Source organism: Lepidochelys kempii, chromosome 6, assembly GCF_965140265.1.
Source record: "Lepidochelys kempii isolate rLepKem1 chromosome 6, rLepKem1.hap2, whole genome shotgun sequence".
Taxonomy (NCBI): Eukaryota; Metazoa; Chordata; order Testudines; family Cheloniidae; genus Lepidochelys; species Lepidochelys kempii.
Genome location: NC_133261.1, coordinates 112171427 through 112459784, shown reverse-complemented (window position 1 = coordinate 112459784; position 288358 = coordinate 112171427). Strand labels below are relative to the sequence as shown.

Here is a 288358-nt window from a genome sequence, read left to right as displayed (position 1 = left end):
GATTCCTTTATTTAACCTAAGTAAAGCTTTTCAGGGTCATGACTCAATTTTGCTGATCTCTACACAATGTTTATTATTAGAAGTATTGATTAACAGGTCTTTTGGGGCAGAGGTAAGTTTAGGACTCAAATATGGGATGTCTCTTGCAATGATAGACGACAAGAAAACAAGCCACAAACTCAGCCTGAATGGGCTGTAAGACCATATGGAATGCAGCCCCGTTACCTTCAGTGGAGTTGTCTGGATATAATTAAGGGAAAAACTTGGCCTTTGGAATCTGATTCACACCCATAAAATTCAGGCAATCCAGAGTTAAGGCCAAAGTGCTATGTATTCCGTGGCCATAAAATTCATCCCTTGATACTATTTTCCCATGGAATTGTTCTGCAGAACCTATGCTTTCTTTTATTAAAAAAGTCTCCAGCCCTCATACATTAACCTTGAAAACAGGGACCAAATATCAGCAAATTCAGGGTTATGTTCCTGAGTTTACAAATAGCCCGAAACAATAGCTCAGAGCGGTATGAGCTACCCATTCATCGGGTTGTTAATACTGAAATCCAAAAATAGTCAGTTAACTGATATTGTTAATTGTATCTCCGATAACCATTTTAGCAGAAATACCAGCTAATGTGCTTATTCCACAATCCCTAACTCTCTCCTTTGCCTCCACAGATCCCAATATACCGCACCTGTCTCTACATGCCAGCTTACACCATGACACCTTCTACGATATTGCTATGCACTGTCCACTCACAAATCTGTGGCATGCTGCAAACTGAAAACATGGGAACACCAGAATTGCCAGATTGGCTCAGACTCATGGTCCATCCAGTCCAGCATCTTGTTTCCAACAGTGTCCAGCACCAAATGCTTCAGCGGGCAGTGCAGAAACTCCACAATAGGTAGATGTGGGATAATCTGCCACACATTAATTTTTCATTCAAATCCCTAATAGTTAGAGATTGGCTTAAACCCTGAACCATGAGGCTTTTATCACCCTTCCAAGAAGATTTGTTAGGATTAACTATAAAACTTTGGATATCCTTGTTATTCATATAAATGTCCAGTCTCTGAATCTTGCTGTACAATATAAAATACATAGAATTATACCTGGGACTCCTACATTGATTGCATAATTCACCTTCATATTGAATTCAGTAAAATCCCCATTTTTTTATTTTAAATCAAGCTGCTATAGAATTTCCAACCTGGTTTGCCGGAGTGCCATATAATCCAGGGCCCTTTCAGCAGAATTTAGGACCAGCCAATCAGAGATTACCAGCAGCCTTGTCAAAGTGCTGGTAGGTCTTTCTTATCAGTCCATGAGTATGTACACATATGTGACAGGTTCAGTCAGTCCTCAGAGCTCCTAGGGGGTGATGGAGAGCTATGGTCCCACTGGCGGGCTTTAGTCACACCTTTCAGGTGCTGGGGAATTAGTGGGAAAGGTGTGCCGGCACGAGCCTGCAGCCCGCCCCCTCGGGCGGGGTATGGGTTTGTAGCGCACAGTTCTGCTACCCAAGGCTGGGGTAGGGGAACGCAGGCCCACCCAACTCCACTGTGTTCCAGCCCAGGGCCCTGACAGGCGAAGGTCCCGCTGCTCGGTCAGCCGGGGGCCATCCGCGCCCGCTGACCAAATACACCCACCCCACGGTGCAGTTCTGCCCCTGGGCTACTTCCTACCCGGTCTCTCAAGCGGGTCTCTCCAGCTTGTCCAGGTATTCCGCGGCTGGCAGCTCCAGCTCCCTGTATGTGTCGGGCTCATGCTGGCCCGGGCTACAGCCAGGCCCCTCCAGGTACTCAGTGGCTGGCAGTCCTGGTCGCCACAGGCCTTCCTCCCGGTCAGGTTCCTCCTGGCCCAGGGCCTCCCCTAGGTCAGCAGGAGGATCACGAGGGAGCAGCTTGTGTCCATCTCCCTCCCTGGTGCTTCTCTCACTGGGCAAAGGGCCCCGCCCTTTGTACTTCCTGTCCCACCCCTCCCCTTCCGGATTGGCGTAAGCTTGGTTTGGCCCTGCCCACTCAGGCTGAGAGGGTGGCTCTTTACCCTCTGGTTCGGAGGGAAGCCACCCTGGCTCCCTACAACATACCATAACTTAATCAGCTAAAGAACACATCTTTTGACATTTTAGGATATGTATTCATATACTCAAGTCCCCTTCTGCTCATTCAAGAGCAAGTGACCTACAGGTCAACCAGGAAGCTCTCTGGTAACCGAGAGGTTAGCAGAAGGCTAAGGGAGAGTTCGCTACAAAGCAGGTTTTGTTTAGGCCAGTCAGGCCTTTATTTGATTTCTATTAAATATTTCAAATTGGTGTAAGCTTCCTGAAAACAAAAGTCCCTGAGAAATCTCCCCAACTGTCAACCTTACAGCTCTCTTATGGCAGAACTTAAGTGGAGAATGTGACAGTTTAGGGAATATATTGTGTCAGCATTTGAATTTTTTGCTTTTATGAATAGCATTTATTACTGTAACCTCCACTGTGGATTAGAACCTCCATTTGGTAGCAGGAATTTGACACTCAAAGGGCAGGCTACATCTAGAAAGCTGCAACAAGAGGCCTATCAACATGCAATAGTTCTATCCTTGTAGAACAATGGGAGTTGCTACCAACAGACCTATTGACTTTTAATAACTCTCTTCCCAGCAGCCGGGGCAGGGAAGGAGCAGGGAACAGGGGGTTGGAGAGTGGAAAATCACCAGTGGAAAAAAACAGAAAAGGTACCAGAGGCTGATTTTCAAAGTGACATGCCCCCTGAGCAAGAGGAGCCAATCCATGACCATTGCCTTCTCCCAGTGCCACTGACCAAAACTGAGGACTCTCGGGAGTGGTGAGGACTCTGAGTGGGGAATTGCATTCAGGGTTTTGTTTTGCATGGATCTGTGCTGTTAAAGAGTAAAGACTATATTTAAGAAGTTCCTTTGCAACACCTGTATTCTTTGCTTTAAAAAGCCACATAGCTCCCCAAGGGATCAAACCATAAACCACAGCAACGTGGGACTCCAGGAGAAGATGCAGAGTGGCTGGAGAGCCTTTGGAGGTCTCAGCAGTAGCTTCGGGGCCTACGGCACTTAGCCTGCAGAGTCCCTTGTGCCAGGATGGAAGACAGACAAGAGATCTGACCTTGCAAGAGCCTCTTTCGAGCCCCGCAACTGGAAGCAGTGATTAGACTCTGCTCAGACCCAGCTGGCTTGGATGTGCGTGGCATCCAAAAGTTTGGTCCAATTAACACAGTCTGGTGACCATCCACTATGGGAACTCAGCCAGGACTGTGCCCGACAGGTTTTAGTTCATGACTCCTTAATTAAAGAGCTGTTGCAGTATGCCATGTGGCCACCAATGGGCACTGCATATGTTTGGTAAATCTACATACTAAAACTCATTCTACTTTCAACTAACTGGATGCCTGTTGCTTTCTTAGGCCAGGATCCTGCAATCTAATGTACATGGACAGATGTTTACATCCATATAGATTCCTGTGGAACTCAGCGGAGCTCCTCAAGCCACAGGGGTCCATCCACACAGATCAGATTGCAGGATGGAGGCCTTGGTGGCCTGATCCAAAGCCTTTCCACTGACTGATAAGCTTCACATCAGGCCCTTCGCTGGTAGGCCAGGAATCTGCTGATTTGTTGCAACATTAAAATATCATGTCTGAGTTGTTGCTCACTTTTATTTGTCAGTTTAGTGAACAACTAGACTGTATGTTTTTCGATTGGCATAGTCTTTGATCTCCTGTTCATTTGTGCTGTGTGTCTAATTCAGTTTTCTACTTTTTTCCAGGTCTTTTTGTTTCCGTTCCCTTCATTTTCTTCTGTCTGGTGTGGCAGACGAATAGAAAATGCCCCAAAACATTTTAAACACAGGAAAACATTAAATAAAACAGTTGAAGCCTTTCCTGTACTTTACCAAAACTTCCATGCAGCAACACGAGAAGACCCAGATGAGAAATTTTTAAATGTTATTACTCTTAAGAACCTGATAATCAATTCAAAACTAAATGATTCACAGATAGAAAAGACTATATCTCACAGAAAGTCTACTCTACAATCAGTTAGCTGGCAAAGCACTATGCTAAAGTAGAGTATTCTATAAAACTATTTTAATGGAGAATTCTACAAATAAAAATTAAGAGATTTAGCCATCCTGATTTTAGAAGCAGTTACAGATATTATGGTAAATATGCTACCCTAGACAGACAGGATAGCTATCAATTCAGTAATCCCCAGAGAAGGCAAAGCCAAAACAGACTGAGCCTTCCACAATCTGATCCCCCTTTATTACAGCTTGATTTGAAATGTTATGGGTTGATGGGTTTCATTGTAAATAGAAGAGGTTCAGTGTTGGAAAACTTATGAATATTATTACACAAAAAAGGGAAAAAAATTTCATCATCACTTGACGATGAAAAGTTTCTGGTGGGGTAAATGGATCTCTTATTTGCAATTTTAGGAAAAATGGGTTTCTCAGTGGAATATATATAATGGATTGAAACCTTGAAGCTCAAGTGAGGTTTAATGACGGTTACTCAACCCCTTTACATTAAAGCAGAGGTTCACGCTGTTTTTTATTTCAACAGATCCACTGGCAGCCAGCATCAGAAAAAATGAAAAAGTAATAAGAACAAAAATAGGGAACATCTTCAAATGTATGCAGAGCACTTAGTCATTTTGTAAACTTTCTGTTTCCTGACATATGTTTTACAGCTATGTTAGGGAGGGAGATTATCCAGCCAGACTGGTCGAATCATATGCAGAATGCACTCTATGGGAAGCAGTATGATGTACATACCCATTTTAAAATGAAAGTTGCTTGATCACATTGCTTTTCTTTTCAAAAAGGTGTATGTAAAATGATCATGCCCAATGTAAAAAAAATTGCCTAAAATTGCCTTTTTCAGGTTTCACACAATGCCTTCCCCCCTCACCAATAAAAAGTATAAAGTAATTAAAAGAAAACTTTGATTAACTGACCATTTGGACTCAATGACCAGATAGGCCATCATCTTTACCTACTATGGCCCTATTTACATCCTAGTTATAAATACGTTTGGAAAGATGGGATTATAATGGAAATGCTCACAGACCCTACACAAGGAGTAAGCAATAGGCGGACCACAGGCCAAATCTGGACTGCCAGACCCTTTCGAACAGACCCTGAAATCTTTATTATTTTCTCTAGAGTCTGGACCTTGACTATATCTTGACTAAGAAATTTGGACCTTGACAAAAAATACTTGACTCCCCCTGCCCTACACTATAGCAACTTGACTAGTAATACTATCGTAATCTTGCTGCTGAAAAAACATTTCCTTCTGCTTTTGCCTAAATCAGCTCCACTTGCTCATTCCTATTGTAGTTGAGCAGTGTATATACGCCCTTGCCAAATACAAACTGCCCAGGAAATAGGAAACCTCTGTCCTCTAATACAGTTCATATGATTCACGTATGTGCCCATTTGTTTCATACAGTAATATATGCACCCAACTATGCCTCCACATTAGAGTGATGCTCATTACACCAGTGCAATTTTCTCTAATCTAGATAAGACCAGAGAAAACTGGGAAGGGCACCTCTAAGTGCAGTAGAGGAATGAGCAAAGAGACACCCAACGAGAACAAATAGGCTGGCCAAAAAAAGTACAACAACTAAACAAGCCCCTATGATTCACTGGTCCTGCTGGCAAAACAAATTAAAAGAATAACCAAGAGCAATCGATCAGGAAAAACAGCTTCAGAACAAAGCCCAAAGATGTAACAGACTCTCCCATAAGCATTAAAGGGAGATAAAACAAAACATTCTTAATGTAGGGAGTTCACTTGTGGTAGAGATTCCTTTATTTAACCTAAGTAAAGCTTTTCAGGGTCATGACTCAATTTTGCTGATCTCTACACAATGTTTATTATTAGAAGTATTGATTAACAGGTCTTTTGGGGCAGAGGTAAGTTTAGGACTCAAATATGGGATGTCTCTTGCAATGATAGACGACAAGAAAACAAGCCACAAACTCAGCCTGAATGGGCTGTAAGACCATATGGAATGCAGCCCCGTTACCTTCAGTGGAGTTGTCTGGATATAATTAAGGGAAAAACTTGGCCTTTGGAATCTGATTCACACCCATAAAATTCAGGCAATCCAGAGTTAAGGCCAAAGTGCTATGTATTCCGTGGCCATAAAATTCATCCCTTGATACTATTTTCCCATGGAATTGTTCTGCAGAACCTATGCTTTCTTTTATTAAAAAAGTCTCCAGCCCTCATACATTAACCTTGAAAACAGGGACCAAATATCAGCAAATTCAGGGTTATGTTCCTGAGTTTACAAATAGCCCGAAACAATAGCTCAGAGCGGTATGAGCTACCCATTCATCGGGTTGTTAATACTGAAATCCAAAAATAGTCAGTTAACTGATATTGTTAATTGTATCTCCGATAACCATTTTAGCAGAAATACCAGCTAATGTGCTTATTCCACAATCCCTAACTCTCTCCTTTGCCTCCACAGATCCCAATATACCGCACCTGTCTCTACATGCCAGCTTACACCATGACACCTTCTACGATATTGCTATGCACTGTCCACTCACAAATCTGTGGCATGCTGCAAACTGAAAACATGGGAACACCAGAATTGCCAGATTGGCTCAGACTCATGGTCCATCCAGTCCAGCATCTTGTTTCCAACAGTGTCCAGCACCAAATGCTTCAGCGGGCAGTGCAGAAACTCCACAATAGGTAGATGTGGGATAATCTGCCACACATTAATTTTTCATTCAAATCCCTAATAGTTAGAGATTGGCTTAAACCCTGAACCATGAGGCTTTTATCACCCTTCCAAGAAGATTTGTTAGGATTAACTATAAAACTTTGGATATCCTTGTTATTCATATAAATGTCCAGTCTCTGAATCTTGCTGTACAATATAAAATACATAGAATTATACCTGGGACTCCTACATTGATTGCATAATTCACCTTCATATTGAATTCAGTAAAATCCCCATTTTTTTATTTTAAATCAAGCTGCTATAGAATTTCCAACCTGGTTTGCCGGAGTGCCATATAATCCAGGGCCCTTTCAGCAGAATTTAGGACCAGCCAATCAGAGATTACCAGCAGCCTTGTCAAAGTGCTGGTAGGTCTTTCTTATCAGTCCATGAGTATGTACACATATGTGACAGGTTCAGTCAGTCCTCAGAGCTCCTAGGGGGTGATGGAGAGCTATGGTCCCACTGGCGGGCTTTAGTCACACCTTTCAGGTGCTGGGGAATTAGTGGGAAAGGTGTGCCGGCACGAGCCTGCAGCCCGCCCCCTCGGGCGGGGTATGGGTTTGTAGCGCACAGTTCTGCTACCCAAGGCTGGGGTAGGGGAACGGAGGCCCACCCAACTCCACTGTGTTCCAGCCCAGGGCCCTGACAGGCGAAGGTCCCGCTGCTCGGTCAGCCGGGGGCCATCCGCGCCCGCTGACCAAATACACCCACCCCACGGTGCAGTTCTGCCCCTGGGCTACTTCCTACCCGGTCTCTCAAGCGGGTCTCTCCAGCTTGTCCAGGTATTCCGCGGCTGGCAGCTCCAGCTCCCTGTATGTGTCGGGCTCATGCTGGCCCGGGCTACAGCCAGGCCCCTCCAGGTACTCAGTGGCTGGCAGTCCTGGTCGCCACAGGCCTTCCTCCCGGTCAGGTTCCTCCTGGCCCAGGGCCTCCCCTAGGTCAGCAGGAGGATCACGAGGGAGCAGCTTGTGTCCATCTCCCTCCCTGGTGCTTCTCTCACTGGGCAAAGGGCCCCGCCCTTTGTACTTCCTGTCCCACCCCTCCCCTTCCGGATTGGCGTAAGCTTGGTTTGGCCCCGCCCACTCAGGCTGAGAGGGTGGCTCTTTACCCTCTGGTTCGGAGGGAAGCCACCCTGGCTCCCTACAACATACCATAACTTAATCAGCTAAAGAACACATCTTTTGACATTTTAGGATATGTATTCATATACTCAAGTCCCCTTCTGCTCATTCAAGAGCAAGTGACCTACAGGTCAACCAGGAAGCTCTCTGGTAACCGAGAGGTTAGCAGAAGGCTAAGGGAGAGTTCGCTACAAAGCAGGTTTTGTTTAGGCCAGTCAGGCCTTTATTTGATTTCTATTAAATATTTCAAATTGGTGTAAGCTTCCTGAAAACAAAAGTCCCTGAGAAATCTCCCCAACTGTCAACCTTACAGCTCTCTTATGGCAGAACTTAAGTGGAGAATGTGACAGTTTAGGGAATATATTGTGTCAGCATTTGAATTTTTTGCTTTTATGAATAGCATTTATTACTGTAACCTCCACTGTGGATTAGAACCTCCATTTGGTAGCAGGAATTTGACACTCAAAGGGCAGGCTACATCTAGAAAGCTGCAACAAGAGGCCTATCAACATGCAATAGTTCTATCCTTGTAGAACAATGGGAGTTGCTACCAACAGACCTATTGACTTTTAATAACTCTCTTCCCAGCAGCCGGGGCAGGGAAGGAGCAGGGAACAGGGGGTTGGAGAGTGGAAAATCACCAGTGGAAAAAAACAGAAAAGGTACCAGAGGCTGATTTTCAAAGTGACATGCCCCCTGAGCAAGAGGAGCCAATCCATGACCATTGCCTTCTCCCAGTGCCACTGACCAAAACTGAGGACTCTCGGGAGTGGTGAGGACTCTGAGTGGGGAATTGCATTCAGGGTTTTGTTTTGCATGGATCTGTGCTGTTAAAGAGTAAAGACTATATTTAAGAAGTTCCTTTGCAACACCTGTATTCTTTGCTTTAAAAAGCCACATAGCTCCCCAAGGGATCAAACCATAAACCACAGCAACGTGGGACTCCAGGAGAAGATGCAGAGTGGCTGGAGAGCCTTTGGAGGTCTCAGCAGTAGCTTCGGGGCCTACGGCACTTAGCCTGCAGAGTCCCTTGTGCCAGGATGGAAGACAGACAAGAGATCTGACCTTGCAAGAGCCTCTTTCGAGCCCCGCAACTGGAAGCAGTGATTAGACTCTGCTCAGACCCAGCTGGCTTGGATGTGCGTGGCATCCAAAAGTTTGGTCCAATTAACACAGTCTGGTGACCATCCACTATGGGAACTCAGCCAGGACTGTGCCCGACAGGTTTTAGTTCATGACTCCTTAATTAAAGAGCTGTTGCAGTATGCCATGTGGCCACCAATGGGCACTGCATATGTTTGGTAAATCTACATACTAAAACTCATTCTACTTTCAACTAACTGGATGCCTGTTGCTTTCTTAGGCCAGGATCCTGCAATCTAATGTACATGGACAGATGTTTACATCCATATAGATTCCTGTGGAACTCAGCGGAGCTCCTCAAGCCACAGGGGTCCATCCACACAGATCAGATTGCAGGATGGAGGCCTTGGTGGCCTGATCCAAAGCCTTTCCACTGACTGATAAGCTTCACATCAGGCCCTTCGCTGGTAGGCCAGGAATCTGCTGATTTGTTGCAACATTAAAATATCATGTCTGAGTTGTTGCTCACTTTTATTTGTCAGTTTAGTGAACAACTAGACTGTATGTTTTTCGATTGGCATAGTCTTTGATCTCCTGTTCATTTGTGCTGTGTGTCTAATTCAGTTTTCTACTTTTTTCCAGGTCTTTTTGTTTCCGTTCCCTTCATTTTCTTCTGTCTGGTGTGGCAGACGAATAGAAAATGCCCCAAAACATTTTAAACACAGGAAAACATTAAATAAAACAGTTGAAGCCTTTCCTGTACTTTACCAAAACTTCCATGCAGCAACACGAGAAGACCCAGATGAGAAATTTTTAAATGTTATTACTCTTAAGAACCTGATAATCAATTCAAAACTAAATGATTCACAGATAGAAAAGACTATATCTCACAGAAAGTCTACTCTACAATCAGTTAGCTGGCAAAGCACTATGCTAAAGTAGAGTATTCTATAAAACTATTTTAATGGAGAATTCTACAAATAAAAATTAAGAGATTTAGCCATCCTGATTTTAGAAGCAGTTACAGATATTATGGTAAATATGCTACCCTAGACAGACAGGATAGCTATCAATTCAGTAATCCCCAGAGAAGGCAAAGCCAAAACAGACTGAGCCTTCCACAATCTGATCCCCCTTTATTACAGCTTGATTTGAAATGTTATGGGTTGATGGGTTTCATTGTAAATAGAAGAGGTTCAGTGTTGGAAAACTTATGAATATTATTACACAAAAAAGGGAAAAAAATTTCATCATCACTTGACGATGAAAAGTTTCTGGTGGGGTAAATGGATCTCTTATTTGCAATTTTAGGAAAAATGGGTTTCTCAGTGGAATATATATAATGGATTGAAACCTTGAAGCTCAAGTGAGGTTTAATGACGGTTACTCAACCCCTTTACATTAAAGCAGAGGTTCACGCTGTTTTTTATTTCAACAGATCCACTGGCAGCCAGCATCAGAAAAAATGAAAAAGTAATAAGAACAAAAATAGGGAACATCTTCAAATGTATGCAGAGCACTTAGTCATTTTGTAAACTTTCTGTTTCCTGACATATGTTTTACAGCTATGTTAGGGAGGGAGATTATCCAGCCAGACTGGTCGAATCATATGCAGAATGCACTCTATGGGAAGCAGTATGATGTACATACCCATTTTAAAATGAAAGTTGCTTGATCACATTGCTTTTCTTTTCAAAAAGGTGTATGTAAAATGATCATGCCCAATGTAAAAAAAATTGCCTAAAATTGCCTTTTTCAGGTTTCACACAATGCCTTCCCCCCTCACCAATAAAAAGTATAAAGTAATTAAAAGAAAACTTTGATTAACTGACCATTTGGACTCAATGACCAGATAGGCCATCATCTTTACCTACTATGGCCCTATTTACATCCTAGTTATAAATACGTTTGGAAAGATGGGATTATAATGGAAATGCTCACAGACCCTACACAAGGAGTAAGCAATAGGCGGACCACAGGCCAAATCTGGACTGCCAGACCCTTTCGAACAGACCCTGAAATCTTTATTATTTTCTCTAGAGTCTGGACCTTGACTATATCTTGACTAAGAAATTTGGACCTTGACAAAAAATACTTGACTCCCCCTGCCCTACACTATAGCAACTTGACTAGTAATACTATCGTAATCTTGCTGCTGAAAAAACATTTCCTTCTGCTTTTGCCTAAATCAGCTCCACTTGCTCATTCCTATTGTAGTTGAGCAGTGTATATACGCCCTTGCCAAATACAAACTGCCCAGGAAATAGGAAACCTCTGTCCTCTAATACAGTTCATATGATTCACGTATGTGCCCATTTGTTTCATACAGTAATATATGCACCCAACTATGCCTCCACATTAGAGTGATGCTGCATAAGCAGTGTTGGGTAAGACTAATACGATGGTATCGCCCTTGCTGATAGTCACAGCTTTCACTCAAGACAATTATAGCACATTATAAATAGGGATATAGGGATCCTTCTTGTTTTGGAATTCGCAGACATCAAGTACTCGCTGTTATTTCCCTGAATAGGGTGTGGATCTGGATGACTAGTGAGGTCAGTCTCATATTACTTACAGCATCAGCAGCTTGTGCTAAAATGGGTCTTATGCAAGGGAAGAGGTCTGCCCTCAGCAGTAAATAGGAACACAAGAGCATGGCAGACAGCTCAGCTGCACTGATCACACAAAACAATGCCAGACCTTGTTTTTCTCATAAGATAGTACAGAAAGCAAAGAGTTAAAAGACTATTAGACTCCATTTGAATGTACTGATGGATACTGAATGTGAGATCCTTTTTTTTTTCTTCACCATAAACCTGATCCAACGCCCACCCAAGTCAATGGGAGTCAGGTTTGGGTGCTGGTTTAATGACTGTTTAGGAGTACTCTTTGTGTACAGATGCAAATATAATCTAGTTTCAGAGTAACAGCCGTGTTAGTCTGTATTCACAAAAAGAAAAGGAGTACTTGTGGCATCTTAGAGACTAACCAATCTATTTGAGCATAAGCTTTCGTGAGCTACAGCTCACAGTGAGCTCACGAAAGCTGTAGCTCACGAAAGCTTATGCTCAAATAGATGTGGCACCTTAGAGACTAACCAGTCTATTTGAGCATAAGCTTTCGTGAGCTACAGCTTTCGTGAGCTCACTGTGAGCTGTAGCTCACGAAAGCTTATGCTCAAATAGATTGGTTAGTCTCTAAGGTGCCACAAGTACTCCTTTTCTTTTTGCAAATATAATCTAGTAAAACACAGAATCATAGAAATGCAGGACTGGAAGGGACCTCAATTTATCATCAAGTTCAGCCCCCTGCACTGAGGCTGGTCTAAGTATTATCTAGAGCTAGACCATCCCTGATAAGTGTTTGTCTAACATGTTCTTAAAAACCTCCAATGACAGAGATTCCACAGCCTCCCTAGGTAACTTGTTCCAGTGCTTAACTACCCTGGCAGTTAAGATGATATTTCCTAACATCTAACCTAAATCTCTCTTGCTGCAATTTAGGCCCATTACTGTTATGGACTGGGATGTAGGCAATCTGGCTTAGCAGCCAGAGCAGACGTCATGTCCAGTGGGTGGAGCAGGCATCCAGGTTAGGGAATGAAGCCAAGGGTCAGCACCAGAGTCAACTGCCAATTACCAGAGCCAGAAATCGAAGCTGAAGGTCAGATACCAAATATCAGAGCCAAGGGTCAAGCCAGAGGCAGATGTTGGAGACCAGAGCCAGGTCCGATAACTGATAATTGGAGGTGAGCTGAAAGGGCAGGAACCAGCAGAGATGCAAGGATCAAGCACGGAGCAGGAGCCCAGTGGGAACAGGAGTGAAGGCAGGCATGAGGCAGGAGGAGAGCAGGAATCAGGAACAGGGGTGGGTGCAGGAAGCAGGCACAACAGGAAATCACCTTGTTGCTCAACAAACTTTCTGTATCTCCTTTTGCCTTAAATAGCAGGTTGGACCAATCAGTGGAGCCAGGCAATCTTTCAATCAGGGCTCCTGTGGGTGGTGCCTTGACTGAAGCTATAGTCCTACTAGCTTCTCAGCCCATCAAGTTTCAATGGCCCTTTCATGGAGGTCACAATGTAGCAGCTGTCAGGGACTCCCATGCCTGGGTTCAAGACCTAGGTCCCACAATTACATCTTGTCCTGTTCCTTTAGTGGATAAGCAGAAAAATGTATCACCCTCCTCTTTATAGCAACCTTTTTACATACTTGAAGACTGTTATCACCTCCGCCCCCATCTTCTCTTCTCCAGACTAAACAAACACATTTTTTTCAATCTGTCCTCATAGGTCATGTTTTCTAGACTTTTAATCATTTTTGTTGCCCTCCTCTGGACTTTCTCCAATTTGTCCACATCTTTCCCAAAGTGTGGGTCCATGAACCAGACACAGTACTCCAGTTGAGGCCTTACCAGTGCTGAGTAGAGTGGAAGAGTTACTTCCTGTATCTTGCTTACAACATGCCTGCTAATACATCCCAGAATGATGTTTGCTTTTTTTTGCAACAGTATTCCATTGCTGATTCATATTTAGTTTAATCCTTTTCTTCAGTACACCTTCCTAGGCAGTCATTTCCCATTTTTTATTTGTGCAATTGATATCCTCCTAAATGTAGTACTTCACATTTGTCCTTACTGAATTCATCCTATTTATTTCAGACCCTTTCTCCAGTTTATCAAGATCATTTTGAATTCTAATCCTGTCATTCAAAGTCCTTGCAACCCCTCCCAGCTTGGTATCATCCACAAAATGTATAAGTGAATTCTCCATGCCATTATCCAAATAATTTATGAAGATATTGAATAGAACTGGATGCAGGAGAAATCCCTGCAGGGCCCCACCCTTCCAGCTTGATTGTGAACCATTGATAACTACTCTCTGAGTATGCTTTTCCAACTAATTGGGCACCCACCTTATAGTAGTTTCATCTATATTTCCCTAGTTTGCTTATGAGAAGGTCATGTGAGATGTTATCAAAAGCCTTACTGCAGTTGAGATATCATATCTACTGCTTTCCCCTATATCCACAAGGCTTGTTAACCTGTCAAAGAAGGATATTAGCTTGCTTTGACATGATTTATTCTTGACAAATCCATGATGACTGTTATTTATCACCTTGCTATCTTCTAGGTCAGTGGTGGGCAATCTGCTGGTGGGCTGCCGGCCAGTTTGTTTACATTTGCATGGCTGCCTGCAGCTCCCAGTGGCTACGCTTCGCCGTTCATGGCCAATGGGAGCTGCGGGAAGTGGCAGCCAGCACATCCCTGTGGCTCGCCAGAGGATTACCCTGATGGGCCCGCAGGTTGCCCACCACTGTTGTAGGTGCTTACAAATTGATTGTTTGATTATTTGTGCCATTATATTTCCGGGTACTGAATATAAGCTGACTGGTCTGTAATTCCCTGGGTTGTCCTTATTCATTAATTCATAGTCATTTATTAACAATACCTCTATGCTTGAGGGACCAAAGAGTCCTCATTGAACTTCCTTAGATCTATGTTCAAACCAATTTTCAACTAGGGAACCAGCCTGTTCCTAAACTATAAAGCATTGCATCATTTTCTAACCTTTTCATATTGCTGATATTTATTAACCACATGTGTGGGAGGATGAAAAAGACACCAACAGTGTTATCAGTGGACGCTTTGTTACAAGGGACAATTTCTCTTTTCCAAAAGGAAGCCTTAAATGTCAGCTAATCAAAGTAGCTCGAAAATGTGTTTAGGGATGGGAGGGGTAGATTTTGACCCCTCTGTCCTATGTTTTACCTTCACCAAGGCCAAGTTAATGTACCATTGTGATAAACTTTAACACTTGCTTAACGCTGCTAAGCAAACAGATGAAGCAAACAATTACCCATGGTTGTAGACCACATCTGGGCAAACTTCATTGCAGGTTAAAAAACTGCTGAATGTGCAATACTGCAATAGGGAATTCTATAGGCACAATGAGGAGTTTATTGGGGTCTTTTGCACATCAGAACCAAGCATGGTTTTTGCCCAGTTTAACGCTAACACATAGCGGTGTGTGGCAAATTGCAGTGAAATAAGCTCACTTACTTCCCCCTTTACTTCTTGAGTTAGAGAGTACAGATGACTCTTCCGTCAGAGTGTTTTGCTTCTATGTTTTTGCCATGCCTTAGGCTTAGAGTGTTCAAACCAGATGCAATCCTGTCTGGTCTCCCTAATATGTCCAGTATAATATTTATAATAAACATGTATTTAAACTGAGGGCTATCTTTGCGCACAGAACCCAGGAGCAACCCAGTCCCTCCCTCTCCTGTCTGTTTACTTCTAGACAGACTCCAAGGGAAAACAACCCCACCCCCCACTTCTCTGTTTTAAAGAGATAAATACACTCTTGCGTCCCCTTTGACATACTGGGCTCAGTTAATCCCTGGTGTAACTCCAAGGAATTAAAAGGTATTTCCAAAGGGATGAATATGGCTCATTCATTACAAGTATCAGAACTCAAGATGTACTGGACTGCAGACCTGGTCAAAATAAAGAAGAGGCTGTGAGGTGGGCTTGAGACCACTGCTGAGAGGCAGTGTTATGGCTAAACCTGAAAAATCCCCCCCACCTCTGCCCCACAGCTGGCAAGCAGGAAGCACAGTATTGACAGTCCCCACCTCATGTGATATTTTCCCTGTACCTTTTTCTGATGGGTAACATGCAGGACTGGCCCTAGACCAAATGGTGCCCCAGGCAAGGAGTGTCTATGGTGCCCCCCAAATTTGTTAAACTTTTGAATACCTTATTTTTATTGCATTTGTAGCCCATTTCACAACTTTGATGCATGATTTATCCCTGTCATATAAGACAATACATTTGCATTCTAGGATCTATAAATCTCTGTTTATTCATGCCGTATAAAAAATGCACAAAAAATTTGTTTCCTCTAAGCTTATAGACACTTTTTAATTTTAAGAGTAACTGAAGTTGCAGTGGGGAAGGTTTAGGTTGGATATTAGGAAAAACTTTTTCACTAGGAGGGTGGTGAAACACTGGAATGCGTTACCTAGGGAGGTGGTAGAATCTCCTTCCTTAGAAGTTTAAGGTCAGGCTTGACAAAGCCGTGGCTGGGATGATTTAATTGGGGATTGGTCCTGCTTTGAGCAGGGGGTTGGACTAGATGACCTTCTGAGGTCCCTTCCAACCCTGATATTCTATGATTCTATGAAATGTACTAACGTCAAGAAATTATACTGTCCTCAAACATTACATGTTAAGCATGGCAAAAGAAGTAATGATATGTATTTTATATTGTTGAGTAGATAAGGGTTTGATAGATATCTCTGGCATCTCATTAAATACGTCCTTTATTAGCCACTACTTACACCCTTCAAGTCTTAAAACACAAGTACACTTTCACAGTTACACAATGAAACAAGGGTCACAATATCACAGCTGGGCTCTCACTTCATTCTTATATCTCACTGCCTGACTGATGACGCCCTGCCCCTTATATATTTGTGAGGGCCTTGCTGACAACATTCTAAGAGGTTCAAGGACAATATAGTTCTCAGAAAGTCTGGAAGGTTCTATGATATTCTACAAAGGTCCAGAACATTCTAGATAAGTGAAAAATGAATCCACATACAGAATATCTGAAACATTTTACTTCAAACATTTTAAATTCCCTTTTGTCACTAACAACAAAAACAGCATCCCGAGCCTGGCGCCCTCCAAGCCCAGCACCTGGGTTGTCTCCGCTAAATCCAGTCCTGGGTACGTGCACCAAAAATGGGACTTGGGGGCACTTCAGAGGGGAGCTACATCTTATGGGCTTATTTAGGTTTCTCTCAGGCTTTTAGATGTGGCAGTCCTGTTCTTTGTTAAAGGAGTGGTTCAGCAACCTCACTGCTTTGGGGATAAAAGGTCCCCACCTCTTAGGAATATTTTTTTTTTTAGTTTTTTATAAAGTGACATGAGATACATGAACAGAACGTGATGTAGAGTTGTAATATTTAATCATTATTACCAGTAAGTCACTTGGAATAAAAATATATGCCGTGTGGACGATAATCCTCAATAGTGATGCAACAATGGTTAATAAAATTATTTTAATTTATTCTACAATGTTAAGTTGTTCTAAACTTGCCTGTGTTGTTATTAAACTTGAATACTTGTATAAATGTGGTGCATGGAAAATGACAGCTTATATATTTGGGTTTAGTTGCTTGTTTTATTAAATGAAGTATTCAGGCTAACTAAAGAAACAGGAAATCTTTGCTTTTTCCTAATAAGTGACAGGCACAAGAAGCTTCAAGAAGAATTCCTCTTCCTTGCCCATAAATCTGTACCTCTCACCTCCAGGTCCATTTGCAGAGCCTGGAATGCAGTTTCGTAACTTTTTTGTTATATTAATTTATATTATTTACTTTATGTAATGTAAGAGAGTTTTGAACGTTAGTTATTGTGATTTGAGTTTTGTACAGAGTGTTCCAATGGGCGTTTTTAATTATGAATTGGGTGTGAGGCTACTGTAGATTATAATATTGAATACGGTTTGGTTAAAAGGCAGACACTCAACAGGAGTGCTTTCTCAAAGAGCCAGACACTTGCACCTTGTAAGGACTGTGAAGATATTCTTCTCTCATCTTGAAGAGAAGTGGTATATAAGCTTGTGGTTTGTTAGGGCCACAAAAAGTAGAAACAGAAGACTCCTGCTCTCCCTTCCCACCCCTTTCTCTCTTCATAAAGAAAAAAGTCTGTTTCAAACTCACACAAAGAATTCTAGGAATATGCTTACTAGAAACTGATTTGTTGTATAAGCCCTCTAAGGTCACTTTAAGGAAAACACATGTACAGCAGAAGCGTTTATTTGCAAATGTTTTTGTACTTATATGCAAGCCTCCTGATAACTGCCTGATACCACTGCTATATAAATAGTAAGATGTTTTGTGCACAAATATAGTAATGTCATTTAATATCTTGGTTACTTACATAAGAAGCCTTTAAGAGCAGAATGTCTATGGGCATTAATTAGTCATCTGGCAATGCCTGAGCAACTTTCTGGCTAAAAAGAACCACCTCTCCAAGAACTGTAAAAAAATCAATGCCTTCTTTGAGGACTATTTAACTAAATACCCTTTTTAAGAATCATGTAAATTTTTTTAAAAAAAACTATTTTAAAGCTAAAAGGCTTTCATATAAAAAGTAATGCTGTTTGGACTGGACTTACCTGAAACCAAATTTCAACTCCTATTAAATGCTAATAAAACTAAAAGAATTTCTCAGAAAATGAACTAAATACAAGAAAGAGTTAAAACACTAAACTTTAAAGATATTCTGAGAGTTAGTTTCCTCCACGAGAATAAGGACAGTTACCACCCTGTGGCATATGCAAATAGATTCAGCGCATGAATGAGCTGAAGGTACCACCATCCCATGAAGATCTTAAGCCAAGGGGAGTATGTCTACACAGCCCAGGTCAATAGACTCAGGCTAACAGGACTAGCACTCTAAAAGTAGCTGTGTGGACAGTGCTTTGAAGTTGTGGCTTGGGCTGGAGCTTGAGCGCTGAAGGCTAGGGAGGGGGTTGGGCTTCAAAGTGCTGTCTGTTTAGCTATTTTTTAGAGCACTAGCATGATCCCCGCTAGCCCAACTCTGTTGCCGCTGGCTGGGAGGCTCATTCCTGCCGGTTGGGTAGACATACCCAGAAAGGGTAAGCAGTTAATAGTTAAACCGAGACAAGGCTTAACAGAGGTGTGTCTTGCACCGCCAGTGAAACCAAGAAAGAAGAGTGTAAGTCTCTCTGAATTAAGCAAGCAGCACACTTTGCTCCTATTTCCCAACTTCAAATGCTGATCTCAACAGTCTGACCTCACCTGGGCCTGTACATCTCATCTCTTTCAGGCAAGCAAATAGCATAAAATAAACTGAGGAGCCACCCCACAGCATCAAGAAGAAGCAACCTTCCAGTACAGCACTGCTTCTGCCACATACTGCTGTCACCAAGATGTCACCATTCTGGGTGAGAAGAAGTTTGCCAAAGCACAGTCAAAGAGCTAATTTCAATTTTTCTGGTCATAAATTTAATGGGATCTTGAAGTGCTACTGTAACTTAACCACTTCTCCAAAACACCACAATGATTCAGACTACATATTCCTGAAGAGAAGACATACACTAACCTTGGTAAACAGAGAAACAGCAGATTTAATTTGAATATTAATACTCATTAATTTGCCCATCTCAAGACAGCTCCTTGAATAGCTAGTTTTAAGTAATGTAATTTAAATACTTTCTTTGGTTTCGTAAGACTTAGTTAAGGTCACTTACCTTTTCCCATTTATAAACTGTTAGGTTATCCATGATAAATCAAATAGGACTCACATACCCTTAACCAAGATGCCTTTGCCCATCTACAAACTGTTTGAGTTATCTATGATACACTGCGACAGGACTCACTACTGATAATATATTTTGGTCTTGACTTATCTAGAGAAGAGCACCCCCACCAGAGATACACCTACTTTCAAGGGGGTCATCTCTGTTAAAAGCTCTCCACATACAGACATAGAAAAGAGATTGTAACTGAGGTGACCGTTGTTTATTTATTTGTGTTTGTCTTGCTTTTATTTTATTTTTGTTCGTTTAACAATAAAATAGTCATAGTTAACTGTGATTATTTTGCTTGTTTTTAAATTGTGGTGTCTCCTAAGGCATGGAAAAGAACACCATGTTACTATAATAGAATCATAGTGTCATGCTGGAAGGCACCACGAAAGGTCATCTAGTTCAGCCCCCCCGCACTGAGGCAGGACCAAGCAGAGACAACCTCCTAAAGTGGTTTCCGTTGTACACAGGGTTTAGTTTGGTTCAATGGCTCTCAGCACCCCCACTATAAAAATGGTTCCATCACCCGTTACTGCACATGCTTAGTCCATGTGAGCATCTTCAGGACAAGACAAACAGCAAATTTGGGGGGCATGTGACCCTGCATGCCCCCATCACATGTCATCTCTGGGACCAAGTAAACCTAAACCATCCCTGATAGGTGTTTATCTAACCTGTTCTTAAAAACCTTCACAGAAGGGGATTCCACAACCTCCTATGGTTACCTATTCCAGTGCTTAACTCTCCTTATAGTAAGAAAGTTTTCCCTAATATCTAACCTAACTTTCTCTTGCTGCAGATTAAACAGATTAAATATTAGTAAATAAACACAACTATGACATAGCTGGCATCACAGAAACCTGGTGGAATAATACACATGACTGGAATATTGGTATAAAAGGGTACAGCTTGCTCAGGAAGAACAGGCAGGGAAAAAAGGGAGGATTTATTGCCTTATATAGCAAAGACATATATGCTTGCATTGAGGTTGAGATACAAGTGGGAGGCAGACATGTTAACAGTCTCTGGGTAAGGATGAAAGGGGTAAAAAACGAGGGTGATGGTAGGGTCTATTACAGACCACCTAACCAGGAAAAAGAGGTGAATGGGGCTTTTTTTAAACAACCAACAAAATCATCCAAAGCACAGGACTTGGTGGTGATGGGGGATTTCAATTACTCAGACATCTGTTGGGAAAATAACACAGCAGGGCATACATTATCCAGTAAGTTCTTAGAATGTATTGGAGACAATATTTTATTTCAGAAGGTGGAGAAAGCTACTAAGGCAGAGGCTGTTCTAGATTTCATTTTGACAAATAGGGAGGAACTGGTTGATAATTTGAAAGTGGAAGGCAGTTTGGGTGAAAGTGATCATGAAATGATAGAGTTCATGATTCTAAGGAATGGTAGGAGGGGGAACAGCAAAATAAAGACAATGGATTTCAAGAAGGCAGACTTTAGCAAACTCAGGGAGTTGGTAGGCAAGATCCCATGGGAAGCAAGTCTAAGGGGAAAAACAATTGAAGACAGTTGGCAATTTTTCAAAGAGACATTATTAATGGCACAAGAGCAAACTATCCTACTGCGTAGGAAAGATAGGAAGTATGGCAAGAGACCATCCTGGCTTAACCAGGAGATCTTCAATGATAAAAAAGAGTCCTACAAAACGTGGACACTAGGTCAAATTACAAAGGATCAATGTAAACAAATAACACAAGTATGCAGGGACAAAATTAGAAAGGCCAAAGCACAAAACGAGATCAAACTAGCTGGAGACATAAAGGGTAACAAGAAAACATTTTACAAATACATTAGAAGCAAGAGGAAGACCAAGTATAGGGTAGGCCCATTACTCAATGAGGAGGGGAAAATAATAACAGAAAATGTGAAAATGGCAGAGGTGCTTAATGGCTTCTTTGTTTCGGTTTTCACCAAGAAGGTTGGTAGTGACTAGGTGTCTAACATAGTGAATGTCAGTAACAATGAGATAGGCTCAGAAGAGGCTAAAATAGGGAAAGAAGAAGTTCAAAATTACATGTCTTCAAGTCATCAGGGCCTGATGAAATGCATCCTAGAATACTCAAGGAGCTGACTGAGGAGATATCTGAGCCATTGGCGATGTGAAAGTAGAATGAATTATATTGAAATTATAATTCATTAAAGAAATGCTACTTGAAGGATTTGTTGAAATATAGTTGTCAGGAAGAGAAACATTAAGGAGTGTGAGACAATGGGTCCTCAAACTAATTAACTTAGAGCTCCTACTGAGCTAGGAGATTGGTAAACGTTAGTATGCAAATAAGATATGTATGTATATTTGTCAGTTTCTGCTTTCTTTTGTCTCTTATGTTAAACTGGCTTTGGCTTAGCTGTATAAATAAGTTATCTTGAGCCTCAGAGAGGGGCTCACATCTGGGTGCATTAGCAAAGCACTTTGCTAATAAACAGAGTGGTCTGACAAATTGTGTGAGTCCTGAATCTGACTTTGACAGCGATTATCTTTGAGAAGTCATGGAAGACGGGAAAGATTCCAGAAGCCTGGAAAAGGGCAAATATAGTGCCCATCTATAAAAAGGGAAATAAGGACAACCCAGGGAATTACAGACCAATCAGCTTAACTTCTGTACCCAGAAAGATAATGGAGCAAAATGGGACAGGGGGTGGGGGGTAATAGGCTCCTATATAAGAAAAAGTCCCCAAAACCAGGACTGTCCCTTTAAAAATGGGACATCTGGTCACCCTATCCATTCAGGAAGTTGGGCAGGTGGCCTAGAGAGAAGGGAAGCCAGCAGCATAAGGATGTCAGGAGTCCTGGTACAGAGAGGGGAAGGATCAGCCATGGGAGGGGGCAGGGAGATCTGCTCATTGGGGAGAGAGAGGAAACCCTTACTTGGTTTCCATCACGAGCATTCATCCTGAAACTTGGAAACTCCCTTGCTGCTTATTTCTTTCCCCATCAGAAGCCTCTGTTTGACAGCTAGTTGCTGGGGAAATGTTACAAACAAAGGCTGAGGCAGAGCACTTTCAGTGGGGAACCAGCAGCAGCAACCGAGGAACTCAAACAAACAGAAATATTTCTAAAGAAAATGTTTATCTATGCTTTCCAGGAGAGGTCAGCAGCAGCTATTACTCACAGCAGCCAAATAGCACAGTCTAGGATTGTCACTATACTATTCATGTTATATAATTCACTCCCAGCTTCTATACACGGTTTAACCAAAGGAACAGGAAATCTCAAAGCCCCACCCAGTGACAGCCCACTGCCAAATGACAGCCATCATTATTATTTGTACTACAGTAGCACTTAGAGACTCAGCCAAGATCAGGGCTCATTGTGCTAGGCGCTGCCCCTATATATAGCAAGAGACCATCCCTGCCCTGAAGAGCTTACAATCTAAATAGACAAGACAGCCAGGGAAAGTATCATTATACAGATGGGAAATTGGCAGCCAGAGAGATTAATGACTTGTCCCAGAACCAGGAACTGAACTTAAAACTCCTGTGTCCCAGTCCAGTGTTTTAACCACAGAAGCCTCTCTTGCTGGTAATAGCTCACCTTACCTGATCACTCTCGTTACAGTCTGTATGGTAACACCCATTGTTTCATGTTCTCTGTGTATATAAATCTCCCCACTGTGTTTTCCACTGAATGCATCGGATGAAGTGAGCTGTAGCTCACGAAAACTTATGCTCAAATAAATTTGTTAGTCTCTAAGGTGCCACAAGTACTCCTTTTCTCTCTGCAAGCTATTTCCCTCACACAAAAAATTGATTTTGTTTACACTGGGTATTTTTATACTACCTTTGCAGCTCCAGTCTGACTAATGTATAAAGATTCCAGAAGGTATACGCATAAACAAAAATCCCACATCCAGACTACATCCCGGAGCTGTAAGGGCTTTTGGGTAAGGATCCAAGTTTTGTTGGGACTTGGGCCCAGGTCAAGTCTCCATTATGGAGTTTGATAAATGCTCAGTGGCCAATGTCCTATCCACTTGAATGCAAGGATTAGTATAAAGCACATACTGTCAAGCAGTTTTCAAAACTGAAGTATGCAAAGGGTTTATTTTCCCCTAGAAACCAATGTTAAACTTTAACAATATTCAACATGGTCATTTATAATGGTCAATTTCATGGTGTTGTTTTTAATTATATAGAATGCCATCTCCTTAATTCAATCACTGGTTAATTTGATCCCCCATTCAGCTGGATCATAACCTAAGGAACCGAATCATTTATATTAAAAGAATAACACATCTCTCCAACCTTTATTTGGATCAATTTCAATCACTTTACGCAGGTTTTATTAAATCAATGGCTAGAGAAAATTGTCATTTAACAAAGAGCCAGAATTCTGAATGAGATTGAAGAAAAAAAAGTAGCCCAAGGAAGGCACATTGTAATAAAAGATTAGCATAACTAAGGCCAGGTCTACTCTATAAATTTACATAGGTCTAACTAAATCACTCCAGGGTATGAAAAATCCACATCCCTGATTGACACAGTTATACCAACCTAACCCCCAGCATAAGCAGCGCTTTGCTGATAGGAGATCTTTTCTCATTGACAAAGCTACCGCCTCTATGAGAGGCGAATTAACTACAATGACAGAAGAAGCTCTCCCATTGGCATAGTAGCATCTTCACTGAAGCGCTACAGTGACGTAGCTGCTCCAGTGCAGCTGCGCAGCACTCTAAATGTAGACCTGCCCTAAGAGTTGTGTTATTCCAATTTAGTTACACTGATGCTATAATCACTGTCATGTGCTACGGAATCTGAGATAAGCACCAAATGATCATATATGTAACAAGATCAGCTACTTAATTCAAAGTGATAAAAACAGGCTAGACTGAAATAACAAGGCAGTGTATGTGTGTGTAAAATATATATTTAACAAATTAATTATATCATGGATATCATGGTTTGTCACTACAGCTGGGCAAACTATTTGCAAAAAAACAATTTGTTTGGCAAACTTAGCTCACTTTCCTGTCTGCGCATGATCAACCAACAGATTGCAATTTATAATGATGTGTTCATTATTCAAAGTAATTGGACAAATACTTTGTACAAACAGATAGCCTATGGGTTGCTTACAAACTGTTCTCGGTATTCAATAGTCTCAATTCAGTATTTCAGCTGTGTGATTGGACACCAAAGTCACATGGTATTGTTTCTTTTCCCCACCTGAGTGGATGGCTTGGCTTTTATAAAGCATCTCAGCTTCTGCTCAAAATACATTTGTTTTTACTACAAAACAAATTCTGTTCAGTCACAAAACATATCTCTTGTCCATGGACTCAAATTTGCTTTCCACAAACAAAACTTTTGTAAAAAAATGAGTAAAACTGGATGGGAACATGGTGCTGTCAAGGTTCCTTCCCCACTCTGAACTCTAGGGTACAGATGTGGGGACCTGCATGAAAAACCTCCTAAGCTTATCTTTACCAGCTTAGGTCAAAACCTCCCCAAGGTACAAAATATTCTACCCTTTGTCCTTGGATTGGCCACTACCACCACCAAACAAATACTGGTTACTGGGGAAGAGCTGTTTGGACACATCTTTCCCCCCAAAATATTTCCCAAAACCTTGCACCCCACTTTCTGGGCAAGGTTTGGTAAAAAGCCTCATCAATTTTCCTAGGTGACTACAGACCCAGACCCTTGGATCTTAAGAACAATGAACAATCCTCCCAACACTTGCACCCCCCCTTTCCAGGGAAATGTTGGATAAAAAGCCTCACCAATTTGCATAGGTGACCACAGACCCAAACCCTTGGATCTGAGAACAATGAAAAAGCATTCAGTTTTCTTACAAGACGACTTTTAATAAAAATAGAAGTAAATAGAAATCAAGAAATCCCCCCTGTAAAATCAGGATGGTAGATATCTTACAGGGTAATTAGATTCAAAACATAGAGAACCCCTCTAGGCAAAACCTTAAGTTACAAAAAAGATACACAGACAGAAATAGTTATTCTATTCAGCACAATTCTTTTCTCAGCCATTTAAAGAAATCATAATCTAACACCTACCTAGCTAGATTACTTACTAAAAGTTCTAAGACTCCATTCCTGGTCTATCCCTGGCAAAGCAGCATATAGACAGACAGACCAGACCCTTTGTTTCTCTCCCTCCTCCCAGCTTTTGAAAGTATCTTGTCTCCTCATTGGTCATTTTGGTCAGGTGCCAGTGAGGTTACCTTTAGTTTCTTAACCCTTTACAGGTGAGAGGATTTTTTTCTCTGGCCAGGAGGGATTTTAAAGGGGTTTACCCTTCCCTTTATATTTATGACAGGTGCCCCTAGTTCATGGGAGCCGGAAGGACTGCAAAAGCGGAGATGGGGAGGAAGCAACCAAAATGAGCCAAATCTGGGTGGCATTATGACCCCATGTGTCAGATTGCAACACCACTCACGCAAATTTGGCCCAGCCACCCTTCCATAATGACAGAGGGTCAACTAGGCCAAATTTCAGTGAGCTGCATTATGCCCTGGTACATGGGGTAGCAACAGCACTCACTCACATTCACTCAAATTTGGCCTAGCCACCCCTCTGTCATGCCAGCAGGGATGGGGCTACACTGTTATATCACCCAGCTCCAATCAGGGCCAGAGGAAGGGCTGGACCCCCTTTTCAACCCCTGCCAAGTTCAAGTTCTCAAAAGTGAGGGGGCATGGCCCCCTTTGTTTACAAAAAAAATGAGGGGAATGGCCCTTTGCCCCCCACCCCCATCCAGAACTCATGCCCTAGTTGTCGGTATGTTGTACACCAGAGCCACTTACAACATTGTGGCAACAACAAAGATAGAACTCTGATAGTTCTGCTTAAAAAGCAAAGGCAGTTTGCCTGATTGCAATATAGGGCCTATGAGACCCAGTTGATCAGTTCTGATTCCATCTAGCAGAGGGAAGTGATACACATTTACATTAGACAACTCATAATATATTTAATTCAAGATTGCTCAAAATAAAGGATGTAGGTTTAGGTATTTTAAAATAGTTATCATTTTGATCCTGAGCTTTTGTTTAAATTAACCAGTGACTGAATTAATAGGATTGAATTGAAATGTCAGTGCAGTGTAATTAGCAGGAAGTGTATATACACGAAACTGAATACAAGTGACGAAGGATACTCTGTGCCTCCTGAGATGCCTCTCTAGCTCCCATTTTATTATATATTACAGTGTTTATTACAGTGTTGTTAGCATACTGTGCACCTCACACACATTTTGGGATTAACATACTGTGGGCAGAGAGGCACCACCAAAATCAAATGAGTTATAGAATCATAGAATCATAGAATATCAGGGTTGGAAGGGACCCCAGAAGGTCATCTAGTCCAACCCCCTGCTCAAAGCAGGACCAATCCCCAATTAAATCATCCCAGCCAGGGCTTTGTCAAGCCTGACCTTAAAAACCTCTAAGGAAGGAGATTCTACCACCTCCCTAGGTAACGCATTCCAGTGTTTCACCACCCTCCTAGTGAAAAAGTTTTTCCTAATATCCAACCTAAACCTCCCCCACTGCAACTTGATTTAAATGTTATGTTATGATTTAAATGTTGCTCTCCTAGCTGCATAGAATATGGACAATAAAAGGAGCACTTGTTTTTGGCAAATTTATGTTGTTCATATGGTTTAGGGGGAGGGAATACAGAATGCAATTATCTGTTTCAGTCTGGTTTAGTTAACTGAAAGCCATGAAGAAATGGGATGTTACATCACAAACTTGGCAATACTCCCTCAAGTGTACAATACATGTATTTAATGTGGGGAAAGCTGGAAACGCCAACAATTTTTAAAGTTATGAATAGAACCAGTGCTTCCCAGGCTATGACCTCTCTGGCACCCTGAGAAGGACAGAGAAATCCCATCTGCCATCAGCAACCCCACTAGCCAAATAAGGAATGGCATTAACAGGCTCCAAGGGGACAGGGGAATCTTATCAAGTTCTCCTGGACTGCAACACAGAGACACTGGAGGTCAAAGGAGCAGAGCAAAAGCAGGAAGCACCCCATAATCCTCCTTGGAGGGTAAAGAAGGAAAAGAATTCCACAAGAGCAACAATAACGCTGGTAACCAAATATAGTAAACCCAATAATTATCTGTAATTAGCTGTAGCTCACGAAAGCTTATGCTCAAATAAAGTTGTTAGTCTCTAAGGTGCCACTAGTACTCCTTTTCTTTTTGTGAATACAGACTAACACGGCTGCTACTCTGAAACCTAATAATTATCTGCATTCATATAATGCCTGGCATCCCAGAATCTCAAAGCACTTTACAAACATCAATGAATTAAGCCTCACTACAGTCCTGGGAGACAAGCAGTGTGTCAGCATTATATACCTATAATACTGACTACTTAGCACTTTTCATCTCAGAGTGTTCTACAGAGGTGTGTAACTATTATCTCCGTAACACACACACACACACACCCCTTTATACAGCTGGCTGGAGACACCAACACTCTGACCCTCCCCCCTTGTGGGGTTCCGCCTGGGCTCCCACTAAAGCCACAGACGGGTACAGTGCGATTTTATAGCCATGCACCCCAAAGATTTCGAGCCCCAGTCAGCTGATATGTGCCAGCCACTGATGTTTTATTGCAGTGTGAACATACCCTTGGGCTAAGGAAGTAGTCTAGGGTCACACAGCTGTGCCACACTTCCCAATACCCAGTCCCAGGGTGTATTCATCAGACCACACTTCTTCAATTTGTAACTAACAAATTACTCGCACAACCAAATGGCAACTGACTGGGCAACAAGAGGGTGACCAGATAGCAAGTGTGAAAAATCAGGACACTTTTTTTTCTGGAAGGGGTATAGTTATCTATATAAGACAAAGCCCCTAATATCGGGAAGTCTGGTCACCCTAGGCAATGACAAGATTAAAAACTTTAACTACAAGCACGTGCGCCTGCCCAGAGTTTAAAGGACATAACTGGCTCAAGGGCAGCATCAGCTATTTCCTCCGTCCCCCTTCGGGGACCCTCTCGTGCCCCTACAGGGGGGCGGGTAAATAGGCGCTTTCCTTCCCCTAACTCCCCACCTGCCTTTAAAGAGCAAAACTGGCCTTTGTCAGAACGAGAAGAGTGGCAGACACCCCTTCAAAGAGACCCCGCCGTGCCCTGCCCCCTTGCGCTGGCCAGTCCCAAACCTCCCAAGAAAGCGTTAAGGAGGGGAGAGGGCGGGGGAGGGATTTTGCTGGCCCAGCTCAGCTGCGCTCTCTCTGGACTAGACAGACACCCGGCCCGGCCCGGCCCTGGCACGAGCCCTCCCGCTTCCCCACCCCTCGCCGTACAAAAAGCCGCCCGACAAGTTTCTTGGAACTTTGCCTGCCCTGACGCAAACAATGGTGCAGGGCCCCCATCCTCCCGGGGCAGCCAATAGGCAGCTGGGAGACCCGGTTGCCACCAATCAGAGGGAGCTGGACAGTTCCCCGGTCCTGACTGACCTTCAGCCGGCTGGCGTAGGGTGGGGGATAAAAGAGCCCAGAGGCGGCAGCGGAGGTTTGGCTGCCGCAGCTGCCGCCCCTCCCGCCTTAGAGCCAGGCGGACCCGGCGGGGACCCGGCGCGGCCCGAGCCAAGCGGGAGGCAGCGCGAGCCCCACGGGGAGCTGGCCCGGGAGCGGCCGCCGTGGCCGAGGGCTCCCGCGAAGCGCCCCCCAGCTCATTCAGTGAAGCCGCAGCGGCGCCTGGAAGCCGGGGCTCGGCAGCGGCCCGGCCAAGCCGCAGAGCGGGCGCAGAGAGAAGCCTCCCCGCCCCCGGGTGGGCGCCGCTGCCCTGCGAGCAGCCAGAGGTGAGCGCCGAGCCACGGCTCTCCTCCGGCGCCTGCTGCCTGGGCTCGCCCGGCCGCTGCGCCGCCCCCTGCGCGCCGGTCTCCCCGGCCGGGAGCGCCGGGCTCGGCCAGGGGTGCCCGGGAGGAGGGACCTGAGGCGGGGAGGGGCAGGTTCCGGGGAGGCTGAAGGGAGAAGATGGAGACTCGGGGAGGGAGCGGGAGGGACGGGGCAGGAGAAGGGGCTGGGCTGGGAGGGCGGGTGAGGGCACAGGAGCCGAGAGAGGGGACGCGGGGACAGGGAGAGGCAGCTTGGGGGTGGGACAGGATCGGAGCTGGGGCACGGGGGGTGAGATTTGGGGACGGGGCACAGGGAGCTGGGGCACGGGGGGTGAGATTTGGGGACGGGGCACAGGGAGCTGGGGCACGGGGGGTGAGATTTGGGGACGGGGCACAGGGAGCTGGGGCACGGGGGGTGAGTGGGGGGAGGGTTGGGGACCAGGCACAGGGAGCTGGGTTACGAGGGTGAGTGGGGGGACGTTTGGGGATGGGGAATAGGGAGCTGCGGTATGGAGGTCAGTAGAGGAGATTTGGGGATGGGGCACAGGGAGCTGGGTTACGGGGGGTGAGATTTGGGGATGGGGCACAGGGAGCTGGGTCACAGGGGTGAGTGGGGGGAGGGTTGGGGACCAGGCACAGGGAGCTGGGTTACGAGGGTGAGTGAGGGTGAGTGGGGGGACGTTTGGGGATGGGGAATGGGGAGCTGCGGTATGGAGGTCAGTGGAGGAGATTTGGGGACAGGGGTGAATAGGGAGATTTGCGGGGTGGGGAACAGGAAGCCGGGTTATGGGCGTGAAATTTGGGGACAGGGAGCTAGGTTATGGGCATGAGATTGGGGGGTGGGGAACAGGGAGCTGGGTTACAGGGGTGAGATTTGGGGATGGGACACAGGGAGCTGGGTTACTGGGGTGAATGGGAGGATATTTGGGGATGGGGAACAAGGAGCTGGATTACAGGTGTGAGTGGGGGGAGATGGGGGGGAACAGTTGAGTTAGGAAGACTGAGACTTTATAAAATTATAAGTTATATTCGCCTCTGATGGGCTGAAATTTCTCAGTCAGATTTATCAGCATATTGCATTTGAAAAAAGCTTGAATCCTCTGAAGCTGGTAATTTCTTGTTAAATTAGATTTGTTTGCTTGTGTTTCCAGCTCTGGACTTCCTATCTTAGCCTTGCTTTGTTTGCCTATAATTCAGACAAAGGTGAGGCGGGTTAGTGCATCTCTACCATTTTGTATATTATTGAAAATATGTGCCCTCCTGAGCCAAAAATGTACAAAGCTAGAGGAACCCCAGAACAGTTCTTTTCCACTTAGTACCTTTGTCAGGATGGCAAAACATAAGCCTTGTTTACAAGGAAAGGCACCGTCTTAATCTCTTGGTTGCCAAAGTGAATCATTTGACACATGCCCTACCACCTTGAAGATTGCCTCAAGGCTGTTTAACAGGACAGTGATTGTGAGGAGATCTCTGTGGCCTTGGGAAAGAACATTTCAGTTTGGACCAGATTGATAGTTCAGTTTGCTGAACTGATCAATCTGAATCAGCCTTGCCCTCCACATAAAAGTTAGAAATTAACTGTGATTAAAAGCACAACCAGAGTTGCGGGAAAAAAGAACAGGGCTTTGCTGGGGAGAGGTATGTGTGTTACTGTGCTGTCCCCAGGTTCACTGGGGAAGGGGGACTGACTGACTGACTAGCAATCATTAAATCGTGTTTTTGGTTTGTTTTTTTGGGAAGTGTTTCTGTAGGTCTTGGACCTAATGAGGCATTTTGACAACAAAGTGGGGAAAAGCCCCTCTTGAAGCCCAAGCTCAGCGATGCCCTGGAACGTCAAATGGCTGAACAGTTACAGCAGCCACAATTCCCAGTCCCAAAAGCAATGTAAGAAATCCTCCTTCGCCTTTTACCAGGCAGTGAGGGACTTGGTGCCTGTGTGGCTTTTGGAGGACATAAGGACAATGGAGGCCTTTCACTGGGAAGAAGGAGGAAAGGTGAGCACCTATTCTCCCTCTGAGGCTCTTCTCTATGCCCTGGTGCACAACCACCAACCTTACGCTCAGTACCTACTGAGTAAATTTCCTCAGAGCGCCCTGGCCATACCCAGCCAAAACTTCAGCTGCTGCCAGTCATCAGCTCCTCACCTGGCCATGGCAGTTCGCTACAACCGCACCCACATCCTCTTCAGAATACTGAAAGCCATCAGAGGCTTTCCAGAGAAAGAGAGAGCCAGCTACTTGGACCGCAGGGGATGCAGTCGCGTGGAAGGCAGCAAAACTGTCTTGCATGTGGCCTGTGAACTGTTGAGACCTGAATGTTTGCTTTTATTGCTGGGTCATGGGGCATCGCCCTCCTTATGTGATTGCACTGGGAATACCCCCTTGGACATCTTGCTCCAGCAGATTTCTCAGACCCCTGCGGTTAACATGCGCACCAAGTTCCTCTTGCTGGACTCCCTTTTCCTCTTCATGCCTCAGGAACTCCAATTTTCAATGAAACAGCAACTGCTGGACAATCCTCAACACTGGGAGGACCTTTTGGGAGAGAACAGATTCCAGTGGCTGGCAGGTTTAGCTCCTACATCTCTGTTCATCACAGCTATGCGTGTCTTAATCAGGAGCATTTCACCTGAACAATTCCCAGAGGCACTGGAAAATCTGCCTTTGCCACAGTTTCTGAAGCCTTTAGACTTGAAATTGAAGAGCTAGGGGATGTGCCCAAGAACCTCCAGCTTGTGTGGTTTCAGTATAAAGAGCTGTTAATGCAGAAGTGGGGCAATTCTCTTGTTTTAATTAGTACATGTTTTTAAAAGGATTGTATCTGGCACTTTACATATCTTTTTATTTAAAGATCATTGTGGTGAGTAATTTTCACACCACTTTTTATAAAAGTATTCTATGGTATGTGTAACTTAGGATTCATGGGTGTATATATCTGTAAATAGGTATAAATAGACCAGTGGCAGATATGACTGAAATAGAAATCTAGCAATTTTAAGCTCTGAAGTGACACATCCATGTGAGAGTGGTAGAGATAGGACAAAACCAAAGGGCCTTTCATTTAACCATGGCACAATTCTGGAACAAAATAATTTATTTTTACAAGTATCATAGTTGTCATGGAAGAATATACACACATTAAGGAACAGGTGAAAAATTCTTGATCTTATACAAAAACCAAGGTATTTTTAAAATAATCTAATTAAATTAGGATGGCAGGAATATACATCTGAACAAAAATGGCCATGTGTATGAAAACTGGATTATTTTCCCATAATGTTCTGTGTTCCCTTTGTCCTTCAGTGAAATCCGAGGGGCCTAGTTGTCATTTCTTCTTTTTACTGTGGAGGGAATGGAAGGAGCAGAAAACATGCTCTCTTTGGCCAAGTTTCGGTTAGAGGGAGGAAGCGGGTAATACATCATGGTTTCATCCTCTGTCAGTCCTGCAGAAGCCCCTTCACATGAACACTCTGTTTGAAGTGCTATCATCTTTGGGGAGTGACTAGGAAAAGAAGGAGCAGAGCTGGGCAGAGCCATTCTCCTTATTATTGTCCTCCTGCAAACCCACAGGGACTTTTTTGTGCAAACTGATGTCTGTATTCTGTCATGTGGATTCTTTGTTGTCATTCCCCATCCCTACCCCAAACATGTTGACATAGGTTGTTGAAAAGCCTATGGCATCCTTAGCCCCTGTGAGTATTTAGGGGGTAGCTTGGATGCACTGGACCTCCACCTGAATATCTTGACCCTGAGTGGATGACCAGAGATCCATGAAATATTCCCAGAGATTCTCCAGACATCTCTGCACTGGGAGGGCTATGCCCTCGTCTGCTCGGCAAGGAGCAAACCTTGCCTTCCCCCACCAGTCATTGTAATCTTCATGGCTTCCACAGAGTTTTCCACCTACCTTTGGCCCTACAGGACATTAGCTGAGCTGTCGGGTTGTTTTGCACTAAGACTCTTGCCATGGAGTCAGTTATTGCATTAGAGATTTCAGCCTCCTAGCTCCCTACAGGGTGAGCACGGAGCAGAAGTGAAAAGTCCTAGTTTGAAACATAAATCCCTTTGATCACGAACAAGTTTGGTGGGGAAAACTATGAAAAACACAGAGCAAGCAACTGTAAATTGTTCACAGTTCAGCTGAATAGATTCTAGAGAGTTTATCCAGTGTGGAACTCTCCTCTTTTTAAAAACATACAGTTCTACTGGATATATGATAAAATAGGAAATATTAGAGGGTTGGTATGCTTCAGAAATTTGAGATACAACAGAGGGAAAAAATAGCTTGTTTTATGCTGAGGTAATGCCTCCCAGAAAAAAAACCAAGAGGGTGATTGCTCAAGCTAATTAACACAGGAAATGCAGATCCTTTGCTGGAAGGGGGGTGGGGTCTTGAAATAACCAAAATATGCAATCTTTGATCCTTGAGACCCGCCCCCCCCCATTGCCTCAGGGATAACAAAATACAGCCCTGTAGTAGAATTCACTGAACTGCTCAAAGCCAAGAATGCCTTTCACAGCAGTATAAAAACCTATATTACTGGATTCTTCATGCAACTATATCTTTCCCATTATTCCAGGAGCACTACTGTATAAGTTTATTGCATAAATAAACTAGAAGATAAAGCAATCAGTTTTAACTGTGCTGACACCAATCCTTTGCTGCCCACTCCATGCACACACAAAAAACTAGCCTTCATAACCATGTATCATAGGGATAATATACCATGGGCTGGGGAAATATAGGGTTTTGAAAGGATGCTTGGAAGTAAAGAACTGATTATTTTAGCACGTTTTCTATTCCACCCAAAGGTGTTTACTGATGTGAGACAGCAGAATTTGAGTGGTTTGTGCTCTCAGCAGAGCCTGTACATGCAGGCAACAGCCTCATTCTGCAGGGTTATTGTATTAAAAAAACTAGACTATTTTATTCTCTTTCCTCTCACATCTGCTTTTCCTGCTCCCCCAGCCCTCTCAAATGGTGCAGTTGCCACTTTCCACAGCAATTACTCACTGCAATGCTAGCATAAAACTTTTACTCACCTCCCTCAGCAAGAAGAGAGGGTGTATTATGCAGAACATTACACATTCCTATTGCTCCTTCCCTAGTGAAAACAAAAAAGATTAACATGAATATATTGTATCATGATCATTTCCCAGACTCCTGTAACCGTGCCTTAGTGGGTCACAGCTGAGAATACCGAATTCAGGACAAACTGCTGAGAAATAGGGCAGACACACCCCAAAACTGGTGGTTATTCTCCCATAAGATATACCAAACCAGCAACAAAAGTAAACGTTCACCACTCTGGCTAACAAGGAGTCAGACAAATAGTGGATTGGATCTGTTCTTGCAGCATAATTCCTGCATGTCCTATGTGATCTTGCCATGAAGCTCTGGCAAATGTTTGGAACCCAATTAACGTCAAGTCAATGTAGATATTAATGTTCTCCATAGTGTAGGTACCTTGGCATTTAGCCATGAAAACAATATGGTGGTGTGCCTCGGTTTCCCCTCTCATACAGCATGTTAGGTGTGTAATATTTTTTCTCCTGTGTACAGTTTCAAGACTGGTTACAGGCAGTAACTGTGAAACATCAGTATTACAAGGTCTTTTAACATAAAGTGTGTTGTCATGTAATGAAACAGTATAACCATAAAGGCTTCTAGCACATAGCGAGTTCTTATGTATCACTCCCAACATGTTCAAGAGTTTTTCCAAAAGATCATGCACATTGTACATTCTTACAGTTTTTGGTATCAGCAACACATTAGTCACAAAAGTTAACATTAGCATGAATATTAACATCAAATCTATTACAAGTGTACATTTACAAGCATTTTTGTTATGTCATGCCTTTGGCTCAATACCCTTGGAGTTTTGGCACTCTAGGGTTAACCTGTGGTTTCCATTTGCAGGATTAAGTTTTTCCCTTTCTCTCTGTCCTGTAGGGTCAAATCCTGAGCTCTCTTGCTTAACAGAATTCATTGGCTGGTTAGGTGTGTCCTTTCTGCTAAGAGCTATGGGCAAGTCTTTCGCCTCTCTCTCCTCCCCCCCCCCCCCCCCCGTCAGGTAATTTGCATCAACACAGACACTAGCTTGTTTACTAGTTTTCAGATTCTTAACTTTTAACAATTCCAAGGCTGGATTCTGTCTTAAAGAGATACCACCCATTTTCACTAGCATGTTAGACTTAAGGTTCTTTTGTCCTTCCATTACCACCCTCTGCTTCCACAGGGAATCAGATGTCAAGTCTACTAAGAGACTTACAAGACATATCCAAAGTGTCTAGAGATGAGTTTGCCTGCCATCCCCTGTATTCTCGAGAGATCAACTGAACAACTGTCCTGCTCTGTAGATTCAGCTACACAGTCGTCCCTCTGAACCTGAGACACAGACTGTTTACTTGAAGAATCAACATGGGGACATTCATGTACCAACAACGTTGCCTCCCCAAAACACTGGTCAAGCACAGCCACTTGGTCATCATAGGGCTGTTCAAATTCCCTGACAATTTTCATTCCATATGAAACCTTCTCAAAGTTATCCACACTGGATCTTTCTAAAGCTGGATCAGTGGATCCATACACATCTGAAAGACTCTGGCAGTTAGGAACTGAAACTACCTCAATCAAATCACTTCCACACTCTTCTGTTACAGCAAACTGCTTGCAAAAACTATCAAGAGGATTCCTCTCCTTTGGAGCTTCTTTAAGCGACCATTCACCTTTACCTTGCTCCACAGAATCATTGCTCTACTGAGCCACAACCAATTCCTTCTGAAAAAAGAAAAGGAGTACTTGTGGCACCTTAGAGACTAACAAATTTATTTGAGCATATGCTTTCGTGAGCTACAGCATCCAATGAAGTGATGCTCACAAAAGCTTATGCTCAAATAAATTTGTTAGTCTCTAAGGTTTCAGAGTAACAGCCGTGTTAGTCTGTATTCGCAAAAAGAAAAGGAGGACTTGTGGCACCTTAGAGACTAACCAATTTATTAGAGCATAAGCTTTCGTGAGCTACAGCTCACTTCTTCAGATGCATATCGTGGAAACTGCAGCAGGCTTTATATATACACAGAGAATATGAAACAATACCTATTCCCACCCCACTGTCCTGCTGGTAATAGCTTATCTAAAGTGATTTCCAGCACAAATCCAGGTTTTCTCACCCTCCACCCCCCCACACAAATTCACTCTCCTGCTGGTGATAGCCCATCCAAAGTGATAACTCTTTACACAATGACAGGTTTCAGAGGAACAGCCGTGTTAGTCTGTATTCGCAAAAAGAAAAGGAGTACTTGTGGCACCTTAGAGACTAACCAATTTATTTGAGCATGAGCTTTTTGAGCTGTAGCTCACGAAAGCTCATGCTCAAATAAATTGGTTAGTCTCTAAGGTGCCACAAGTACTCCTTTTCTCTTTACACAATGTGCATGACAATTAAGCTGGGCTATTTCCTGCATAAATCCAGGTTCTCACATCCCCCCCACCCCCATACACACACAAACTCACTCTCCTGCTGGTAATAGCTCATCCAAACTGACCACTCTTCAAGTTAAAATCCAAGTTAAACCAGAACATCTGGGGGGGGGGGGTAGGAAAAAACAAGAGGAAACAGGCTACCTTGCATAATGACTTAGCCACTCCAAGTCTCTATTTAAGCCTAAATTAATAGTATCCAATTTGCAAATGAATTCCAATTCAGCAGTTTCTCGCTGGAGTCTGGATTTGAAGTTTTTTTGTTTTAAGATAGCGAATGTTATAATTCTTGAATTATAACATTCATAAACCAGTCGGAGAACACTTCAATCTCTCTGGTCACGCGATCACAGACATGAAGGTCGCTATCTTAAAACAAAAAAACTTCAAATCCAGACTCCAGCGAGAAACTGCTGAATTGGAATTCATTTGCAAATTGGATACTATTAATTTAGGCTTAAATAGAGACTTGGAGTGGCTAAGTCATTATGCAAGGTAGCCTGTTTCCTCTTGTTTTTTCCTACCCCCCCCCCCCAGATGTTCTGGTTTAACTTGGATTTTAACTTGAAGAGTGGTCAGTTTGGATGAGCTATTACCAGCAGGAGAGTGAGTTTGTGTGTGTATGGGGGTGGGGGGGATGTGAGAACCTGGATTTATGCAGGAAATAGCCCAGCTTAATTGTCATGCACATTGTGTAAAGAGTTATCACTTTGGATGGGCTATCACCAGCAGGAGAGTGAATTTGTGTGGGGGGGTGGAGGGTGAGAAAACCTGGATTTGTGCTGGAAATCACTTTAGATAAGCTATTACCAGCAGGACAGTGGGGTGGGAATAGGTATTGTTTCATATTCTCTGTGTATATATAAAGCCTGCTGCAGTTTCCACGATATGCATCTGAAGAAGTGAGCTGTAGCTCACGAAAGCTTATGCTCTAATAAATTGGTTAGTCTCTAAGGTGCCACAAGTCCTCCTTTTCTTTTTGTTAGTCTCTAAGGTGCCACAAGTACTCCTTTTCTTTTTGCGAATACAGACTAACACGGCTGCTACTCTGAAAAAAATTCCTTCCAAGTTTCACTTACACCCAGAATCATCACTGGCCCATTAGGAGGATTCTTACACAACCCCCTTTTAGGCAAGCTGCTAGACTCCACAGTTAAAATGTTAGAGGCATTCTCCTCCCCTTTGCAGTCCTTGCTGGCAACATACAGGTTACCAGGCTTAATACACACATGCTTAGGGACCATTCCTTTGTTACAAGTTTTCACACTGTCAGTGGGTAACGCAGTTAAATCACCTTCATACTCTCCTTGTGCCCTGACCATGATATCAACCTGGTTAAACAGAGTTGTCATATCTTTACTCAGCACCATACTAGCAATAGACAAAATAGAAGCACCAGAATTGCCTAGTCCTTGGGACTTTGTTATGACACTAACTGGATGTGAGCTAGTTACAATTTCATTCTCCCTAGCAGACACAAATTTAGGAATACTTCCTTCCTGGGCTTTAGTTAAATCCAGAACTAACTCGGGCAACTGACAGATTCTCAAGTAGCATAAGCAGAGAAGCACTTTCTGTCTGCTCCACAGACAAAGAACTAGAGACACACCCTTTTGCAGCAGACACTGCTATTCTTAACAGACAAAAACTGGAAATATCCTTTCCTTTGTCCCAGCACCCATGGCTGATTTCAGACATATACTTGGAAAGTGGGACAGCTTCCTTAGTAGGCAAGTTGCCACTCCCAACAGATAAACTGCCATTCTCCACATTACAATGAGCAACTTTAAGCAAATCACTTCTACCTTGTTCAGGCTTACTTTCGCAAGCTTCTCTTGCCAAGAATCCATTACTCACAAAAAACTACCCTTTTCGTCCTCAATTAGGGCTTTAACCTGACTTTAATTCAACTTTAATCTGCTCTAGAGAAACGTTTTCCTGATCAATGAGTTCTCTCTATGCTTTATCTAATTCCAGATTCACTTCTGAGATATTAGACAGATATTCAGAAACTTCATTCACAAACAGCATTTTTTGCACAAACAGCTATTTTCCACCTTCCCTAGGTTAGAGACACCCTTTCCCTGGCCAGAGCAAAACTGGTTAAATACAGACAACTTCTTAGAGCCATACAACATACCAACATTGTTATAAACTGGACTTCCAAGGTGATACAGTGTCTGCTGTTCTTCCATTGCTTTTTTGATTTGGAGCTTAAGTTTGTCCACTTCTGTCTTAGCTTGCAGCACTTCCATTTGCCTCCTGTATGCTTTTTTGGTTCTTTCTTCAGCTTGCTTAGCTCTCTCTTCAGCTCTTTTTCCAGCTGGGCCAAGGCTTGCTACTCTTGCATTCGAAGTTCTGCCAGTCTTTGTTCATGTTCAAGACACAGACTCTCTCTCAGGGCTTGCAGTTTGATTGCTTCTGCAGATGCCTTCTGGCTCATGGTCACTGATCTTTAACATTTAAAATTCTCAATATCAAAATTCAAATTTTGAATAGCGTGGGGTTCTGATCCAAAGCTTAACTGACTTGGTTCTGTGGACCCTAGCCAGACTACGCCACTGTAACCAGGCCTCTGTGGGTAACAACTGAGAATACCAAATTCAGGGCAAACTGCTGAGAAATAGGGCAGATACACCCCAAAATTGGTGGTTATTCTCCCATAAGATATACCAAACCAGCAACAAAAGTAAACTTGTTTCACCACACTGGTTAACAAGAAGTCAGAAAAGATATTCCAATCCTTGCATCATCACCAAAAACACTAGGCTTAAAGATAAGGGGTTCTTTAAAACCAATTTCATCCAATAAAAGATTTTTGTGATCCCAAAGGACCAGCCACACACCCAGGTCAATATATAACTCAGATCTTACCCAATAATCATGCTGTTGCCAATCTTTTAGTATCTAAAATCTGAAGGTTTATTTATAAAAAGAAAAAGAAAGATGAGTTAAAATTGGTTAAAAGAATCAAATACATACAATAAATGCACAGTTCTTGGATCAGGCTTGTAGCAGTGATGGAATAAACTGCTGGCTTGTTAAGTCTCTGATTGCTTCCAAATCATTGGAAGGTCCTCAGTCCCTTGAATGCTCCCATCAGGAAAGTTCATAGTCCAGAGGTTTGAGCAGGAAAGAGGCAAATGGAGATGTTTCCAGGGCCTTTTAGAGCTTCTCTCAAGTGAAGGTTTCAGAGTAACAGCCGTGTTAGTCTGTATTCGCAAAAAGAAAAGGAGTACTTGTGGCACCTTAGAGACTAACCAATTTATTTGAGCATGAGCTTTCGTGAGCTACAGCTCACTTCATCGGATGCATACCGTGGAAACTGCAGCAGACTTTATATATACACAGAGAATATGAAACAATACCTCCTCCCACCCCACTGTCCTGCTGGTAATAGCTTATCTAAAGTGATCATCAGGTGGGCCATTTCCAGCACAAATCCAGGTTTTCTCACCCTCCACCCCCCCACACAAATTCACTCTCCTGCTGGTGGTAGTGGATGGGCTATCCATTCCTTGAATGGACTCAGTAATCCACCATCATTAACTAGGACATGCCACTCATAAGGCTGACCATTCATTGTCATAAAGACAGAATAGTGATCAGAACATTCACAGCTTCCATCGTGATCCCAAAAGGGTCAAATTAAGCTCGATGAAAAAGTTTACCTGTTCACTTAGATGCTGTGCAAAGAGGGTCTAAGGACAGACCCAACTCCCACGGAAGTCAATTGGAGTTCTTCTGGTGACTTTACTGGGAGTCAGATCTGACTCCTGAAAATAAATGGCAAAGGAATCCCTACTTGTGAGACTCTTCCAAATCCTATCAGAATAATCCAGTGTGCTCTAGCAGGCTGTGTTAGAAACATGGATAGCTACAGTCCTGATTCAGCTCCCATTAGCATTAATAGACTCCCATTGATTTCAGTGGGAATTGGATTGGGTCTTAGGTTGAGCCAAATACAAGTGTATGAGATATTACCAGATATAGGCCAGAAAAAAGGAAAATATTTAGCACTTATTAGACTGTGAGTACTTAGGGGCAGGGACTGTGTCTTCCAGTATTTGTGTTGAGCACCGAGCACACTTTGGGCGTTACAATTACAACTACAGCTGTGTAAGTCTCAACTTTAGTTTGACTTGCTCCCACAAGAAATTTGATTTTCACACAATTCCACCACATGCATCAGAAATCTACCCCACCACAGTACAGTCTACTAGAAAGTTCCTAATGTGTGAGACATCCTATATAGCATGTTGTAATAAGCCTGCAAAAGGTTAAAGGTCAAAGTTGCCTCTGAGAGTCCTTGTGTATGGCCCTCTCCCAGGCTGCTGGGTGATTAATTTGGGTAAACATAAAGGCTCCCATCAATGTGTTATTATAGGACTGAAGTCAGGCCCATTCCTGTGGACCTGCTGTTTTTACTCTAAGGTCACTGAGACGTTGTTGCAGCCTGTTGATGTGTCTGTAATACCTAATCTGATAAATGGAGACTTTGGGCAAACTGTACTGGTGTTATATAGTCTGATAACATACTCTAATAGAATTGGATTTTGTTCTTTTAACTGAGTCTAGTGTTTGTAAAAGATGCTGGACTGCCAGCCCTGGGAACAGAAGTCCTCTCTTTATTTACAGAATAACTACAATAGCAGCATGAGGTTTCCTCCCAATGACTTGCCTCAGCCCCACTTTGGAGAAGCCTTTTGCAGCGATCAGCATGTATAGATGGTGTTCAGTCTCCACAGCCTATTCAGCCCTTGGCCTTTATGTAGAGACTGCCAACAAAAATGTCAATTAGTGCCAGTTGTCTAAAGCAAATGATGACAGTTCTATCAAGTCTCCACAGGACCAGAGGTGCCATGCAAGATTTTACAAGTCTGTTGCAGAGGCCAGGGAAAGCAGATGCACCTAGTCAATTGTAAGACCAGGGTCTTAGGCAACAGGGGATTGAGTAGGAGTAGCCTGGGTACATATTTAAGCAACTCCTTTCAGAAAGGAACAGCAAAAGGATGAGTTACTGCATCTTTGTGAAATGCTTTCAAAAGTATCAAGGGTAGCACACATACCCAGCATTCCAGTTGTAGCCAGTGCCTCCAACAGGTAATTTTGACAAAGGTGGCACACAGGCCATGTACTCAGCATTTAAACAATGCTTTAGATTTCTAAAGAGCTGTACAAACCGACTATCACAGCATCTCTGTATTATCTCCATTGATCATCCTGAGAAACTGAGGCACAAACGGCCCTGTTAAATTTGTTTTTAGCCAGGAAGTTTAGCGATGCAAATGTTTGTTACTCATAACCCTGCTGGAGTCAAAAGGAATAGCACTAAAGCGCAGCACAACTAGAGGGCACTCTCCTTTCTTGGTATTGGAGCTTTATCCAGCAGGGGTGGAGTGGGGGCAGGGCTGGGACAGAGCAGGGGTGGGGGCCATGGGTGCCCCAAATTTCCTGGTGCCTTATGCAGCTGCGTACTTTGTGTATGGGTAGGGATGGCCCTGCATTTAAGTAACCCCAGCCACAGAAACACTACCTATTACTTTCTCAGAATTTATTGAGCAACCCCTTCTTGCCATACCCGGTGTTTCAGCAGTGGCTTAACTCTATAGTGTCGCATGGTTCCTGCTTGAAGAAGTTTGCATGTTACCTTTTTCTTTGCATTAAGTATGCACGCATATATACATCACACAAATGCACATCAGACAGAACCAGAGAATGTAACCCAAAAACATTAGCAGAAGAGACAAGTACAATGGTTTATGAAAACATTACCAGAAGTTCATTAATCCTAATAAAAAGGACCGATCCAGGTTCTACTGAAGTAAAAGGGCAACCTCTTTGGTTCCCATTTATGGATCCAGTATTTCTTTGCCAAATTAAACTTATCTGGAATATCATTATTAGTTGGAGAGACCATATACCCCAATTAAGTGCATCTTTGAAAGTGGGCAAATCTAAAAAATTAGAGGCATGTAACTTTCATAGACATTTATTTTTAAAGCTATTGTGATCATCTAGTCTGACCTGTATAACACAGGGAATAGAATATCTTCCTGTAATTCCTGCATGAAGCTGATAATTTCTGGTTGAGCTAAAGTAGCTCTTTTAAAAAAGAAATCCAGACTTGATTTAAAGACTTCAAGAGATAAAGAGCTACAATCCTTGATAAGAAGACTGTTGCAAAGCTCAGTATTGAACCCAGATCTCCTTAATCCCTGTCCCTTGAACACAAAACCAGGCTTCTCCTCCTTCCTCTGCTTATTTACACACAAAAACAAATGTTCACATTTTAATTTAATGTATATTTTTAAGTGAAAATTAGTAGAATTGGTAGAATCAGCACAAACCAGTGAATGATCCCCATATAATAGCACATGGCCAGGAAACATATTCATGACCTCTTGTCCTAAACTGGGACCTGATCCCAATTCACAATGAAATCAGTGCTAGTCATTCCATTTCAAGAATGAGATCAGGCCCTTAGGGATGATCGCATCTAGAACCAGAGATAGGCCTGAGCCAAAAACTCATATCAACATACCCCAGGACCTTGGATGAGTTAAAATATGGATCTAGCCTTTGTGGCTTGGGCCCATCTTGAACTAGGTTAATCCAAGACAAAGTCAGCATGCCTCAGAAATACATTGTAGGTCAACTCCTTTCCTTCAGTAATATCTCTTCTCATTTTGCATTGTTAATGTAGAAAAATTTAAGGGGACAAATTCATGCCTGTTATAACTCTACTAACTACTATGGAGTCAAAATGGATGAATGTGTATCCTATTCTTAATGTTTTTTGGGAGGAGGGATTATAATTATGTTTTTATGGTGTGACAAGGCTACATTGAACATGTTAATTACAGTATACAATATTGAGCTGTAGCTCACGAAAACTTATGCTCAAATAAATTTGTTAGTCTCTAAGGTGCCACAAGTCCTCCTTTTCTTTTTGCGAATACAGACTAACACTGCTGCTACTCTGAAACAAATATTAATCTTTATAACTCAGTGTAATCTCAATGAAATAATGTCCATGGCAGCATATTCAAGTGAAACCTACAACTCACGGTTACAAAGAAAGTGAAGTCACTTGAGGATCAGTCTCGTTGGATGCCTTTTTCTCCATATCTGAAAAACCATGTGTTATCGCTCTCCATGTGGGGAGCAGAAATATGCCACAGTTGTAGCCCAAAGAGAAACCTCAGCCTGGCAGGACTGAGCAATACAAAATCCAAACCCTTTGATTTCTGTCCTTTGTGAACAATGGACATAAATGTGCTAAAGGGAAATAGGGATGCGGGCTGGACAAAATAATATTATTGTATCTTTAAACCAAAACCCACGTGATGATGTAGGCTTCCGAATTGTATTCTCCGGTATTGGAGCTGTGTGGCTGGATCCGGCAAGAAGATGTGCAGGTGTCTTGTAGAGAGAAGGGTAGGCCCCTAGGTGTGGTTATGCCTGCTCTGCCATGGAGGAGATCTGGGGTTGACCCTCAGTCCATTCTGTCCCTGTTACCAGCTGGGGCCGGGAATGCCGTTAAAGCAGATCACTCCACAAGGGAAGGAATGCATTGGTTCATTCATCCACAATCTTCAGGGTCCAGGTGGAGAGCAGCACCTACAGGCTGTAAAGGAGGCCTCACCTTGTCCTGTAAGACTGTACCTTGTACATACCTGATAGAACGGGTATATCAAGAAGAGTTCATGGCAATATATATGGTCAAATAGTGATACTCTCATTTAGGAAAACTGCTGACGTCAAATGGGAGTTTGCTGGAGTAAAAGCTGAATTGAGGACCTCAGGCCTCGAGTCTCATGCTTAAAAATCATCCTCCCCTCCAGCAGAAAAACATTTATAAATACTAAGTATTTCTAAGATTATCAATAGCCCATGGAAGGAGGGACAGAGGCCAAATGGTTTGCCCCAAATTTTTAATTTTTCACACACAAAAATAAAATAAAATCTTATCCTATTCTATATAATCCCTGAAGCATTGTCAAGGGCTAACCCCTAGACCCACTAAAGTCAACGGCAAAGCTCCCACTGATTTCAGTCAGACCAGGATTTGCTCCATTATAGTGCACAGATTAGAATAGATCCCTGGAGGAATAGAACCCAAATGCTTCCTACAAAAGAAACAAACAATAGGATAGGTAAAAATGCAGGCTATGCAGAGAGGTTTTTCAAATAACTCCTTCCATTTCCAGTGCCAGAACAGAACATTCACTTGGTTTATCGTTTAAACCTTACTGAAGAGCTTAGTGTGGAATGTGGCCGCCTGCTTGTTAAGGAGAGCATCATCCCAAGAGCAGGCAACACCCGTGCTCCACCATCTGCCCAGACTGCCTGTTTGCTTCTGCCTGGAGTTTAAGGAGCTATATGTAACCTAAAAAGCCATAAATAGTCTGGCATTCAGTTCCCTCTCGCCCTGTGCAATACCCATTGCAGCTGCAATTAGCGGAGGCACATGAGCTGAACCTCCTCCCCTCACCCAGGTTAAGCTAGGTGGGGGGTTCAAAAGGGCATTCTTCTCAGCTCCAGACCAAGCTTCCTTCTGGTCTGCCAGAACCTGGATTCATTAGCGTTCAGCACAGACCACAAATCCCATTCTTTTCCTTAGGTGTTTCAGGAGGGAGCTGGCCAAGGGATATGATGTGGTGGGTTTCAGGTTAGGGTGATTACCTTCCTTGTAATAGTATGTGAAGCACTAGGGAGAACTCATCACAGAGTCATGTTGATTTAATTCAGACGGTTTGCGTTGTTCACTCTTGTGAAAACACCCAGAGGAATGGATGGGTACTTTACCATCAATGGTCTGTGAAATCCATTACTGTACCCAATACAATGTTTCTAAATGGTTTCTGTTCTGCAGAACATTGACCAGTCTTCACATGGTCTAGGCCATTCTGTAAATGGAGTAATCAAATAAAGAACCACCAAAAATACTATACTGGGTAAAGTTAGGAGGATTTATACTAGTATCAACTGTACTCTTTGTATACTCGGGAGATAGAAGGAACAGATAACTTCATGATCATCTCCCCCATCAGATTCCAACATCCCAGCTCAGCTTTGACACCCTTCATCTTCCCTGTCACTAAAGATCACAGCCTGGCTGCTCTAGGACTTATTTAGCGACAGAATTATCTGGCAGAAAATCATTTTCTGAGACAGAGCCTGATGTCTGAGACAGAGCCTGATGTTGTGAGAGCTGGTGGGGGTGATTCATTGGCTTATTCATTCATTGGTTCAACCATTTTAACATTTAAAACAGATTTGTAAAAATAATCCAACTCCATAACATATTTCCACCCTCTTTCTGTATATGTTAGGTAAAACGCTCTTTGAATACCTTGACCACATGTGAGCACTCTGTGCAACAAGTGAGCTATGCAAAGTGCAGGCCTTGTTGCAGCCACAAAACCCTGCACCTGAATGTATGAAACTCATAGTGTGTCCCCCTCTCTGTGCCCAATCCACAAAGGATAGGAGTTGTTACAGCCCTCAGCTACAGAGCTTGGCTCTTAAGAGCTAAATGCATGAACTAAAGGTCCCTAGCTCAATGTCCCACTGTGCTTGGCCAAGAGGGCAGCTGTCACAATTGCACAGGCAATCACCTGATTTGCATGTGCCGGCCAACTGGCTGAGCACACAGTCAAGTGGTCTTGCAACACCCCACTCTGTATGTGCAAACAACTTGTTTGCTTATACATATGTGGTGCCTAGTAGGTATATTTTGCACAGTTCACCGACTGCACTACTTTTAAAAACATGGTCCTGCAGGCAGCCACATAGCTTAAAAATGAAGTCAGAGTTACACTTCTGCATTAAAAGGGTATTTACCTAATCCTGTGCTCAGGCATCGTGACTTTGCATAGCTCCCATTATCTTTCCACCAGCCCTGGTGAAAAACAACATAAGGAATTAAGGGGAAAGCTTTTTTTAATTTTCCTGGTTAATGTGGGAGCATGAATTGATTTATTGCCCTTGAAAGTGAGAGAGAGTAACGCTGCTAGCTAGCACTAAGCAGGGAAGAGGATCCACAAGCTGCTATGCAGCTCTGCCGATCTTAACCCCCCAGCAGCAACACTCCAGTTATTCGAGTGCTGCACCTTTCTTCAACGGAGGCTGCCGAGCGGAACTGTGTGTTGGCTTTGTGATGTGACATGTCCTGGCTGTTACTCTGGATACTGCATTTGCTCATCTTTTTAACATTTGTAGTGTGCATGAAGGACAGGAACAGCACAGAAGTCGTAAGAAATCTTGAATTCTGAGCTGCGAGTGTACTCAGAAGTCCTTTGTTCTGGAGTCAAAAGAACCCTTGCCTGCCTTCCACTTTGGGTTTAATGCTTTCGAAGTAGTTGCCCAGATACCAACAAAATCTTATGTAGCCTCCATGCCTGTAACAATACTTCATTCAGATTGCTGCAGGCATTAGCTAAGCAGGCTAGGGCTGAGATGATTTTAGATACCAGACTTCCAAGGAAAATCCCAGATACCAATACTGATGACCCAGTAGAAGGCAGCCTGAAAGTGCCATTTGTATGATGAGACATTGGCCTTGAGGAGCCCTGACCACTCATGGTCATTAAAGATAGTACAGCACTTTTCATTAGAAAAGGGGCATTGATGTAACGCATTAGCAAAGCATGTGCCACATCCCTCTCTACTAGCCAGTCTGCTGGAGGATAACAGCCCACTACCACCTAACGGTCCTCAGCTCAGTTGGCAGAAATCTGTGCTGGGAGGCCAAAAGTTCTGACTTCAAGTCCCCTGTGCTGGTATCGTTACATTAGTTCAAGTATGCTAGTCACATTCCAATATATGTAATGGCATTTTACTCACTGCCCATTGCTTCATTTGGATAAAATAATTGTGTGTGTGTGTGTGTGTGTGTGTGGGGAGGGGAAGCGTTTAGTGTCAGGGAAGCATGCACTAGACAAGTGCCTAGATGTTGACCAAAATTGCTACAGGATGTAAACCTGAGCATTTTCTGATTATAATTCTGCCACATTGTCATACTCTAGAATTAACAGAGTCCTAAATTAATCCTCCCTCCTCTTAGACTCTTAAAACCTATTAACACAGCTTGATTTTTAATTAAATTTTTGTATGTTAACTTTTTTTAGCGTGTAACTTTCCGCCTGCTTTCAGGTCTCCTCTGCTAGAGGGTCACAACTTTCATTGTGCAGCTGAAAACCATGAATGAATCACTGCCACGCGTACATTTAAACTTTACCTGAAGTCTCCATCAGGAGTCTGGGAGATGATCAGAAGTGCTGAGCACTCACAACTCCAGGTGAAGTCAATGGGAGCTGCATGTGCTGAGCTCCACAAAAACCCAGGCCATTAGTTATCATCATTTAGACCTTACATGGAGGGGGGAAGATCCATGATAGTACCTATCTTTAAAAAGGGAATCAAAAAACACTTGGGGAATTATAGACCAGTCAGCCCAACTCCAATATGTGGAAAGCTACTGGAACAAACTGTTAAACAATAAACTGGTAAGCAGCTCCAGAGAATAATAGGGTGATAAGTAATAAGCCAACATGGATGTAAAAAACAAATAATGTCAAATCACTCTAATTTCCTTCTTTGACAGGACAACTGGCCTACTGGATAGGGGAGAAGCAGTAGACCTGATATATCTGGATGTTTGAAAGGCTTTTGACACATCATATTTATGTGATTTTCTTTTGAGACTGTCATGTGGGGTGTAGATTAAATTACGAAAATGACTATAATTTTAACTCATTGAAAAACCATACTCAAATGGCTTGGTGTTAAACTGGGAGAACACATCTAGTGGAATCCTGCAGGGGTCAGTCCTGGGTATGGTACTAGTCAATATTTTCATTAATGATTTGGCTAATGGAGTGGAGAGTATGCCTATAAAATTTGCAACTGACACCAAGCTGGGAGAGGTTGCACACACTTTGGAGGACAGGATTAGAATTCAAAATGACCTTGCCAAGTTAGAGAATTGGTCTGAAATCAACAAGATGAAAGTCAATAAAGACAAGTGCAAAGTACTACACCCAGGAAGGAAAAATCAAATGCACATCTACAATTTGGGTAATAACTGGCTAGGTGGTAGTACTGCTCAAAAGGACCGGGGGTTATAGGAGATCACAACTTAAATATGAGTCAACAATGCGATAAGGTTACAAAAATTACTAATATCATTCTGGAGTATATCAATAGCAGCGTTGGGTGTCAGATACAGGAGGTAATTGTCCCACTCTATTCAGCAGTGGTAAGGCCTCAGCTGGAATCCTGCTTTCAGTTTTGGGTGCCACACTTTAAGAAAGCTGTGGACAAATTGGAAAGATTCCAGAGGAGAGCAACAAAAATGATAAAAGTTTTAGCAAACCTGGCCTATGATGAAAGGTTAAAAAAACTTGGCATGTTTAACCTTGAGATAAGAAGACTGAGGGGGGGACCTGATAACAGTCTTCAAATCTGTTAAGGGCTGTTATAAAGAGGAAGGGGATCAATTGTTCTCCATGTTCACTGAAAGCTGGACAAGAAGTAATGGGCTTAATCTGCAGTAAAGGAGATTGAGGTTTGATATTAACGTAACCCAGGCTAATGGAGCTGATGAAAAAGAGAGCCAAGTTTGCTGCTGGGTAGAGAGATGGGGAAGACGGCAGTGTTTACCTTGCCAAAGATGTTGAGCCTTGTGATTGGACAAACCCTGGGGGGATGGAAGGCTGACTAAGCCAATCAGAGGAATGGGATGAGAAGAGGCCAGCTCTGCCTGAGAGGAGTGTGGGCTATCCAGCACTTTCAACAAGTGTTCTTAATGCTCTTCCAAAGTGGGACCAAACACTATCAAGTCATCCAGATACACCAGAACAGCCAGAAGATTCATGCAACTGTCTGCTTCATTAATCTCTGGAATGTGGCCGGGGCCCCCCAGATATTCCCTGGGGCAGTCTCAGAAATTTGTAGAATCCAAGTGGACAGATGAAGGATGCCTTCATCATATCAACTGGTCCCATGGGTATCTGCTTCTCAGATCCAAAATAGAAAACCAACAGCTTCCTGTTAGGCAATCTAAGGCTTCATCCACTTTTGGGGTGGATTGGTCAGGGATTGTACACCTGTTCAAAGTATGATAATATATGCACTTGCATACATCTTCATTCTTTTTTATGGCCACAACAATTGGGGAGGCATAAGAACTTCCAGAGTTCCTGATGATTCCTGTGGTCTTCAACTCCTGGATATGTTTCCGAACATCTTCGACATATGATAGCCTCCTCGATCTTTCATGGAAAGGCCCATCATTCAGCCAGATGTGGTGTTCAAATCCCTTGCCACAACCCACATCCCACTCCCAAGCAGAGAACACTTGGGCTCATTGCACTAGTTTTCATCTCTCTTTCCACACTGGAAGAATAGGGGAGTTCCCAAAGTTCAACTTATATGGGTGTAATCTTCCTGCTGGGGGCCATATGGGCCACAGTTGCAGCCAAGTATATCTGTACAACACATTTTCCTGAGGGATAGTGATTGGCTACTCAGTTTCATTAGCCACCAGCAGCTTTATTGACACTTTTGTACGAGATGAGGTTTTGGCTATACCCTTCGTCACCATCAATCCACCCAGCAGTGCATCTGTATCTGGGGCTTCAACCAGGATTAACTGATTGTTGACCTTCTGATCCACTTGAGCAATTTCATCCACTACACGGGTTGTCCTAGCAGGAATAATAACTGGAGGCCTACATCTTAGTTTGACCATTCCCACCAATCCTCAAGTCCACACTGGTCTCACTCTCCTTCTTTAGCTTGATATGCTTCTGAACGTAGTGCATGGATATTCAGGCTGTGTGTGCACTTAAGTCCAGCAAAGATTTTGCATAGCTGAGCCAAAGCTCCAAACATGGCTGCATTTGTTCCTACAATTCAAGGCACCTGGTTTGGATGCCCAGTGGATGGACCAAAGCAAGTGCGTCTCTCTCTTTCTCAATTCCAACCACATCCTTTGAGACTTTAATTTCACTAGCACATATTCCAGTTATGGGTACTGGTCATCTCCTAACCCCCATACAGCCAACCCAGTTAGAGGTTGCAGGAGCAGATGTTGCTGTAACAATGCGGCCTCTGGCAGGGCATCACTGCGAGTATCAGTTCAGGACAAATTGCTTAGAGCAGGGCAGTTACAGCCCAAAGCTTTAGTTCCTTTACTATTAAGGCACGCCAAACCAACCAAAACAGAGAGGATTTCGGTTTTACCCCACTGGCTAACCATAAGTTAGCAATTCCCTCAGATACTCCAGTTCCCTTTTATCACCCCCAGCACCGCTCCTTATAGGGATGAATGGTTATGAAAACCAACACCAAAACCAAGCAGTAAAAAAAAAGGTGCTCCCGATCCCAAAGGACCAAACCCCAGAGGTCAATATACCAGTCAGATCTTACCCACAAATCACGCTGTTGCCAATCCTTTAGAATCTAAAATCTAAAGCTTTATTCATAACAAGAAGAAATATAGATGAGAGCTAAAATTGGTTAAATGGAATCAATTACATACAGTAATGGCAAAGTTCTTGGTTCAGGCTTGTAGCAGTGATGGAATAAACTGCAGGTTCAAATTAAGTCTCTGGAGTACATCCCCAGCTTGGATGGGTCATTCAGTCTTTTGTTCAGAGCTTCAGTGTAGCAAAGTTCCTCCAGAGGTAAGAAGCAGGACTGAAGACAAGATGGAGGCGATGCAGCTGCCTTTTATAGTCCTTTTGCCATGTGGCTTATGTTTCCTTTGAGTCCAAACACAAGCTACCCAGCACATGGCATGGAAAAACCTTAGAGTTCTGTCCATAGGCATGTCCCTGCATGTCTTCCTGAGTCTGTATCTGCTTTCTCTCAATGGGTCAGTTGTATAGCTGATGCCATCAAGCAGGCTTGTCAGTTCTGATGCCAAATTGTCTGGGGTGTCACATAAAAGCGTAGCACAAGTTTGAAATACAGACAGTACAGAGCCAATACTTATAACTTTAAATACAAAAATGTTACATGTTTACAGATAGCATAATCATAACCAGCAAACCACAACCTTTTCATAGACACTTTACTTGACCTCCTTTGTACAAGATTTGGTGCCACTATATGACCTTGGTTGCAACAATGATCTATACGGTCACCGTTCATGTCAATAACATCACAGTCACCATGAAAAGGATTCAAAGATTATAGTGACCAGAGCGCCACTATCTAGAACAACTGTACACTCTCTTCCCTCAATAGTCACTCCAACCTGAGACTTTGGTCCAGCCACTTCTACAGGCAAGCCAGACACAGCTGGGGGCAAAGATTCAGCCTTCACATCTTTGAGCGGAGGGGAGCAAAGGTGGTTACGGGACCCAGGGTGCTCCCTTACCTGGCCCCTCTAATGTTTCCCACTATCTTATTGACATAGAGGGCCATAAATTGTTCCTCAGTTCTCCCAGAATTTACAGATTTAGAACATCCTCATGGGCAGTGCCCATCTTCTCCACTCTAATAACAGAAACATAGGCTCCAAGAGGCAGGGATTCCACCAAGCCCTATCATTTTCTTGACCCCTGCCTCTCTAGTATAGCTGTCCAACTCGCATTTGTCTGGGAGTCGAGATACTCCACCTCTTGTCATTTGTTGGGGAAGACACTCCTGAGTGCTGTTTCACTGTCAATACTGCTACTTTCTCTTGCAACTCAGCGATCTGTTTCATCATATGGTTACTTTCAGGAGAGGTGTTACACTGAGTGGCTTCCAAAGTACACACTCATTTCAGTCCCTCAGAAAAGCTTATCTCCAGAGTCCTGAGTTTCCCTCTCCCTGATCTCTTGCCTCAGTTTAGCGAAAGACAGGGATTCCCCTCTCTGTCCTCTATATGCAACTGGAGCAACATGAATCCAGCATGTCTAACACCCTTTAACACTTGCTCCAGTCAGAGGTGATCCAAATCACCCCCTGAAACTCTCTCATAGTGGGTTCTCTGTTGGGGTCATTCCATCCATGCCAGATACTGAGATTGTTCTCTCCTGGCTCCTGATGGGTGGACAGCAATTTTAATATACCATCCTCTCCACTTTCAGTGCTTCTAACCATGCCCTCCAAAGCTGAGAGGTATTCAGCCATAGTTGCCTCTGGGTTACGGACCCAGAGTGACCGGATAGATTCAGCAGTAGGTCCTTGTGAACTTTCCACTACGCTCTTTTGTTTGTCCCTTTTGAAGCAGGTCCATTCCTGTTCCATCTGAACAATCAGACTTCAAATTCTTCCTCCTGTGCAGGGGGTAGGTTTTAGCCCTGCAAAGTTTCTTAGTCTCTGATGGCTGCCAGTTCCAGTTTCCAGCCTGCCATTTGTCCCATGGCCTGGGTAAAGGCCTTCAGGAATGAATCTTCTGTCAGAGGGTGAGAAGATGGGGCAGGAGGACTATACACTGCCCTCAAATTGTCTTCCTTCTTTCCTGTTCTCTGGATCAAATGTTGAATTTCTCTTTGAAAATCAGATGTCTCATCTGGTGGTATCAAACCTCATGGACCCAGAACAGAAGGCATCCCATCTCTCTTCTTCCTCTCAATAGGTTTTGCTGAGGAAGGTGACCTTTCCCAAGGCCTGTACAATCTGTGCTCTGGAGATACTCTTGCTAAAGCCTCCCACCACCACAGCCTATTGTGGATCTACTTCATCCCCTTCACACAACTCTAGGACCTGTCCTCTAGCCATGCCGACTAACAGCGGGGATGTTATGGGCCACCACTTGTAACACCGATGCCCCTATGAGGAATTCAACTGGAAAATCTCTGAAGTTCAGGACACACTTCCCCTCCCAGGGGGAGTATGTAAGCCATGCCTGCTCAGGTGTGGCACTTTGTCCCCCTCCAGTGGTGGCTACGCCAGCTAGAGAAGCATATCTTTTAGCTCAGACAGTAGAGACTCATGCATTAAGATCAAGAGGTTCCAGGGATGTTGGCGTTACATTAGGAAAAACTTTCTAACTCTAAGGATAGTTAAGTGCTAGAATAGGTTGCCAAGGGAAGTTTTGGAATCCCCATCCTTTAAGATTTTTGGAACAGATTAGCCAAACACCTGTCAGGGATGGGCTAGGTATATTTGGTCCTGCCTCAGCACTGGAAGAAGGATTAGATGACACTTGAGGTCTTTTCCAGCCCCACATTTCTATGATTCTGTTTTAATTTTACAGGCAACAAGAAAAGACAATTTGGATGGGGAAAGCAATCAACTTGTATAATTAAAGCAGCAAATCATATAAAGGAAACACTGAAAGGCCCTTTTAGATCATCTTGTCCCTTCGTGTCAGTACAGGATTGCACCTTGCGGTATATTTTCCAGTGCTCTGTCCAGTCATAAATGCCTCAAACAATGGAACTTCCACCATTTCCCATGAAAGACAATTGCAGAGTCTAATAAACCTTATTGTGAGGAAATATTTCCTGCTAGTGAGCCTGGCCTTTTCTTTACTCCGGTTCATCCCATTTCTCCTAGTTAATTCCCTTCAGGAATGTACAAACAAATGTATTCTCCTACACTCACCCCATCAGCTATGGTTTACTCAAGCCATATATATTAGGTTCTTTAAACATTTGTTCATGAGTCATTCTCTGCAACCCCTTAATCATTTAGGACAGTCTGCTCAAATTTCTTTTAGGGACTGAAGTGCCCCAAGCTGTATTGAGTGTCTTAGGTGAAGTCTCCACCATGTCGCATAGAAATAGAAGCTAAAAGGCCATATAAGAACATTAAGAATGGGATCATTTACTTTACTCCAACAGAAGTTTTACTGAATGGTAAATTTCTCATGGACTTCAATGGGACTCTAGTTAAGCTAATATTAGACATTTGTTAGAAGCCCACACTAAACCCTTATCTTTCCAAATAGAAGTTATCTTTACAGCTCCTTGCTGGCTTCTATATCCTATTGTGCTGAGTCCTCACTAACCCTTGCACATGTAAACACTCAGAGCAGGCCTCGCAGACACCAAGGGAATTACCAGATGCTGACAATGGTTGTCATTAACTCCCAAGACCTCACTTTAAACTGGTGTTGAACTCAGGTTAGCTGTTGCTGTGGACAGGACAGGACAGTTCTCTGCACCCTTCTGGGAGCATTGTAGAAATGTTGGTCCATCAGGGTTCAGTGCTGCTCCCTGAAGGGGTGATAAAAATAGTTTTGCTGCCAGAATGGCCAGGAATCTATTTCTTGCGTGGTTATGGGAAGTGTGGATGAGACCTGGAGGAACATGGTGTCCCCCTCATGCTTTCTGTAAGGTGCTGAAATGGTTTTGTCCCACCCGCACTAGCAGCTCAATTGTTTTCAACATCACTTGAGAAAGGGCCATGGGGCACCCATTGCTAACAACCACTCTCAGCACTGGGTCACTTTATTAGTGCAAATGGGGCCTTGCTGCTTTACCAGCCCCACACCTGAGGCCCTCCTTTGCTAAGCTGAAGATGTCAGCCCACATAAGTAGCTCTTGATCATCACCTATTGAGTAATGCCAGATACACTCATCCTGCCACCAACCACTGATCAAGCTGCCTCTAAAATGGATCGCAGGGCACATCCCTTGCTTACCTGGACCATGACAGAGACATTGGAGTACAAGCTGGACAGGGATAACATCACATCTCAGAACCCAGATGGCGTGAGGCAAAGTCTTAGACTTACAAATGCACTTAAAAACAAACCCAGGACCTACAGGAATCTGAGTTTTACTATGGAAGAACATGAGAGCAGGATTTGACCCTTAAAGCTGAGATAATCCCATAATTTCCAATGCTCTACTTGTCCAATTGTGTAATAAATAATTTAAAAGCCCACATTAAACTTTGCTTCTGAGCTTTCTTACCTTTCCATTTGTTTGTTGCAATCACTATGCTAAGAATATAACCCAAGGAAATGTCAGCAATCATTAACATGAAGATGTAATCCAAGACCAAAAAAAGCTTTGCCTCGAGAATTCATTACTTGAAAAAGAACTAAACATAGTATCTGAACAGTCAGTTATACCAATGCTAATAGATAAAAATAAGTTCATGTTCATAGAAGGTGCCAGGTGGGTATCTCCTTTAAAGGCCAGGAACACAATGTGTATGTCTGTACTGCTATGTAGTGGTGTTCTCTAGAATTATTTATTCTGATGAGTAGGTGCCTTTAATGGAAACCAATACAAAGAGAGAAAACAGCCCTTTGAGGCAGTAGGAAGCAAGATTCACAATGAGCAGAGGAGTCTGGGTGCAAGCTCAGATATCATGGAAAAGCCACCCAGATACTCAGGGATGAGAACACTATAAGGCTAGGATCCTCGCCCAGCTTTCACTGAAAGTCAATGGGATCTGGGAGCTTCACTCCTTTAAGATCCTTTGCAAATCCCTGCCTTGCTGCCTAGACAGAATAGGCCTTGCACTGCTCCCCAGTACATTTGACCTTTTAATTGAGCAATTGCACATTATGGGTGAAATTCACCAGCATGCAGAGGGCCCGCCCTGGGCCTACACACCACTACAGTTCTATTCTGAGAGATTAAGGGGGATTTAAATCGTTCAGAGCTGGCAGCTACCTTGGCTGACACCAGGCATGGAACGAGGGATGTCTAGTGGTAAAAGCATGGGCCTGTGCACCTTGAGTTAAAGAGACGGGCTCTAGCCCTGAGAGCCATAGTAGACTCATTTCCTGTGTAGATCAGATGAAGCAGCCAAGGAACACAACATGCTGACCAGGAGGCCCTCCGCACAGGGATGAATTTCACCCAAAACGAATTTCCTTAGGGCAGATGTTGAAACCCATGGCATGATTCCCAAGGATGCTCTTCAGAGACTGTTCCTCTTTCGGTTTCTGAGCCCTGCCCTGGTCTAGAGCCCTGCCCAGCTCTAAAACTGGCTTTGAGAAATCAGCGATTGCAAAACTCAGGGATTGAATGGAGCATGGCCTTTTAAACGAAAGCTGAGTCCATTGCTCAACGCAGCTCTCTCAGTTCACATGGCGAGAAGCCTGTCTCACCCATGCACAAACTGTCTGCCACATTTCCAGTTAAATAAAAGGTTTTAATTAAAACAGGTCCAGTGAGTCTCCTTGTTGGCAGCACATGGGTTGCTCAAAAGTGCCATGAAGCATGAATTAGCAGAGCAAGAGCCATAGTGTCAGAGCTAACACACCAGTTCCACCCTGGCTTTAATAAAAGGGTTAAGAATCTGACACCACTTTAGTGGAAGGAAACAGCTCAATTGCCTTCCGGTATCCCTTGCTGTACGGCAGTTATGAGCAGTAAGGTGGGAGGGAGGAGAGAGGGAGACAATCCTGAAAGGAAGGAGCCTGGCACACAATAATGCAGGCAGCAGCTTCTCTCAGATGATCATTTGGTTGGATGATCAGTCAGCTGGAGTACAGTTACATTCAGAGTATTCCCCCTCCTCCAGAGCGCGCTCTACATCCCTGCTATGTAATCAAGCTATTTTTTTTGGGGGGGGGGGGAAGGTATCTTTCAACTAAACAAAGACTAGCATGAAAAGGAAGTGAGCTTTCTCTAAAAGGCAATGGGATTCGGCTCTGATTTCTCTGGGCAAGTTAGGTCAGCCAAATACAAGTCTTTACCAATTTATTTATTTAAAATACATACTGCATGCTGATAACATTTGAAGAAATCATCCAGCTAATTAGTGTTGAAGTGCAATAGATCTCCTACACCTGTACTTTTGGCATCCCTGTTAATAGCTGATGAGGTTAGCATTTTAGTACTATAATTACAAAATTAATTAACAGTGATTAACTTGTCATTTTAAAGAGTTACCCTGACAATTTATCATGCGCTCCACAAACTTGAGAGAATTAGACTTTCACCACATGCAAACTATAATAAGTGCAATATTGATGGACAGGTCTTTGCTGGCTTATTTCTATGTGTAGGTCACACAGCAGTCTCTTATAAAGTTCAAGCTATTAAATAAATGTGGGTATGAAATTGACACAGTTGATACACAACCTTAGGGGTATTTTCTCTGAAGGGCAGCTTTCAACACAAAAGTTGCAATCTTTTTTTTTATTCAAAAGAAATGCAGAAGTAGACAGTGGAAATTTAGAAATCCACAAAACACCATCTGATATATTTCACTAGGAAGCAGCTTTCCTTTCTCTGTATCTACAAAATGGAAATCCCGCATAAGATTTCTTAAACATAATTTCACTGTATCTACTGAGAAAACTACGCTACAACAATCACTAGCTTGTTGTGAGGAGACAAAGAACAGAGAATGGTGTTTGAAGGCCATATGTAAAATTTAAAGAAAAAGTCCTCATATATTACAAAAAGGTAGAATTGAGAGAGTGTCGGAAAAAATGTGATTTTTTTTTTCTCCTGCAGGCCCCACTTGCTACTAGTATACAGTAGAACAGGGGTGGCCAACCTGAGCCTGAGAAGGAGCCAGAATTTACCAAACAGCCACAGTAATAAGTCAGCAGCCCCTCCATCAGCTCCCCAGCCCCGCCAATCAGCGCCTCCCCCTCCCTCCCGATCAGCTGTTTCATAGCATGCAGGAGGCTCGGAGGGGGAGTGGGAGGAGCGAGGTCACGGCAGACTCACAGGAGGGAAAAGGTGGAGTGGGGCAGGCCTGTGGCAGAGCCAGGGGTTGAGCACTCCCTGACACATTGGCAGCGGTCGCTCCAGCTCCGGAGTTGGTGCCTATACAAGGAGCCACATATTAGCTTCTGAGGAGCCGCATGTGGCTCCGGAGCCACAGGTTGGCCACCCCTGCAATAGAATAAAATTGTATGGCACAATTCCTGCATTGAGCCTGCTGACTTGCATATGAACTAGATCATGTCTTTTAGACAGACATCCTATCTTGATTTAAATGATGGGGAATCCATTACAGTCCTTAGTAAACTATTCCAATGGTAAACCTGAGAATATCACCACTCTGCAGGCTGGCTATACGGAAGATTTTCAAATCCTGTAATCATTATTACTCTTCTCTGAACCCTCTCCAATTTCTCAGCATTCCTTCTTGAACTGTATATACCAGAACTGGACGCATTATTCCAGCAGTGGTCACACAGTGCCAAATACAGAGGTAAAATAACCTCTCTACTCCTAAGGAAATGTCAGGCCCTTTGATCAGTATCACACCGGGTGTTCATTTGCAGTTGAGCATCCACATCACCATCCCAATTTTTTCAGAATCACTGCTTCCCAGGATAGAGTACCCCCTTCCAGTAAGTATGGCCTATGTTCTTTGTTCCTAGATATATACATTTAGCCATATTAAAATGCATACTGTTTGCTTGTGTGAGCTTACCAAGCAATCCAGATCGCTCTGTCTCAGTGACCTGTCCTCTTCATTATGCCTCACCCCCAATTAGTCACTTGCAAGCCTGATCAATAATTATTTTATGTTTTCTTCACCCCGTCATTAATAAAAGCATTAAATAGCATCGTGCCAAGAACTGATGGTTACCGGACCCCACTAGAAACACACCTGTTTGATGATGATTTCACACTTACAGTTACCTTTTGAAACCAATTGAGTAGCTAGCTTTTAATCCATTTCTTATCTTTTTAGTTTTCAATCAAAACATCATGCAGCACCATAACAAAGTCTTATAGAAGTCTATTACATCAACACTGTTTATTAACCAAACTTGTAATCTCAAAGCAGGATATCAAATTAGTTTGACATTTACCATAAACTCATGTTGATCAGCATTAGTTACATTACCCTCCTTTAACTCTTGATTAATGAAGTCCCATATCGGCAGCTCCATTATCTTACCTGCATCTATGTCAGACTGACAGGCCTATAATTACCTGAATCATCTCATATACCCTTTTTAAATATTGGCAGAACATTAGGGAAATTCCAGAAGACTGGAAGAAAGCTAGAGTTCCAAGACTTTCTGGAAATCAGTGTTCATGGTCCAGAGAGCTCTTAAGCCAGCTCTTTTAAAACTCTGGTGCAAGTTATCCAGACCTGCTGATTTAAAGATGTGCAACTTTAGTAGTTGCTGTTTAACATCCTCGGAGATATTAGTGGAGAAAATAGAATAGAGAACAGGTTTGTTAAAAAAATTGAAGGCCTTTAACTCAGAACTGGATTTGCTACAAAGCATTTTTTTTTTATGGGGTGCTCCTTAAATCAATCCAGAAACTCAAGCAGGTGCAATCTGTAGTGGGCTGTTAAGCAGTGCTTCACTCTGGAAGAAAAAGACTCTTGAGCTTCAGGATCTGCATGGGCTGCCTATTGGTTTCAGGATGATTTAAGGGGCTGGTTTTAGTCTAAAGAGCCTAGGACCTTCCTATTTGGCAACGTCTACACTGGGAAAATGCATTGGTTAGAGAACAACGTTAGCGCAAATGTGAAACATGACTTAGCATCTAGAGTAGACAGAAGCAAGCCATGTTTAAAAGTGTTTTGTGGTCATGGCTGTGATCAGGAGAGGCACTTGAGTGGAATCCCCCTAGATTTAAAAGTGAGGGGACAGCATTCCCCGCCGGTATGAAATAGCCAGTCCACTAGCCTTCAGGACAATCTTCAGCATTCTTCTACTTGTTGAGCCTGATGCAGAGAAAGGAGCATGATGGGGTTGGGCATGTGTGAGGGTGGGGAGTTCCGTAGGGGTTGAGGTTTGTTGGCAATTGTGGGAGTTTTCTTGTTCTTGCAATGTGTGTCAAGGGTGCAAAGGGGAATAGGGAGGTGCTGCTTTTTATATTTGTATAAATATTTGTAGAAACTGAAAACAAACCTGCAATTAAAAGTTTTACTTATTTCCTTGGCATCAGGAGAACTTTTATTAGGAAACAACAACAACATACATACATAATTTATCTATTATACAATTCTCCTCAATGCTTTTGACAGTTAATCTACTTCCAACAAACATTTCTCCTTAACACAACTTATTTTCTCCTGCAGTGAAATCAATATGAAAACTAAACTATTTTCATCTGCCAAGAGCGGTAATCTATACTGCACCCATCCCTGGGCACCTGACCTGTAAACCGTGACTTGACAATTACTCCTGTGTCATAGCAATGGATTAAGGTTAGAAGCAAAAGATACAATTTCCCTGCAAGATTCCGCAGAAGCTGGGTTTTCAGGACAAAAGCTATACTGATACTTATGAATACACTAACATCTGAATCTAGGCAGGAGAGCCAGGGTGGACTTGTAGGTAGAACCTGGGAGTCAGAAGCCCTGGCTCTGATGCTAATTAACCCTTGCTGTGCTTTCCTGTGTGAATCAACCTTTCTGTGCCATAATGAAATACCATAATGTCCAATATCCCTGGGAAGTAGGTGGACTCAATATACAAGTGCTTTGAGATACTGGGATATTTATAAATGCTAAGTATAATATTGAGGGCACAGATATTGTTTGAATCCTCTTCATTTGTGTCGTTCCTATGCAAGACCTTCATCCAATGTGCAAATGAAACTTCTGTACATTAGCAAAGAAAGGAGTACCAGGATATCACAATGGCAAATGATAAAAACATATGGGTCAGACCAATAGTCCATCTAGCTCAGTATCCTGTCTTCCACCAGTGACCAGTGCCAGATGCTTCAGAGGGCATGAACAGGAGGGGACAATTATTGAGTGATCCATCCCACTGACTAGTCCCAGCACCTGGCAGTCAGAAGCTTACGGACACCCAGAGCATGGGATTGCCTCCCTATCTTGGTTAGTTAGCCATTGATGGACCTATCCTCCATGAACTTCTCATTCCTTTTTGAAAACAGTTACTTTTGGCTGTCAACAGGTTCCACAGGTTGACTCTGCATTGTGTGAAGTACTTCTTTATGTTTGTTTTAAACCTGTTGCCTATTAATTTCATTGACTGACTGTTGATTACCTGTTACAGAAGGCCAAGATGAAAGGCCTGAGCTGTATAAAGAAATGGGTGATCAGCCTTTGTTCAGGTTCTGAATTTAAGGCAGATAAACTTGTAACCACAGGGAAAACCCAGTTGTGGGTTTTGAAGGTGCACCTCAGTCCCTCCTATTCTCTCCCTGTAGCACATAATAGTCTAGTCTCCTGTAGGCTGTAATACTTTGGCCACATTTTGGTTTTTGGGTTTAGTGTGCGGGTGCTGGGTGGTGTCCTGTGATATACAGGAGGTCAGACTAGATGATCTAGTGGTTCCTTCTAGTCTTACACTCCAGGACTATGACTCTGCACTAAAATCTACAGAACCCTAGGCTGAAGTTGGGGGTGACCTGTTTGCAATAAGGTAATATATCTTACACTGGGAATGTCTTATGTTGTACAGTGCTCAAAGCGCTTTGATGCATGTGTATAATGCTTTGAAAACAGAAATTGTGTTCTTTAATGTACCCAGCCCCCATCATAATGTCTGGCCCTTCTGGCTGTTGCTGGGTGCTATTTCATATGTATGTTTCTCCAACATCAAGAGGAGCTCCCAGGATGAACAGACTCCCTTTTCTATTTGTCAGTCATAATAATTGAGGCTCTGAATACAGTAGTTTGAAAAAAGTCTAGTTTATTGCACTCTCTCAAAGCACAACAAAAATAAAACAAAATCAAAAGTACCGAAATAAAGGAAAGTAAGGAGGTTAAAAGTGTTTCAAATTACCACCTGGGTTCAGGTGGTAATTTGAAAAAAAAAAAATTACACAAAAAAGTCCCAACAATTTAGAAGGGCTTTCAACACCAATTAATATTAATGAACAAAGCAAAGTACAGTATTATGTGGTGTACAAACAGCAAGCAAGCTTGAGCCATTACCAAGACGACCTGTTAAAAGTGTAATAAAAGAAGTGTCAGTATTAAATAAGACCGTTGTCAAGGACCAGATGCTCAGATACAAGGAGTGGGGAAGATGTCTTGTCCCTCCTCTGAACTGCCTGACTTGGGAGCTGCCACAAGATACTCTTAAACTGAATTTCCACTTGCCAAAGGGTTCTCCAAACATGCTTGTATAAAACAAACTATCTTCAGAAGCTGAATCCACTACAGTGCAGTGCCCGGCAGACTAAAAAAATAAACTCGGTGGCAGTCTCCATATACAGATGAGAAAGAAATCAAAACAGATCAGCTGTCAAAGGGAAACAAATCTGACCTCTCCCCAATCACCCCCGATTTAAAAATCAGACAAACCAAGTCAATAATACACATGCTATATTTAAAAAAAGTGAACCAAGTTAGTTCTCTCTCTACAGTCAGATTTACATTTAAACCTTTCACTGTGTCTATTCCAAACCAAGTGCAGAATGAGCAAGAGCTATTTTGAAAGAGAGCAGAGGTTAAAAGGAAACATGTCTTTTTCTATGCATTGACTCCCAGGTTCTCAATACTGAATTCTCTCTCCACATCTCCTGAAGCTGGCTCATTTACAGCATTGGTTAGCAGCTGTTTAAACATTCTGATGATGTATGAGTTTAGAATGAACACAAAAAAAATTCTTCTGCTTACATCAGTGAACTCAAGTTCTTTTCATCTACAATTCTAGTCTTTAAAAATGAGGTATCCTTTAGAGAACATTTAGAATATAAAGAAAAATAAACAGCACTGATTAATTTATTCAGCACGTTGCCCAGTTCATTAAAAACCTCTGCTGTAACATTTGTTAAGACACTTCAAAATTTAGCTAATGTAGCTAAAAATCACAATATTGTTAAGCACCTCCCCACAATATCACAAACTTTTTATGGGAGATTAGAATTATATATAATTCTATCAATTGCCATATTTTTTTTTAAAACTGTCTGAATTTGGTACTTTAAAAAATGAGTCCACGCCATAAAGCACTGGCTACAGGCACAAATACAGTGCATCAGGTACAAGGAAAGCTGCCTCACACAATCCTGCCAATGTACCAGAAACCAGACCCACAACTTTGCTGCTATTCCAGCCCTGGGCCTCACGGAGCAGAGTCAGTCAGTTTCTTGATGGTATGTGGGGTGGACAAATGTCCACCTGAGATTAGGGCAATTTCAAATGTCTCATCTGTGAATGAAACCAGGTATTGAACCCAAATGTCCAGAGATGGAAGGCTAGTGAAGCATTGGAGATTTTGAAATAAAAATGGTCCAAACAATGTTCATGTTGACACCTGTGCTGTAGAATACATTTTCAGTTCCTATTGGGATCATCTTAAATTCATACGACACGACAGACAGACGGCATTTCTTTAACTGGAGTTTCAAGTACAAGAAGAAATTGAGAAATATTTAATGTTTCTGCTATTGAGAAATATTTAATGTAACTGAAAGCCGTCTCAAAAGAAGTACATATATATTAGTGTGCATGCTGTTGTAAAATATTCACTTTCATTGCTAATAAGGTTAACTTACAATTATATTTCCAAATGAGCTGCTAGGGTAATACAATTTAACAATTTCAGTATGCCACACTTACTGTCTCCCAAGAAATACTGGAACAAACCTATGAATGCACAGTTTGGGGTTATTTGACAGGTCAGTTTTTTAGTAAAAAAAAAAGTGCTAATATTGCATGTTAAATACAAGTGGCTTTAAACCCCAACATTCTCTAGGCATGTTACTGGAAATACAAGCATTGCTCTCTTGTTATTCCACCGCTTCACATGCTTGAGTGCCTTCATATCACTTCCCATTCATCTTCAAAATCATCAGGGTGAAGCAAAACAGAAGTGTCACTACTTTTTTGCAAGCTATGAGAGTGACTGAATGTTTTCGTGAGGCGCTGAAGGAGGTATCCTGAAGAACCAATCGCCCACAGTTCATCTAGAGGTGTCACTGCCAAGCAAAAGTTATCCAGATTTTAATTAAAGCAGTATGTTCCAGTTGCAAACATTCAAAAAGCAGCGTATATTTCACTAAATTTTTCTAACTGGACCCAGGGAAGATTTTCTTTTTTTCTCTTCTTTTTTTTTGTTTTTTTGGGGGGGGGGGTGGGAGGAAGAGAAGAAAGAGTGAAATTATAAACGCTAAATGGATGAAAGAGTCATGGTCAAATAACAAAAACAGCAGCACTTAAAAATAGTATTTATCTTTACTAATTCATTTGAGCACCATCAGGCAGAACACAATAGCTATCATAAGGCCAGTCTGTGAAGGTTTCAGATCATCATGAAGAACTGACTTGCCTGTTAAACAAGACACAGTCCCTGGAATCTTCTTCCAGTAGTCTCCTGCTGGGTTTTTGTCAGTAATGCCATACCGACGTGCTACATCTCCATTTGGACAGCATGCCCAAACAGTTCTTGTACTTATAGCCAGCTGACATGCCTGCAACCCTAAATGGAAACACATGAAGGAAATAACTAAATGCTTTCTTATATGAAACTATGTTACATACCGTTTAATAAGTAAAGCAGGTGAGATTGACGTATTTTTATATAAACCTGTAAATGTCTCATGGGAGACGTCTCTAGCATTAAAGGTACCAAGGCTGCCAAGTTTTCCACATTTCTTTCTTGACCATCCCCTTGACTTTAAGGCGGTTGCTCAAGCGCGAGGGCAGAATTTGGTCTTAAAGAGTTAAGATGGACATGATAACTTCCTCAATATTATGAAAGTGGGAATAATCTTACGTTCATTTAACTCCCTTTAGTCAAACTGAGCTCAAAGGATTGTGCAGAGTAACTATGTGGATGTATATAATTTCCCCCTTCCCTGCACAAGGGCGGATTCCGCCCCCAGCTCGCCCTCCTCCTGACAAAAATGCAGTCATTTCTGGAGTGGAATGTGGGAACTTCTTAAAAGCACACAGCAACACTACTCAGCCATTTAGGACAGGAGGTCAGGAAGAATACTGTATCCAACTTAAACCAAACTTTTTGGCAGGCAGATGGAATTTGTCCAGGACAAGGGGATTAATACATGTAGATTTGAAAAATGAGAAAGTTTTTAATAATAATCACATGGGTGCAGGACCCTGGTTTTTAATCACATTCAAAGACAGAACTTCCAGGTGCACAGCAGGCCCAGACACCTTGCTGAGCATTGCTTTAGTACCATCTCAGAGGGAAGAGTGCACCACTCACACCTCTGACTGCAACAACTTGGAAACGGTGCAGTGCAGCCTGTTCTACAATGGAAGCACTTCCAGAATCTGAAATTTCTCATCAAGGGGCCTTTACAACGTTTAGTGAAAGTGAGACCATATTTAAGAGACACGTACTCAAGTTAAGGTAAGGATTATCTGGTAACCAAATCAGTCTTGTTAATCACAACAATCTAACACGCTTGGCATTGGAACTGCTCACTAACAAAAACAGAATTAAAGTGTTTCAGGGATTGAATGTGTGGGAGGAAGCACATAGGAATATTATTGTTATTTTTACCTGGTACATGTTCCCAGTCAGTGCCTACTGGCATTTCTTCTGTAATTCCTATTCGTACATGGACATTCCATTTGCTATCAATTGCCCATAGCATCTGATCATTTGGACTTGAATGAACACTGACCAAGTTTATTCCCACTGGCTAGAAACAAAAACAGTACTTAAAGTCTCAGCCAGTACAACATTTAAAACAGGACAATTCACTCTCTTACAGAGATCTGCTATGGAAGTAATAAAATATGTCAGACTACAGACAAAACAACCAAAAACCTAAACCCTGACAGTTTTCCAAATACGGACCACACTGCATAGTTACCGTGTAAAATGTAATGTTTCCTCTACGTTAACGTGTTAAGGTTGCAAAAAAGGAAATAATTTGGGCCTACATAAATTGATGCTACTTTGTTTTCAAAATCTAATTGTTTTATTAATTAAAAATGCATATTTTAATTTGCAACATCCAAGTTCAGTAATTGCAAACCTAAACTTTATTGTTCCAATGTTCATATAAGCAAATCAGTCAGCACTGCAATTCGGATAGGGCGAGATTAAAAATTATTTGTAAATTCAGAAAGAATCTTCCTATACAGAGCAACAGATGCACCAATTCATTATTTTCTTACTGCCTTCTCAAATTCTCCCAGCACATTTACATCTTGACCTGTATTGACAAAACCACACTGGACATTTTTAAAGAGTCCAACTGTCTCCATTTGGTGACTTGCCTCCACTGCTCCTACCCTCACTATTACTGAGGGGGTCTGGCTTTGCAGGTTATGTCTACACTGTGAGCTAGGGGTGTGATTCGACACATACTCACGCTAGCTTTCATTGAGCTAGCACAAGCATAAATAGCAGTACAGGTGCAGGATGAGCCATGCCAAATACAAACTCAGTTTCAGGCAGGTATGTACTTGGCTACCGTGCTACCGCACCTACACAGCTATTTATACTTGAGATAGCACAAGTATGCATACGCAAGGAGAGGAATCACACCCCTAGCTTATAGTATAGACATGGCTGCAGATACATGTTCTTCGGGCCGGATCACCCACATTTTCTCTAGAAGATCTGAAATCCTAGTTTCCTGGGAGCCCAAATGAAACATTTCCCTCACTCTATTCCCAGGCATCAGTCCTTACTCAGTGAAGACTATCACTGAACTCTGGGGAGCTTTGAATGAGCAGGGGGGAAACTTATCTGCCCTTCAAAACCAAATGTTTCTGACTAGAATATTTGGTGTGTATCATGTAAGGGGTTGTTTTGTAGCAAGGTAAGAGTCAGGAAGCTTAACAAATGCAAATATAATCTGAAAAAATTGCATATCAAAGCAAAAACAATGCTTCCCTCTATATGAGCTTTAGGAGGGCTTCACTGAACATGACAGATACAGCTTTAAAAAGGTCAACATCTTACAAGAAAATGAGGTATTTACTATCATGTATTTACAATAATTTGTAAGCACCTAGAGTCTAATCAGGGTAATAAGTAATAGCCAATAAGGATTTGTCAAGAACAAATAATGTGAGACCAACCTTATTTCCTTCTTTGACAGGATTACTGGCCTAGCGGATGGGGAAAAGGATGTAGATGCAATATAACTTGATTTTAGTAAGCCTTTTGACCCAGTCCCACTTGACATTCCCATCAGAAAATGAGGCAAATGTGGTCTACATTATATTACTATGAAGTGGGTGCACAACTGGTTGAAAGACCATCATACTCAGAGTATATATATCAATGGATTCCTGCCAAACTGGGAGGATGTATCACTTGGGATTCTGCAGGGGGGTGTCCTGGGTCCAGTACCAGTCAATATTTTCATTAATGACTTGGATAATGGAATGGAGAGTGTGCTTGTAAAATCTGTGAATGATACCAAGCTGAGAGGAGTTGTAAGCACTTTGGAGAACAGAATTAGAATTCAAAATAACTAAGAGAATTGGTCTGAAATCAACATGATGAAATTCAGTAAGGACATGCATAAAGTACTACATGTAGGAAGGATGAAAAAAATCAAATGCACAACCACCAAAATGGGAAAAGGCTAGGCAGTAGTACTACCGAAAATAATCTGGGGGTTGTAGTGGGTTATAAATTGAATCTGAGTAAACATGATGCAGTTGCAAAAAAGGCTAATATTCTGGAGTACATTAACAGGAGTATTATATGTAAGACACAGGAGATAATTATCCAACTCTACTTGGCACTGGCAAGGCCTCAACTGGAATATTGTGTCCAGTTCTAGACACCACAGTTTAAGAAAGATGTTGCCAAATTGGAGAGAGAGTCCAGAGGAGAGCAACAAAAATAATAAAAGGTTTAGGAAACTTGACCTATAAGTAAAGATTAAAAAAACTGGGCATATTTAGTTTTGAGAAAATTTGACTGGGGGGGCGGGGGTGGGGAGGGGGAAACACACCTCATAGCCCTTAACATATTTGAAGATTGTTGTTATAAAGATCAATTGCTCTCAATGTCTACTGAAGGTAGGACAAGTAGTATTGGGCTTTATCTGAAGCAAGGGTGATTTAGAAAGGCCAGATGTTAGGAAGAAACTGACTATAAAGGGAGTTAAGCTCTGGAATAGGCTTCCACCAGAGGGTGTGGAATCTCCAACACTGGAGGTTTTTAAGAACAGGTTAAACTAAGTCCATCCCTGAAAGGTACAAGCATTCCTGGCCCTGCCTCAGCACAGGGAGCTGGACTACCTGGCCTTCCAAGGGTCCAGCCCAGTGATTCTATGTTCTCACATATGTGCTGGGCTGCATGGTCAATGTGAGATACACACAGTTGCAAGTATCTCTGCAAGTACGTAATTTAGGAGCACGCACATACACGCACAAATCTACACATAGCCCTGTGCCAAACTCAGCTCGTGCACATGTGGACTTGCCTGCTTTGCATTTAACTTTAAAATTCTGTCTGGCTCCCTCTCTCACCCCCCACTTCTTTCCTTTTCAGGCTAGCTTCATAGCGCTCTCTAAACCAGCTATGCTTTTTATCCCTGTAAAGACAGTCTCAAGGTGCCTACTATAGTATCTGCTTTTTGTGACATGCTTTTCATGTAGGCTAAAAGGCCAGGGAAGATCAGGCCTACACAAAAGCATACTCTTTCTCCACTAGCTGGGAACTTGGCCTTTGCAATCTTTAGCTCCTAGGAGATATACCAGGAGAGGCAGCAGGCAGGTCTCGTGCAACATTTCACCTACCAAAGAAATTCTGTGGCGTTTCAGGAACTTAAATCAAGCTTTTTTCACTGGAGGTGACTCATCAGGGTGGACATACCATCAACTTGACCATGACATTTTTCACACCTACATGCTATATGCTCTTAAATGCCCTTTAATCTATGCACAGAACAACACTAAACTCACCCTCTTATCCAGTCATCTTTTTTTTTTATATATATATTTCTAGAAGGCTTTGTATACTTTATACTTATGCTAAACTGTGAGCCATGCTCCCAGGGTACCTTGCTGTAATGCCAATATACTAATAGGTGAACTCAACCTCTGGTCTATGTATCTGTAGAATCTGTCAGAGAAGATGTATGTTGTGTTGAAGCTTGCCAGATATCAGTGTAATACGTATAGCTCACAGTGTGTACTAAAGAAGATGGATGATTTTGTTGACTCTTGACCAATATGCCTCTGTACCAACCTACTGCAGTACAGAATATCTCCAATTTTGCTGACTTTTTGTAAACTATTTTCAAAATAAGATAAGCAACTGGTAAGAACTCGTGCATAAGTCTTGGCTAATGTTTCATCAATCTTAAACAACTCCTGTATAAATACAAATAGGCTTGAACTCATTCTTTTGAAGCAGCCCTACAATGCAAGGTATTATACTGAAAACTGCTTCCGGAAGTGGGTAAAGTATGGCTTCTTTTCATGTTGTGCTGTTTTAGGTTTGACTAATAAAGCTGAATGAGCCTGGATTATTTGACATCTCATCAATAATCTAAATCAAACCCTAACCGTTCATTTTACCAATTTCATCCCTGGTGGAAATCTGAGTGCTAAGATATGCACTTGGAGAGATGAGTATCTGCCCTCATAAGAGCATCTTTCCCACCTCCTATTACAGACCTGAAACACATGCTACATAATTGTGTTTGCCACAAGTTAATTACACAACTGAACTCCTGAGTAACTCCTTACCATGGACTTTAAGAGAACCATTTATGGAATCGTAATGGAGATTAAACTTTCTAGCACATCTTGTTAAACTTTTCCATTGTGTTTGAGTGTAACAGAAAAAAAATCACAGACAAAAACATTATAAAAACCATGACACTAACATAGCATTTGCCAACCATCACCGAGTTTGTGTTGCATCCCTTTGCTCATTCTATTTATTTATGCTGTCAGCTCTTTGATACAGACTTTCATGTTTGTGTATTGTACTGCACAACGGGACCCTGATCTCTGTTGCAAACTCTAGGCAGTATTGTAATACAAATAAATAATATCCCACAACCTGTGTCTCATACTTTGTGAACAAGGGAGGGAAATTAATTTCCTAACTATGAGACTAGTCAACCCTCCATGGAGATGGGGGGAGGAGGGGAAAAAACACACCTTTCCTCATTTCTTTCCCTCCCCTCCTCTTCCATCTTTCCTTTCTCTTTCAACTATTCTCCTTTTCCAATATTGTCTTCCTCTTCCCATGACTAGTATCAATCTTTTTCTGCCTCCATTCCCTTCCTCTCCAATATTTTATTGATATACTTACCATTTTTAAGCCAACAGCCCAAGCCCTACCATCTGGGGCCAACAGCCTGAGCCCTGCCCATTTCTCCTGATTACCCACATTTTTGATCATCCAATCTGGCTCCAGTCCCAATTAGATCAGATAATTGGGGTTTTACTGTATATGTTTATTTTTCCACAAAACATAAAAACTAAAGATTGCATGGCAAATGGATTTCTGGGACTGATAATGGTAACTAGATAGTTGTGCAAGATTAGATGGTGTTTTTTTCCCATTACTACTAAGAAAAGTATCAGTGGAGGTATATAAATCGGCTTATGTTTCAAAGAGCAAAAACCTTGCAATTTTACACTAAAACAGTCAGACAATTCTCCCTAATGTTTGCTCAATTTCCATTAGCATTAATGGGATTTATACACACTTACTGATTGTAAAAGATGCCATATTTGTAATTTGTACAGTGGTTTGGTATTTTTAAAAGAGTAGCATACAAGTCTCCCAACTTTCCCGATCAACAGCAGACATGCCAAAAACTTATTTATAGGCTTTTATGTGGTGCTCATCACGATAGTCCCCAAGTCCCTCACAAACACTAATGAATTTAGCCTTATCACTCCTGTCAGGTAGGGGAGTATCATTTTTACAGATGGGGGCAACTGAGTCAAGGAGAAAATCAATCTATTTCCCAAGATTGCAAAGGAAGTCTGTATCTGAGCCAGGATCAAAAGCAATTTTCTCCCAGCCTTGTGCCTTAACCACACCATCAGTATGTCTTCACCTATTGGGACGGAGGTTCTCCCACTCTTCTCAGATACTGAGACTAAAACAGACTGTGGTTTTCAACATTTAATGCAATGTATCTATAAACCATGAATATTTGGTTTTCTCTCTGCGCCTACAAAATCATTTTTTGAAAGCAAGATTCTATTCTAAGCATCTAAGTGCTTGGGAAAAATCAGTGCTAATCAAACAGTTTATAAATACAAATAAATTAAAAAGGAAATACGTCAACTTCCAAACATTCATTGTGAAACGACATTAAGAAATGACAAGACATAAAATAGACACAACTGAAATGTTTTTCACTAGCTCAGTAGTTCCACTTAAGTTACCAGTTATCTCAGTAAAAAAAACTGCAGAATTAATCAAACAAGCCTGAAAATTCGAAGTCTTTTTTTTTGGCTCCTCTCTCCTGTCATGGGAAGTGAAGGTAGAAAAAAGTTCTCCACATCTGTGTGTAGAGTTCTGAAGATTCCATCTGTTAGACCCTGCTACCCTTGAGGCTCTGCTTTACAGCTCTACTCATTCAGATTCAGGAGGACTGAACAGGACTCTCCTGTCAAAGCCAATCATCTTTAAGACAAATTGGTTGCTACTCAGTGGCGGAAGGCTCTCCACGACTTCTGAGGACTAATCTAGGAGTCTCTTCAGCATGTGTAGCCTAGGCTGGAATCAATCCCAAATCAGACACAAGTGTCCCACATTACCAGTAGATTAGTCTTTTTTGAGCCGTTTCTGTTACCTGGAAGTCTGAATATTGTTCTGGGTTCTATTACCCAGAAGTCTCCTACTGAGTAATGTCTATAATAAGTGTCCAAAATAAAGGAGGTAAATTAAGGAGAGACATACGTGGCAGAGCTAACCAGGTGTGTATAATCCTTTCAAATAAAATTCTGCAGTGGCTAAGCACTTCTGGCATTGGAAAAAGGAAGAAAGTGTGAGATACACAATATAAGAGGTCTGTCAAACTTTTTGCATTCAGGTTTTTTAGCAGCAGAGTGGACAAGAAGTTTGTTGAATTTAATGCTTATTTGTTATTTGCAGAAGAGGATCAAGCCAGATACACAATGGCAGGAAAGACTATGAAGATTTGTTCTTGGAACCCACCTGTTTTTCCTGTTAGAAAGAGCAGCACCATCAGTAATGCCAGAGAACAGTCAAAGCAACATTAACTCTATTTACAGAAGAGCTAGAGCAATCACTTATTTTCTCAGTATGGCTTGAAATCAGAGTGTTAACTAGTGTACATATGTATGTATTACACACAATATTCATATTGTGTGTATAAATGTTGGGCAATTATCCAGCTGAACTGCATTATTTTTCCCACAATGCTGTTCATTCTTGTTCCCTGGTACCTCTTAGATACCTTGGCACAGGACAACTCATAATTTGACATAAGTGGATAGGAAACAGCCAAGGGCAAAATATATTAACATTCTGCCCCTGCATAAGCAGAGGAGGTACCTTCATGACCAGTATCTAGAATGCTAGTATCCACAACAAAGATTAGAAATGTACAGAACAAGTTAAGAAACTGGTACAATCCGGTGGGTTGGATCTCAGGTGACATATACAGTACAGTGCTTTCTAACTTGTTTCTATGGGATCATTGTTTACAAGTGGCTTTGGGGGCGTATCTTTGAAGTACACCTTCTGTGTAAGGTGAACATGCTGAGAGATAAGAATTGCTTCCTGGAAGGACAGTATGTATATCTCCTTTTCATAATGTACTGTTTTACCTTTACACAATACATTTGGCTAAGTTTGGTTATTTGGTCAAACATTTTTCATAATGAATCACAAGTGTAGTAATACGTGTAGCCATCCGACAACAGTATGAATCGTCCTTCCTAACTCATAAATGTACCAGATTTCTAGAATTTTTTGGCACCTAAGCTTTAAGAACTCCATATTACATTAAACATACATCTTGGAAGGAAGATGGGCCAATACTCTTGACCTCTCCTATACCCATTTCAAACTTCAAGCTCCAAAACATCTCTCTCACAAATATTTTAAGGTACAACATATGAGACCAAAAAACCCACAACAAGGTGTAGTCAGCCCAAACCCAACTAACTGTAGTCAAGTTGGTCATGCCTAAGTCTACGATTTTGGCATTGATGTTACTAATTGTGAATTTAAATCAAGTCAGTGAAATCTTGCAGAAGACTGGAGGTGGGGGAGACTTGGAGAGCAAACCAACCCCGTACTCATGCTGCAGTGGTAGCTCCCGTCCTGAGCGGCTGATCCCAGCTTTCCACATCTGCCCCTCTGTAGATTGAGACAGAAGGGCAGACAGGCCAAATCTGAGTGGCACTCAGACAGGAGCCACCACTGTAGGGTGAGTGTGGGATGAGTTCTCCAACACCCCCTGCCACTCCAGCCATTTCCAAGATTTCACAGGCTTTATTTGGGCCACTGAGAACCAAGCTACTGAGAAATGTATTTTCCTAGAGGAAATCCCCAAAGAAGCACATGGAGATCTTCAAAAAGAGCAAAGCTGCATGGCTCCTGCCAGGAAGGCTAATGCTTGCTCTCCAATCCCTGCCCGCCCACGCACCCCTCCGCACCTTTTCATTTTTTTTCCCTGCACTTCTGCTGTGAAGTTTACTTAAGAAAAACAAAAACAAAAAACTGTGCCAAAATTGTAGTCTTCCTGCTCAACTAATCCAAAAGTTCTCTCAAGAATATTCAGTATAATATATTTCTCAAACTCTTTCCTTACAAAACCTCATCAGGACCACTTAACATGCTTTAAAAACTGTCCATACCACACATCCATGCTATTGGCTTGCTTATTTTCTATATGCTCAAGATTAAAAGTGGGGCAAAGCTAGAATAAAACCCGTTAAAGCCAAGCAAATTAAAAGGCGTGCCAAAAAAATTTTCAAATGGTTTATACTGTGTATATGTACTGGCAAAGACACTCACACATAGCAAAATACAGCGTGGGGTAATAGAATGCTTTCAGGGGCATAGCTTCATTACTCAGCCATCACAAAGGTGAGAGTTATACAAGTCACCCTAAAGGATTGCCAATAGAGTCCTTATACCACCACATAGCGCGTATTTCGTGTATGTTAATATTTTACAGAAAAGCCACTATGAATATTTTAGAGAGAGTTTTAAAATATTTTGCTGGTATTATATTTGAATCCTTCCACTTCTAGGTCACCTTAATGCTCTAGCGAAATAAGAGTGTGTTAAATGCAGGTATATGGTTGCAATAGAAATACTATTTGGATATGAAGTTGTTTTATTTAGTTTTAGTACTTGATTATCAAGGATCAATTTTCCAAAAGGTAGAGTACTTTGGCATGCAAACACACATGCATATTTGTGCATGCAGATCTACAGTGGCACATACAATGACTAAAACTGCATGCACAATTTGGGCACTAAATACCTAAAAATCTATTTGCATGCCCAAATACCAGATTTGCACCTACAATTACAGTAACTGCACTTGAAAATATAGGGATTGCAATACAAAAACTAGTTCATATGTGAACCTCAGTCCTTAGCATTTAAGCTTCTGAACCTCAATAAGATCACCTCCATAGTTTTGGAAAGCATAGGATGCCTCATTGAAAAAGGAGGTTTCAGAGTAGCAGCCGTGTTAGTCTGTATTTGCAAAAAGAAAAGTGAGCTGCAGCTCACGAAAGCTTATGCTAAAATAAATTGGTTAGTCTCTAAGGTGCCACAAGTACTCCTTTTCTTTTTGTGTAAAAAGGAGGGGATTTTTCAGAGAAGCAAGCACTCTAGATTCTAGTTTCAGCTCTGTTCTATGCTGTCTGTGGTAATGGTCATCATCAAAGCAGTTTTTAAAAGTGTTAATCCATGTTATTTAAACATTCTTAAGAAGTTTGTGTTGCAAATGCCATAATGGAGCCAGTGAACAGAACCCTGCTAATTTTACAAGCCAACACAGTAGTTTCTCACTCTCCAAACTCACCAAAGTTAGTACAAGTGACCTTGCAAAGCCATTTATACAGACAGAGCAAAACTAGATATTCTATTAAAAATCACAGATTATTAAAAAAAAAGTCTGTAGCTTGGTCTGCCGAATTAGGAACAAATGCTTTATGTCGCTGAAGTGCCTGGAATCCCACTCTGCATATAGCTAATGTTTCTAACATGGATGATTAATACACAGAAAGAACAGTGTCAGATCACATTTGGGCCAAAATACAAGCTTTGAAAATGGAGTTTTTTACTTAATATAAGGTCAACAGAAATGTTGCCATGACTATTTCATTTTCAGTTGGAAAAAAAAATCAGTAAGCATTTCTCTGGAGTGTTTGCAACACAAGCATTGAGCTAAGGCAGTACATTGAAGTCAAAAAGTGAAGTTGACTAGAAACGGACCACAAACAAAATTGGAACCAATTCATTTATGCTCATGGTTTAACAGAGAAATATAAAATGTAGATAGTATCAAATTAAAATTTTAATAGTTTTAATAATCTGAATGTTATTTATAACAAATATGCTTTTTTCAAAAAAATTTTAAACTTGCAAGCATCTTCTTTAAACAGCCATTGTTCCAGGACTGAATATAGCTCTGAATACGAGACCAGCATCATTTCCATACTTTAACCTGATTCAAATCTGCGGGGACAACCAGAAGCAGCCTCGGAGAGGGTTTTTTTGTTTTAATTTTTTTTTTTTCATCTTAGCTGTTTGAAACAGCTCACATGTTTGAGCACAAGTCCAAGTGGAGAAGCTGAGGCATCCCTCAGGTGCACACTCGTGTTTAAGTTTAAGCACATGAATAGCCCCATTGGTTTCAGTAGGACTGCTCACAAGCTCAAAGTAACAGTTATAAGTCTGTTTATAGTATTGGGGCCTTAAGGTATGTCTACACTGCAAAAAACCTCACGGAAGCAAGTCTCTTAGCCTGTCATTTGAGACCAACATGGCTACGATACCACCGCACACAAGAAATTCTACTGTAATACACAGACACAGCAGGGCAAGGATAAGGTTTGTGTGCTGAACTTCCTGTCTTTGGTGCAACAACAAGCAAAAGACTATGTTAATGTGACTAAAGGCTGAGATTTTAAAGATTAACATTATGAAAAAAATTCCTATGTCAAAAATGTAGCATGAGTGGTGGACCTTTAAAGAAACACAAGTACTGCTGGACAGGTTTTCTTCAAACTTTCCAAAAAACAAAACTCCCCAACCCATTTCCCCTTACATGAACAGTAAAATTTTTTCAATTACCCTTTGAACTGAAAGTTATAAACCTTTAAAAACTGGACCTTATAGTAACCCTGGCATCTCTCTCAACCACAGTTAAATGCATATAAAGACAGTTGAACAGGTATAGTAAGTATTAACAATGTGTTCCACCTAGAACAGTCACAATGCCTGATCTGGCTATTGCAGAATACAGAAAGTTGGTGAGTAAAATACATTGTGATTAATCTTCCTAACAAAAACAATGAACCAGGAATCTGTGTCTGTTATTACTAGTCCGATCTGAAAACTACAAGCAAATGTTGCTCAAAAGATACTCTTATTCTACAGACTTTGTCCCTTTGAAGGTCTCTCACTTCAGGTTGACTAGATCCAGTCCTTCTTGGCCTTTAAAACCAGATGAGTTTAAGCCTACTGTGAAATGAGCTGCACTAACTCTCTCAAGCATCCAGAAACTGGTGCTACAATTACAATTTTGTGTGAATTTATGCCAGGATGAATCATTTTATATCTCAGGTTTCAGAGTAACAGCCGTGTTAGTCTGTATTCGCAAAAAGAAAAGGAGTACTTGTGGCACCTTAGAGACTAACCAATTTATTAGAGTATAAGCTTTCGTGAGCTACAGCTCACTTCCTCAGAGGTGCCACAAGTACTCCTTTTCATTTTATATCTGTATCTCTAAATCTTGCATGAAAAGCCTCTATTCAGCAAATATTCCATCACACACCTAACTTCAAGCACGTGAGTAGTTCCACTCAAGTCAAGGCATGTATTTAAGTACCTTGTTCTAATCATTTTATAGAAAGCTGTGCCAGAGACAAGTTAGAAGTTGAAGATTATCTTTTCAGTTACGTAACCCTGAAAAGAGAATGGTTAAGGAATATTTTTTTTTTAAAAAGAGCAAGGCATAGATTTATCTGACGGGAAAAAAATATGCACAAACTATATTGGTGAAAATATGTCAAAAGATGGATGCACAGGTGGATACATTTCAAGAACCCTGATTTGATCTGAAGTAACAAGCAAATGGATATTTGAAGGAGGAATGACTCCCAAACTTCATGTTTTGAAGATATTCATTAAAAATTACTACAATGAACAAGCCTGTTGATTTCAAGGTAAACACTTGCTTTTTGGGCAAATAGCTTAAAGAGATGAAAGTGAAAATACCAGTTTAAGATGAATGTTTTTAAAAGAAACACACAGAACAACATCATGCACTACAGTAATCTAGTCCCAGAGTCTTCAGGGTATGTTGAAAACATTTTTGATACCAATAAGAGTAGCTATCAAACACATGACAGGCTGCACTTATAATTCCTGCACAGTGACAGTAGCAATAGCTTAAAACAAAAAATACTGAAAGGCTAGAATTCTTAGCAAAAGCAGCTTAGAGTATGTTAATATTGGCTTTCTTGACCAATAGGAAGAGGAAAATTCTGTGTCTCACTGGACAATGGAATCAGTTTGAAACAAAGACTTTAAACAGTTTTTATTAAAAGTGTGTATGTGCGCACACACATATATGAATGATTGCCTGCTAATTAAAATGTTTCAGTTACAAAGATGGTTTCAACAAAATAAAATCCTGATATTAAAGAAAAGCAAATACTTGAAAAGACACACTATGGAATTCTACATCATCTGAATAAGCCACTTTAGTGGGAGCCTTGATATGCTGTATTTATCCAGTTTCATTTATCTGTAACATGCACTGACTAAAACACTCATGTGGAGCATTCCCAAGTCATGGTTTGCCCTTTCAACCCCCCCAATTGAAAAAGACAGTTCTCTAAGAAAATACTCTCCAACATTACTGCCTTGAATAGGTCCCACGTGGCTAAGGAGGGCTGGCACCAGTTCCTCCAGAGGCTATCTGGACTAGTCTGTACGTTAGTCAGACACAAGTTCTAGAGTGTACTACCTTCCTGGCAGCATTCACAGTAGCACTGGAAAACATCTCTGGGATAGTCAGGCAAAATAATCTATTCGTATTGCAAATGAAAAAATCTTAGACTTGAGATGAATACTTCTGTGCTCCACTGTAAATACTTTAAAGACTAAGTCAAAATTAAAAATCACCCCCAATACCGAAATTGTTAAAAATGACAATAATACTGTAATATTCACTTCAGAAGACCTCTTCCCAAAATTCCAATTAAAGTTCAGAGTACCCAGTAAAGGCATGACCCAAAATTAGAGTCTGATATTGTGGAGTTCTCAGCACTTCCTGCCAGGTGCTGAGCATTCTCAAGACCACTGAAGTTAATGGCATTCAGTTTATTTCATGGGACTGAAAGGGAAGAAGGGAGAATTTGGCACAGACCAACAGATTTACATGCTACATGTTTAACCTTAGAGTGTTATTTTGTTTCTTTTGTCTTTTTGATAAAAAGGTCAAAATACCTGAGGATTAGTACCAGTCAGTCAATCATGTTTCTACTTCATCTGCAAAGAGACTAAACAAGAACCAATATTAAAGAACCAGGAAGGTACTTGAAAGAAATGGAATCAGCCAATGTTATTTTGTTCTGCAGAAACTTTGCAAAAATGTTGAACAGCCTTACCGGGTCAGCCCAATGGTTCATCTAGCCCAGTATCCAGTCTACCAACAGTGGCCAGTGCCAGATACTTCAGAGGGAATGAACAGACCAGAGAAATTATTGAGTGATCCATCCCCTATTGTTCAGTTCAAGTTTCTGGCAGTCAGATGCTTAGGGACACCCAGAGCATGGCGTTGTGTCCCTGACCATCTTGATAATTGCCCTTGATGGACCTATCCTTCTTGAACTTATCCAATTCTTTTTTTAACTCAGTTATACTTTTAGCCTTCACAGCATCCCCTAGCAATGAGTTCCACTGGTTGACTGTGCATTGTATGAAAAAGTGCATCCTTATGTTTATTTTAAGCCTACTGCCTATTAATTTCATTGGGTGACCCCTGGATCTTGGGTTACGTGTAGGAGTAAACAGTCACTTTCTCCACACCATTTATGATTTTAGAGACTTCTATCATATTCCACTTTAGTCGTCTCTTTTCTAAGATGAGCAGTACCAGTATTTCTAACCTCTCCTCATATGGAAGCTGTTCCATACCCCAGTTATTTTTGTTGCCCTTCTCTGTACTTTTTCCAATTCTAATAAGTCTTTTTTGAGATGGGGTGACCAAAATTTCACAGTATTCAAGGTGTGGGCATACCATGGATCTATATAGTGGCATTATATGTTCTGTCTTATCTATTTCCTCGTGGTTCCTAACATTGTTAGCTTTATTGACTGCTGCTGCACATAAAACAGATGTTTTGAGATAACTATCTGCTGTGACTCCAAGATCCCTTTCATGAGTGGTAACAGCTAATTTAGACCCAATCATTTTGTATGTATAGTTGGGATTGTGTTTTCCCATGTGCATTACTGTGTATTGATCAAAAAGAAAAGGAGGACTTGTGGCACCTTAGAGACTAACCAATTTATTTGAACATGAGCTTTCGTGAGCTACAGCTGTACACAAGTGAGCTGTAGCTCACGAAAGCTCATGCTCAAATAAATTGGTTAGTCTCTAAGGTGCCACAAGTCTTCCTTTTCTTTTTGCGAATACAGACTAACACGGCTGTTACTCTGAAACCTGTGTATTGATCGACACTGAATTTAATCTGCCATTTTCTTGCCCAATCACACAGCTTGAGAGACCCCTTTGTAGATCTTTGCAGTCAGCTTTTGACTCAACTATTCTGAGCAATTTTGTATCATCTGCAAACTTTACCTCTCACTGTTTACAGTAATGTTTCTTCTAAGGCAGTTTCAAGGATTGGTTACAATACACAATGAAATGTGAATGGGTCATAGATTTTTAACATTTGGCAGAAAATTATCTTAGAATTCTAACTGTGCTAAAATGGGTAAGTTTTCTGCTGGTGATAAAGTCAAGTTGAAAGACCAGACAAAAGTATGTAGATTTGATGTTTGTTCTCCTGTGTGCTTAGGAGCCCGAATCATGGACCAGGACCCCTTTGTGCTAGGTATAGTACAAACAAAACAAAAAGCATGTGCCTGCCCCGAGGAGCTTATGATTGTTAAAAGTAGATTGCTTAGAGGAAATGAAGAAAAACCTTCAGGATTCACTAACTCAGACTACAAGAGATCATTTACAGCCAGTTACATGAACTTCAGCAGTACTCATCTGCTAATTAAAGAAAGCAGATGGCAGTTCACAAAATGGTCAAATAGTAGCCATCTAATTAGGTAAATCCTTTCCCTTCAATGATAGCCAGAGATTAAATGAAAAATTTGATTTAAACAAGGTAACTTCATTCCACCTTCTTCTTTCCATAATGTCTTTGTTATAAAGCAGAGTAGAGATTAGTAGGTGAATTGCTTCTCTCTGTTTATTTTGTAATTCTATGTCTACTTTATTATTTCTTTAGACTAGGTGTCTTTGAAACACTAAATTTGCATTTATAATTCATAAACATTCTATAACTGTATATCTGGACACATGATATAGTGTAGTGTTATCTTTGTACTGTATATAAGCAATACAATGAAAGGCTCTCTGTATTTGCTATAGTCAAATCATACCAAAGAGAGATTTCTGACCAGTCTAGTCAACGGCCTTATATAGCAGCTCCGTTAGGGCAAAGGTATCATTGACAGCTTTGAACATGTTTTGTAACTTTTAGAAGTGTAGAAACTACAAAATGGAACAGGCAGAAGTCTAGAAAACCACTGTTCAAGATTTTACAGCACTTAATCTAGTCTTCTCGCTGATCACAATTCTAAGGTGTTGGATAAGACAGGAAAGAATGAAACAAGTTTAGAAGAGACTACTAAGAGGGGATATGACAGTGATCTATAAAATTATGAAGGGGGAAGGGGAGTGTTATTTTCCCTTTCCCACAATACAAAAACCAGGAATCACCCTATGAAATTAACAGGCAGCAGGTTTACCACAAACAAGAGGAAGTACTTTTACACACAACTCAAAATTAACTTTTGGATCTCATTGTCATGGGACGTGTGATGGCCAGAAGTATAACTGGGTGGGAAAAAAAAACAAAAAAACAAAACAGGTAACTAGGTAAGTTCATGGAGGATAGGTCCATTGATGGCTATTAGCTAAGATGGTCAGGGATGCAACCTCATGCTCCCAGAAGCTGGGAGGGGAAGACAGGGTTGGAACACCTCAACTGCCTTGTTCTGTACACTTCCCCTGAAGCTCTAGTACTGGCCACTGTCAGAGACAGGATACTGGGCTAGATGGACCATTAGTCTGACCCAGTACGGCAATTTTTATGTTCTTAAATTCAGACTTTTTTGGGTCCTCCATCTATCATCCTTTCAGAAAGAAAAGTGTTGAAGTTCCTTGATTTTCAAGGCAGATTGCTAAATTATCACATTTAAAAAGTTATGATCGACTGTTTTACCTGTGCAGGTGGCTCAATCATTATCCACGCAGGAAGCATCAAACTTGGGTTTAGAGGCTGAGTTCCTACACGGAAGTAAATGCCGCCACTAGTATCACAGGCCCAGATGTGCTGATTTCCACATGCCAAACTGGTCAATTTTATAGCTCCTAATGATGAAGAAAGAGACTGTTAATAATTTGGCATTATCTTTTTTAATTCAGCTAATAATCTCCACTGTAGAATTTGAAGTTTAATTTTACAGAAGTATTTCTAAAAAACTAACAGTCAGAGAAGTTATCAGTATAATCAAGAACATTTGCATACAACTCCTGCCTAACTATAAAGCAAATGGGGGGAAAATTAAGATCTCATTTACATTTCATGCATTTATTCTAGTGATTTTTTCTCATCTATCTAAAATGGCCTATTTCATGCAGTATCCTGCCATTGATCAACAACATTTTGACAGTGCATAATGTTCTATCGCTGCTGCTAGAGAACAATGCAATTCAAATGATTATCGTCAGCAGGGAGTAAGAGGCAGAAACCATATGAAATATAGTTTTTTTCTATGCTTAGAGACACAAACTTTCATGCGACCTAAAGTGAACTCTCTTCTGTAGCTAGTCATGCTTATACAATCTTAATGGTCTAGGTCTATAAATACATGTCAGCAATGAACATGGTAAATGTTACCAGAAAATGCAAAGGGTGGGTTAACATTTCAAGGTTAACATGCCTTCATTACTTGTGTTGAGTATAAAACCTATCTGAAAAGTATCTCCCTATTTGTGTCACACAACTTCCTTATTTTATAGTGGTCACAAGAAAACTCCTATCAATGCTTTAATCCTATGTAAAAACAAGCAACATGAAGGCATACAGCTCTGAAACAAGTGTGTTCCAGAGTTCTTAATTTTATTCTCTCTTTCACAACCGGATTACAAATACCCATCAAATTAAGCTGTGAAATGTCTGTGATTTACAAGGATGGGAAAGAAAGCCTATATGATACTGTAGACTGAAATGCTGTGATCTTGAGAATTCTTACTCTTTTATTCATTTACTTTTAAAAACATCCATACTATCCTTTACAGTTAACATTTGGATTTTTTTCTAGTGTTAGGAAGGCATGCATAATGTTAAGTAATGGAAGAGATGAACTAACAATGCTGTTAGGCTGTATACTGAATGCTTTGGTCAGATGCCAAATTAAAGAATCTGAGAATAAATCTCACTGGTTTATTAAATGTTCACTGTTTGGGATACCTGTTATTGGACATAATGTTCACTTGGGGGAAGTGATATCTGGCAACCAACTCTTCATAAAGCACATCACATAATAAAGTTGCATCTTCTAATCAAAGTGAAAAGTATCCCTTAAATTGTATGCGTATAGCATTTATCTGAGTACAGATACTACAAGCTTTTAGCAATACATTGTAGAAAAAAGACACTAGCTCTATACAGCTTTAACTTTTAGTTTGTTATAATGGTGAATGGATTCATTCCTATATCAAGACTATTTGGTATTTAACTGTTTTTGCTTATTGGCTCAAAGGAAAGATTTTACGGCTTATTTCTAAACTCCTTTATTTTAAAAATAATCAGAGTTCAAAATTCTATAGCAAGGAGCACAAATTTCTACAGCAGTTAGAGGTCTGACATACAGCTACAAAGTTACTATTTAAATAAAGCCTCATTACTCCTTGCAGCACAAAGTATGTCTGACAGCAATAGTTTTATGAGAGAGAAGATGGGTAAGGTAATATATTTATTGAACCAACTTCTGTTGGTGAAAAAGACAAAACTTTCAAATTCTAGAGAGCTGAAGAATAAATAAAAGATTACCTCTCCCACCTTGTGTCTCTCATTCTGGGACCAACATGGCTACAACACTACAAACAGTAATAGTTTTGTCACGTGATATCTCAGCTGTTTAAATGTTTTGATCCAAATAAGCATCAGCTCACTCAAACATGGAGTCATATGTCACTTACATGGCATTGCTGGTATTACTAACCTCGAAAGTAGAACATGACATTCCAAAATACAAACATTAGGTAAACATTTTCAGCTTTTTTTTCCCTCCCCTCTTATTGCTTTTACCTTAGGGAAAGGTCATGCTAACCACCATTCATCCACAAAAGAGGACAGAGGTATCTCTATGCGTGATTCAGATACATTGTTTATTGTTGAATTGTAAAGGTCATTCTACTGTATTTAGAAACCTTGACACTGATAGTGTAAACCTTAATCAAAACAATTTACCAGATACTATTCTACAGTACATAGTATAGGGACTGGAGAAAGGTGAAACTGACATAATACAAAATATTTCAGCATTTATTCTGGGAACATGCTCATCCAATTCCAAAGTCTGCATCTCTTTTTACAACAGTTACATGAATGTTTCAAGACAGTTTACCACTTTTAAAACTTTTCCAGGAATAAAATTTGTCATTAAGATTTGACAATAATTATTTTATTATAGTTATTAAGTTTCTTGGGCCACAATGTAACAAGCTAAAGACCTGATTCAATAAATCACTGCATGTGGATGCATTACTGTGCCTGCACAGAGCCCCACTGACTGCAGAGATGGACCTGAATACATTAAATTGAAGGACTGTGTCCCAAAATGGTAACAAGATGATGTAAGATGTTTTATTGCACCAATCAGCTACGGTCAATGATTTTTTTGCCTTTTCCCCCTCCCAATGGATAAATGATCTGTAACAGAATCATTTACGGGGGGGGGAGGGATAGCTCAGTGGTTTGAGCGTTGGCCTGCTAAACCCAGGGTTGTGAGTTCAATCCTTGAGGGGGCCATTTAGGGATCTGGGGCAAAAATTGGGGATTGGTCCTGCTTTGAGCAGGGGGTTGGACTAGATGACCTCCTGAGGTCCCTTCCAACCCTGATATTCTATGATTCTATGATTCATTTCTTAATCCAGTGGTCACCAACCGGTCGATCACGATCGACTGGCCGATCCTAGAGGATCTCCCAGTCGATCACGATCTCTGGTGGTGTAGTGGGGCTGCCGCTAAGGCAGGCTCTCTGCCTGCCAGCCAGCCCCACACCACATCACTCCTAGAAGTGGCCAGTGTGGCCCCACAGGCAGGGGTACAGGGGTCTCCCTCCACATGCTGCCCCTTTCTGCAAGCACTGCCCCTTCAGCTCCCACTGGCTGGGAATGGGGAGCTGCGGCCATGCAGAGCTGTGGGGGTGGTGCTTGCGGAGAGGGGCAACACACAGAGCCACATGCCCCCCGTCCCTTTCCCACAGGGGCTGCAGGGGGACGTTGGCCCCTTCCGGGAGTGGCGTGGGGCCAGGGTAGGCAGGGTGCCTGCCTTGGCTGAGCTATGCTGCATTGCCAACTGGTAGCTGCCGGAGGTAAGTGCTGCCCGGTGGGAGGCCATACCCCAGGCCCTCCCGGAGCCAGCACCCCGAACCCTTGCCCCAGCCCAGAGCCAGCACCCCGTATCCCCTCCTGCACCCCAACCCCCTGCCCCAGCCCTGACGCCCTCCAAGAGCCAGCACCCTGTATCCCCTCCTGCACCCCAACACTCTGCCCCAGCCCAGAGTTCCCTCCTACATCCAAACTCCCTCCCAGAGCTTTCATCCCACACTCTCCCCTGCACCCCAAACCCCACCCCAAGCTCAGCCCAGAGCCCCCTCCCACACTGCAAACCCCTCAGTCCTAGGCCAGAGCTCGCACCCTCTCCCAAACCTCAACCCTCTACCTGAGCTCGGTGAAAGTGAGTGAGGGTATGGGAGAGCAAGCGACGGAGAGGAGGGGATGGAGTGAGCGGGGCGGGGCTTTGGAGAAGGGGTGGGGTAGATCTTGGGTTGCCCTTAAATTCAGAAAGTGATCTTGGGCTTAAAAAGTTTGGAGACCACTGTCTTAATCCTTAAACCGTATGTCAACTATTCGGGAATTTTGTTTATAGAAATCAATACTAGAAGGTATTTATGGTGATTTGAGTCAGTTAACGCACATATAGTGCATTACAACTATTGTAAGATACACTACAATAACATCTATAATTCACTGTAAAGATATAACTAATCAAATTTCTATGCAGCCACCAATGTATGTCAAGAAAGAAAAATACCAGTTTAAATACTCCTGACCCATCATGAGAATTCCTGTAGTCTTTTCAGGAGTTTACATATTGTAGCAATGACTGAAATGACTCCCAGCTCATAAGCCAATTTACATTTTACTGTCTATTCTCTAGCCCTCTCCCTGCTCACTGGCTCCCAAAGACAGGTTGCTCATGCTAGAGAATTATTTGCTTAGTATAGTCTGGAGTCTTCTACTACAAACCTCCCTGATCCCCCACCACCACCACCACATGATTTACATCTAATATGTCATTCAAGTCCTGGATATCTGAGAAGTGAGAAACGTACCAAAACAGATCAAGTGCAGCGTGGGCTACTGTATGTAGCAACAGAGTGGGACTGAGGAGACCTAAGTTCTATTCCAAGCTCTGCTCCAAGTCTGCTGGGTGATCTTGGGCAAGTTACTTCACCACTGTGTCTCAGTTTCCCTTTCTGTAAAGGGAGGATAGTGATACTTACCCCTCCTTTGTAAAGTGCTTGACATTTACTGACGGAAAAGCTATAACAGCTAGATATTAACCATGAAATTGAAATATCATCACCTAGACTGCTAGAAAATAATAATCATGACTACAAAAGTGGTCCAAGACCTGCTAGGCAAGTGAGGGAGCCTGTTAGTGACCTCACTCATGAACCAGTGAATGTGCAACAGCTTGAGAGGCATTCAAATTTAAGACATCTTGGCAGCTGGGAGCCAGTCCAATTTAAAAAAAAAAAAAGGGTCATATTCCAGGCTGAAAACTTGAAGCTTTAAAAACGTGGATAATGTTTTTTCTGTACATAACTTATGACTGATTTTTTTTAATATGAAGATTAATAATGTTAACTGTTTATATAATTATGTTATAGAAAATGAAGTCTGCTGCTTATGCTTGCCTAGCTTAAAGCCAGCTGAACCAATTTTGATCCAACTTTAAAAAAATTCAGCTTTGATCTTATGCCAAATGCAGAAAATTTCGTCCCAAAGGAAATGTGAAGTTAAGAGCCAATTTGGAAGTGATGTTAGAAAGGACTTCATTCAATTATGTCACTTTTGAATGAATCAATTCACTTGTCTCCAGGAGACTTGCATACAATATAGCGTGGCAGCTAATGAACAGTGCACAACATTAAAGACTTTAGGACAGGAAGTAAAGACATAGCCAACTGAGAGAGACTATCAAAGAAATATACATGTAGAATAAATTGGCTAAACTGCTAAGCAGCCAGGATACCCCATTGCTTATGGAGAGTGTCATATTGGGAGAATGTTTTAATGACCACAAGCAGTCAAGGACTAGGATTTTATGTCTTATCCAACCAAAGACAGCAACTTCAGCAGCACCACATTCCCCCAATGCCATGCTGAGGCATAAGTTCAGTATCAACTTGAACAGAAGAACATCACCAACTGAATCACTAGTGCTGCTTTCTGAAACAGGTTTCCTTGAAGGATTCCCACCCAAGTACTGACTGCTTTGCCTGATAAAAACAAAACAAAAAAATACCCTTTACAAAATACCATCAAGTGAACAATGAACACTTAATACTACCTTCATAGCAAAAGGCTATCTAAAAGCATGCCAGCTATTGGAAAACCCTGGGATTTTTTCTGACATTTGATAAAGTTGGAAAATTTTACATCTTTACTAATACAGCAGTTATTTTCAGGTGTTATTAAATTCAATAAATCTTAAAATTTAAATTGGTATTTGCAAAGCCAATGAAAAATGCAGCAGAATATTTTTTAAAAACCTAAAAAGAAAAGGAGTACTTGCGGCACCACGAAAGCTTATGCTCAAATAAATTGGTTAGTCTCTAAGGTGCCACAAGTACTCCTTTTCTTTTTGCGGATACAGACTAACACGGCTGCTACTCTGAAACCTTTATAAAACCTGTTTGCTTAAAAATAAGTTGAGTCTTTTCGCTTACCACAAAAAGCCATACCTAGCTGAGAAAGGTCCAGTTTTGTCCAGTGCATCCCAGCTGGGCAACTTGGCGAAAGTGTTCTGATAAAGATCTGTCCTTGTTTATCCAAACCCCATATGGCATCCTGGCAGGCTGAATAACACACCATTTCAGCATCAGGCGGTAGCTGAACTGAAGAAGGATGGAACTGAGGATTCTGATCACTGACACAAAACAGATCCTTGTTGCTTTGGCATAGCCACAGAAAGCTTCCTATGGAGAGAACGTGTGTGTTATTGTTAAAATCACTCCTAATCTACTCTCTAATACTTACATAGTTGCTTCACTCTGTTTTTAAATGCGCTCTGCACTTAATGGTAAACTATCAGTCTTCTGAAACGTATTCTTCGGTCAAGATTTTCTAACCTAAATTCCTAGATTTAGGCATCTAAAATAAGTGGCCTGATTTTCAGAAGTTTTGAGTATTTAACACTTTGAGAGTAAAAATTAGTGTTTTTACATATCCACACCCACACCCCTGCGACCACTTCTTTCTGTCATCCTACATTGCTTGCAATCTCTTCTCCCAAATTCAATTGCTGCTTTGGTTTTTCCCCTGTATGATATTAGCACTTGTTCAAAACCAGACACTCCTGCCTAAGCAAAAGTTGCTAAACAGGCCTATCCTAAACAAAGGAATGTGTGTGTGTTTACCTCAATTTACATATAAGTAGTAAACAGGTCCTCAAGATAGCAGGAGGAGGAGGAGAAGGCAGGAAACAGAATAATTTGCATTTTAGTGAACAAGTGGGAGACCAAAGAGCACAAAACCTCCTTCACCACCAGACTGCATGTTGCCTTCCTCACTGTTTGGATAAACTTTACTTTGAGGGGTAACCTTCAGAATAATCCACTTCAAAGGTTCATTGGACTATAGAAGAAAGTGGCAGAAAACCAAGTTCTTTCTTTCACCCAAGACAACAAAGGTGCACTTTTGGGCCTCTGGGAGTGCTCCTGACCAAGGAGTGGATCAGTCACCATCTTGCTGGAAGACTGTGGGCGAAGGAGGCCATCTTAAACAAAGCCTTGAACGAAAACATGCTAGGTTAAATTTTAGACGCATGTTTTCATTTTTATTTGCTGGTAACGATTCTATCTCATACATGAATACACTTAAAATCCTACCTTCTTTCATTAATAAACTTGCTTTATTTTAAATCTAAACCAATCCAGTGCTTTATTTAAACTGAAGTGTTTGGTAACTCCAGTTAAAGCAGAAAACTCTTGAATATTGACTCCTTAAAGGGACAATGGACCTTAATATCCCTCTGACTGTTCCAGGACAGGGCTGGACATTTCAGAACTTATGTTTCTGGGAAAAGTTGGGACTGGGGAATCACTATGCCAATTGTTAACCAAGGCTGGTGGAAGCCAGTGGAAATCTGTGGTATTGCAGATAGGTTCTAGGATGGGCCTCCATCCTCCATTTTTCTTTTGGGTTAAGAAGTAATGGGAGTAAAAACCCTTCCTCATGTTGTGGAGGAACTTGTTCCACAGCACCTACGTGTAGAAGACAGTTTACTTGTTAGAAGGTGCCCATGAAAAGGGTCCCTGAACAGGGACGAGGAGGGAGGGAAGTAAAAGGAATCAAGTAGCCTGTGTGTATGATTTCTAGGGTTCACTTGTCAGTGATGATGGAAGACCACGTTGAGTAAAAGGGAGTCAGACAATCCCTGATGTGGAAGATGGATGGTGTCATCAGCTCTGTAGAGTGGGAAGTTCATTCAGATCCTTGACCAAGCCCTCAAATTTGTTGCTTTGAGTATAAGATTAAGTAACCGAACTGGTAAGCTAAAACTATGCTAGTAAACAATTTTAACGCTAAGTGAGCTAACTTCATGACACTTCTGGGAACGCCATCTCAGGACGGTTGAAAAAGAACCGAGGAGGTCAGGTTGTGTGCACGCTAGATGAGGTGCCAATGGTGCTGCGAGACAGGGATCGTGCATGCTGAAATTCTCCAGTCAAAGGCACTGAGACGCACCAACACCTGAAGTGGAGTACCTCTGGGCATCACTTGAAAAACACAAACAAACAAACCAACCAACCAATTTGGACCATGGCAGTTTTCTGCTTGATATACAGTAAACTGCAAATTACAGCTTACTTAGTCTACTGGTGGCTGATCATGAATGGCGGAAACTGAGGCAAATACAGATAAGGCCTTAAGCACCTTAAATATTTCAGAAGTGTTTCCTTAACATGAATCCACCCACCTGCCTAACAATATATTGGACAGATTACTTTCAAAATGTATGCAACTAAGGGAAGGTTTATATGTTTTTTAGAGAAGTTACATTTATGCTTTAAAAATAAAATAGAATAATAGTTTTTTTCAGTCCCAGAGACAAAGAGGAAAGATGTGGTTAAGGCACTGGACCTAGAATCAGGAAATCTGGAGTTCCATTCCCAGTTCTAAACACAGGATCTTGATTGATTTGGGGCAAGTTATTCTCTCTCTCTCTCTGTTTCTCCTTCTCTAAAATGGAGATATTTCTTTTTCTCACAGGAGTGGTGGTGAGGCTCAGTTTATATCAGAGATGCTGTGGTGAAAAGTATATAAATAAAATACTTTTAAGAAACCACCTTATTTTATTTTTATGCCATGCTGCAGTCTTCCAGTGATGATGATGGCAAAAACTGAAGGGGGTGTCAGTTCACTCGCTGGAGAGTGTTACTGACTCCAATAACCTAATAGGTTAGGCTACCTAGCCTCTTTCCCGCTAACTGGGTGGTGCTGCTTTAAATGAATCGACTTCCCTAGCACCAAAGAGTCATCATTAGCAGCAAGTGTACAGATTAGAAACCCAATATAGAATATGGTACTGAGGGCCAAAATTAGCATAAGAACAAATATGGTAAAATCCAAATGGTTGATGAGAAAATGTGAATTACTAAATTTCTCCCATCTTCATCCATTAAAGCACCTCAATGGGATTTGTGGATTCATCTTGTACTACAGCAATGTATGGAAAGCGTCTAGCATATTGTGGCACCACAGGACATAATAAATAAATAGGTCAGTACAAAATCTCGAGTCCTCAAATTGAGTTTTGCTACCAAAGCCTCCACTCTCCCTACCTCCCTGCCAATCTTTGGTGGTAGACCTACTTATCCCACCAACTCCTTAGCATCTATGCACACCACATCCATTACAGTAATATTTTTTTCCCTCCACATTTAGTGGCTCAGCACCCCTCCAAATGAGGGATATATAATTTCAAAAAGACACTAAACACTTTATTCCTTGCATGAGCCAGTAAGGATGCTCAAAAAGCAGCACACCTTATTCAAGGCCATTCCACTGCAGTCCCACCATGATTTATCTCCAATAACTTAGACAGAAGGAAATTCTAGCTTGTTCCAAAAATATGGGATTTCTGCACACCGATAGACAAAAACTCTGGATTAGTTCTGCATTATGGAACCTGTTAGTACCATTTCAGCTATCAACTCTAATGCATGAAGTCAGTTTAATTATGGTATAAGCTTATATTGAAGATTCACTAACCTTCTTTAGTTGGAGCTGAGGAAGCTAACACAAAAGCCCATTTTGTGGCAGAAACAGTACCTCGAGGCACAATATTATTCCAATATGTTCCTGAAAAAGAGAGCAAAACAATCACCGCCATGAATCACACACTTTGCAACTTAAATGTTATGACAAAGTCTTTTGTTAGAAATATTTTTTAAAAGTTCTGAGGATTTCTGTTATAATCAACTATTAAATTTATTTGTTCTAATCAATATCTGATATTGCTGTGGCCAAAACACATTATAAAACCAAATGACTATTTATTAAGATTGATTTCCCACCAGTTCATGCTCATAGGTTTGAGAGACTTTTCTTGTTTAAAAAAAACGCACACACACCATTTTTCATTAAGTGCATTTATGTCACTAGACAGTTTGTTACATTATCATGGATGAACACCAAATCAGCACATAGATGAAGAAGTCATTGCAACAGGGATCAGGTTCAGGTTGATGTTTCAGGTTCAATGTTGAAACATTTGGCAACTGTTTATATTTGTGAATTACACCACGTAGTAACGAAATCTGAAGTCCAAAATAGAACTAAAATCTAGTGCAAAGATTGTATCTGCTGCTTCTCAGCCCTGTTTGGAGGTTCCCCTTTGTTGCAAGCTTACATGAAATGATCCGTTAGAGGTCACCTTTTGTTCTAAGCACTAGCAGCAGTTTTGACCCAATACTTACAGCTGAAGGTTGTGCTGACTCTTCAGCAAAATACTTTGTTTAGATTTACCAAGGTCACATAGACAAAAGTGAGGAGGATGTTCTTTCCCATCAAATGCCAAGTTTGTTACTTGCAACCTTCTGCCCTTCCAGGGATACACAACTATAATTAACTTTACATGATCGGCAAGGCTAAGATTTAGTCATGGGTATTTTTAGTAAAAGTCATGGACAGGTCACGAGCAAAACACAAAAATTCACGGCCCGTGACCTGTCCATGATTTTTACTATAAACACCTATGACTAAATCGCTGCTCCTACGGCTCCACTGCTCTAGGGGACCCTTGCTCCGGCGGCAGGGGCTGACTGCCCCCAGCGGCCCACTGCTCAGGCGCTCCCTGGGGCCAACCACCCAGGGCTGTCCGAGCAGCAGCCAGTGCAGCTCACCCCAGGGCTGCTCCAACAGCGGCTGACGTGGCTGGACCTGGGGCCAGCTACTCAGGTGGCCCTGGGGTCAGCTGCACTGGATGTTGCGCAAGTCACAAAGGCTGCGGAAAGTCGTGGAATGTGTGAATTCCATGACCTCTGTGCCAGAATCACAGCCTTAGTGATCAGCAATGCCAGTCATTTATTAGTCTTGTGAAATGCAAAAGCCAGTATGTTGCCCATTCCCACTTAAATGACAAAAACAATGTTAACTTCTTGCGCTTATGGCCAAATCTCACCTAAACTGAACTGACTGGGTACCATCCACAAACTGAAAGTTCTGCAGAGCGAACAAGTCACACTTCTCATTGGGAAGACATTCTTTTTTTTATTAGACAAATACAATTCCATACAGATGTTTCCTCTTTAAAGTTGGTATAAAATATTAGTAACCCAACAAGTAAAGCATATCTAAAAGAAAAACATCTGCACAACCTGCAGAGATCTCTTCAGATGGCTTAGATGTCAACCAATAAGCTTTCCAGCATCAGTTTTCTGCAAGTCTTTTCTTATGCCTGTTTAAATACATGTCAAGCACTTCTATCTAGTTTAGTGCTTTAGGAATCATGAAAGCTACTCTTAAATCTTAATCACACACACACACACACACACACACACAGAGGGAAGGAACAGGAGTATTTTTTGACAGATTCGCTGTGTAAATACTGGGTACAGTACTACATAATCCTTCACATCATCTAATGAGAGAGAATCCTAAAGGAGTGGCTAATCTGGCATCACTTGGCTACTATGCTAATATGCTGCTATCAAGCGGCCATCAGGTAAACTTTTTTGGTAGAATAAGACGACAGTTTCTATACCCAAGTTTAGTCATATAGCTTTAGGAACATCTCTCTCAAAAGGACAGAGAAAGAATACAGCTCTAAGCAGCCTCCAACAAGTCTAGAGACATCCTTTTGAGAATTACTTTACTGTTTGATCAGGACTCTTCACCTGGTTCCTTCAAAGAGGGAAAGTCTACTTAGAGCAGTACATTGACAGAACAAATCAGAATGGCTTGAAGACACAGCTGAAAATGCACCTAGACCTGCAGATGAAGCCAGGACTGCATGAAATGAGAGCACAAAGGTTAGAGGCTTCTGGCAGTAGACCAAATCAGTCGTGAGCTACAACATTCATCAGCCAGGCTAAAGTCATTAACTGTCTTGTCTTAGTTGTCTTGTCTCAGCATGTTCTCTCATCGAATCATAAGTAAAATCTATTGCTCAGTTTCCTAGACACATTTCCCAAAGTGATCACTATATTATTATTATTACTTGTATACAGCACCATATATAGGTAACATAGTACCTAGTAGCCCTAGTTATGGACCAAAACTCCATTGTGCTAGGTGCTGTAGTGCATGATATCAATATGTAACTCTCTTTAATTCAAGATATGGGTGCATGCACTGAAAGAAGCAGTATGTTTGTGGAAAGCATAACAAGCTTGAGCAACAGGCTCCCAAACTTGCCTTCCTCACAGTACTACTTTTAAAAGGGCAATTACTCACACCAAATGTTAAGACAGCATCCCTCATTACTGTCTGCATCCCCACTCTAGTTTAAGGAAAGGAAGCTTTTGCAACTTGCTCTTTAATTTGCTGTGGCTGAATTTTACCATGGGTAGGCTAGGGGAATGGTAAGGGGTGCAGAGTGGATGTGCTAGTTAGTTTCTTTGATTTTTAAAAAAACCCAACAGGTGTAAAAATGCACCAACCTATTAGACTTCCCTTTGCTACATGGAACTCGTTTTTGCCTGAAGAGATCCAGACCCCACTACTGTTGACTCCAAGAAGGCTTGGCTGACATTGAAGCTGCTGTGACCAAAATGCCATTCGAAGTTTCTCCGCCACCTTCTCTACTGGAGCCTGGGCCGCTGTTGCCACTGTGTGGGTAGCATGGATTATCGTCTGGAAGAGGCTGCATTGGTCAAACACGACGTAATCTGTAATGCTTACCTGGAAAAAAAATGTTCTGGATAATCAGTTAAACTAGTGATGAGTTACAGGACCTTCCATAAAAAGCATGGCAAACTATATATGTTGCACAGGTGATGCATGGGGGGAAGTGCCCATATTTTCCCCTTAGCCCTGCTTCCTCCCCTGCAGAGGAACATGCCGGACAAGAGCAGTGACTTAAGGCACTCTATGACGGTCGATGAGTTTGCCCACATAGGCTGCGTAAAGGGAGGGCAGGGGGCAGCTCCCGTTGACTCACCACACAATCCACGTGGGGAAACTGACCAGCAGGCACAGAGCGCCTGGTGTTGGTGCTCACTCACTTCCGCCTCAGCACCCATGGGGGGCAAGGAGGAATGTTTTGGGGAGGGGGAGAAGCCAGGTGTTCTCTGCTAGCAGGTAAGCTTCCCCCTCATGATCAGTGTATGGGGAGGGCAAGAAAGCAGTGACCCAGGAGAGCCAGGCAGCTGAACTGCTTCCCAACCATCTGTGCAGTGTACAGCCCAGTTGAGTGACAGAGTGAATTACTCTTGGGGGGAATTGGAATTCTGCACCTGGCTCAGCTGCTGGTGGCCGGGAGGAAAGAAGGGAGAGAAGAGAAACAGGACTTCCTCTTCCCCTGGAGCAGCTGGCAGCAGGTCAGATTCACCCCAAGAAACCTCCCCGGCTGCAGGAAGCTCCGCAACCCTTCCCCGGTTCCTGTCCCTATCACTCCTCAGGCAAGGGGGCAGGGAAGGGGTCACTGTCTGGGGAGCTGCCCCCCACATCTGCCCAACCCCTTTGCATTCAGACCCCTCCATGCACACACACCCAGAACTTCCTCCACTGAGCCCCACATTGTGTAAAGAGTTATCACTTTGGATGGGCTATCACCAGCAGGAGAGTGAATTTGTGTGGGGGGGTGGAGGGTGAGAAAACCTGGATTTGTCCTGGAAATCACTTTAGATAAGCTATTACCAGCAGGACAGTGGGGTGGGAATAGGTATTGTTTCATATTCTCTGTGTATATATAAAGCCTGCTGCAGTTTCCACGATATGCATCTGAAGAAGTGAGCTGTAGCTCACGAAAGCTTATGCTCTAATAAATTGGTTAGTCTCTAAGGTGCCACAAGTCCTCCTTTTCTTTTTGCGAATACAGACTAACACGGCTGTTACTCTGATCCCACACACTTGAATCCCTACCCCATCTAGCCTCACCCTCCACACCTGGATCCCCCATGGAGGCCCACCCCCATACTCACCTGGATCCCCCACCAAGCCTCACTCCCCCACACCTTGCCGCCCCAAATATAGACGTCAAACTATGCTTATGATAAAAAGATGCCTCATCTGCCTTCTGCATAGGGTTCAGGAGTATCAGAAACAACGTTCCTGAGTGAACCTCCAGAACCTCTCTACTGAGTAAGTGGAGGAAAAAACAAGCTTGATTCCTCTTGAGTTTTGATGGATTTAAGTTTTAGGAGCCTTGATTACAAACCAGAATCACATAACAGATAACAGCTTCCTATATAAATAAAACAAAAAAACAACTCACCAAAAACAAACACCTGCCCAAAATTTCTTAGTATTTTTATCTATTTCAAGTACTGCAGAACTCTGCTGCACCTGAAGTCCCCTCATCTGGGGAATGGTCAGAGAGGAAAAAAAGAATCTCTCCTCTGAAATTGTCCTGGAGCCTGGCATATAGTCTTGGATCTTCATATAGCTTCATTTAGCTTCCCCAGAGGAAGACTATCCATGTGACTCACGTGAGCTGTTTGAATTCATGTTAATGGTTTTCAGCAACTGCTCCCTAGGGGCCCTCACCTTATACGGTTAATTGCCCAAGCTCCATTATAAGCAACTAAATATAACCATACTTTGGAGCATTCCAAAAAAGGAGGCAATTCCTGCTTTTATGGGAATGTGCATGAAGGTAAGACAACTTACTGATTAAATTAGATGTCATCTCAAAATCATGTTGTCCATGCTGCTCCAATATAAGATTCCATATACATACAAAAAGAAAAGGAGTACTTGTGGCACCTTAGAGACTAACCAATTTATTTGAGCATGAGCTTTCGTGAGCTACAGCTCACTTCATCGGATGCATACCGTGGAAACTACAGTAGACATTATATACACACAGAGACCATGAAACAATACCCCCTCCCACCCCACTGCTCTGCTGGTAATAGCTTATCTAAAGTGATCATCAAGTTGGGCCATTTCCAGCACAAATCCAGGTTTTCTCACCCTCCGCCCCCCCCCACCCCCACCCCACACACAAACTCACTCTCCTGCTGGTAATAGCCCATCCAAAGTGACCACTCTCTTCACAATGTGTATGATAATCAAGGTTGGTCATTTCCAGCACAACCTGGATTTGTGCTGGAAATGACCCACCTTGATTATCATACACATTGTGAAGAGAGTGGTCACTTTGGATGGGCTATTACCAGCAGGAGAGTGAGTGTGTGTGTGTGTGGGGGCGGAGGGTGAGAAAACCTGGATTTGTGCTGGAAATGGCCCAACTTGATGATCACTTTAGATAAGCTATTACCAGCAGAACAGTGGGGTGGGAGGGGGTATTGTTTCATGGTCTCTGTGTGTATATAATGTCTACTGCAGTTTCCACGGTATGCATCCGATGAAGTGAGCTGTAGCTCACGAAAGCTCATGCTCAAATAAATTGGTTAGTCTCTAAGGTGCCACAAGTACTCCTTTTCTTTTTGCAAAGACAGACTAACACGGCTGTTACTCTGAAACCTGTCATATACATACAGGGGAAGATATTTTTGACTAAATCACTCAGGAAAGACAGGCGGAGGAGTGGACAATCCGCCTCCTCCAGAGATGATCGGGGGAACAAAGACCCAGGAACATAAGTAAGGATGTAAACAACATGATCAGGGATTCTATACTGATTCCCGAGAATTAGCCCAGTAAGAATTGTTTTTGTCATCATTTTCCCTCACAGGCTCTGTGGCTGAAGAAAGCAGCCCTGTGTGCTTTGGAAATAGTTGGATTAGGTGAAAGAAGCCTCCTTGCCTTTTTTTTTTTTTTTTTTTTTTAATTTGGCTAAAGGAAACTGTCCTGTCACTGTTTTAATTTTCCTCTGGCTGATACTGGAATGTTTTTAACTCCTTTCAGGGACAAGATTTAAAAGGGGCCTCAGCACCCACAGCCTGGTGGTTCCATTACATGTGTATTAATAATGCTTGTAAGCCTCCAAGCAATTATTTCTTGATATTTTTAGGTCGGGATCCCTGCAAGAAAACATCACAATGATGGAACGGTGGACTTTACTGAAAGCTGAATAAGGAGTACATACTTGCCACCAATGGTCATCATCTCCTTGTGGTTTCTTTGAAACCACACCAGTTCTGAACCACAGATTTCCATGTATGTCCAAAGCCCATAACGTCTGTTGGTCTCCAAGAGTAATACACACTGGTTCCAAAGCTTGCATTTCACTGCAAATGCAAAAGACATTTTAAAATACATAACACATTAAAACCTTCCTTAAAACCTTCAAATTGAATATGAAACTAGAGTGGAAAAGAAGTTCTTCATATGGTACTACCAACGTGTAAATTAAAACACATGTCTTTGAACACATCTCCAAGTTATCCAGTAACAAACTTTATTATACTTTGTTTCTCTCTATTGTGACTAGAACATCGAGAGCACGGACAGCATAATCTTGAACTGGTTATGACTATACAATAAAGGACAGAAGTTGACCTTGATTACAAAAGCCTCCTGTATGAAACAATCACACGTCTAAGCTCTGAGAAAACTGATCACTATAAACAGTATTTTTAAAAATCAAAAGTTAAAGTTGGCAATCCTATTCTGATAGTCACTTCCAATCTGCCTTCGAGAATAGCTCAGAAATCTCAATTTGCATTGATTTGAATGGTCCTAAAAGTCTGAGAACACGCAGGATACCTGATTTATAAGTCAGTCTTGTGTATTTACATAAAAGACATTCAACTTTCTTCAATGTAATAATTGGATGCAAATTGTAGATTTGAACATTAGTCCCCCCCCTTCAAATCTTTAAAAAAAATCAATTACAAAGGTCATCTTAAAGTCTAATGTTAAAGTAATTACCTATTGGGAAAGAAATGGCATTGATTTATGCAAGAATGGACACATTTCCCTACATTTTACAATATAATACAGGATGTAACTACTCTCTGGATCAGAAAGGCATAACAAACTGGTCTGTTGCTGATAAAGCTAAAAAGCAGGAATTCTGGTGAAAATAGATACAGAAGTAAAATATACTACTACCCAGTGTATCTGAGGTGAATTTGGGGGTAAAATATCCAGTGCAACTTCTAGTCTTGTAAGTGACTGACTGACAAAGTCAACTGTAAACATATACATGTACTCTTGAAAAATAAATTATTAAATATTTAGAGAGCCAATTTAAATAATGGGAGCACCATTATTGCACAAATGAATGAACTAAACAGTATTTAGTATTAAAAAAGGCCTATTTCATTAATTCCCTGTTTTCCCTCCCATACACGCTTCTGTTAAACATCCCCCACTCACCACCAATAAATGTCTTCCAAGTAGTGTCCTTTTTTGCCCACTGACTGATTAAAGTGTGACGTAACAAGATGCACTGATAAGAGTAACATAAGGATTACAATTTGGATGCAAAATGCTTTATAAGCAAGAGATGAGTGGTTCAATTACCATAAGATGAAATACCCAGGAACGAAAGCAACCTTTTCTGTCATTCTGATTAAACACTGCCCAATTACCTGACAATATCACACTTCCATTGTTCTCCTTCAGGACAGAAGCTGCTCACTCCCTCTCGATAGAGAAGCACCCGCTGCTCAGTCAGTGCCCACACGACATTGTTTCTGGATGTAACTTGAGATAGCGGATACATGCAATCAACCTTTACTGCTCTGGCACATGGACGATCCACACTCAAGCCTGGAAACAAAACAAAGAAGAGAAGGAGTAATTAAGTTGTGTTGTCAAATCAGGTAAGTTAGAGTATAAAGGGAAAAATTCAACAAGCATGTTAACATTTCTTGTATATTCACTTTACTGTACTCTCCATTGACTATTAAGATTTAGTGTAGAAAAGTTCAGTTTATACTTTGTTAACAAAGAAAACATTGTACATCAAGCTAGAATATTTAACTCAAACATTTTCAGTTTAGTAACTTCATGGAGAGCCCACCATTCTCATTCTGCAGTTTCCTCTCCTTCCCTCCTCCAAGAAGCAGAATCAGGAATCTCCATTTATAAGATGGTCATCAATAAACAGACTAGAAGTGACTTGAAATGATTCAACAGGTGAAAGATCTTGTAATATCAAAAGACGTTAGACAATTATTGTACACATTTAGACATCCATTCTTTCAGATTGCATACCTTCCTGACCAGAACTATACACAAATTTGATTTTCATGTCTGTGAGGGAAAGACTCAAGAGAGAACTAGCTTTTTCTCAAGTTCTCAGGCTTCTGAAGCAAGAGGTAGCTGATTGACTATCAGTCTAGGGGATACCAAAAAGGAAGTTATAGTAGTCAGCTTCTAACTTTGGGGCACAAGTTCCCAGTGCAACTGTTAGATGGGATGATTCTCACTCTACAATTACTGTCTTTCTTCTTGGTTGCTTTGTGTTAAAAGAGAGAGACACTGAAGGATTTACTTTAGCATCTAAGTCTATCTATGAAATCCACAAATGATAGAATGCAAGCTGTTGTCGTTAAAGCACCATCCAGCAGGAAAGGAAAATACTCATTAAAAATTCCACATAGCTCTCAGTGTATGGAACCGAACTCATTCGCTACCATCACTATCACTGCTGAATAGTAGTGCATGGTCCTGGGCAAGTTGTTTGATTTTGCTGACTAGTCAACCCCATTAACAATTTAATTTAAAAGGAGGATATCCTTGAAAATATGCTGGATATTTAAGTTTCCTCTAGTAGAGCAATTACAAAGAATTTATATATATTTAATTTTTTATTACACATACAGATTAGATATACATGAAAAAAAATTGAACAAAGAATATGATCAATTTTAAGTGCAAGATAAGGCAGAATTGTGATAGCCATTTGGAAATCCTGTCATTCCGGCCCCTAACCCGGGCTTCCATGACTCTGCCCTCTTCTGGTTCCCCTCCTAACTCTCAAATAACTTCTTCAGAGTGTCCTTTTGAGGGCCCTCGTCCCCACTCCAACTTTCTGTGGTTGTTCCACAGGACTCTGTCCTTGTTCTCCCTCTTCTCCCCGTCTACGCAGAGATGGGTTGTAATCTCATGTGTAAACAGAAATTCAGCCACCATCTCTCTATTCCAAGCCTGTCGTCTTATGTCCAAATTAAAATACAGGCCTCTTTCTGACCTCTCCCGTGGATTTCTAGCCACCAGCTCAAGCTCAATACGGCTAAAATAGAGCTCTTAGTCGTCTCCCTATTGCAAAAAGCCCCCTCTCAATCTCTGTGGACAAGCCCATAACCTGCAGGTCACCTTCATCTTGAACCTCCCTCTAGGTCCTCAAATTCAGGCGGTGTCTAAATCTTGCTATTCTCTCTGTATAGGGCCCTTCCTTTCCATCCACACAACTAGAACTCTTGCCCAGGGTCTCATCATCACATCTTGATTACAATATCCTTATCTCTGAGCTTGACAATGCAGTCTTACCCAACTCATATCCATTCAGAATGCTGCTGCAAAGATCATTTTCCTAGGCCATCATTTTGACCATTTCACCCTTCTCTTTGCATCCCTCTACCGGTTCCCCTTTCTCTATCAAATCAAACAAACGCCTTGTCTTTAATTTCAAAGACCTGGACAGCCTATCCACATCCTCCCTATTCTCTCTCATTTACTACTGAGAGGTCATCTCCCACCTCCGATCAGCCCATCATGCCAAACGCCACCACCCACTCATTAAATTTTCAAACATCTGCATGCTTTCTTCCTTGCTCTCTCACATGCTTAGGAGAAGCTCCCCGCAAAACATTTGTAAAACCACCTCACTACTTACATTCACAACCGTGCTTAAAACCCGCCTTTACTTTGATGTCTACAAAAAGCCTGGCAATGGTTAAGGTGCTAGACCCCAGCCTATCATACTGACCAACACAGTGTCACATTGTTGCTTTGTTGTCCTGTCTGTCTGTCTCCATCTATTATCTCACCTTATATTCAGGTTATAAAATACTGAGGGCAGGGACTGGTTTTTTTTGTTCTGTATTTGTACAGCACCTAGCACAATGGGGTGCTGGCCCACGATTTGGGCTAGTTGCTATGGTAATACAAACAATCTTTCTCTGGCTTGTATTATAACATCTCATAATTGCTTCCCAAGATAAAGGATTTCTCTGCCATGAATAAGTAACAGTTTTATTCTGGATTTGGAGCATGGTTTAAACCAGATCATGATGATTTGACAGATTTACACACTTCTGATTTTCATTTACAAAAACTGTAAGGCAACAGTTTAAATACCTGTTTGCAGATACAGATCTCCATTAGTTCTGATAATCCAGGCAGTGTCATCACTTAAAGCTACGAATACTGTCTGAGGTAAAGCCTCATACCAGTGGCGCTTTCCTTTTATGGTTACTTTTCCACAGGCAAATGCTTTGTTAGTTTTCTGTTCAATCTTCCAGAGAAGAGCTCCTGTATAAAAATGAATGGTGAGTGATACCAAATATTGATTGTAACTTTATAGACAGCTGGTCTACTGTACACACAACAAAATGATTAACAGAAAAGATTAATGCCAGCCAAGTTAACAGGAAAATGCAAGATTTAGCACATCTTTATTAATCTTACATAACATTACATTTTAAAAATGTTTTAAAGGGAGACAGTTACCAGCTTTACAGAGAGTTGCTGAACCATATATATATTGCCACAGACTACATCTTACTGAAAAATGTTTTTAACTCATTCATTCTCTAGTCGTGGTTATTTTCAAAATATCAAACAAACATTATCCAGTGCCAAATGAAAAATATTAAAAGGCCAAATTTACAGATGGCCCAATGCTAGCTTCTGAAACACACCTGCTACTTCTACAGATGTACACATACACACACACAGTCATACCATAACTAATCCTGTGACAAATCACAGTTGTCAGGTTAAAAAAAATTCATATGCAGCACAAGGCAAATTTCTGTAACATATATATTCTCTATTAGCTCATTAGCAGTAGTAAGGTTAAAGTTTATAATCTCTGTAGGTCAGCCACTGGTGAGTGACAGTCAAATACTTGAACAGGTGTGACATTCCACAGAGCAGAGGTCAGGGCTGCAAGCAGACAGAATTTACAGATGCAATTTCAGGGGCTAGTTTTCAAAATCTGGCCCAAACTTTGCTTTGTAAACAGTCCTATCATAAAAAGGTAACAGAGCAGTGTAATTGAATTCAAAATCTAAGTATGTCATGCTCATGAGTTCAAATGGCAATCAGTGCAGCATACAGATACATTAATAGCCTTTGCACAGAACAGAAAAGTACAATACCCAGAAATGCATTATTTGATTCTGGTTTTCTCCTCTGGTCTGTTTACATATTCTTATAAATGCTATCATATCCCCATCAGGGTTCAGTCACTGACCATATGTGACAATTTAACAAGAAACTGAAGAAGTACCTCTTCCTATCCTTTAGACAGGGCAGTAAGGTCATCAGCCACTTTAAGTGGCAAGAGACAGGAAGAGAAATCATGCTATAGTAGGAGACTAGAATGAGACAATGGTTGAGAAACCTGCTTACAATCATGCCAACACTGGAGCCATCTGGAAAGGTGAACAGGGTACAAGTCCACATCCAAAACCTGTTAACCACGCCCCTGCCTTTCATTCCCAGCCAACCAAAAAAAAAAAATTTTAAAAAGTCAGTCAAAATCTAAGAATGTGTACGCTGGGGGAGGGTTGGAGACAGGATGGAGAGAGAAGTGGGGGGTGGAAAGTTCACTTTATATCAAAGCTACATTTTAATTAGAAAGTCTTCTTTAGGAGTAGGCATTTTTCTAATAAAACATGATGTTTTGTTCAGAAAATAACCTCATATTATATAGTTAAATTGTGAAATAATCTTGAATAAAAAGGTTCAATAATGCATCAGCGATAGAATTAAAACTGCTCAACAAACAAACTCATATTCTGCTATTTTGAGAACAGCCATTTATGCTAGAAAACAGTACTTTAATATTCCAGGAATGCAGTCACATGAGCCAAGATTGTCTTTTAAAAGTTGTTAAAAAGCTGTTTGTGCAAGTGAATTAGGGAACTCAGTCCAGGTGTATTTCGTAAAACAAGTCAGATTACAGACAGCAGAGCAATCCTCACTGACTACTATAAACACGGACACACAAAGTACTGAGATGAGAGGGAATACACACCACATGTAGTTATACAAAAAAGAGCTTAATTTGCACAAATTTATACATTTTAATTTTAAAGGTTAACAAAAAAGTGAAATGCAGTTTAACCAACCTGAAGGTGAGACTGCCACCTGCTGGACAGCATCTTCAAACTTTTGCCACCGCAGACCTGCACTAGGTAAAGCACTACAGAAGAGACTACCTTTGTAGTCCAGGCACCAAATATACTTTTCTGAGACAACCAGGCTGAGTATTCCATAGCCAGGGCCAGAATATCCCATCCAGCTTTCTGCAAACTAAAAACTGGAGAGTCAGAACAATGTCAGGTATCTTCAATTATACAAGAAACAGTCTTACACACATCATACAAACATAAAAACAGCAGAAGTATTTTTTAAGAATCAGAATGTAAACATTAAATTACACCGAAAGAATAAACGCCTTTGATAAAACAATCTTATCACCAGCCAGTTGATCGAGTACTTAGTGCTACATGTTGCTACCTGTATTTAGGAATAACTCATGACAGCTGGGATCTTGAGTCTCACCAAAAAATAAATTAAACAAAACCCCACACTATCATCCTCTTCCCTAGGGCAGTCCAAAATCCATCAATATCACCCTGTTAACTGATAGAAGCAAATAAATTACTTATGTAAACAGCAACACCAAAATGGAATATGCAAAAGCTTTCCAATCCTCACTAATGTTTTAATGATCATTTAACACAGGGGAAAATGGCCCTTTTAGAATACATGCTTCTGAGTGAGGAGAGAGGATAAATTGCCTGCTTTGACACCCTTGGGTCCCTCTGCTATACAAAATAAATAAATATAACTCAAAGCTTGTTAATGGAATATTATGGATTTTACAGCCTATATTACCAAGCTTGAGTCCTGTATAATAACTAGCTCCACAGCCTGTACATCAACTAAAATACTGAAGTGCATTTCAAAACATTGCAGAAGATGAGGTTTACCCCTCCAGATTCTGAAATTCACAGCCTTCTTTCACTATTTACAGAGTGTATCACTTAAGGGAAATGAACACAGCTACATTTTTATTTAGTTTGCAGAGTATTATTTGGGACATCAAGTCAAAAATTATCCTTCATCTGAAAGTATTTTACCTGTTGATACAAGTTACACCAAAAGGTTACTGTAGCTGAAGGAGACAAGACTTATTTTTTTCCGTTTGCTTACATTGTGTATTTAATAGCACTTTGAGCCTCACCCTGCTACAAATAAAGTCAGGGTTAAAACTCCCATCAGCAGTTCAGGATCAGGGCCTTCGTAGTAAGTTTCATTCTTTCCACTGTACAGTCCATTAGTTCAAATTTGCTATTTCTGTGGCTCTCTTCCACACAGCAACAGTGAAGGGGGTGGAGGGGGGAACAGAGGAAGGAAAAAACTCAACATTTTAAATAATATGAAAACCCAGTTGTAACTGACAAGATCTCTTTCAGCATCAATGTGCTCACTGCTGTACAAAACATGAAAAAGACACACTAGTCCCTGCTCTGTCATCTTACAATTTAAACCGGCAAAGATTAAATAGAAATGCATTAAGACCCCAAACCTGTGAGATGCTCAGCATCTTCCATTCCCACTGAAATCAATGAGAGATGAAAGTATCCAACATCTTGCAGGATTGGGCCCCGAGAAACTCAAATGATCATGCTACCTTAGAGCACTTTTTGGTATTGTACTGCATTCTGTTGGGTTAACAGCAGCATTTTTACTGACTTAGGACAAACAACTCCTTTTGAATAGGTGCTATGGGAGGAATGCCTGTTAATACACTGAAAACATAGCCCGCCGTATATTGTTTTGAAGTCTGCAATAATAATTTGCATTGTGTATTGGATATGCTTAGTCTCCTTATTTGAATTTTACTTGCTGGATCAATGAGAAGAAAACACTTCCATAAAGACCTGAAGAAAAACATTTGTGGTTGCTTCTTCTAGAATACCGACACCTTACCTATTTTAACTATAAATAAAACACATACCTGATCTGATTTTAAGAGCATTATTTCATCTAGGCTTGTTCTGGTCATATCCTGGGAAGTAAAACTTCCCCCAATTTCTGTCACACTAGTCTCTGAAGACGAATATGGTAGTCCATGCCCATAAATATCCTCTTCATCACTGGATGCGGATTTCTCAGTCCTGGTATTGTGTGTGTTGGTTACCCATTCAGCAGCAGCACTACACTTAGCTTTGATTGCATCCTCCAAGTCCCAACCAGAAACCGCAGTCTCTTGTGAACACACATCTTGCCTAGAGATGTCAGGCTTGGGATCTGTAGGGTTTTCTGAGGTAGTATTTAATAAACAATGTGGCCACTGCTCTCCCCTGTGAACGTCATCAATTCTCTGTGTCAGTGATTTTTCAGCACCACATGTATTAAAACCTAAAGACACTTTGTCTGTGATCTTAGTTTCTTCAAAAGCATTTTCAGTATCCTTCAGACTTATTCTAGCTAAAGTTTCATCTACTTTACGTAGCACAGGAAAATTCTGTTGTTCCTCTTGGGGTAACAATTTATAATGGCATTCAGTATTTTCAGAAAGCAGGCTTGGATTACATTCTGTATCATCGCTACCCCCTACGCCTTCAGTGAGGATTAAGAGAGGGTTGGATATCAGAGTAGCTGTAACAGCTGGTGTATTCATTCCACTGTCATGGTTAGGAAGTTTTAGTAATTCAATTGTACCTCCATTTTCTTCTGAATCTGTTGCTGTACTAATGCATGGAGACTGAAGCACACTGAATGATTCCGAGCCATTATCTTCCTGCAAGACAGCATGTGACTCCACACTGAACTCACTTTCCTGATCTGGAGAACCTGTGCTCAAGTGATCTATATTATAGCTCATTAGACTAGAAGTCATGGACAATGAATCTGCATTTAGGGAATGTACACTATCACCAGAAAACTGACGCTCATAATTTGGTGTACTTTCCAGAGAACTGTGGTTTTTCCTGGTCACATTTTCTGATCTCAGAGAAAAAAGAAAAAAAAAAAGAAATATTCTTATTAACAAAATTTATCCAAGTTCTATGAAAATAAAAGAACGCAAATATTTCTACTGTTAATGAGCAAACAGGAAACTTATATTCTTAGAAGCTGGAGTTGGTCCAAATTTTGACACTAAGAATTATATCACTTCTCTGTTGGGTGGCACAAACTGACACAGTGAGAATGCAGGAGTATTGTACTCACATATAAACAGCTTGATTAAGGTTTTATTTGAATTGTCAGTGTAATCTTAAAAGGCAAGAATTCAAAATTGTAATACTAGTTCATTACTAGGAATAAGAATTGACACAAATCTAATCCATGGTACATAAAGAAATGCTTTTTATCTGGCAAAGCAGCGTTGCTTATGGGTGCTAATAATAAGAATATAAAAACAGTCAAATATTTTAAGTGTAACAAAGAAGAGATTAAACAATAAAACAGAATTGAAGCTATTAGCATCAACCCTTTTTTATACTCAAGATTTTTTTTCTGCTTTGCATAATGTTACAAATAAATGTAGAAACAAACTTAAAATTAGAATAGAAATAATAAAAAGAAAGTAGGTCTGCAGTGAGAAAAATGACACCCTCTTGTAAAGATACAAGTTTATTACTTTCTTAATGGGCTTTGATCCTCAAGTGAAAGGGCAAGACTACAGATCAATTACCATTAGGTGACAAGTAATGATGACTGAAAGACCTATCATAAACGTAACACTGGTCTTTAAAACCAGACAAAAACTTATGTTTTTAGTGAAACAGATACCAAAAGGTGACAATAATTCTAAGAAGCGGCAGAGTTAGAGCATGTGTTTTTTTTACCTTGTCTCTTCTTTTTCTTCTTTTTCACTTTGATGGGCTTTACAATGAGTTCCTGGTCAAAGTCTTCACAGCTGATTATGCTGAACCGTTGTGAAGAAGGTTGAATCTCTCTATGCACTTCAGACAACAGTTGGTCTCCACTTGTCAGGAGACTAGAGCCACTGTCCACAGAATTTACTGAACTGCTCCTGCTTCTTGATTCACTAGCTACTGAACAGCCTCTTTTTCTTGTTTCACTGCTTAAGTCCCCCACTCTATCAAGACTTTTCTCCGATACCAGCGTTATTTCCAGATCATCTTTCACTGAAGAGTAAGTGTCATTTTTATCACCAATAATTTTGGGGGAAGGAACCATTTTTATTTTTTGGTGTGTTTCCACTGAAGGGCCAGGCAATACAGATACAACAACAGATAGTGGACTCTGCAATTTGGGATTCAAATCTGGTAACGGACTCAGCAATTTTGAATTTGCATCTGAAACTGAGAAAACAAAAAAACAAACACTAAGTTGTTAAGTAATTAGAAGTATAGCTCTTGGAGAGCATCCTAAGAAAAGTAAGGTTTTAATCTCCAGAAGGTATTCTGTCTAAACCAACAACATTTCACATCAATTTTGTGCAGTAATCTTATATATCTGATCTATATTGAAATGACGTTATTTTAGCAATAGCTCAATTCATGCCCCAAAGTCTCCACAAAGCTTCCATTAATGTTATCCGAAGTTATGCCTATATATTGAAAGAGATATATAGTCCTTTGGTTTCAGGGCCCAACTGTGTGGAGTGCTAAGAGACTCCTACACCCTCAACTCCCATTGTCTCCCCTGAGGCATTTAGCATCTTTCAAGATCATGCCCCTAAATTTAATCCCCCAGTTAAACCATTGTGATCAAAATCAAAGAAAACATGTTCCAAGAAGACTTCTTTCCCAATAGCACACAGAATTAGAGGTTGCATATTTGTCTGGATCTCTAGTCTTGCATCCAAGAGCATTTTAAGAATTTAATTTTCATGATTTTTTTTACATTACTACTGTATCCAGAACATTTAAAAAAAAAATCACAAGAGGCCTGTGGGTGAAGCGCTGTTTCAATAAAGCTATTCTTGCACATCTATGCATTAAGATAAATGAGAGAGAATAAGTCTCTAGAATTTGTAGAGACACTTGTATATCCTTTTTAGTAGTATTTTGCTGGTACTGGAACAAAGATTCAAAACCACACACACAAATGGCATTAAGTAGCCCAAATGATATAACTATAAGTAATGCCCGAGAGATGTCTATTTCTCATTCTAAAGTGATATCTGCACTGCATGAGAGCATATCTGAATCTTTGTTTCCATCTGTGGACACATTTGATATTTTAAAATTGTTCAAGTGCATATTTCCTTCTGTTTTATTTTTATCCATTATTTTTCATACTGCCTTCTTCCACTACAGAAAGAGCACCACTAAGATGAACAAGTTCATTTCAACTCTGTAAGACCTTAGTCTGACACAATTTCATCCAGTGCTTACGATTGCTTCCCATACTTATGGCCACTTTGGTGAGCACAAGGAGTATAACTGTCATTATCCAACACACCTACAAGAAATTAGATAAGACTGTCAATGAAACATTACTAAGGGAAGGGATGATGCACAGCTAGAGTGTGCTCCACTCCAGCAATCACAACCTCATATGTAGTTTCTTGGGGACTGCTGCCAGATAGAGTAGGTTAGTGCAATTCCCAAGTCATGGCCAACGCAGAGCCACCCTCAGAAGCAAAGAGCTCTAACCTTTTCTCTAATGGTTACCTTTTTCAGCTACAAAAAGCAGACACTTGGCTCAGCTGAGAATCTAGGCCTTTTATAATCTTAAGAAACAGAGAGACAATTCTACAAAAGTTGCTGGAGGAAGTTTCTTTAAAAGAACAGTACAAGAACACTTTCCATGCACTACTTTCTTTAAAAAGGTACAAATTAAAAAGTTGACAAATCTATACAAACCTATTGATACAAGTCCTTCAGGTCTACTTGAAATTCTTATTATGTCTCTATCTCCCTTTAAGAGAAAAATCTCATTGTTGGTACATGACACAGACACAATATCACCAGATCCTTCCAAGCCACCTATCATAGCCTGTTTAAAACAAAACAAAAACCAACATGTGAAGAGCTTTAATTAAAAAATGACTACTTATACTTAGGGCCTTACCAAATTCATGGTCCATTATGGTCAATTTCACAGCCATAGCATTTGAGTATTGGTAAATTTCATGTTTTCAAATGTTTAAATCTGAAATTTCATGGTGCTGTAACCGTGGGGGTTCCAACCCAAAAGCGGATGCGGGGGGGTCATGGGATTGTCACCCTCATTTCTGTGCTGCTTTCAGAGCTGAACTCTGAAGGCAGCAACTGAAGAGCTTCCTGCAGCCACAGGCGGTTCCCAGAGATGGAGGTGGGTCTGATCTCCCCCATGCTGCTGGGAGCGCCCCAGCCATGGGGCTCCTAGCTGCTAGTCCTGGCTGGCTTGGGAGGGACAAGACTTGCTCTTCCTCTGCATGGCTGTTCTTAAGTACCTCTCCCAGCTGCGGAGAGCTCCGCACCATCCCCCCCCTCACTTCTTGCCCCCATTGCTCTGCAGCTGCAAGGGGAGGGGCCGCTGTACAGGGTGCACCCCCTCTCCCAGATGCAATTATTAGCGTATTTCAATAAAATAAAGAAAAAACATGTGAACTTGACAGAATTTATTGATTGACACTTTACAGAAGCAAACACTCAGGGCTGAACTCCCTGATTGGTAGATATGTGCATCAGACAGTTTTGTAGGATAGCGATCTCAATTGGTAGCCTCAAACTTGAGGTTTACTTAAGTAAACCACTGCCTTAAGTTAACAAAAACAAGTGAAAAAAAAAGTTCTGGTTTCAAATGTTATTAATCCAATGTCAGCATGGAGCATCCAGCAACTGTGTCTTTCTTCATTCTGTCTCTGTGCTGAACACACCTGTCCATGTTTAGACACTGCTCTCTCTGCATCCACAGAGTTGGTTGGAACTGCAAGGCTAGCTCAGCGCTGTCTGGCAAGATAGGGGATTCTGCCTCCAACTGAGTTCCAAAACTGTAGCACAGGCAAACTACAGTCTTTTTTCTTAATATTTTTGTAAGCAGGCATCTCCAATCTACAATTCTTATCAAAGCCAGGAATTGCATTAAGCGAGGTTAAACCACCATCAACAGATGCATTTGTGCAGGGTCAAAGATATGCACTGCTTTTAGGAACCCTGCTGCAGGTTGCTGAAACTTCTGTGCCATTTTTGCTACATCGGATGACTCTTCCCCATAGCAGTATTGTCTGAGCTTCTTTGCCATGCAAGAAAACACTTGCCGAGTACTGGCATTTAACTCAGCATTGTCAGAGTGATTTTCATTTGACTGTGCTTCAGCCCAGAACAGTACATCCAACACTTTATTGTATGCTTGGTGGATTGTGACATGTCTCAAGATTCAAACCAAGTGGTGAAGTCCATGAGTCCTGTGGCATTTTTGGCAAACTGAACTTCCTCATTCAGCTGAGCATTGTTAGAAGGGTTGACAGTTCTGTTAAAACCTGCATTTTCAGTGTCAGTTCTTCTGAGATGAACTCAGAGTAGTACTTCAGGTGAGCTGCATGGTATTGTACAGCCCAAAACCAGGAATTCCAATGAGTAATTACTGGCTCTGGGGGAACTGCAATTTTTTGTTCTCCAAGTTCAGTTGTGTTTGCAACGTACTGCCTGTATCGAAGTTTGCAGCTAGGGCAGTGTTTAAAGATCTTTTTAATGTAGATGACCAGTTTATCAAATTTACCAAATTCACATCTCTACAGCTCACTGACAAGAGAAGTTATACATGCAATACATGTAATATAGACAGCATTTGGCATTAGACCTTGGAGAACCGATTTGAAAAATTTTATCATGCAAGTTGTATTGTCACTAATGAAAACAGAGTTTCAAAATATACTGCGAACTTTGTCAAAGTTTTAATTATTGCTTGAGAAACTGTAGTGTAGTTAGCATCCAGATAAATGCAGTCGGTGAGCACGGTTAGTACATCTGTTCCTGTCTGTACATCTTCAGCCTGGTCAGAAATAAAATCAAACTGAACATAGTTGTCTTACTCAGAGCATTCATCTGAAATAATTGCAAAAGACTCAAATGAATAATTTGAGACTGACACCTCAAAATGTGTAGCAAAAACCTTTGGAAGGTAGTTCTGTCGTAGCTTATTCACACTTGATAAGCAATCGGCATTTTGTACATTCCGTTGAATGAACTCATGCAGCTTTGGGTGATCAAATTTTTCAAATGGTGTATTAGCACTTGTAAATGTATCCACAAGTTCCATTCTAGCTAAATGATGGATCTCAGAGCTCTTTCTTAAAAAAAAAAAAAAAAAGAACTGTATTTTGTTATTTTAACTTTTTGTTTACCAGCAATGCACTACTTGCAGCCCTCTTTCTGCTTTGATAGGTTTCTGAGTCTAAGTGGCACTGAACCATTGTCCGATGTGTGTGATCCAATGAAACACTGCAGCTTGTACAAAATAGTGTGTCACCATCAGCATGTAGAATTTGGCTTCCAAATTCTTTCACACGATCCACTGCAGTAATCATTTTTGAGGTTTTTGATTTATTTTGGACACTCATTTTACAGTAATTCCACAAGTCTTCTGGTAGGCAGTCAATTGATATCACTACACTACAAAACCTCCTCAGTGTCCGTATTTATCAATCAGTGAGTTGAGCTCTGCATGTGATTCGCTGCTGTAAAGTGTCAATCAAAAAATTCAGTCAAGTGCCTCACCTTTCTTTTTATTTTTATTGAAATAAGCTAATAATTGCACCTGGAAGCGGGGGGCAGTTTCCTGTACAATGTCCCCTCCCCAAGCAGCTGCAAAGGGAGGGGGACAGGAAGCAAGCGGGAAACAGGAGGTGAGGAGAGATTCCCTGCAGGGCTGCTCTTAGGTGAGAGCAAGTCCTGTCCTGCCCCAGCCCTGCCAAGAATAGCAGCTAGGAGCCCCCTGCTGGGGTGCTCCCAGCAGCACAGGGAAGATCGGATCCAACTCCACAAGCCTCCACCAGCTGTAGGAACCTCTGGGGCTGCTGCCCAGTCCCAGAGCGTCCTGCAGCAGGGGGAGGCACCCAGAGGTGGGTCTGGTTCCCTCCCACTCCTGCCCCCCAGAGCTGCTGTGCAGGGAATAGACAAGTCCCGTCCCTCCCCAGCCCAGCCGCAGCTAGGAGCCCACTTTGCCGAGATGCTCCTAGGAACAAGGGGACATCGGATTTCACAGGGATGGGCTTACCTCACAGTCCGTGACGCAATTTTCATGGCCACGAAATTTGTAGGGCCTTATTTATACTACTGATATGCTGGGAGGATCAGACAGGGTTTTTAGAATGCTTTTTTCTTATTATTAAAGGTTTATTGGATTTTAGGTAAGTCTATAGGTATACAAACAGAAAAAGAGGAGCCAGCACTCCAGAAAGAAAGAAAAAAAAGGATCATGGAACAAAAGAAGAACAGATGGCCTCCATATGATGCTAAGTGAATGAATAGCATGTAAAGTGGAATTGCGATACAGAGTCCAATATTTTCAAAAATGGCTGATTAAAAGACAGGCTTCTATGTCCATATTTAAGCACTTAAATAAGTGGCTTGATTTTCAATAGTGCTGAGCACCAGCAAAGAAGAGTTCATACTGAGATGTATGGAGACCCCAAACACAAGGAGTATTTAAAAAAATGCAAATGAAGCATACAGCTACCAGACATTATCATAATTTTATACTACTGTGGATTTTGACACTCGAACCATCCGCTCATTCATTATTTCCTGTCCAAAGAGGTTTCAATCAAATCACTGAACTTCAATGAGAGTGCTTTGGGGAGGGAGAAGAGCTCTCCTGACCACAAATCGCCAATCTAATTTGTACCAAAATAGAGGGATAGCCCAATAATAATGACACTACTAAACATGTGTCTTCTCTCTCATATACACCTTTTAAATTGGAGACACCGCTTATAGCTTTCTCTTTAAAGAATGTAAGTGCAATACTTGGGGGGGGGGGTAAGTTTTGCAAAGGGGTGATGAGGGTAATGGAAGGGAGAGGACAAACCATCTGATAATACATTATTATACATTGACAACTCCCTTTATATTTAAAGAAAAAAAGTTTAAGCATAAACAATTAGAATTTTAGACATGTACATTTTCCTCGGTGTGTGGAATTCACCTTAGGCAATTAATTTCTGTACTTTGGACTGTAAACCTTAGATAGTATAAATTATTGTAGATATTAGATATCTTTTATCTTTATGACAAAGTTAACTAAATCAATTGTAAAACCTTTTATTAAAAAAAGTGTAACACCTTTTCTTAGGTCACCACAACATAACAAATGCAGACAAATATGCAGATACAGACAAGAGTTAATACTGATACGTCGTCAAACTGTTAAGGAACGAAATATTCATCCATTAGATACACTTACCTGGTTCATAGTGTCAAATAAATAGATACTATATTCGTTCCAGCTCAGCACCCATCCTTCCTGGGAAAGGCAAGAAATGAGCCCAAGGTGTTTCTCTGGGAAGCTGTAACTTCCTTTGTCAGATGACTCCAACCGAGGATACAGTTCAAAGGGCTTTATTCCTCCAGCAAATACATCTTTTAAAATAAACGTGGCCTGCACAGTTCCATGGACATCAGACTTCCAGAGGCGGAGCCCAGGCCTTGAGGCAAACAGTGTCAGGTCACTTTGCTTACACAGTCCAGGTATAAAACATGCTCCAAATTTGCCAGTGCTAAGATGTAAACAAAGATCTGTAAGAAACTTGTAAACAATTTAAAAAAACTGAAAAAAGGAGAAACGAAGGTATTTAGTCACTGAGTTTACAATCACAAATTGAACAAAACAGTATTTTCCTTTGCTTCCATCAACAAGGTATTATGGGAATCCATAGTCTGCAACACATGAGCTTGTGTTAACATGTATTAAACAAGATATAGCTTCAAAACACTGAACTGTTCTCTTTCTGTCTTCTCCAACCCACACTTTCCCTAGAGTTGAGAGAAGAGTGTCCTCCCAACATCTCACAATTGTGATGATGCCCTCCTTCCTCAACCCTTCCCACAAAAGAGATCCCTTATTGCAGTGACCCTTCCTCCAGAGGGAAAGTCTAAACACTGCTCCCCTAAGAGCCAGGATATGCTGAACCTTCAGTTGACTGTAGAATCACTAGGGAATGACGATGGGTGACTTCCAGCCTCTGCAACCAGTGGGCAGAACTCAAATCTTGTATTCTGTTTCCCCACAAGCCAATGGCATTACAAGCAGTGGAATGAGTCCCCTCACTTACAGAAATAATTTTCAATAATTTCATGATTTCTGTGTGTATATAAAGTCTGCTGCAGTTTCCACGGTAAACATCTGATGAAGTGAGCTGTAGCTCACGAAAGCTCATGCTCAAATAAATTGGTTAGTCTCTAAGGTGCCACAAGTACTCCTTTTCTTTTTGCGAATACAGACTAACACGGCTGTTCCTCTGAAACCAGAAATAATCTAGTCACAATAGCTGTATTAGAATTACTATAGCCCAGATTGCATAGGATGCGAGAGACCCAGATTCAATTCCCCGCTCTCCCAGGGACTTCCTGTGTGACTTTGGGCATGTCACTTATCCACTCTATGCCTCAATTCACCCATCTGTACAATGAGGGTCCCTGAAAGTGGATGAAAACCACCAGGACAAAAACTGAACATTAAAATGTCATGAAAATGATGCCCCTATGACCAAGATAGTCACGGGATACAAACACGGGCATATTCCTAACATAGGTGTATTATAAACATTCCTTCAACACTCAAATATCCTCAGGCTGTGTAAACAGATACAATTACTGACAACATCTTTCAGTTCCCAGACTGTCTTTTTTCCTTCCATATCCAATAAAGATTAAGCAACAGGACATGCCAGAAAACCATGTTACAGGATTTTTTTAAATATTATAAAAAGAAAGAAAGTACTTTCAACTTAAGTCACCTTTTTAAATATTTGCTGTAACCTTTCACTATTAAAGAATCAATCATAGCAGAAAGGTCTAACTGAGGCTATTCTATCACTTTCATGTTACACAGAAATTCTAAAAGTTCACCCACAAAAATTGAACCCTCTTTGGTGACCGCTATGTTTGTATCAAGCCACAGCAGCTCCCAAGTTGGTGGGAAGAAAGTTAAACTTTTTAGTTTAAATGGAAAGAAAAATCTATGCAGGGTTGCCAGAGGGTTACACAGTCACAATCGTATTTTTCAACAAGTCAGAGTAATTTCATTGAAAAATAATAATTGAAGGACTAAAGATAGTTAAAACTCTTAAGGGTGGGTATTAATATAAATGGCTGCTGTGGCTAATAAGTTTGAGCAGAAAACGATACTGTATTAATTTCACTGCTCAGATCACTAGGTCTCTACAGTCTATTCTGAAAAGTTACAATTAACAGATGTGCCTGCATTAAGATTTGAGAGTTACTTTTTTCTGGGTTGTGTTCCAACTTGCTTGACAGATTTTTCTTCTGTGTAAAAAAGTAGTGTTCTCTGTAAAGTAGAGACCAGCAGCACTTTCTGGCTATAATCCAATTGTACAACTGAAGATGGCTGTTCCAATACCAGACTGGAGCTGCAAATACCCTTTAAAGACACATGAAATTAAAAGTCAAGCCCTTTTCAAATTAATTAGTAATTGGTAGTAATTTTTTTTTTTTATTAGAAAATGTACTGGTTGCTTTAAGTACAAACTAGGGCTGTTGATTAATGGCAGTTAACTCACGCGATTAACTCAAAAAAATTAATTGCAATTAATCGCAGTTTTAATCACACTGTTAAACAGAATACCAATTGAAATTTATTGAATATTTTGGATGTTTTTCTACATCATCATATATATTGTATTTGGTGTTGTAATTGAAATCAAAGTGAATATCATTTTTTATTACAAATATTTGTACAGTAAAAATTATAAATCAAAGAAATAGTATTTTCCAATTCACCTCATACAAGTACTGTAGTGCAATCTTTGTCATGAAAGTGCAACTTAAAAATGTAGATTTTTTTTGTTACATAACTTCACTCAAAAACAAAAAAAAACGTAAAACTTCAGAGCCTACAAATCCATTCAGTCCTACTTCTTGTTCAACCAATCACTACAAACAAGTTTGTTTACATTTACAGGAGATAATGCTGCCCTCTTCTTATTTACAATGTCATCAGAAAGCGAGAACAGGCATTTGCATGGCACTTTTGTATCTGGCATGTAAATACCTTGCAATGCCAGCTATGCTCCTTCATATGCTCCTTCATGCTTTGGTCACCATTCCAGAGGACATGCTTCCATGCTGATGATGCCCATGAAAAAAATAATGCATTAATTAAATTTGTGACTGAACTCTTGGGGGAGAATTGTATGTCCCCTGCTCTGTTTTACCTGCATTCTGCCATATAGTGTATGTTATAGCAGTCTTGGATGATGACCCATGTTGTTCATTTTAAGAACACTTTCACTGCAGATTTGACAAAATGTAAAGAAGGTACCAATGTGAGATTTCTAAAGATAGCTACAGCACTTGACCTAAGGTTTAAGAATCTGAAGTGCCTTCCAAAATCTGAGAGGGATAAGGTGTGGAGCATGCTTTCAAATGTCTTAAAAGAACAACACTCCAACACGGAAACTACAGAACCCGAACCACCAAAAAAGAAAATTAACCTTCTGCTGGTGGCATCTGACTCAGATAATGAAAATGAACATGAGTCAGTCTGCACTACTTTGGATTGTTATTGAGTGAAAGCCATCATCAGCATGGATGCATGTCCTCTGGAATGGTGTTTGAAGATGGAGACACATGAATCTTTAGCGCATCTGGCATGTAAGTATCTTGCGACGCCAACTACAACAGTGCCATCCAAATGCCTGTTCTCACTTTCAGGTGACATTGTAAACAAGAAGCGGGCAGCATTATCTTTTTAATCACACAATTAATTGTGATTTTTTTAAAATTGTTTGACAGCCCTAGTACTAACAGATTGTCCCTTGAAATACAAAATTGTCCCCTGAAATACATTCAAATGGATTTCAAACTCCAACATCCCACTGGTCTGTGTGAATTATACGTATAGATAGCTCCATACTATGAAGTTCAATTCTACTGGCATACTAGCTATCACATTTGTCTGAGTTCAATGGGAGCTCCACGACACATTGCCCCATCCACATTCCTCCATCCAACTGATGGAGTTCACAAGAGAATGAGATGCTGATCCAATTAGTGGCATTAAATCCTTTAGTTTCTGTCCAGACTAGAAAGAACTGAGGTTAGATTGGGAGAGTATTTCTCCCTCAAGTAGATTCAAATTAGTATCTTTATCCTCAATGTAATTGGTCAAGCTAAACCTTATGTAACACTTTACTTATACAGTCCCTCAGGAAGATTTAATTCAGTGGCAGTATTCTGCAAAGCCACCCAGTGGACCCCAGCTTCATTTTCATTGTACACTCTGGGCTACTGAGATATGAAGTGCTTCTGGAAAAGCACTAGATCACTGTGGTAAGGAAGTGCCTTGCATTGCTGAATAGTAACCTTACCAGAGAATTAAAAAGGGGCACTGGTTGGACTCTAAAGGAAGCTGCATCCAGTCCACTTCAGACAAAGTTGGTGGGCATGACTGGGTGAGAGGGAGAGAAGTAGATGCAAAAGTAGGTAAAAATGGGAGGAAACGAGTACTGTCTACATTTGTTGTAATGAAGAAACCACAGTGCTCCTCTTGCCTTACATATAAACAACTTGACTATGAAGAACTGAAGATTTACCCATCTGCTAAATATTTAAGTAACGCTCTTTCAGAAAGTCAAACCAGAATTCTAATCTCTAAAAGAAATATTTACCTGGTCTAAATCCAGAGCAGAATAAACAATTTTCCCTTTATCATCACCAGAGAATAATTTCATTCCATTGGGACTCCAAGCTAAAGCTGTGATGCTGCTTTTGTGGATTCCAGCCACATCAAATCTCCGAAGCTGCAAATTGACACCAAGGGAACACAAGAAAGAGTAATGGGGAGGGAGGAAAACAGACCCTGGGCATATTCAGTGACTCAGCTTTAAGTATTAGCTCTGAACTGACAAAGTTAAGGTTATCTTCATTCCTAATCAGCAATTTTATGTAATTGAATCATACATCAAGAATTGCATGGAAGCGTTTTTGACCAAGCACATTCTGTTTAAGAATGTTACCGAAGAAAAAAATTAATACTTTCATAAGATTAATACGTGATTAACAACATACTCAAGATATTTCATTATACACGGATTTCCTGATCCTCACTGTTTTAGATGTGCAAAATCATTATACAACCATTTATTAGGAAAGAACAGTTATTTGCCCTACAGTAACGGTTTCTTCAAGATGATGATGTAATTGTGGATCCCACTGTAGGTGTGCACACAAGCTCAAAACCTTTTTTCTAATAATGTCTGGTGGGATCACAACTGCACACGGGCATAAAGAGTGAAGCGGCCACAACCCTCTTTCAGTTCCCTTGCAAAATGAAGACTTTGTTAACTGATGACTCCAAAACTAGGGATGAAGGGCAAGTTGTGGAATCTACACTGACATCAACTTGAAGAACCACACCGTTACTGTAGGGTAAGTAACCATTTTTCTTGGTTTGTGTGTCAGTGTGGATCCGGCAAGCAGTATCCTCTTCAGGATGGCAGGCATGAGGACTATCAGCTGCATTAGTCAAACAGAGAGTGAAGTACAGCCCTCCTAAACTTTGGGGCTGATCTGGCAGCCAAATCTTGTGCACAACGCTTGACACAGACCTGAGCAGGTTGCACCACATAGCAGCTTTTGGATATTGGTATGTTGCAAAAGCATGCTGAGGTTGCAACTTGGGCTCTCCTGGAGTGAAGATCACATCAGTCAGCCGACTGCACAGCAAGATTCAAAATGGGTAACACGGTTTAAGTCTTTGGGATAAAATGGCCTCCTGACATTTGTACTGGCTAGCTATAGCCACGAACAAACCTGGGGACAGATTGAAAGATTTGGCCCTGTTAATAGAATACTGAAGAGCCAGAATGTTCCAAGATATGGCCTACTCCTGGATCAGAAGCTACCCTCTGAGGTTTCTCAAAGAGGAGTAGTTTGAGTCTTACATCTTGGAATTTCTGGTGCGGGATGAGAAGAAGTAGCAGGCAGCATATTTCTTGGGGATGTCTACTTCCCCAAAACAGAACAGGAATCTGCTATGTTCATCTGAGATGGGTATTACCTCATCGCAAGAAATGGCTTGAACCCAATGGGTTTTGAATCCACCACAGCTAGCAGTTAGCCTGAAGCACCTCACTCTGCTTCCCCAATCTGTCCTAACTGCTTCTTTTCCCTTTTGGGGGTGAGGGACAACAACCAATTAAAAAAAAAAATCAAGTGAAGAAATTAATGAAAGGTAGAAATGAACTTGACATTTCTTCAACCAGAGAAGAATTCTGGAAATCAAAAGCAAGTGACGTTGGACACAGTCCAGATTACATCTCACTGTCGCCAGTGGTAAGAGGGAACTGAGGAAGAGCTTCAGCCATCCTACCCTTTACCTCCTCACATGGTAGCATGAGGCAGTACAGATGGCATGAGCAGGGCTGATGGACACTGCTAAACAAATGACTCCGAGCATACACATCTGCCGTGAGAGCCACACAGACATATGGTCAAAGAAGATCATATTTAACATCAAAGAAGTTGTAACCAAATTTACTTGTTTGTTTCTTCCAGGTAACGAAGAGACAAGTTGAAAAATTGCAACCCGGCCTGAAGCTGTACCAACAGCAACAAGATCATCAAAGCAGCTCAACAACTTTACGGCAGTAATAGATTCAGTCTTCCCCTTTTGAAACAAGACAAACAAAATTACAAAATTAATTAAATAAATTTCCTGAGGGAAAGATCTGCAAGTGTTAATTTGCCACCAACATCTAAAAAAGTACTGAAAAACTTCTGATCACAAAGCCAGGCACAAAAAGTTAATTTTTACCTCAAAATTGTATTTTTTCATCTGGTTTAAATGTCTGCAGTACAGGTAAAGCATTCCAATGCTACTGCCCACAGCAATGTAGTCCCCATTGGTATCAAGTGCTGTGAGGTACACCACAATGGAGCGAAATCCCTTTTGGACCTTTGTAGGAATGGCATTGAGGAGATCGTATAGGGGACAAAACTCCTTAAATGTAACTGGTGGAGCTGCAGATGCCATGGTAAGGGTTAGTTTCCACAGTTTACAGACTGGAATAAACACATTTACTTCACACTAAGGAAACCTGAAAAACAACAAACACCTTTAGTTAAAATGTATTCTTTCCAAAGGAGCTAACAGAATAGTTGTAGTTTGGTACAAACAGCAACCAATTAAAAAAAAATAAGCCTCACTTAGTAGAACAAATCATTCTACAACAAGAAACTTCCGCTCAAATTGAGCCAATATTACCATCAGTGTCAATTGGTGTACATTGTAATTACCCAACAGATGATAAGCAATTTTCTCTCCAATCTTGACCAGCACATATCTTCCTAGACTGAGCCCAAATGCAGCATTTCACTCTCAAAAGAGAGGGAAAAGCATCAACTGACTGGTACAATTCATTCCTATTTGGTTACTGAAAGAGTAAAATCAGATTAGCATAAGATTAAAATAACTAAGTGCTCACTGCATGGCACAGAACAAAACATGCAAGTACATACAGGAGAAAGACTCGTACAAACACTGGATCAAACCTAAAAGCACTGAGTGTTCTCAGTTTTCATGAATTATAATAAGAGCATAGGAAACTCTGCAAGCTTGGGTCCCTTGACTTTTATACTAAATGGTGTCTATATCCAATTCCTTAATCCCACCGCAGAACTGCAATTATATTAGGTATATATTTAAACTGTCTTAATATTTAGCAAGTAAATACAAGAACAAATATTTGCAAAATAATTTGTGGGAACAATGGGGCAATTGAAAAAGTGAGGAGACTCCCAATTTGACAGGCACATCCAGAGATTTGTTCAGTTATTTCATTTACAAAAGTGATGGGGAAAGCAGTAAAAAAAAAAAAAATAGTGTACACAAGAGTTTGGGTTGCCAATTTCATGTTGCAATAAGAAGTTTATAGAATGTTTAGAAGAGAATGTGGTATCTTCTCAGGAGAAAGGAAAGGAAAAGCCATAGTTTGCTTCCCTTGGAGTTTAAGTGTATGATGATTTTAATGTACTAACTGCCTCAGTTACTTTCTGAAACTGTCTCCCCATTCATGTGGTGTGTCAAGATACTAAATGATGCAATTAAAAACTGAAGCCTTTCTGCTTAAAAGATCACACAATTTTTTTTTTTATTATTATTATTTGCAGCAACTATTCTCCTCATGGATGACTTTGAAAGATAGGAAAGAACAAAAGTCTTCAGGTTTCAAACTTTATTATACCAGAGGCTATTTTGATTAATAAGACAGTTTTGATCCAGCCAAAAATATTTGCAGCTGTTTAGGTCAGGAATTCTTGATTTCTGGGGAGAAGAAAGGCTGCTATATGATCCCAAAAACACAACTCTGAAGCTTAAAGAAAAAAATGTTAGTGCTAAGCCCTGGTCTACACTAGGACTTTAGGTCGAATTTAGCAGCGTTAAATCGATGTAAACCTGCACCCGTCCACACAATGAAGCCCTTTATTTCGACTTAAAGGGCTCTTAAAATCGATTTCCTTACTCCACCCCTGACAAGTGGATTAGCGCTTAAATCGACGTTGCCAGCTCGAATTTGGGGTACTGTGGACACAATTCGATGGTATTGGCCTCCGGGAGCTATCCCAGAGTGCTCCATTATGACCGCTCTGGACAGCACTCTCAACTCAGATGCACTGGCCAGGTAGACAGGAAAAGAACCGCGAACTTTTGAATCTCATTTCCTGTTTGGCCAGCGTGGCAAGCTGCAGGTGACCATGCAGAGCTCATCAGCACAGGTGACCATGATGGAGTCCCAGAATCGCAAAAGAGCTCCAGCATGGACCGAACGGGAGGTACGGGATCTGATCGCTGTTTGGGGAGAGGAATCCATGCTATCAGAACTCCGTTCCAGTTTTCGAAATGCCAAAACTTTTGTCAAAATCTCCCAGGGCATGAAGGACAGAGGCCATGACAGGGACCCGAAGCAGTGCCGCGTGAAACTGAAGGAGCTGAGGCAAGCCTACCAGAAAACCAGAGAGGCGAACAGCCGCTCTGGGTCAGAGCCCCAAACATGCCGCTTCTATGATGAGCTGCATGCCATTTTAGGGGGTTCAGCCACCACTACCCCAGCCGTGTTGTTTGACTCCTTCAATGGAGATGGAGGCAATACGGAAGCAGGTTTTGGGGACGAAGAAGATGATGATGAGGAGGAGGTTGTAGATAGCTCACAGCAAGCAAGCGGAGAAACCGGTTTTCCCGACAGCCGGGAACTGTTTCTCACCCTAGACCTGGAGCCAGTACCCCCCGAACCCACCCAAGGCTGCCTCCTGGACCCAGCAGGCGGAGAAGGGACCTCCGGTGAGTGTACCTTTTAAAATACTATACATGGTTTAAAAGCAAGCATGTGAAAGGATTACTTTGCCCTGGCATTTGCGGTTCTCCTAGATGTAGTCCTAAAGCCTTTGCAAAAGGTTTCTGGGGAGGGCAGCCTTATTGCATCCTTCATGGTAGGACACTTTACCACTCCAGGCCAGTAACACGTACTCGGGAATCATTGTAGAACAAAGCATTGTAGAACAAAGCATTGTATGTTTGCTGGCATTCAATCAACATCCGTTCTTTATCTCTCTGTGTTATCCTCAGGAGAGTGAGATATAATTCATGGTCACCTGGTTGAAATAGAGTGCTTTTCTTCAGGGACACTCAGAGGAGCCCATTCCTGCTGGGCTGTTTGCCTGTGGCTAAACAGAAATGTTCCCCGCTGTTAGCCACAGGGAGGGGGGAAGGTTGAGGGGGTAGTCACGCGGTGGGAGGAGGCAAAATGCGACCTTGTAACGAAAGCACATGTGCTATGTATGTAATGTTAACAGCAAGGTTTACCCTGAAAGAGTGTAGCCACTGTTTTATAAAATGTGTCTTTTTAAATACCGCTGTCCCTTTTTTTTCCTCCAACAGCTGCATGTGTTTCAATGATCACAGGATCTTCTCCTTCCCAGAGGCTAGTGAAGCTTAGAAAGAAAAAAAAACGCACTCGCGATGAAATGTTCTCCGAGCTCATGCTGTCCTCCCACACTGACAGAGCACAGACGAACGCGTGGAGGCAAATAATGTCAGAGTGCAGGAAAGCACAAAATGACCGGGAGGAGAGGTGGCGGGCTGAAGAGAGTAAGTGGCGGGCTGAAGACAGGGCTGAAGCTCAAATGTGGCGGCAGCGTGATGAAAGGAGGCAGGATTCAATGCTGAGGCTGCTGCAGGACCAAACCAGTATGCTCCAGTGTATGGTTGAGCTGCAGCAAAGGCAGCTGGAGCACAGACTGCCACTGCAGCCCCTCTGTAACCAACCACCCTCCTCCCCAAGTTCCATAGCCTCCACACCCAGACGCCCAAGAACGCGGTGGGGGGGGGCCTCCGGCCAACCAGCCACTCCACCACAGAGGATTGCCCAAAAAAAAGAAGGCTGTCATTCAATAAATTTTAAAGTTGTAAACTTTTAAAGTGCTGTGCTTAAAGTGCTGTGTGGCATTTTCCTTCCCTCCTCCACCACCCCTCCTGGGCTACCTTGGTAGTCATCCCCCTATTTGTGTGATGAATGAATAAAGAATGCATGAATGTGAAGCAACAATGACTTTATTGCCTCTGCAAGCGGCGATTGAAGGGAGGAGGGGCGGGTGGTTAGCTTACAGGGAAGTAGAGTGAACCAAGGGGCGGGGGGTTTCATCAAGGAGAAACAAACAGAACTTTCACACCGTAGCCTGCCCAGTCATGAAACTGGTTTTCAAAGCTTCTCTGATGCGTACCGCGCCCTCCTGTGCTCTTCTAACCGCCCTGGTGTCTTGGTGCACGTAACCAGCAGCCAGGAGATTTGCCTCAACCTCCCACCCCGCCATAAACGTCTCCCCCTTACTCTCACAGATATTGTGGAGCACACAGCAAGCAGGAATAACAGTGGGAATATTGGTTTCGCTGAGGTCTAAGCGAGTCAGTAAACTGCGCCAGCGTGCCTTTAAACGTCCAAATGCACATTCTACCACCATTCTGCACTTGCTCAGCCTGTAGTTGAACAGCTCCTGACTACTGTCCAGGCTGCTCGTGTACGGCTTCATGAGCCATGGCATTAAGGGGTAGGCTGGGTCCCCAAGGATACATATAGGCATTTCAACATCCCCAACAGTTATTTTCTGGTCTGGGAATAAAGTCCCTTCCTGCAGCTTTTGAAACAGACCAGAGTTCCTGAAGATGCGAGCATCATGCACCTTTCCCGGCCATCCCACGTTGATGTTGGTGAAACGTCCCTTGTGATCCACCAGAGCTTGCAGCACTATCGAAAAGTACCCCTTGCGGTTTATGTACTCGGCGGCTTGGTGCTCCGGTGCCAAGATAGGGATATGGGTTCCATCTATAGCCCCACCACAGTTAGGGAATCCCATTGCAGCAAAGCCATCCACTATGACCTGCACATTTCCCAGGGTCACTACCCTTGATATCAGCAGATCTTTGATTGCGTGGGCTACTTGCATCACAGCAGCCCCCACAGTAGATTTGCCCACTCCAAATTGATTCCCAACTGACTGGTAGCTGTCTGGCGTTGCAAGCTTCCACAGGGCTATCGCCACTCACTTCTCAACTATGAGGGCTGCTCTCATCTTGGTATTCATGCGCCTCAGGGCAGGGGAAAGCAAGTCACAAAGTTCCATGAAAGTGCCCTTACGCATGCGAAAGTTTCGCAGCCACTGGGAATTGTCCCAGACCTGTAACACTATGCGGTCCCACCAGTCTGTGCTTGTTTCCCGAGCCCAGAATCGGTGTTCCACAGCATGAACCTGCCCCATTAGCACCATGATGCATGCACTGGCAGGGCCCATGCTTTCAGAGAAATCAGTGTCCATGTCCTGATCACTCACGTGACCGCGCTGATGTCGCCTCCTCGCCCGGTATCGCTTTGCCAGGTTCTGGTGCTGCATATACTGCTGGATAATGCGTGTGGTGGTTGATGTGCTCCTAACTGCCAAAGTGAGCTGAGCGGCCTCCATGCTTGCCTTGGTATGGCGTCCGCACAGAAAAAAGGCGCGGAACGATTGTCTGCCGTTGCTCTGACGGAGGGAGGGGCGACTGACGACACGGCTTACAGGGTTGGCTTCAGGGAGCTAAAATCAACAAAGGGGGTGCCTGTACATCAAGGAGTATTTCAGGCAGGACTGCACGGAGGGTTCCAATAAGAAATGGTGCACCTAAGTTACCGTTCTTATTGGAACAAGGAGATTAGCCTGGCCTCTGATTGATACATGGCTAGATTTACCTCGCTGCACCTTCTCTGTGAGTGACTGCAGTGTGACCTAGAGGAATGAGTCCCCAGACAGGGGAGGAGGCAAATGAGTACAAAACAAATCTGGTCTATTTCTTGTTTTGACCCACTCCATCTAGCTTTTACATCTTTGGCTGGCAGCAGACGGTGCAGAAGGACTGCATGCCATCCACATCTCATGGCTGCTCGGCAGAAGATGGTACAGTACGACTGCTAGCCATCCTCATCTCTTGCCTGCCTGGCAGAAGATGGTACAATACGACTACTAGCAATCCTCATCTCTTGCCTGCCTGGCAGAAGATGGTACAGTACGACTACTAGCAATCCTCATCTCTTGCCTGCCTGGCAGAAGATGGTACAGTACGACTGCTAGCAGTCCGTATCGCCTGCCTGCTCACCATAAGACGGTTCAATAGGACTGACTGCAGGACTAAAGAGAATGACCTGCTCAAGTCACTCCAAATTTAGTCCCTGCGCCCATGTCTGCCCAGGCGCTCCCAGCCGACGTGGCCAGGAGCACCTCGGACACGATGAGGACGACTACCAGTCGTATTGCACCGTCTGCTGCCAGAAGGCAATGGGTTGCTGTTACTGTGCAGCAAAGCCGTACCGCGTCTGTCAGCACCCAGGAGACATAGGGTGACGGTTACCTGAGCGGGCTCCATGCTTGCAGTGGTATGGCGTCTGCACAGGTAACTCAGGAAAAAAGGCGCGAAACGATTGTCTGCCCTTGCTTTCACGGAGGGAGGGAGGGAACGGGGGCCTGACGATATGTACCCAGAACCACCCGCGACAATGTTTTAGCCCCATCAGGCATTGGGATCTCAACCCAGAATTCCAATGGGCAGCGGAGACTGCGGGAACTGTGGGATAGCTACCCACAGTGCAACGCTCCGGAAGTCGACTCTAGCCTCGGTACTGTGGAAGCGCTCCGCCGAGTTAATGCACTTAGAACATTTTCTGTGGGGACACACACACTCGAATATATAAAACCGATTTCTAAAAAACCGACTTCTATAAATTCGACCTTATTCCGTAGTGTAGACATACCCTAAGAATATAATAAAAACTGGATTTACAAAATTCTAAAAATGTCTAAAACCTCAACTATTCTGTGAAGCATTCTAGTGATAGGGACCATACACATGTACAGTATGTATCCAATTGTGCCTGTACTGTATGTTTTTTGAGGAAAGGAAATGTTATTTGTTTGGCACACTATTGGGAAGCACCATACACATTACAGTGCTATGCAAACTCGGTTTTTAAAAAATACTGATCACCATTTTAACATCCCCATTACTATGAATGATTTTGGTGTCTCAATTTTCAAGATTTTATTTTGCTGATATTTTCCCACCAGAATTCAGTGTGCTATCTTTGGACCCTGAAACACTTACAAAATTCACTTTTTTTGGCTTGATTTCCATCGCTAATTCTCCATTTCAACCTTATAGCTCAAGGCCAACTATTGTTTAAAATATTATTGAAAACAAATCCATTAAAATAAAGAAGATGTGAGAAAACAGTTTATGCAACCTGTGATGGTGCACTGCATATCTTTTATGGAAATATGCTAATGAATGCGAATATAATGTAACTGAATTGTGCTTTATGCAAAACGCCTCTTGTAAAGTATCATTACAAAGTTTATAATCTACTGAGTGTGTTCATCCTACTTGTATGCACGTATCATTCTTGTATCTGAAACTACAAATATGAAGTATTACTCTGAGGTCCTATTGTAATTATGCAAAGTGTGGGCTATTAATGGTAGCTTAGACTCTTCATGGCTCCCATTAACTAGGAGAATTGGTTGTCAATGGTTTATTTACCTGCAAGCCTTCTTGAGGATGTGGGGGCCAGCCTGTAGGTAATAAAAGGAGGACTTGTGGCACCTTAGAGACTAACCAATTTATTTGAGCATAAGCTTTCGTGAGCTACAGCTCACTTCCAATGAAGTGAGCTGTAGCTCACGAAAGCTTATGCTCAAATAAATTGGTTAGTCTCTAAGGTGCCACAAGTCCTCCTTTTCTTTTTGCGGATACAGACTAACACAGCTGCTATTCTGAAACCTGTGGGTAATGTGAACATATCACATGATACTGGAATCCATCTTAAACCTGGTGCCTTTCCATTTAGAAGAAAGGATTCCCATCTTGTGCCAAAGCTATAAAAGGGGGTGGAACAGAACCAACGGGGCTACAGTCATGAGAATCCCCTAGTTACCACCTGGGTTTGAACTAACAAGAACTGTACCAGGCGAAAGGATTAGGCCCAGACTAAGAAGGAGTCTAGTCTGTGAAAGAAACTTATTGGAACATCTCTGAGGGTGAGATTTACCTGTATTCAGTTTCTTAATGTATTAGGCTTAGACATGTGTGTTTTGTTTTATTTTGCTTGGTAACTCACTTTGTTCTGTCTGTTATTTCTTGAAACCACTTAAATCCTATTTTTTATACTTAATAAAATCACTTTTGTTTATTATTAAGCCCAGAGTAAGTGATTAATACCTAGGGGAGCAAACAGCTGTGCATCTCTCTCTGTGCATCAGTGTTATAGAGAGCAGACAATTTAGGAGTTTACCCTGTATAAGCTTTATACAGAGTAAAACAGATTTATTTGGGGTTTGAATCCCATTGGGAGCTGGGTGTCTGGGTGCTGGAGATAGGTAACCTGCTGAGTAGTTTTCAGTTAAAGCCTGCAGCTTTGGGTGTGTGGTTCAGACCTGGGTCTGTGTTGCAGCAGACTAGCATGTCTGGTTCAACAAGCCAGGGTTCTGGAGTCCCCAGCTGACAGAGAAAATGGGCTCAGAGATAGTTTCAGTACATCAGGTGACAGTCCCAAGGAGGTCTCCGTGACCGAACCCGTCACACAACCTACAAAGCAACATCTCCTCCTCCTCCAACTGCTGTATTCCCATCCTGCCATGAGATTTTTACTAATTTACCCATCTACCTAAATCAAAGTCTCCTTGAGATGGGAACTGCGAGTGAAACCCCTGGCCCCACTTTAGACAATGGCATTTTACCATTGACTTCAACGGAGTCAGGATTTCACCTTGCATATTGTTATAGTTTGAATAGGGCCATACACACCCAGTGATGCCATATGAAAAACGTTATCTTACTTAAAAATACTATAAAAGTCTCCAAAGACTCTGTCATACATTCAAATATTAAACAACACTATCACAGATTATTGGGCCTTTGTGACAAACTGCTCTCATATGAGTTCTCCCACTGACTCCAGTGAAACTATTCATGAAAGTAAGGATTGGCTCAGGCACTATGTCTTAAGACAGAACTTCTGAGAATTCACTTTGGCTTTCTCCAACACAAGTCATAGTTCATTTTATAATTTAAGAAGTGTTTATAAAAAGTACATCAGCAGTGTTTGTGCTTGTGAGGTTTAGTTTATCATCTTACAATACCCTTGTGAGATAGTTGAATATTATTTCCCCCCCACTTTATAGGCTGAGAATCTGAAAGTGGCCTTGATCCTGCAAGCTGTCCCATCTGAGAAGACCCCTGGGCCATCTGCATGGGTGCAGGGGTACACCTGCTTGAAATAGTTAGTACGAGCAGTGCCTAAACTAATTGTTCTGGACCATACAACAAGTAAATGGCAAAGTCAGGACTAGAAGAATTTTGGGATCCATGACTACCAGGGAAGTTTTTGTTGCTGTTTTAGTAGTGTGTGTTTATTTGTTTTTGAGCTGGAGGATAGTGGTGGCTTAATGTACACAGGAAGAAATCAGATTAGAAGTCTCCTCCTCAGTCCTTTACATGAATTCCTACCTCAACCCAAGATTGTTAAAAGTAATAGTTATCAGAAAAACAAATCTACTTTTGACTCTTTGTGCTACATTTGGCTTGCACAATTAAAAACAGTTTAGGCAGTTTCATTTTCTAGTAGTTACACAGTTCAGCTTCACTTTAAAGTACTGCAGGACTTTGAGATACTCCAAAGCTGAAGAGTCCTCATTTGTTTTTTTTTAAACAATGAAAATATGTGTTTGTTTTGTAGGTTATTAAACAAATGGGTCCAATCATCACTGCCTTGCACAATCACTTACCTCTGTGAAAAATGAATGCAAAAGTATAAAACACTCCACAATCAAAATGGCCATATTTTATAACCTCTTTGCACAAACATAAAAGCTCAAGACAGAGGAGAATCAGGTTTCAAACATACAGCTTGAGTTTAAATTACTGGACAGCGATCTTTGGGCCACACATGCTTTCTTTATTGATTATTCGAGGACAGCATTTGTATCTACCGTGTATACTTGATCACAAGCCACTTTGTTTAGAAGCTGACTCTCCCCACCCCCCCATGGATAAGTAAAAATGGAAAAATTTTATGACCCATTCATAAGCCAACCCTATAATTCAGGGGTCAGCACACTTTGGCTCCCAGGCCATGAGAATAAGCCACTGGCAGGCCGAGATGGTTTGTTTATCTTGAGCGTCCGCAGGCCCGAGGTAAACCTAAGTAAACAAAGTGTCCCGGCCTGCCAGTTCCTTACCCTGGCGGGCCGGGACAGCAAGTGGCAGGAAAATTTTTTTGGTTGTGGGGAGAAGCTGGGGGTCAGGGGAGTAACCCTGTGACCACCCCCCACATGACCCCACCCCAGGACCCCCACACTCTCCCCATCCCATCCCTTCCCACCTTATCTGTGGAGGATGTCTCTGGCCTGGATGGAGCAGCTCCTGCAGGCCAGACTGGGCGGTGCGGCCGCAGCATGTTCCAGCGAGCTGGGCCGGGGGGCATGGCCGCAGCATGCTCCAGTGGGCGGGGCCAAGCAGCACAGCTGCAGCCTGCCAGCCCTGGAGCTGCAGCTGCTTCGGAGGCTGGGGGGAGAGCAGCATGGCCAGAAGCGGACAGACTCTGTTCCCACCTCTTCCCTTCTAGCTCTGCTGGCTGTGCTGCCTCTCCTTGCGCCCTCTGTTTGGGGGAGGGGCTGTGTCCCACCTCTCCCTCTCTGTACCCGTTCATAAGCCGACCCCCTTCTCTGGTGCTTCCCTTTTTTTACTAAAAAAATTCAGCTTATGAATAAGTATACACAGTACTTTCCCCCTTCATTAATAGTAACAGGGAAACTGAAGACAAATGGTTGGCATAACCTGTTGTCCCAGACCAATTTTAGGAATGGTTCTGCATATTCAGTGGAATCAGCAATTGCCATTTTCAAGAACATGATTGCCATATGTGACAAATCAGAGCAGGGTAAATAAGAGATTTTGCAGTGGAAATATAAGAAACATGAAGTGCCTTACGATTAAGGCTGCAGGTCTGTCACGGAGGTCACAGAAGTCACAGATTCTGTGACTTCTGGGACCTCAGTGACTTCTGCAGGCGCCGGTGCCACTGACCACAGGGCCAGCTGCACCGTTCACTGCTGGGGCAGTGTCAGGCCACCATGTGCGTCCAGAGCGCCCCTGGAGCCCCGCCTCCAGAGTACCCAAGATTTAGTCAGGGTATATATATTTTTAGTAAAAGTCATGGACAGGTCACAGGCCCTGTCCATGACTTTTACTAAAAATACCCATGAATAAATCTTAACCTTACTTATGATGCATTGCACAGCCCCATGAAGAAAAGGCGCTCCCTCCTTTTCCATCCACAAAAACCACAGCCAGTATCTCTGGCCATTACTTCTCTACTACTACTTCTCTAGTCTCCATAATGGGGACTCTGGCTCAACAGCTGTGAAACAGTGAAAAGGAAGATATCTTGTAATTAAGACACAAGACTGGGAATCAGAAGATGAGGATTTGATTCCATGCTCTGCCACAGATTTTGGGACCGCAAGGAAATTATTGCATCTCTCTGTGCCTCAGTCCCTGTCTGTACAATAATATTTCCCCTTTTTCACCCTTTGTTTTGTCTATTTAGATTTAAGTTCTTTAGGGCATGGACCATCTCTTGTTATGTATATGCACAGCACCTAGTACAATGGGCCCTAGCCTCAACTGGGGCCTCTGTGCACTATAGGAGTATAAATGGTAATAAAATAGTTTTCCAAATTATTTAAGGGGCAACTCAACTTGTGCCCCTACGCGCTCATTATTAGGTTTTCAGATTTGGCACCTACATTTTTTTTTTTAAATCAATAGTTTACATCCCATTTAAAATGTAGTCTTCAAAAATCTTACAGTTCTAACATCAGGATACTGTCAATGATTTTAAAAGTGTCGCCTCAGAAAATTTCAAAAAGGTTGCAGACTTTCCATTGTTGTGTGTGTTTAAAGAGCCAGTGGAAGCTTAGATTTAGACAAAATTAATATATACAGATGTTACTAAGATTTTTATTTATGTTTGGCTTCCTAGTTATAAATCCAAACTATGTGTAAATATATTTTTATATAATACAAAATGCTCATTGACAAGAACTTTTAGAGTAGTCCACCTTGTACCCCCATAGGCAATGCATATTCACCATCTGAAACAAAGATACAGAGATTCAAAAAGCATGAAAGCGTAGAAATACTGTCCTGTTGCACAAATAACTACATCACCATCCTTTCAATTGGTTCAAAAAATGTTAACTGAAAAACTAAACTTCAAACTACTCAAGATTATTTTAATCTTAAAGAAATGAACCCTCACATTCACAAGACTGATACTGTGAATATTTGAAGGAGTCAAACAAATCACAAGTATGATTAACAGTCCCCATCTTTGGACACTTCCACAGTGTATTTAGATTCCAATCCTACTGAAACTTACAGAACGCTTAACTTTACTTACGTCAATAGCCTGACTGAACTCAGTGGAATTACTCATGAGCTTAAAGGTAAGCACATGCATAAGAGGTTGCAGGATCATGGCATTAGTTTGCAATATCACCTTTTTTCATAATCATTCATTTCTAAGGTGTTTACAAAAAAACTAGCAACTTTAAAAACATTTCAATGTTATTGTGTTGCACGTATGACAGCAGCTGAACAAAAACTAAGCTTCCATACTTAAAATAATAAGTTACCTATAGCTCATTGTCCACTCTAATCCTCTAGCCCATGTCAAATTGCAATATAGTTCTCCCCCACAAAATCTTTTTGCAGAGACACTAAGGAAAGTAACAAATGTTACTTAAAAGCACTCATGTAACCTAAGAACTGGGAATTACATTTATGAAAGTGGGCATGCAAAGTTTATTTACAGTTTAGCTTAAAATAAATTTCCGATTTGTGGCTTTAACTACAGCAGCAACCTTGTTGTGATGTCCCAACCATGTTACAAGACTTTATTAACTAAATTTCTTATTTATAAAAATAAGCACAAGTCAGCACATTTTAAACTATTATTAAATAGCTTATTTATGCTCACATAAATTGGTTAGTCTCTAAGGTGCCACAAGTACTCCTTTTCTTTTTGCGAATACAGACTAACAGGGCTGCTACTCTGAAACCTGCCATTAAATAGCTTGACATTCACTGTCCTGCCTCCATCCCCACACTCTGCAATCTGTTTTAAGACACACCGCAGAGAAATTTGGTTAGGAAGTTGATTTCATTTTCTTTGTATTTAATTCTAAAATTTTTTAAAAAAAAGTTTCCCACTCCACCCTCCGAAGAAATAAAAAGTGGGATGGGGAGCGTGAAGCTAGGCATCTTTCTGATTAGCAAGCCAAGGGAGGCGAGGTAATATCTTTACCGGACCAGCTTCTGTGAGTATTACCTCCCCCAGCTTCTCTCTAATATCCTGGGACCGACACGGTTACAACCGCGCCGCATACATCCTCCTAACGCCACCCCAGGTTTTACAATGTTTGCAGGATAAATTTACCGGATTAGCCGAATCCGGACCACCACACCGGTACCGGCCATGCGCAACAGATTCCCCATGCGGGGAGCTCGACAGGCAGCAAACCGCAGAGCGGCGGCAGCAGCAGCGGCTTCACAGGGCTGCTGAAGGATGAAATGAAGCGGGGCTCCCAAGCGCCTCCAGGCCCTTTGCTCACCGAGGGAAGCAGAGTTCAAAGCGGGTGCAAGTATCCCCAGCCTCGCAGAGGGGCGGGCGAGCGACCCCCACCTCTTAGGCTCTTTCCAACAGCAGAGGGGAGCCCTGGGGTGGGGTGGGGAGTTTCCCTATTTCAGCCTCTGCTGGAGCCCCAGCGACAGAGCTGTACGGCGGCAGGGGGACGTGGGGGGCACAGGAAGGGAAAAGGGGCGGCTGGGGGAAGGGCTGATGGAGAGAAGGGGTGGAGGCGTGAGGAGAAGCCCTGAGCGGCGGCTGCCTGACTCACCTCAGCAAGGGGCCGGGGCCCTCATGTCTCCCGGCCGGGCGGAGGCTGCCTCTCCGAGGCCCCCCGGAGAGGGAAGACTAAGCCGCCGGACCGGGCGCGGCTGAGCGACGGCGGCTGGGCCCAGGACGGGCGGGGCCGGACGTGAGCGCACTTCCGAGGGAAGGCGGGGCGCGGCCCGGCCGGGGGCCCTATCGCGGCGGGGCTCGGGACATGGCAGGTGAGTGAGGCCTGGAGCCCATGGGAGGAGGGGTGGGTGGGTGTCCGTCTCCAGCGCCGCGGGTCGGGTACCCGCCGCGTGCGCGCACAGGGGCGCTGCCTTCTCATGGTAAGCCCGGTTCTGGCGCCGCCCTTCCCCCCTTCCCGGGGCACCTGAGCCAGGCTGCACGCGCATTTCGTTAGTGATATTCCGTTACTACCGTTACATTTTCAAACGTGAAGGAGATCTGCCAGCGCGGGCTGCAGCTGTGGGGCCTCGATCTCGCGGAGCCGTCAGCCCGCGCAGCAGCGTGAAGCCAAGGGGATGGGACTCTTCCTGTGCGTAACGTTCAGCGGGGTGGCCACACTGAAACCACAGAGTCTTCAAAAATGAGGGGCCTTCTAAAAGTTTCTTCCCCCCCCCCCGCTTCCTTGGCTCTTAATATTGTATTTTAACAAATTACCATTAAAGCGTCAGCGTTGTTAGTTTTAATGTTCGTGAAGCACTTTGAGATCCTTCGATGAAAAATAATTTAGCTGTGTAGAGAATTAGCATCAATTGTATGTACGGTCACACTCAGTGTATGTTTATAAATAACATTATTATTACTAGAGACACTGCCTCTGAAATCTGAGCTTGCTTTGCTAATGTCCAGAAACTGTTTATGTGATGAACAGCAAAGTTGAGGACAGAAATAGGTTATCATTTGAATCTGCAATGATTGCAAATATGAGTAACTACATAGATGACAGGTTTCAGAGTAGCAGCCGTGTTAGTCTGTATTCGCAAAAAGAAAAGGAGTACTTGTGGCACCTTAGAGACTAAGAAATTTCTTTGAGCATAAGCTTTTGTGAGCTACAGCTCACTTCATCAATGAAGTGAACTGTAGCTCAGGAAAGCTTATGCTCAAATAAATTGGTTAGTCTCCAAGGTGCCACAAGTACTCCTTTTCTTTTTACATAGATGAGTAGTTCCATCGAATCGATGTTCCATTGATGCTCACCTGTGTAAAATTAATCATGTATATAAATTTTTGCAACATCAAAGCCTTGCATTGTCATTAAAATCCTGTAAAAAATATAAGGTGACGTTTTGGCCCTATTGAAGTCAATGGCAGAACTCCCATTGCCTGCAGTAGTGCCAGGATTTCACACATAGTGCTTCCTGGCCTGGGCAAACGTACTGAAATATTCATGATAGAGACCACTACGAAAAGGACTGAGTCCTAACAGAGTTAGTGACTTCTTGCCAAGAAGTGCTACATTAAAATTTCACTTCAGAAAACATAGCCATTACTTGTATTGGCAAAATACTCTAGGATTGCTTATTAGTGGTTTTACAGCATTAGTTAGGTGTTTTAATGGAATACCTCAACATGCAGTTTATTTTTTTCAATACCCTAAGAATGTGGTTATTTTACACTGATGGTGAAAGGCTAGAAACTTTATTTATGATTAAAGTTAGTAGGGTGCCTGTAAACTACATTTTACTGAGTCAGCATTCGGGAACAGAACAGCAAGGAAAATACTGCATGCAGCCACATACAGCTGTAATGACAACATAAAACAGTTAATTGATTTGTTATTGTAGATTTTTACCAGTTTGCATTTTCTCTCTCTCTCTTTTTTAAAGCAACAAAGAGTCCTGCAGCTGTTGCTCCAAAAAGACCTGTTTTATCTGTCAGTGCAAGAAAAATTAAAGATAACGCAGCAGACTGGCATAATTTAATGATGAAATGGGAGACCCTGAATAATAATGGATTTAGTACTGCAAACAAAATTGTAAACTTGAAAATTGGCACACAGTGAGTATGTTAACAGGGCTTGCAAATAATGACAATGTAGAGGTCACTTTTACTGTGAAACTAGTTTGTTTTCCTGATTGGGCAGCTTTACAAAAAAAACCAAACCAACAGGGTGGACAGGCTTCATATTCTATACCACTAGCATTTTGTGATTGTATAAAATCAAAATATTGAAATTCAGGTAAGGCTGTTTAAGATAAAAATTGGATAACCTCATAAGAGCTGTATTTGCAGCAAAATGTTTTTATACATACAAATAATAAACAAATATTAAATATTTAAAATGCTGAATTACAAAATTACAGCTTGAGCCTACAAACGCTTACTCGGGTGAGTTTTCTCTGACACACAAGTCAATGTTACGAGATATCACTGAGGTCAAGAGCTTTGCAGGATTAAAAAAGGGATTGGCCATTCACATGAATAACAAAATTACAATAGTAAAGTTTTTAAAAAGCCAATAACTTTGGAAGGGACATAATGCCTGCTTCAGAACGTAAGACAACCTGTAACTAATGGGCATTAGGAAGAAACTTTCCTTTTCCTGGTGGACAGACTATTCCTTAATTGCCTAAGGTAGGGTTCTTGTACTTTGAACCATCTGGTACTAGCCACAGTTGAACACTGAACTAGCTAAACCACTCATCTAATCCTGTATAGCAATTCCTTTGTACTACTCATGTGAGAAAGGGCTTGTAGTCTCAAGCCTTTTGTTAGTAGTATAGAGGATAGCATAGATTTTAAATTCCTACAGTCTATGTGAGTAAAGGTGTGCAGAGGTATTTGCACTAATATATGCTTTTGTTTAGATTTAAAGATAACAAGCTGGAGATAGAATGTGACAACATTGCCTCTGACTGTGGAAAGCTGTCTCAAGACTATAATGAAGAACTTGAGATGTTCTGTGCAGAATTGCTTGGGACTTTGGAAAACATGGTAATGTTCATTCGTTGATCTTTCAAACTGTATATTCCCTACAAAAATATTCTGCAAAATAATACAATGCCAATATTGTACCTATTGTCTATTCTTTCTAATCCTAAACTTTCACCATCTTCAAAACAAAACAAACATCAAGTTAGAGGATAGAACAGTTCAGACCTAATATGATGTGGTAGCAATAAGCATATGTCTATGCAGCAATTAGAGGTGTGATCGCAGCACGTATAGGCTACCCAAGCTAGCTTTAATCTAGTTCAAGTAACAATAGCAGTTAAGCACAGCTGCACAGGCTGTACAACCCCACCTGGGACCCTGTGTACATACAGGACCAGCAATCCCATGCAGCTACAGCTTCACTGCTATTATTATTCACGCTAGCTAAATAAAGTTAGATTGGGTATGTCCACATGTTGTATTCATATTTCTGAAAGCAGTGTAAACACAACCTAAGAACTATATTTTGTTTGATTGGACATAATTCAGTTTCCAATCTTCCAGTTCTGTGTTACAGTTCCCATCTCTTTAGGGAACAGAGTGGATATTTGTTATCTAACTTACTTAATGAGTGGACACACTGTTATGAATGGTCACCTCAATAATTTTGGAAATAGCTGATACAGGTAAAGATAAGTGATGTTCCTACTGTAATAGTAGTTCATACCTTCAGAATGGTATAGTTAACCTAAATTAAAAATAGAGAAAAAGTAATACAAATCAAAAGAAAAAATGTACAGCCTTTTCACTTTGCAGAAATAATTTCATGTTAACTTACTCTGAATTTTATTTCTTAATTAGAATAACTTTAATATCTCTTAGCTATAAAGAAAAATGCCTATTAAAATGATATTGGTATGATGATAGATTGAGTAGTTCTGTGCAAACTTGAGAAAATTCCAATGATTGGTATAAGCAGGAAAATACTCCAGATTCCCCATCAAGTTTGGTTCTCTGGAGAAAGTAAGAGTAATGCTTCTGTTTCTTAGTTTGAGTTACTGTCATGACTTAGCCCATTAAATGCACTGATGTAAGTAAGTTGTCGTTCCTGTTGAGCAATTAAAGTCTAAGCATCTTGTGGTGGATTGGACAATGCATATATATACATTATTTTCCACTGTTTGTAATCATATGTACCATATATATTCAGGAGTTTACAGCATGACCATGATGCTACTAAATTCTTTACTGTAAGATGCTGCTACCAGCCTCAATGATGTTATTAATGGTTTCATAGATTTCAAAGCCAGATGGGACTATTGTGATCATCTACCTCCTGTATAACACTGACCATAGAACTTCCCCAAAATAATTCCTAGAGCATATCTTTTATGATTTAAAAGATTTTGATTTAATCTTGATTTAAAAATTGTCAGTGATAAAAAATGCACTAGACCCTTAGTTAATTGTTCCAGTAGTTAATTACTCTCACCATTAAAATTTTACACCTTATTTCCAGTCTGAAGTTGTCTAGCTTCAGCTTCCAGCCACTGGGTCATGTTATACCTTTCTCTGTTACATTGAAGAGCCCTTTTAAAATATTTATTCCCTGTATAGACACTTATAGACTATAATCAAGTCACCCTTTAACCATCTCTTTGTTAAGCTAAACAGATGGACTCAAGAAGCTCAGTCACTATAAGGCAGGTTTTCTAATCATTCTTGTAGCTCTTCTCTGAACCCACTCCAATTTATCAACATTCTTCTTGAATGACATGCATCAGAACAGGACACAATATTCCAGCAGCAGTCACAGCAGTACCAAATACAGAGATAAAATAACCTCTCTACTCTTCAGATTCCCCTGTTTATGCATCCCCGGATCACATTAGCTCTTTTGGCCACAGTGTCACACCGGGAGCTCACATTCAGCTGATTATCCTCTACAACCCCCAAATCTTTTTCAGTCACATCCTTCCCCCATCCTATAAGTATGGCCTACATTCTTTGTTCCTAGATGTATATACATTTAGCCATATTAAAAAGACATAGTGTGCTTACACCCAGTTTACCAACCACTCCAGATTGCTCTGAATCAGTGACCTGTCCTCTTCATTATGTACCCCACCTCCAATTTGTGTGTCATCTGCAAACTTTATCAGTGATTATTCTATGTTTTCTTCCACATCATTGATAAAAATATTAAATAGCATAGGGTTAAGAACCTATCCCTCCAGGACCCCAGTAGAAACAGACCTACTGAATGATGATTGTCTGTTTACGGTTACATTTTGAGACCTATCGGTTAGCTCTGTCAGTTGTTACCTTTGATAATGCACAATAGTTAATTCCGTTCTACCTTTCTAATACTTCAGGACTACTAGTATGGAAAAGTGCGCACACTGCAGTTAGCACTGACTATCCTAATTATTGGCAGTCTTCGGAGGGAGTAAAAGATTGAAATGGCATAGAGACTGAACTGTTTTTCCATACCTAGAGGTGGTCCTACCAGGTTAAAGCTGGGGGACGTTGGCAGAGAAGCTTGCACTTTCAGTGCCTGTGCTGTACTTGTTCTGTAGGAAAGAGCAACTTTCACTCTCAATCCAGCCCCTTTCACCAGTACTAAATTGTTATAAAGGAAGAAAAACAAGACTATCAAGATAGAGCTTTACCAAACTTTCTCTGTGGTAAACTTGGATTTAGGATTGAAAAAGAAAACTAAAAATAGGGAAATATTCAAAATAGAAGTAAAACTGTATATGCAATGTTTGAAACACCAAATGTTTGTCACATGAAATCTCTATATTAGTCCCACTAAAAGAATTAGAATATCAGAGTTGGAAGGGACCTCAGGAGGTCATCTAGTCCACCCCCTGCTCAAAGCAGGACGAATCCCTGATTTCTTGCCCCGATCCCTAAATGGCCCCCCTTAAGGATTGAACTCACAACCCTGGGTTTAGCAGGCCAATGCTCAAACCACTGAGCTATCCCTCCCCCCATAATATAATAGCTATTGTTTGCAGCCATAAAAGTGAATTAGAAATTTCATGAATCTGGTTGAGGTAGTCACAAAGTGGTTTTGAACTTCATTAATAGTTAATACTTGTAATATCTTAGTAGCATAAATGCCCCAAATGTTTATTAACTTGAAACTCTCATCATTCTCAGGCAAAAATACAACTGAAAATGGAAAAACTATGTTCAACTACTAAAGGAATTTGTGACTTAGAAACATACCATTATGAAAGTGGAGATTGCAGGATACCACTCTTTCACACATGGCCCACTATGTACTTCTGTAAGTAGAATATTGTTTACTTGTAAGTTATCCATTAGTATTTCCCAATAAGGAGCATTTTAAAAGACATTTGATGTCATTTGAAATTGAAATAGTAATTTAGAAGAACTGAAAAATATGCCCTGTTAACTTTGATCTAGATAAGATTGTAACTTTGCCTTTTGTAGTGAGAGAGTCTGTCTTTCTAACTGAGTAAGCAATAGATAAGTTACTGCATCAATTAACTTAAAGCAGTGATTCTCAAACTATGGGGCCACCTCCGTAGGGAGGTGTGGGAATGTGTCAAGGGAGATGTAAGCCTTTAAAAAAAAAAAAAAAAGAGCCCTGGCTGTTAGCCCCAGCCGCCTGGGGCTCCTGCAGAAGGGCTGTGCACACCTGGGAGAAGGGGATAAAGGAGTTAGATGGAGCCCCACTGTTAGAGCTCTCCTTCTCCCCTCCTCTTCCCCCCATCCCCAGCCCTCACTGGGAGGTAGCCCAGGTTCCGGCTCTCCTGCCCCTCCTCCCGCAGTCCCTCACCCGAAGATAGCAGCAGCTCCAGCTGTCAGCCCCTTGGTGAGGCAGAAGTAAGGGTGGCAATGGGGCATGAAGTCTGCCATGAAAAGTGATATTGACAAATATCACTTTGCCACCTTTACTTCTGCACTGCTGCTAGCACAATGCTGCCTTCAGAGCTGGGTGCCTAGCCAGCAGCGGCTGTTCTTCATTCTCCCTGGCCAATAGTATATGTATCTAAGGGAGGGGGCACAAACAACTACAGCCACAAAGAAGGGGGCACAATCAAATAAGTTTGTGAACCACTGACTGAGGTTATCGCCGCTGACAGTTCATGTAAATTGCAAAGCAACTCACACATTATAATTAGTGTTAAGACATACAGACAGATCCAGTTAAAACAAGCATCTGCTAGAAGTGTCAAAGCTGCAATAGCTACTCCCTATACAAAGAGCGAAAATCTCTCCTGTCTGGAAGCAATGAGTCCTATTTTACAGTCCAATTTGTAGAATGGGGCTTATTCTTAGGTGAGAGATGGGAGTCCCACCTCAGTTAATTGTCAGTTACAGAAGAGTTTTAAAGGGGCTCTGATCCAGAGGATGAACAGACTGAGGAAGGAGAAGGCTCATTGCTCTCTGTCACTAAAAATAGGGAATATAGATCCTTCCAGCATTCACTTAGTGACAAAGTATAGGTGAGGCCTTCTCTGCCCTTCCAGTTATTTAACAACCTAAAAAAACCTACCAGGCTTGAAGTGCATCTGTCTGACGAGTAGCATTACTGCAGTTTTACAACTCTTGGAACTCAGGAACTGGATGGCAACAGATGTGTTTCTCTGATTAATTGGAAGTAGTTATTTTGTGCAGTGTGTCCCCCGCTCCTCAGTTCACTGCCCTAGAATAGTGGGATTCTCATGTCTTGGTATCTGCCAACCAGAAGACTGGCAGGGGAAAGGGGATGTGCTGGACCCTCTCTTATTGAAAAAGTCCAAAGAAATGTGGTTGTAATAATTTTACCTACAATTCTGGCTGAATTCCATTGGAATTTTGGGTGAACAAGGAATGCAGCCATGGCCCCTTATTGTCAAATATTTTGTTCACTTACTGGGTTGAACAATTCAAGGGACAATAGCCAGATACATTTTAAAAAATATCCTTACCAGCATTACTAGTAACTCCGTACATTAGACAAACATTCCAGTTTCAAACTATTTTCACCATTTATTCTTCACTCTCACAAATAGTGTAGTTAGTTAAACAGATCAGTATTACTTCCTGATGCTTATGCACTCGCACTATTTGGGTTTATATAGTATGCAGATTATGGTTTAGTTGCCCAAAAATATCAAGATATCCAGAACATTTATGCAGAATTTTTATTCAAAGTATTGTAAGACCTTTACATTTTTAAACCATGTCCCTTTAAAGAAATGGCTTAAAATAGTACCATTTTTATAGCTGGTTCTAAGACACTGCTGTTGAGATGTAGAAATAAAAGGAGATTTTATACATCTGTGTGTAGAAATATATCCAATACATGAGCAATAAATTTGGCATTTCATATTGCAATGAAAGGACTGTTAACTCTTGTTAAGATCAGGATGGCTGACTTACCTAGAGAGGCTAGTTATAAAAGCTTGTATACTATAATAGCTATTTTTTTAAAAAAATGATTAGTATAACAAGTATTGATTTATTATTTTCAGAGTTGCTTATATATGATTAGAAATAGTGTGTATAATTGTTCAATCCGTTTCAGATGAGATTTCTTTCAAGCTCACTGAAATGTACAAGAAGGAACTACGACTTAAGCAAACAATTGCGCAAGAGATTGCTCATACTGCTGACCAAGATCTTATGATGGTTTATTTATCATCTTGGTTGTACCAGCCCTATATTGAAAACAGCAGTAAACTACTGCTAGAAAGCATGTTGCTGGAAACAGGACATAGACAAGTGTAGCGTTTAAGACTCCTTCTAATAATACTCATGTGACACTGAAGCAGCAACAAACTGACAGGTTAATTATATGTTGTATTTTTATAAGGTTATTAAAATCTGTTTTTCCTCTGTTTGTATTTAATTTGTTTCGTTTGTCACTCCTCCTCTTGGTTGATATAAAACAATAAGGTTCTTGTATTACCTCCTTTGCTGTAGTATCTGAACACCTCACAATTTTAGATGTGCTATTATCCCCAGATTACACATAGGGCACCAAAGTAGAGAGAGGCTAAGGGCCAAATCCTCAAAGGTATTTATTTGAATTCAGTTGAAATCAATGGGAGTTAGGTGCCTAAATACCTTTGAGGATCTGTGCCTAAGTTCACATAGAAGACTGCAGTGGAACAGGGAACTGAACCTGGGTCACAGGAGCCCTAGGCTAGAGCCCTCACCCTTGGACCATCATTCGTCTGACACCAAATTTGACACCCACTGAAAGTCTTGCTACTTCTGTTTTGAACTGTCACAATACACAAAATCAAAAACAAAACATGTTCTGTATTTTCCTTGTGTACATACCACACAGATTTTCTGAAGTTTCAGGGTGGCATAGGCAATTACTAAGATCTGAAAGTGTACCACTGTGGCATGGAGAGTTCTGCTGCTATTTAAACCAATGGCAGAGTCAGTTCCTTAATGAAGTAGGTTTTGTTATAGTGAATATATACAAATCTAGAAGTATCACTATATCCAGCTTATTCTCACTTTGCCCAAACAATAAAATGCCTCTCTGTTCTTACAATATGACTCTCCTATGTTGAAAAACTATAAGTTCTGAAACTATTACACAAATTGTAGAGCTGTTTATAAGCACCCTTAGATCTGCTTCTGCCAGCTACAATAAAATGACTGTTAGTTTTGGGCTAACAGGTGAAAGAGGAGCCCTTATTCTCTGACATGCCAAAGATTGAATGATCATGGAAATATTTACTGCTTCACTCCTAAGTGGTCCCTCCAGGAGAGGGATGGCCCTCCACGGGGTGGGCAGGACAGCATGGAGAAGCTTCCACAGCCACTGAGCCTGCTGTGGTAACAGTTCAGTGCTCTCGAGCTGTCAAACCAGCCCCTTTCAAAAGCACTAAATGTTTTAAAACTTCGAGATTATACATGACTAAGCTTTACACCAGCATTTTGATTAACCCCATTAAATAAGTAATCGGAAAACCCTTTGTGTTGACAGATATTGCTATACTAGAAATTGTGTATATTTTTCTCTTAAAGCTACTTTGAACTTTCACTAGAGATTTCATAGTATCACTACTTCCTAGCAATAAATACAGTAAGAAGTGTAATAGGACATTTCAAGTTCTCATGGATGTTTACAATGTACTAGCAGAAAAAAAATGGGTGTTAAATTTTCTTCTCCTCATACTATTTGGGCAGACGGTCTCCTTTGAACAAAGAAAAGATTGCACCTGACAGGCTTGTAAGCTACTATACTCTCACTGAAGTTCTAATAGTTAAAAAGAAATTCTAGAGCAGTAGAATGAGAAAATCAGCAATAAGTAGTTATGAATACAGTTTAGATACAAGTTAAACATGAGTCAGTAACACTGTTGCAAAAAAAAAAAAAAAAAAAAGCAAACATCATTCTGGGATGTATTAGCAGGAGTGTTGTAAGCAAAACACAAGAAGTAATTCTTCTGCTCTACAGCACACTGATTAGGCCTCAACTGGAGTACTGTGTCCAGTTCTGGGCACCATATTTCAGGAAAGATGGACAAATTGGAGAAAGTCCAGAGAAGAGCAACAAAAATGATTAAAGGTCTAGAAAACATTACCTATGAGGGAAGATTAAAAAATGGGTTTGGTCTGGAAAAGAGAAGACAGAGGGGTCATAACTGTTTTCAAGTACATAACAGGTTGTTGCAAGGAGGAGGGAGAAAAATGGCTATTTTTAATTTCTGAGAATAGGACAAGAAGCAATGGGCTTAAATTGCAGCGAGCGAGGTTTAGGTTGGATATTAGGAAAAATTCCCTTTCGGGGGGTTAAGCACTGGGATAAATTGCCTAGGGAGGTTGTGGAATCTCCATCATTGGAGATTTTTAAGAGCAGGTTAGACAAACACCTGTCAGGGATGGTCTAGATAGTACTTAGTCCTGCCATGGGTGCAGGGGACTGGACTAGATGACCTCTCAAATTCCCTTCCAGTCCTATGATTCTAAATACAACTTACTAAAATTATGAGAGTGGATCTACGATGCTCATGGACAAATTATTAGGGGAAGTAAAGTTGAAGAAATGAGTTTTGCATCTAGTCCTGCATATGGTAAGGTCTGTAGATCGCTCTTATTTCTTGCAGCAGAAAATACCAGAATTTAGGTCCTGTGCCTGTGGAAATAGTCTTCTGCATTCCTGAGCCGGCCTGCTGGTTAGGAGTTTTTTCTGATGGAATGCAGCCATCACGCAAGGTCACAGTTGCAATGGAAAAGGTGCTTTCTCAGGTAGCAGTCCTAACCACAAAGTCTTGACACTCAAAGTCCTCAAACTAGATGCTTTTCAATGGGGAGTTAATGCAGAGCACAGCATAGGGGGAGAAGTTTTCATGGTGACCCAGGTTAGTAGGATACTGCATTTGGTAGTAATTGGGGCTTCTTTGAGGTATGTTTCAGCCTTAACAACTTGCAAGAATCAAACTGGAAGTCAAATACATAATTAGTGTCCAGGCCTACATCTGACAGGCTATGGCCAACCTAATTTTCTGGACAATCATAAATGAAGTGGCCATTGTGGGCATCCAAAACAGAGCCCAAAACTGCAGGCTAATCCAACAATCTGAATGATGTTAAAGAGGCAAGTTCTTCAGAGCACTTCCATCTTATTGTAATCTCTATCTTGATTGGATTCAGCTTTAGTCTGATGCTCTTCATTCAGGTGACTTTGCTGCCTTTGTATTGAGAAAGCTGAGACACAGTGCTGCTTATAGTGGACTGAAGGAGAAGTCATCTACATATTGCAGGTACTTCTTTGTTCTCCATAACTCTCACCCAACTTCATACAGATGTTGAGAAACTTGGAGAGGACAGTGTCTTGCAGGCTTTAGAGGTGGAGGAACAATTACCCATTGTGACCTTCTGAGGTAAGAAAAAGAGGAAGGTCATTAGCTATTTAAGGATGTTTGTGGTCACCTAGGCAGCATTTTAGAGCAGACAGGCTTATTTGGGTGATCAGTAGTAATCGGGATGAATATGAATGTACTTCACTTGTCTAGACAGGTGGTGGTCATCCACCAGAGCATTATATTTAATGCTGTGTCAGTACCAGGTCATGTTCTGAAGCCTGCCAGTGAGATAGAAGATACCAGCAGCTAATTGGCAGCAGAAACTTTGTTAGCTTCTCCCTTATCTTGCTTAGATAAGAGGTTAAAATTCAGTGCTATGTCTAGGAGAAAAACTTTTTTAAATATGATGAAGACTGGGCTGATCTAAAGGTAGAGGTCTGCTTTGTTATTAGCAAGAGCAAAGCTTACTTAATAGTGACAGTCTCTGAAAGATGGTGCTTCTGTTTGGCCAAAAAGATGGGGTCTTATACAAAGTTCTATCACAGAAGAAGAAGAGCCTGTGAGAGGAAGGAAATTGAAGAAAAAACTAGCTATCATATAAAAAATGCAGATTAATGTTCAGATAAGCATCTCAATTGGTTGTCATACAGCATCAGCACTATTTGACTTTACCTTGCATCTTAAACAAACCTGGTCAGATACTCTTCAGAACATTAGCAAGAATCAGATAATGCTTTGGGGTTCTACAGGACTGGTATCTTTGCCTGCTATCTTACAGAAGTCAAGCCTGGATAGTAGCCCATGCTGAGCTGTGTTGTGATCTTGGCGTTTATACTGTCACCTTTCACAGTATCATTTTTGAAAAATGAAAGTTTACTTGGAATACTGAAATGCTGATAAGTTATTTTTCCAGTTATACATTTGTGTGACAAGTCACGTGCACTAATAAAATAAGTTAACTTGAATATTCAACACACTGCAATTAAGATAAAATGCTCTAGTACAGGTAAGATAAAACCTCTAATATACAGAAAATACAGCTCCTTTTAATGTTTTTATTTTGCCCATATACAGGTTGCCAGTATACAGCATATCACTGACAACAGGCAGTGCAACACACTATATTGCATTTCTGTTGGGCCAAAGAGTAAAACAAAAATGGTAACAGTGCATCAAAACTAAGGTTGACAGGTATCCACACGTCCCCTCACACACACTCAATTAAGAGCACAAGTTGAATCAAAAGTCATTCCTTAGAATTTTTGGTTGCAATACTGCCAATATAAACATAAGTTTTAAAAAAGTACATGTCATAGAAATGTTTACAAATAAGTTAATTTCAATATTCACATTAGAAAAATATACATTTGATATGATCAGTCTTTTCCAGAAGAAAGCATGTATAAATAAAACAGGTGTTTATATTTATGGCTCCACTTCACGAGAGCAAAATATCTTCGCTTTGGCCATCCGCTTCCATTGCCAGTAGTGCTTCCACAGTTTCCAAAGGAACCCCCTCAGGGGTGCGAATGTGCATTGTAGTACCATCAGCATTAGTTACAATCACAATGCCTTCTGCTTGAGACAGAACAGCAGTACCTGGATGAGACAGAATAAGCCCATCTGCAGTCTGAATAAAGATCTGTTCGTGTCCCTGAGACAAGAATTCATGGCTCTCATCAGCAATCTCAAAGGCTACAGTTTCACCTACAGTAACTGCATTCTCTAGCTCATGTTGTCCAGCATGTTGTTCCTCTAGCCCACAAGAGAATTCATTCAAGTTTTTAATTGAACTTTCAAGATTCTCCCGAATGGATATGGAGGTTTCCTGTACAGGATTCTGATGTGGGTCAGTTTGAGTCTTGTATGAATGGTCTACTGGCACAATGCTTGTTGAAAAGACTTTTTCAAGCTGCTGCATCTGATCAGCAATATCAGCATCATTAAGTTGTTCAGACTGTTCACTGGTAATAGTGTAACTCTGGTTTTCTTCATCTTGTTGAAGTTTCTGATATTTTCCATTATGATCACCTTCTTCGTTCATTGACAAGTTGGTACTCTGATTATCAATCACATCTTCTGATACCATGCAGTTACAAAATTCAGAACTTGTCAGTCCACCTGCTGTGTTCTCATTTACAAAATGTGCTTGAACAAATTCTTCTGGTGAGTTATCTGCCTCAGCATGCAACAGTACTTCAGTACATGGTGGAGATGTGTTACTTGTACTATCTGGTCCCTGTATACTTACGGGTTGAGAGCATTCCATTCTCATGGACTGAAAGATATCTGAATTTGCAGAGTTAGTTCTAGTTTCTAAATCAAATGATTTACGTTGCTCACCCGTATGCTTTGCACTTCCAGTTGTGCAAGGAGTAATACCGCTGTCTTCGGAGAGCACAGACACCCCATTTAGTGGATTAAAACCTGAACAGTTGAGGGGAAAAAAAAAGTTACAGCATGTTGTCCAACAATATGATTTTGGACTCTCAAAAGTAATTTTCTACAAGCATCTTTCTAAGATTTTATCTAGTTTTCCCTCCCATCAAGTAGTGTTGGATTCTTGGAACAGAATTATGCTATTGCCCATATGAATAACAGTACAAAAATACTTTCTAAAATATCAGAAGTATACTTCTACTCAGGTTCTAGAAGTAGCTCTGGTAGGTTCCATATTTATTCTCCCAATGGCTCCATATCAAATGATCTTAGTTTATGAGAGGGTGGTGGTTGTTTTTTTGTCCGAGTCCTGAAAACAGCCTGTGATCAAAGATATGCTGGGTTCTTTCCATCGTGCATGATACTAGTAATAAAAGATACAACAGCAGCCAAATTATGCCCCTTTTGCTTTTTCCAAAGCGTCAAGGTAATCCGCTGGCAGACTGCAAGACATTTTGTTTATGTTGACTGTCCACAGGCATGGCTGCCCACAGCTCCCACTGGCCGTGGTTCGCCATTCCTGGCCAATGGGAGCTGTGGGAAGTGGCATCCAGCATGTCCCTGCAACCCATGCCACTTCCCGCAGCTCCCATTGGCAGGGAATGGTGAACCGCAGCCACTGGTTGCTCCGGGCAGCTGTGCTTGTGGACAGTTAGTGTAAAGAAAATGTCTTGCAGCCCGCCAGTGGATTACCCTGACGGGCCGCGTGCAGCCTGTGGGCCGCAGGTTGCCCACCACTGCTATAAAGGGTAGATGTTACACATACCGCATGCTGGGTAATAACATGAGAAGACTGTATGTTACTAAAATTAATCTGGCTGTTTATTAACAGAACTGTTTACAGAGATGATGCAAGTGCACCTAGCATTCTAGCTGTGTGTACGCAGACTGACTTCCTATGCCTCCTCCAAAATCTTGCCTCCTGCACCTGTGCAACTTTGTTACTTTAATAGGTTTTCACAGGTGTAGTCGATTGGACCTTAGTAAAAAAATCAAACTCAATAACAAATACTGATATGCCAACTCATTCAATTTTAGCTGTTTCCTCTTCATGGTTAACAAGAGTCAAAACTTGTTTTTGTCATTAACATATTGACTACACAGGAGACCTGTCAGGTAAGAAAGTGCCATTTTTATATAGTTAGTTTAAGGTACAGCTCCACTTTAAAACCTAACACAAACCTTAGCGGAAGTACTAATGAATCAGATACTGTTTAACTTTACTGAATTTTTAAACAAATGGAAGTACAGCAGAAAATCCTCTTATAAATGAGCTAAGAGGAATGTGGTCTTGTGAGGGATCACAAAAAGTGAAAGGGAAGAAGGGGCAAAAATCAAATGAGCTAAAGCACAGAAGCTTGTACTAGTGGCAAAAGAACAGCTATATAAAAAGATACAGTCCTTACACTGATTTGATCTACACTCTGCCCCACATTCTGTCTTTTCGGTGTTTGTACGGTCCCTAGTACAATGGGATCCTGGTCCATGATAGGGGCTCCTAGACACTATGATAATACAAATAAATAATATTCTTAATTCAAACTTCTCAGCTAAACAATCATTTAAGGACCTACAGAAACAAGTCCAAGACTAAGTTGAAGGCATGGTCATACATCTTTAGAGACAACACAAGATAATGGAATTAACTGACATTCACCATAAACAGAACAGAGTTGGTAAGTTAGAAGTTAAATGTTACCGTCTTTTGTAGTCAGCGTAGACAAGTTCCAGCTCTTTTCCTCTTCTCCATTTTGGCTAGCATAAACATCTTTCACATTCTCCAATATGCCTTCTACTCTGGTCCTTTTAGCTGATGGCAACAGTTCTTCATATGAACTCTGTCAATATAAAACCTAGCAGATTTGATATCACTTGCAGAAATAGACAATTTGTAATCTTTTCTAGTATTAAGTGAAACATTACTCCCACCTACAACAGTTTTTCAAAGCTAGGAGGCCCTTAAAATAAATTCTAAACACAATCTAGAACTTTGTAAAGATGTTTTCTTGTCTTTTAGTTTTGAAATCTTTTAAGAAACCTGGCCTTGCTTCACAATTTGAGGGATGGGTCTGAGAGAAGTCTCACTAATAAGATCTGGGACAGCTCACACATAAGTAGTACCTACTATAGAAGAAAATCTCTCCTCCCTCCCCTCTTCAGCTTCAGTAAAGGGCAGTGAACTCCCTGACATGAGAAGTGCGAGTGGGGGTGGGAAGGCTGACAAGGTCATAAGTTTAAGCACAGGCAGAAAAAAGGGAAGATGCTGCCATCACTCCTCTCTAAAGATAGCTCTGAGGGCTCGTCTACTGTATAAAATTAGGACGACTTATTTAGGTTGACTTATGGCCACCATGGTAATTCAGTCGGCTGTTGGTATCACATTGCCTTCCTTCAACCAGTGGAGCACAGCCTCACGAGGAGCGCTTGCACTGACTAAAGTGGGGCATTGCAGGGCACTGACAGCCAACATGGCACACTAACAGCCACGTGAGGCTCACAGCTGGAGCCCCGGCCTCGGGATAGCAGTCCCAGCTGTGAGTCCAACTGGTTCAATTTCACAGCATGGAGCCTACTAGCAGGGAAATTGACATTCTTGTCCATTTCACGGCTGTTATTGTCTCTGACTCAGAGCAGTGGTGCTCTGAGAACACTGGGAGCTCAGCCCTGGGCAAGGCTCCCAGCTGGAGACAAGAAATTGGCCAGGCTCAATTTCACAGAACCAAGACTACCAGCGGTGAAATTGACATTCTTGTCAATTTCACAGCTCCAAGTTATAAGCAGGTGCTGCTGACAGAATGACAGCCAAGAGGTGATGTAAGTAACAGTGTCTGCATGGACACTGCATCACCCTAACTACACCAACAGAAGTGCTGTGCCTCTCATGGAGGTGGACCTGTTATGTCGGTGTAACAGGTCACTTACTTGGGTGGAAGCAGCATTCTACTGTAGACACGGACATAATTACGTGGATAAGCTGCCTTACATCAACCTAACTCTGTAGTGCAGAGTAGACCAAGTCTGAACTGAGGCTGCTATCAGAGGAGAGGAAACTATCTGCTCACTGCTACAGCCACAGGCAACAGATTAAATATGCTAATCTGATCCTTTCAGACACAAATAGGCTGGTTTCACTCACCACTGTTAACCTAATTAGCTGCAGCACTCACTTCTCCCCCACTACTTAAATTTGCATGCTGGCCAGCCCACCTTTTCCAACCAAGCTACTGTTCTCTTCCAACAGCATGATACTTAAGGTCAGCCTGCCAGATCCTGCTTTAGATCAGGGGTTCTCAACAAAAATGTTTGGTGGCCTCAGAATGCGCCCATGAACTCTTGCTGGTGGCCACTCTGACAAATTTTCCTATAATACTTAATCTTTAGGAAAAACAAATAAATATGCACATGCATGTCCAAATCATTGCAATTTATTTATGTAGGGGTTTTTTCTGCTGCCTCCCTTGGCCCCCCACAGATTCTCCTGGCCCTTCTCTGCCCCCAGACCTTGCTGCTTCCCCCACACCCCATTGCCCCGAGCTCCCTTCCACAGCCTTGCACCCCAGGTTCACTCAACTCCTCCTCTCCTGACCACAGCTCCCAATTAGGTCAGCCCTGCTGAAGTACCACTGCCCTGGGCTGAAGCCCAGAGCCAGAGCCCCATGGGTACAATGGAGGAGGGGGCTGAAGCCCAGAGCCCAATGCTGGAGCAGGGAGGGTGCTGAAGCCCACCCCCAGAGTCCCACAGATGAAGCTGGGCGGGGGGCAGCTGAACCCAGTCCCCAGGAGTAGCGCATCCTTAATGAAGGAGTAAGGGCAGAAACACACTGAAAAGCTAAACTCTTTACCTAGCTAATTTTGATCTCTTCTTAAATACCCCCCAATCTGATATTTCAGTGTTATTGACTCAGAAAACTCAGTTATATCTGGAACCATCACTTTAATGGAAGTCAAGTAACACTATTATAATTTATTTCTTGAATATTCACATTACCATATTTTAAAGAGGCTTTAACTTGTTTATATATTAAGTTCACAATTATTCTGTACCTCATTTGCTCGTTTTTTCCCTGCTATCTCTGTAAACATTTGTTCACCAACTGTTTTAATTATACATTGTGTGGAGGAATCTATAGCTTGTAACTTTTGTTTTCCAAGAAGCTTCTCTGTAATTCCTAGTGATTCAGCAACCTATAAAATAATTTGGGATAACAAAATATAAGTGTGGTTTCTCCAACACCAAATTTTCAATACTTATATAGTCAAATATGTTTCTAAACTGATCTAGAAAGACATTCAACACTGGGGTCCACTCTATCAGTCAAAACATATATACAGCTTCTTGAGCTATTTTAGATTACAATAACTTCTACAATTAGCCTCCATTCAGATTAAGCATCTCCTATATAACAGCTAAAAGTAAAAATCAAGAAGGTAAGCTTAGAGCAAGAACTAGGAATGTAGTGGATATGGCTCACAGTACCAGAGTAAGTTACTGAACAGCAGAGTTTAACAAAGGACACTAAAGTTTGCTCATGACTTAAAGTTCTCCCAGTCTTTATTTTTTTAAATCCCTTTGTATCCTCAGACTCCGAACACATTCTCTTACCAATTTTTGCTCTATTTTGTGAACACATTGGTTTGTTAGTATAGGGTTTCTCATGAATGCTGGACTTTTTTTTTTTTTAAAAAAAAGCACATTACAGCATGTGTTCAAAAAAAAAAATCAAAGTATTATACATGGACTTTGCAAAGAGAAGCAAAAGAGGTAGGTCAAATTTTGGGCCTACCAACCTTGACAATGTCCCTTTAAATTGGTACAATTTCATTTCTCCAAAGAGGAAACATCATGATTGAGCAATTGCATGAGATAAAGTCAGATGAACACATGTAATAGTAATACAAGGCAAACTTTTGGTATATATTATGATTCTGCCACGATTTATTCTGAAAAACAAATATTCGATTAGCCAATGCTAAAACTGCATACTATATTTCATTTTTACTGAGGATTACTCTATTTCCTCTCTTCCCTTCCTCCCCTGGATTTTCCAGTTTGTCCTGTCTTCTCTTGGTCTCACTCAATTTAAGATCTTTGGAGCAGAGACGGTCTTTTGTGCCTTGTAAAATACTGATCATGTTTTTTGTACTTTAAAAGTTTTGCCAGCAATAATATGTACAAAATATTGTGTTATTCACTACTGAAAATTCAACAGTGATACACCATTACTTATAGAGAGTCATTTCATCCCAAGCATCAGGAACTGTAAGAGATGTGAGATTCCAATATAACTCTCTCTCACCGAATGCTAAGAAGTGAAGTAGCGTCTGGAAAAACTGAACTCTTTACACCAGCACACATTTGTATTATCATCATCTGCACAAACAAGCTTTAAAAACTGAAAAAGCTATTAAAGAGCTAATCTTTGTTGTGTTACATGCCTCAGTTTGATTATGTTCTGTTAATGAGCTTGCTGAATTTATACTTTCATTGAAAAATTAAAAATACATTTTCAAATGGTTCAATTATAGGGCATCTAAAACTGTAATGTTTACTAGAAAATAAAACTTTAGCAAATACAATGGATTTGTCTGCAGGAGGCTCTTTGCATCTCTGTCAGATCCTCAAATACCACTTATTTTAGCTCATCCCCAAGGGCCTCATATCTTGGCCACTTCCTTTCTAGCCAAAGATGGGATGAGATTCTGTTAATGCTACTGTCCATCAGAGATTATGTTGAGTCACCAAAGTACCCCTGGCAGCGAAGCATAGCTTCACATTACTCTAAGCACCTGGGGTTTTGATTTGCATTTTGTAATTTGTAGTCAGATATCAACTAAGGCTGTGGTTTAATCAAATATTTTTTATTACTGATCAAATTCCAAAAGATAAATATCTTTAAATCTTTTGATATGTGTCCTTCAGTTTACACTTTATCTCCATTTTTTCTTACCAGGAAGTTGCTTTTCTGTTCACTTATGCTATATAATGCTTAGCAAGAGAAACATTGCTGAACATTCCCTAAAATACCTCCTCCAAAATGTGTCCTCTTACCTTGGGATCTTTTATTTCCACAGGCTGCTGATAACTCAGAAAATCAGAATTACTGAAATGGTCTTGAGACATTTTCTTTACCATATTATGTAACTCTTCAAATTCTCTATAAACATCTGGAAAAAAGGCTTTTGCTGGGTAACCTTTTTCAACCTAAATAGAAGCAAGCAAGAACATTAAATATGAAATATAATTAATTAAATAAGCAACATATAGATTTTGTTTTGCTTAGCACTTTTTTCAGTCCTCATTTTATTAACCTTACCAATCAGTCCAGAAAAGAAAGGATTGTAAAATCTTCAGAAATAGCACTGATGAAGCAGGCAGCAAAAATGAAAAGTATAATCTGGCAAACTATCAATCTTTAACTACATGAGACTCAAGTGTGAACTCTAAAATGTCTTCAGCCTTCATATGTATAACACATGGAACTACGATTAATTCCCAGAGATGTTTTCATGGTGTACATGAATGATAAAATCTCCAATAATTTAATATATGTACATGATGAGAAAAGCTCACCTTCATCAGTAGAAATTCAAACACAGTAACAAGCTTTGTCAGGCGGGGAAGAGCCAGCTCCATTAAATCTTCATTGTCACATTGTTGGATTAGCTGGTAAACACCAAAATAGTTTCTTTAAGGGGAAAAAAGCCAATATATGCTAATCATCCCTTAATTCATAATGTAAAATCTTAGTTCTCCACTACAGGACCCAATAGTCACTATTACAGAAATGGCATGTGGTAAGGACCAATTCACTTTCTTTTACAGGATCAATAAAATTAAGTGGCTTTTAAGAATAAATGTGAATGTAAATATTTGACCAGAAAAGTTAAGAGTATGGTCCATTCTTTCAACACAAGAAGTTAATGATCAGTCTCAGTAACAATTGTGTACTTATATGAAAAGAAAAGTAGACCTTAATGAATTAAGCAAATAAGCACAACCACAAGCTCAATCCACAGTGATGTGCAGGAAGCTCAGAAAAACATGACAATTACTTAGATTGTAAGAAAAGTATGTTTAGAATAAGATGGACTCATTTTTATTACACACAATTTTTATATATTAATGGACACACATAGTAGCAGTGGCACTACTAATTATTTTTCCCTAAAACAGAGCCAAGAGTGCATCAAATTACTAAGAGGCCAATAATTATTATCCACAGGGCCAGTTTCAAAAAAAAAAAAAAAAAAAAATCTGTATCTTTTACCTATAACTTGATTTCTATGTTTTGCTTAAGAACTTATTTAAAATTTAACTTTGGTATTTAAATAACCCCCAGGGCTCCTCATTTATGCACATACATGTCTAGCTATATGTCAAACATACAACAGCTCCTTGGAAAGCACACCCTCACTACATTTTGATTAAATTTATCAGATTTTGGCAGCAGGTGGGGGAAAAAAGGTACATATGAAATAATTGCAGAAGGGAACCGTACCTCTTTTAGTCCAGCCTTTCTTCTAAATATGATGTGTTCTGTTGCCACATTACTAAGCGACTTAGAAGGGGACCGACCAGGTCTACTAAGTCTTCCCGAACACATTGATCTTCCAGTCATCCTCGGTCGGCCACGTCTTTTAGGTCGTCTGGGTCTTCCAGGTCCATTTGGCATTCCAGGTCCCTGATGTACTAAATCAGTCTCATTTTGTTGTGCTGCCAACAAAGGTCTGTCTGCTGCAGATTTACCAGTCTTTATAAAAAAAAACAAAAAAACAAGAATCATTAAAACAGTCTCCCTCAATATGCTGCTGAGAAAATCTCAGTTTAAAATATTTAGCAAAATTATTCAACCAAATGCTCTGAGTATCCCTAGCCTCTCTTTGCCAGAAGCTGGGAATGGACAACAGGACAATCACTTGATTGCCCGTTCTGTTCATTCCCTGTGAAGCACCTGGCATTGGCCACTGTCGGAAAACAGGATACTGGGCTAGATGGACCATTGGTCTGACCCAGTATGGCCATTATGAAACTAACTTGAAGTTAAGAACATTTACTATGCAATTTCAGTATTATTTGATATGATAAGTATAGCTGCATTAGTATTTGCAGGATTAAATTAGGAAGAGGCTAGGGACACACCTGCTTCTGTAATTTGTTGTCACTATTTGTAATGTTAGTTCTCCTGCCGATCCATTAAATTAAGTATTATACACAACACAAAGGGAATTTGATCATAAACAAGAGTAGCCTACGGTCTTGTCAAAGTGCTTTCTGATTCAAAGATGGTATCTTTTATTTTAAAAGATTAAATAAAATGGTTTTATATTATTAATTTAGATTTAAACAATAGTATAATAGATCTAAACAAAAAGCTCTAGTTGCCCTGATGGTTAGTTTTACAATATCATAATGACCACTCAGCAGTATAGGTGCCAACTTTCCCTCTGCCTGGTGGGTGCTCGACCCTCCCCCACCCCCAAAGTCCCTACCCCCTTCCTACCCCATTCCACCCCCTTCCCCTACCCCACCTCTTCTCCACCTCCTGCCCTGAGCGTGCTGCATCCCCACTCCTCCCCCTCCCTCCCGGAGGCTCCTAAGCACCGCCAAACAGCTGTTAGGTGGCGGGGGTGGGGGGCGGGAAGCGCTGGGAGGGAGGGGGAGGTGCAGGGACGCAGCACGCTCAGTGGGGGGAAGGAGGCAAGGAGGAGGGGGCTTGGCTGCCAGTGGGTGTGGAGCACCCACTAATTTTTCCCCATGGGTGCTCCAGCCCTGAAGCACCCATGGAGTCAGCACTTATGCTCAGCAGTATTAAGTTCATATATGAATAACAGACTCAATGCAGCAGCAGCATTAAACAATCAAATGGAATGAAACAAATTAATTCAGCCAGCCAGAATACCAAAGAAACTATCCCCTATTCCAGACACTATACCTTCAGCTTTCCCTCAAAATACTGTCAAACAAACAGTTTCTGCAGTGAGCACAGGAGGTCAAGTTCAGGCTACCCTGAATCTTATGTTTCCCTATTTTTAAGAACATAAGAACAGCCATACTGGGTCAGATCAAAGGTCCATCTAGCCCAGCATCCTGTCTTCTGACAGTGGCCAATCCCAGGTGCCCCAGAAGGAATGAACAGAACAGGTAATCATCAGGTGATCCATCCCGTCACCCATTCCCAGCTTCTGGCAAACAGAGGCTAGGGACACCATCCCTGCCCATCCTGGTTAATAGCCATTGTTGGACCTATCCGCCATGAATTTATCACGTTCTTTTTTGAACCCTGTTATAGTCTTGGCCTTCGCAACATCCTCTGGCAAAGAGTTCCACAGATTGACTGTGCGTTATGTGAAGAAATACTTCCTTTTGTTTGTTTTAAACCTGCTGCCTATTAATTTCATTTGGTGACCCCTAGTTCTTGTGTTATGAGGAGTAAATAACACTTCCTTATTTACTTTCTCTACACCAGTCATGATTTTATAGACCTCTATCATATCCCCCCCTTAGTCGTCTCTTTTCCAAGCTGAAAAGTCCCAGTCTTATTAATCTCTCCTCATACAGAAGCTGTTCCATACCCCTAATCATTTTTGTTGCCCTTTTCTAAGCCTTTTCCAATTCCAGTGTATCTTTTTTGAGATGGGGTGACCATATCTGCATGCAGTATTCAAGATGTGGGCATACCATGTATTTATATAGAGGTAATATATTTTCTGTCTTATTATCTTAACCTTTTCTTAATGATTACCAACATTCTGTTTGACTGCCGCTGCACACTGAGTGGATGTTTTCAGAGAACTACCCACAACGACTCCAAGAGTAGTAGTAATAGCTAATTTAGACCCCCATCATTTTATATGTATAGTTGGGATTATGTTTTCCAATGCGCATTACTTTGCATTTATCAACATTGAATTTCATCTGCCATTTTGTTGCCCAGTCACCCAGTTTTGTGAGATTCCTTTGTAACTCTTCACAGTCTGCTTTGGACTTAACCATCTTCAGTAGTTTTGTATCATCTGCAAATTTTGCCACCTCACTGTTTACCCATTTTTCCAGATCATTTTTTAAAACTGTTGTTGTGGTCTCAATACAAACAAAATCAAGCTATTTAAGCAACCTATTTAACAATGGACATGCAGGACTACAATATTCACTACACCAAAAGAAGTTACAAAAATATAAATTTTTTAAAATAGTCTCAAAGCTACCATGGAAAAAAGTTGGCAAAACAGAGTCCAAGAATCTCTCACTGAAAGCCACTAGCTAGCTAGAATATTAAAATTAATGTCCCAAAGATTAATTACCATTTGAAGATATTTATAAACTGCCTGATCACATTAATGTTACAATAATTCAAGCGTCCTCTCAGTTCTATGAACGCATCTTAGTCCTAACCTTCAATACCTCTTGCTTATGCTCCAACAATATCCCCACTCTTTGCACAGATTTCGCAAATTTAGTACAGTTTTACCTATCAAGGACTAGATGCAAATTACCAAATTCATTCGACTGCGACTGAAGTTTTTAATTTGAAGTGTGGGTCACTGGTGCTACTCTTCCTCCATAATCTACCTGTATTGATAATCCTCTTAATGTTTCTTGATAAAGATCATAACTGACAATGGCTTATGGACAAAAATATAGTTATTTGACAAAAAAAAAGAAAGGACAAGGAAAAAAAAGTATCTAGCCTGGTGACTGAAGCAGCGACAATAATTAAGTCAATTTATAGACTAGTAAGTCATTCAGTTACCAAGGGGAAATTTTGTGTGGCTCATATTTGTCAGATAGAAATTTCAGATTTTCTGTAGCACTATATTCAGCCAATCAACAGTCCTAAAGATTTTATGGCAAAATAAATTCAAAAGACCATTTTTAGGTTTTTCTTAAGTCCCCATCACAGGCAAATTAGATCTACATAATGAGTCAGTTGACTTCATGGAGCTTTCTGTTCTTTTAAGTTGTAGAAAACTCTGCTTTGTGTTTGTAATTATCTACTAACCTTGCTATGTCTCAGACTACCCACATTCACACTTCTGGAAGCAACATCACATTCACAAACACGCAACAAATATAACATTGCTGCATCCAAAAGAACAGTCTTCCTAAAAAGGCGGTTGTGATACAATTATACCTCCACTGTTCACAGTGGAGACTTTCTTTCGCAGCAAAAAGGTTACAAAGACCATTCATTTCTATTGACAAATGCACTTCACTATGAAATGGACAGTTTAAAACCAGTTTCTTGGAACCTCTCCAACTGAAACTACTTATTTTTCTAACTCAGGAAATTCTATTCTACCTACCCTAGATTTCCCTCTATAGTTTCAATTGCAGAAGTCATGCTTCACTTCCAACAGTACACTACACAGCATAGCTGTCCACTGACAGCTGAGTTTCAACCCAGCAGAGGCTGTATTTCAGTGATGGGTCAAACTGACTCCTGAATATAGAAGGTGGGTTTTTTTAAGCCTTTTAAAATGAAATATACATGAACTGCACAGTGTTTTTTCCTTATGTGAATGCTGAGAAATAAGTGAGGTTAGTTACAAAGTCTAAGTCTTATTCTCCCCATGCAGGTCACTACAATTTTTTGTTCATTTGTTATTTTAAAACTTAACCAATGGTCATACATATTTATTGCAGTTTCAGACAAGCAGATTGCAACTTTTCCTAATTCATTCCTATTCTCTTTTGGTCACGCACCTAGGCCACTAACTTCAATCTATGTAAAGAATTCCAATTGCCAGCAATAGGAATTCAGAATATGAATTAGTGTAGAATAAGGTTCTAAAACTGCAATAATATTGGAGTGAAATTGCCTTTATATTGTTTATGAAACTGCGTATTATGCAGAAAGCAAACTACTACTTTACCTGTTGCTCACTCTGTGAAGAAGCAGTTTCTTCCAAACCAATAGCTAGCGAATTTTCATTATTTAAAGTGACAGCAATTGGTTGCGAGAGCGTCAGACTCACAGTTTCATCTTCTGCTCCTCCAGAAATATCCAGAAACACACGTCTGTTAGTTTTATTCATAGAGACTTTTTGCTGTGAAGACTCCAATTGTCCGTGACCTGGATTAAGTTTATAATGTCGTGCTAATCCTCCTTTTCCTATGTAGGATTTTTCACAAGTCTGACATTTAAACATTTTGGGCTTCAGGTTATAATTCAAAGGATTGAATAATGCATCCGTTCCCTTTGCTTTCCCCTCATCGTCATCTTCTATGCTTAGTTCAGAATAGTCATCAGAATCAGACTGATGACCGTCGGCCAAATCCTCTGTTTTAATGAATTTATAATCTTTCGCTTTATATTTTGGAGGACGTGAAATCCGTCCAGAACGAGTCTTCACTTTCAAAGATTTTTTTAGCTTTAGTTCTTCTTTTTGCTTTTTCTCAAGGCTCGAGATAAGAGTATTTGCTGAACTGGCTGCCACCAAAGTAACATTTTGAGACTCAGCAGCAGACACTGCGGCACATGTAGTTTTTTGTCCATTCAATGTCTGGTGTGTGGGAATCTTATTCACTGACACTGGTCCATCAGGCGCTAACGGTCTCTGCACAAGTAGCTGAACTGGAGGCTCAGAAGAACTATGCAAGAAAAACTGTTGCTGCTCAGTTCCTGTTACAGGCTGTATCCTAATAATCTGGGGATTAATAATATTAAGTCTAGACAGACCACAATTCCTACCAACTGGCTGACTCGGTGTTATAGCTTTGGACTGGACTTCTGCAAGAGGTGGCACTGGCTTTTCATTTTCTTTCATCTGCCCCGGCTGCACTTGAACACAAATGGCTTCTAATTGCTTTAGGGGGAAAAAAGTTGAGAATGTAAATGTACAATATTATTTATCAAGATTTTACATCTTTGTGTATAAGACCTTACAGTGAAACATGAAGAAACTAGATATATCATCCAGTTTTCTTACAACCCTCAAGGTACATATTTCCTTCCTTCCAGCTACTAAATTATGATACAGTTGCATTTGTTGCTTAGATAAGGATTTTCAGTTTACTTTGTATATCATATCATTGTTTTATTTGTAATGTCCATCAACCATGAATTTAGTTGCCAAAAACTAAAGAATAATTTCTGCAAGTGGATCTGTTGGACAGAGCCCTGTTGAAGTCAATGGGGTTCACATGGGCAGATTCAGTTGCAAGCTCTAGACCTATGCTGAATTTGTAAACTGAACAAGCACATCTCACCCACAGGAGACCTACTGTCTATTAATTTTGCAGGCCAAGTATTAGGCCACAGTTATACTCTAATAAATGCACAGTTCAAAAAATCCATAAGATGATATAAACAACTCAGGCCACCAGCCTATCACCTCCTGTCTGTCCTCCTCTCTCCATCCTATTTATTTATGGTCTTGTTTGGTTTTTTTTTAAAATCACACCACAGGGTTAGCAAGGGACTGAGGAAGAGTCAAAGCCTGTCTATTGCTTCTTACTTGAAAAGTGTCCACTTCTCTAGCTGCAAGCCACTCATCAAAGCACTTAAGCACATGCCAGAGTGCAAGCACACAAATAATCCCTCTGATGCTGTACAAACACATGCTTAAGTGCTTTGCTAGATCAAGGCTTAAATGGACAGCTCTCCATTTAAAAAAAATTCTACAAGTTAATTGATTCTAGTTTTGTCAAATAATCCCTGCCCCCCCCCCCCGAAATTAAGCAAATACTATTCCTCAAAGAAAAGACTCACTATTATTACTTGTATTACAGTGATGCCCAGAAACTCTAATCATGGACCAGGATCCCATTGTGCTAAGCACTGTATGAAAGGACAGAACAAAAAAATATAGTCCCTGCCCCAAAGTGCTGACAGTCTAAATTCAGTCCAGACATCTAATTTCAAACTTCAAATGTTCCTATTACAAGAAGAGTGTGAACAAAGATTTTTCTGTTTTTAAAAACAGTCTTCTGTAATACAAACACAGCTGAATGAATGTTACTCACTTTTTTTTTTTTTTTTAAGTTACTATTGGGCAAAAACCAAGCATGGAAAATCTTAGCCCAAAAGGAAAATATTTGGGAAAGTTAAAGAGTGCATGAAAACAAAAGTTATAATAGAAACAGCTTTAAAATCTCAAGTATAGCAGGCAGCCACTGTAATAAAAAAATCCCCATAGATCAATGGGCTAGCATGAATTAAGCACCCCAAACACTCAGTTGCCGGATACACTAGACTGACAGGTTACGTTGGCCCAGTCACTGTAAAGTAGTTCTTCCAAATCATGCTGGACACCTGTGCTTATTCTGACAGACTAGAACATAGGTCACGCTGACCAGCGCCTGTCACCTCCATTCAACAGTGTATGCTCTACCTTGTTACTGAGCTGCTCCCAACACCAGTCTTCCAACTAGGAGACTGGAGAAATCTAAATTCCAAAGTAGGTTAAACTGATCAGGAAATTAAGGTGAGCAGTGGAACTGGTGCACTGGCACGCAGTACAGTTTCATCACTGAGAAAGGACCATGACTATTCAATGTTCAGCACATTCTAAAGCCCAGGCCCAATTCCATATTGGAGACCACTTTCCCATTCACTTGACCCTTGGCTTTCCTAAGACATCTCCTCTTCCCCTTCGTTTACCTTGTGTACAAGGCACCTGGTGGTACCGATAGCTTTGCCCTGCTGAAGGGCAACCTGCTGGGCCACATTCTGCAACTGCTGTGCTGCATTGTGCATGATACTAGTCACTGGCTGGGACCTGGAGGCAGCAGTCAGGCTACAGCCCTGTGGGGATCTGCTGAACCCTGATGCTGGGGGCACGAGGCTAATCTCCTGGGGTAGCGAGTACCCCCCACCTCGGTGAGGAGGCAACAATAAGGACCCAATGCCAGCTCCAGAGGAGGGAAGAAGAGACGGTGGAGGCTGCTTCTGGGCCCTGCTCACTTGTTCGATGACCCTCTGCAGCTCCTCGGGGGCCAGAGGCGTCGCTGTGGCCTGCTGGCCGGGAAGCTGAGCCAGTGGCTCGGCCTGACTCTTCTCCGCCGGCAAATTCCCCGGCAGCCCAACGGCCTGGTTCTCGGTCGCCGCCACCAGCCGCTCCTCGGCGCTCAGCACAGCCCCCTGCACCAGGTTCCCACCCGGCTCCAGGTAGAGAGTGGTGCCGACAGCAGAGGAGCTGGCAGCCAGGCTCTGGGCCAGCACCTCGGTCACCGCCAGCACCTCCGCTCCCTCCTCGGTGGGAGATCCAGCCTCCAGGGGGCCCAGCAGGCCCCCGTCCTCCTCAGGCTCCAGCGGACCCAGCAAGTCAGCCCTGGCCGCGACCGCCCCGGGGAGATACCCAGGTCCCAGCAGGCCAACCCTCTCCCCGGCCGCCGCGCTGTGGAGAGCCCCGCGGGCGGCGGCCGGTCCGGGGGGCTCTCCCTCAGCAGGAGACGGCGGGGATGCCGCTGCCACGCTCTCGCCGCCCCCATCCCCGGGAGCCGCCATCTTGGCAGCCGTCGGGGGACGGGAGACGCATTCGGCCCCCAGGTCTTAAAGGTGTGGAGCGAACCTAGAAGAACCGGCAACGCAGGAACCAATGGTGGCCGTCCCTGCGGCCTGCACACGTCATCATGGAAGGGGCGTGGTCACATGGACGACGGGGGCCCAGCAGGGACAAGACACTTTCAAAAGCGTTTTCCTGTGCGGTGGCACTCAGTGAACTTCAGTGTGATACAGTTGTATTCGGTATACACTCATTCAACAGCAAAGAGTCCTGTGGCACCTTATAGACTAACAGACGTATTAGAGCATAAGCTTTTGTGGGTGAATACCCACTTTGTGGGATGCATGTAGTGGAAATTTCCAGAGGCAGCTATAAATATGCAAGCAAGAATCAGGCTAGGGATAAGGAGGTTAGTTCAATCAGGGAGGATGAGGCCCTCTTCTAGCAGTTGAGGTGTGAACACCAAGGGAGGAGAAACTGCTTTTGTAGTTGGCTAGCCATTCACAGTCTTTGTTTAATCCTGAGCGGATGGTGTCAAATTTGCAAATGAACTGAAGCTCAGCAGTTTCTCTTTGAAGTCTGGTCCTGAAGTCTTTTTGCTGCAGGGTGGCTACCTTTAAATCTGCTATTGTGGGTCCAGGGAGGTTGAAGTGTTCTCCTTCAGGTTTTTGTACATTACCATTCCTAATATCTGATTTGTGTCCATTTATCCTTTTACGTAGGGACTGTCCAGTTTGGCCGATGTACATAGCAGAGGGGCATTGTTGGCACATGATGGCGTATATTACATGAGTGGACGTGCAGGTGAATGAACCGGTGATGGTGTGGCTGATCTGGTTAGATCCTGTGATGGTGTCGCTGGTGTAGATATGTGGGCAGAGTTGGCATCCAGGTTTGTTGCATGGATTGGTTCCTGAGTTAGAGTTACTATGGTGCGGTGTGTAGTTGCTGGTGAGAATATGCTTCAGGTTGGTGGGTTGTCTGTGGGCAAAGACTGGCCTGCCTCCCAAAACCTGTGAAAGTGAGGGATCGTTGTCCAGGATGGGTTGTAGATCACTGATGATGAGGTGGACAGGTTTTAGCTGAGGACTGTACGTGATGGCCAGTGCAGTTCTGTTGGTTTCTTTCTTGGGCTTGTCTTGCAGCAGGAGGCTTCTGGGTACATGTCTAGCTTTGTTGATCTGTTTCCTTATTTTCTCGTGTGGGTATCGTAGTTTTCTCAGGAAATTAGTGGTGTCACAGAGATAGCTGGCAGTGCTGGTGGCATAGGGTCTGAGTAGAGAGTCCGCATATCCGGACAGTCCTTCAGTGAGAGTGCAAATGCCCGAGATGATGGGGGGTCCAGGATTTCTGGGTCTGTGGATCTTGGGTAGTAGATAGAACAACCCCAGTCGGGGCTTTAAGGGTATGTTGATTTGTTCCTGTGTTAGTGTAGGGAGTGTCCTGAGTAGATGGTGCAGTTTCGTAGTGTATTCCTCAGTGAGATCTGAGGAAAGTGGCCTGTAGAATTTGATATTGGAGAGTTGTCTGGCAGCCTCCTTTTGGTAGTCAGACCTGTTCATGATGACAACAGCACCTCCTTTATCAGCAGATACAGACAGACATCATCTTCCTTTCCAAATGCAACTGTGTGTATATAAAGTCTGCTGCAGTTTCCACGGTAAACATCTGATGAAGTGAGCTGTAGCTCACGAAAGCTCATGCTCAAATAAATTGGTTAGTCTCTAAGGTGCCACAAGTACTCCTTTTCTTTTTGCGAATACAGACTAACACGGCTGTTCCTCTGAAACCTTTGATTATAATGTCAGGGTTGTTTCTGAAGCTGTGGATGGCATTGCCCAAGAAAGACAAGCCCAAGAAAGAAACCAACAGAACTCCACTGGCCATCACGTACAGTCCTCAGCTAAAACCTGTCCACTGCATCATCAGTGATCTACAACCCATCCTGGACAACGATCCCTCACTTTCACAGGTTTTGGGAGGCAGGCCAGTCTTTGCCCACAGACAACCCACCAACCTGAAGCATATTCTCACCAGCAACTACACACCGCACCATAGTAACTCTAACTCAGGAACCAATCCATGCAACAAACCTGGATGCCAACTCTGCCCACATATCTACACCAGCGACACCATCACAGGATCTAACCAGATCAGCCACACCATCACCGGTTCATTCACCTGCACGTCCACTCATGTAATATACGCCATCATGTGCCAACAATGCCCCTCTGCTATGTACATCGGCCAAACTGGACAGTCCCTACGTAAAAGGATAAATGGACACAAATCAGATATTAGGAATGGCAATGTACAAAAACCTGAAGGAGAACACTTCAACCTCCCTGGACCCACAATAGCAGATTTAAAGGTAGCCACCCTGCAGCAAAAAGACTTCAGGACCAGACTTCAAAGAGAAACTGCTGAGCTTCAGTTCATTTGCAAATTTGACACCATCCGCTCAGGATTAAACAAAGACTGTGAATGGCTAGCCAACTACAAAAGCAGTTTCTCCTCCCTTGGTGTTCACACCTCAACTGCTAGAAGAGGGCCTCATCCTCCCTGATTGAACTAACCTCCTTATCCCTAGCCTGATTCTTGCTTGCATATTTATAGCTGCCTCTGGAAATTTCCACTACATGCATCCGACAAAGTGGGTATTCACCCACAAAAGCTTATGCTCCAATACGTCTGTTAGTCTATAAGGTGCCACAGGACTCTTTGCCACTTTTACAGATCCAGACGAACACGGCTACCCCTCTGATACTCATTTGACAGTAGTCCAGAGCGATTCAACACAACAAAGTTTAATTCAATTCAGTGCAACACCCCACAAGTAGAATTCAATACAATGCAATTCATAGGGTGTCAGTAAGTCTGTATAGATAGATTTGATACACCATGGGACAGACAAAAAGCATCTGAAACTTATTACAGTGCTTTTAAAAGTAAAAATAAGTGGTGGGGGAAGATCTCAAGCCCTTTTTTGTGAAGTAAATTGTATCCAAACCAAATGTCAGCTTGCTTTCTGAAACACACAAGATATAATCCCCCGATTAAAGGGTTTTAATGGAAATGCCAAGTCAATTTTACCCACAAAAGTATTACCTCACTGTCTTAACATTTTGGCTCTGATCCTGCAAAGATGTGTGCTTACCCTCAAATGTATGGGGTTATGTACATGCATAATTTTACAATGAGCAGCACTGAGTCTACCCTGATTTTTAATCATTTCATTAGGAATGTTTTCTTCAGTTTTTTTAATTGAAGTAGGGTAGTTTTCTCTGTATGACAATATTTTCTATAACCAGTTTTCACAGCAACATAAAATTATTCAAGAGAATCAAGAGAGACTAGTTGTCTATTTTTAAACATTCTAAAGCAAAGATAAAAAGACACTATTTGAAATTTGGGGAGGGACTATTTGACATCTACAGTTTACTTCTAAGCTCACCTAAATGTGCTGTGTTGTTACTCTTTTGCTGAATATATATTTTTAAAACTACTATTTTGTATTGCACCAAAACATGCACAAAAACATTAAAAATCAAATCTGAGTGTGCAGCTAGATGCAGGCATAATGGATACACTTGCGGAAATGGGACCACATTTCTGACAGCAGATAATGTAACTGTGGGTGCATAAAATTCTCAGGCAAAGGTTCCCCCTAAAAACTATGGTACTGCATTATCAGGTTATAGATCTTAAAAAAGCTTGATGGAGTGGTAGTTTAAACCTCTCCCTTTTGGTAGCTGATTGAAAGTAAAATAATCTCAGTCATTATTTTATAGCAACATTTTAATTTTGATGGATAAAAACGCAAATTAACGCGCTCATATTAAAACATATTAATGGAAAGTCGATGTTATATAAAAAATTGAGAATAAAAATTTTACACTGTGGCCCGTACGGGGATCGAACCCGCGACCTTGGCGTTATTAGCACCACGCTCTAACCAACTGAGCTAACCGGCCACTTCTTGTTAAGATGACTGCACTGGTCTCCATAAGAATAACAGAGGAACTACTGTTGTCGTTTCTCCACCTTTCCTTTGTTGTCATCGTTCTGAACGTTGCCTGTTCCCAAGACAAGTATTCCGTTTCCACCCAGACGGCGAGTTCCCAGGATCCATCCCTTGTAGGTTCAAGGGGCATGTTTGAGCCAGCGATTGAACAAGCCCGTTCAAAGGGTTTAGAATGGGGGCCATGAATATGCAGGAGCAGTGACGCTAAGGTACAAACAGCCACCGGTCTCATTCACTGCAGGCTGGATTCATAGCCAGTAATTTATATCCCCCCCCCCCCCGAATAGCTTTTTAAAAGTGACTCCAGTTTTAATTTCATGAAATCAAAATATTTATTTTGCCATTTATTTTAATATTATTTATGTTTAATTCCCACATATTTTACATACTGCTTTTTAAACAAATATTGCATTGGTAAAATAGGAGTCACGTGCATTATTTTCGTTCTATAACGTTTGGGTTTATTGTAAATGATGTATTTATTTTACATTAAAATAAACTTGTATTATTTATAGATGGTCAGTCCAGCAGCAAATCTTGCCGTTTTCAGATGAGATTGCTACGTAAGCCATCAAACAAGAAAAAGAACCGCCAACAGGGGGAGTGCAAGTTAGTAAACCAGTAATTCTGTTTAACGCACATGCATGAAATCCACTAGTTGTTCTGCCTAATGTTATAGGTTCTCTGCAAAAGCTGATGAACTTCTAACTGGATTGTAGCCACACCACTTTTACCCCTAGTTGTTTCACAGTGAATGACAGGTTGTAAGGATCAACTGTAGGCTTAACATACCTATCTAAATATGACTCTGAAAAGAGAAGGTAATACTCACATTAGGTCTAAGAGTAACAGCCGTGTTAGTCTGTATTCGCAAAAAGAAAGGGAGTACTTGTGGCACCTTAGAGACTAACCAATTTATTTGAGCATAAGCTTTCCTGAGCTACAGCTCACTTCATTGGATGCAAGTGAGCTGTAGCTCACGAAAGCTTATGCTCAAATAAATTGGTTAGTCTCTAAGGTGCCACAAGTACTCCTTTTCTTTTTACATTAGGTCTAATCACTGTTGCTATATTTAATTTATGGAGTAAATATGCACCTATCTGTACAGTATTATACACTTAATATGCTACTAAAATTGTTCATTAAGCAGAAATTTTATGTGGCTGTAGCAACAATTCATAGATTCATAGGACTGGGAGGGACCCCGAGAGGTCTTCTAGTCCAGTCCCCTGTGCTCAAGGCAGAACGAAGTATCTGACCATTCCTGACAAGTGTTTGTCTAACCTGCTCTTAAAGACCTCCAATGACAGAGATTCCACAACCTCCTGAGGCAATTTATTCCAGTGCTTAACTACCTTGACAGTTAGTTTTTCCTAATGTCCAACCTAAACCTCCCTTGCTCCTTAATCCTCAGAGGTGAAGGAGTAGCATTTTTCTCCCTCCTCCTTTTAACAACCTTTTATGTACTTGAAAACTATCATGTCCCCCCTCAGTCTTCTCTTCTTCAGCCTAATCAAACTCAATGCTTTTGATCTTTCCTCATAGGTCATGTTTTCTACACCTTTAATCATTTTTGTTGCTCTTCTCTGGACTTTCCCCAATTTGTCCACCCTAATTGAACTGGCCTCATTAGCACTACAAAAAGTAATTTTCCCTCTGTTGATATTCACCCCTTCTTATCAGCTGTTGGGAATGGGCCACATCCACCCTGATTGAATTGGCCTTGTTAGCACTGACCCCCTCACTTTGTAAGGCAACTTCCATCTTTTCATTTGCTGTACATTTATACCTGCCTACTGTATTTTTCACTCCATGCATCTGAAGAAGTGGGTTATAACCCATGAAAGCTTATGCCCAAATAAACTTGTTAGTCTCTAAGGTGCCACGAGGACTCCCCATTAAAAAATATAAGTGTACTCTCTATGCCATTATCTAAATCACTGATGAAGATATTGAACAGAACTGGATGCAGAACTGATCCCTGCAGGACCCCATTTGAGATGCCCTTCCAGCTTGACTGTGAACCACTGATAACTACTCTCTGGGAACAGTTTTCCAACCAGTTATGCACTCACCTTATATTAGCACCATCTAGGTTGTATTTCCCTAGTTTGTTTATGAGGTCATGAGAGACAGTATCAAAACCTTACTAAAATCACGATATACTGTACCACATCTACCACTTCCCCCCTATCCACAAGGCTTGTTACCTTAAAACTTTTAAAACTTACTATTAAAACTTCATATTTCAAATTTGTATGAGACTTTTAAATTCTGATGTGCAAACACAATAGTGATACACTAGTACACTACTGTTAAAAAAATACAAGCCTAAGTCACTACCTTCTACAAGAAAATGTATGAAAGGGCCAAATAATTCTGCAAGTTCGAATATATGTAATTTCAATGGAATTCTTCCAGTAAGCCCCATTTTTCACAAACTGTTTTACAGTTACAGTGGGGGTGAGGGGTGTTTTTTATAATAGTTTATTTCTATAGCTTTGATGATTTAAAATTAAAAATATTTATTTGTACTACCACAGGCAAGCATGGTGCTTTACAAAAACACATAACAAGATGCATTTACAGTCCTGCTCCTGCAATGGGACTACTCAGGCTATTACAAATGTAAGTGTTACAGAGACAAGGTGGGTGAGGTAGTATCTTTTATTTGCCCAACTTCTGGTGGGGAGAGAGGCAAGCACTCTTGCAGCAGTCACTCCAAAGACATAATAGGAGTTTGTGTGAATGCAGGGGCCCAGGTGAATCGTGCAGGATCACAGCCTATTGTAGACACATCAGCCTACAGACAATGCGGGCATATTGGAACACAGTTCACAACAAAGGCAGCTCAAAGAGTTTCCATTGGTGTAAGAGTACACCAAGCCAGACGATGGTGAGGTCCCAGGCTCTATTACCGCATGGTCACCTAGACTGCGTCGGCCTCAGCAAAGGACTTGACCAGGACTAGTCAACTGGTGGACCATGGGCCAAATCTGGAACACCAGACACTTTTGAAAGGACAGTGAAATCTTGTTCTTTGCTTATTATTGTTGTTATTGTAATATGAAAAAAATGTTCCTCTGGAGTCTACACCTTGACTATTCCTTGACCATGAAATTTGGACCTTGACAAAAAGTAATTCACTGCCGCTGAGCAGCCTGACCTTCCCCTTGCCCTGAGAGATCCCCCCACTGCCAGTCTAACCTCTCCCCCGCCCATACGGAGACTTCTCAGGGGCGGGGCGCCTGCCTGGCCCTCAGAGCTCCGAAACCTGAAACACAAATCCCTGCTGCGCTTGCCCATGTCACGGACCGAGGAGCAAAAGAAGTCTCTATTGCACGTGCGCAGGCGGAGCCGTGAGGAGTACAAGGTTCTGGTTTGCCCCTGTGCATCCTTTGTCAAGGACGGGTGGGGAGACGAGAGAAAGCGAGAAGGTTGCTGCGCCTGCGCAAACGGGGTCGTCAATGGCCCGGCCTAAAAACAAGCTGTACTACGCCTGCGCGACTGTGAAACTGGGTAAAGACGGGAGAGACCGTAATCTCGCGCCACGAGACAAGAAGGAGACTGTGCTGTGCTTGCGTGCTGGGGGGAGGGGGAGGAAGCTGCGTTGCGCGTGCGCGGCTTTGTGCGGGAGCGGTGCTGACTCAGCCGTGCTCCTGGGCTGGAATCCTGAGCGGTTGCCAGGGTGACGGGACTACAACATGGCGCCCTGACAGTTCTGTCGGGGGGGGTGGGCGCTGCAGAGAAGGCCTCAGCCTTTCCCTCCCCGTCCTCACACCGCTGAGGAGCCGCAGGATGAACAGTAGGGGCGGAGAGGGACGGGTCCCGGTGGCGGTGTGAGGGGAGCGAGCCTCCCCGTGGGCTGGGGGAGCGCGGGAGAGGGCCTCCCGCTGTGGGGAGGGTCCCGGCAGGGCGGGTGCTTCTGTGGGGAGCGGGAGGGACAGTTTCTCTGTGGAGAGAGAAGGAAACGCGGAGCGGGAGGCGCTTCCGGGGTGCAGCAGGCAGGATGTGTAAGTGGGAGCGGGATCGCCGTAGGTTGGCAGTGGGTCCTGCTGCAGCGAGCAGACCCTCCTGGGGCAGGGAGAATGGAGATACAGTGTGAGGAGGAGGGTGAGCGGGTGTCTAAGTCTTGCTATGGAAGGGATGCATGAGGGGCTTGTGCCCCATTTCTGTTATGTGTGGGTGGGGCACCCTATGTGGAGGACCAGGCTCCAGTGTCAGATCCATTTGGAACAGAAATGGGCCCTGCTATTGGGTGGAATATGCATGTTGGACTATGGGTTGGTGGGAGGCGGACCAGATCCTACTCTGCAAAGATATATGAGGGAGATAAGTAGCAGGGGGAAGGACCTGCCCTCTTATTACTAATATTAGTAAAGTAGCACCAAAAGACCCCTCTCAACCTCTCGGTTGGTTTTGATGCTGTTGATCATCTTTTCCTTGACTTTTTGCCCCCTCTTCTGGTTTTCCTCCTACCCATCCAGTCATTCCTTCATCAGGTTCTGTCCTTGGCCTTTTGATTGTCTCACTTTACAGGCTGACCCTGGACAATATCTTCTCCTTACATGGTTTCAAATATCAACTGTGTGCTGATGACTTTCAAAACTTTCTCTCTACCACTGACCTGTCTCTTTCTAAACAATCCCAACTAATATCCCAAAGGAAATGTCAGAGAGATACATGCATCCGACAAAGTGGGTATTCACCCACGAAAGCTTATGCTCCAATATGTCTGTTAGTCTATAAGGTGCCACAGGACTCTTTGCCGCTTTTACAGATCCAGACTAACACGGCTACCCCTCTGATCAGAGAGATACATTATCTTCTCAATTTAAACTGAACATGGCCCAAAACAATCTCTTAAACTTTCCTCACACACCTCCTCTTCCCCTTTTTTTATCACTGTTGGCATCACCACCACCATTCTTTTTATTACTTACACTGAACACGGGTTTTATTTTTAATTTATGCCTTTCTGTTGGCCCACGCATCCAGGCCATATCCAAATCCTACAGCTTCTTCCTCCTCAACATTTCCATACTCCATCCTTTCCTTTCCATCTCCACACCCAAATTTCTGGTTTGGTTCCTCACTGTATCCCACCTTGACTACTGCAATATCCTTCTATATCATCTCCCAATTCAAACTGCAGCCACTAAAGTAATCTTCCTTGCTGTCAATTTGATCACATTACTCCCCTCTCTGAATTTCTACACTTGCTCTCCATCCACAGTTATATTTAAACTGTTGATCACTCCCTTCAAGGCTGTATTTAAATCAGCCCCTCACTACTTATCCTCGCTTGTTGAACTTTATGGCATCTCTACCCCACCAGTGTTCCCACCCTCATCTGAAGATTTGTGTGTCTTTCATATGGCCATGTCTGCATTGTTAGACCTCCCCGAATCTGCAAGACTTCTACCCTCTCGCTCTTAGAAACCTACTTCTCCCACACTACCTATAGTGTGTTTTGTTGATTTGTATAGGAAATCATTTTGTTTTCCTTCCCTGACTTCTGTCTGCTTTTCTGTCTATCCTGAAATTGTGAAATTCTTGAAACAGGTTTCAGAGTAACAGCCGTGTTAGTCTGTATTCGCAAAAAGAAAAGGAGTACTTGTGGCACCTTAGAGACTAACCAATTTCTTTGAGCATAAGCTTTCGTGAGCTACAGCTCACTTCATCGATGAAGTGAGCTGTAGCTCACGAAAGCTTATGCTCAAATAAATTGGTTAGTTTCTAAGGTGCCACAAGTACTCCTTTTCTTCTTGAAACAGGGACATCCTTTCTTCTATGTCTAAAAAGTGCCTTGTTTGTTATGGATACTACTGAAATCAATTCCTAATTAGGGATTAGGCCCTTTCTGTTCTAGATATTGTATACACCATTGTGGATAAAAATGATGTTTATTTAAAAATTTAAATCAAATTTTTATTTAAATGGTTGAAGTAAAAAAATCATTTAAAAACATTTTTAGTTCTTTACTTTCTTTCCATTTTAAAGTCTTAAGTTGCTAATGTGGATGTTTTATACTTGTTTCCTAATTATTAGTAGAATTTCAGGCTTTATAGAGATTTTTTCCTACTGAAAGCTTCACACATAAAATGCGCATCTGTACTGAAAAGTCAAGTGTACATCCTCTAACATTGTTCCTTTGACACCACCATAAACTCAGATAACCAAATAGCCCTGCTGTTTGCAACCAACACCACCTTCCAACGTTATGAACTTTCACAAGTAAAGAAATGCTTTGACCAGGCTATTCTCCTCCATCAAGGCTTTCAGTTTGAAGTCAATGGGATTTGTGCTCCTAAATTGTTTAGGACTATCATCAAAGGGACTTAGGTGCTGCAATGCTCAGCATCTAACTTTCTTGGTCCCTTGCCATTCAGTGGAATCCACAGCCCTGATTTAGGTTCCTAGGCTCTCTATACAATGCATGGGGAGAGTTAAGTGTTTAAGAATGGAATCCACAAAAGCCAGCATGCTGAGAAGAGAGTCACCTAAACTAGCCAATAGGAAATGCTGAGGAGAATAAGCTCTGGAATGAATGCTGGAATAAGCTCTGCCCCTAAAAGGGATTTGGGTGTCTAAATCAGGACTGGAACTCTCTCTCTCTTTCTTGTTGAAGCTGTTCCACTGAGTATAATTACTTAAATATTCACTGGGCCTAAGAGAGAGAGAATGACTATGTAGCCCAGGGTTAGGGCACTCATCTGGGATGTGAGCGACTCAGGTTCCACTTCTCTTGCTCCAATAAATATTTAAGTATTTATACACAGTGGAACAGCTTTGCTAGGAGAGACTGAGAGAAACCTGCCCCAGAATATCCTAGGGCCCAATGATAAGGGCACATTCCTGAGCATTGGGTGACACAAATTCAAATTTCTTCTCCATATTAGACAGAGTAGGGAACTGAGCCTGAGTCTTTCACAACCTGGGCAGTGCCCTTCCCAGAGGGCTACCAACACTCACTAAAATAGTCAGGATACACTGGGATTAGGGACCTGAGGTAGCTGTGCACATGCTCATTGGCAGATTTCTAGGCACCTGTGGGACTTCAACATAAGAAATTTAGGCATCTAAAGATTTTAGGCGCTTTCAGAGTTTGGCAGCAGCTGAATGAAGGTTTTGAAGATCTCAAAGGCACCTAAGTCTAACATTTAGGTACCAAAAGTGTCAGTTAGGTGCCGAAGTCCTTTTGTGGATCTAGGCCTTAGGTGCTTTTGAAAATCCCACTCTTTGATGCCTACATATGGGTTTATTATTGAAAATTTTGGCCTGAATTTTTGATGTAAAAAACTTCATAATGTATTTGTTAATGCACTGAAAAGAAAAGGATAACTTTTCATTAACACTGAAGCATTTTTGTTGTGAAGTGACAATTTTTAGCCACTAAGAGAAAATTTTTAATCAAAATACAATTTTAGTGCCTGATTTTGCAAACACTCATGCTTAAAGTTACACATGTGCATGAGTAGTGCCTTTGACATAAATGAGACTTTACAGGGGCTTGATCCTGCATCATTCACATCAATGGAAGATTTTTCATTGCTTTGAATGAGAGCAGGATCAAACCTCAAAAGAGTGAAGCTTTGTATCTGCTTCAGTGTTTTCCAGGATCAGGGTCTTTAATATTTGTTTTTGCGTACAGCTCCTTTTTGTAAAATTCGAATGATACCCTAGCATAGTGGCTTTTTTAAATTATAGTTTAGTTAGATTAAAAATGTATCATCCAAGTTGCAATTAGCACACTTTTTTTTTTTTTCCAAATCCTCACCTGATTTAAATCAGTGATAGACAAAAGTGATTTAAATTACTCCATCCTGGTCCAGTGCTCCAGGCCTACTCTTCTGTGAGAAAAATTCTGTGGTGCGTTCTAGCCAGACAAGATGTCATGGGATCAATCAGAAAGCTTTGTTTTGTGGTGGTGGGGTTTTTTTTTTAATGTATTACATGTGCTTTTTAGCCTAGGCATTTTGAGTCTTCATCACATATTGCTGATAAACTGGAAATAAAAAATGAAGATTCTATCTCTAAGGATAGCCTGGTTTGGATTTTTATCATGCCATAAAATCAACTATTTGTATATAAGAACTAGTAATTGACTGTGTAGTATAGAACTATCAAGATTGCCAATTGTTACCATTGAAGAACAGGTAGACCATTTGCTAAACTTTGCTGCAGATGCTTTATATCAGGGGTGGCCAGACTTTTTGCCCAGAGGGCCACATCGGGGTTGCGAAACGGTATGCAGGGCCGGGTAGGGAAGGCTGTGCCTCCGCAAACAGCCTGGTCCCTGCCCCCTATCCGCCCCCTCCCACTTCCCGTCCCCTGACTGCCCCCCCTCAGAAACCCCGACCCATCCAACCCCCCCGCTCCTTGTCCCCTGACCGCCCCCTCCCAGGACCCCACCCCTAATGCCCCCCCCCGCTCCCTGTCTGCCCTGACCCCTATCCACACCCCCGCTCCCTGACCGGACCCCCGACCCATCCAACCCTCCCTGGACCCCCGTCCCTAACTGCCTCCCCAGGACCCCATCCCCTATCCAACCCCCCCTGCTCCCTGTCCCCGCCCTTCTCGGGACCCCCCAACCAACTGGGATCCCACCCCCTATCCAACCCCCCCCCCCGCTCCATGTCTCCTGACTGCCTCTGCCCCATCCAACTGCCCTCTGTCCCCTGACTTCCCCCCGGGACCTCCTGCCCCTTATCCAACCTCCCCCTCCATCTGCCCCCTTACCACGCTGCTCAGAGCAGCAGAACAGGCTTCTTGGAAAGGCTGGGAGGTGGGCAGGTGCAAGTCGCGCTGCCCGCGCAGTGGCGCAGATCAGTGGGGGAGGGACTGGGGACTAGCTCCCCGGCCAGGAGCTCAAGGGCCGGGCAGGACAGTCCCACGGGCCGGATGTGGCCCGCGGGCCATAGTTTGCCCACCTCTGCCTTATATGTTTCACAAAGAAACTGGCTCTGACAGTGTGGGGATGCATTTAAAATGTCACCCACTATGCTATCAATTATCTCTGCCGTAGTGACAGTTTATCGTTTTATTTTAAAAAGATTGTTGGGGAATGTTCTTTACAATAGTGAGGTTTGAACATGCTAAATCAATGGTTGTTAAGGATTATAAAATATTAGCAATCAGGCTTCTAAGCAGGATTCTGACACCTAGGCATATTATTCCTGATTTGGTGTTTTTGTGGTGGGTTTTGGTGCCTTCCTATATTGGTTTTTGAGATTCTGTTCCTGACTTGTAAAGTACTCCATGAGCAAGGACTGTTTATATTAATACATAGCATTAGAAAGTGTACTTGGCATTTTATAAACAGGCCTGCGTGTGCCTTGCACTGAAGATCTTACCATCTAAATCAGACAAGAAAATAATGAAAGACAATAGTTCAGGAGAGAGAGAGAGGGAGTGTGTTGGTGATGAAAAGGAAGAATAGATTTCTGGAAGAACTGGGCTTTAAAGAGGGTCTAGTTAGAGAAGTAGTGTTTCAAACATAAGAGCAGCATGAGGGAAGAAAAGGGAGAGTCTTAGACGGAACTTAAAGAGCAAATGATAAGAGTGATAGGAGAGAGTGATGATTTTATCCAAAGTGCCACTGTTAGACTGGAGAAGAGGAAAGGTTGTAAAGGGGAAGGTCACAGTAATAAAGATGAGAAGTGAAAGAGAACCTTGGTAATGAGGAAAGGGCAGATTTTGAATATTAATAAGAGAAGAAGCATTAATTGCAAGAGTGGATATGAAGGTTGGCTAGTAGAAAAGAAGAACTGAAGATGACGCCTAGATGTATTACTGCTGGTAGGTATCTGAAATATAAAGATCCACCATCCAGCTTCTGGACGGTAGAAAGAGCTTTCAGTCACTCCTGCCCCTGCAAAGACTCCTGGATGCTTCAAGGAGAAAGGGGTATGTCTCCACTTCCCTACGGCCTGGTCCATACCTAAAACTTAGGTCGATCTAACTACATCACACGGGTGTGAAAGTTCCACACCCCAAGCAACGCAATTATACCAACCTAACCCCCAGTGTAGACAGCACTATGTCGATAGGAGGGCTTCTGCTACCACCTCTTACAGAGGTGGATTAACTATGCTGACAGGAGAAGCTCTTCCTCCAGCATAGTAGCATCTTCACTGAAGCACTACCATGGTGCAGCTGCACTGCTGCAACCGTATCACTGCAGCATTTGAAGTGTAGACCTGTCTGTAGTCAAGCCGACCTAAGTCCCAATGTAGCAGTGGTTCTCAAACTTTTTTTATTGGTGACCCCTTTCACACAGCAAGCCTATGAGTTTGACCCCCCCTATATATTAATAACACTTTTACAAATGCTGGAGGCGAAGCAGGGTTTGGGGGTGGAGGCTGATAGCTTGCGACTCCTCCCCCCCCCAACCATAATAACTTCCCCACAGTTTGAGAACCCCTGCCATATAGACACCATTTGGTAGACAGAAGAATTCTTCTGTTGACCTAGCTACTGCCTCTCAAGAAGGTGGATTCATTGTAGTGATTGGAAAACACCCTGTTGCTCTAGCATGTGTCTGTACTACAGTGTTGCTGCAGCATAGCTGCAATGCTGCAGACCCTAAGTCTCCTACAGCCTCCTTGATTGCTGTCAGGTATGAGGGAGGAAAGAGGTCTTTGTTACTTTACCTCTCCCTTGGTCTCTACTTTTTGGATTCTTCTCTGTGAATAACTCCACTGCCTGCTTCCTTTGTTGTTCATAAGCTTTCCCCAGCAGTAACAGTAGCATGAAACTGACATGAATTGGTTTACCTTCAGCTCACTGGTGGAGATGGTTGTTGAACCTATAGGTGCAGATGAGATTACCAAGGACGGAATCTGGAGGGACACTAAGCAATGAGGGGACTTGAGGGGATGGATAAGACTAGCTGATGGAACAGTCAGTATTACTGGAGCAGGACCAATCAAGTACATGTAGAGAAAGCGAAGAATGAAAGAGAAATATAGTTTGGGTCAAAGACAGGATAATGATACCACCCTCATTTCTGCGCTGCCTCTGGAGATGGGTCTGATCTCCCCACCAAGAGCGGCCGTGCAGGGGAAGGACAACTCCTGTCCCTCCCCAGTACGGCCAGACTAGCAGATAGGAGCTTCGGGCTCCCAGCAGCAGGGGAGATCAGATTTCATGGAGGAGGGCTGATTTCATAGTCTGTGACATGTTTTTCATGGCTGTGAAATTCGTAGGGCCCTAGCTATGACAGAAAAAAGGCCTCTTGTATGTGCAGAGGTACCATGTCACAGAGCAGGGAGGTCATAGTTTGTGCTCTGGGATTGTGTTAATGTATTATATGATCAGTAATACGAGCATTAATAGGATGGGGCAGTAAAACCCAATTTGCTCTAATTCAATTTAATTTTTTCCCAAATGATTGACATGTGAACCACAACCTAAAGCGTAATATTGAAAATCACCCAGCAAAGACAGAATTTAATGAAAATCAACTAACGATAAATATAGAAATATTTACTGTTTACAACAAAACTTATTTTTAGATTTTTAAAATTTTAAATATTTTTGTTTTTAGAATATAAACCAATTGGTAAAATAGGCGAGGGAACATTTTCTGATGTTCTGAAGACACAGAGTCTTAGGGATGGAAAATACTATGCATGGAAACAAATGAAACAGCATTTTGAAAGGTAGGTATAGTTGATCATACTATTGCCCAAAATCTGAAAACTTTGTTTACATTTATTGGGGAAATAAATACAAATTTTAAGCCTGAATAGAGCAGTGTTTCCCGCTTGTTCAGGGAAAGCCCCTGGTGGGCTGGGCCGGTTTGTTTACCTGCCGGACTGCTTCTTGCAGCCCCCATTGGCCTGCAATGGCGAACCGCGGTCAGTTGGAGCCCCGATCAGCCGAACCTGCGGACGCGGCAGGTAACCAAACCGGCCCAGCCTGCCAGGGGCTTTCCCTGAACAAGCAGCGTCCCAAGTTTGGGAAACACTGGAATAGAGGATTCTGAATACTTGTTCAGGTGTATTGAAAAATATGTTGGCATATGTGAGAAAGGGGGAACTGAGGGCCTGATCGTATAGTGAATTATTATTTGGCATTGTGCTTACTACCTAGTAGACCCATTGATGTCACTCACTGTAGCAAATTCTATACCTGCTTGTCAACTGGATTGAGATCAGGATTAGAGAGGGAGGAGGACTGGGGTCTTTGTTCATTCCTATCTACTTTAATGAATATTTGTTCCTGTCACCACTCTGGTCTTGGTTTTACATTTGTAAATGAATTCCTACCAGAAAGGAAAAGTAGAATATGTCTGAACATGCTCGTGTCATTTTTCTTCCTGCCATAAATGAATTAGTAGTAGAAGATGGTGTAAAGAACACCCTCGTTATCCATTGTCAGTTTAAAATTTATTTTATTGTGGATCGTGTAACAGTAGTTATCTTCTCTCCCTGTATAGATTTTGTTCCTCTTTGTGTTTTGTATTTGCCTTTATTCACATTTGATTGTGTCCTCTAATAGTGGGCAACACAAGTCACAGTGGGAGCTCTTTCTTATTAGGAAAATGGCAAAGTGGGATTTACTGGACACCCACACACGGCATTCTCATCCAAATCAAGGTGCACAACCCCTAACTTTAGCATGGGGCCAAGTTCAGCTCTCAATTAGAACATTCATTTCCTATTGATTTCAGTGGGAGTTATTTTTGTAACAATTGACATTGTGTCTACGGCTTTGAAAAATTTCAGGTTTGATTCAGTGCTCTGTTTCGGCACTTATTATCAAGATCTGCAGAGATTAAGGAAGAGTGAGTTTACCAACACATCCTTTTCCTTTAAATGGAAAAAAAAATTAATCAGCCAAGGCCACTGAATATAAACTTTATACTATAGCCACTTTGTGCTGATACATTAGTACAATGGAGCCATAAACTCAGGGGATCTGGACAGCTGGAGGAACAAGGTGTATGTAAAAGTGGTTCTGTCCTTAGTTACACTGCGTGCAGCTTGGTTACAACCCAATATTTGGTCCAGAATGTTCTGAATGCGCACACAAATTTCTTGGCTAATCAATTTTAGAAATATTAAAAACTGAGAATTTGTTTAATTAGCTGTATGTATGAGGTTTATTTGGGAAAGATGCCAGTTTGCTGGTGCTGAGTTTTGGGATTTTTTGTTTGTTAACACAAAACAGGCTTCCATTATGTCTCACTGAAGTTATGATCAGTTTGTTTTTGTTTGTCAAGATTAAATCTTATTAGATGATGAGGTAGCTGGCCCTGTCACGTAAACCAGTATTGATGAGTCGGTCAGTTTTGCACAGTGTACTCCAAGTAAAATTACTGTTATTTACAGATAGTTGAAACTGGCAGTATATCGTGTGAAACAGATTCCAGCAATGGATTTTTATCAGGGAAATTCACATGGGCAGTTCAGATCTTTTGAGTATATATTTTCCTTTTTTAATGCATATTGAAATTGATTAAAAACAAACATGAAAATTGTACTACTTTGGTTTGGAAAATAACCCTCATTGTGTGAATCAATTTACTGTGGTCATGTTTTGAATTAAAATTAGGAACATTTTATTTGGGACCATTCAGAAATGCTAACATTAAGCACTGAGACCAAAAACATATCCAGTCAATCATGTTAGTTTTCAGAGATCTGTTTTAGTTTTGTCTCTCTTTTTATTAAAAAAGAAAACTGTGTGTAGAGTTGAGACCAAATTAACAAAAATAAATACTAGTTATGAGATTAAGAAATTTTGAGTGTGTTCAACTCATTGCACTTAGATGTCCACCATTCCCATATTTACGAGGGATTGTGAAAGCATCTTCCCTATGACGCATTAAAGTGACCCTTAGGTCTTGGACCCTCTGATAGTTATGAATGGCTAGAGGTTACACTTTTACTGGAATGTTCACTTATAGCTATAGGTAATAGTGATATAAATTGATCTTGCTAGTACAGGATAATTTTCTTAGTTTCATAAGGATTTTGGCATTTGGTTAACTCTTGATCAGCTTGTGAAAGGAAAAGCTTATCCTGTAGTGATTTGCTATATCTAGTGTCCATGCAAGGCCATTGAAGCCCCATAAAATGGATTTTTCCCCCAACGGTTTCTGTAGCTGAACTTCTAATGGTTAATTGAGTCCCAGGCATGAATGACATAGTATTTAATTATGTTTCAACTAGCTAGTAAAATACTGTGTTTCAGTTCTTCACACTAGTGGTTATTAATTTTTAAATTGAGTTTGAACGCTAATGATTACACAGGGCTAGATTGTGCCTTTTAGGTATAGTCTTTAGCTGTAAGATGCACCAACCCAGGAGGAGCAGTGGGAGTTATTGTGACTTGGATGCACTTCTGAGTCACAGTTCCTCTCCGATTTCTTTCTTGCTGCTGCGGAGTAATAATTTACTTCTGGACTACACCAACAGTAAATTACTCCCCACTTCTCCTGGGTCAGCCAGTCTGGTCAGCAAGAAGGGGAAGTGGAGCCAGGATATTACCCATTTCCCACCCCATCCCCTTGCCCCAGGCAGTTAACTCCCCAATTACTTCTTCATTCCTGGACCCCAGATTTGGGTAGCTTGCAGAGGGACATAAGAGGAAGGGAGGTTCTTGCTCCCTTGTGTGGGGACTTAGTCACAATCTAATTCCTAAATTGTAAACTAGTTTTCCACTCTCACTTCTTTTTTAAATTACACATTAGTATCGAGCAAGTGAATAGTCTGCGAGAAATACAAGCACTGAGGCGACTGAATCCACATCCCAATATCCTTATGTTACACGAGGTGGTTTTGTAAGTACAGTGTATTTATTTCCCCTACTTCCTGTATCCTCTATTTGCAAATTTTTCAGTAGCTTTTCGAGACAAAAGACAGCTTGGAGGCATTTAACCAATTATTTATTCCATCAAAAAGGAAATCTTTGGAAGATCTGTCTGATTCTCCCAAGCCCTTATGCCTATTGTTAAGCAAAGATATGATACAGTTCTAAATTACACTTTTCAGTTTCTTTAGAGTATATTGCTGCAAAAACATGAACTACAACATCCATACTATCAAAATGGGAAAACAAGTGATCTGGGACAAGAGATATTTTTAAGCAATTAATAAATTTATGTTCTGGTTTTACGGGAAGGAGACTTAATGCCTACTGCCCTCCAAGGCTCCCTGTACTCTGTTGCACAGATAGACCAAATTCTGTAGCAAAGCTGACTTCTATTCTATTGCCTTCATCCTCCTCACCCCTATGCAACTGCACACTATGGTTCATTGCTGAAATTAATCAAGCATAACATTTGTTGATTATTATTTACAAGGATTTTTTTTCACTATGCTCTTCAGGCTGGCTTTTGCATTCTTTGGGCCTCAGCCCTTGCAGTGTTATCCAGACAACCCAGCTTAGAAACTACTTCTCACTACAAGTGCCAGAAGAGGGAAGCTAGTATTCATCTTTAGTAGCCCATCTCCTGAGTTCCCTAGATCTAGCTACAGCCCAGATTGTCAGCCACTCTCTTGCTGCAAGATGGACTCCATTTCTGGTTCCCCAATTCCTTTTTGCCTGGCTCAACTGAACAGTGCAGGGAGCGTTCACTGTAATCAAATTATTGGGAAAGGAACATTGGAGAGCAAGAGGCATCCGTAGACAGGTCCCACCAGGGCAAGGAAAAATAAAACAAAATGTCGGTTGCCAGCTGCAGGAACATGATGAATTCCATGGCATCTTGGAAAAACATCAAGTTATTTAGCAGCAGAATTGTGAAGTCCACAGGGGCCCGTTTTGAGATAATGAGGTAGGTCACACTTCTCAGGGAGATGTTCCAGCTCCCTGTAGAGTCAAACAGGAAGCACTCTCTGTTCATATTCACAAGTTTTTCTGCAACTACAAGGTTAAACATTTTTAAAAAAAAAACAAAACCCAAAATCTCAGATTCTGGAGTAAAACATTTAAATGTCGCAATTGTGGAATAGACTGGGTCCTGCTTTTAATCATTTCACAACTCCTATTACATACATAGTGCCAGGCAAAATGAAAAAGCACAGATGGACAACAATTACCATTCTGAAGGTCATTCCCAATATAGAATTTAAGGTTGGAAGGGACCAGGACCATCATGATCATCTAGTCTAGAGGTCCCCAAACTGTGGGGTGTGAGGGGGCCTGGAGGACTGTTTGGGGGGCTGCGGCTGGGGCCCGGGCCAGCCCCCAGGTGAGGTAGTGATACCTGGCCCCGGGGCCCTGACCACCGGCCCTGCACCCAGGGCTCTGCTCCTGGTCTCCCACCCCCGTACCCGAGCTGTGGCCCCAGCTCTCTTACCTCTGTCCACGTCCCCCCACTCCTGGAGTCATGCCATCACTCCCGGCTCGTGGGGGGGGGGAGGTGCAGACAGGGGTAAGGGGGGTCGTGAGGTAAAAAGTTTGGGGATCACTGATCTAGTCTGACCTGCACATTGCAGGCCACAGAACCTCACCCACCCACTCCTGTAATAGATTCCAAACCTCTGGCTGAGTTACTGAAGTCCTCAAATCATGATTTAAAGACTTCAAGTTACAGGAAATCCACTATCATAGAAAACTGCCACTGTTAAAATATAGAATTTAGAAAGTGACATAGCTAAAAATGTGACTTATTTTGGCCAGACGGAACAATATTGGGACCAGCTCAACTATTAAATATTTTCAGATATGGCACAATGCTTTTGTATCTCTTATCAATGTTTAGTTTATACTTTATGGCTATATTATGTCTTGCTATTTTTTTGGGCGCTTCCAGACTGCATCATTGTGCCATACTTAGAGTAAAAATCCATATAGTACTTGGAAGGCTAATGAGGCTTCCTGCCAGGAGAGCCGAATGCAAAGAGTTTGGGAAAATGCCATTGTAAATTAAAATTATAAATCAATTTCAATAGGTTTCTCTAGGTAAAGGTTTGTTGAAACTGAAAACTACAAGTTGCCTTATTGATGATTAAACTGACTCTTTTGCTGAGTGGAGTACTTTTTGTCTACTTTGTATACAAATGCAAATATAATTTTATTTCTTGCTCAGAAAAAAAACCCCTATTTGTTTCTTCAGTGACAGAAAATCTGGCTCTCTTGCACTAATATGTGAACTTATGGACATGAATATTTATGAGCTAATAAGAGGTATGTAGAGCATGTTTGAGTCATTCAAAATCCTCCCTTTCACAGACCATAAAGTGGCATTAATCATACTTTTCATTTGGCTTTCATGTAATGATTATATAGTATGAAATTGAAGAGTATATTGTACAATTTTTAGGGAAATTTCTACTATTTTTTGCCTGTTTTCTATACTATATAGGCATTTTTAATTTAGAAACTTGTGCACACGTCTATTTTAAATGAGTCAGAGTAGTGACTCTATAGATATACATGATCAAACCTGAAAGGGAAACAACTCTGATACAGACTACACGACTGCTACTCTGAAACATGGAAAGTTTGTATTGCATTATGTTATACATTTTCATTATAAAAATTACCAGTTTAATGGTAAGAAAATTGTGCTCATTTTGTTTGAAAGCAGCAAATCTTTCAGTTGAAACTTAATAAAGTTTGAGAACCAAGGTAAGTCTATTCAAGAAGGGCTCATGATAGAGTAATACAAGCCTCTACAGCTTCTGCTAAACTTTATCCCCATAGAGGAAGCCTGCCAAATTACTACCTGGAACTTCCTTCATGTTCTGTAAACATTAGTTCCTAGCTTCTGATGCTAGAGCAGCTGTTTTTCAATGTAAGAATTAGGACCATGGGAGGAGTTTCCAGGAAAAGACAGTAGGATGATTTGCCAGTAACTAAAGACAATAAATTGAAGTGGAGGAAGGCTAGAGTGTGTTGGTCATTTATTTTTAGAGCTGTCTAAAGACAAAAGTTGTACTGCTTTAATTATATGACCCCCCTGCACACTGTGGACAAAGTTTCAGTGGTGCTTATATCAGTGTAGTTTATTTATGTAAGAGAAAGGGAATGAGCTATACTGGTCTATGGCACCTTTATACTTGTGTAAGTGCATCCACACAAGGGGTTGTTCTAGTATTTCTATAGCAATTTAAAGAAAAATCACATCCCTAACCAACAGTTATGCCAGTACAAAAACTATGTAGACAAGGCCACATAGACATTTTGAGAGCTGGATAATGGTTGCTGGCTGGGGCTAGGGAGGTTGTTATTGAAGTTTAATGTGCAGCGATTTCAAAATTTAAAATAGTCATTAGAAAAAACAACATGCCCAGGGTATGATATGTGGTACTTTAAAACCCAAATAAGCAAATAATTGCATGCTGAGTTACAATCTAGAGAAAAGTTCCTACTAACTTTGAGGAGACCATGCTTTCAGACCTCTGCAATGGTGAATAACCCTGTTTTTTTATCTATACTTAGATCAAAAGCTGAAATTAGAATGCCGAAAAATAGTTGAACTATGCTTGTCATTGTAAAAGTTGAGTCATGCAGTAGCTCGTGTCTTTGTTATTAAAACATAAATAATAGCCTTATAATAAGTCTAGTCTTCAGACTTGTGGTATCCTTAGTAAGTCTGAGTCAGTAATGTAAGGGGCTGTCATCTACAATGGATTAATCGGATGGATTGTAAGCAAAACTTTCTGCTTCCAGGAAACCGATTTGAGCGTTACTTATTTCAGTTCTGAAAAATTAAAATGTTTAGGTTTGTACTTCAGAACTGACTGAAGCATTTGCTGTGTCCCTTATTGTTCAGCTTAACTGTGAAGCTCACACCTATAATTTAATAAACAAAACCACCATATTAAATATTTCTTGTAAATGGAATTAACAGAATTCCAGTACTTTCAGCAATGAGTCCGTTTTCCTTACGTAGGCATACAAGACCCAGAGCTCCTGAGCTACAAAATCTTTAAAAGCCATTAGATCCTGTCAATAGGGTACTGGAGTCCAGGATTCTGCTCCCAGCGTACACTGATCTGCTGCTTGGCTTTTGGCATGTCATGTCAATTCCGTGCTTGTTTCCTCTCCCAACCTCTATCTTGTCTAATCTATTTAGATAGTAAGCTTTGTGAATAGGGACCACCTCTCACTGTGTGTGTACAGTGGCTAGGGCCTGTAGGTGTTACTGAAATAAAAGTAATGGTCTTCCATCACAGGCACTTGGGTTTCAACAACATTCATCCCCACAGGGCTTGCTGACTCCCACTCTACATACAACCCCATTAGTCACCAAAATGATGCAATCACAGCTTCCTTGGAACCCTGTTTAAGAATGGAGCCAGCTTGTTGGGAGCTAGAAGAGCTATTTGTTATAGTTTTGAGGGAGGGAAAACAGTTATAGCTTTAGGAAGCTATACAAGAGTGTGTCAAATAGTATAGATATCTGAATGCCTATAGACCAACTCTGCTTTGAGTTGGGAAGGAAAAGGTGGCCTTTCTACAACTGAAGCATATAAGTAGTTACGGTAGAAGGTAGCTATTTCAGCAGAGTAGGATCTAGTTAGCTGCAGTTGGATGGATGTTGGGAGACCTAGAATGAAAATAATAGAAAGATTAGTATTCTGAACGTCCTTCCTTAGCCTGGTGTGTGGATGGGGGTGGATTTGAATACCTGACTTAGGCTTGGTCTACACTACCAACTTATGTCAATATAACTACATCGCTCAAGGGTGTGGAAAATCCACACCCCTGAGCGACATAGTTACACCACCCTAACCCTCCCAGTGTAGACAGTGCTATGTCGATGGGAGGGTTTCTTCTGTTGACACAGCTGCCATCTCTCGGGGAGGTGAAGTACCTACACCAACAGGAGAAGCCCTCCCGTTGGCTTAGGTAGAGTCTTCACGAAGGGCATGTCTACACTTACCTCCGGAGCGATGGATCCAGTGGAGGTCGATTTATCGCATCTAGTGAGGAAGATAAATCGACTGCCGAGCGTTCTCCCGTCAACTCCGGTACTCCACTGGAGCGAGAAGCGCAGGTGGAGTCGACGGGGGAGCGTCAGCAGTCGACCTACTGCAGTGAAGTCACCACAGTAAGTAGATCTAAGTACATCCACTTCAGCTATGTGAAAGTTGCGTAACTTAGATCGATTTTTTCCCCCCGCCCCAGTGTAGACCAGGCCTAAGTTTTACAGTATTGCAGCCGAAATGCTGTAAGTTTAGACAAGCCCTTAGTCTGGTTAGGGAGGTGAAAGTTGAATGCTATAGTCTGGATAATGGGGAGAAATCAGCATTGCTAAAAAGAGTTGTAAGTCCATTTACAACTCACCTTTTTAAAGCGTGCTCTCTAATTTTTTTAGTAGTCATCTGGTGTTATCTTTGAATGCCTTGAAAGGGAGATGGATTTTCTGAATATAGGACCAGGATTTAAACTTGTAATTTGATGGATAACAGTTTCCAAAAATCAAAGTTTTCCACAGGAAGATTCCAAGTTTGCTGACATTTTTGATTTTCTGTTAGGAAAACCAAAATATTTCATTTCAGGTTGGGTCAACTCAAATTGAAACATTACAGTTTAGTTCGAGTTTGACATTGAACTGCATCTATCTGAGCTGCTATGAAACCTTGTGCCCGGGTTCTTCTTTATGGGCTGGGCTCCCTGGCTGGACTCATTTCCCATGATTCACCACTGTCTCATCTCTTGTTTAACTTCTGCAGTGCATTATGGGTAATGTACCATGAGGAGCCTGGGTCATAGAGGAGAATGGGATATGACGTACCTGATCTACAGCTTCACATGAGGCAGCAAGATAACATCATTACATTTTCAAATTGAATTGTTTTGGAATTTTCTGTTCCGTGGAAAAAATATTTCAACTTTTGTCTCAATTAAACACGTGCCAAAATATCAACATTTCCTGTGGATGGAAATTCTGATTTTGAACTAGCAATAGCCACAAACGGAGCCACCAAAAAGAAAGGGCACCTGCAAAACCCAGCCAACACTTGAGACTTGCTGTTTTAAAACCTAGAAAATGTTAAGCTCCCAACACACAGTTGAACTGGAAAATAAATGAATCCTTCTTAATTTTGAAAAGTATAGTATTCAACAACTTCAAGAATACTACCTGGATGATAGTTGTAACTAAATAAAAGGATCTCCTTTTTGTAGCTGCCCTGTTCTGAAGCAGAAGGAACATATTGCTAATCTGTACATCACTCTGCTGTAGATATTATTTTATTGATGCTTTGTCAGAGAGCAGCCCTCCACAGCTGTGCACCCACACAAACTAGTTAACATCTCAGACTGTTTCACTGTGCAGAAGAGAAATGGATTACTACCGGTAAACAATATCTCTTTAGTGTTAATTATGCTTTAATTTTCTGAATAAAATTATGAGTCCTGCAAAATAAAATTTGAAAAAGGCATAAAACTACTACAAAAAGGCTTTTTTAAACTCGGTGGAGACAATGAAAGAGGGGAAGCAAATGTCTAGAACCAGCTGGTCTATACAAAGTTTTGGAATGAAGAAAATTTTCAAGCATGGGTTTGCTAAGAATAGATTTCTAATTGGAACAGGTGTGTGAGAACAGCAATGTTTACGAAAGCAGTATTTATTCGGTTTCTTAATGGCACTGGTCTTGGAAATTAATCCTATTTTTTCTGAAAAAATTCTGGTTGACAGAAATATTAACATTGGTTATGTAGATTAGGAATATTTTGAAAGTGTCTTTAAAACTACTCAAGTGGGGAAAGAATTATGACATAATCTCCTTACAAAGTTATGTTCTGAATAGAACATTTAGCGCAATAGAGCGCCTTCATTCACTATCTACAAACTAGGCACCCAGGTCTATTCCAATTAAGTAAATGGGAATTTTGCCAGTGACTTCAGTGGAAGGAGGTTAGGACTCTTAAGATCCAGAGAAGATTCCATGGATACAAGTGCATTGCAGCCACATACAAGGTAACATCTTCCTGTTGTGATTCTGTTCATAATTATTTATTGAGTTAAGCTTTTATAATGTTGTAATTCTGAAAGCTGAAGAGCATTGGTTCAGTCCTGAAAGGTGACTTGCAAAGGGAAAAAACAGTTGAGCTTGTACCTTGTTATGAAGATGCCTACATTTATTTTATTTTTTTTTAATTCTATTTTTAACATTAGTAATTCAGAGTTTGTCTGATGTGGAAGACTATGTAACCTTGTCTGCACTAAGAAAGTTTTTCAAAAAATCCCATTGTTGCTGACAGCACTGTTAAGAGCCCTAATGTAAATGCACCACTGTTTCAAGCATTGTTGTCTAATCTACATGGATTATGGTGATTGGGGAACTAATGTGGAATTTTGAGAAATGCCTGTCACTTTGTGTGATTTGTATTCCTATGTGACTTAGGCACTTATGAATAGTTGACTATGGGTATGACTACTCTACGAAATTAGGTCGAATTTATAGAAGTCGATTTTTAGAAAGCGATTTTATACAGTCGATTGTGTATGTACCCACTAAGCGCATTAAGTTGGCGGAGTGCGTCCACAGTACCCATGCTAGCATCGACTTTCGGAGTGTTGCACTGTGGGTAGCTATCCCACAGTTCCCACAGTCTCCGCTGCCCATTGGAATTCTGGGTTAAGCTCCCAATGCCTGATGGGGCAAAAACGTTGTCGCAGATGGTTTTGGGTACATGTCGTCAGTCACCCCTTCCTCCGTGAAAGCAATGGCAGACAATTGTTTCATGCCTTTTTTCCGTGCGGGTGCCATACTGCTTTCAGCAGATGGTGCAGTAGGACTGCTAACTGTTGTCTTCAAACCATCGCATTCGCTGCCACTCCGCTCTCCTGCTCTTGTCTCAATAGTGAATTTCTCTGTGTTGCCTCTCGTGGGCTCCCGCTTCCGTGGCAACTCTGCTCTCATGAATCCACCTCACAGGTCGTCAGCCACCGTTTCCGCTGCCACTCTGCTCTCCTGGTGGTCTCGCAGGGCCGCTTCCGCTGAAGCTCTGCTCGGCTGCTCTTGTCTCGCCATAACATGGCAAGTGTGCAGCCCGCTCAGCTGTTGTGTCCTGGCAGCAGACGGTGCAGTAGATTTGCAAACCATCATCATTGAACGACCGCTTCCGTTGCCACTCTGCTCTCCTGCAGACGCCATATCATGGCAAGCATGGAGCTTGCTCAGATCACCACAGCAGTTATGAGCATTGTAAACACCTCTCACATTATCATGCAGTATATGCAGAACCAGAACCTGCAAAAGCAGGCAGGGGGCGATGGCAGCAGAGTGATGAGAGTGATGAGGACATGGACGCAGACTTCTCTCAAAGCATGGGCCCCTACAATTTGGCCATCCTGGTGGCAATGGGGCAGGCTTATGCCATGGAACACTGATTCTGGGCCCGTGAAACAAGCACAGACTAGTGGGACCGCATAGTGTTGCAGGTCTGGGATTATTCCCAGTGGCTGTGAAACTTTCACATGCGTAAGGTCAAAGTTCCATGAAAGTGCCTTGCTTTCCCCTGCCCTGAAGCGCAAGAATACCAAGAAGAGAGCAGCTCTCATGGCTCACAAGCGAGTGGCGATAGCCCTGTGGAAGCTTGCAACGCCAGACAGCTACTGGTCAGTTGGGAATCAATTTGGAGTGGGCAAGTCTACTGTGGGGGCTGCTGTGATCCAAGTAGCCAACGCAATCACTGAGCTGCTGCTATCAAGGGTAGTGACTCTGGGAAATGTGCAGGTTATAGTGGATGGCTTTGCTGCAATGGGATTCCCTAACTGTGGTGGGGTGATAGACGGAACGCATATCCCTATCTTGGGACCGGACCACCAAGGCAGCCAGTACATAAACCGAAAGGGGTACTTTTCAATGGTGCTGCAAGCACTGGTGGATCACAAGGGATGTTTCACCAACATCAACGTGGGATGGCCAGGAAAGGTGCATGACGCTCGCATCTTTGGGAACTCTGGTCTGTTTCAAAAGCTGCAAGAAGGGACTTTATTCCCAGACCAGAAAATAACTGTTAGGGATGTTGAAATGCCTATAGTTATCCTTGGGGACCCAGCATACTCCTTAATGCCATGGCTCATGAAGCCATGCACAGGCAGCCTGGACAGTAGTCAGGAGCTGTTCAACTACAGGCTGAGAAAGTGCAGAGTGGTGGTAGAATGTGCATTTGGATGTTTAAAAGCGCACTGGTGCAGTTTAGTGACTCGGTTAGACCTCAGCGAAACCAGTATTCCCATTGTTATTACTGCTTGCTGTGTTCCCCACAATATCTGTGAGAGTAAGGGGGAGACGTTTATGCTGGGGGGGAAGTTGAGGCAAATCGCCTGGCTGCTGATTACTTGCAGTCAGACACCAGGGCGGTTAGAAGAGCACAGCAGGGTGCGCTGCGCATCAAAGAAGCTTTGAAAACCAGTTTCATGGCTGAGCAGGCTACGGTGTGAAAGTTCTGTTTGTTTCTCTTTGATGAAAACCCACCACCTTGGTTCACTCTACTTCCCTGTAACCCAACTGCCCTCCCATCCCACCTTCGATCACCGCTTACAGAGGCAATAAAGTCGTTGTTTCAAAATCATGCATTCTTTATTAATTCGTCACACAAATAGGGAGATAGCTGCCAAGGTAGCCCGGGAGGGGTGTGGGAGGAGGGAAGCACCGGGTGGAGTGGGGGGGTGAGGGAGCAGGGGAGGAAGGAAGGACAAGGCCACATTGCACTTTAAAACTTATTGAATGCGAGCCTTCTGTTGCTTGGGCAGTCCTCTGGGGTGGAGTGGTTGGGTGCCTGGAGGGGCACCCCCACCCCTGCGTTCTTAGGCGTCTGGGTGAGGAGACTATGGAACTTGGGGAGGAGGGCGCTTGATTACACAGGGGCTGCAGTGGCGGTCTGTGCCTTTCCTGCACCTCAACCATACGCCGGAGCATATCAGTTTGATCCTCCAGTAGCCTCAGCATTGCATTCTGCCTCCTTTATCATGCTGCCGTCACCTCTCCTGTTGCTCCAGCCATCTGTCCTCATGTTCATTTTGTGCTTTCCTGGACTCTGCCATTGTCTGCCTCCATGCATTCTGCTGGCTGTTTCAGTTTGGCTGGACTGCATGAGCTCAGAGAACATTTCATTGCGAGTGCATTTTTTTTACTTTCTTATCTGCGCTAGCCTCTGGGACAGAGATGCTAGTAGCAGTGTTGAAACTTTTGCAGCTGTGGGAGGAAAAAAAGGGAGATTAAAATGGAAAAAGACACATTGGCCATTTAAAAGGAGGGGCTGATGTTTTCGGGTTAACGTGCAGCACAAACCCAACTAACCCCCCCCACACACCCAATTCTCTGGGATGATCGCTTCACCCCTCCCTCCACCGTGTGGCTAATGGGGGGGGATGATTTCTTTTCAGCCACAGGCAAACAGCCCAGCGGGAACGGCCACCTCTGAATGTCCCCTGAATAAAATTCCCCTGTTTCAACCAGGTGACCATGAATGATATCACTCTCCTGAGGATAACACAGAGAAATAAAGAACGGATGTTGCTTGAATGCCAGCAAACACCGGGACCACACACTGCCATGCTTTCTTATACAATGATTCCAGACTATGTGCTACTGGCCTACCATGGTAAAGTGTCCTACCGTGGAGGATGCAATAAGGCTGCCCTCCCCAGAAACCTTTTGAAAAGGCTTTGGGAGTACCTCCAGGACAGCTTCATTGAGATGTCCCAGGAGGATTTCTGCCCCGTCCCCAGACACATTAACAGACTTTTCCAGTAGCTGTACTGGCCGGGAATGCATCCCAAGTCTTCAGGGCAAGGTATTCACTAAACACGCTTGCTTTGAAACTTGCTTTTAAACCATGCATTATATTTACAAAGGTACACTGACCAGAGCTGCCTTCTCCACTTTTAAGGTCCGGGAGCCCGGGTTGGGAGGGTATTGGATCCAGGGTGATAAACAGTTCCTGGCTGTTGGGGAGAACGGTTTCTCCGCTTGCCTGGTGTGTGCTATCTTCAGCCTCCCCCTTCTCATCATCTTCCTCGTCCCCAAAATGTTCATCACTGTTGCATGAGACTCCCCCCTTGCAGGAGTCCACGTACAGGGGTGGGGCAGTGGTAGGGGCACCCCCTAGAATTGCATGCAGCTCATCACAGAAGCGGCATGTCTGGGGCTCTGACCCTGAGCGGGCATTTGACTCTTGGGTTTTTTGGTAGGCTTGCCTAAGCTCCTTAAGTTTCACATGATACTGTTGCGGGTCCTTGTGATAGCCTCTGTCCTTCCTGCCTTTGGAGATTTTTTTCAAATATTTTGGCATTTCATCTTTTGGAATGGAGTTCTGAAAGCACAGATTCGTCTCTCCATACAGCGATCAGATCCAGTACCTCCGTTCGGTCCATGCTGGAGCTCTTTTGCGATTGTGGGACTCCATGGTCACCTCTGCTGATGAGATCTGCACGGTCACCTGTGCTGATCAGCTTGCCACACTGGCCAAACAGGAAATGAAATTCAAAAGTTCATGGGGCTTTTCCTGTCTACCTGGCCAGTGCATCCCAGTTCAGAGCGCTGTCCAGAGCAGTCACAATGGATCACTGTGGGATAGCTCCCGGAGGCCAATACTGTCGAATTGCATCCACACTAACCCAAATTTAACCCGGGGATGTCAATTTCAGCGCTAATCCCCTCATTGGGGAGGAGTACAGAAATCTATTTTAAGAGTGCATTAAGTCAACAAAAATGGCTTCATTGTGTGGACGGGTACAGGGTTAAATCGATCTAATGCTGCTAAATTCAACCTAAACTCATAATGTAGACCAGGGCTAAGGGTAGAATTATCAAACTAGAAACATCAAGGGTCAAGAGAATGAAAGCAAGCAGTTTATTGGGGAAGGAATCTTTAGTTAGTCATACTGTTTACAATTTTTTTTATTAATACATATTACCTTCAGTAATTAACATTTTGGAATTTTAAACATGTCAAAGATTTCACACCCCAGCCCTTTCAAATAAGGTGTGAGTGCTCACAATATACATGGTCAGAGATACAATAGGTCCTCTAGCAAAATCAAGGAAGACCAGATTTGACATTCCTGATACTTAATGGTAAAAAAAAAAAAAAAGGCAGAAAACAAATAAGGGAAAGTTTTCAGGCCTTTATATACATCAAAGAAGCAAAAAAGGACCCAATCTGATTTTTATTTTTTTTTAAAATCCTCTGCAGAATTCTGAAAAAACAAATATTGCAGGTTAGTCTTAAACAAACCTGTGTTATAGCAGACTCTTACGCTAACAAGGGGATGAATCGTCTTGTGGTTCAGACAGTGGACCGAGAATCCAGAAATCTTGGTTCTGTAGCTGGCTCAGCTGTAGACTTCTTTTGAGACCTTAGGAAAGGTATTTCACCTCTAAGCTTCAGTTTCATCATCTGTCAAATGGGAGTAAGTGCTCAGATACTGTAGTAATGGGGACCATACAAATGCCATTAAAGAAAAGAATTCTTATTGTCTTACTCTTTTAGGTATAACATTTATTTTTACGTGGCAAACCGCTCTACCTGGCAAAGAATGAGTACAAATAGAAAATCCAAAGGTTGCAATAACATGTTTGGCTATATAGTTAACAAGCATTATAATCTAAAGTTAGTTTTAGTTAATGAATTGTTAAATATAGTCTAACTTTGAAGTAATTTAAAACTTGTTTAACCAGAGTCACTAAGTTTTCTAAGGAATTTGCTAATTTTCTATTTGTACTAATGATATTATTTAGAGGCACTACAGCATAGCTCAAAGCCTTAAAGAAGGCCTGTAAAGGAAACAATCTGAGTGATTATCGGATGTCTTCAGGACCCTAAACAAAAATGGAGTAGTCTTGCTTGTCAGCAGTCTTACCTTTGTCAGTAACACCCACTGAAGTAAACAGGTTGTTCTGTAATTTGCATACCAAAACAGGAATAAGACACTTTGGGCAGTGCACTTGTAAGAGGAATAAATCCCTTCTAAATCTTGAACTTTATGCATCATTACTTTAGTGCTTACATAGGAAATGAGGTCTACCAATATGTTTGGAATGGAATACTTCTGCTATAATACATTTGGGGGAAAATAGATATATGATGTTACCATGCATAATACTCTCAGCTTGTCTGGAGCAGAATCCCTCCCTGCACTATGAAAAATCATGCAATACCAATGCTGCCAATTTATAGGCAGTCAGATTCACAGCTGTACTTGTCAGACTATTCTGGTGTATTCTGAAATTTGGCTGTCTTCACCTTATGTCCTAGTTCAAATGAAATGCTGATTGCAATGGTGGTGGTTTTGTACGACAAGTGTAAAAATGTTAATCAAATTCTTCTTATTCATGAAGAGGGGAATATGGATTCCGTATCAGAAGGTGAAAAGTGGATGTTACTTCTATTGTTTACTTACTCACTGATATAAAGCATTTGTGCAACTTGAAATTTCATTTGACTGTTCCACATTCTAGGGAGGAGAAAGCCATTACCTGAAAAAAAAATAATGAACTACATGTACCAGTTGTGCAAGTCCCTTGATCACATGCACAGGTAAGACTAAATTCAGCAGTAACCTTTCAAGAAGTATGCCATACGCTTATAATTAAATATTGCCTTCAAATAATTAGAAACATAGTGAATATGCTCATACTTTCATTGAGTTGTTCTTTTTGGTATTTTTATATTGGTGCAGAAATGGAATATTTCATAGAGATGTGAAACCAGAAAATATATTAATAAAGGTAAGTAGTCTTGTGAGATGATATCATTTAACTGAAAGTGTAAGTACATATACTAGCTTCTCAGAATAAACAGAGAAATGTATATCTTTGTAAGTGTGAGGTATAATTTTCATAGTTAGAGAGAGTTGACTCTTTGGTATGTAACTTTAGTCTTGTGCCCTCTCTTCCTTGAATGGTGAATGAACAAATGTTTTCTTTTGCTATTGGATAAAAGCATAAATGGATTCTCTTGTTCTATAGCTGCAAATCTTACATGTGAGCTAAGTCTGAAAGCAAACAAACTCACTTTTTCATGTATTAATGACTTTTTCCATTCTGTGCTATTTTTGAAACAAGTGTTGGGACTTAGTCCTGCAACCCCCCTTTCCATGTTTAACTCCTATGGTCGGCAGAAGTTGTTCACACAACTGCACAAGGAGACCTTACGTTGATTTTGTTTTTGAAAGATTCCTGTATTAAAAACTATCAAATGCTGGCAGAAGGCCTATTTTCCAGAGTTGTTTAGTAGTTTTGTTGCCAGAATTCAGCTCATTTATTTTTATGGGATAGATTTTACTGTTTCAAAGTCCTTAGTGTGTCCCAAAATGAAACCAGGAGGACAAAGAGGAACTAATACAAAGAAAAGCCAGAAAAATATCTATCATGTGACTACTAAAATGAGGACACCAAGAAAATAACCTCATCTAAATATGTTGCTTTTAGCAACGTTCCCTTCAAGACTAGCTAATACATTTTACTATTAATGGTTATCTCTAACATTTTTTCTGAAAATGTACAGAAAGATATTAGTGTGTATTATGGGACATAAATGGCCTTAAATTTCAGAAGCACTTACAATTTAAAGGACAGTTTTACAATTTGTTACCATAATGAAACATTTACCATAGCTGAGATATGCTTCATTGATAGGCTGCTGGAGTGTCACTGCAATAGGCTTTAATAACATTTAAACGCAGACATGCAATTTGACATTCCAAATCACCTTTTTTCTCTTAAACAAAACAAAAACAAAAAAACCTAAAAGTTAGTACCAAAAGCAAACTATAATTAGATTTATAATGGCTGGTTCAGGTATTTCAGAAGTCTTCCTGCCTTTGCTTCAATATTTGACCGTTTTCTAATTTATTGGACAACATAAGGTTGGTTGGTTGGTTGGTTTGTTTGTTTGTGGTTTTTTTGCAGCAGGATACCCTGAAGTTAGGAGACTTTGGATCTTGTAGGAGTGTATATTCCAAGCAGCCATATACAGAATATATCTCTACACGCTGGTACCGAGCACCTGAGTGCTTGCTCACAGATGGCTACTATAGCTACAAAATGGACATGTGGAGCTCTGGCTGCGTTTTCTATGAAATCACAAGGTACAGTGCTAAGTAGAAAGAAATTCAGAGTCTGGTTTATTCAGTGTCAAAGAAACTCCAAGTTGAGAATCAATTTATTATGTAATCAGCACGTGGCATGAGTAATATTATGTTAAAGGCATAAATGTTATTTACCATGGTTTTCTGGAACTCTTTCATGCCTCTAGTCTGGAAGTTACATTAGGCACAGATCCTTCCTTGTCTGTCACCAAACACATATAATAGCAGATTAACAATAAAGTAGCTGGATGCTTAACAGAAAGTAAGACTGTCACATGCCTTTATGTAGTTAATTCCCCCTACGTGTTTTATTGTTTGTAATATTTTTTCATGATTGAATATTTCTTAATTTGGGAAATAGTGATTGTTTTTTCTTCCTTTCCTCACTGAGTCCTGCATGGCTCACTGGGGGTATGCTCCCAGGGGTTGCCCGCAGTGGTCAGTCCTGAGTCTGGTACTATTCAATAGTTTCATTAATGACTTGGATAATGGAGTGGAGAGTATACTTATAAAATCTGCAGATGACACTAAATTGGAAGGGGTTGCAAGTCTTTTGGAGTATAGGATTAGAATTCAAAATGACCTTGACAAAATGGAGAATTGTCTGAAATCAACAAGATAAAATTCAATATAAGTGCAAAGTACTACATTTAGGAAGGAAGAATCAAATGCACAAATACAAAATGGGGAATAATTGGTTAGGTGGTAGTACTGATTAAAAGGATCTGTGGGGTATACTGGATCAACAATGTGATACAATTGTGAAAAAAGCTATTATCATTCTGCAGTGTCATATGTAAGACATGGGAGGTAACTGTCTCTCTCTACTCAGCACTAGTGAGCCCTCAGCGGGAGTACTTTGTCCAGTTCTGGGCACCACGCTTTAGGAGAGATGTGGACAAATTGGAGAGAGCCCAGAGGAGAGCAACAAAAATGATAAAAGGTTTAGAAAACCTGTCTGATGAGGAAAAGTTAAAAAAACTGGGCATGTTTAATCTTGAGAAACAATACTGTTGGGGGTGAGGGTCAGGGGAGAAACATCTGATACCAGTCTTCAACTATGTTGAGGGCTGTTATAAAAAGGATGGGGATCCGTTGTTTTTGGTGTCCACTGAGGGTAGGACAAGAAGTAACTGGTTTAATTTGCAGCAAGAGAGATTAGGGTTAAATATTAGGAATAACTTTCTAACTATTTGGGTAATTAAGTTCTGGAATAGGTTTCCAATGGAGGTTGTGGAATTCCCATCACTGGAGGTGTACAAGAGCAGGTTAAACAAACACCAGTCAGGGATGGTCTTGGCTTACTTGGTCCTGTCTCAGCACAGGGGGATGGACTTGATGACCTTTCAAGGTCCCTTCCAGCCCTACATTTCTATGATTCTATGCTGACAGTGCAAGTGAGATATAATTGTAGCCTACCAATGCTATTTTTAATCTATCTAGCCCGTGTGGTGTAACAACAGTAGAGTAGACATGGCGGCATGGGCTAACAACGCAGGTACATAGCAGGCTCTCCAGGAAGCTTGTACTCTGGCTGCTAGCCTATGCTGCCATGTCTTCACCACTATTATTACCAGTGCTAGATAAATTAAAGCTAGCAGGTGTATGCCTTCTTGTGCTACAGTCACACCTTCAATGGCAGTGTAAACATACCCTTGTTGTCATGAGCATAGCCGTCCTCAGTTTTGATAGTACATTTGAGATGTTAATATTTTTGCCTCCTCTGCTGATTTACTCTTTTGCAACAGCAGAGGAAATCAGTCACATGGGAGTCAACTCTGCAGTTTAATTTGTAAAAGTTTGTTAAACCACATTTTCTACAGGCTCTGTTTTGTGAAAAAAACAGACCTTACAGTTTGACTCTATGCAAAAGTGAGTTTTGCGGAAGCTATAATAAAATTTGTTCAGCTGGTTGAGAGATGCAAGTGTGCAAGAAATTATAGAACTGGGGAGAGTCTCTGTAATTTCCATTATTATTGTAATTCATTAAAATGGTTTAAAAAGCCAGTGAATATTTCCTGAACATCCTTGTGCTCTGGAAAAGGCAGCTGTTCTGTGTTGCACTCCTCCTCTTCCTTCTCCTCCACTTGGCCTGTGTGCCCTAGCAATGGCAACAATTCTGCTCTGTCCTCCTCCTCTGCCACCTCGTTTGGTATGCAACCAGCAGTGGCAGCCTTTTTGCTTCTCTCTCTTCCTTCACCAAGGACATTCAGCTGCTATTGCTCCCGCCACATGAACTGGCAGCCCTTCTGCTTTGGCTGCTTGCTGACTAGTAGAAATAACTAATTTTATGTTGGGCAGAGGCCAGTTGACACGCAAAAAACCCAAATGTGTCCTTTCTCCCACAAAATAAAACTGACTCCAAATGAACTAACTCTACAGTACTCTTACAAAATGCCACACTTTCATCCCCATAAAAACCAGCTGAGCTTTAAAGCTCTGCAAGTACGTATATTCCAGGTGAATGTTTACAACAGAGTTTAGACATTCCTTGGCAGATTGTGGGTGTGGGGGCAGGTCAGTGGTTAGAGACTGTTCTTTTGCCTGAACTGATTTGCCCAATCCCACCAGAAGCGTGGGCAATAAGCGAACAAACACATTGTTCTCCTATTGCTGACCAATATGAAATGCAGTCTGAAAACAAAAGGAGTACTTATGGCACCTTAAAGACTAACAAATTTATTTGAGCATAAGCTTTCATGAGCTACAGCTCGTAGTGTAGCTCACGAAAGCTTATGCTCAAATAAATTTGTTAGTCTCTAAGGTGCCACAAGTCCTCCTTTTCTTTTTGTGAATACAGACTAACATGGCTGCTACTCTGAAACCAGTCTGAAAACAGTCTGTCAGTTTTCAGAGCACACCACACAGTGGCAGTCATTCCATGAGAACTAGTTTAAATCGCTTTTAGTATTGCCAATTTTATTTCTTATCTTTCAGTTTCCACCCTCTCTTTCCTGGATCTAATGAATTAGACCAAATATCAAAAATCCATGATATTCTAGGCACCCCTGCTAAGAAAACTCTTAATAAGTTCAAACAGTAAGTATGTAGTACACTCCCATATTTATTAATCTAAATAAGTGAAATCTGCTATATAATCTATCAGTTTCCACAATCATTCTTTTATTGTGAATGCTTTAAATCTAAATATAGTCATTAATTAATATGTAAATACCTAAGTCTGTCTTAAGTGTAATTCCTAAATGCAATTTTCTGATCACACAAGATTTCAAGTTGAGGGGAGAGGGAACTTGAGCAGTTTTTTCTTACCCACATCAGGGATTTGTGTCCTGCAGCCTATACCAGCTGAACCATTGCTGCACAAACTTTGTGGTCAAGGGGACTTTCCTCCTCCACAAATGTAATGCTGCTTCATGCCAGTTGCCAGATAGGGGTTCTCTCCCTATCCAGAGGCAGTTCCTTTGTGATGTTCCCAGGCAGATGAGAGAGAATCAAAACTGTGTTCTAGGTCTCACATGGCAGTTTACCTCTGCACCATCTAGCATGTCAGTGATAATTTTGTAAAGAAGGAAATTCTGACATTTGAGTGCTTCTTTAATTACTTCCCTTTTCAAAAATGTAGTAATTAATTACTGTCCCTACTCAGATTAGATTGACCTTTTAGGTATTTTTTTAGTAAGTTTAATATTTGGAGGCAGTTTACATGAATGTTAAGTGTTTGCTCTATTACTGGGTTTAACACAGGTCAAGAGCTATGAGTTTTGATTTCCCCTTTAAAAAAGGGACAGGACTATCTCCACTTGTGCCTAATATCTCCCCCAAGAGCCTCTCCCTTATGTATGCGATGATAGAATACGATCCTGATCAGAGAACTGGTGCCCACCAAGCACTACAGCATCCTTATTTCCGAGAGCTGAGGTAAGTTTTACACTTTCAATACAGGATTTTAAAGTTAGATCCCGAAATGCACAATGGACTGTGGAGAAAAGAACTTGGTCTAAAGTAAATCCTGAATTTATAAGGTTACAATCGCCTTGCAAATAAACATACCAGCAGTTTTCTTTATTTACTGCATTAAAACAACTGAGAAGTAAAATTCATATGGCAGTTTGTCTTTACTATCCTACTGGACTCCAGATTTCATCTGAAGGGGTGGTATTTGACTTTTTGTTCACTCTTTTCAGAATAGCAGAGAAGCAAGCTGTAACCATGCACAGAAAAATGAGATTAGCAGAAAACATAGTGGGACAAGAATCTATCAACTTGTGGTGTATTTCAAAGGATGGTAATAGGCAGGTAATATTTAAATCAAACTGGAGAACATGCAGCCTATTTAAATAAAGTCATTTGTAATGTCTAGTTTAGATACATAAACAAATATACATTAGATACATATAATCAGATAGGTCTAGTTTAGATACATAAACAAAAGTCACTTAATGGTGACTGCATGGTTTTATTCCTGAGGTAAACTAAGGCTCCAGTCCTATATAGGAATCTGCTGGCATAGACCTCCGCACCTGGGCAAAATGCTATTGAAAGGCAGGGGTCAGGGCCTAAAGGTTTGCCATAGTCCCTTAATTAGATAGCGGTAGTAGGTCTTGCTGATAGCTTTGTGCCTTTTTGCCTTCTGTATGCATTATAAAGGACCAAGAATTTTTTTTAATTTCTATTCATGTACACTGGAAATTTTGGTCTAGTCTATCCTGTTTTTCCTGGAAGACTATAGATAACTGGAGAACTAAGGTAACATTAGATGCCAAGGATATGAAGCCTCGCTGAGAGAAGAGATTTATATGTAGACTGTTAAACTTTTATTTTGTTTATACTTATCTAAACTAACTCCAAAATGATTCCACTTCTCCGTCCCTTCATTCAAAGGCCACGTTCCTAATACGCATCTCTGGGTCCTCCAACTGAGACCTGCAGCAAAACAGAACTTGACCTTCCTAATTTAAGATAGATTTTTTTTGTTGTTGACAGAGACAAAATAGGTGAGTTAATACTTTTCATTGGACCAACTTTTGTTGGTGGAACACAGAAGCTTTCAAGCTTCTCAGAGGTCTCCCACAAGTCTCTGTAGTTGACATACACTCGGCCTTTTTTGGTTAAACACACATCATAAATTAGCAACAGAAAAAGTCACAAGCACAATTTTCTTCTATAGGTCATCTTTAAAGTATGAGTCCTTTTTCCCATTAGTGGCCATTTGTTCCACTAATTCAACTGTTGGGAATTGGTTGAAATAGGGTTTGTACACAGATGCTTGGGGAAAACCACAAAAAGAAAATGTGCAGGTCTTTATAAGTAATCATCATTAAGGGATGTATGTTTAAGAATTCAACTGAAATGGATCTTTGGTGGGTTGGTTTTGCGGGGGGGATTAAAGTTCTGTTTTTTATTTTATCCTGTTTAAGAAAAATGTCACTGTCAGCAGATTGAAACTTGTAACTTTATTTTAAAAGCACTCTCTTAGGAAAACCCAAGAGAATCCAATAAGACATCATGAACCTTCCTATGCGATAGAATTGCCAAAACTGAATGTTTCTGGAGTAACCAAGTTGACTTCTTATCCTAATCATACATTTCATTCAGTTTTTACCACACCTGCAACAAATGGTGAAGTCCCTGTGTTACAACCTATTAAATATATTGGGACAAATCAAAAGGTAGCAAACTTTAACTTGCTTATTCACTTATACACAGAAGATAAATATAAATGTATTACAGACTATATTTCAAACTTCTATCATTTTTTCAACAGTCTGAAAAACAGAAGGAACTTAAGTCTTCTGTGAAACAATACCACTTACCCACAATAGAAAGAAGAGGTGGAGGATATTGACCATCTTGTCAAATATTTGGAATGTAAGGAAAAGCATGAGTATGCAGCGAAACAGATTCACCCATGCTTTCTATATTATTGTCAAAGGTACACCAAAAGCAATAGTGCCTTATCTTTTGTTTCCCTGAAATGCTGCAGGAAAACACTACAAGACTATTAGCACTTTATTTCTGAACAGTATCAATATTTATCTAAGCACCATTTTGGCAGCTCAAAATGCACTTTATACTTGAAACCTTTTAAACAAATTAGCTTTTTAACATTTTTTTTAAACAAAAATGGATAATTTAGGATGTTTTAGTTTGAGTGCTAGGAATGCCATTTTGTAATTAAGTTTTATATTATATACAAAATAGTTTATGATGATATTTAAAACTTGTTAAACTTGATCTGTTCATTTTGTACCTTTTTTAATAGATGAAAATGTTAGTTGCGTAGACAATGTTGGAAAATTACCTCCTGTATTAGGTTGATAATTTCAAAGCTCAAGTCTGTTAATATTTAATGGATTATGATATAATTTGAGAAACACCTGATTTTAGTAAAATTAAACAGTTTTAATTTCTTTTGACATTTGTATATGCAAAGGATAGCTGTACAGTTATAGATTTGCTTATGAATCAGATATGTCTTTATCATTTGTGTCCTTTTCTTTCTTAAACCATGCTTTTGTATTAATCAAATCGCTTTTGCGATTAGTTGGTTGAAATAGTGGTAAAGAAACAGCATATGTATTTAGACCATTTTTTCACATTTCACAAATTATAGGCACTCATTTAATAAGGTTCTCAGCTTTTGTGCTGTAGAAGCCAACAAAATTCAGAAATAACATTTTGGTCATTGTAGCAGAGAGATACCATTTAAGGTAATGACTAAGAGTTCAGTGTGTTTGATTTTTAAAACTTTTATAATATCCTAGTAAGAAGGCAAATTGTCAGTTTAGCATTAGCTCTGTTACAAAGTAGCTTTACAATTTTAGAACCAAATGGAGTTCAACTATGGAAGATATTATAGCTGTGTTGGGACTGGATTTTTCAAGTTCTGGCTATTCCTAAGTGGGAAGCTTTTCCTGATATATAATATGGAGGTACTTAAGATAATTTCTGTACAATGAGCTGTGCATTTAAAAAAGATTCTATCCTTTATGGTTGTAAAAGTTACTCTGTTCACATCTGGAAAGTTAATGGACATCTCTTCCTGTTTGAAAAACAGCTCCAGTGCCTCTGCTGCTCTTCAGAGCTTCTCTAGGCTGCAGCAGAGTGAAATCATTAAGAGCCCACTCAGTTTTACAGCTGCTAGTCAGAACTTAGTGGACAGCAGTTAAACTGAAGTCACTGAATGTTGGTGCTGCTGAGGCATTCATTGGAGTTGATGGGAGAACACCCCAGACTCAGTCTACACTAGAAAGTTTTGCCAGCATAGTTATGTCAGGTAGGAGAGTGGGTGGTGGGGAGAATCCCACCCCCTAATCAATATAGTTAAGCCACCCCCTTTCCTCTCCCTCCCCTTCCCCCGTAGACACATCTTATACTGACAAAAGCTATACTGGCAAAAGGACTCCTCATGTTGTTTGGGGCACGCGGTTTAACTATACTGCCAAAAGAATCCCTTTTGCTGAGTAGGCACTGCATCTCCAGTAGGGGGCTTTGCAAGTACAGCTACACCATACGCTATAGCCTTTGTGGTGCAGAGTAGTCCCTGGAGAGATGTAGACTAGTGAAGACCTCTTTTCTCCATGTTTTATCAGACATCAACTAGCCAAAGTTCAATACAAACAATGGAGCCATTAGTCAAGATCCAGGAACAGCACCCCAGTAGAAATCCCAACAGCTCATGTGTCAGGGGCAGCAGGCTTCTCATCTAGGTGTTGCCTGTAGGCCTCACAGTGACGATGCAGTTTTAATGCCCTGATAATGCCCAGGAAATGCATGGACCTTACAGGCTTCACTTGTTAATGTATACATTGTTTTATGTGTACATATATGTAGGTAACTAATTCCTAGGTAAGTTGTGTTTGGTGGTAAGGAGTGTGCTAGTCACCCTAAATCTTTGTTACCTTATTGCTTATAGGAAGTAGAATGGCATTGTTAGTGCTAGATGGCTGGTCACTTTTTTATTAGAAAAAAACATAAGCCAAACTAAACCCAGCTTTTTCATAAAAGGACATTAAATGTGAAGATAAATTAAATCCAGTCAGACTCAGGGCTTGTCTGCAGCTATGTCGTGGTAGCACTTTAATGAAGATGCTACTATGCTGACAGGAGAGCTTCTCCTATCAGCATAGTTAATCCACCTCTGCAAGAGGCGGTAGCTATGTCAACAGGAGAAGCTCTCCCATCAACATAGCACTGTCTACGCCAGCAGTTAGCTCAGTAGAACTACGTCACTCGAGTGTGGATTTTTCACATCCCTGAGCAACATAGTTATACTGATGTAAGTTTGTAGGGTAGACCTGGCCTAAGAAAGTCAGTCTACATACAGCTAAAATAGTGCTGGAGTTTACCATAACCTCCAGAATTTTTTTCACAAGTTGTTTGGTATTTGAAAGTTAGGCTGTTATAAAATCAACAAGTCTTGCTTTGTAAATAAGATGCTGAGACTAATTTTATTTATCATTAAAATCTCAGCATGTCATTCTATACTAACCATGTAGATGTGAGAATAGAAGTTAGTATGTTTTTATTTTTTTAAATGAATCACTGCTATGTCTTCTAAGATTGTGTGGCCTAGTGCATAGAGTACTGCACTAGGACTCAGGAGAGCTGGGTTCTGTTCCCAGCCATACTGCTGGTCTAGTAGGTGATCTTGAACAACTCACTTTACCCTATTATGCATCAGTTTCCCTATCTCTAAAGTGGGGATACAGTACATACCTCCATTGTAAAGCTCTTTGAGATCTACTGGTGAACATGCTATGTAAGAGCTAGATATCATCATGGAAAGCCAGTTTTCAAAGTCTAATGTTCTGACACAGGTAAGTTCTCTCAAATTCATTGCATGGCAGGGTGTATGGCTAAGGGTACTGGTCATAGAACATGGAGTCCCACTGTTTGGCCTCCAGTTTAAATCTGACCTGATCACTACCCACATCATTATTTCATGGCTGTTCGCTGGCCTGTAAGATGCGTTTCTTACTCCAGTTCTTATTCAACAGGTGTCTGTCTTAAAGGTCAGAGCCTGGAGTAAATACTTTCGCAGCCCTGCAGAAATTTCCTGTAGCATAGGGCCAAGGCCCAGTAGTGGGAATCTGTGGGGTTGCTTGCAGTGCTGCCAACCACCCTATACCACTGGCTTGGATAGTGGACTTACAGCTCCTGGGGTATCATTCATCTTTCACAAACATGAAAACCTAATGAACTGGAAAACTGGGAAAAGAAGAAAGGGTTTGAAGTGATTTAGGATGATAGTGATGTGTAAGTAGAAAATACCGGTAATTTAGGGAGTTTGAACAAGAATAGGTGAATGCTATATGGATGAGTACTTGTGCTATGTATTTACATGGCTACAACATTGGTATTGAGGAAATGGAAGCTAGAGACCCATATCTATGGTGCAACAGTAACCTACTATTCCTTATCTCTAGAAATTTGGTACAGAGGTCCAGAAGATGGCTTTTGGGGGATGGAAGCGGTTACATTTGTATTTCTGAGCTCCCTTTTTCGGAAAGCTTGCCTCCTGGCAAATCTTCAATGTTGTGAGGGAGCAGGAGCAAAAAAAAGCACAAAATGATTTTTGTATTGCAAGATACTACACTGTAGGAGCTGGGTGACCTTCCTGTCAGGCATTCAAGTCAGATTGAAAGAATGCAGAAGTGGCAGAGGCACTTGTGTTCTCCATTAAAGATACAAGGCTTTAGGTATGTTTGAAGCAAGGAAATGAAGCATATCTAAAAACTAAAGTAGCAACAGGCCAACCCTACAGGAGTATTAATATTCTAAAAGTTGATGAGCTTATCTTGTTTGATGAATACAGTGGACAGTGTTGTTCTGTAGAGTGATGGATACAAATCCCCAGAACATTTGATCTGCTGCAAAATTTCACTACAGGCTGCTCATTAGAAGATCAAATTGAAAAATGAAGTTGATTACCATTTGACGTGAACAGCACACTCTCTCCAGGTTCTAAAAGTCTTACATCTGTCCTACTCTTTCAAGCTCATGCTGTAGATTAGAGTTCACAGCAGCAGCAATCTACTAGTGTCAGCGGTAAAGTTAATTTAATCTGATTGTTTCCTAGAGCTTTCCTAAGCACTGTTTTTTCCTCAAGTTGATCCTAAATAATTCACGTAAACCACCTACTTTCATGTAACACTCCAATTCCAAAAGAAAACATGGAATTTTACAGAAAATTATCTGTATGAGGTTTTACCATTATACCTCACAGATAAGTATTATTACAAATGAGAAGTATGCCAAAAACCAAACTGCTTTCATGCCTATCTCATAGTAGGGTTTTGTTACTTAAGTTGTGCATTTTGAAACAGACTAACTTGTTAGGACACCCTACAGCAGTGGCTTTCAACCTTTTTTCATTTGTGGACTCCTAAAAAATTTCAACTGGAAGTGCAGATCCCTTTGGGATTCTTAAACGTAGTCTGCAGACCCCCAAGGGTCCACAGACCACAGGATGAAAAACCACTGCCCTAAACATTATTCAAGGAAACTATCTGAAAAAGCCAAACTAGAGGCGGACGACTTCCAAGACGACTAACTTAAGAAAATCACTCTCTAAAGTATGTCACCTTGAAAACTTAATTTTATCACATCAGATTTTAGAAAGTGTTTCAAACTTGTACTGTCAGCTTACTAGTAGTTAACAGTGAAAAACATCATTGCCTGTGACACCATTATTTCGGTGTTAAGCGGGCATGTAAGTGAAGAGGATATTCCCATATGATACTTAACTTTATTGGACAGAGCAAATGAAATATACAACTCCTACCTGATGAACCACCAGAACAAGTAGGCCTGCTGAAAAATAGCTGCTTAAGTAACACACATCCCAAAGGGCTGGTTATGAAATAGATACAGTGCTTTACAAACATCAGAAGTTTCAGCTGAGGAAGCCAACCAATTAGCTACCTGAGTTATCTACAGCACTAATAAAACTCATACTACATTGATTTGTTAGTTAATCTTTAAACAGTTTTATTTAATTTCAGATGCATGGTAGTTGCCTTCATTGGTCTACCTGGAATTTTGTATTAACATACAGAGAGTTGTGCAAGCCGTTAGTTTTACTTCTGACAATTTAATATGCAGCTCCTTTTTTAAAAAGGACCCACCTATATAAAAGTCTAACCTTGTTAATTTTGTTCAGATACAAAATTCTCATTTTCACCAATTTGTCAATGTGGCAGAGTGGCAATCACTAGCTTTAGCATGAATACTAGTTATCATAAGTGACATATTTCCAAGTGTGAAAATTTAAGTGTAGTCTCTTCAGATTTGAATATATGTAAAAAATGCAACTTTTTGATTTTGTGTATTGTCATATACTACAATATGCTTTTACGTCTTTTTAGACCCCCCCCCCAGAACCAATAGAGCCAACAATGGGAGCTGGATTCTAGATTCTATTTCTAGAGCATCAACAGAACTATTTACTAAATTCCAATTAGAATCCATTATGTCACTGTAAACCTTGAAAGCACTGGGGATTGCATAAAGTTAATGAGGGCATACTTGGGCCTGCAGAACCTTTATGAAGGGTGCTAACATTTAGGGAAACCCAGCTTGAGTTTGTCAGGCTAGGAGTTAGAAAAATCTTCATTTGTAAAATAAGCAAATTGGGAATTAACTGAGAAACGTGGAACCCTACAATGACATTTTATAGAGTAACCTTGCCAGGCCATAATATTAATTTCCTCTCACCCAGCATTCAGTTTGCTTTAGTGCAAAAAATGACTTGTGTTCAATATGGAACAATGCCTGTATTTTCTCCTGCTTAAAAATTTCAGGATTTTGTGTTTCCTAAAATTTTAGGAATGTCTTGTTCTGATCAGTACACTATATAAACATTTTTACAATATTTCCATCACCTGACTTATGCAAAATACAAAATCTTCCAAACAATTAGGATAGTCACTGTTTTTATTGTGCAGTTTTAGGCCTTGCTTTGCTGTATTGCATACCAATTATCCACACTAGATGCTGAACATATACACCCAGAAGATACATGATCTGACTTTAGAATTGCCAGTCTACCTACAGAATTCAAATATTGCTGGTCTGGCAAAACTTTGGGGGTGGTTGTTAAAACGCAGGTGGTTTTTTTTTTTTGTATTTTAAGCTTGTCCAAAAGGGCATATTTCCTGGGACCATTCTGAATGAGGCATGCAGGACTGGGTTCCTTCTATGGTAAGAGAGTGATGAGTGCTTTGTTGATTACCCATGCTCCAGTCTTTTCAAGTTAAGTATGCTCATAAGTGTTTTGCTGAATAAGGTCTTAAATAGGTAGATCTTTTCAAGTGACTGCACTTTCACTGAAGAATTCCTTTCATCATTCAAACTATATTCAATATTTCAGGTTTAAGACTAGTAGTCTCTGCATGCAAATGTAGAATATTCTGAATACCAGAGCACTTGGAATAGGGATATAGGACAAATTAAATAGTGACTGTATTTATGCTGTTTACTTTTTTGAATGTCAGTTTAAACCTACCGTCTATCCACTTTTATGATTTCTAGTCAACTTCACTTTCAGATTCTCAGGCAAGTAGCCCAAAGCTGCAATGTTTGGATGGAAAACCAATACATTTTCATACTCCCCATAGGATTTTTTTAATTAGATTTAAATAGTTCTGTTGGACATCTGTTTTTACAATTGCTTGATCCAACAATGTAGTATTTAAACTGTTTATTCCAGTTACTTTGCAGCAAAATGATGATCAAAATTTTGTTCCAAGTATGAGTCTTACAGCTTGAAAACAGGACAGATTGACACCCTTATTTTAAGTGATTGTTGTGTTCACAGAACATGGTCACAAAAATATGTTTAGGGAAAGGATCATATTTTCAAGTCTACTTCTTACCTACAAGACTTGTGAAGGGTGCTGGAATAACAGAACTGAGAAATGAAGTCTGTTTAGCAAAAGAATTTATGACTTGGGTGGCAGCCATGAAAGTTTCTAAACTTGGGGAAAGGAGTTTCTTCTAAACAAAGTACTTTTTGACCCTTATTACAGAAATTGGGCAGAAAGTTGGTTTCCATTCAGTGCTTTGTTTCTGTGCCAAGGGTGCCAATCAATGTTAGTCATGATAAAGACAGCTATCCACAGACCAGCACATTTTACGTAGAGCAGTGAACAGCTGTCAGACAGTAACAACTTTGTCTTTTCTAATTTGGTTAGTGATCCGCATGCAACCCAGAAGGTGACTGGCTCAGAGCATTTGGTAATAGGATACTCTGTCTCCACTGTATGTTTAAAAATCAGTTTAAGAATTTAAAATATATTGCAACCAAGTGTCTCGCTATTTCCATATTTACCTGAATCAAATTTGGAAACATTTAAATAAGGAAGGTAAAATTAGAATGTTAATGATTATTAAATTGACAGTTTCAACCCAGTTTGTTTATATCCAAGGATTAAATAAACCTGAACTGCATAAATCACAGGCCTGATTATTCTTCCATTGAAGTGAACAGCAAAGTTTATCTTCAGTGGGAGCAGGAGTGAGGCTTTAATTTTTATTAAACTGAGGATATGTAGAACCATGTGAGGCTTGCTACAGTTTGAGTTTCTCCAGTGTTACAAACAGATGTAGACTAAATCTCAGGAAAAACATCCTAACAATAGGACAATGAACAGATTGCCTACAGAGGTTGTGGAAGCTCCTTCAGAGGCTTTCAAAAGAAGGCTGGATAGCCATCTGTCTTGCATGGTTTAGACACAACAAACTCACCTTCCTGGCAGGTTAGACTTGATAGTCCTCATAGTCCCTTCTAATGCTATGATTCTATGTATAATTATGTAGTTTATTCTAAAATGACAGTAGAGTATTAATATCTTGCAATTAAAGAAAATTCTGTTCAACTATAAATTTTACACAAAAATGTTGTTGGAACCTTAGATAAAGTTTGTTGGTAGTTTAGGCCCAGATCATGCCATCAGTATCAGCATTAAATTGACTTTTGGAAAGACCTTCCATTTTGAAGGATATGAATGCCAGAGCAGAGCTGAGAAAGCTGTTGCTTATATCCCCTCCTAGCTGCACATCTGCAAAGTTCAGAAAAAGCCCAACAATAGAGAGTCAGAAGGGGCTTAAGCCGGGCAGAGGAAGTGAGAAAATGCCACCATATTATCTCAGTCACCCTTTCTACTGGGTTTTGATCCAGAGTAGCACATTCTTCATTCCTTTCATCCCCTTGCAGAAAATACTGGAAGGGATGAAATGGCCTTTGTTTTGCTAATAAAAAACAATTTACTATCAACCACTATCAAGTAGCATTGGATTATGAAAATACTTGGATATCTCTACCTCCATAATAACTGTTTCTACCTCAAATGTTAAAGATAGCAAGGGCAGCTGATATTTTTAGCACAGCAAGTTGTCCCAAAACACATACTGCTCCACTATTTTAGTACCTAATTTTAGATTGTAAAAATCAAAGTGTGCGCAGGTAGTACACTGTCATAGTTGTCTACATAAAAATCAGCTTGAAAGTCAATGCAATTCAACAATTGAGGTTTTAACCTCTAATTTTTAGACAAATACAGTATTAAACCACTAAAATGCAACTATTAAAAGGCATCAGAAGAGATCACTCTACTGCAAAAATCTGAGGCTCCTATTTTCATAAATATTGGGGTTTAATGTCTGGAAAATGTATTCAGAGGTAAGTTTTAATAGGAAGTAGTGCAGGGGAAAATTTATAGTTTCTTTTCCCTAAGCCAATTAAGCAACATTAAATATGGAAGTGTTCCTGATGCAAAAGGTTGTAAGAAAGGAATATGTTCTACAAGCGTTAGAGTGTGTTTCTGTACCCAACATTTAATTCAAAAGATTGATTACATCAAAATCGATCCAATTTAAAACAGAACGTAAACAAAACTGCATATTCAAGATAGTTTAATATGTATTTTCAGAATTAGAAATTTTAGATTAAAATTACTAGTGTACTGATCCATTTTCCTCCCAATCACTGAATTACATTTATACATATAATACAGAGCTGATTGCAATTGGAAACAATATTAAAATAAATGTTTCATAGATACAAAGGATATCTTTTCTCCACAACATAGCTTTTCTGGGTGTCTGACTACCCATTTTAAAGTAATTCGCCACTAGCATTAAACTATTTAAGTGCAAACAATTCTGTTTAAAAAAAAAAAATCTACGATTGCAGCATCCATCTTCCTGAATTACATTTTTAAGCCAGAAAGTAATGACTTTAGTTTTCCATGAGTGCATTCCAGGCTGTCTTCTAACCATCTCTGGTTGAAAAAAATCAGTGCAAAAAAACAAACAATGGTGAAGTACTAATTTATATAACCATTGAACTTACTTGGATTTCAGAAACATACTTTATTTTACACATATATATCTTTCTCTCCCCCCCCATATATATATCTCAATTAAATTACACCGAACTTGAAAAGTATAAAAACTGAGAAAAATTTTTTTTACTGCAACACCAAATGAAGCATTTCTTTTTTAAAAGGAAAATTCTTCTTTGGGTGAGCAGCCTAGAAGTATTAGCCAGACTAAGAATTCATTACATTATTCTTTTGCAAAGTATTATGTGATTCACATAATTCCAAGTTTACAGTCTGCCATTTTATAATTTCTGATGCTCTCTGCATGAAGAACAGCTCCTGGTTCCACTGTCATTACTTCTTGTCCTGTGTTCAAAGATTCGCTAGCAGTAGTGTGATGGCTATACTACAGTTCCACTTGGAGAATTGGCCTGGTTTTGGGATGACAATAAACCCTGCAAACAAAGCAGTTTACATTAATCCAGCAAGAGAGCCTGACATTAACTTAAAATTAATCTGCAGCAGATAAATTTATCAGCACAAAGGTTTGTGTGCACAGGCACTCACTACTAACATATTGCCTTCATTCCTCAAAAATCATGTGCCAGATTTCTATAGGAAACATTTCATTTGCCCTACTTAATAATGTTCAAAACAATGTTTTTGGCACAGATTAATAGATCTGTTTAGGACACGAATTGTTGCAAATGTTTGATCTTAGTTTGCCTTGCATTTTTCTCAAGCCGCTGGCAACTTCTGGACACTTCTTTTTATACCACTCTACACAAATAGTAAGTATCCTTTGAACTAATGATTAAATATGCAGCAAATGGGCACTTCACAGACAGACAATGGGTCTATTCTGCCATCAAAAAGAAAAGGGAACTTAGACAGTTAACCTCCATTAATGTTAACGCTACTGGTGAGAATCCAAAGTTCTCATCTGCCAATGAAAAATAGTAAACAGTTTAAGAAATATTTTAACAAATATTCCTATATGTTACTTGGGAATAAGAAGCCTGGAAAAGACGATGAGTGTGTCGGGGAGACTCAGAGTTCACATTAAGTTTTGCATTACCATTTAAATTTGGACTTAGGTAAGTCTATTTAAGTTTTTTTTTTTCCATAAGTTTACCACCTTATTGAAATGCACTACAAGTCAATAGTGGCTTGCTTATATTTCAGATTTGTAGCTTAAGAATTATGCAGCATTCTTAGCTACATATGGTTCTTGTTGATAACTGGTTTGGATAGTTTAATAAAGTAGTATTTTCTTGCTTTTCACTTGTGTACTTTGGCTGCCAGTTGATCAAGCTTTCCCCTAAGTCATTGGTTGACAAGAACTGTAATGACTGAATTTCAATTCGCACACCAGCCTTCAGATTAAAAACCAAACATCTGCACCAAAAGGCAGGTTTATTTTCTTGTACTTTGTCATTTAGTTCTTAAAGAGTGCTAACAGCCTGAAGAACTAAATACCTGCTAAGCCTGAAGTACCCTGATTAACATGACTTCACTTTCCCTTGCTATATAGCTAAAAATCACACTTTTAGTCATTCGCAAAAAGAAAAGGAGTACTTGTGGCACCTTAGAGACTAACCAATTTATTTGAGCATAAGCTTTCGTGATGCATCCGATGAAGTGAGCTGTAGCTCATGAAAGCTTATGCTCAGATAAATTGGTTAGTCTCCAAGGTGCCACAAGTACTCCTTTTCTTTTTGCGAATACAGACTAACATGGCTGTTACTCTGAAACTTTTAGTCATTGTTTCTTACCTCTAAATTATGTTCCTGTGACTCAGATCCATCAAGCTAGACAAGATCAGAAGCAATTAATAGGAATGTAGAATTAGTGACATCTTCAGAGTCTATGGGAGCTCTTTCTTGCTTGGATCCAAGTATCCAGGAACCCCTACTGAAGAAAACCCCCCCTGTTCTCTTAAACCACAAACAGAAGTGGAAGAGGTTCTGGATTGGTGGATCTGAGTCACAAAAAACCTAATTTCAGGTAAACTCATCCTCCCCTTTAAAATCTCCGATCCACCAATTCAGACATGGGAAGCATCCACATGGATTGGTGGGGTTCATGGCAGAAAATGGGTACACAGAAGGTGGAACGGTGTGCTACGCCTTAGAATGCCCTCTGTAAGTAGCATCTACAAGTGTTTTGTTGTTTATGCAATGCATAACTGATTTTCATATAATGTATGCAGTGATGTAGATTTGCGGCTTAGTCATGAAATATACAAATGTGATATTCAGGCCTTACAAAGTTGCACATTTCAGAGTTCAGTATTACATGGCAGGTGGAATGCTATGGTTTGCCTTCCTTCTCTAGGAGGAGGAGACGCATAGGGAGTGGAACTATACATAAAGGGTAAAATTTTGACAGCATCTAACTCATTAGGCACTTCTGAAAAAGTTACCCAAAAAGATTTTTTTTTAAATAGGGAATAAAATGTGTGATGTATAAAGCAGAATGCTGAATCACATGCAGAGTTTACAGTGTGATCACATACCACGTACCACATAATTATAATGGTCCCTTCTGGCTTTAAACTATGGATATGGATGTGAATTTTGGTCTAAGGATGATCAAAATTTGGTGAGGAAAACTTATGTTCGAGAAGAAAAGAAGTGAAGATAAAGAGGCAAATGGCCTGCTGCAACTGAACCACTCTTGGATAGACCAGAGAAGATGGGACAGAACACAAAATTACAGAAACATAAGTAATTCTTAAATACAAAAAATCTTGCTAATGCAACAGTAATGTTGCCCACTTCAAAGTCAAAGTCTGGAAAGTGCAAAGAAATTCAGATTCCTACAGCAACTTCAAATCTGCTATGTTGTGCACACAATGCATACTGCGCACCAAAATAAGTTTATTAAGCTATGTATTCAGCAAACAACAAGGAACAGAATATACTAAGTGTTCAACAATGGCAAATTAAAAGTGATTGCTGACATCTTAAATAACCATTAATTCTTTGTATTTATCTTTATTAAATATTTAATGAGAACAGCATTCATAGGACAACACTCAAATCAGGAATTAATTTCCAATTAAAAACCCACAATTACAAGAGGGAAAAAAGTTACCCCTGTTAAGCTTTGAAGTTCACACCGTACTCCATTCACCTTAGTGAAGTAGGAAGAAGTTCATAGTTTTGCCACTGCTTTTTTTTTTTTTTTTTGGAGGAAGTCTAATCTGTTCAGGTTATGTCGTCAATCTGCTTAAGTTACAGACCATAGAATGAATCAAAAATTGCAGAAAGCCCAGGGTGGGCAGATATGCAGAGTTCATGTATATTTTTCCTTGTTCCTACTGTTAAAACGGGTTTTTTTGGTGGAGGATTTTGCAGCGTTCTCTCTAATTCAAGTTGTTTCAGCAACGGTCCCTTGGCCTACCAAATGCTAGTCAGGCCTGCCAGAACATATACTGTGATTTCATAAAGAGGCCAGGACTGAAATAAAATTCATTGAACATGCTCAGACTTTAAAATCATTTAGCTTTTCATTCCCTATCCTGTAAATCTAATTCCAATCAAGTTCTGAACCAGCCATATTTGCATTTTCTATTCAGAAAAGAGACTGCCTTTAAAAAACTTTGGAGTACGACAATTCTCCGTACTGAAGGCATTTGATTTTTTTTAAATTCACCTTCATGAAGAACTTGCAAAACTTCTGAAATACCGTTTGAGGCTGAAGTGATATGTAAAGACAAAAATTTATAATGCAAAGTTTCCAGATTATAGAAGCTGAGTCTGATCGTCTGAACTGCAAAAGTGTTTAAGTGTTAAGATGAAGCACCAAGCTACATGAATTTCTTTACTAGATCACACTAAAAGAATTCCTGATGAAGTCATAAGCTCAGTTAGTGAACTGGTGTTAAAATGTTATGGGTTTTTTTTTTAAAAACAGCAAATCCTTTATGAACATACACCCACCATATAGCAGAAGACTTCTTGAAAAGAACTTGGAGAGCCTGGGAGAAAGAGGAGTTATAGGAAAGCTGATGTTACAGTAATTTCTATTTAAAATGCTTATTTGTTTTGTTTCTTTTTAATATTTATTCACTTTATGGAAATTTTTATGTTTGGTGCTGAAGTATCTACTTGCCTTTTCTTGTTTTGCTGTAGTAATGTCATATGCCTGAGTATAGTTTGTGTACTAGTAGGATAAAGTACCTTGTAAATGTGTGCAGCAGCAACACAAGTGATTCAAATGCAATTTTACTTCTGGTATATATTAGTGTAGAGGGATATATTTCATTACTGAAGTGTATTTCCATCCTTGTGTGACAAAAAGCATACTACTAAAATTCCACTATCTATATACAATCCATGTAAAAACCCTCTTTGCCTCAGACATCCACAGAGATTAGATAAATACCATGCCTTAAGAGCTCTTAACACTTTGGTTTAGATATGATAGGCACCTGTATCCAAGAGGCAGACTATACTTCATGAGTTTATGTACAATGTAAATGTATAACTGCCTTGTTTATCTTCTCTAAAACCTCCTGAAGCGCACACATGCTTTTGCTGACAGGATCCTAATTCCAGCTAGGCATGGGACCTAGGTTAGGAGGAAAGGACTCCTATAATTAAGTACACAGAATAGCTTTCTCTAACCTTTTGAAGCTAGAACTTCTGGCAAGATTTAGGTTACAGGTCAGGTAAAAAAAAGTGACTTGAGAGAAACCAGGCAAATTTAACTTTGAATAGAAACTACAGCAGCCAAGAATATGCAAACTCTCAATCTCAGAAGAGTGAACTGATGGAAAATAGTGAAGATGGATGAGAGTTCAGATTTAGGTGGCCCAAGTCAGACTAGAGCACAATCACACTGACTATTTCCTTAAGGACTTTTGTGCAAGAGATATTTAAAAAGGAAAGTAAAAGCCAGATTACAACTGGGAGACATCTTTTGTCAAAGTATCCATTATGACTGTAGAATAGGGGGAAGCCAAATTGCTTTCATGTTCCCACTAATTCCTGTGGAACTTGTTTGAGCAAACAATCCGATGTTCCCACAGCAAGCCATCAGGATGGATTTCACCTTGCCTCTCAGCACGCTTTCAAAAATGCTACCAGGCCCAGTCACATTAGGGTCATTCACTTCACTATTTCTTGAAGTGCCAGAAGACCATCCAGTGTTTAAATCCAATAATAGGGAAAGAAGGTTCTCCAAGCTACAGAGGAATCTCACCATCAGGGAAACTGATCTTTGCTTGCCAGGGCCCACAATGACTCTAGAACTTAGGTCAATGAAACCAGGAGAACTTGAAAGCCCTGTTAGAAAAGCCCTAATCTGGGAAACAACCTCCTGAATATCATCTTTGTTGACTGGTTATGTGAATAAACCTGGAACTCTGGTTTAATGAGTTGATGAGCTGTCCCTATGTACCTCTGATGTAAGTGAGTGGGCAGCATTTTCCATCAAAGTCAATGTCAAACTTGTTCTGTTCTGGTCTTATGATATTATTTATAGGATGGAAGCATCTGAATTCTCTTTTCTTTTGAACCACATAGTTAGGGCTGTGAACTTAATTTTTTATAGTAACCTCAAGGTCTACTTAAGGTTGTGACTGAGAAGCACAGCCTGAACTGGAATCCATTGGGGAAAGAGTTCCTGTAGAGTCCAAAGACAAAAATTCTCCATTCCAACTGCTGCTTGATGGATACACATTGACAGCTTAATTTACCCATGTCCGAATTACTAAATCTGAATTTAAAACAATTTCATGGTTCTGAAATTTAACGATTTTAAAAGAAAACGTGAACTTTACAACATAGATCAAAGTTAGAAGTGACAGATCTAATCCCACATTTGATTTAATGTCAACTTGATAACAATTTCTGAAAGATTTATTCAAAAATTGCATGATTTAGTCAATCCCTTAAATTATAAAATGGCAGCTAAAAAGCTAGCAGTTTCACTGCAGCCATCTGTTCAGCAAGGTATGTACAGCATATAGAAAAAAACTTTAACTTGTTACATCCCAGCTTTCAGAACTGAGATGTGAAAAGGACTATTGAAAATTATCTACATTTACAGTTCAGTCACACATTTTATTTAACGTCAGTATACAGAGGACAACCCCAGCAAATTTTGTAATGTCAAGTATTTAGTAAGGTTCTTCAGCTGTAACAGTGACAACAGAATAGCTAAAAAATAAGCAGTATGAAACAAACTTGAATTTTTAAAATTATAAATATACCAACAATACTTATTAAAGCTTAATTATTGCAACAGTTAATTTAACAATATTTCATGTTAGAAAGGCTCTATGAAATTTATTCAAGTTGTCAAGAAATTAGATGGAAGTGTAAAAAGGAAATACATATGAATTTTCTTTTGATTTGCACTAAAGATATAGTCAATACAATTTTGTACAGTATCACCTAACATATCAATCTTTAACAAACTCAAGTATACAGAATTGGTAAAAATGCAGGAAAAAAAATCTTGTTTTTAACTTTTACACCTAAGTTGTGCCACAGTAAATTAACTGACATGAAATTCGTTCTTGTAACATAAGTAGGCCAACAATTTTTTTCAGTATCAATTTAGGAGGTTTAAGCTGCTAAAGGGGCAGATGTACACACAGTCTCTTCAAGTACATAACCAAGTTTGAAAAAGGTAATAGTTCAAAACATGGGATTTCTGCAAGTATTTAGTAAAAGTCATGTTATTTCCTAATCCAGAAACCCTCACCCATAAGACCTTTTATACAGGGTTATGATCGCTCCTGGCTTCACTGAAGTCACTTTGCCACACTCCATTGAGTACACCTTGCTATACATTATCAAACCAGTGTATTAGTTTAAATTCACTCTGCTAATGAAGGTGTACTATACGTGCAATTTTGCTACTATATGCACATTACCGGAAGCTTCAAATTGCACCTTGGTAACCTGAAATAATATAGTCATGATTCAGTTTTACTGTAGAATTTATGCACATACCAATATCATATTGAAATAATTCTATTTGATAGTACTTCAAAATACCAGTAATTGACCTTCAGTTGTATTGGGAAAAAAATGCTCTTTTTCACTGAGGAAGAATTAATGTGTAGCCAGTCTTCCCACTCACCGAAGTATAATACATGAATATTTGTTAAGTACTTTTAGCGAAAACATTAGTCTTACTAAAACATGATACTGTACTACAACTGTAGTTAGTTGGAAGATTTAAGGATGTTATAATTTAAGATTTTCATGTACAATAAGAATCAAAAACATTCTAAATTTCATGTGCATTGTTTCACAAAATGGTAACGTATTTAGTCTGCCAGATATATACTGCCATTTCACTCTCCTTTGTAGTTTTGTCCAATCTTACCTTGAGCTCTCTCAGAAAAGAGAAATAAGTGGTAAGTTTCCCTTAAAACGAAGTGTTTGTACAAGATAAGCAGATTAAATTTATCAAACATTTAGATAGTTTATTTTGTATTGAAATAACTTTAGTAATTGAAATTTAGTAATCAAATTTGTGATTGTAATTAGCTACAGTCATGCCTAATAAAATTGTTTAAGGTAAAAGAATTATCACTAAATTCCTTTGCATGTAAATACGAAGCATTTTTACTGCATCTGTAGTATTTGCAATTTGGCTTGAAGTAACCAGCAATGTGATTCACGCACAATTTCACGTTTCTAATTCTCAACTATTTAAGTTGTTTCAGGCAAGTTAAGGGATAAGATTAAAATTTCCATGACTACATCTAGGTTTACCTAGGGAGCAATCCCCCTGGCCAATCTGATGACAGTTACTCAACTAAGGAGAGAAAAAACTCAAAAGTCAAACCCTCAAGAAGAGTGGGCTAAGATTATAGTTCCTAAAATGAGAGAAAGTAAAATTCGCAAATGAATGGATCAGACTGAAAGGAAAAACTGTTAGTTATTTTTCAGACAGGTAAAGTATGCTTCCCCACCACCCTAGCCCAATTTGTTTTACTGCTTTTGACCAGGAGTTAGTATGATAATTTTAAAAGTGTGTTTGGGTCACATACTTTACAAGCACAATGTAGCCAATAAGAAAGCTCAAGGTATGATGGATAAACAAGTAATAATTCATAAAGCTTTTAGCATAGGTTGTATGGGGCTGGGATGGCAGTGCATCATCCTGGCCTTATGAAATCAAGGTTGAAGATCCATTTCTGGATTTTCAGCCAAGGCCAGTAAAGACCAAACACTGTGGGCAAGAGATTCAATAGGTCTAAAATGAGGAAGACCACCCTGTGCCTGGTTGTCAGTGCTTTCTGTAAATTAGTGGAGAATACACGGCATACCATCTTTCAGACTGCACTGTAAGTGCTTTGATGGCTCTTCCAAAAAGGAGGCAAATGAGTGTGAAAGGTAGAGATGGCTCAGTGGCACTGATGCTTTCTACTGCAAGGTTAGTTTAATTTTCTATTCAGTCTTTCTTTGGGTTGGTTATGGTTGGCACTCAACTGAGGCTGTTTGTGAGGCAATGGTGGAAGAATTTTTTTAAACACGAAAAATGGGAGGGAGGGCAGTCTTTAGGACTTTCAGGAACCCAGATGATGGGAGGAAGACAGAAGATAGCAGCTTTAAGCTACAAAGTGACAGACTTAGCCAAGGATAAAACTACTGGCAATATAGAAATGTGTGGTATATAACCCAGAAGTGACACGTTACCATCAGTGTTTTTATACTTTGACCATTCTCATTAAATATGCATAAAGTTATAATAAGTGCTCTATCCTATAAACCAAAGGATGCTTTACTTTCTGGCAGAGATACTTCCCCATCAAACTCCTGTAAACATGCCACTAAAACTTAGTTTAAATCGCAGAGTGAACTCACTGTAAATGCAAATGAAGAAATCAGAGAAACAAGTCCATTTGAAAAATATCTTTCTAGGGAAGTAAATACATCCTAAATAATATGGCATTTACATCAGTGTGCAATATATTAATTTTGAAAGATCATGATAACTTCAGCATGAAAATGACTTACCTGTAATTAAAGTTTTCCATATTAGCCAAATACTTAAATCCTGATTTTGGGTACTGCATACTCTATCTCTGAAATATTTGAGATGATGTATTCTAAATCAAAACCATCAATGCACAAAAACTGATTAAGTTATGCTCAGCAGCTTAAGGAAGCCTAATTTACAAGTTCATAGAAAGAAAACGTACAGGGGTAGTGTTTGGTAATACACATGCAATCTGGGTTAACATTTATGCAAAATAGCAATATTCCACCCTAGAAAGCTGAGACACTGATGCACATGTTTAAAGTGACTTTCATAAGAATGTTTGTGACTTTCACTAATTCACAGAAGTTAAAGTAGTTCCAGTGTTATGTAGTTTCACTATTTTGAGTTAATGATTCTCATGAACTAAGTATCTTTAAAAGGTAAAGTAATGCCCTTTCCCCCACCTCTAAGAGAAAGATTCACTATGTTTGGACGTAGTAGATCTAGCCGCTAAGTGTGCACAGATGCTGAGTGGAAGGGGTTCTCAATGTGTACATATAATATGACAGATTTGAGAACCAGACTGGAGGAGCTTTTACAAAATGTGCTTGGGGTTTCAAAGCAGCTAGAATCACCCTTTTCTTTTAAAGGAATAATTCTGATAATTCATTTTGAGAATTTCTTGCAACAGAAATCTGAAGTTAGTTGTGGTGTATTTTAGTTTTCTGGAACACAGTGGTTGCTCCAACTACAAACATGACTCTAGAGAATCAGGTAGTTTAGGATTAAGGAACTACATATATCTACATTGTCCAATTAGGAAAATATTCAAATAATTTAAGACCAATACTCCAGGAATGCAATAGCCTATGTGTGCTGCATTTTTACACAAGTAATCAGAAATAAATGAGCTCCCCCTGCTGGTTCTATGGTTTCTCAGAACTGTATTTCAACAAAGCTATCTTGGCATAGAAGGTGCTTGAGGTTATAAGATGGCAATTAGTTTTAGGCTCATTCAAAACACAGGAAAACAAATTTGCCATGCAATGGACAAAATAAATATTGTATTCAAGATTAGGAGGCTTTTACAAGGGAGTCTAAAAACCCTAGAAATGTATTACCTTAAATTGACAGAAGTGATAGCCTGAAAAAAGTCTATTAAAAAATTGGTCTTGCCTGCATATTTGACTAGTAAAAATGACACTATTGGACCAAACATGAAGCTGTTTATGCAGAATTTCTTTTTAAACCATGGCCATGATTCTTCTAATGATAATGACCCCTATAAAAACAAAATCAAGATCTTTATTCAGGTTCATAAAATCTCATTAGGACTGTATTATGCATTTAGGACTGATTCACAATTTCAGGGAAGATACTGCAAATTATTCCCAATATGGTCAGCAGAGAGTTTTAAAAAATTTGCTCACAAGCTGACTGACATTTATTAATATTCCAGAAATCCATAAAAAGGTAGTGTTACACACTTAAGTTTTCAGATGGGAAACCTAAATTCTAAAAAAGCTAGCACTTCATGGTCAACTCAAAGCAGTAGTATTTCAAAACACAGGAAAACAGCAGCATAGGAAAATGTGTGAATGACTAATATTGTTACTTCAGTGATTGAACACTTTTAATCTAGTTTTTAAATCTTTGTCTTCACTATGTTGTGTTTAGATTAAAAAAAGTTTGAAAATATAGGAACACAAACTTTGGATACACAGTATTTCTCTGGTTGGAAGGCAACTAAGAAATATACCCCAAGACACTTCAAATCATTCAGAAATATGGCATGCAGTATCCAAAAGTATGGCTCTGAGGAAATAACCTTTTTACATTAAGCATAAAGAAATTTTATATCTAATAATCAGGTATATTGAGAAAACTACCTATTCAAAGTTCTAGTTCTTTGATGCAGCATTAAGGATTAAAACTTACCACTTTACCAGGCCTTGCCCATGTGCAAATAAATCCCTCCTGACAAGCAGTGACTATACAGTCTTCAAGAAAAATTAACACAGTCAGTCTTTCATGTGCTATCTTTTTACAGATAAGAGGCTCTAACAAGGGAACATCTTCCATTCTGGGACAGAGAGGTGTTCCCAAAGTTTTAGCTGGGTCCGTTTTGGTTTTAGTAACTAGGTTCAGTTTGTCACTGCTCTTGCTAGATATATGTCCCATGCTATGATTTCTCTTGTGATCTTTTTCATGGTGTCTTTCTTTCCGATCATGTAGCGATAAGGTTGCAAACTTACTAACACCAGCAGCAATGGCACCATCCATAACGCTACTTTTACTGCCAGCATTTGAGACTGCAGAATGTGGAAGGCTGTTTGACCGTGGAAGAGGAGGGGGTACTGAGTTTCCAGGTGTTGTGATACTGTTTCCATTATTTCCTGGATTAGTTCCACCACTTCCTGCAGGTGGACTTGTGGCATTCATAACATTTGTGTGTGTCCTTGCTCTTGACAGAGGTTGGTGAGGGAAGAGAATATCTTCTGTAAGGTCCCACAAACAGAGTTGAGTGTCTTGGCCTACAGAACCAAACCTGTATGTAACACTTACTGGACGACTGTCTGTAGAGTTCCTTTTTGATAACCTAGATTGTGTACTATTTGCTCGATCTCTACCAAAATGAAGGTCTTGGAAATCCTCATCACTGCCACTAAATTCCATTGGGTCACTCTCTTCTACACTAGTGGTATATGGGTCAAATGCCACAACACTAACCCATGATTTATGTCCATGGCCTCTAGCTATTACTCGACAGTCCACAAAAGACCAAACTGTTACCAAGTCATCCTCTCCACCTATTACAATGTATTTCCCATCTGGGCTCCAACACACACATAGTAGTCCCCCAAAGTAGCTTTTCATTGTACCATGCAACTCCACTGAATCAAAGTTAAACACACGAAGAAAACCATCTTGGCTCACACATGCCAAAAATTTCCCATCGGGGGAAAAGGCAAATTCATTCAGGGCACCCTCGCCTACGGTCCATTTAAGTAGAGGATTTCTTGTGGATTTACTCTTGCAAGTGTGGACTGCAAAATTTTCTCCTTGCTTAAGTAGCTGGTAGTGTGGGGCTGTGGTACCACAAGTGTGCTCCACATTATATAAGTACATATTTCCACTGGAATGAGCTACTAGGAAAAGGCTTTCCGACCCTGGTACCCATTTTACACAGGTTACTCTGGACTTGTCTATTAGTCTCTGTGAAAAACAAAGAACAAGATATGCATTAGAAGAGTGATAGTTTTACAGTTTACATCTATTAAAAGAAAATTTTACGGAATTTTGAGCACTGTCAAACTCATGACAGTTTTAAAATGGTTTTATTTGCAAAAGAAGCTCCAGGCACTTTAAGATAGGCAGTTAGGAAGAGGAGGAATTACTGTTTATGGAAAAAGACGCTTTGTGAAAGTTTATTCTTTCTAATCCAATTTTTATTCAATAGTAAATCTACCTCAGTAACTAGGGCAATTTGTTATAGATCACAATTTAACACTTAGATTTACCTCTACAAGCTCAGCAAAAACAAGAGGTTTACTTAAGGAGCCAAAGAATAGGGTCTCAAAAATAGTATGCAATCTGAGTGAATGGAAGTTACTCACCTACACTCTAACAGAATATCTAATATAAAGTTAAGACCAGAGTTCAGATTAAATCCCAAAAGCCACATATGGGACTTTCCCCTCAACAAAAAAAAAAAAAAAGCTTTAGGAGTCCACTGGAAGTTTCTAGTTACTGAAGTCTGCAGTGAATGTGTGCCAAGATAGATACCACAGGTATATTCAGTGATTACTTCCTCTGACTTACAATAACCAAATTCCCAGAGGTGGATGGAAAATTGATGACTTTATAGTTAAGCACTGGTCAGAGACTTGAAATCAGAGCATCCCTTTTCCAAGTTACCCTTCACATATAGAAAAGGAGTACTTGTGGCACCTTAGAGACTAACAAATTTGAGCATAAGCTTTCATGAGCTACAGCTCACTTCATCGGATGCATTCAGTGCATATAGAGGAACATAGAAGTCCATTAGATCACCATCTGTACAAGAAGCAGTTTCATTTAAAGTATGAAGTACTTCCACAGATTGAGACACAATGAGTGACCATGTGTATTAAATATGCATATTTAGGATATTTTGAGTGTCTTGTTAGTGCTGAAAAAATTGAAAGCTGCTTAGCAAATTTCACCTGGCTGCTTGAGCCTGCTAGTCCAGCCATGGTGCCCAATAGATATTTGTAAACTCTGAGCTGATCCATCACGCTGCCCACCTGACCACCCACACCTCCAATGTGATCTAGGGCAGAAACAAGCAACAGCAGTAAATAAGTGAAAGTGTTATGGGCCACAGATTGTAGGTTGAAAGAACAGCTGAGATATACAAAAAGTCAAGATTGCAGTAAGTAAAAAAGGAGTTCCCAGGGAAACATATAGGGACTGACTGGCCATAGAGTACACTTTAATATTTGTCAGAAAAGAAATGAATTGAAGGATGAGGCAGTAGATAATTATATTCATTCTGCATATGTGTCTACCACACTGAAAAGCAGCAGTTAAATGAACATTTCAAGCTATGCTCTGAAGCACTTCTGTTGCTGTCGATCTGAGGATGGAAGCCAAAATTTGTAGGCCAAGTACTTACCATTCAGTTTCTTATGCACTACGAAAGAGTGGAGCTTAAATCATTTTGTATTTGAAGATTCAGAACAGTAACTTAGTCTAGCAAATTTCTTCTGAAATAACAAGCATCTTCAAATAGCAGTTTTGCTCGATTTTTGCGGTGAACTAAAGAGTTGGCTTCTGTGCTCATTATTTTAATTGTGGTAATTGTTTTGTTGTTGGCCAATCATGCCTCTATTGTGGCCCCAACAAAATATTAGTTAGAAAATTACCTTTACTAAAAGTATGATGCTAGGAAACTGGATCAATCCTGCCTGCCACAGGCCACATCTGACCTCTAGCCATGGAATAAGTACTGAGATGGCACAATGGAAGCTCTCGCATTGCTCTATTAACATGGCTCAACAGTGGGCTAGAGACCCCATCTACAGGGGTGATTATTCTTCAACATTTATATTACACTAGCACCTGAAGGCCACAATCACATTAATGGAAGGTTTTGTACAGAAACAGACGACAATTCCTGCCCCCAAAAGCTTACAATCTAAGTTGACAAGACATAATAGGTGGATGAGAAACAAGCAGATTGAGGTGGAGATGCAGATGACAAAAGGTAACAAAAATGGGAGGTGCACAAATCTTAGTAAGGTTTCAGAGTAACAGCCGTGTTAGTCTGTAGTCGCAAAAAGAAAAGGAGTACTTGTGGCACCTTGGAGACTAACCAATTTATTAAATAAATTGGTTAGTCTCTAAGGTGCCACAAGTACTCCTTTTCTTTTTGCAAATCTTAGTAAGTGATCACAACTTGCCACCTGCTTAACCATCAAGGTTGCAGTTTTCTGCAGAGCAGAGTTTTGAGGAGGGGCTTGGAGAAGGTGGTGATGGGTTTATGGATTTTTGACTGAAAGCTTTTCCAATTCACAAGGTACAGCATGGGAGAAAGCACTAAAATGCTTGCTAGAGAAACAGAAACCTGTGGGTGGCAACTGGCAGAGAGACACTGCTATAAACAACAGGTTGAACAGGTAGGATGAGGCTGAACTGTGGAGGATTTTGAAAGCAAGGAAAAGTCTGCATTTGATACAGTAAATTAAGGAGTCAGTGGAGGGACTTAAGAGGGTGAAAGGTGGGAAGGTAAAACAAGAAGATAATCCTAGCAGCCATATTAACAGACTTGAAAGGGGACCCGGTTACAGGCAGAGAGGCTGGAGAAGGAGATAAAAGAATTTGCTCAGAAATTGGTGGTGTGGGTAGACAGGAGAAGTTGGATCTTGGAGATGTTGTGTGAGGAGAATCTGCAAGATTTGAGATATGGCTTTAATGTGTGGGTCAAAAGAGACAGGAGAAACAAAAATGCCTAGACCACAGGCTTCATAGTTAATAGTTCAGTTGCCCAACCAGAGGGTTCTGTAATTGGATTACAGACTTGTTCACTGGAAATAAGACCACCACCAATTTATTTCACATACAAGACAAAGTTTTCCATCACTACAAAAATGATCTGAATTTGAACAGCCAACCAGAAGCAAGAGGTTCCATAGTCTACTCCTAAGGGAATTCTGAGCCACTGTGTATGCATAGAATTAATGTCTGGTGTGGAATTTTCCCCGCATGGTAGAAAGTACTGTCTGCCCAAGAAGTGCTGCAGTTCTACCTTTTGCCCACCAGAAGCAGCTGTGCCCCAGAACAGCTGGCTGACCACCAACAAAAGCTAGTAGCCAACTGTATTCATTACAGCAGCCTGCCAGCGGAACCAGGTTAGGAGGCAGAGAGGGGAACACGGGGCTGCTGAGGGGTCACAGATTTGGGTTCAGAAGGGCTAGTGAGGGTGGGGGGAACAGATTGGGGTGTGGGCCCAGTAGCTAGTGAGGTGACAGCATTGAGCCAGGGGCTCCGGGCCACATGGGGACAGGGGAGTGCAAGGATACATGGGGACAGGGGCAGATGTGCCTGACTGAATGGGAGAGGCTCGGGGTCAGCCAGGGTCTGCATGGGAGAGGCTCCCCAACTCCTTAACAACCCCTGCCCTGCCCTCCAAAGAAAAAGTTCCATATTTCTCCCACCCACACCTAACAACCCTCCAGATTCACTCCTGAGCTCCTTCCCTCTCCCTCAGCTCCTCCATTACCCCTGACTTCCCCAAGCCTGTGCACTGCTTTGTGGGGTGTGGAAATACATTTCTGTATTGTAGTTTAAATGAAGTACTCAAAGTTCTGCATTAACATGCCCAGGAAGGAATCTATTTGTCAAAAAAACATTTCCTGAATATATATGTGTGTGTGCGCGCATGCGTGCTTACAGACATACTTGCTGACAGGTATTTTGAAATAAATTACCAAAATAATTGAAACTGGCATGTTTATATTGTGTTATTTTGACAAATAAAACATGCAGATTTTAAAATATTGCATGCAGAACTTTTAATGTTTTGGCACAGAATTCCCCCCAGAGTAATAGCTTCTTGAGCCTTTCAAGTCCCTATGTCTTGCATATTCCAATGATTTTATATTTTGATCACAAAGTAATAGGACTGATTTTATCTTACTGAACTTGTTTCATTAGGCAACTATGAGTGTAAAGATCTGGGATATCAGCAGGTTACTTCGCTAATCAGATATTTGTCAGAAGGAATCTGCCATCTTCACTGCTTTAGGGCAGAAGAGATTGTCTCTTTTTTAAAAAAGGAGGCAGTCATATTTTGACCACTCCCCCAAGTGCTTTCAAATCACTGGCAACAACTGTATTTTGCAGGAGATACAAGCCTAGGCAAGTTTTGAACTGGATGCAAACATTTCCTAACTCTTGCATGTGTCAAGGTCTCAATTTGTCTGCCCCTTGGTGGCTCCCAGATTTGACAGCAATAGCTGAGGAATCTATTACAATTAAAACTGTCAGGATCAGAGAACAAGTAAAAGTCTACACTTAGATACACTGCTAGTTGCAGCCAACCACACTTCAGCTTGAAAAAATTGTGGTTAATGGTGGCAATTTTAAGATTTAAGGTTAGCACAGGCAACCAAACTTGTCACTATTAGCTGCATTTCCCATCTCTGCTACTGCTAGTATTAAGTGACCTCCTCTGCCATAAGTTTGTTTTTTTCGAATACCATCTCATTTGTTAATTGCCTCAGTGTTATGAGAGTCAATTCACTTCACTTTAATGGAACCAGTTATTGTGAAATGGGGAGAGTGTCCCAAGCTGTTTGAATGCATTTATCAACTTTTATTCTATTACCACCACATATATTGGCAAAAAATTTAACTAATTCACCACCAGTGCACCTTCATCTTTTAGAAGGAGTTGTGTAGGTAGAATGCAGGCTTTGTCATAGAGTTGGCTTACTCATGGTTAGACAACATGGGTCACGTCTCCACTTGGGGTTTTTAGAAAGAAGTCTCCATTGATGTTATCACCATTTCCTCTACATCAATGGGTAAGGCTAAGATTTTATCACGGTTATTTTTAGTAAAAGTCATGAACAGATCATGGGCAATAAACAAAAATTCACAGTCTGTGGCCTGTGCGTGACTTTACTAAAAAATAACCGGGGGAGAGGGGGCAGGGCTAGGTAGGAATGGAGCCCCGTGGGAGAGGAGAGGGCAGGGCACGAACGGACAGGCTGAGCCCCTGGCCATGGAGGGGGGAGGCAGCACAGCCCTGGCCCCAGCGTTACAGCCACAGGGGGCACATAGACCCTGCTACAGAGCTGGTCACAGCTGTGGGACAGGGGTGAGCAGCCCTGATTGAAGCCCCAGCTGCAGCTGGGGAAGGAGGGGGGTGGGTGGCACATGGCTCTGGGAAGCCACAAGTGGGGGCACATGGTCTCCAGGTGCAGCCACCAAGCAGGGGCACACGGCCCCGGCTGCAGCGCCTAACAGAAGCCTCAGAGTTGGGACACATGGCCCCAGCTTCAGCCCCCACCAAGCACGCAGGGCCGGCCTTTGGGGTGGGCCGTACAGGCATCTGCCCAGGGCGGCCTGCCCAAGGGGGCACTGTGCACAGGGTTTAGATTTCCACCTGACCTGCTACTGAGGCGGAAGGGGCTGATGGTGGTGTGTCTCCCTCCCCCGTGTCCCCGATTTCCACTAAGCTGGGGTGACGGGACAGGGGGAATCTGTGCGCACTGCTGCCTCTCCGGGTCCGGAGTTGTTGGCAGTTGCTTGTGTCTGAACAAGCCTAGTTCAGGCTCCTGACCCTGAGTGCTTTCATACAGAGACAGCACACTCACTCACTCCGGCACACACAAACACACACCCCTCAACCCAACGCACACCACACACACAGTCCCTCCAACACACACACCAGGGCTCCCTGAATCCAGGGTAGGAGTGAAGGGGCCACACAGTGCACGGCTTGGGATGAAGGGGACAAAGTGCAGAAGTTAGGGCAGGGGTGAGCAAACTTTTTGGCCTGAGGGCCACATCGGGGTTGCAAAACTGTATGGAGGGCTGGGTAGGGAAGGCTGTGCCTCCCCAAACAGCCTGGCCCCCCCTATCACTTCCCGCCCCCTGACTGCCCCCCTCAGAACCCCCAACCCACCAACCACCCCTTATCCCTGTCCCCTGACTGCTCCGACCCCTATCCACACCCCCGCCCCCCGACAAGGCCCCTGGGACTCCCACACCTATCCAACCCCCCCACTCCCTGTCCCAACAGCCTCCCCCCCCCGACACCTCACCCCCTATCCAACCCGCCCTGTTCCCTGTCTCCTGATCACCCCCGCCCCCAAACCTCCACCCCATCCAACCACCCCCTGTCCCCTGACTGCCCCACGGAGCCTCCTGCTCTTTATCCCCCACCCCTTTACCCTTACCATGCCGCTCAGAGCGGCAGGACAGGCTTATTGGAAAGCCTGGGAGGTGGGCGGGCGCAAGTCGCGCTGCCTGCACAGCAACGTTGCTGCAGGGGAAGGGGGACAGCGGGGAAGGGGCCGGGGGTAGCCTCCCTGGCCGGAAGCTCAGGGGCCAGGCACGACTGTCCCACAGGCCGGATGTAGTCCGCAGGCTGTAGTTTGCCCACCCCTGGGTTAGGGGCTCAGGAGGGAGGTGCAGGGGTAGGATTGAAGGGGTGCAGAGATTGGGGCACAGGAGAGGAGTGCAGGGTGGGGTGAAGAGGGCACAATGCAGGTTAGGAGTGGAGGGATTAGGGTTGCAGGAGGGGGGAGCAGGCATTAGGGGCGAAGGGGGCACAGTGCAGGGGTTAGGGGGGAAGGGAGGATGGGGAAGCCCATGAGGGCTGGGGCAATGGGGGGGGGAGGGTGTCTCACCCACAGGGGCCAGGGCACCAAAATGCAAGTTCATCCAGGGTGCCATTTTCCCTAAGGCCAGCCCTGCAAGCATGGGATGCCGCAGGGCTGGGGCGTGTGGCCCTGACTGCAGCCCCCAGCAGACGTGGGGCTGGGCATGCAGCTCCGGCTGCAGTCTCTGCCATATTCGGGATGCCACAGGGCTGGGGTGCACAGCCTCGGCTGCAGCCCCCAGAGGAAGCTGCAGGGCTTGAGCTGTAGGGTCCTGGTTCCAGTCAGCCCTAGTTGCAGGATAGAGCTGCAGTCCTGCTCTGCCTCCTGAAGCCCAAGAAGCCACGAAGGTCCAGTGAATTCACAGAATCTGTGACTGCCATGACCTCTGTGATTAAATGGTAGCCTTATCAATGGGAATTCAAGTGCTGACAAGGTCACAGAAGTTTGCTATTGTGCCAAACTACCACATTTATGTGAAAGTGATAAAATTTCAGAGGCCACTTGTGCCTTGTCTAAACTACAGCTCACACCAATGCAGTTGTACCAGTGGTGAATTACAGGTCCCATTTTTTCTAGTACAGACAAAATCACAGTGAAGCTTCACTCTGCTGTACTTTGGTTTCTACCAAAAGGCACCTTTAAATGTTGCATTCCAAGAAAACACAAACTTTCCCCCCTCAGCGAGACAAGGGGAATAGGGGAGAAGATAGGGGAAGTGGAAGAGGAAAGGGTAAGGAGAATTTCCCTCTCCTGATCTAGTTGTCGCTCTTCTCGGAACAGCTAAGAGGAACTAGACAGGTCTAAAGCAACACCCTACTGGGAATGAGACTGCTTTCAAGACTCTTCTCTACAGCTGTCAGGGGAGGGAGGAGAAGAGGCCTCCCACCAATCCCAAGAGGAGTAGGCTAGGTTTCGAAGTTGAGCCAGGCTAGACCTCTTCTTTCAGGCTGTCTAGAATAAAGCTTTTGATTGCTAGAGTTAATTGCAAATTCTAAATTCAAGTCATCTGGCAATTATGCTAGTTGTGCAGCCATTCAATAACCATGTGTTACCGTGCACAAGTGTTTCTGTCTGTCACCCTTGAACACAATGTTTGTGGAGTGTCTACAGTAGCATTTACATTCATGCTAGTTAACTCGAGTCAACTGGCAATCAACTAACTCTAGTTACAATACAACCATAACTAGTCTAGACAACATCTATACAATTTGTTTTGTGAAAAAACACCTTATAGTGCAAGAGTTCACATATTTTTAGTAGCAATCTTTGAGCTTATTTACATAATAACTTTTTAAAATATGACATGTTTGCATGCAAAAAGATCAAGATTCCTACTTACTTCCTCATTAAATAATTTGCTAGTTTCTTTTTTAATAGGGTCTATAAGTTGCACCTGGCCTGCAGAGAAGCCCACTAGTAGAGAGACACTTTCTGCTGTGGCTGTTAAGTGATTGAAGTCATGACATGTAGGTTGCGTTCCTTTGTATATCCTTTTGTCTATTGGTTTACTCAAGTCAGCAGCCTGCAAAAAGAGCAATGAAAACAAAAAGATAGTCTGTTATGTATACACTTTTTATGATAAACTAAATTCTATTAGTGAACAAGTTTGCTGTATGTAGCAAGATGATCAACACAATGGTTAACAAATGTAGTGAGAAAAACCTTAAGTTATAAAGCAACTTTAAATATTAATCAATTTGGCTTTAGTAAGTTACCATTGCTGTGTGAACAAAAAGTGAGATGCTTTCAGCAATTTAACACACACCAAGAAGCTTATTATATGTGTCTTTCAGTTTTACTAAATACTGAATAATGTCCACCAATTGTGGTTACACTACATCCCACATGAAGATTAATGACACTCAAAGAATAATATCTAGGCCCAGGCTCTACATAGTCACGTTTCCACCCGGGCTCCTTCTGAGAAGGAATGTGCCGATGGACGGGGAAAATGTCTCCTTCTCCCCACCAACTTTTCTGGCATCAGCTTTCCCACATACTTGTTGCTAGGCAGAGTTGTGTGTGGTACAGATTACAGCACAGGAAACATTTTTAGCCACCAGGTCTCTTATGTCATGTCTACAGTAGGAAACTCTGGAGCCACTTTGAACTCCTTATCTGCACTCCTTCAATATTTGCTCCTGCTATAAAATCATATAGAAGCTAGATTGCTTGTTTGAAAATTTAACACCTTCATGCTTTTTCACATTCTGCCCCACATGCTTGGAAGCAGTTCCCTGTAAACTCACTTATTACACTCCTTCAAATCCCTCCTTCGCTATGATGCCTATAAAAAACTTGACAATAGTTTCGTTGCTGCTGTGCTGAGACCACAGCTACCATGCCGACAAATATTGTCACATTGTTTACTTGTACTCAGTCACATCTGCATTCATCTGTTGCCTCTTCTCTTACACTTAAGATTGTATGCTCTTCGGAGCAGGAACAGTCTTTGTTTCTGTGTTTCTACAGCATCTAGCACAATGGATGCAAATTGTCTGCAATTTGGGCTCTGAGGCACTACGGCAATACAAATAATTCACAGGGGTTTTTTTATAGTGCCAATACCATAAAGCTATTTGTAGGAGACTATTCTCTCTCATTGTTCTGTATAATAAGAAGCTCATATAGTCTATACACATGCTGCCTGGACTACTGGAAGCTTAATATTTATTCTGGAAGAAGAAATGGATCCCCCATGACCCTTGGTAAATAAAAGGGCTCAGACTGGCAAAGAAAGTTAAAGGCATGGAATAGTTTCCACGTAACAGACTGGAGACATTGAGACTATTTAATTTGTCTCCCCTAAAGTCTCTTTTCTGTCCTGGAAGACGTATTGTCATTTCATTGTTCTCCGGCTATATTACAAGAGTCAACAATGAAAGAAGAGCAGCTGAACGAATCAATTTTAAATTGTTTTTAAAAAAACCTTCTCTTTACACCCATTTCACTTCAAGAACTAACATTGGTCGAGCAACCATAGAACACAAATGTAAATGTGGAAGGGACCTAAAGAGCTCATCTAGTCAAGCCCCCTCTACTAAGGCAGGACCAAATATACCTCTAGACCATCTCTGACAGGTGTTTGTCCAACCTGTTCTTAAAACACCTCTAATGATGGGGATTCTACAACCTCCCTTGGAAGCCTATTCTAGAACTTAACTATCCTTATAAAGTTTTTCCTAATATCAAACCTCAATTTCTCCTGAAAACTGTTACTGCACCTCGCCCTACATTCAGCAGGCATAGAGAACAATTGAGGAAGGAAGTCCATGCTAGAGATTCAGCACACCTATGCCTTCAATTAAGATGTGAAATCACACCACATTCTCAAAGTCAGATGCAGTTGGGGGCTTCAAGTTGAGAGGAAAGCAGCTGTCCCTTTACACTTGTTTCAGTGTCACTCTGCTTGACTTCAGACCATGGAAAGACAGGTATTTAGAAGGTTCAGAACTTACAACTACAGAAATATTCATATTTGAATTGGCACAGGTATATGTTGTAGTTATGTGACTTGCCCAAAAGGGCTTGTACCCTTTTGATGTACGAGGCCTTAATTTTCCAATTTTACATGGAAAATCCAGCTCCAAACTTTGAGGGTGGGGTGGTGGAACAGTTTCATCAGCTCTTTAGGCCTTATAACTCAGAATAAAATTCTTATCCTCTTTCATTTACAAGGTCCATGCATCTGTTAACTGATGGAATTTTTATAGCAGCATCCCTTGGGGGCGGGGGGTGGGTGTTAAAATGGGTATAGTTGTGTTTAAATTCCTCCTCCTCTACTGGGAGAGGATAACTTGTAGCACCCTTCTATTGAAGGTGATACCCATATATACCTGAACATGCAGTTGTAAAATTGAGAAAGTATGAACGGACAACCAGGTGGCCACCCTGCAGAGGCCACCACCATTTTCAAGCGTGGGTTATGTTGTTGGTTATTGGAGACAGACTGATTTATAGGTTTCATAGATACACCATCTCAACCACCTGAAATAGTAGATTTCAATGCTTTTCTTTACATCCTGATAGTAGAGAATATCTAGAGCAGTGGACTTGTGAAAAGCCTGTGTGTGATTGATGTAGATATTGAGGGATCTATAAACATTCAATGTATGTTCAAGCATCTCTGCTGGATACGATGTTTTGGACAAAGAGGGAAGCACCATTTCTTGGTCTGTGAAAAAAAACCTAGTTAATTTTTGGAACGAAGACCAGGTCTGTTCAGAGAACCACATCATTGTGAAATGTGCAATACTGTTCCTCAAGAGGGAAGGCCCCTACCTCCGACACCCTCCAGGTAGAAGTAACTGCTATCAAGATTTTAATCTTTTGCCTTTATTTTCCTAAAGAAAATTGATTCTCACCGGTTAGTAACCATAAAAGCCATGTTGATTTGCCTTTACACTAAATTTAGAACTTTTTACAAATTAGGATAACACTATCTTTACACATTTAAGCAATTATATAGCTTAACAAAGTAAAACATTATTCAGATTCTTAAATTATCTTAGAAAATGGCAAATGATAATTTCTTATTTACTAGATTAATGTACTCATGATCCATGTCAAGTTGCATTTGGATGGAAGCTGGAATTCAATCAAAACGCACAAAACAGTTATTTAAATAAAAACTACATTAAAGGTGCTGAATACAGCAGAAAAAAACTAAGTTTATAAAAACACGTTTTGTATTTAAAACTGATTTATGAAACAAAGGAAACATCTGTAGTTAGTGAATTGAACTATTTCTAGTCACCATGTCCCTTTAGGGTTTTAGACCTAGTAGAGCTCATCCTCTCACACCTTTATTTTTATTCAGAGATTGGAAGAGGAAAACAAGATTTTCTGCTTTTTCATCTTCCACCTGGTTTCTCAACTTTGAATGAACTAATTATTCAATAAACGAAGAAAGTATTTTATGCACCTGCAGAAGAAGCATCTGCTGTCAAAGCTGGTTTAGCACTTCAGTAAATTCTGGTTCCAGGTGCATACTCAGCAACTTCTACCAGGTTCATTGGTTTGACTCTAATACTTTGGCATCAAGCATGTACTGCTTAACTATTTTTATTTAATTTAAATTGTAAAATTATAGTAAGTTTAGGTCTTAACATTGGATACAAGTTTCAAAATTAGATTTGTTATTTTCAAGAAGAAAAAAACATTTAAATTTAAAAAATGCAGTTTAATAAAATCAGTTTGTTTTTCTCATTAATTTTTATCCACTCAGAGAAAAGCAATGTTTCTTTCACCGCCACTTGGACTTCCACCAATAGAAGGAATTTGTGGAAGCTTTTCTAGATGGCAGCAGAGTGGAGATTACAGCTTCTGTATATCCCATGTCTCCTACAAGACCATTCAAAAGCCATACAGTTAGTCTTCTGTACTCTAACTGATACATCAGTCCCATACAGAAAGCAAATCCTGTCTTAAAAGGGAGGACAGTGGGATCAGACTGAGCCATGTTGAAAGACTGGAGAACCAGGGCTGCCTCAACCAATGCAGAGACACTATTATCTCCAGTGCACTCTCCCTCCTTGTCTTCTGGTTAGTTCTGAGTAGTGGGGGGAAACAAGTAAAGGCATACAGGAGGGCTACTGGCCACCTCAAGGAGTACCTATGCTTACTATCTTGGGATCTCTCTTTCAGGAGGGAAAGGAGGGGACCTTACAGATGTAAACAAGTTTGAAAGGACCCTGAAATTCCTCACTATAAAGTAAAGGAGTACTTGTGGCACCTTAGAGACTAACCAATTTATTTGAGCATGAGCTTTCGTGAGCTACAGCTCACTTCATCGGATGAAGTGAGCTGTAGCTCACGAAAGCTCATGCTCAAATAAATTGGTTAGTCTCTAAGGTGCCACAAGTACTCCTTTACTTTTTGCGAATACAGACTAACACGGCTGTTACTCTGAAACCTGTCACTATAAAGTGAAGCTTCTGGGTTCAGACTCCATTCTGCTTGATGTAGCTGTCCTTTGCTTAGCCAGCTGGCAACTATTTTCCTCTTTTCTCCAGTATTTAGAGCTCTGAGGGACTGTAGGTTCTTCCTCCACCCAGAATGTCAAAGATGGGCTTCATTGGGCAAGGATGACTACATTGTCCCATCCTGTTTATTGATGTAGGCGACTGTAGTAGTGTTGTCCCTCACCATTACCATATGGGACATTCATCTATGGGGAGAGAGCTCTGAATTCATGGCACAGTTGTCCTGAATTCCAACCTGTTTACACCGTTTCTTCTCCTGTTCCATCCAAATTCCCTGCATTGAATTCATCTGTCTGTGCCCTTCATCTCTTAAACTTGGCATTGGATGCAAGTACTACTCTGTCCACCGTGGCTCTGGGTAATTAATTCCTGAACCATGAGTACCATCTTAGAAAGTATTAGGCTCCAAGAATTTGGACTCTCCTAAACTAAAGTGTGATGATACATGGACAGCAGAAATGACTGGAGATTTCTAGTGTGCAACTTCTGGCCAACTACAGCACATCCACAAACAAGATGACAAATGGGGAAGAAGAAGTTCCCATTTTTCAAATAATGACAGAACGTCTACTTCGTTGATTGTCACCAGCGTGGACATTAAACATTTGCTTCTTGAGTCTGGGATTTTTCAGGAACTTGAAATGCTTAACAACCTTGCTTGGTCTTTTTGTTTTTTTCTGGGGATTTCCATTCCTCTTTGATCACATCTATCAAGGCCGTATTGAGGGCAATATATGGCTGTTTTGGATCTGAGGGATAACACTTCCGAGTGGTGTAGTCATTCTTCTGACCTAGTTCCTCCTCTTAGTCTTAGAGGTTTTCTCAGGAAGTAGATCTAAATTGGAAGCTGTCCTCAAGCACAGATTTGAAAAATTCTAACTGGAAGAGTTCTTCTTTTCCCCTCCTTTTTCCTCTTCTGAAGCTTGCCCTTCCCTTGCAGGAAGGCACTGAAGGACTCCTGTACCTGCAAAATCTGGATTTGTGCTTCCTTCTTAGACCTGCCCCTCCTTGGAGGGATCAGCATCAGAAGATTGAAACAAACGGGAAGGACACCTCTGCCTGGATTAGCTTTCCTGAGTAGTAGAATCTTTTTAGGAATGCTTTGTTTTTTTTCCTGTGATGCGTTGGGGGACAATAGTGACCATAGGTACGTATCACTGTACTTACTTCTCATTTCCTTCTCGGTCTTTCGCTCTGTGGGTGCTTACCATTAGATTCTGAGGTTGACAGAGAAAACTATTGCTGGGAAAGCTCACAGGATTCCCTAGTAAGGGCAGTACTCAGATTCCCTGGACTTGATACTTCATTTGCCCTGCACTGAATCCCTTGTCTACATGTCCAGACAGGGAGGCTTTGACCAAGCCTACACAGAGAGGCTCACCCCAGGAGAAAAGTTGCTCTGCGAGATCTGGGTCCATGACGATAAATCCCAGAATCTGACACTCACTACCACACTTAACTGAGACTGGCAGGAACTGAAAACTTCTCTATTTGGGAAACAACACCGGTCAGCCTGTAGTCATACTTGCTTGAAAGATGAAGAGGGTTTTCCTGCAGTATCCCCTCTCTCATGTCATTTCATGTATTCAATCAAGTAGTAGATATCCCTCCTGTACATCTTAGCTATATCAAAAGAGCACCAAGATGACAGTAGGGTGTATATTTCCTTTTGAGCTACAAGGTCTTCTTAAATTTTTTTTAAAATATATCTAAGAAAGTTTCCATGGCAGCTCCATTTACAGTCAACGCACATACCTCTAGGTTACTCAGTGGTTACCAACACCTGTCGTGGCTGGGATTGACTTTCTATGGCCTCAGGCAAAGCTGGTGTTGTAACAATTAGCTCTTTGTGTGCCACCTAAACAGCCTGAGATTTACAGTAAGCAATCTCCTACCACAGCTAAGGAAATCTCTCTCAAAAGAAGGATCCCAGTCCAGAGGATCTTCGGATCTTGAATGACAGTGGGTAATATGGAGTGATCAGGTATTCACAGCTCTTGCACAAGTTGTAGAGAAAATAGGTGTATGAAAGAAGTGTCTTTATTATTATTTTAAATAAATACTTGTCAGTTCCTTAACCACAAATGAGTTAAATTTGGGGAGTATAAGTCATAAGTTACTTGTGAAAGAGAGCTGACCCTGCTCCCTGGAAGATGAACATGAGGAGACTCTGCACTTCTTGGGCCCTCTCTTGTTCATTTCATAAAATTATAGCAATATAGGGCTGACCTTGAGAGGTCACCTAGTCCACCCCCTGCAACAGTGCAGAATGAACAAAAACCTAGGCCATCCCTGAGAGAGGTCTGTCCAACACGTTCTTAAAAGCCTTCAAGGATGTGGATTCCACAACCTCCCTCAGAAGCCTATTCCAGAATTTAACTATCCTGACATTTTTTTCCTAATATCTACCTAAGGCCTTGTTTACACTGGCACTTTACAGCACTGCAACTTTCTTGCTCAGGGGTGTGAAAAAAAACACCCCGAGCCCTGCAAGTTTCAGTGCTGTAATGTGCCAGTATAGACAGTGCACCTGTGCTGGTAGCTACGCTCCTCATGGAGGTGGTTTTTTTAGAGCACTGGGAAAGCTCTCTCCCAGCACTGTGTAAATAAGAACAACAGTTCATGGATTAGGGACCCAATCTTATGAGGTTCCAGGGGCTTCTGTGTAGATTTAGGTTCTCATCTACCCAATGGGACTCAGTGCTCAGTCTAGAAGATACCATCAGAGATGCTTAGTTTTTCAGTTCTCAAACTGTGAATTTGTGTCTCCAGAAATAACATGCTTGTTAGCAAAAATGGTTTTAAATAAATAAAATAAATAAATATATAGAAGTGAGAAATAACAGACCTCATCCTTGGTGTTCCTCGCAAATTTGTGGACACAGTCAATCCCTTACCTCTCTCTAAAAGTGCAAAGTTTCAAAAAGTTCAGTGAATAGAAGATTGTTGGGGGTGGAATAGATCTGGACAAGGAGAAGAAGTCTGCAGATAAATGTGAGAAGGAAGGGACAGGCAGTAGAAACAAAAGTGAAACTGTTTGAGCAGCATATTCCAGAAGTCTTGAGATCTGAGTGTAGCCTTCATTGATTTGAGATCTACCATACCATTCTCCCACTAGAAGGGAAAACCTATAATGGCAGCAGGCCAAAAAGACCCAGTTTGGGAATAAAAACCATTCAAGAAAATATATGTTTGCTGATGATGTTTTAAAGGAAGTCACACCAGAGAACTGGTGGAAGTCACTTAAGCACTTGGATTCAGCGACTGTTGAAGTGATAACCTCACTTTTAACAGCAGTAGCTTCTTCTGCCGGCGTAGAAAGAATATTTTCGTCCTTTGGACTAATTCATTCCAAATTGACAGGTTTCAGAGTAACAGCCATGTTAGTCTGTATTCGCAAAAAGAAAAGGAGTACTTGTGGCACCTTAGAGACTAACCAATTTATTTGAGCATAAGCTTTCGTGAGCTAGTGAGCTGTAGCTCACGAAAGCTTATGCTCAAATAAATTGGTTAGTCTCTAAGGTGCCAAAAGTACTCCTTTTCTTTTTATTCCAAATTGAGAAATCGTTTGGGACCTGAAAAAGCAGGAAAGCTTGTTTTTCTTTTCCAGATTATGAACAAACAGGAAAATGAAGGTGAAGATGATTGAGTTAGCTGCAGAAGCCAATATTTTAAGTTTCTCATGTTGACCTGGCTGACTTAGTCGATCTAATTTTTGTTTTTAAAAAAAAACTACTTCAGTTCAAAACAATTAACAAAAACAAACCTGATTTTAAAAAACTTGAATGTTTAACTGAATTCAAAAATTCATATTCTTGTTTTGTTAAAATATTATGTTTACTGTTGAAGAAAAAAATTCAGAATACATAACTTTGTTTTAGTTAAATAAACCAATTTAAATGTCTGTCTGGTGATGTTCTCCTCCTAATACAGCATGGCAAGAAAATCCTCCAAATATTAACGATTAACCTGTTGAATTGGAGATATTTATGAGGTCACTGGCGGTGAATATCTGCTTTAATTACCTTTGGTAAATGAAAATATCAGAAAATGAATGATTGGTTTCAGATGAGTTTTACAGCTATAAAGTTTTCAAAATAAATCACTTTAAAAACGTATGGCATGTACAGTCTAAAAATGAAACCTACATCTATCTCTGAGTTGTGAAGAATATGTACAGTAGCTCCTCACTTAACGTCCTGCTGCTTAATGTTGTTTCAAAGTTACGTTGCTGCTCAATTAGGAACATGATCGTTTAAAGTTGTGCAATGCTCCCTTATAACGTCGTCTGGCTGCCTGCTCTGTCCACTGCTTGTAAGATTTTGTGGAAGAGCAGCGACTTTACAAGGGAGCATTGCACAAGTTCCTCTTCTCTGCCTCCTCCCCCTCCCTCCCAATGCTTCCCCCACCTCCAAACAGCTGTTTGGCAGCGCTTAGGACTTTCTGGAAGTGAGGGGGAAGCGCAGGAAAGAGATGCGTCTTCACTCCTCCCCCTCCCTCTCAGAAAGTCCTGAGTGCAAAGCGCTGGGGAGGGAGGGGAAGCACCGTGTCTCCACTCCTCCCAGAAAGTCCTAAGCACCGCCAAGAGCTGTTTGGCAGTGTTTAGGACTTTCCGGGAGGTGACGAGAGGTGAGGCGGAGGAGCGGGGATGCAGCATACTCCTGAGAGGAGATGGACTGGGGGTGGGAAGAGGTGGGTGTGGAGTGGAGTGGGGACAGGAAGAGGCGGGCCAGGAGCATCCCCCGGCAAAGTCAGTGCCTGTTCTTCTCTAGGTAAGCTGCCACTGCTGCTGCAAAGGTGCTTCCTAGCATCCTTGCCTGCAGCGGGCTTTGCCTGTGTGCGGTAAGCCGGGGCACTTCCCAACCACAGTACAGTACAGTATATAATGCCTTTTTTCTGCCCAAAAAAAATTTCCTTGGAATCTAACCCCCCGCATTTACATTAGAACTTATGGGGAAAATGGATTTGTTTAACATCGTTTCACTTAAAGTTGCATTTTCCAGGAACATAACTACAACATTAAGTGAGGAGTCACTGTATTAAGGTTATAACAACCAACAAGAATGCACTTTTACGTAGAAATCCATGATTTAAACCGAGTCTTCCTGACTAGTAATTTAAATCAAATTCACTCTGCAAGATACTAACAGTTTTGTGATCATCAAAACCAGATGTTTATTAATTAAATGCAGAATCAAGTTATTTCAGGTGTGCTGAAAAGTTCCTGCAAAATCATATAAAAACAGGGACTGTCCCAGTAAAACTGGGAGACACGGTCACTTTCTTAATTTTATATTTCAAAATTAAGTGTCTCAGGCCATTTCATTACAAAGGCTTAGCTTGTTCATTTTTGACAAAACTAATAAGATTAGAAAAAAAATTGTGTTCCCAAGTTCTCAATAAAACTTGCATAATTTTTATGTCTCATTTTAGGTCACGTATAAAAACCATACGTGCTTTGAAAGTGAAGAGTCACTTTCAGAAGTATTTCAGTGTATAGCCTGCCGGATGAATAAGACAAAACTCATAATGGCTCTATCATTTAAGGCCAGAATCTTGGGCACATAAATCTATAGTTAGGCATACGAATAGGAATAAGAATGGTTTAGTTTTCCAGGAGGATTGAAGCATCCATAGCCTCCACTGAAGTCAGTGGGTATTCAACACTTCTGAAAAAAATTCAGACTACGTGCCCAATTTTATGCACCTAAAGTGAAGACTTGTGGTTTGTTTTTTAAATGTCCAAACATAACAATTCTAAATATTTTTTTCAATTTGTATAAAAATTGGAACACATTTATCCAAAGCTCTGATCAGCCTTACCAAATAGTAAGGGTACAAAAATCAAAACAACCCCTCTCCCTATAAACTGGAAGAGGAAAAAAACACTCGGGGTATGCACAAACCTACAAACCCTTAGCTTACCCTTTTTCTCCCCTTAAAAGCTGGGAAAAGGGGAAGGGCTGTGCAGAAGAACACAAAGGTTAAACTTGGCTTACTTGAAATCAGGAAAAAGGGATGAAGGAGAGTGAATTCTAAAGTTCTGAAGACCTTCACAGAAAGAGACTACCTTTTGCACTGAGAGTCAATGCTGACTGCACCTGTTGCAATATGGCACAGTGGCAGTTTCCAAAGCCATGTTTACAATAGACATTTTATCCATTTTCAGTTGAACCTTCTACAGAATCAGTTAAAGCACAAACTGTTCAGTGAATCCACACTGTTACAGCACCATTCTAGCAGTATCAGGTCCAAAGTTCTCCAGATATCTATACCACATGTCTGGGCATAGCTCAGTAAACAGTGGATTCCGGGAGATTTTAAAAGATCTCTGGTGCACTGCAGCTGGCCTTGCAGAAAGAATAGGCTGTATCTAGCCTTGGGAAGTCTTCCAAGGAATTTTTAAAAACTCCAGCTGCATTATAACCAAAGGACTTGTTTCAGAGATGAAGTCAGCAGAGACTAATTGACAGACACCTACCAATCTTTTCAAGTTGTTTGTTTCTACATATTTAATGTAATAGAATTAAAATAATTTTTTTCTTTCTCCCAGAAAAAAGTCTCAACTCTAGTCAGCAGCCAATTCACATTAGCATTTCCATTGTTCCAAACACTAGTGGGAGACTTCCCGAGAACTGTCAGCATAGACCAGGCCAGTGTGCCCGGAAACAAATTATGTTTGGAGCCAACAAAGCCACTAACTAGTTATAAACTCAGCCTGATATTGTAGGACAGTGATTTAACACAGAAGCAGTAGAATTTTAAATTAAAGAGTTACAGTTCCTACTCCTCATTGTGAAAGTATGAAACCAAAAAAGTCTGGTGTCACCTAAACGTCAAATGCACTGGATTATATAACAGCATTAATTGCTCATGCAATTGTATCAAACTATAGTGTATGGACACAAATTGAGATGAATTAACAGTTTCAGTTTCGCTTCATACGCAAAAAATCCAATATCCCCAATTTTATCTCTTGAAATATTAAATAAACTACATATAGTAGCAAAGTTGTCTTATTCATAATTATAGCAGTTTCTACAGCTAAGATTGAAAGTTTCTATTACAGCCCCTGCCTCCTTTTTCACATGCTCCGAATTCTAAACCATTCATCTTTTCTATTGATGTTTTTCCACACCTAGGTTATGTCTACACTACTGTGGTAAGTCAACCTAAGTAACGCTACTCCAGCTACGTGAATAACATAGCTGGAGTCAACGTAGCTTAGCTTAGACGTACTGTGGTGTCTACACCGCACTGGGTCAACAGAAGATGCTCTCCCCATTGATTTACCTTACTCCTCTCATTCCCAATGGACTACTGGAGTTGACCGGAGAGCACTCTGTCGTTGATTTAGTGGGTCTTCACTAGACCTGCTAAATCGACTCCCGGTGCATCAATCACAGCAGCATTGATCCTGCGGTAGTGCGGACAGCCTTAGTCTCTGCTTAAGTGATTTGATGGGAAGTCTTAAGAAAATGCCTGCAGACTTTTGAGTTACAAAGGAGTGAAGAGGTTTTTGTTGTTGTTGTTTTTGCCTAAACTAGCCACTTTTTTGCTGTAGCCACATAAAAACACAGCTGAAGTAGGAAACAATCCAGATCAGAACTGTATAAAGCAAGCTACAGATTGTCATGAAATGAGAAGACAGCACTACAAATGGAATATTTACAGGTGTCAGCTGATGTTTGGAAGTATGAACTACGCTTACTAGTACTGCTTACAATTAACCACAGGTATCATTAAAATAGACTTGTGAGCATCCATTCATCCATTATTTAAATACTTGGAATACACTGCAATATGTTCATTTACAATCTCCAATTAGGAAAGTATACCATTTCTGTGAGCCAATTAAGTAGATTCTGACAGATTTAGAAATTACTAGACTACTCCACAGTAATTTGATCAATAAGCTTAAATGTAATTTTAAAGTTTAAACTGCATCTTAATTCTGTTCCCTGTTACCCAAAAGCCAGAAACTTAACATGGATATTACAGATTCTCCTCTCTGAAATAGAGAGTATTAATTCTCACCCTATTCTTATTCCCTATATTCCACCCAACCCTTCAATGGATCCTTTAGTCTCCTCCCACTCCTAAAGTCGTACCTTCTTTCATGCAACCCCCTACACTTATACCAGTCTCTTCCCATGGAAGAAATGCCAGCTCTCTCAAAGTATTTTGTAACAGTGAACAAGGTACTGTACAAACAAGATGAACTAGATTTATGGAAAATAAGTCAATGTAAACATGTCAAATAGATCCCAGCTAAACCAAGTATTCTGATATAGTTCTGCAAATATTCTTGACTAGTTAGTTCATTGGGTCAACAAAAGTGACATGAAAATGTTTTCATGTGAAAATAAGTAGCTTAATTCCCAACATTTTAAATTGGCTCATCCTCCCCACATTAGTATGAGAGATTTACTGGTAATACAAGTAAAACTAGTTGGAAAGTTACAACTACTGTTAAGATTTGCCAATGAAGGCTGCCTTTGACAAGTTGCACTTCTGATTTAAACAAAGGCAGCTGAACTGCTTTTATATTGCCAGAAAAATATGAAGCAGTTTGGAAATGGTGCTTATTTACTTTCAGCATGACAATCATCTACCCCACAGACTGAACGCCACCAGCCTGCTTCACAAGGTGTCTATGAAGATCTCCTTCCCACACAAAAGTTACTTAACCTGTTGGACTAGTCCTCTCCTCTCAGCCACACTATTATCATCTTTGTACAGTCAATAGTTCTCCCTTTAGCTATTCTTAGCTCTCATACAAATTCTCCCTTTCATCTTCTCATGTCATTCTCAAATTTTTCCAGTCTTCTTTTCAATGGCGTCTGCTCATCTTTGAAATCAAATTTATGCTACATCTTCACATCAATCCCGTTGACTGAAGACCATCTGCCATCTTCTAAGAAGATTACACGCACTGCATATTTTGTATTGTACAACTTCTCTTTTGTTAAGCTCGTCATATAGTACCAAACAGCATTATATTTAGCATAATTGTGCTGAACTGAATACATACACATTTTCATTCCTGTGCTGTGCAAAGTTTAGTTAATAAACTAAGCCGTTGATAGTTACAAGCCAGTTTATTTCTTCTCTAAGACTTTAGAAAAAGTCACATTTCAATAGGAAGTGAACATGCTGTTCCCTTTCTTGGGATACCAGAAAAAGGCGGCTTTATGAAACATATGCAACCCCCCACATGGGAGGTTAGCAGTATCAGGACGTTAGAGGTTTTCAATCCTAAAGAGACAGACTGGGTATGTATTGGAGACTACGATCGAGCAGAAGCCAATAGCGAAGTATAATGAGAAATTCATATGATTCCCCCAACCGCCCCCGGCAAAATTGATTTTTTTAGTTACATATTGCATAAAATTAAGATAATTTGTTAAGGAACAATATGCATGCTAGAATGCAATTTTGGTGCTAGAAGACTTCTTGTACTCTAATTTTAAAACTATCCAGATATTAGAAATATTCTACTGGTCTGTAGCTCTTTAAAATACCTGTGGCAAACAAAACTGCAGTTCATCTGAAGTTTTTAAAAAGTAAAGAAACTGAGCAGCGTAAAGAAGAATATTTCCTCCTTTAAGGATATCCTGACATTTCAGAAAAAAGTAATTAAGCATTGGGTATAATTAACATTTTTAAATCCATATTAATTCATTATATCAGCAACCATAAACAAAGCTATACAGTTCACTAAAAATACATTTCAGTAGCCTCATACTAATGGGAAATCTGCAAACTGACTGCAAGACCAAATTCCTTCAAATCGGACGAAGATTAACTCCCCACAGTTGGAACTGAACTATGTATTTGTACTGAAGAAATACCTAACAGCAATCAAAGATCAAGGCCCCATTGTACTAAGCACTGTACAGACATTCAGTAAAGACAGTCCCTGCCACAAAGAGCTCATAGTTTAGGTATAAAACTTTGAGATATGATTTAAAAAAGGGAATACACAACAGAAGTTTACCAGAAAAACCAGCACTCAAGATTTCAATATTATCTAATGCTATAATAAAATATAGCATTTTAATCTGACAGTGTATTTGTGAGGGGAAAATTCTGTTACAAAGCAGCCAGCATAACTGCACCCTGTATTGCATCCGATGTTGCTATAGAAACTTATTTCACTGTAGCAGTGCTTGGTAATCACTTTATATTCTCTTCATTACAAAGCTCAGTATGAGTCAATTTCTGTTTTTGAACCAATTACTACTATCCTGTAAACATAGATCCTTTCTGTTAGGTCTTACTGGCCCACAGGAATGAATACCAGAGTATTTTGATGTTATCTTACACATACCCAACCCAAATAATTCCATCATGTTGCAGCATGTTAAAAAAAATACTACAAGTGGTAAAAATCAGATTACTAATATTCAATAAACAAACTTTAATTTCCTGTTATTACAGAAGTTTAAAACAGTCTGATAGTAGTAGTTTGAATAAATAAAATATTTGCCAAGGCGGAGCCACTATTTCAATACCAAAAATGAGGTCCAACTGGTTTATGTTTTTACTACAAGTCATATCTGGTCATAGTCAGAAAAGATGCAATTTTGTTCACTGTGAATTGCTGTATTAATGTTACTTCACACTTCTAGCATTTTCCTTCCATGTCTCTCAAAAGGCTAACATCCCTGTGAGGCAAGTAAATATTCTAATTTTACAAGCAGGAACCTGAGGCAAACGAAGAAACTACCTGAAAAAACATGTACTGAGAACCTAGCCGCAATACACATTCATCCTGTAAAGTAGATGGGACTAACCATGTCTGAGCTATGCTATTATGTCGGACAGACCAAGTACTTCATCTAAACTGCAACCCAGAACCTTATTTTAGAAGTTCTAGGAGTGGAAGGCAGAAAGTCTCACTCAGATAAAATCCAGGTCTCCCAACATTCAGAACTGTGTTGTAGGCACAGAAGCATTCTTACTTTACCTTCACCCAACATGTTTGTTACTTGTAAGCAAAGCCAGAACGGCATTCAAGTTAAATAAGTTGTCTGCTGCTCTACAATTTACAAGAGCAGCAGAAAGCATAATTTTATATATCCATTTATAAGATAACAAAACACGGCACTGGAATTATTCCTCCCCCTGCCCCCAACAGTTATGTACCTAGTGCTTAACAAATCCATTTGCCCACTCACCATTAATAAGCTGAAAGGTTTTCCTGGAAATGTGGGGAGAGGCTAAGCCAATATCTGCAAAATTAAAGCTTTAAAAATGAAGTTTAGTCCTTCAAGAAAGTCTTCCGAATAAGAACTGCATGTACACAAAGCAGTGTTGTCTTCCCAATTCTGCAAGCCAACTGCTCCAGTACCTCTGAGGCTCCTCATAGCTTTGCCAAACAGCAGCTGAGTGAAATTAATATCCAGTTCTTATCACATTTATCAGTAGATCTCAATGCACTTTGCAAAGGAGGTACCCAACTTTATCCCTATTTTACAGATGGGACAACAGAGCAGCTAAGTGACTTGCCAGAGAACACAAAGGAAGTCTGTGGCAGAGCAGGGAATTGAATGCAGGTCTCCCAAGTCCAATGCTAGTGCCCTAATCACCAAACCATCTTTCCTTTATGCCAGCAAAAGTGCTTTTATACCAGTATAATCATTTGCACTATGATTTTTGCCAGCACAGAAAGAATGCCAAAAAGAATCACACTCATAACCGACATTACTATGCCAGCAAAAGTTTCTAGTGCAGATTTAAGCCCAAGATCCTTCTCTTTCCAGCAATTAGGATATGGAGCTTTCAAATCTGTCAAACACAAAATGTGGCCTAATGCAAAAAAAAAAAAAATTAAAAAATTTTAAAAAAATAGAGCTCCGAAGCACAACTAAGGGACAGCACATGAGTAGACACTAAAGTATCCTCACCTTTTCGAGCACTTTATGATGGCAGGGGACTAGGCTTCTCAGAGCACTGACACAGATCTGACTACCAGCCTCCTTCACTCCACTTCATAAGGATTTATACTAAATCCTCTAACCAACTCAGGATCAGCAAGAAGCTATCATAAAGGAAGCAGTGTTCAAAGATCTCCAGCCAGAACTAAGTTGGACCAAATACCAGATGTCACGTGGATGGACACGTGTTTAATTAGAAGACATGTCTAGAAGCCTCTGGCATACAACATCAGGACTGGGAGAAGTACTTGTTAATGAATTTTATTTTATTTTTAAACTAGATAGAGACCCCACGTTAGGAAAATGGATGTGAAAGACTTCGCTCTTGTCTAACTCATCTGGGAAAGCTTCCTTCTCGTCCCAGGTAAGTGAATTTTTAAATGCCTGCACTAACAAGTCACTATTTCAAATGAAGAGCCTTTTTAGCATACACATTTTGCTTCATCCAGATATATACAAATTTGTTCAAGGGTCAAAATTCAGCTGATGAAGTTAAGAAATGCAGGTTAACCTAATATGCTAATTTGATGTGGATATAAGTAGATGGTTTTGTATCTGAAAGTAAGAAAAAAAACACATTTAATACAAACAGCTAGAATTTCCCTAAAGTCACTTGTTGAGATATAGAGCTAATACTAAACAATTACAGAATGGTAATTTCTTAAGTGTTCATCTGACTCGGTTCTCAAACCATGGGACACTTGTGGCCCAATCAGCACCCAGCTGTGGCCCATGTAACATCCTCAGGGCTGTAACTAGGACAGAGCAAGAGGGGCACCTTCCCCAGCGCAAAGCTGGGGGAGGGAGGGAGAACAGGGTGGCACAGATTGGGCCCAGAAGCATTGTCAGGAGGCCAGGGTGCTCAGTGCCCCCAAACCCCAGAGGATCTCATGTCCAGTAACCCTGGTTGGAGCATGCTCTTCAGCACTAGGACGCAGCAGCAGGTGGGCAGGGCAGGCTGCACTGCTGAGCTACATGAAGCCAAGGTGGGCTGGGGCACAGCGAGGGGATACAGCCGATGCATGGGGTACAGACTGTAGGTGCGGGGGACTGGTGGCTAGGGACGGTCCCTGGAGGAGAGCTAGATACGGGGGCACAGCCCCTAGATGGGGGATTGAGTGCTGGGCAGCAGTCTTTGGGGCTCCGCAGCCATGCTTTCTGGATGCTCACCCCAGCCGCACCGCCAACAGCAGCACAGAAGTGAGGGTGGCCGTACATCATACCATGCAACCTTACAGTAAATTAATTTTAACAGGTAATGTTTTGACTTATTTTGCTAATTTAAAATGCTCTTAGACATTTGCCAGTGTTGAAATGAAAGGTGCTATATTGATTTGAATTGTATTGCTGTCATATAATAAATACTAAATGGGCCTGATTTTGGGATAACCTTTTCTGGCATGCACCTTTCATTTTGTCAGGATGTAAGTAACTTCCTACTTCAGTGCTTTGGCTCATCCCACCATCAGAAAAGGCTCCATGTACTCAAAGAATTCTAGTACTGCAAAATGAAATCTTGGAAACGGTTAGTAAAATAAAACAAATCCATCTATGTTCATTCTAATAAACTTCTGTCCTAATCTGAAAGAGGCAGTCTAGCAACACATGTAGAGCTGCAATACTCTGTTTAATTTATTTTTATAGTTAACAATTACCCTAGTAAACCAAGCTGTTAAACACAGTGGTTCTCAAACTTTTGTATTGGTGACCCCTTTCCCAGGAAGCCTCTGAGTGCGATCCCTCCTTATAAATTAAAAACATTTTTTTTATATTTAACACAATTATAAATGCTGGAGGTGACGCAGGGTTTGTGGTGGAGGCTGACAGCTTGTGACCCCCACGTAATAAGTCACAACCCTCAGTTCAAGAACCCCTAAAAGCATTCAGATCATTGAATTATGTAACTGAACACTTGCTAGCAACTTATGCATGAAGTCGCAATGAAATTTTTAAAGTTATTTAGCACATCTTCAGAGGACTGGTGTCCATAATGCAAAAATTAAGGGAAAAAACGTACAGAAAAATGCAGTCACAAGGTCACATTTTCAGCAAGATAACTTACTGCAAAACAGAGGCTATAAAAATGGTTTTAAACTAACAGTTTAAAACTTAAAGGTAACTCTCCTACATGCACCTGGACATTTAGAACCAGACTTTACAATTCATGGGAGTGTTGCTCAGTAGATTACAAAGACCATGATTTATGAAAAATTAAGTCACATTTGTCATGGAAATGAAAAAGATGGAGCTTTGGTGGCATTCATGACTAAGGCTACGATTTAGTCACAGAAGTCACAGAAGCCATGACTTCCAGCAACCTCTGTGATTTCAGCCTGTGGTGGTTGGGAGCTGAGGGGTACCCCCACCACCTCCAGAGACGCCTGCCGCCACGGGGGAACCCCACAGTTCCCGGCCACCGTGGAGGAACCCCCGAGCTGCAGGCAGCAAGGGTACCCCACAGCTCCCAGCTGCAAGCAGAATCCCCAAGCTCCTGGTCATTGCAGGCCCCTGGAGCTGAAGGGGTACCCCGCAGCTCCTGGCTGGCAGAGGAGGCGGGGGGACCCCACAGCTCTCAGCCCTCATGGGCAGTGGGGGGACCCCCAGAGCTGCAGGCAGCTGGGGTACCCTGCAGCCCCCAGCTGCTGCAAGCAGCTCCTAGCCCTTGCACAGCAGCCCCACTGCAGGCAGCGTGGGGACCCAGATCCCCATTTTGTCCCAGATATTTTTAGTAAAAGTCAGACAGGTCACAGCTTCCATTAATTTTTCTTTTTTGCCCGTGACAATATCTGTGACAAAATCTTAGCCTAAATCATGACACCAAATACAGTTTCTTCAAGTTTAGTTCTGGTACAGTTAGATCTTGAGACACCCATAACAGTTTAACATACTGCAAACTCCTCAGTTAAAAAAAGTTATTAATCAGGACTTAAGTCATTTAACATTTGTATTGTGTACCCAAAATCCACTTACTCCTAGAACTAAACCAAACATTAGCTACAACTAATCAGGAGAAAGATCTTGGAGTCATCATGGATAGTTCTCTGAAGACGTCCATACAGTGTGCAGCAGCAGTCAAAAAAGCAAACGGGATGGTAGGAATCATTAAAAAAGGGATAGAGAATAAGATGGAGAATATCTTATTGCCCTTATATAAATCCATGATATGCCCACATCTTGAATACTGCATACAGATGTGGTCCCCTCATCTCAAAAAAGATATGCAGGCATTAGAAAAGGTTCAGAAAAGGGCAACTAAGATGATTAGGGGTTTGGAACTGGTCCCATGTGAGGAGAGATTAAAGAGGCTAGGACTTTTCAGCTTGGAAAAGAGGAGACTAAGGGGGGATATGACAGAGGTATATAAAATCATGAGTCGTGTGGAGAAAGTGAATAAGGAAAAGTTATTTACTTGTTCCCATAATATAAGAACAAGGGGACACCAAATGAAATTAATGGGCAGTAGGTTTAAAACAAATAAAAGGAAGTTCTTCTTCACTCAGCGCATAGTCAACCTGTGGAACTTCTTGCCTGAGGAGGTTGGGAAGGCTAAGACTATAACAGGGTTTAAAAGAGAACTAGATAAATTCATGGAGGTTAAGTCCATTAATGGCTATTTGCCAGGATGGGTAAGGAATGGTGTCCCTACCCTCTGTTTGTCAGAAGATGAAGCAGGATGGTAGGAGAGAGATCACTTGATCATTACCTGTTAGGTTCACTCCCTCTGGGGCACTTGGCATTGGCCACTGTTGGCCGACAGGATACTGGGCTGGATGGACCTTTGGTCTGACCCAGTATGGCTGTTCTTATGTTCTTATCCCATGACCCTATAGCTAAGTTCCCTGTAAGCTGCACAGCCACGCAGCTGTCTATTAAGTGCTGTGCAGGCGCTCAGGGAACCTGCCCGGCCCTGCCACAGCCATGGGAGGAGCGCCCCTCTCCCAGCCCAGACCTGCTGCGGCCAGGGGACAGGCACCCCTCCCCCAGCTCCAACCCAGCCACAGTCCGAACCTGCTGCAGCTGCGGGAGAAGTGTCCCTCCCCTGGCCCCAACTCAGCCCCGGACCTGCCACGGCTGTGGGAGGGGCACCCCTCCCCCGGACCAGACCTGCCACAGCTGGGGCGTCTCTCCCCTGGCCTGAACTAAGCCCTGGCCCAGACCTGCCACAGCCGTGGGAGGAGCGTCCTTCCCCCAGCCCAAACCAAGCCCTGGCCCAGATCTGCTGCAGCTGGGAGACAGGCGCTCTCCCCCACCCCCGGACCTGCCTCGGCAGGGAGAAGTGCCTCTCCCTCCCCCTAGCCCAGGTGCTGCTGCAGGGAGAGAAAGCTGGGGGGAGTCCTCTCTCCCCACCGTAGTCTCAGGGCCCACACCTCCAGCCAGAGCCCTCATCCTGGGTCCCACCCCAGAGTCTACACCCCAACCCTCTGTCCCAGCCCTGAGCCCCTCAACCCTGGCCCCACCCCAGAGCCCGCACCCCCCACTGATGCAGGGCTCTCCTGGGAACTGCAGCGGCGAAAGGAACAAAACGTGGGGCCGCCGCTCCCAGGAGACAGTGTCCCGCGCTGGCAATTCCTCCAGCACAGCTGTACCGCCCCCAGCCCTGCCATGGCATGCAGCTGTCTGCGGCTCCTGTCTGGTTGCTTGTGTGCCGCTTGCACACACTAGCACAAGCAGGGACAGCTGCCGATGAGCATGGTGCCCACGCAGTGGGCAGTGTCGGGGGCAGTACAGCCATGCCAAAGGAGCCTGCACCGGCAGATCCTAGGAGCAGCGGCCCCATGTTCTGCTCCTTTTGCCGCTGTGGTTCCCAGGAGAGCCCTGCAGTTCCACGGATATCCACACCCACGGGCATAAATTTGTATCCATGCAGGGCCCTAGTGGTATGGTATTGCCACCCTTACTTCTGTGCTGCTGCCTGCACAGCTGGGCTCTTGGTAAGCAGCTGCCACTCTTTGGCCACCCAGCTCTAAAGGCAGCAGCGCAGAAATAAGGGTAGCACAGTATGGTATTGCCACCCTTACCTCTGGGCTGTTGCTGCAGCGGGGGCGCTGCCTTCAAAGCTGGCTGCCCAACCAACAGCTGCTGCTCTCTGGCCACCCAGCTCTGAAGGTAGCGCAGAAGTAAGGGTGGCAATACCGTGATCCCCCTAAAATAACCTTGAGGCCCCCCCACAACTCCCTTTTGGGTCAGGACCCACAATTTGAAAAATGCTGGTCTCCCCCATGAAATCTGTATAGTATAGGATAAAAGCACACAAAAAAGACTAGATTGCACAGAGGGAGACCAGATTTCATGGTCCCTGATGCATTTTTCATGCCCGTGAATTTGGTATGGCCCTATTTATGGTCCTAGAGCTGTGGGGCAGGGCAGATCTGAAGTTATGCAGTTCTCCCAGCCTCTGATGCATCTCACCTTTGGCCCTTGTCCCGCTGGACTAGTTTGGCACCACCGTATAGCAGTAAAACACTAACTTCATGGTAGTATGAATATACATAAATACTATTCTTAATCAGAAAGAAAGATTCTATGTACAGCTAATGTTTTACAGAACTATCTTTAAAAAGATAACATTTGAACTTATTGGGAAAACTTCAGTCTACACTAATCCTACACAGAAATGCAGAAACAAAAAAACAATTTTCTAAAGAATAAAAACTTGACCTTCAACACAATTTAACACATTTAAAATTCCTTGTACTTTGGTTTGTCTCACCATGTTTTCTAGTACAAGACAATAACTGTTAACAGATTTACTGAGTAAGAGTATTTCTTTATACTGTTTGTTGCAGGCCAAAGTGTCCTTAAGGCATCATTACATGAATTTAAAAATCCACAAATGACTCATGAAATTTTTTTTAAGACATTCAGTATGTGGAGCCCTTATTAGCATCTTTTAGTGAAGAACTAGCAGTAATAGCAGAACACTGATATAAAAGGACATCTAACTTCTCTAAGTTTTACAAAGTGAAACATATCCCAAGAGACTCTCATAACTTGGTAGCTTAATGAAAGTGATTTTCTAATAGAAGTGGGTAAGAATTATGCTCTGTGTCTGGAGAATCTTCAGGGACATCGCCTCTTGCTTAATAAGGTAGGTCCATATTCTGCCACACACAGTAAATCCCATGCAATTTGTACACTGCAGTACATTTTAAGAAGTTGACACTCTTGTTCAGAATAGCATTTGGCATTATATTATATTTCTTCATTCAACCCTAAGTGAACCCAAATTACTTAAAATCAGACATTAGTAAGCCAAGAACTGTGTGCTGTGGCCCTTACTGAACTCTTCAACACCATACAACCTCGAACATTAGGATTTACATTGTCAAGAGGACACACTAGTCAAGACAAAATGGTTAAGTCCAATTTGAAAAATGTCAGTCTAATTTCCACCTGGACAGTCAAAACCAAGTCTAGAAACTTGTACCTTTTAGGTTTGTAATTTAACTCCATCTTGAACCGCTTTCTTCCATAATGAAAGAACATTCTTTCCGATATCTCACACTATGTCAACTACATTTCAACTGCACAGTAAAGTCTGTTCTTCCACAACTTTTGTCCTACATTACAACTCAGTAACATCCCTAACCTTTCTGCTTTAAAACCATTTCTGCACAGGAGTTTCATGTCAATATCTGTTTTCACTATGCTGGCTATCACCCTAAACCATAACAAACAGTACAACTACAATAATTGAGATATTTATGCAACATTTCAGATTTTAAAGTATTTCCAACATACTTTCCAACCTTCAAACAGTTCTGAAGCTTGCCAATTGTTAATTTAAGCATTAACATTTAACATGAACCCACTGTTTCTTGAGTACAAGTACAACCATTTAAAAAAAATTGTGCTGTAAATATGCAACAACAAAAGTCAGCCCAGAAGACTGAGCACACCTAACCCACACAAGATAATTGGGGTCACCAGTTTCAGAATTTTGGGGGTGATTGGCTTGTGTGTTGTGACACATATGGCAATTTCCTACAATGTCCTTGAAAGGCCTGTTATGGTGGGCCAGGATTATACGTAACCTCTCGAGGGAGATGTGAGATTTGGAAGTTCAAAAGACTATACAGAAAATGTGCCAGACAAGTATGGACTTTCACGATAATAAGTGTTAAGTGGACTTTCTGGGTAATCACTATGGAGACATTAATGCAACTTACCCAACTCTGGTTATACAAAACCCCAGTCTTTTAAAGTTATTCCCTCAAGGGGAGAACGTAAGAACTGCCATACTGAGCAGAACAATAGTCCATCTAGCCCAGTAACCTGTCTTCCAACAGTGGCTGATGCCAACTGCTGTAGAGGGAATGAACAAAACAGGGCAATGATCAAGTGATAATTTTGTCTAGTTCCAGCATCTGGCAGTCAAGAGACTGAGGAACATTCAAAGCATAGTGTTGTGTCCCTGACTACGTTAGCCAATAGCCAGAGATGGACCTATTCTCCATGAACTTATCTAATGCTTTTTTTTAACCCAGCTACACTTTTGGCCTTCACAACATCTCCTGGCAACAAGTTCCACACGTTGACTCTGCGTTGTGTTAAGTACTTCCTTTTGTTTGTTTTAAACCTGTTGCCTATTAATTTCATTGGGTGACTGTCAATTACCTGTTACAGAAGGCCAAGATCAAAGGCCTGAGCTGTATAAAGAAATGGGTGATCTGCCCAGCCTTCGTTTTGGTTCTCAATTTAAGGCAGATAAACTTGTAACCACAGGGAAAACCCAGTTGTGGGTTCTGAAGGTGCACTTCAGTCTCTCCTATGGCACATAATAGCCTAGTCTCCTGTAGGCTGTAATACTTTGGCCTCATTTCTTGTTGGGTTTAGTGTGCAGGTGCCAGATGGTGTTCGTGTCTTGTGATTTACAGGAAATCAGACTAGATGATCTAATGATCCCTTCTGGCTTTAAACTCAATGACTAAAGTCTAAAACCTACCAGAGCCCTAGGTCAAAGTTGGGGGTTACCTCTAGTAAGCTTTCTAACATGCATGTAGGTTCTTTTATTGATTTAATATGTTTTCTTTAATGAATTTCCCTTAGGAATAAATGTGCTTACTTAGAAGAAGTTGCAGGGTAACAAGTAACTGTGGGCAGTACACTGGTCATAGTCTTTAGAGGGAAAGGAAAACAAAGACTGTTTAGGCAGCCTAACTTGCGGGGAAGCACAGTGTAAATCAGGGAGCCGTGCAGCCTTAAAAACTCACATCAGAAAGGAGTGAGATGCAGATCTCTAACCAGGAGAAGTGACAGCTGGGAGCTGGAAACCTTTAATCATGGTCCACCAACAGCAAGCACCAAGAAGGGGAAAAACTGGTGTAGTTACCCTGAAACTGACATGTTTGTTCAGAATACCCAATAGCTCAGTGGGTAAGGCACTTGAGACATGGGATACCCATTTTCAAATCCTTGCTCTACCTGATCTGAAGCAGGGATTTATACTCAGGTCTCCCCCAACCACCAGGCTATTGGGTATTCTGCGATAGATCTTAATCTCTCCTGTTGAAACTGTTCTACTTAGTATAATTAAATATTTATTGTGCCAAAGAGAAAGACAGACATATTCTTGGTGGTTAAGACATTTACTGGGACATAGAAGACTCAAGTCAAATTTCTTCTCCAAATCAGGCAAAGCAAGAATTTGAAAAATCAGTCTTCCACATCGCAGGCATGTGTCCTGACTACTGGCTATAAGGAGGTGAGGGAAGGGGTTTCTTCATGAGAAAGAGCTAATCTTGCTTAGGTGCCAAACTCCAGCAGGGGGTTCACAGTTGTGAACCCCAATCCAAGATAGGTGTCTCCCTCTGGTCTTGAGTTAGGCACTTAATTTCCTTTGGATGATAGGGCTTAGGCTATGCCACTCTCTTCAACATTTCCCACTAACTAGTTTAGGCATCTGTTCAGCTTGCCGGCTTTTGTGAATCTTTTTCTTAAGCACCTTACTCTCCCCATTATTATATAGGGACCCTAACTCAGAGCTGAGGATTCCACTGAGCAGCAGGGTAAGGTGTTGCAATGCCTAAGTCCCTTTGTGAGTCTAGCCTTTAAGGCCTAGCTAAATTCAGTTGTAACTTGGTAATATGTACAAAACCAGGAGAGTTAATCTATGATTAGATCATATATGGTGTTAATGTCATTCACCACTGACCTTGTAAACATGAACTGAACAACACCTTTATCAAAGAATGACCTGTGGTCCACAAACAAGATGTACCTGATGGCAAGTCTCAGTTACCTGGTCTAAGCAAGATATAATTTTTCAACTATAGTCTTCCTATGCTCACCATAAAGGTACAAAGGAACGTGCCAATCCAACCAGAACCCACCCACTATTTAACCCTTTGCCACCCTACCACAGCAACCATTGAAAAGTCATAGCTACTGCAGCCGCTAAGTGCACAAGTATAGACCTCCAAGAGAAGGGTCATCTTTTGGACAGAAATTTATTCTGAAGATGGAAACATAAGCCAGAGCACTCCTAAGTGAGCCTCAGATAGCACTCCCCACCCAAAGAGGGGATCACTCTCAAAACAACTCTGGACTTCACCTCCAACAAAGCTTTCACCTTAACAAGAGATTGCTATACATAACTAGCCTCATTGAGTCCAGAAGCTGAGGTGAAAACAAAAACCACAGGAACATACCAGCACTCCCAAGAATACTTAACTAGCCAAAAAGAAAAGGAGTACTTGTGGCACCTTAGAGACTAACCAATTTATTTGAGCATGAGCTTTCGTGAGCTACAGCTCACTTCATCGGATGCATACCGTGGAAACTGCAGCAGACTTTATATATACACAGAGAATATGAAACAATACCTCCACCCACCCCACTGTCCTGCTGGTAATAGCTTATCTAAAGTGATCATCAGGTGGGCCATTTCCAGCACAAATCCAGGTTTTCTCACCCTCCACCCCCGCACACAAATTCACTCTCCTGCTGGTGATAGCCCGTGTAAAGAGTTGTCACTTTGGATGGGCTATCACCAGCAGGAGAGTGAATTTGTGTGGGGGGTGGAGGGTGAGAAAACCTGGATTTGTGCTGGAAATGGCCCAACCTGATGATCACTTTAGATAAGCTATTACCAGCAGGACAGTGGGGTGGGAGGAGGTATTGTTTCATATTCTCTGTGTATATATAAAGTCTGCTGCAGTTTCCACGGTATGCATCCGATGAAGTGAGCTGTAGCTCACGAAAGCTCATGCTCAAATAAATTGGTTAGTCTCTAAGGTGCCACAAGTACTCCTTTTCTTTTTGCGAATACAGACTAACACGGCTGTTACTCTGAAACCTGTCATTAACTAGCCAAGTATTTCATTAAAATGGCCACACCTCGTTGCATCAAACCCTAGCTTCTCCTTACTAAAATACAGTTTCACCGTCCCATCCATTGGATCTAAATTTAAGACAAGGTTAGAATCTACTAACAGGTTGTTTTTTTGGGTTTTTTTTTTTGAGCTTTGGATTGCTGTAACGGGACAGAAAATACAGCATAAAAGCCTCCTTATGTCAAATAGCTGGCATATAACTCATCTGCTCTTCTCAAGTTTCCAGTATTTTATTCTTTCCTGCTACCTTCCTCAAGTTCACTTCTAAACATATTCTGATAGAGAAAGTTTGGAAGAACCTACTTGTTTGCTATGAAAAGCCTCTAAGGCGGTTTGAAGCATTTTTTTCCCAGACAAAGTCTCTCTCTCAGCATTCCAAGCTTTGCCCACCTCTGGTCTAAGATGATGTAAAACTACAGCCAGCAGGACCCTCCTGTCTGGCCCCTGAGCTCCTGGCCCAGGAGGCTTGCCCCCGGCCCCTCCCCTGCTGTTCCCCCACCCCCTCAGTCTCAGCGTGCTGCGCCACACTCTGGGCAGCCAGGCAGCGCAGTTGCAGAGCAGTGGCCTGACTCGGTGCTCTGGGCTGCATGGTCACCAGTGCTCCAGGAAGCACGGTAAGGGAGCGTTGGATCAAGGGCAGGGGAGTTGGGGGGGGGGTCAGAGGGCAGGGAACAGGAAGGTTGGATGGGGCAGGGGTCCCAGGGGGGGCAGTCAGGGGTTCCAGGGGGTTGGATGGGACAGCGGGGGACAGGGCGAAGGGGTGGTTGGATGGGGCAGAGGTCCCGGGGAGCGGGGGGGGCGCAAGTCAGGAAGGAGACAGGGGTTTGGATGGGGTGGCGGGGGGCAGTCAGGAGTGAGGGTCTGGGGGTGGTCAAGGGACAGGGAGTGGTGGATGGGGCACCCATCAGGGAACAGGAAACGGGGGAAGGGTGGGGGGGGTTGGATGGGGCAGGAGTCCCAGGGGAGCCATCAGGGGGCAAGTTTGCCCGTCCCTGTCTTAGACACTGGATCCAACTCCAGATTTTACCTTCAAGAAACCAGGTTAAGAAAGCATCACAGTGTCACATGGAACACCAATCCTTACATAGGATTCATCTCTAAAGCAACACAAACAATTCAGTGGCCTGGGTAAAGAGACTTACAACTAAAGATTAATTCACAAAACAGAAATGGCAAACAAAGCTGATTTGGGATGTGGAAGCAGCCAGATAAAGAAAAGTAACCTAAAGGAATACTCTTTAGGGATGTGATTTGGACTCACATTCAGATTGGGATTTCAAACCATTTTAACCATTTCCAAGTTCTTCCCTGGCTGAATTAAGTATAGTATATACCAAAAGTTCAAAACCTGCAGAAGTTCCCAGACAGTTGTCACAGTTTCACAGTAATTGCACCTGTATGCCCCCTCCTTGGTGACTCATTTAAAGTTTTCAGCTCCCAGCCATCACATCTCTTGGGAGGAGACCTGCATTTCTCCCTCATGACCAGAATTTTAAGGCTGCAGAGCTCCGTACCTTACACTGTGATATCCCCAGCAAGCCAGTCACCTAATGGCCAGCACCTGTGCTTTGCTTTCTCTCCGAAGGCTATAAATAGTGTATTTCCATCAGTTACAAGTTACCACACAGCTCTTTCTAAGCAAGCACCTTTATTCTTAAGGCAAAAGCATTACAGAAAAAACATTAAAATCAATAAGAGTGCCTATATGCACACTAAAAGCTTACCAGAAGTCATCCATCAGTCTTACGGGGCTCTGATAGGCCGAAGTCTTTTGCAAGAGTTTAGGCTCTAGGACAGAAGGTCCTGTCTATTGGATCAGAAAGGCGGCCTTGAGTCAGTTTAAATGTAGCCTTTTAAAGCCAAATTTTCTTTGTTTTCCTCATGTGTGGAAACTCACCTTGAACCAGTACATATGTACCTCTTTGGAGGTGTTTAAGGTGAATAACGCATATTGTAATCACTGTTTTAGTTCCTGAAGGAGTTGTGGAACCCTCTCCCATGGAGCAGAGCACAGTCACACATATGCTTGGCCCACAATAATATATAAACTTATTACAATATGTTCCCCTAAAGATACTGTGTGACACTGCAATATCTGTTTACTTTGCTAGCTCTTTCATGGTTAAATAAAGCATGGCACATACCAAATAAAAGGAATAAGACCCTGCTTTTTCTGAAGATAATGGCATTTCCTTCTCTGACTTCTGCAGGAACAGAACCTAATGGAACAAGGCTTTTTAAAGACTGCTTAAAAGGCAGGAAGAGGTAATAAAATTAGCAATTTCTTTTTAACCTAAGTTATACTGCAGCTTTAAAATACAAACCTGCATTTGCTGTAGTTAACATTTTAAAGTACTTTAAATATAATCACTGGTCTAATCTAGCTAAATTGATCTGGAGAAATAAATTTTAAGTCAGGCTTACATAATACAAGCCAAACTACACATAAACAAAACCAAGCCTCGCTTCCAAGTGTAAATTCAGAGTAACACTGTTCACAAACAGAAATTATACTGTAGTTCAACCTGCTAAAATTGAGTTAAAGGCGTTTTCCTGGCATAGACGCAGGCTAAGTACCCAAGTTTAATCAGTCTTAGCTAGCCTTGGCTAAACGTTCTCTAGTCTAGAGACAACTTTAGAAGCATGCTGTATGTGAAGTTTACAGCAGTTTATATTTATTCATTTTAAGACAGTGTTTTACACTTCTAGTTTAATCTACCATTGAGCTCTCCTTCTTTCACCTACCTTATACACCATAGCAAGAAGCAGTAGCAAGTTTTATAACCAACGGCATTTCTCTTTATGAAAATTATGTTAATCATTCTGACAGCTGTAACTGTCAGCTGACAATCTTTCCTATGCTAATGCCAATTTTCTACACAGACAGAGAACCAAAGCCATAGACCCCAATCTGCAGAATCACAGCCCATAATGATTTCAAGCTCATCGATGTTTCTAGATACATTCATAATGAATACAATATTCCAAATGTATGGCAGATCAACTTCCCTAGTCTCTCTCATCTATAATCTTTTCTTTAATTTGGATACATTTAATATATTTCAGCTGTTACTTTAAGGCTTTTTAAACTGAAGTTAGTAATTATGGTATTAAAAGTATCTGTTCTGAAGGTCATTGATAAGATTGGATTGCTTTGCTTTGACTAACTCAAACACAAATTCTATTCTAAACTTCTAGTATATTTTACTGTATTACTTGAAGTAAGAATAATATATTTATAATGTTTATAGTATGTCTCAAAACCCAAAACAGACATCCAGCAGGTAGGTACAGTAGGATTTTCAATTGCTGCTACACCCACAAATACAAAGTTATGTTTTATTAAAGATACTGGAAAAGCTATTAGAAGAATGCAAATAAGACTTACAAGTTGTAAGCTGGCACTTAAAAACTCCTCAGTTCCCTATTTTCATGGCATATTTTCAGCCTCTAGATTTCTCTTTACTTTAAGTGTGATAACAAATGACTAAAAAAGATTGGTAAGAGTCACATGTCCTGTAACTGGGCTGCATTAAGAGCTGCTCTAAATAAAACAGTTGCAGAAGTTTGCAATTATTCAGTACTGAAAACTAACTCAAAGATGATAAACTCCTAACAGTTACAAGGGTTGGAAGATGGACAGATTTTAACCATACGAAGTATCATCCACACCGACTCATATGTAGAAAAGGCCACTATGGATTATAAAATGGACATATTAAAAATATTTTTAACATGAATAGGCAGATAACTGTTCAATAACATCAACTACTCTAGAGTGCCTAAATACCAAATCAATATTTAAATTTAATTCACAATTACTTAAAACATCCCCAAATTATCAAGACTCATCACATGATTAAGTTAAATTATGCAAATGTCAATTCAAATGTGTGTATGAAACAAGTGCATACAATCAGACAACACATATTGGGTCTGTTCAGTTGCAAGTCATTACCAACTAATCCTTACTAGGCTTAACTCTCCTCAGCAATTAGCTAGTGCTTACATTTTACATGAATTATCAAGCAAGAGAAAGAGTGGTTTGGGCATTCATTCACCTGGAACTGTGTAAACCCAGGTCCAATTCCTTACTATGCTACTAACTTCCCAAGTGACCTTGGGCAGGTCACTAAGTCTCTTCTGTGTCTCAGATCCCATTTGTAAAGTGGGAATAACAACTCTTCCCTCCATCTCAACACTGTCAGAGGATATATACATTAAATATTGTAAGGTGCTCACATAATATAGTAATTGGAAGGGGGTTCATACATACCCAAGCTAAACAGATAATATCTCAATAAAACTTCGAGATTGGTTATGCCTATGTTTACATATATTAAAAGTGACACCTGTTCACTTGGTGATGCAAATTATCAGAATGCCTCACTAAACACGAGGAAGTAAGGCACCATGGAGTACCAAAAAGTCAAAACAGCAATTACATATGCAGTACTTATGTAGCTACGATTTGCCCATTAATATAGCATACTAGCCATTTAATGCACAAGCTATTAGACTTTCACCACCAAATATCATTCACAGATTGGGAGACTTATTTTGCATCAGTACTTCTCTCATGATGAAAGCTTTTGCTGTGTGTTATAATCATAAATTTAAAGTTTCAGCCTTTAGAGGACTCAGTTCACTGTACTGGACACCTCTGGAGACAGACCTGGGGTTAGTTCACATTTTATAAGATTAGACCTCTAATTTTTCACTCTTAGTGTGAAAAATTTCCTCCTAACCCAAATAAGAGTAAAACCCCACCCTGTCTGAGATTTGGCAGCCCCATGCTAACACCAAACACTCCTCAGAGAGAGTCCCATAATCTTCAGCCTGTAGCAGTAGGTGAGACAAGCCCAGAGTTACTATGCCATTACCAAACCTGCCCAAACGAGCCAAAGAAAGGGCTGCACAGGAACATACTTTAGCTGCTGGTGGTGACTCTCTGGGTTCATTAACTTAACTAGCTTTTAAATGTAGCTTTATAAATGTATGAATGGATGATAGGACATAGTTGCCCACCACAGCAGGGGACTGGACTCTACAACCCAAGAAGTCACTTCCAGTCCTGTGTCCTTTAGGTAGCCCCCAACACTAGTTCTCCTCCCTCTCAGAGCTCTCCCCCTTACACCTCTACCTCAGGCTTAGAGTCCCCCTCCCCACGGTCCGGCACCATCCAAGCCCCCTGGCTCGGGGAGCAGGTACAGCTCCCGGCCATAGAGTGCCTCCACCCTTCGCCCCGAGCCTAGGGGGATCTCGCCCCCCTCGAAGAGTGCTGAGCTCACACTGAGGCAAAGCCCACTCCCCCGGCCTGGCCTCCGGCTCCCCGGCCTTCGCAGCTCGGGCTCCCGGCCCACACTGAAGCCAAGCAGGTCCCTCCTGGCACGCCCCTCGTGCTCCGAGCAGGTCGGGCCCCTGGCCTCTCCCGCCCCCCTGCTGCCCCAGTACCTTGCGGACCCCCTTGTAGATGTAGAAGTAGAGCTCCCGGCCCACATTGAAGCAGAGCCGGTCGCCGTTGCCGCTCTGGTCGTTGACGTTGACGAATGAGACGCGGACTGGGTTGGAGCCCTGCGAGTTGAAGGGCACCCGGTTGGGCCGGCTGTACTCCGAGTGGCTCAGCAGCTTGTACAGCCCCTCCCGGGTGGTGAACTGGGTCTTAATCTCGTTCATCTCCTTCCCTCCTCCCTCCGCCGCCATCTTGGAAAGGAGCATTCATCCTGCTCCAGTGCCCGGATGTGCCCCCACTGCGCAGCCGCCACCGCTCGCTCTCACTACTCGAGAGCGGCACGCAAAGGCCGTAAGGGGGAGGAGCTGGCTCGCCTGTTTACTGCGCCTTTGCGCATGTGCCAGCTTGCCTGGAAATCTGGGCGGCTCCGAGTGAGGGAGAGGGAGGAGCCTTCTCTTGGGAGAAGCAAAGCCCGGGGTGGCCCTCTGGCGAGCGAGCACGTGGCGGTGCCGCTCCGGGGGTAGAGCGGAGCTCGCGCACCTAGGGCTTTTGCAAAGGGGTGGGTCGCCAGCGCAGCAGCCGGGTGTTAGAGCTCTGGGGAGGAGGGCCAGCAGCACAGCGTTTTAAGGCTAATGGGTGCTGCGGGGAGACAGGGGGCTCAAAGCCCACGGGGTGGGGGTAGGGAGTGTTTAATGCCATGAGCTTGGGACTCTCCAGGGTAGGGTGACCAGACGTCCCGATAAAATTCCGGCCTCTTTCTTTTTTCTTTTCTCTTTTCTTTTTTTTTTTTTTGCTTCCCCCATGTGTCCCGATATTTTCCCGGTTAAATCTGGTTTCAGAGGAACAGCCGTGTTAGTCTGTATTCGCAAAAAGAAAAGGAGTACTTGTGGCACCTTAGAGGTTAGTCTCTAAGGTGCCACAAGTACTCCTTTTCTTTTTGCGGTTAAATCTGGTCACCCTACTCCAGGGCGGGGGGAAGGGCGATTTAATTGTTCGGGGCAGGGTCTTTAACAGCATCCTGCGGCACTATGAGCTGCCATTATCGCACCCCTAGGTAACTTGTTATCACCATGCACAATTTTTGTTCCCACCTTAAAAAATTGTCAGCTGTGAGAGTCAGGAGGACTCTTGGGACCCTTGTCTGTGACCATGGACAATTACTTCATCTCCCTGGGCCTAAATTAACCTGCTGACTAGTTGTTTTCACCTACCTCATAGGGATGATGTTAGGCATAATTATTTATCAAAGAAATATACACCTTATCAAATAAAAAGCAAAGGGCCCAATTCTCATTTGCCCTACAGTCCTCTGTTGCCACTCCAGCAGCATATATAAAGGTGCCTTAAACTGGGTAGGAATGGCCCTTGGGGAAGTTCACAGCCAGCACAGGACTGATGGAATGGTTCTGTGCCACCTTCTCTCCCAGTCCTGGTTCATCTTTACACATCCTGGATTCTGGAGACACCTGGGTCTAGTTCCTGGCATAAATTAGAGCAGTTTTAATATTGTTTTAATATTCACTTCTGCAACAGCACTAAATAGCTGGGCCACGGTGTGCTCCAGTCATGCCTCCTCCCACCACTAACACTTTCTTGATCCTGAGTACACACCTGTCAGGGTTCCCTCCCCATTCAGAACTCTAGGGTACAGATGTGGGGACCCGCATGAAAGTGGGGACCTGCTTATTTTTACTAGCTTAGGTTAAAAACTTTCCTAAGGCACAAATTTCGCTTTGTCCTTGAACAGTTTGCTGCCACCACCAAGTGATTTGACAAAGAACAGGGAAAGGACCACTTGGAGTTCCTATTTCCCCAAAATATCCCCCCAAGCCCTTACACCCCCTTTCCTGGGGAGGCTTGAGAATAAACAAGATGAGCACAAACCAGCCTCGGATTTTTAAGACCCAAAAAACCCAATCAGATTCTTAAAAAACAGAACTTTATTAGAAGAACAAAAAAAGATAAGAGAACAACTCTGTAAGATCAGAATGGAAGATAATCTTACAGGCAGTCAGATTCAAAACATAGAGAATCCCTCTAGACAAAACCTCAAGTTACAAAAAGACACAAAAACAGGAATACACATTTCCTCCAGCACAGCGAATTTCACAAGCCAAAACAAAGAAAACCTAATGCATTTTCTAGCTAGATTACTTACTAACATTACAGGAGTCGGAGATCTTGCATCCTTGATCTGTTCCCGGCAAAGGTATCACACAGACAGAAAAAAGCCTTTTTCCCCCCATCCAGATCTGAAAATGTCTTGTCCCCTCATTGGTCATTTTGGGTCAGGTGTCAGCCAAGTTACCTGAGCTTCTTAACCCTTTGCAGGTAAAAGGACTTTGCCTCTGGTCAGGAGGGATTTTATAGCACTGTATACAGAAAGGTGGTTACCCTTCCCTTTATATTTATGACAACACCTATGCCATTGTCTGCAAAGAAGGGCAGTGTAGGGCTGTTCCACTGGCCCTACACCACTGGGGTAAACCCTCTTATGCTGAGGGATCCTCAAGGGTCTGGTTCTACCAGCTTCATGGCTCCTCTCTGCTGCCAAAGCCCAGATTCAGGGCCTGGGATCACAAAGGTGCAGGAATGCTAAATGCAGAAACAAAGCAACTGAGAATCAAGGCCAAAAATTCCAAATAGAAAAAACACCAGTTTAAATACACGGTGAACCCAAACTGATTCGTCAAATGCTTTGAGATCCTCAAATGAAAGGCACTGTAGAAGGTTATAGGATTATTATTTAAGTTCCATGATAAACTCCAACACTTATAACAAACAATGAGATTATTTTTGTGAATTACAGGATATCTTTATGAAAACACTCCCAATGGGTTATAAAATTTTGTAGAGTCTTAAAAATGGAAAGTGGATTGGTTGATAATGTATTGCTAAGGCAGCATCCTTTTTCACAGTTCTGCTGCACTAGTGCTCCCACTGCTATCACAGCATCTGAATTACTCCTCTCATCACCCTTTTTCGATAATAGTATTGTGCTGATCTTGCCCCTACATGTTAGCTCTGCTTGGAGGGTAGATTTAAAAATAACACTGTTGTGAAGGTATCAGTAATTAATATACCATCTTCTTATATGGTACATAGGGAAAGCAATCTAACATTTCACGCAATTTGTTCGGTAATAAAACTATTCTTTTAAACTTTCAAAGATTTGTTTAGTTGTCTTTTATTGGTAGGTTACAGAAGTAACAAATTACGACTGAAACCTGCCAAAACAAAACAAAAAAATCTTAAAAGAAGTGTTTCTCTAGGAACCCATTTTACAAAATTATCTTAATTGGACTCAGATTCCCCAACTCTCTACATAAAATGTTGGTGCTGGTGTGACAATGCTGCCCAGGGAAGCCAGCTGTGGTCACTCAATTAGGGTGAACTGCAAACAGAACAGGGCAGACAAACCCCAAAAGCTGATGGATATTCCAATATTTAGATTTACCAAGCCAGCACAAAACAGCTTCTATAGCACCTCACTGGTTACTCAGAAGTCCAAATAATGCAGTTCCCTTAAAGTACCTAGCCTCAGGCCTCCATCCAGACACGCATGTCAAACATACGATGATAAATTCTGAAAATCTTATTTCATCATATAAAAGAAAAGGTTCTCCTGATCCCAAAGAACCAAGCCCCAGAACCACTTAGATCTTACCCAAAATATAAGCTTATAGTCAATTCTTATTAACTAAACTAAAATTTATTAAAACAGAAAAAAGGGAGAGTGTTAGTTAAAAGATCAATATACATACAGACTTGCATTCAATTCTTGAGGAAGTGAGCTGTAGCTCACGAAAGCTTATGCTCTAATAAATTGGTTAGTCTCTAAGGTGCCACAAGTCCTCCTTTTCTTTTTGCGAATACAGACTAACACGGCTGTTACTCTGAAACATAGCAGAGATGAGTTTGTAGTTGCCAAAAGTCCTTTTAGAAATAGTCCATAGGTTATAGTCAAATGTCCATGTTCAGGGTGACTCCAGTCAGTGACTGGGGATCTCAATACTTATGGCTCAAGGTTTCCCCTTCTTGAAACCCGAAGCAGATCTGAGATGAAGAAGGATCGTGTCCCAGGGTTTTTATACATTTTCAGCAGCCTTTTGGCCTGAGAAAACAATAGGCTCAACTTTCCTTCTCCTACACATCATGGCAATTAGTACAGGGTAATTTATCCATTAAACAGGTCAGCTATAGGTTGCCACAACTTCAAAGAGACATATAGACAATAATACTATTTCACTCGGGTGTCTTCCTAAATGTTAATATTCCTTTTCTGATCTTTGAATCAAAGCTATAGCAATAGACAAGACTTGTCTGCTTACATCACAAGACCTGAGCAAACACCTACCCTTCTATCTCTAACAATGCAGGCTTGCATTTCAGAGCTCTATTCATTTACATATCTTCCTAACAAGTCTTTAAAGTTCGGCCATTGGTCAGTTCAGTCTGTGAGTTAATTAACTCTTTCTGGCTCTGTCACCTTTCAATGAGATATTATATTACACTCATAACGTCACAGCTGGATCCTCCCTTCTGGTATAGCCAACATGAAGTGACTAGACTAGCCCTGTAATTAACCAGTAGCATCTCAAAGAAGAGAGCATCCATGTGTGTGCATGGAACACTTCAATGATGCATGCACTTAGTACTAGAATGCCACAGTGCTGTTCTGCCCAAGCACGTGACATTCCTCCTCCCTAGCCTCCATCTTTCTAGGGCTGAGTGCTGGTATCACAGAATTACCATGATTCACTTCCTAATGTTTATCAGTTTATTAATTTTTATTGCATTTTAAATAGGGCTGTTGATTAATCGCAGTTAATTCACACGATTAACTCAAAAAATTATCACTATTTAAAAAATTAATTGTGATTAATCACAGTTTTAATCACACTGTTAAACAATAGAATACCACTTGAAATTTATTAAATATTTTGGATTTTTTCAACATTTTCATATATATAGTAGTCTATGTTGTAATTGAAATTGAAGTGTATATTATTTTTATTACAAATATTTGCACTGTAAAAATGATAAACAAAAGAAATAGTATTTCTCAATTCACCTCACACAAGTACTGTAGTATTGAGAAATACTATTCTCTTTGTTGTGAAAGTGCAATTTACAAAATTTGTGATTTCTATTACAACAGAATACAAAGTGTACAGTGCTCATTTTATATTTATTTTTATTACAAATATTTTTCACTTTAAAAAACAAAAGAAATAGTATTTTTCAATTCACCTAATACAAGTACTGTAGTGCAATCTCTTTATCATGAAAGTTAAACTTACAAATGTAGAATTATGTACAAAAAACCTGCATTCAGAAATAAAACAATGTAAAACTTTAGAATATCACTTGAAATTTATTAAATATTTTGAATTTTTTTTATATTTTCATATATATTGTATTCTGTGTTGTAATTGAAATCAGTGTATATTATTTTTATTACAAATATTTGCACCGTAAAAATGATAAACAAAAGAAATAGTATTTTTCAATTCACTTCATACAAGTACTGTACCGCAATCTCTTTGTTGTGAAAGTGCAATTTACAAAAGTAGATGTTTTGTGTGACATAACTGTACTCAAAAACAAAACAATGTAAAACTTCAGAGCCTACAAGTCCATTCAGTCCTACTTCTTGTTCACTCAATCGCTAAGACAAACAAATTTGTTTACATTTACAGAAGATAATGCTGCCCTGTTCTTATTCACAATGTCACCAGAAAGTGAAAACAGGCATTTCCATGGCACTTTTGTACCCAGAGCTGCAAGGTATTTATGTGCCAGATATGCTAAACATTTGTATATCCAGTGGTGAGCTGGAGCCGGTTCCCACCGGTTCGCTAGAACCGGTTGTTAAATTTAGAAGCCCTTTTAGAACCGGTTGTTCCACGAGGGACAACCGGTTCTAAAAGGGCTTCTAAATTTAACTGGCCAAAAGTGGTGCCTTAGGCGCCAACTCCATGGGTGCTATGCTGGAGCACCCAAGGGGAAAATTTGGTGGGTGCAGAGCACCCACCAGCAGCTCCCCACCCCACCCCCAGCCCCAGCTCACCTCCACTTCGCCTCCGCCTCCTCCCCTGAACGTGCCGCCCCGCTCTGCTTCTCTGCCCCTCCCCCAAGGCTTCCCGCGAATCAGCTGTTTGCGCAGGAAGCTGGGGTGGGCTGAGAAGCAAGCGGTGGCTTCACACTCAGGCCCAGGGAGGCGGAGGTGAGCTGGGGCGGGAGGGTGCGAGGAGGGCTGCCCACACCGCAGCATGTAACCCGGGGGGGGCGCCGCAGGGGAACCGCTCCTCACTCCAGCTCACCTCTGCCACCCTAATGTGGGGATCGGCAGGGCTGCTGGCTCTTTGGGGTGGTGAACCCTAGAAATAGGACTGAGTGGACTTGTAGGCTCTGAAGTTTTACATTGTTTTGTTTTTGAGTACAGTTATGTCACAAAAACAATCTACATTTGTAAATTGCACTTTCACAACAAAGAGATTGCGGTACAGTACTTGTATGAAGTGAATTGAAAAATACTATTTCTTTTGTTTATCATTTTTACGGTGAAAATATTTGTAATAAAAATAATATACACTGATTTCAATTACAACACAGAATACAATATATATGAAAATATAAAAAAAAATTCAAAATATTTAATAAATTTCAAGTAATATTCTAAAGTTTTACATTGTTTTATTTCTGAATGCAGGTTTTTTGTACATAATTCTACATTTGTAAGTTTAACTTTCACGATAAAGAGATTGCACTACAGTACTTGTATTCGGTGAATTGAAAAATACTATTTCTTTTGTTTTTTAAAGTGAAAAATATTTGTAATAAAAATAAATATAAAATGAGCACTGTACACTTTGTATTCTGTTGTAATAGAAATCAATATATTTGAAAATGTAGAAAATATCCAAAAATATATTTTAACATGGTATTCAATTATTGTTTAACAGTGCGATTAATCGTGATTAATTTTTTTTAATTGCGTGATTTATCATGATTAATTTTTTTAATCGCTTGACAGCCCTAATTTTAGACAAACAGCTATAGCCATTAAAAATCAAAACATGGGCCACATGTACAGTAGGTTTCAAACATTCCCAACTGTTAACACCTTTTCAGCTCCACCAGTGGTAGCAATTGTGGTAGCCCTTAACAAAGATGCTGCAAAATGTAGTTAGTGATACTCAGACTGAGGCTCACAAGCCACAAGTGGCTTTTCAATGTCTCCCTGTCAATACCCGGCCTGGGCAAGCTGTCCAATCCAGCGGACGAAATTTGGTGATGAATCCTGGTAATGTGCCATCTGAGGAATGTTGTGCATATGCTAAGAAGAATGTGTCTCCAGCGGCTCTTTGCAGTTCATGATATTAAAATTCTGAGGAGAGCCCACCTCCAGCCTCATGTTGGGCCCCAGGCTCCAGCTTGGTGCAGCTCCCTCTGCAGCTTAAGGGGCTCCTCGGATCAACAGAGGGGTTTCTTTCCTCAGGATGGGGTGGGGCAGAGCCCAACTGGTGTGGAGGACAGATGGAGCTCCATGCTGTGAGTCCCAGCACCTGGTGCTCTTAGGGACAAATCCCTAATGCGGGGATCGGCAGGGCTGCTGGCTCTTTGGGGTGGTGAACTCCAGTGGGATCTTTCAGGGAAGCCAGTTCATGGAGGAGCACACTGCTATATTTGCCACTCTGTCATCCTAAAAGCAGAACTGACCAGGACAAGGGAGTCAGGAAGCTGCAGGTGTTTTGCAAAGCAGATTCAGTATTATGGACTAAAACTAGTTAAGAGAGAGGCTAGAATAGGAAGAAACAGGATTACCTATGCACTATATGAAGAAGGAAAACCATACACACTTGAACAACCATATAAAGATAAATGAGTTTTTAAAACTGTCAATTAGATCTTAATTTCAAGAGAGAAAAAAACATCATAACAAGAGATAAGAAAAGACTTGCTTCTCAGTTTGCCAGTTTTTATTTATGATTTAGTTGGGGATTGGTCCTGCTTTGAGCAGGGGGTTGGACTAGATGACCTCCTGAGGTCCCTTCCAACCCTGATATTCTATGATTTAAATATAATGTTTCACAGAGCAAAAATTTAAAAAAACAACAACCGAGACTAAAGAGGCTTAACATAGTTTAAAGAATTGCTCAGATGGCTGCTGACACACAGGGGAGGACAGAAATACGAACATTAGCATCAGCGGAGCTGTGGGAAGTTAAGCAGGCTTAGGTGGACAGAATAAAAAAATGTTGCATGGGAATTTTGTTGTATAGTTATGAATTTAACTAATATAAAACTATCCAAACAAGAACTTGCTGTAATGGTTTGCCAGAAAAAGATTTTTTTAACAGGGTGAAATACATCATTAAAATTGTGAAGAAACTGATGCTGTATGGTTTTGTGCAGTAGAATTAGTTTTATACCTCAGAGTTTCTTTATTTACTGTTTTAGCTCCATCTAGTGAATTCTTACTGCATTGCAAACTAGGAAGGCTTCATACTGAATTACTTTGTTCAGTTTCTTTACTTTTAAGAGGCAGTTGCACACTCTTAGAGACAGCGACCCAGATTTTAATCTGTGCCCACAATAGCAACAGGGCAAGTACTGAAAGGAGGTGTTTTCTATCTATCTATCGTGCCTCCGATTACCATAGTAGTTGACAGGTTTCAGAGTAGCAGCCGTGTTAGTCTGTATTCTCAAAAAGAAAAGGAGGACTTGTGACACCTTAGAGACTAACAAATTTGTTTGCGCATAAGCTTTCGTGAGCTACAGCTCACTTCATCGGATGCATTCCAATTATGAGTATCTCATAATCTCTAATGTATTTATCTTGCAAAGTATGGAGTTCTAATATCCACAGAGAGAATAAGTAACTTGCCCATAGGAAACCCATGGCAGATGAGGATATTGAAGCCAGCCCTCCACAGTTGCAGGTACCTTAACTATTAGATGTTCCTTCGACCATTGATGGTTTATGCCTCCCCTATTCACGGGCTGTCACAGAACAGTGTAGGCCCTGGTACAGGCTAGGGCAGCCCTGAAGCTATCCTAACTTGCACCCCCCTGTCCAATGGGCTTTTGCAGAGGTACAATACACTCCAGACACTACCTCTCCCACTACCAACAGACATCCATCTGCCCCCACCTATCCCAAAACATTGCTTGTGCTGGGAGGACCATCTGCAATGGGGCAGAGTCAGTATATCTGGCTCTGCAGCTCCCACAGAAAGGAGTTTTCCCTGTTTAGGAGCTTTGTGTCCATATGGACCTAGCTGGTACAAAGGGGGTACCGTGCACTAGTGAATTCCCTCCATGGGGACTGATTTTCCACTGCTTTGCAATTTACATAGTCATCTACACCAGTTCAAAGCGGGTGAAAACCTTTACCATTCTGATTTGGTACCAATTTACATCCATTTTGCACTCATATTGTACAAGTGTAAAAGACTACACAAGGTCCTAGGCAGTGGAATCAGACCCATAGCTCCTGGATAAGGAGTGGATAGTTACATTTTTCTGAGCAGCTCTGGTAAGGTTACCGTTTCCTGTCAGTCTCAGGGCTTGTCTGCATTTAAAACACTGCAGTTGTACTGCTGTAGTGCTTCAGTGAGGATACTATCTATGCCAATGGGAAGGATTGTCCCATTGGCATAGGTACTCCACTTTCCCGAGAGGCAGTAACTAGCTGGTAGAATTACACCAGGGATAAGGTCAGTTAACTGAGTCGCCCAGGGGTGTGGATTTTTCATACCCCTGAGCGAAATAGTTATTCCAACCTAATTTCCTAATGTAGACCAGGCCTTAACCACATATCCTTTCAATATATTAGCCTGGTGCATTGTGAATGGCTGCCTGTGAGTGGAAGCCTGACACTGGTTATGACCAGAGAAGTTTGATTGTCCCCACCCACCTTCTCCTGCTCCATATATAAAGGAGATACTGAGGAGCAGTGCTGTGTTTAGGCTGAGTTGATAAGAAACCAACTGTCCTGCTTCTACTAGACAGAATTGCCAGCTTAGCAGCTGGCTATGCTGATCAAGAGATAAGTGACTGAATTAGTTTGGGCAGGGTGGGGGAGTAGGAGGTGGTGTGTTCTCTGCAGTTGTTTTGTCAATTGTTGTCTGTCTTTTAAGAGTGAAAACACCTAGGAGGTGTATGTCCTGGCTTGGAGACTGGGGTGTGGTTGGGACACACAATTTCTTTAGCAAAGTTCACTGCTTCCTCTTGAAATGGCTATTTCATAGCATCACAAATCTCTCCTGGGACACTTTCCTACTACTTAGCCTAGACTCTTGCTTCTTCAGTTTCTTGTTACCTGCTCTCCCCAACAGCCCCCCACCTCCACAAAAAAAAAAAAGTATATCCTCCTTGAACATCTCTAAACACTTTGTCTTTGGAAGGTACATAACTATGAAGTTATTTCACAAAAGATAAAAACATTTCATCTTGTTTAAATAGTTTGTATGCTGCAGGGATTTTAGTTAGGGAGTATAGTAGGGACCTAATTTTCTTTTGGTGATCATGTGATCTAAATGATGGCTTAATCCATTATTTTCAAAATATACCCTCTCTCTACAGTCATTTGATGAACTGAGATAATCTAACTGACACAAGGAAATAAGTACAAAAGTACTATATTTTTAGAGATGGGTACATAGGAAACATCATTTTTCCTAAATGTGAACTGGGGACATAGAGTTCATGTGGATAAACTTAAACATGTAACTGGAAGATGTTTAAACATTAATTGGCATAATCTTATTTCTGATCAAGATGTAAAAACCTGACTCTTTTAAACTAGTACCTTACCAAATCCACTCTAACTGGTGCTGACAGTAAAACTCTCAAATTTAATTCTAGGGGAACCTCTGGGCCGTGGTACAAAAGGTTATCTTTCATCTTAAGGAAGACCAGACAGAGTAATTGGAGGAAAGATGAATCAAGGAAACTGTGAAGAAGCACTCTCAGTTCATTGGCTATCCAATTACACTTTGTAAGTGTTCATCTTGGAATGTTGATAGTAATTAGACTAATTTTTAAATTGCTTTAAAATGACAGTATATTGCAATGTAGTGGTACAATAGATAATTTAGTCATAGTACAGAAATTCTATTCTAAAGACACTGTTTACTAATACCATAGACTAAATTAACATATTACGGCTGACTTGAATTATGTACTTCAAATACATTAAAACTCTTGCTTAAGAATCATCTCTTCCAGCCCTTGCCCTGCTATTGGGAACTCCTATGCTAATTAACAGTGCTGTCAGACCTTGGTTTTCTTAATCCGTTCTGTGATTTCATGGATGATGATTTATAATCTACACAAAATTGGCACTGAGTGGCATAAGTCTCATTAAGAGGATACTGTTCACTTGACATAAACCTAATGGTTTCAATAAACTTCAATCTCTTTATAGAGCACTATGTAAAATGTCTTCAAATGACAAAATATTAAAAAGCTCTCAAAGGTACTTGACTCTTTAGTGCAATCTACATCCAGCTATCTAGAATTATGCTGTCCTACTACCTTTAGTTCATTCTAGTATGCTATGTAACAGAAAACCAAATAACTACTTAAAGATTTCTACTTTCAAATAAATTTCCCCCTTCTTTTATCACATCTTCCCACTAAATGTTTAAGAAGTTAGAAAGGGCTAGGGGAGAGAACTTGGCTGCTGCAGTATACAAGATCACTTTGAAAACCAAGCCCAAAACTGTCAGTTGAGGACACTTAAAGCTTATTACCAGGGGCTTTGACTCATGTATTCTATGCTATGACTAATGTCCATCCTCCACTTAAACTTCTAATAACATTGACAGGTGGAGAAAGAACAGGATAAGGAAGTAAGTGAGGCAGAGGAAAAGGGAGGGAAGATAGAAGACAAATCAGAGATTAAGGATGTTGGCTCTGGTGAAGAGGAGAAAGAGAAGGGGACAAGAAGAAGAAAAAGAAGATTGGCTTGGTTTTATTGACCTCTTCCTGGTCAATCTGGACTGGGAACCCAGAAGACAATGAGGAATACGGAGAATTCTACAAGAGTCTGACCAATGACTGGGAAGACCACTTAGCAGTGAAAGTAAGTAGGACTCGCATCTAAAGTCTAAATAGCTCATAAGACCAATGGATCCGACTTCAGTTGTGTGCTTTGGGTGTCTAGGGTGACCAGATCGCAAGAGTGAAATATCAGGACACATTGGGCGAGTGGGGGGAGCCACAGGTGCACAGCCCTGACCGGAGCCATGAGAGGGGGCGCACAGCCCTAGGAAGCTGCAAGAGGGGTGTACGGCCCCTGCTGCAGTCCGCACCACAAGCCATGGGGCAAGGACTCATGGCTCCACCTCCAGCCCCCAGCAGAAGCCAGGGGGCCAGGGGCACAGGGCTCCAGCTCCAGCCCCCAGCTGAAGCCGCAGGACAGGGGTGCAGGATCCTGGTTGCAAAGTCAGACCCAGTTGCAGGGCAGGGGAGCGAAGTGTCCCAGTTCTAGCCCTGGCTCCAGCCCCAACTGCAGTCACAGAGGGGAGACCCACAGTCCTGCCTTCAGCCCCAGCTTCAGCATTACACCTGAAAAACCAAAATTGCCTGTAGATAACAGAGCGCAATCGGGTTTAATGGGACATTCCCAGTCAACTAATTTTCTATTTCACTATCGAATTTAAAATGTTACCTGAATATCTGGACAAATGGCGTCCCGATTGTACATCGAGCAGATGTCTGCCACCAGGTGCAATTCCTGCTTGCCAATGTGGGTAAGTGAGCTGGGCAGCAGCTTAACAGTGCGCAGCCCCGGCCTGCCCTGGGTGGAATCAGCATGTGCAGAGGCAGGTGCCTCCTTTCTTGGCTCTGCCATGAGCTAGGTGGACCAGGCTGCACACACCTTGTTGGGGGAGCTCGGGCCACACTGCTGGCTCAGTCCAGCTGCACTCACCTTGGGGACCTTCCGGCCACTTCCCAGGAGCTGCCCAAGGTAAGCACTGCTGGGACCCACCCCTGTACCCCCTCCCCCTGCCTTCAGTTGAGGAGGTGAGCAGCGGGAAGGGCAGGGGCAATGGGGGTACACTGGTCCGCCTAGCCCTGTGCTACCAGCATGCCCCTTCCTGTTGGGGGTGGGCCCATGCTGTGCCACACAGCTCCCCTGCCCTGCACCCCCTGGATCCACTATGCCCTGCACCCGCTGAACCCACTATGCCCAGAGTCCCCCCCAACCCCTCCCATTTCCACCACAAATGCACACTGCTGTGCACACTACCACCCCTGCCCAGCGTCCCCCCACCCACATCCCCACCACAGTGGCCCAACACCCCACACAGAACCCCCCACTCGCTAGTTTCCCAATACACACAGATTTCTCCTCCCCCCTCCCTCCCAGTGCCCTTCTCCACAGCCCCACCACCACAACTAAACAATGCCCCACACAGACCCCCAGTGCCCTGACACACACACATCCCCCCCACTGTCCAGCACCCCCAACAGAGCCGCTCTGCCTAGCACCCCAAAACACACAAACTTCCCCCACTGCCCAGCGCCTTCCACACCGTTCCCAGACATTCACTCCATCACACCCTGCCCCCTTCCCTGACCACACTCTCTAGCCCTGCTGGGAGGTCTCTGGCTCCTAGGGTCAGAGCGGTGAGGGGGGTCTCCAGACTCTCCACGTGCTGTGCCTGCCACAAGTGCGACTCCATGGCTCCCATTGGCCGGGAAAAGCGCCAATGGGAGCTGCTGGAGCTGCAGGGCTTGCAGGCGCCAGCAGTGTGCAGAGAGCCTCTTGCTCTCCTGCCCCAACCCTAAGAGCCAGAGGGACCTGCCGGGGGGCGAGGTGGGGAGTCCCGGCAGTGCTTACCTGGGGCAGCTCCCGGGAAGCATCCGGCAGGTCCCTCCAGCTCCTAGGGTCAGGTGGGGTGGGGGGGCGGAGGGCTCTCTGTCCACTGCCGGCGCCTGCAAGCCCCACCCCTGCAGCTCTAATTGGGCAGGAGGGAGCCGGTGCAGCATGCAGAGACCCCCTCCGCCTCTGCCTCATGGCCACCCGCACTGCAGGCTCCTGCCAGCGGGTGGGCACCGGGAGCTGCCCCAGAAAGCGCCGCCAGCCCCGGGACTTTGGTGTGCACAGTGACTCATGGTGAGTGGTCCCCAGTATCGGGACAAAGGGCGTCCCAACTGATGTGCGGTCAGGATGCGGGACAAATGTCTTAAAATCAGTACTGTCCTGATACTATCGGGACGTCTGGTCACCCTATGGGTGTCTGACTATTCTTGACCCAAGGAGAGAGATCTAAAAAGATGTCTGCCACCAGCAACTGAAGCTCAGATATGCCTATCCATGTGCTATATCACATAACGAAACACTGCTTTAATATCATAGCAAAGATGATACTGTTACACATCTGGCCTGTCCTTTACTTGCAAAGTAAAAATTGTAGGTCTTAACCTTGGCTTGGTTTTTACAATGTAGGAAAGCAGCACTGCTTTGACATAAATGTTTACAGTGTTGTAGTCCTATTGGTCCCAGGATAAGAAGAGCTCTGTGGTGCTTGAAAATTTGTCTCTAATAAACAGAAGTTGGTCCAACAGAGGATATTACCTCACCCACCTTGTCTCATACATATTGATAATGATATTAAGAATATCAGGGTTGGAAGGGACCACAGGAAATCATCTAGTCTAACTCCCTGCTCAAAGCAGTGCCAATCCCCAATTTTTGCCCCGATCCTTAAATGGCCCCCTCAAGGATTAACTCACAACCCTGGGTTTAGCAGGCCAATGCTCAAACCACTGAGCAATCCCTCCCCCAATACCTGATTGCAAAACAGAAGTTAAGCATCACTCATCACAACTGGTAAGGAAGTAGCAGCAGTACCTGAGGCACTTCAGGAGCTCTGGCTGAGCAGGAGGGGAATCCTTGCTTGCAGAGCTTGGGAACTCTTGCAGGAGTAGGGAATTGACCTTCGCTCTCACTTACCAGGCATGCTCGTGGAAAGCAAAATAAATAGTTTAGTCTTGATAGTAGGATAGTTCTGTTTTGATGTAGGGGCTGGGAGCTAGCCTCCAGCAACAGCCAGGTCACCGGCCCCCCATGACTGAATCCAATTTCTTTGTACCTTGTGGTTGCCATTCCCTCAACCTGGTTATGTCAGATGCAACATCATCTTCAGATTCAGTATCTCTCTTCAGAGTACTGCAAAAGATATGTCTTGTTTTCAGCATTAACTAGCAGGTGGAAGATCCTCATGGATAATGTTACAAATCTGACCATGAAGCCACTGAGTGACTCTCGCTGGGAGAGTCACATTGACAGCATAAGGCCAGTGAGGTACCAAGTGACTGAGGTGTATGATGCCCTGATGGAACTGACACAGTTGATGCCCTGATGGAACTGACACAGTTGAGCAAAGCTGAGCCTGGAAAGCTGAGGTGCAAAGCCTAGCAAACCAGATCACTGACTTCACATTTCTGGTCTTAATTGTGGTTTGGCACAATATACTTATGAAGGGATCACTGGGGTACAACCTGGAACTGGGGTACTGCTGTGTCCCCTTAACTCTCCAGCCTGGGTTGTCTTTCACAATGCTTTACTAGTGACAAGCAGCAAACCTCTGGCTCAGTACAACAGCATATGGAGCCCCACACCTAGCTAAATTGCATGAATGCTCCCTAAACCACTCACTAATCACACAGAGAAAGACACCAGCAAATTTCCCAAGCCCCCAGCTTTTCATCCCAGAACAGTATTGTCTTGCCCTGGTCAGAAACCTGACTAGTGTAAGTTCATTACCTAGTCCGCTCTTCCCTTGATGTGAAGAGGACACACACTAGCCTTTGTAAACTGAGCTGAGATTTCCCAAGCACTTCAATAAAAACACACTATTTTAGCTAAAGTATAAAACAGATTTATTAACTACAGAAAGATAGATTTTAAATTATTATAAATGGTAGGCATAAAAGGTCAGAGATAGTTACCAAAGAACATAAAAAGTAAGCACGCAGTCTAAATCCTGAGTCTTATTAGACTAGGCAGTATTTGGATCAAGCAGTTTTTCTCACCCCACTAGATGTTGAAGGTAGGTTACAGTTCTTAATACACAGGATTCCCCTTTAAGCCTAGGACCAGTCTCCTCAGTTCAAGTCTTTGTTTTCCCTGAGTTCTTGTTGCTTCCAGCATAGGTGGGGGAAGAGTAAGGCAAAAGCATGATGCCACTATCTCCTATTGTACACCCTCAGTCCATGTGCCTGGAAAACCTAACCAAGCAATGTCCTGGTGGGCTTTGCTGAGTCTGAGTTGAGCAATCCCCCATTGTGTGATACTTGCACAGCCCTCTTACAGAATTGTAAATCCCTTGTTTATAACTCCTCTGCTGATTAATGGCCCTTTAACACCCTCCTGGAGGTGGATCACCTCGTTTGTTGTCATTGGAGAACTAGTGGATGACTCTTAAATTTACAGCATATTTCAGTAACAAACATATAGCAAAATCTCAAAACTTTATACACACTAACGGTATGCATATTTTGACAGAACAATGGGTTTCAGCTGATTATGACTTTTCATATGGTGTCTTACATGGCATGTTTTGTATGAAATATATCATCATAATTATGACGAGGGAATATGGAGCTTCCAGGGTGCTTCTTTGAGGTACAGAGTGCCACAATCCTGTTCCAAGTAAATGTTATAAGCAAGGCATTACAAACTCAGTCGATGGACATAGTTAAGAAGTTTATGAAACTGTTATACACAAACAGTGAATTACTATCAACCAAAATATGGTAAAAAGGGGTAGCTGCCAAATGAACTTTGCACTGATAAGTAACATGACTGGTCAAGTGTAGACAAGTATAATTGCCGAAGCTGTCAGGAAAAGGGACTGCGGATAACCCTGCCCTGTGTCTGAAATAGAAGATCTAGAGACAGAGGAAAACATATCAACGCCTCACTGGACAACTGAAGCAGAATTGTAAACCACTACTGACACTGATTCAACCCAGGGAATCAGAGCCATCTTTGCCCTGCCCTGACATGTTCCTTATCAGAGCCATCTTTGCCCTGCCCTGACATATTCCTTATCACCCTCTGGATTAATAGAAAGGGAGAAAAAGCATACAGAAGATCCTTTCCCCAGTGCAGAAGGAAAGCATTTGAGATGGTTTGACTATGCCTTCCTGCTCTCAAGCAGAAGAGGTGACGTTGTTGAATCTCATAGCAACCAGGTCGATGTCTGGCTGACCCCAACTGGAAAAGATGCTCTTCTGCTTTTCAGCTGATCTTTCAGGGACCATTCCACGCTTGAGAACTGTTCCTGTTGAGGCTATCTGCAATTGTTTTCTCCTGCTAAATGCAGGGTCACTGGATACATGTTGTGGAGAATGCAGTCACATAATCTGACTACCTCTGCATATAGCCAAGTGGCATGAGTGCCTCTCTTTGTTAACACAGAAGTATGTAGCAGATGCTTTGTTTGCTACAACTTGCACAACCCTCCTGTGTAAGTGAGGGAGGAACAATCTGAGGAACAGATAAATGGCTCTTAACTTCAACTTGTTTGGTGTGCAAGCCTCTCTCCTGAGAAGCCAGTGACCTCCGCGTGTAAGATGACTGAGATGCACTGCCTCCCCTCCCCGCAACCGCAATCATTGTTTGATGCATCCAAAGTTACATTTACCAATGAAGGAGGATTGAACTGGACACTTCAGAGAACACTTGCTCTGACCACCAAGTCAATGAGTCTAGGATATTTTGAGGCATGCTGACTAACATCTGAAGAGGTGTCCAGTTTTGGTCTGGAGACCTTAGACAGCCAATGCTGTACTGGTCTCATTCTGAGATGCACAGATGGAGTCATGTACGTAGTAGCTTCTTTGAGACCCAGAAAGATTACTTTCTGATTTATTTATTTTTACATATTTGAATATTTTTTGTTTTTTTTTTTAAATCTGCCCTCTGCAGAAAGGCTTTCCCTGATAACTGAGTCACATATGGAGCCCCAAAATAAAAGTCTGAATGGGACAGATTTGACTTTTTGACAGTCAGTAGTTGTCCCAGGCATGAAAACAATGACATATAGATCCTTCTGATTGGCAGCCTTTAATGGCCAATTGTACAAATATTGTTAGACAAAAATACTCTGCCTTCTCAAATAAGCCACTACCCCAGAAAGGCACTCTGTGTAAACTCTTGGAGCTGTGGAGTCTGGACCAGCCAAATGGAAGCACTTTGTATTGGAAATGGCATCCTGCCACAGTAAAACAAAGGTACTTTTGATCTCTGTCAAATAGAGATGAAAATATGCATCCTTTTAAATCAAGAGTCATGAACCAATACATAGCTGGAAGAAAAGGGATTATAGAAGCCAGAGTTAACATATGGAACCAAAACTTCTGAATGTATTTGTTCAGATATCTTAAATCTAAAACCCATCCTTTTCACACCAGAAAGCATCTTGAATAGAACCCCTGGCCCCTCAGTTTCTGGTAGGGGCTGCTAAGGTATTTTTCAGATTCTGAAAGTAGAATTGCCTTGTGAAAAGATTCCCTAAAAAGGCAATGTTAGGGGGAATAGAAAGATGATGGTTTCTCAAACTGAATGGCGTAGCCCTCTAACTTCAGGGCCCCATTTGTCCAATGTAACAAGCCTCCGTTTGCTGATAAAATGAAGCTAGCCTGTCTCCAAACAGAGGAAGGGAAGGGTCCTTGCTGATAGGATCGAGAGTTGAGAACCACACACACAATCAGAGACCTGGTGTTCAACAAAGATGACAGAGGGAACAGCTTGGTTAGATTTAGGCCTCTAAGACTTTTGGGTGTCCCTCCTACCCCCCACCCCCAGGCGTAGCCTGCTGGCGTTGTTGTAGACATTTTTTTTCATTTGATGAAAAATAAGCCAAGGAAGACTGCAGATTATCCCATTTGATAATGGAAAAGAAGTAGAAGGTCTCCTAGAAGAAATCAAGCCCACAAAGCAGGCAGTTGATCGGTTCTTTTTCCTGCTATCCACAGTGCACAGGCTCACAGACCAACTCTTGAGATGAAGAGGTATGTTGTTTGTTTGCTGCTTCGGTGAGTGATCAGTCCACCGAAACAGGCCATAGAATAGTATTAAATGCAAGTGCACACTCACATTCAGGAATTTGCCTTAAATACATAGTTACAAAGTTGTTCATTATTTATTGTAAAAACACTTCTGGTTAGCACTAAGATTAGTTTGCTAACTCAGTTGGATTGCTGATCAGGTTGCTGGCTCAGCTTTTTACCTGGCTGTTCTCTTTCCTTCCCAGACAAGCAGGCATCTTCTCACATGTCCCAACACCTAAAATGTACATTCTACATATTACATCCTACAGCCATCAATCATGTCTCCTTCAGCTTTTCCAGCAACTCTGTCATCTTTTCACTGAAAAGACCATTCCCTTTTAATTCTAGTATCCAAAGCCAGAGAAGAGGAAACTTCAGAAACCAGCACTCTAGTAGAAGAGTCTGAGGTGTCAAACAAAGCCCTAAGAGTGCTTTGCCACACTTCAACCCTCCATTAGGATTAAATTTGCTAATCTCCTTTTGTTGCCTAGCAAATACCACACAAACAGTGCCATCTTTTCTCACAACTGGAACTGATAACAGGCCCTCACTGCTTGGTAACTTTCCATCCTAATATCCATAGAGAAAGAAAACACCCTTCTCCCCAGGAATCAATCCTTTTCTCTTCTCCATCAGCAGGAGTAGAATGTGTTTGTCCAGACTTCCATCTGCTACTGGCAGTAGCCACTGCTGGTGAATTGGGTACAGGGTGTGTGTGTGTGAAAACATGAGAACCCCTCTAAGCGTATCAACATCCTGTTCTTGAAGGTAGCCCCAAGACTATTAAATGCTGGATGGGAGGTTTCCACCACACTTACCTTCAGTAAGGTCAACGTGGATGCCATGTGATCCACCAGCTCATGAAACTGCAGAGCATCCTCAGGGGGAGAGACAGAAGCCACTTCCACATGGCCATCTGGTGACTAATAAGGATCATAATCTGTCAAGATACTACTCTTCAAAAAGAGGTGCTATTGCCTCATCTTCCAACAGAGTATCAGGCAGCCCCGTCTCCTGAGAGGCTGATGGAGGTGGCTCTGAGGATTTCTCCACCCTCAGACTGATTACAGATGAAACATCTCCCCTCCATCCATACAGAGGACAACTGAAAAATTCCTGTAGCAGCCCCCAGTAAGCCCCTGGAACTCAGGACTGCCATCCTCTCCAGCAGCTAGGATTCAGGAACATATCTGCAGGAGGACCACCACAAGGAGGCACAAACTGGGCAGAAACAGGTCTCTTCATTCTTCCCTTATTCTCATTCAGATATGGATCTGGCATCATATATGCAACAGAACACAATGGAAACCGCAACAGACCCAGAGGGAGGACAAACAGAGCTTTGTGGAGACCCTGTAGGAATCTTAAGAGGCAACACAGATCAGGAGAAGCTAATCTCCTTTGCTCTTTTTTTCAGATGAAGAGGATGCAGACCTCAGATGGGCTTTGCCAGTTCCTTCTTGAGACCCTCTGTTTCTCACTTGATCCAAGGAACTCTCAGGAGCTGGCTGGTGCATATCAGCCACCAAAATAAGTTCTCTTTGGATCCAAAGATAGACCTGGAGCCAGGGTCAAGGCCAGAGCAAAAGCCACTGGCACAAGTTTTAGTGAAATATTCAAATCTACACCCTTGGTTCTTGAAACTGGAATCAGCCTTGGTTCTAGAGGCCCTATCAGAATCAGATAGATCTGAGGAAAATGATAAAACTTACACAGGAAAATAAGACAAACAACCCATCACCTGTGAGTGAACACTTTTCACAAAGTGATCACTCTATCAGTCATCATCCTCAAAGGAAACCTGAACAACACTTTCAAAAGACAAACCTGGGAACTTGAATTCATAACTTTGCTAGACACTGGCTTATTACAACAATCATTAACCCCCTCTTTTTGTCCTATGACTGCAGCGGTGTGAATAGGCCACACTACCTTGAATGGTCTCTTAGAACATGTGCTAACTACTTATGCTAAACAATCGGTTCCACCTGCATTTTGCTGTGATGCAACTGGGAGTATTTTTACCAGACCTGACTAGAGTGCTGTGTCACTGTGACATGGTCATATTTTAATCAGATAATTTAGATCATTGTTGCAACCACTGTTATATATTTGCAACAAATCTTGTACAAAGGTTGTCAAGTGAGGTGTCTATGAAAAGGTTATGATTTGCTGGTTATGATTATGCTATCTGTAAACATGTATCATTTTTGTATTTGAAGTTATGAATGTTGGCTCTATACGTGGATTTCAAATGTTTGCTCCTGGGGTAACGCCCACAAGGTAGTTAGACAGCAGATCTTGGAGGGACTATTCAAATTAAGTGACTCATCAAGAAACACTTGACTGACAATGGACCATCTACACTGAATGGACTGTCCTGCAAATATGCTATTTGAGGTATAGGAATGCCTTCCTGCAATGACTTGGTGAAATGCATGGACATGTGACTTGTCCATGTGACTCCAACCACCACCTTGTTACTGTCTTCTTCCACAGTAAGAACAATGGGATTCCCTCCACCTGGCAGAAGATATAAAAAGCTCTGGAAACTCCTCCATTTTTGCCTCTATCCTGCTCCAGCCTCTTTTCTGCACAAATCTCTGGAATATGGACTTATGCTAATGGAAGCATTCTAACCAATGGACCGAGGACCTTTCAATGATTTGGAAGCAGCCAGAGGCTTGACTTAAGCCAGCAGTTTATTCCATCACTGCTACAAGCCTGAACCAAGAACTTTGCAATTATTGTATGTATTTGTTTCCTTTAACCAATTTTAACTCTCACTCTTCTTTCTTTTTATGAATAATCCTTTAGATTTAGATACTAAAGGATTGGGATCAACGTGATTTTTGGGTAAGATCTAAGTTATATATTGACCTGGGTATGTGGCTAGTCCTTTGAGATCAGAAGAACCTTTTATTTGATGAGACTGGTTGCAAAGAACCACTCACTTTTAAATCCAGTGTTTTTGGTGGTAATACCAGGACTGGGATGCCCAAAGAAACTGCTTTTATGACTTCTTGTTTAGCCAGTGTGG

General features: G+C 41.5%; 6 protein-coding genes, 1 long non-coding RNA gene and 1 other non-coding gene across 32 annotated transcripts; 3 read left to right on the top strand and 5 right to left on the bottom strand.

Moving 5' to 3' along the window:
- Positions 1–12214: 12214 nt before the first annotated feature.
- Positions 12215–16027, bottom strand: LOC140913388 (uncharacterized). The gene is made up of 2 exons (XR_012159570.1): positions 15035–16027; positions 12215–13125 (listed from the first exon to the last, which is right to left on the bottom strand). It is a non-coding gene; the product is annotated as an uncharacterized lncRNA (long non-coding RNA).
- Positions 16028–28675: 12648 nt separating this feature from the next.
- Positions 28676–34867, top strand: ANKRD9 (ankyrin repeat domain 9). Its single transcript, XM_073349700.1, has 2 exons — positions 28676–29118; positions 30895–34867. The coding sequence occupies exon 2, from the start codon at positions 30975–30977 to the stop codon at positions 31860–31862; it is 888 nt and encodes a 295-aa protein (XP_073205801.1). The 5' UTR covers positions 28676–29118; positions 30895–30974; the 3' UTR covers positions 31863–34867.
- Positions 34868–62132: 27265 nt separating this feature from the next.
- Positions 62133–134978, bottom strand: TECPR2 (tectonin beta-propeller repeat containing 2). 5 transcript variants are annotated; one of them, XM_073349691.1, is made up of 21 exons: positions 134813–134977; positions 121574–121710; positions 121092–121374; positions 120816–120944; positions 118945–119076; positions 116539–116696; positions 114501–114813; positions 109976–110108; positions 107987–108466; positions 106150–107138; positions 104252–104435; positions 102252–102425; positions 99536–99716; positions 98086–98227; positions 94532–94772; positions 91641–91730; positions 88094–88342; positions 82069–82217; positions 65936–66077; positions 64736–64885; positions 62133–64385 (listed from the first exon to the last, which is right to left on the bottom strand). In XM_073349691.1, exons 3-21 carry the CDS (start codon positions 121308–121310, stop codon positions 64228–64230), a joined length of 4413 nt encoding a protein of 1470 aa, XP_073205792.1. In that variant the 5' UTR covers positions 121311–121374; positions 121574–121710; positions 134813–134977; the 3' UTR covers positions 62133–64227. The 5 variants fall into 5 exon arrangements, with proteins under 5 accessions (XP_073205792.1, XP_073205791.1, XP_073205793.1 ...); XM_073349690.1 differs by lacking the exon at positions 121574–121710; XM_073349692.1 differs by lacking the exon at positions 121574–121710 and having other exon boundaries at positions 88109–88342.
- Positions 134785–143549, top strand: CINP (cyclin dependent kinase 2 interacting protein). Its single transcript, XM_073349701.1, has 5 exons — positions 134785–135029; positions 136641–136812; positions 137622–137748; positions 140857–140986; positions 143237–143549. Exons 1-5 carry the CDS (start codon positions 135023–135025, stop codon positions 143437–143439), a joined length of 639 nt encoding a protein of 212 aa, XP_073205802.1. The 5' UTR covers positions 134785–135022; the 3' UTR covers positions 143440–143549.
- Positions 143550–147506: 3957 nt separating this feature from the next.
- On the bottom strand, positions 147507–164491 carry ZNF839 (zinc finger protein 839). 4 transcript variants are annotated; one of them, XM_073349696.1, is made up of 8 exons: positions 163523–164491; positions 160794–161726; positions 156419–156670; positions 155491–155583; positions 154969–155121; positions 152964–153104; positions 150619–150757; positions 147507–148907 (listed from the first exon to the last, which is right to left on the bottom strand). In XM_073349696.1, the coding sequence occupies exons 1-8, from the start codon at positions 164366–164368 to the stop codon at positions 147919–147921; spliced, it is 3546 nt and encodes a 1181-aa protein (XP_073205797.1). In that variant the 5' UTR covers positions 164369–164491; the 3' UTR covers positions 147507–147918. The 4 variants fall into 4 exon arrangements, with proteins under 4 accessions (XP_073205797.1, XP_073205800.1, XP_073205799.1 ...); XM_073349699.1 differs by having other exon boundaries at positions 163826–164491; XM_073349698.1 differs by lacking the exon at positions 152964–153104.
- Positions 164492–168266: 3775 nt separating this feature from the next.
- TRNAI-AAU (transfer RNA isoleucine (anticodon AAU)) lies at positions 168267–168340 on the bottom strand. The gene has a single exon. It is a non-coding gene; the product is annotated as a tRNA-Ile (tRNA).
- Positions 168341–171625: 3285 nt separating this feature from the next.
- MOK (MOK protein kinase) lies at positions 171626–206471 on the top strand. 13 transcript variants are annotated; one of them, XM_073349677.1, is made up of 12 exons: positions 171628–171909; positions 179942–180056; positions 183095–183184; positions 185438–185535; positions 196776–196854; positions 196997–197045; positions 198231–198406; positions 201344–201445; positions 202112–202285; positions 202552–202663; positions 203833–204036; positions 204132–206469. In XM_073349677.1, exons 1-12 carry the CDS (start codon positions 171858–171860, stop codon positions 204210–204212), a joined length of 1332 nt encoding a protein of 443 aa, XP_073205778.1. In that variant the 5' UTR covers positions 171628–171857; the 3' UTR covers positions 204213–206469. The 13 variants fall into 13 exon arrangements, with proteins under 13 accessions (XP_073205787.1, XP_073205778.1, XP_073205782.1 ...); XM_073349681.1 differs by having other exon boundaries at positions 171629–171909; positions 185465–185535; positions 204132–206468; XM_073349676.1 differs by having other exon boundaries at positions 171629–171909; positions 198228–198406; positions 204132–206468.
- Positions 188559–266520, bottom strand: WDR20 (WD repeat domain 20). Of its 6 annotated transcripts, none has more exons than XR_012159569.1 (5): positions 266238–266520; positions 233863–234045; positions 224587–225864; positions 195553–195714; positions 188559–188827 (listed from the first exon to the last, which is right to left on the bottom strand). XR_012159569.1 is itself a non-coding variant. In XM_073349673.1 (5 exons), the coding sequence occupies exons 1-4, from the start codon at positions 266499–266501 to the stop codon at positions 196752–196754; spliced, it is 1767 nt and encodes a 588-aa protein (XP_073205774.1). In that variant the 5' UTR covers positions 266502–266520; the 3' UTR covers positions 195638–195714; positions 196718–196751. The 6 variants fall into 6 exon arrangements, 5 of the variants coding, with proteins under 5 accessions (XP_073205772.1, XP_073205776.1, XP_073205774.1 ...); XM_073349673.1 differs by lacking the exon at positions 188559–188827 and adding an exon at positions 196718–196793 and having other exon boundaries at positions 195638–195714; XM_073349671.1 differs by lacking the exon at positions 188559–188827 and having other exon boundaries at positions 195476–195714.
- Between the last annotated feature and the right edge of the window lie 21838 nt (positions 266521–288358).

Excerpts from the sequence above, each read along its gene's own strand:
- ANKRD9 (XM_073349700.1), top strand. The coding sequence starts at position 30,975 with ATGCCCTGGAACGTCAAATGGCTGAACAGTTACAGCAGCCACAATTCC.
- TECPR2 (XM_073349691.1), bottom strand. The coding sequence starts at position 121,310 with ATGGCATCTGCAGCTCCACCAGTTACATTTAAGGAGTTTTGTCCCCTA. Across the intron at positions 66,078-82,068 it reads TGATTGAGCCACCTGCACAG|CCAGTGGGAATAAACTTGGT; the intron begins GTAAAACAGTCG and ends TTTTGTTTCTAG. Across the intron at positions 64,386-64,735 it reads GACTGTGTCTTGTTTAACAG|TGACACCTCTAGATGAACTG; the intron begins GCAAGTCAGTTC and ends TTTGCTTGGCAG.
- CINP (XM_073349701.1), top strand. Across the intron at positions 136,813-137,621 it reads AACTTGAAAATTGGCACACA|ATTTAAAGATAACAAGCTGG; the intron begins GTGAGTATGTTA and ends GCTTTTGTTTAG. Across the intron at positions 137,749-140,856 it reads TTGGGACTTTGGAAAACATG|GCAAAAATACAACTGAAAAT; the intron begins GTAATGTTCATT and ends CATCATTCTCAG.
- ZNF839 (XM_073349696.1), bottom strand. The coding sequence starts at position 164,368 with ATGGCGGCTCCCGGGGATGGGGGCGGCGAGAGCGTGGCAGCGGCATCC. Across the intron at positions 161,727-163,522 it reads CCAGGTGCCTTGTACACAAG|CAATTAGAAGCCATTTGTGT; the intron begins GTAAACGAAGGG and ends TTCCCCCTAAAG. Across the intron at positions 148,908-150,618 it reads TACGCTGACTACAAAAGACG|GTTTTAATCCACTAAATGGG; the intron begins GTAACATTTAAC and ends TCAACTGTTCAG.
- MOK (XM_073349676.1), top strand. The coding sequence starts at position 171,858 with ATGGCCCGGCCTAAAAACAAGCTGTACTACGCCTGCGCGACTGTGAAA. Across the intron at positions 197,046-198,227 it reads CAGAAAATATATTAATAAAG|CAGGATACCCTGAAGTTAGG; the intron begins GTAAGTAGTCTT and ends GTTTTTTTGCAG. Across the intron at positions 204,037-204,131 it reads ATATTGGGACAAATCAAAAG|TCTGAAAAACAGAAGGAACT; the intron begins GTAGCAAACTTT and ends TTTTTTCAACAG.
- WDR20 (XM_073349671.1), bottom strand. The coding sequence starts at position 266,501 with ATGCTCCTTTCCAAGATGGCGGCGGAGGGAGGAGGGAAGGAGATGAAC. Across the intron at positions 225,865-233,862 it reads GCAAATTATTTAATGAGGAA|AGACTAATAGACAAGTCCAG; the intron begins GTAAGTAGGAAT and ends TGTTTTTCACAG. Across the intron at positions 195,715-224,586 it reads GGGCAAGGCCTGGTAAAGTG|ATGATGAAACTGAAGCTTAG; the intron begins GTAAGTTTTAAT and ends CCCATTTGACAG.